This window comes from Mchenga conophoros, linkage group LG3 (assembly GCF_057382185.1).
Source record: "Mchenga conophoros isolate Kocher_MC1m ecotype Shallow Benthic linkage group LG3, M_conophoros_male_GT1.1, whole genome shotgun sequence".
In the NCBI taxonomy this organism is placed as follows: domain Eukaryota; kingdom Metazoa; phylum Chordata; class Actinopteri; order Cichliformes; family Cichlidae; genus Mchenga; species Mchenga conophoros.
This window is the reverse complement of record NC_140528.1, coordinates 38,738,284-39,026,641: the sequence shown is the minus strand read 5'-3', so window position 1 is coordinate 39,026,641 and position 288,358 is coordinate 38,738,284. Positions and strand designations below refer to the sequence as shown.

The following is a 288,358-nucleotide window of genomic DNA, read 5'->3' as shown; positions in this document are numbered from 1 at the left end:
AAACCATGTGTATCAAAAGAAGACAGATATGAAGACTTTTGTGATGGGAGTTACTATAAGTCTCATCCATTGTTTTCAAAACCACAGACTTCTTTGCAAATTCAGCTTTATTATGATGACTTTGAGACTGCTAATCCACTTGGTTCCAAACGTGGTGTTCACAAAGTTGGTGCAATCTATTTTGTCCTCAGAAATCTGCCTCCAAAGTTAAATTCTGCATTGATGAACATTCATTTGGTTGCATTGTTTCATGCAGAAGATGTGAAAAAATACGGCTTTGATCCTATTTTACAGCCTCTGATTGATGACATAAAGTTTTTGGAGAGCCATGGCATTGATTTACCCTTCTCATCTGAAAAGGTCCATGGCACTATATGTCAGATAACTGGGGACAACTTGGGGATGCACTCAATTTTGGGTTTTGTTGAGTCTTTCAGTGGACGTTACTTTTGTCGTTTGTGTTTAATTGCAAAACAGGATGCACAGAGTGTGTATACTGAGGATGATCCAAAGATCATCTTACGAGGGAAAGAACTTTTTGAAATGCACTGCAGTGAGTTGCAATCTGATCCTCAAAAGCTACATGTGTTTGGCTTAAGAAAGAATTCTACACTGAACACTCTTCAATTCTTTCATGTTTGCCAGAACTTTTCCTTGGACATTATGCATGATATTCTCGAAGGGGTAGCACAATATGAGATAAAGTTACTGTTGGAATATCTGTCAGACAATTTTCTGCCGAAACCTGCTCTTTTGTCACGGATCTATGCTTTTGACTATGGCTACTTGGAGAGCAAAAATCGTCCAACAAGGGTGAACTTAGACAGTAGTGGTAATAGTATAGGTCTTAACTCCATTCAGACTCTTTGTCTGATAAGAAACATTCCTTTAATTTTTGGTGATATTGTGCCAGAAGGAAATCAGAACTGGACTATGCTATTGCTATTGTTGCAAATAATTAACATCATATTCTCTCCATCTGTTACACATGGCATGACTGTGCTTCTAAAACATTTAACAATGGAACATCATGACTTGTTCAAATTGTTGTATCCAGGTAGGAACATGATTCCCAAACACCACTTTATGTTGCACTACCCAACTTGCATCAGAAAAATTGGGCCATTATTGCATGTATGGAGCATGAGAGGTGAGGCTAAACATAGGGTGTTCAAAGACACCCTTAAGAACTTTAAGAACATCACAGTGTCACTTGCCAAAAAACATCAAACATCCATAGCATACAAGTGGGAGACATGTCCTTTAAGCCATGTTGAGTATGGGCCCTTGAAATCATTTGATGTTGATAGTGAGGAAAATAGTGAAATGATCTCCCTAGGCTTGCCTGCTGTTGCAGAAGAGGCTTTCTCTGCTAATTGGGTTAACATTAATGGGACTGAGTACAGAACAGGATTGGTCATTTGTTGTGGTTCTGAACATGAGATGCCGGTGTTTTGCAGAATAAAAACAATAGTTTTGGTCAATACTCACACCTACTTCATAGTTCAGAAGCTTGTGGTTGAAAATTTCAGTGAACATTGCCATGCTTATAAAGTGTTTGAAACTGATGAAAAAGATGTTGTTAAAGCAGACTGTATTGAAATATACAAGCCCTTTGATTTGCAAAGTGCTTATGGTGATGATGATGGTCTGTACATTGTGCCATTATTTTTGTTGTGAACGTATGCTGTATGGTGCTTGGAATTTAATATTTATTAAAATTCTTATGTGACCAATTTTATGTTTTCTCCTTTTATCCTGTAAAGGGACTTAACAAGGACTTTCACTGAATGTAACACAGTAGTCATACAGTAATTGCACTTTAATGCATTTTTGTATTCAGACAATTAATACAGACTAGTATTTAAAAGCTCATATATGTCACTTTAAAGTGCCAAAATAACACTGTAAAAGTTACAGAATAACACTCTAAGTGAAAACAGTCAACACAATCCAGTGTGAAAATAAACACTTAAAAGTGTCATAAATAACACCATAGTTGTTGTGTAGTAACACCCTCAGTGAAAAGAGTTAACCCAAGCCAGTGTAAAAGTGAACACTTATCAGTGTCCTAAAACAACACTATAAATGTTAGGTAGTTACACTCTGAGTGAAGACACTTCACACCATACAGAGTGAAATTTTAACACTATGGGTGTTATATTTTTAACACTACAATGGAGTTAAAATAATAACACTTTGCAAAGTGTTACTTTAACTCTAAACCAGTGAGAATTATATAAACACTGGAAAAGTGTTAACTTTAACACTATAGGAGTTGAATTAACACTGGAGATTTTGCTGTGTACTCGCCTCCCTTTTTTTTCTTCTCTCTCACTCTCTCTCCTGCGCTCGTTCTTTTCGCCACACAACTTGGTTAATTGGAAACCAACCTGCACATTGATTGCAGGGTGGCGCTAGCCCGTATAAAGCTAAGCCGGTGTTTTGTTGGATTATTTCCTCCCTTGCATTTAGCTCAAAACAGCAGTAAATGCTGGCATACTGCGACGGACTGATCAGCAAGAGCCGATTATATGACAGCTACAGCGCTGTCATGTTCATAACCCCGCCGACCACTTGGTCACACATACAACAAACATCAACAACTAGGAAGCAGCTTCACCTCTGATCACACACACACTCAACTCTACTCACTCACCTGGAGGAATAACACAAAGGTAGATGATGCTGATTGGTTCCGTGCTGATGTCTCTCCTCCTGCGCTTTGTTCCACTAACAAGACGACACTCGTATGTTCCACTATCAGCAGTGTTCACATCCTTCAGAATCAAAGACACGTCTCCATCCTTCATCTGCCTGTCCTGCAGATCCACCCGGTTCTTAAAAGATGGATGCTGGTACTCTGGAACAAACTGTGCTTTTTGGTAAAAAAGCACATATTCATCTTTCAGGTCTTCTCTGCTCCAAACTATAACTATGATCTTCTTGTTTGGAGCTCGACATGTCAGAGTGACGTCCTCTCCAGACTCAGCTGTGATGGTTTTGTCTGAAAGAGGAAACAACACAGAGCAGAGAGGTTAAAGGTCAAAGTACAATTATGATCAGAATGATTGACTTTAAATATTTTGTTTATTTGCTTTGACATTTGAGTTTTTAGTCATGTTGGATTTAATTAATGAACTTCTGAACATCCAGCAGCTATTTAAATGTTTTAAAGTCGAGTTTTCATAGTTGAACATGTTCTGTTGTCCAGCTTTCTACAGCGTCTGCTGGATGTTCACCATCATTTATTTGTCTTTCTTTGTGTTTGTTCATCTGACTCACATTCATGCTGAAGATGCTCTGCTACATGTGGATCAGCAGGATTCAGATTACAGCCTCTGTAGATCAGGATACCAACAGCAGCTGCAACAAGAAGAAGAAGTACTGCAGAAACTGTCAGACCAACTATTAGTCCAACATATCCATCCTCCTTCCCTCCATCCTCTGTGTCTCCTCCTGTGTGACCTGCAGGTGAGAAACAGGTGTGAGGTGTCAGCTGTCAGGTAGGTGATGAGTGAAGAACAGAACAGAATCCATTTACTCTTCAAACTGCTGTCAGACATTATCTACTGCACTCTGATCACATCACTCAGACCAGCTGCTTTCTACAAAGTCTCATCAACAACATCTTTAGAAAAAAACATCAACAACCAGGAAGCAGCTTCACCTCTGATCACACACACACTCAACTCTACTCACTCACCTGGAGGAACAACATGAAGGTAGATGATGCTGATGCGCTTCAAATACTTTGTTCCTATCTGGACGATACCACACTCGTATGTTCCAGCATCATTAATCGTCACATTGTTCAGAATCAAAGACACGTCTCCATCCTTCATCTGTCTGTCCTGCAGATCCACCCGGTTCTGAAAAGATGGATGCTGGCTTGTTTGATCAAACTGCTCATCTCGGTACAAAAGCACATATTTATCTCCCAGGTCAGCTCTGCTCCACTTCACAGCTCTGATGGGTTTGCCTTGTGGAGCTCGACATGTCAGAGTGACGTTCTGTCCAGACTCAGCTGTGATGTTTTTCTGGTCTGAAAGAGGAAACAACACAGAGCAGAGAGGTTAAAGGTCAAAGTACAACTGTTCATTTCTAAGGCAGCCAATCAGAGAGCATAGGAGAGACTAAACTACATTTATTTATCATGTAACTACTCAATCATTTGCTTCATTCACCCATGCACTTTTTTCTATGTCAGTCATAAGCCAACACAGGAGAATGAAAGTGCTCGTACATGTAAGGTTGCAGAAGAGTATGTAAATTTCTTCTCCTATCACTCCACCCCAAAAGCCATGACACTTCGCGAGATAAAAACAGAGACTCTGAAAGACCAGGTTCTGCAGAAAGTCATCGGTCACATCAGGAACAACACGTGGCATCTAACAGATAAATCCCAGCATGCTGACATTTTGAAATCATTCAAACATGTTCAAAGTGAACTAACAATAGCCGACTCATCTGACTTCATCCTCAGAGGCACGAGGATAGTCATTCCAACTGTCCTACAAGAAAGAGCAATACAACTGGCACACGAAGGGCACCAGGGTATCGTCAAGACCAAAGCGCTGCTACGTACCAAAGTATGGTTCCCAGAGATCGATCAGAAAGCAGAATCTGCAGTTCAAAACTGTCTGCCATGCCAAGCTAGCACACCTGTCACACACACTGACCCTCTGCAGATGTCACCATTACCCGAAACGCCCTGGCACAGTGTCAGTGCAGACTTTTATGGACCACTCCCTACAGGGGAATATCTTCTCGTCATCACAGACGAGTATTCTTGCTATCCAGTCATTGAAAGTGTACGCTCAACATCAGCATCTTCTGTTATCCCAGTCATTGACAAAGTGTTCTCCATGTTTGGAATCCCAAGGACAGTAAAAACTGACAATGGTCCTCCTTTTAACAGTGAGGCTTTCTCACAGTTTGCAGACTACCTAGGATTTCATCATCGCAAAATCACACCTTGTTGGCCTCAGGCGAATGCCATTGCTGAGAGATTTATGAGAACCCTAGGCAAAGCACTGAGAGATGCCGAGACGCAAGGCACACCATGGAAACAGCAACTAAACATCTTTCTTCGTGAGTACAGATCTACACCTCATAGCACAACAGCGAGCTCACCAGCTGAAATACTGTTTCAACGCCAGCTATACACCAAGCTCCCTTTCGTTAACACCACTCCACGCAAGTGTTCAGATGCTGAAGTGAGAGCAAGGGATGATAGTGCAAAGATCAAGATGAAGGTGATCGCAGATGCAACTTGTCACACCAGACCACACTCACTAAGTCTGGGTGACACAGTGCTGCATCGCCACCCCAAGCACAACAAATTATCCACACCATACAATGCAAAACCCTACAAAGTGACTAAGGTTAAGGGTTCTGAAATTACAGCTACAAGGGATGGACACTCGATTGTCAGGAATGCCTCATTCTTCAAGAAAATCAGACATGGTCTTGAAGCTGCCCCACCTGGACGGCATGTCGACCCCGCCTTAACAGACAAGCCCAGATACCCCGTCAGATCAAACAGACGCGTACCTATGCATCTGTCTGATTACATCAGATCTAAGACTTGAATATCTGAGTGACCAGTTAAAGGTTATGCTGCGTGTAACATGTTTGTTGTTCCTGAATCTAACACTGTAACCAGTATTATAGTGTTGAATGTTGATAGTGTTTAGTCAGAGATCTGCGCAAATGCAGTGCTGTTTAAGTGATGTTTAGGTGTGGAGAAACTCAAGTAATAAGAACGTTCAGTAATTTTATTAGGTGTCGTTGTCATAGGTTCAGATTAATAATTCACCTCGCTGAATACCTAAGTTTGTTAAAAGAAAAAAAAAGGAGGTGATTGTGATGTTTACAAAACTTTTATTTTGAAAGGTCGAATGTAAGGCGGAAGGAGGATATAAAAAAAGGAGACAACAGAAAACGGTAGATGAACAAGTTAGTGCTGCAGACTGTGTTGCCACTGCAAGCCTGAGAATTAAAGAATGGAACTGAGAAATACGGAAGGTGTCATCATTGATGTTTGAGGCATGCAAACATTACAGTACTCAATTACTCTATGTTACCGTGTTTTACTTACACTTTTCAGTTGTAGCTGCTGACAATAAATAATATTGTTTGAATAATTAATGATTTTAGTACAAGATACTGGTCAGTATAGATACATATTTCTCAAATATTTTAATTCAATTTTAAATAAAAATATTAAGTATATTTAAAGAAGGTATTCTGTGAACCACATACTGAATTTTTTGTCTGAGATAAATGTAAATAAATACCTTAATATAACACAAAAACATACGTTAATATTTTAGATATTTATTTCAACTTATCAAATTCAATAATTACTAAAATGATATTCATAGTTTTTATCATGCTTATCTAACTTATATTTATAGTGATATCTACTAAGCCTCTGAATTACTTTTTAGAGTACCAGCAATAAAGCTGAGTTTTTTCTGTTCATTTTTGCCTCCACGAGTCTGCATTTGGGGTCCTTTCTACCAGCTGCATACAGCAAACATGACGAAAGAACATGACCATAACGTGACACAGACTCTCCCTCCTTGGAGTACAACGCCATTGTTGCTGTTGTTTCTCTGCTGTGTCTTTCCCCCCCTTCTTTTCTTCTGTCCTTCCATTTTTCAACTTTCTCCCCAACGTCTCTTTCTTTCTTCTTTTTCTGCTTCGTCCCCCCCGGTTATGCCCGTTGTGATTGTATTGACTCAAAATAAAAAATCCTAACACACACACATTACACTTCTTTGTCTCTGTCACAGCTGGATTAAAGTCCACACTGACTCATGCAGCCTGATGTCTCCTTTACACGCACACTGGACCAATATGAAAAGAGTTGTTTGGCTTTAAACATATAAACCAGCTGAATTTTATTCGCCTTTATCACAAAGACAAACTGTTTAAATCCAAGTTAAGCCTCACCTGCCGAAACAAACAGAGACACAGACAAGCATCAAAGTGCAGCAGGGTGTCAGTCAGAGGCGGAGCCAGACATTTGAAACACCCGGGGCTTAGCCCAAAAGGATAGTATGCATGTGGGATTTTTTTTTCCCTTGGGGGGGGGGGGGGGGGGGGGGGTAGAAATGACTGAAAGATTAATTGGCTCTGTTTTGAGTTTTGTTCAAAAAAGAATGACTTCATATAGGGAAAAATATATATCACATGTGCAGGACACCTTAAACTAGTTTTTTAATTAAGCAGCAAGGCAGAACAAAATCAGGGCTGTATCAAGACACGAGGACTAAACCCCAATTCAACCAGACCAAGAACTGATCCAGAATTAAAACAGGACTACAACAGTTCAAAATCAGGACTACTTGGGACTTAACCAAGACAGAACCAGAATCAGAACTAGATGATAGTAGCACTAAAAATCATCATAGACCTGCACTACATTTATTTTTTAATTTTACCAAAGTACAATATTTAGATTGAGAAAGGTTTATATAATTATTTAGCCTTGTTGTGCAAACAAGCCTGCATAACTTAATAAATATAGAATTTGAAAAATAACAAACCTAAAAAGAAACACTAGGTATGAGATACATGAGTACCTATGATACGGTGATACTTTTGGTAAACAACCATTTGACTAACATGTGTGTCTCACCTGCTCTTGTTCATCTCTGTTCTGTCCTCATTCTCCATCTCCCTCTCTGTTCCTCTCTCCCTCTTTGTGCTGACAATCATCAAATATACAGACATTTACAAACTCTTCAGATAAAAACACAAACACTTTTTAATTGTAACATCAAATCAGACTAAATGTTTATTTTTTTAGATTGATAAATATAAAAAACATATTTGTTAACTTTAAGAGTAAAGAGAGAAACTATCTGTATTTCTTAATTGCAAATGGCACAAAATTGTATTCAAACTGAGCCACACTTATGGAGCTCCATAGTTCTTTTCCTGGTGTTTTGGTTGACATCTCTTGATTTTCCCATGTCACAGAAACAGGCTCTGTGTTTTGCCTTATATGCATCCACAGCTGTGCCACCTGTTTACTCACATGGACTCTACTAACCTATCAGAAGCTTCTTCAGCTCAGAATGGAATCGTCTGGAGTTTTCTTATTAATTAACAATAAACTTAGTGTACATGTACTCCTAAATTTGATGAAAGTGATAAAAAACAGAAAGCTCTGTCTCTCTTTATTGTGACATTTAACTAATTCAAAAGATATTTCAATATTTATCTAAAACAAAAGTTTACTCTAAATTGATGTTGTGCAGTAAAAATGTTTTATGTTTTCTCCCTAAAGTGTAAATATCTGGTTACAAATGTGAATATCCTGCTGTGTACTGAAATTCCTCTTGTTTTGCATACAAATATACTGAACAACATACAAAGCATAATATATAAAACTAGAAAGCGAAAATTTCTGAAGAAATTTTAAGTGTGCCTATGCCGCCGCCAATGAGTGTAGTTTGCCATTCAAACGGCTACAGAGAGCAAAACTCAGCAGAGCAGCCATTCTCCACCATGAACTATGATAAAACCCAAACACCGCTCGCACCTCACAGATGACAGCTTACAGTTTTGTGTAAAGATGAGGTGACTTCGTACAGCCCCGATTTGTAGACGCTGTGCGCAGAGGTTCATAAGCAGACCCGACAATGTTTGCATGAACACGCTGTGAAGCATTACGTTATGGACCACTTTTCACACATAGTTGCTGTACCCAAACAGCTGGCTGTAGCTTTTCCTCTCACAGCCCGACACATACAAAAAAACAAAAAGCAGAGAGAGCACAGACTTTACACCTGAGAGGCGTGATTGCAGATGCCCCTGAGGTGGGTCCACCTCCCCTGCAGCGGCACTGCAGACCACGCCCTGCCACACACATCAAACACGTAAAATAAATATTTATGCACTTTTGCATTCACTTTTTGTTTTTTGTTATTTTTACACAGTGTTCTGAATGATTAACATAGTCTACAGCCAATCTTGTGTATTATTATACAAACTTTGGTTGTAAGATTCAGATCACTATTTAATAAAAGCTAAATATTTTATATGAGAGTAAGAAAGAAAAGTATATCTTTGTGTCCCCCTCTCCCTGTTAATGCCCTACCTGGCCCCAGGTAGTTCAATTCAACCAGGCGTTCAATTTGTGGCTCGGACTGTTCCGTTTATTCAGATGCTGGGGCAAACACCACTCCAACTCTGCTGCTGGCCCTTTGCACATCACAGTAAACACTGCATGATTATCAACATAGTAAAATACAACAACATATATATAAAAAAAACACATTAAGCAAAAATAATCATGTTTTTACAAAATTCCACGGTCTCAGGAATGAGTATGACACAAAACTAACATAGCAGGATTACCAGCAAACTGCAGCTGAAAAGCTAATGCTTCATCTTAGTCAATTACTAAAATGAATCAGTAACATCAGTAAGCATGGACGCGGTTCAGTTGTGAGTTGGTAATATCCATTTTAAAGTTAGTGCTTAGCATCTCTTATAACACTAAATAAAGAGAATAGACAAGTCAAATACTCAAATATAAACATAATACAACATAGTTAACATAATCAAATATAAAGATCAGAAATATATAATACACTTCAAACTGCTCACACTATGCAACTAAATAGCATTAGTGCGAGGTTAAGCAACCGTCAGTACACAGGAACTACTTCCGGTAGTTATACAAACTAAAAGCGTCCCCCATTATAATCCGCTATAATGCTCTTATTGTGAAGGGCAAGCGGGACGCCATACTTCCGGTCAAACTACGTTCGCTAGCTAGCCGCGGCTAGCAGCAACATCGTGAGAAATCTCTTGCTAATATGGGATGTTTTGACAAAACGAGCAGATATTTGACGATTACACACCTACATTCTCACCTGAAAATATCTTAAAAGTTTACTTTGTGACCTAGAAACACGAATAAGAGCAATATATTAAACGAAATGGTGGCCGCCATTGTTTCACTCGGTAGAGGCGTGCTTTGCATTGTGGGATTTTGAGTTTTAAGGCAAATTTGCACTAAAATGTAAATATTTACAAAACTATAAAAGTTATGAACACCAAAAGTCATAGCATAGTAGTCCAGACCCAGCCGCACAAAATGATGTAAAATATGTAACCCTTGTGTCAAAACTGTGCGGCACATAAGCGTGGGAAAATTTTCACTAAAATATTAATATTTAAAAAACTATAGAAGTAATAACCACCAAAAGTCATAGCAACTCATTCCAGCTCCAGCCGCACACAATGATATATCATATGTGAACCTTGTCTCAAAACTGTGGGGCAAGTTACGGTCCAAAATTTCAGGCGGAAAAAGAATAATAATAATAATAATAACTAGAAAGCGAAAATTTCTGAAGAAATTTTAAGTGTGCCTATGCCGCCGCTAATCAGTATAGTTTGCCATTCAAACGGCTACAGAGAGCAAAACTCACCGGAGCAGCCATTCTCCACCATGAACTATGGTAAAACCAAACACCGCTCGCGCCTCACAGATGACAGCTTACAGTTTTGGGTAAAGATGAGGTGACTTCGTACAGCCCCAATTTGTAGACGCTGTGCGCAGAGGTTCATAAGCAGACCCGACAATGTTTGCATGAACACACTTTGAAGCATTACGTTATGGACCACTTTTCACACATAGTTGCTGTACCCACACAGCCGGCTGTAGCTTTTCATCTCATAGCCCGACACATACACCAAAAAAAAAAAGCAGAGAGAGCACAGACTTTACACCTGAGAGGCGTGATTGCAGATGCCGCTGAGGTGGGTCCACCTCCCCTGCAGCGGCACTGCAGACCACGCCCTGCCACACACATCAAACACGTAAAATAAATATTTATGCACTTTTCATTCACTTTTTGTTTTTTGTTATTTTTACACAGTGTTCTGAATGATTAACAATGGTCTACAGCCAATCTTGTGTATTATTATACAAACTTTGGTTGTAAGATTCAGATAACTATTTAATAAAAGCTAAATATTTTATATGAGAGTAAGAAAGAAAAGTATATCTTTGTCTCATACTCTCATCAGACAATACATGAACCTCTCAATAAACAAAATATTTGCTCGGCTTAAATGACAAACTGCTATTTTACACAGTGGAACACTTATTTTTAAACAAAACCAATGCAGTTCGCCACTGACAGTGCTTACCTTTGCACATCACAGTAAACACTGAACCAAGATGGCGCCCACGCGAACGAGAAATCTGAACTACGGTGTCCTGCAGAGGACAAATGGTCAAAATTGCTAAAATTTACAACATATATGCAGCTCAACAGCGACACCTTGTGACTTATTCCAGTCACTACCTTACATATACATAACGTCTTACCTGACATTCAGTTCACCGGACACTCATACTGAATCACCAGCCCATATAAATGAAAAATAAGTCCAGCAGCCAACCAAGAGTCATCACGAAAGACTAGGGGTGACACGACAGCGTGAGCGGGCCTGGGTGTCAGCCAGCCCAGCCTGGGTGTCAGCCATCGTGAGAGATATGGGACTTCTTGATAAAATATGGGACTTCTTGATAAAACGAGCAGATATTTGAAGTTTACACCCCTACATTCTCGCCTGAAAATAGGGGAGGCTGTCATAAAGTTCAAAATCAGTAACTTAGCGCGCACAGCTGTATAGAAACTCCGTCGTGCTAGCTAGCACGTAGTACAGTTATTGTAACTGTCAGCACAACGAAAATAAACTACACCTAAACTCGGTTTATATCTGACCCAAATAGAGTGCAGTTAATAACGTCTTACCTGAAATTCAGTTCACCAGCCGCCTGCTTCTCCTGCATTGGGTTTCCCTTATCCACGATTGAGCTCCGCGTTAGCCACCACCGGTCGATCGGTGTTTCTTTCCCCGCATACGAGGGGAAGAGACATATACCGGTGGCTAACGCGGAGCTAGCTAGCCACCGGTATATGAACAACTCAGTTATTTTTTCCACATCGACCAGCATCATCGGCCCATATAAACGAAAAATAAGTCCAGCTAAGACAAAGACTGTTTGCGGAGCGATCGGGGGTGAAAGGAGTTAGAGACGCCTCACTGAAAGCCAAGCCTGGGTGCTTTTGAGCGAAGCGGCGCTAGCTAGCCGAGCTAGCTAGCCGGCTAGCCGGCCGGCCAAACTAGCAAGCCGGCTAGCAGCAACATCGCGAGAAATCTGTTGCTAATATGGGATGTTTTGACAAAACGAGCAGATATTTGACGTTTACACACCTACATTCTCACCTGAAAACCGGTCGATCGGCGGCCGCCTCACATGTTTCTTTCCCCACATATGAGGGGAAAGAGACACATACCGGTGGCTAGCTAGCTCCGCGTTAGCCACCACCAAACAACTCAGTTAGTTTTTCCTCATCGACCAGCATCATCGGCCCATATAAACGAAAAATAAGTCCAGTGTGAAACAGTCGCTTGGCGAGCGATCGGGTGGTTTAGCGAGTGTCAGCCTCTTAAGTTTAAGACAAGCCCGGCTGCTTTTTAAGCGACGCGGCGCTAGCTACCCAGCTAGCGTCAGTACACAGGAACTACTTCCGGTAGTTATACAAAATAAAAGCGTCCACAGGGACACAGCGGCCGCCTCGCATTACTCCCGACATACCACTAGAGTGAGCCAGCACACCACAAATGAAGTTTTCTTGTTCTCCATTCATTTCAATGGGAAAAAACTTGCATTAAAATATTCATATTTAAAAAACTATAGAAGTAATAAACACCAAAAGTCATAGCAACTCATTCCAGCTCCAGCCGCACACAATGATATATCATATGTGAACCTTGTCTCAAAACTGTGGGGCGAGTTAAGGTCCAAAATTTCAGGCGGAAAAAGAATAATAATAATAATAATAATAATAATAATAAATCCGAGCAATAGTAATAAGTGTGCCTTCGCATAGGCACACTTAACTAGAAAAATTTGCATTTCCTGCGAAAATGCAGTGTGGATGCTTTAAGCTGAAGCTGTCTGCAAAAACTAGCTGAAAAAGCTGAAAAGTTGCAGAAATTGTAAAAACTTTGCAGAAGCAAAAGAAGTTTGCTAAAATGTAATAACTTAGCAGAACTGCAATATCTTAGAGGAAACATAATACTTGGCAGAAATACAATAGCATAGCAGAACTTAGCAGAAATATTGTGATTTACCAGAGACACTGTGATGAACTATGAATATTGTAATTTTAAATTAATACTATGTTTTAGCACAAATACTATAATTTGACAGAAATACTATCATTTGGCAGAAATACTATGTTTCAGCACAAATACTCTGGTTTAGCACAAATATTATAACATAGCATAAATACAATTATATAGCAGAAATGCTATATTTAGAAAGAAAAATATAATATAGTAGAAATAGTATGATTTAGCAGAAATACTGTATTTAGCACAAGTACCAAAAAGTAGCAGAAATACTATGATTTAGCAGAAATACTATGATTGAGCAGAAGTACTAAGATGTAGTAAAAGTACTTTGATTTAACAGAAATACAATTATAGAGGAGTAATACTTTAAAATGGGAGAAATATTGATACACACACACATACACAGAGCCTAAAGGGAAGAGTATTTGTGCCATGGAGTGTTAAGAATGTGAGGTCCATATTAGAAAAGCTGGTAAAATCATAACAGTTTGCAGAATTGTAATAAATGATGAATATGAATTACTGGTCTGTGACAGTGTATTAATTTGTAGGGAAAAAAACATGTTGACCAAGGTGGAATCGAACCCACGATCTTTGGCTTGCAGACCCGTGTCATTACCAACTGCGCCACTGGGAAAGAGAGGAGCCGTCTTGAAAAACAGGGTGATGAGGAGTCAGAATTAGATCGCGGTGAGAGGCGAAAAACGCAGTTTTTTGGAGTTACAAAACGTTGTGTAACTCAAAAACTAGGTGGACTAGAGGCATATTTCTTGTGCTGGGTGAATCAGCGGACTTTGGTGTACTTTGACTGCGATTTTCATTGCGCTTTGTACAACCGTCGCTGAGATATGACGAGAGAGGAAACGGAAGACCTCAGACATGATTGGCTGGCTGGGAAGCCGTGCAGGCCCTGATATGTGATATGTGTCTGAGTTCGCACAGAGGATTGGCTGCCTGGCAGAAATATATAGAAATAGTATGATTAAGCATAAATACTACATTTAGCAGAAATACTATATTAAGCACAAATCCTATAAAAAGCAGAAATAGTATATTAACCCTCTGATGGTCATAGTCAAAAAAGGGACCCTTTTGGGTCCCCTTGGATTTTTGATTCTCAATATATCAGTCATTTTAAAGACTAGTTGCATGAAACTTGGCCAGGAGTTGCATTTTAGCATTATTTTTAAAATTCATTGATCCCCTCTATGGTGTTGTGTATAGTAAAGGAGATTCACATAAGTGTTACCGTCTGTGGTCGTCGTACCATTTTGGGTCCCATTGACTCCCTTTATAATCACATATTTTCGATATACTGTAATCCTGACATGTGATAATTTTTTTCTCGTGAATACCTAATGGATCTAAGCCTCAGGCTTCAAAATAAAGGAAAAATATGTTTTGGATCCAATGAGCACAATATTAGGTACAGCACCACCATAGACATTTTCAGTGGTTTTGAATGCAGGACATGGTTATCTTATTATGCAAAATACATGACAATAAAACAGCTGACCACCATAAAATAGTCTCGATGTAGTGGAACTGATATAAGAGAGTGGTGTGAATGTGATTGAGAATATATTTATATTTTATATATATATTTATAATATATATTATGGGTTCCCCCCCCCCCCCACAAAAACAATAAAAAATAAACAGGGGCCTTTATGACAATAAAGCTATAAAAACATAAAAAATATTTAAAAAATTATGAAAAACTTTATATCTGTGGTTAGGTCTGAAGTTGTTTAAAAGATCTGATGTGAAAAAAAATGAAAAAAAAATTCATATATGATATTGCTATATCACCTTTTGGATGGGGACCATTTTGGGTCCCGAGGGATACCAATGGATGTATAATGCAAAAACTCTTATTGCTCCAAAAATAATAATGCAGCCAAATCAATTCTGTTATGAATTCTTTACCCATCCAAGGCTCTAATAACCTCATGCCAAGTAGTTCCATTTGCAACTCATTTTTTGAAAATATTGCATATTATGGTTTTTTACCCCCCAAAGAAAATAAACAGAGGTCTTTATGACAATAAAGCCATAAAAACATAAAAAATATTGAGAAAATTATGAAAAACTTTATATCAGTGGATAGGTCTGAAGTTGTTTAAAAGATCTGGTGTGAAAAAAACTGAAAAAAAAATTCATAAAATTCATTGCTATATCACCTTTTGGATGGGGACCATTTTGGGTCCCGAGGGATACCAATGGATGTATAATGCAAAAACTCTTATTGCTCCAAAAATAATAATGCATCCAAATCAATTCTATTCTGAATTCTTTACCTATCCAAGGCTCTAATAACCTCATGCCAAGTAGTTCCATTTGCAACTCATTTTTTGAAAATATTGCATATTATGGTTTTTTACCCCCAAAATATAAACATGGGTCTTTATGACAATAAAGCCATAAAAACCTAAAAAAATTTAAAAGAAATTAAGAAAAACTTTATATCAGTGGATAGGTCTGAAGTTGTTTAAAAGATCTGATGTGAAAAAAAATGAAAAAAAAATTCATATATGATATTGCTATATCACCTTTTGGATGGGGACCCCTTTGGGTCCCGAGGGATACCAATGGATGTATAATGCAAAAACTCTTATTGCTCCAAAAATAATAATGCATCCAAATCAATTCTGTTATGAATTCTTTACCTATCCAAGGCTCTAATAACCTCATGCCAAGTAGTTCCATTTGCAACTCATTTTTAAAAAATATTGCATATTATGGTTTTTTACCCCCCAAAAAACAGGGGTTTTTATGACAATAAAGCCATAAAAACCTAAAAAATATTAAAAAAATTATGAAAAACTTTATATCAGTGGATAGGTCTGAAGTTGTTTAAAAGATCTGATGTGAAAAAAACTGAAAAAAAAATTCATAAAATCCATTGCTATATCACCTTTTGGATGGGGACCATTTTGGGTCCCGAGGACCGTAAAAGGGTGAAAATTTGAAAAACTCTTATTGCTCCAAAAATAATAAAGTATCCAAATCAATTCTGTTATGAATTCTTTACCTATCCAAGGCTCTAATAACCTCATGCCAAGTAGTTCCATTTGCAACTCATTTTTAAAAAATATTGCATATTATGGTTTTTTACCCCCCAAAAAACAGGGGTTTTTATGACAATAAAGCCATAAAAACCTAAAAAATATTTAAAAAATTATGAAAAACTTTATATCAGTGGATAGGTCTGAAGTTGTTTAAAAGATCTGATGTGAAAAAAACTGAAAAAAAAATTCATAAAATCCATTGCTATATCACCTTTTGGATGGGGACCATTTTGGGTCCCGAGGACCATAAAAGGGTGTAAATTTGAAAAACTCTTATTGCTCCAAAAATAATAAAGTATCCAAATCAATTCTGTTATGAATTTTTTACCTATCCAAGGCTCTAATAACCTCATGCCAAGTAGTTCCATTTGCAACTCATTTTTTAAAAATATTGCATATTATGATTTTTTACCCCCCAAAAAACAGGGGTTTTTATGACAATAAAGCCATAAAAACCTAAAAAATATTTAAAAAATTATGAAAAACTTTATATCAGTGGATAGGTCTGAAGTTGTTTAAAAGATCTGATGTGAAAAAAACTGAAAAAAAAATTCATAAAATCCATTGCTATATCACCTTTTGGATGGGGACCATTTTGGGTCCCGAGGACCATAAAAGGGTGTAAATTTGAAAAACTCTTATTGCTCCAAAAATAATAAAGTATCCAAATCAATTCTGTTATGAATTTTTTACCTATCCAAGGCTCTAATAACCTCATGCCAAGTAGTTCCATTTGCAACTCATTTTTTAAAAATATTGCATATTATGATTTTTTACCCCCCAAAAAACAGGGGTTTTTATGACAATAAAGCCATAAAAACCTAAAAAATATTAAAAAAATTATGAAAAACTTTATATCAGTGGATAGGTCTGAAGTTGTTTAAAAGATCTGATGTGAAAAAAACTGAAAAAAAAATTCATAAAATCCATTGCTATATCACCTTTTGGATGGGGACCATTTTGGGTCCCGAGGACCATAAAAGGGTGTAAATTTGAAAAACTCTTATTGCTCCAAAAATAATAAAGTATCCAAATCAATTCTGTTATGAATTTTTTACCTATCCAAGGCTCTAATAACCTCATGCCAAGTAGTTCCATTTGCAACTCATTTTTTAAAAATATTGCATATTATGATTTTTTACCCCCCAAAAAACAGGGGTTTTTATGACAATAAAGCCATAAAAACCTAAAAAATATTAAAAAAATTATGAAAAACTTTATATCAGTGGATAGGTCTGAAGTTGTTTAAAAGATCTGATGTGAAAAAAAAAGAAAAAAAAATTCATAAAATCCATTGCTATATCACCTTTTGGATGGGGACCATTTTGGGTCCCGACGACCATAAAAGGGTGTAAATTTTGACGGCTATTGCACAAATCCTATAAAAAGCAGAAATACTATATTAAGCACAAATCCTATTAAAAGCAGAAATAGTATATTAAGCACAAATCTTATAAAATAGCAGAAATAGTTTGATTTAGCACAATAGTAATAAGTTAAACAGAAAAATTGGAAAAGCAAAATGGACAGCTGAAAAAATGCTGAACATGCTGAGAGTCCCTCAAATATACTTGTTAAATGAAAAAAATCAGCAAAAAAAATATATAACAGCCACACAATCAGAAATATGTACACAGGAGGAAACACACATGCACAGAGAGACACACACACAAGATCCAATTCAGTCAACCAGTCTAAATATATTGAATTTGAATCTTAGAATGAGATCATCCCATTAAAAGCCTTTCTCTCTCTCTCTCTCACACGCGCGCACACACACACACACACACACAGGGAGAGAGAAGTAAGTTTCTAGGTCAGCCTGGGAGCTGCTGAATTTGAATCCACCAATCAGAGTGGCTGTTTACGTTTTCCCGCCAAAACAGGTGCATCTGTTTACACAGGCAGCACAGAGAGGCACAGGATTATTGCAGTCTATTTCTCATAGTGACGACTCCCCTCAAACAAATGACCATAATTTCCTAACCGTAGGGGCTAGAGCGGTCATTCTTACACCGTTTTGTTCAGAAGAGATGGGGGAATCTTCCAGTGTTAACAATTTATCATTAAAATATGAATTATTAAAGATATTTGACTTGTAATGCACCATAACTGAGTAGAGTGAAGCAAAAACTGCCTTGACTTGCCCTCAAACAACGCTTTGTAACTCGAAATCTATTTGGAGCATTGATATCATTCTTTCACCGTAAGAGACAGCAGGCTTTGGTGAACAGTCATGGAAATTTTCAGGTCTCTGTGGAAATCCAACAAAAAGTTATGACGAGAGAAAAAAGTGGTTCATTTCCAGAGTTTGAAATCTGAAGAAATCTGTGCGACGGACGAATTTCCTACCCTCAAACAAGTCCAACTCATTTCAGAACGGTAATAGGTGAGAAAGAAATTCTTGAATTGTGAGCGTCAGGAGTGTCTGAAGATATACCGGGACAAGCCTCATGTCTTAAAGTCGCTTCGTTAAGGAGATATGACGATTCAAATATGCCTCTCATTACAGAAATCCAGCGATGATTTTGAACAAGCTCTCCATTGACTTTCTATGCAGAGTTTTGAGAGTTTGTGTTGGTCTGAGGAGGTTTGCCAAAATTCTATAAATCCCACAACAATGATAGTGACATTTCCTGAAAGCCAGCAAAAATACCTACGTTTTGATGTATAATTTGTGGAAGTTGAGTGAAAATTGAGCAAGTAGCAAACAGTTGTTCAGACATGAAGAGAAGACTGCAAAAGCTTCAGTGGCACACTGGAAGCCAAGAGCATAGCAACCATAACAACGCATGTATTTTGTGAAAAATCACAATTGTGCAACTCAAAACTTTAAGAGGCATAAAAGTAAAACAGTAAAAGATTTGAAAAAGCTGAATCACACATGAATAGCCCAATAATTTGTGAACATTTTAAAGTTTGAATGCTTGTTCTACGTGAAAATATGAGGAAGTAGTTAAGTTTCAGAAACGAGCAAATTTTAGCAGAATTGCAGAAGTTTCCCATTCATTTCAATGGGACAAATTAAGCTTAATATTTTAAAAAGTATAATAGTGAAAAATACCAAAAGACATAGCACACATTAGCAGAAATAGCAGAATAGTTTAAAATTTGAACGGTGAAAATCGGCTGAAAATTGCGGAAGTAGTTAAGTGCCAAAAAGTGTACGGAAGTCCCAAGAGGAACTCAATAGTGTGGATGCTTAAAGCATCCACACAACTAGAAAGCGAAAATTTCTGAAGAAATTTTAAGTGTGCCTATGCCGCCGCTAATCAGTATAGTTTGCCATTCAAACGGCTACAGAGAGCAAAACTCAGCAGAGCAGCCATTCTCCACCATGAACTATGGTAAAACCAAACACCGCTCGCGCCTCACAGATGACAGCTTACAGTTTTGTGTAAAGATGAGGTGACTTCGTACAGCCCCAATTTGTAGACGCTGTGCGCAGAGGTTCATAAGCAGACCCGACAATGTTTGCATGAACACACTTTGAAGCATTACGTTATGGACCACTTTTCACACATAGTTGCTGTACCCACACAGCCGGCTGTAGCTTTTCATCTCACAGCCCGACACATACAAAAAAAAAAAAAAAAAAAAAAAAAGCAGAGAGAGCACAGACTTTACACCTGAGAGGCGTGATTGCAGATATCACTGAGGTGGGTCCACCTCCCCTGCAGCGGCACTGCAGACCACGCCCTGCCACACACATCAAACACGTAAAATAAATATTTATGCACTTTTCATTCACTTTTTGTGTTTTTTTTTTTTTTCCACAGTTTTCTGAATGATTAACAATGGTCTACAGCCAATCTTGTGTATTATTATACAAACTTTGGTTGTAAGATTCAGATAACTATTTAATAAAAGCTAAATATTTTATATGAGAGTAAGAAAGAAAAGTATATCTTTGTCTCATACTCTCATCAGACAATACATGAACCTCTCAATAAACAAAATATATGCTCGGCTTAAATGACAAACCGCTATTTTACACAGTGGAACACTTATTTTTAAACAAAACCAATGCAGTTCGCCACTGACAGTGCTTACCTTTGCGCATCACAGTAAACACTGAACCAAGATGGCGCCCACGCGAACGAGAAATCTGAACTACGGTGTCCTGCAGAGGACAAATGGTCAAAATTGCTAAAATTTACAACATATATGCAGCTCAACAGCGACACCTTGTGACTTATTCCAGTCACTACCTTAAATATACATAACGTCTTACCTGACATTCAGTTCACCGGACACTCATACCGAATCACCAGCCCATATAAATGAAAAATAAGTCCAGCAGTCAACCAAGAGTCATCACGAAAGACTAGGGGTGACACGAGAGCGTGAGCGGGCCTGGGTGTCAGCCAGCCCAGCCTGGGTGTCAGCCAGCCCGACCTGGGTGGCAGCCAAGCCGCGCTAGCCAGCTAGCTGCCATGCGGCGGTGAAACGAGAGCGTGAGCCGGCCTGGGTATCAGTCAGCCCGGCCTGGGTGGCAGCCAAGCCGCCCTAGCCAGCTAGCCGACTAGCTGCCATGCGGCGCTAGCAGTAACATCGTGAGAGATATGGGACTTCTTGATAAAATATGGGACTTCTTGATAAAACGAGCAGATATTTTAAGTTTACACCCCTACATTATCGCCTGAAAATAGGGGAGGCTGTCATAAAGTTCAACATCAGTAACTTAGCGCGCACAGCTGTATAGAAACTCCGTGGTGCTAGCTAGCACGCAGTACAGTTATTGTAACTGTCAGCACAACGAAAATAAACTACACCTAAACTCGGTTTATATCTGACCCAAATAGAGTGCAGTTAATAACGTCTTACCTGAAATTACCTGCTTCTCCTGCATTGGGTTCCCCTTATCCACGATTGAGCTCCGCGTTAGCCACCACCGGTCGATCGGTGGCCGCCTCGCATGTTTCTTTCCCCGCATACGAGGGGAAGAGACATATACCGGTGGCTAACGCGGAGCTAGCTAGCCACCGGTATATGAACAACTCAGTTATTTTTTCCACATCGACCAGCATCATCGGCCCATATAAACGAAAAATAAGTCCAGCTAATACAAAGACTGTTTGCGGAGCGATCGGGGGTGAAAGGAGTTAGAGACGCCTCACTGAAAGCCAAGCCTGGGTGCTTTTGAGCGAAGCGGCGCTAGCTAGCCGAGCTAGCTAGCCGGCTAGCAGCAACATCGTGAGAAATCTGTTGCTAATATGGGATGTTTTGACAAAACGAGCAGATATTTGACGTTTACACACCTACATTCTCACCTGAAAACCGGTCGATCGGCGGCCGCCTCGCATGTTTCTTTCCCCACATATGAGGGGAAAGAGACACATACCGGTGGCTAGCTAGCTCCGCGTTAGCCACCACCAAACAACTCAGTTAGTTTTTCCTCATCGACCAGCATCATCGGCCCATATAAACGAAAAATAAGTCCAGCTAAGACAAAGACTGTTTGCGGAGCTATCGGGGATGAAAGGAGTTAGAGACGCCTCACTGAAAGCCAAGCCTGGGTGCTTTTGAGTGAAGCGGCGCAACATCGTGAAAAATCTGTTGCCAATATGGGATGTTTTGACAAAACGAGCAGATATTTGACGTTTACACACCCACATTCTCACCTGAAAATATCTCAAAAGTTTACTTTGTGACCTAGAAACACAAATAAGAGGAATATATTAAACCAAGTGGCAGCCGCCATTGTTTGACTGGTAGAGGCGTGCTTTGAATTGTGGGATATGCAGTTTTCCACCAAGCATACACCCTTGCCGTTACCGTAACTATTCAATGCTTCGTGCAACCTTAAGAATTCCAATGGTTCCTGAAAGCACCGACGCTGTGCGCGCCGTTGATATTGTCGTCATTATGGTAATCCAAATACGGGGACATACCACTAGAGTGAGCCAACACACCACAAATTAAGTGAGTGAGCAAACACACCACAAAGTAAGTTAAGTTTCACTTTCGTTCGTTCCCATTCATTCCAATGGGCAAAAACTTGCATTAAAATATTCATATTTAAAAAACTATAGAAGTAATAAACACCAAAAGGCATAGCAACTCATTCCTGATCCAGCCGCACAAAATGATATAACATATATGAAGCTTGTGTCAAAACTGTGGGATGAGTTACGGTCCAAAATTTCAGGCGGAAAAAGAATAATAATAATAATAAATCCGAGCAATAGTAATAAGTGTGCCTTCGCATAGGCACACTTAATAAATCCGAGCAATAGTAATAAGTGTGCCTTCGCATAGGCACACTTAATAAATCCGAGCAATAGTAATAAGTGTGCCTTTTGGCATAGGCACACTTAATAACATTTACCTGAGTTTTTCTTTGAAAGAACCCTCTAATGTCCATTCTTATATTTCAGTACATAAATGAAACCGATTTAGTCGGGGAGGGTAAGAACTGAAAATATGAAATAAACACACGTAAGCTAAGACTCTCTAAAAAAAATAGCATTTGTTCGGCTTTTCATTTCGCCATTTGTTGATTCACTTGAAGAGCAAGTAACGTAATATTGGTCAAGTGATCAGTTTGATATCAATCTTTCGTGATGCACCGTCATATTTACATTATTTGTACAGTAGGAATGATTTGCTTTGGTACCTGGTCAAACTTAAGCTCTCCTTAGTATGGCTGGCTCCGTCTCTCCAACAGCGCACTGACGGGCAGCAGCTGCCCCGCCCCCTCGCTCAGTCGCTTAGTGCCTGAGCTTGGATCATACCAATATCAGGGGGGGATTCACGCACAGTCGTAAATTCCCACAGTGTGCACTATGTGCTTCGAATATTGTGTGTACTTTTTGTTTTATACAGTTGTCAGCCAGGCATCTAACTATGAAAAAATTACACTCCAAAATACCCCAGGCTTCTGACAAAACAACCCGGGCTTAAGCCCAGTAAGCCACCCCCACGCTCCGCCCCTGGTGACAGTTACAGCAGACATTTCCGTGTGCTGTAGTTCTGCTGATCTGGCTCTTAGTTTCTTCTAAATGCCTCAGTCTGTTGGTTTTGTGAAGTGTGGTTTACAGCACAGCGATCACATGATCATGGAGTGCCGACAGATGGCCCACCTGCTGCTTCTGCAGGCAGGTGAACCGCGAGGATTCCCACCTGAATTAATCTTTTATTATCAAGGCTCCTATGACTCATTGGTCAGAGGGAGAGAGATCGGCACGCTGCAGACTAAATTCATTCAAGTTCAAGTTTTCCCAACATAAAACGTCCATGTCCTTAAGCACAAAAACAAAAACAGGCTGAAGAAGTAATAACTCTGATCTCATTTTTTTTTATACTTTTGACATAAAATATTGTTAGTTGGTCTGTTTGACTCCATCCACACTCTGACCCGCACGCAGGCAGAAGCTGAAGGCCGTGGACTCAGGCTGATGTCCTCTACAGCAGAACAGAGAGTTTCTTCATCCTCTGAACCATTGCATGTCTGCTCCTGGTTTATGATATAAATTGGGTTATTTCTGCTTCATAAAAAAACAAACTTACAGAAAGTGCAGTTAAATGTATATCATCAGTTTCTGTGTGAAAGCAGCACAGCCCTTAAGCCTCACAGGCTGAGTGTGAAGACTTCTCCCACCTTGGAACTGAGCCAGATGAGCTTTCTTATGAAAACCTGACAACTTTCCAGGTAACTTGTAAGGAATTTAGCATTCGGGAGTTATTAGTTCGCAGCCATTGGAGGACTCTGGTCAAGCCCACCAACCGTCTCTCTCTCTCTGACTGTTAAGTGTGGAGTTACAGACCTGCGCTCTCATTCGGGGACTTTCAGCTTCATCTGAAATTCAAAGCTCATCTCATATAGTCTCGTCTGAAGCTCCAATTTGATTTAATACAGAAGCACAGACATGTCTGCTGGACCTGGATCACTCTACTCCACCTTGCTGTTTTTCAGCATCCTTGTGTTTGTCTCTGCAGGTGAGATTTACTGTTAGAAACTGAAGATGAATGAAGAGTATCAGCCTGTTTACATGTTAATAATATTTCTATAAGAGTTATCTTCAGATTGATTCAGTTTGTCTGTGCGGACTGAACATCTGGGGCTGTGATCCAGATGTGACAGAGACAAAGGAGTATGTGTGTGTCCAGGGGTGCTGTCAGGGATTTCTTTTTATCACTCTGGGCCTCATCACTTTAATATTACATGGATCCAGGTTTATTCAGATGTGGATCAATGTTCTGCTTCAAGAAATAGATTTTTTTTATTTCATGGAAGATTGCTACTGCTTCTACATATTTATTTAAAATATTAGTATTGGCAAGTTACAAAATCCTTTGGACATGCATTTTCAAACAGAGTATATTCTGTCTGTCCTGAGACTGAGTGGATCTCAAATTTCAATGTGCTTTAGCTCAATAAAAGCTCTCCTCATGTTTAGCATGAGGCTAAAATTCCCCCTCAGTGGGTCACTGGTGACCTGCTGGATGTTCAGAGGTTCATTAAATCCAACATGACTAAAAACTCAAATGTCAAAGGAAATAAACAAAAATATTTAAAGTCAATCATTCTGATCATAATTGTACTTTGACCTTTAACCTCTCTGCTCTTTATGATTGCTTCTTTCAGATCAAAAGACTGTCTTAGCTTTGCCTGGACAGGACGTCACTCTGACATGTCAAGCTCCAGATAACAAACCTGTTACAGGTGTAAAGTGGAGCAGAGAAGACATCAGAGATAAAAATGTCTTTTTGTACCACAAGGAGCGTTTTGATACCACCAATCAGCATCCATTTTTTAAGAACCGTGTGGATCTGAAGGACATACAGATGAAGAATGGAGACGTGTCTTTGATTCTGAAGAATGTGATAGATGCTTGTAACGGAAAATACGAGTGTCACGTCTTCATCGAAAAAACACACTCATGGAAATCCATTAGAACCATCAGACTGGGTGTTGTTCCTCCAGGTGAGTGAGTAGTGTTGAATGTGTGTGTGATCAGAGGTGAGGCTGCTTCCTGGTTGTTGATGTTTGTTTGTTGTATGGATGAGCTGGTGGATGTCAGAGGCAGACAGATGTTTCTCCAGCTGTTGTCTTTGTGGCTGGTAGTCTAGAGTTTTAATTCAATTGAATTGAATTGAATTTTCTTTATATAGCACCAAATCACAACAACAGTCACCTCATGGCCCTTTATATTGTACAGTAGACCGTACAATAAGAGATACAGAGAAAAACCCAACAATCATATGGCTCCCTATGAGCAGCACTTTGGCGACAGTGGGAAGGAAAAACTCCCTTTTAACAGGAAGAAACCTCCGGCAGAACCAGGCTCAGGGAGGAGCAGATAGCTGCCCCTCCCTAAGCTCTAACCTTACCTAGCAACATTGTTTGGGTAAGGTTAGAGCAGAAACTAATTATTACAAATGTCACTAATATCAGAGATGAGTATAAAACATCTCTGCAGTTCCAGTCAGATCATGTTTCCTGCTTTTTAAGCGAACAAGAACAGAAAAATTCACCAGCATTCAAACTGCCACACGTTATTCCTACTTTTAACTTTTTCTGTTACACCTGTTTCTCTCCTGCAGGAAAACTGGGGAAAATTATCGGCGGGGTAGTTGGTTTGGTAGTTGCTGTTGCAGTTGCTGGTTGTGGTTATCTGATGTGCAAAAAAGATAAAACACAAGAAACCCCGAATCCAGAGTAACCTCTTGCAGGCCAGCAGCAGACTGAAATGGCTCAGAGCTCCTGACAGCTCGACTCCAAGTCTCCTGCTGCTGCTCCATAATCCTGCGTTGATGCCAACCATGGAGAAAGACACGCTGATCATCATCTTTAGACTTCAGACCAACAGTGTGTGTCTGTGCTGTCTGTCAGTGACTCTGAGCCTGAGTCTGTCAATACACAAATCTTTACTTTAATTACTTTTTTTTAAAAAAAATTTTTATTTTTATTTTTTTTATAAATGACATCAGAAACAGCAGTATGCGACATTACGTGATGGCAGAGCTTCAGTTCATCCTTTGTCATTTTTTTTTTTTAATAAATAGGACAGGGGGAATGAATGAGAGAAAGAGGGGGAGAGAAAGAAAGAAAACCAAAGGGGAGAAGAGACGGTGAGAAGGGGGGGGAAGAGAGAGAGAAAAAAAAAAAAAGAACTCCTGGGTCACCTGTATGGAGAAAAAAAAAACAAACAAAAAACAAACAAACAGAGGAGACAGCAAACAACAAAGAGCAACATAATAATAGAGAAAACAAAGCACCATCACAATAAACTAGCTAGCCATAGATATCAATATTTACTAAATAATAAACGATATTGTGCAGCACGCAAGATAGACAGCGCACAGTGTGCTTTGAGGTAGCAGCCAAGAAAGCTTTAGTCCGCGTCTGTGAATACCCATGTGTGCATACCTGTGTGGATCAGCATGCTTGCATTCCAAAGGTTTCTCCATGTAATGATCTGCTAGGGAGTGTGGGGGGGCCACAGCCCCGTCCTCCAGGGTGTGAAGCGGGTATGGAGGAGATCAAAACTCCAGACATCCAGAGGCCCCCAGAACACAAGAGACCATGGAAGACCAACAGAGGGGCAGCCGCGCCACTGTTCCAGTAAGAGCTGAGGAGAGTCCCAGATGAGGGCTCGCCCAGCAGCCGCGGAGCAGAAGTCAGGGGGAGTTGCAGTGACGCGCCCGTGAGCTCCGCCGGCCCCCAGCTGCGCCTGAGTGACCGAGCCCCAGGCCACCTCTTTACTTTAATTACTGTAATTAAACTGTAACAGCTGATCTCTACATGAGGACGTTTGTATGGTTCAAAAATTAAAAAAAAAACACACTCATAAGATCATGTTTATTTGTAACACAGTTTGACTTTATGTCAGATATCTCTCTGATGTGAACCGTGAAGCATGTTTCTCATTTATCAGACAGTTTCTGGCAGGTAATTCAAATAATGTAAAGTTCTTTATCATCGTCTCTATTAATAAAGATTTGCATTCATGAATTTTGACATTTTCAGTGTTTTTGTCGTGTACAGAGTGTTTGATTTATTTATTCATTTATTTTTTGTAACAAACTTGCTGTGATCGAACCATTTCTGCATCTGTACCTGTAATAACCAGTGCTAGCATTATTACACAACAAATGCAATGTGTTACACATTACTCGTTACTTTTCTTACAAGTGATGTGGTACCTTAGTTAATTAAATGCTGACGAAAGTAATTTGTTACAGTACATTACATTACTTTTTCATTAGTCTGTGAAAGAACCTGAAACACTACTAACAACACAAGCTTTAGGCTAATGCGCCACATAGGGTTGCCAACTCCCTGAAAAATAAATAAGGGACACCTCGTGGCCAGGGCCGGGCAACCCAGTTCACCCTTCCCAGTGTGGTGAATTTTGTAGCTCTTTTTTTGTGTGTGAAATTATTTTTTAACCATTTGACTTGAATTTGATTTAAGCAGATGCATATTCTTTGTGATATGACCATATGGGAAACAAATGATCATTTATTTTTAGCTCAAAATGACAACATTAACACAGTAAAACAGGTCTCTTTCTTAAACAGAAGCCTGTCATGCTTAACTTTTGAGAATATAAGTAAATCTTTCTTTAAAAAGAACTCTGTCCTGCTTAACTTAAAATTATATAAATTAATAGAAAACAATAGAACGAAAAATATTCTTGTAACAGTGCACATATAGTGCATTTAGTACAACTGGCTTCAGTTGAGGTATTATTTCAGCTTTTCTAATGCTAATCAGCTGCTCCTGTTTGTAAACCCGCTTGTTCCCATGATTACACATCATAACTCATCATCATTATTCATCTATGTATTACGTTTATGTATTAGTGATCTATTTGTTGTAATCATCTATCCTTGCAGTTGTTTATTACACAAAATAAATTATATTATCACACTTCTGGCCAGATAGCGCTGATATTAACTGCACATGCCCATATTAACCTTAACCAGAGGGTTTAAAAAAAAACAAACCAGTGTTTACATACCATATCTGCTTCTGCCGGCCTAGTGGACAAAAAATTGGTTAAGGGTTCCCCGAGCTTTCACGCCCCTCATGTTCTTCATGTGCCCACCACTAGAAGCATGCCTATGGAAAAAGTGCGCCGGCACACAGTGCAGTGCGCGTTATAGGTGTTATCGTGCATTTTCCCAGCCAGGTGTTTCCCTTTTCCCATTCCTCCCTGTACTTTTGCAGCCTTTTTTTCTTTCTCTGAGCGAACAAACATTGCTGCTCTAATGCTGGGCTTACACTGTGTGATTTTTGGTCCATTTTGAGCCGATTTTTGAGTCGTGCGACCGATTTGGTGATTGGCCCGATTTTGGCCTTCATCGTGCATCGTGTAGTATACGTGGGGTAACGAGAAGCGATTAACACCTCACGACCAGCTCCCGGTCATCAATCGCTCGTGAGGGTCTCACCACAGCCGCTCACACTGCTCACGCGCAAACACGTAAACGTTGGTGAAAAAGATGGAGCAGCACGGCTGTGCAGCGTGTGATCTGGACACAAGCGATGGAGGCACAACTTGTAGAACTTTGGAAAGCTCATCCGAGCCTTTTCGATGTGGCATCACAAAATTATCACGACCACAACAACCGTGAAAATAGTTGGATCGACACTGCTGCTCAATCACAGCTGCCTGATCAATGTTTTTCATTAGCAATTTAGCAAAGTTGATGGTGGCGGTGTGTCTGTGTGAGTGAAAGACAGAGAGAGCGAGCGACAGATTTTCTGTTATAACCTTAATTTTATGGAGGCACAGTGGGAGCACTCAGGTCGCATCAGAGCATCGGGCCGTATAGTGTGAGACCTGCATCGTGACCTACCAACTTCTAACCCCTGCGAGTCAATCGTGCAGTTTGAGCAGGAGCTGAATAACGTGACTGAAAAAATCGCACAGTGTCTGCCCAGCTTTAGGTGTACTGTCATCCAAGACTTGCACCGCAGTGTCGGCGTTTGTTTCCCTGTTGGCCATGCTTCTTGTTGTGGTCATCTGTTGTCTTCCGGTATTTTCTCCGTAAGCGACCTTTCCTCGACCAATGAGATGAGCGGTAATCTGAATTGTCATACTTGAATTGTCATAAGTGTGCTGTCAGCTCATTGGTCACAAAGCAGGAGAGGGGCTGGGAATTATGTTTTCAAACAAAGCGTTAATTCCATAAACATTTATAGACTACTTTTGATTCTCACTGTATTACGGGACAAAGTGCATCCCTTATTAGCTCAATACAGGACGTGTACTTTTGTTTCTATATACGGGACGATTCCGTTTTTTAAGGGACGGTTGGCAACCCTAGCGCCACACACCAAAACAAATCAACACCAACAGACACGATCTCTCTTTTAGTGTTTAGGTATGAACACAAAGCCAATGGCACAAAGAAAAGATGAAAACCAGCACAGCGATTTCAAACTGATTGCTCATCACTGCTGTAGTCAGCTGTTAAATTTCCGACCTGGCTGCTGGTCGCATTCGCTCAGTTTTAACATAACTCTGGGTTCTTGGCTAGCTTAGCGTTAGCTGTCTGTGCCTGTGATTGCAAAGAGCCAAAGTTGCATTAGCAGCATAATCCAGCTGTTTCTGTCCTGGATGCAGTTTACACTTTACCGTTACACTCATTTTCGAGCGAAAGAAACCCCAAAACCAAGTAACTGATACTGCAATGCATTATATTAATGTGATTACTGTCAACTATGTGGCTGTCTGTAAAAAAAAATATTGCCCCTGTTGTTAAATCATGAGTCTTCCACCGTTAAACACATTTTTGGAAATTGTTTCAGTTTCACTCAGAAGTGTAGATTAAAGAAATCACTAAAATATAACCAGTTTGATGTAGTGCCAGGTAAGACTGAATCATCCCCCCCTCAAAGGAGCCCAGAGGGATTGATCAAATGTGATGGAAGAGGCTGTATCAAGACTAATGAGATCTATTAGATGGTTTTTAAATGGACTTTTATATTGGTTAGAATTAAGATTATTTTTATTTTTCCAGTTAATGAGGACCGTTTTCTTGGCAATGCATACGGCCGTAAAAACAATGTGGGCTGTGTTTATTTCTGTAGTGACCTCATCCAAGTTGCCCAGCAAGCATACTAAAAGGGATTAAATGTTACATTTCAGGCACTTTGATAATTCTTTACATATCTCGCCCCAAAACTTCTGATTTGGTGGACAGAACCAAAGAGCGTGGATATAATTGTCCGGTGTATTTGCTTGACAGTGTGAGCAGTTGTTGGAAGACGTATAGCCCATTTTATAGATCCTATGACCAGTATCATGCACGCTATGTAATATTTTATATTGAATTAATTGAAGACTGGGATTTCTGATTAGATGAAAGGTTTTTAAGCAAATCTGAGACCAGAAGTTTTGGTCTAAGCTGATCGATAAATCCGCTTCCCATTTTGCAATAGGAAGTGATATTGATTCATCTATTTTAGAGAGTGTTCTGTATATTTTAGACAATAATTGGGGGGTTTGGGGTTAAAAAATTGGTGGTGTTTGTAATTCAGCTTCACTGGGATTGAATTTCTTTTTTTACTGTGGATTTGATTTGATCTGACAGGACTCTTTAAAGCATTCCTGACTCACGCTGTTGCACATCCAGTCGAAATGTCACAGCCGTCTTGAGTGGGTGTAATGTGCTCCGGGCTGTTCGAATACAATACAGACATACCCACAGATAGCCTTATATATAATTACATATAATTACATTTCAGATCCTGACTTGAGATTTCTACATAAGCCAGAGACTTCCTTGGAAATCCTAAGTGTGACATTTACCATAAGAATGTTTCCATGATCGAGCCAATAACGTATTCTTGACAGAACATTGTATTCACGTATTTTATATTGTAGGATTTACATGTGAATTGAGGGTGAAATTGAATTAATTGAAAGTGGTGTCAGTGGAAAATTTTGATTTCATTTCTTTTTTCTTTTTGTAAAAACGACAACCATAAAGGGCAGCACGGTGGCATGGTGGTTAGCACTGTTGCCGCACAGCAAGAAGGTCCTGACTTCAATTCCACCATCAGGCCGGGGTCTTTCTGTGTGGAGTTTGCATGTTCTCCCCGTGTTTGCGTGGGTTCTCTCCGGGTACTCCGGCTTCCTCCCACCGTCCAAAGACATGCAGCTTGTGGGGATAGGTTAATTGGATAATCCAAATTGCCACTAGGTGTGAATGTGAGTGTGAATGGTTGTCTGTCCTTGTGTGTTGGCCCTGCGACAGACTGGCGAACTGTCCAGGGTGTACCCTGCCTCTCGCCCTATGACAGCTGGGATAGGCTCCAGCGCCCCCCGCGACCCAGAAAAGGATAAGCGGAAGCGAATGGATGGATGGACAACCATAAAGAGGTTAAATCAGTGTTTGTGTTAAATCAGATTGTTTGTGTAATGATCTTAGATCAGATAAGAGTTGCATCAACTGTGTCTAAAAGATCAACAGAGCATTTTGTCTTTATCTACACATGTATATACTTGATGTACCATGGTCTGCCTGAAGTATTTATGTCATGAATCACAGTCATTGTGTAAGATTCTGGATCAGAAATAAACTGATAGAATTGTTTCAAGTTGTGGCCTCACCAGAGCCATTACAAAACATATACCAAACAACATATTATATCCTCCCCGTTACCTGTATACAGAGTGTCAGTCAAGGAAGCTGCACAGGACTGGAAACCTGAGACGAGGGAACACTAAGCAGACGTGTTCCGTTTGCTTTCATTCAATATATTGAATTAAATCTATCCCAAAAAAGTCAATGTGAATTGTTACCTCAGATTTATTGGGTAAATTCTATAGATTACTTCTCTACAGTGTACTTAGACCTTCAGTTATGTTTTCTTTTCTCATTATTCATCACAATTTAACATTTAAAAAGTTTTAACAGATCTAATTTCATTTTCTTCTTCTCTATTATAAAAAATGTGTACGTATTTAAGAATGTTACCTGTATGAGAGGCAGTGTGAGTAAAGATCCAACAGGTGGCAGCAGAGAAGTTAACTCATCCTCCACCAAAACAATGTTTCCACATATTTTTTTATGTGTAATGTGTTTACCTATGTGGTATAAGTACTTATAGACTGTAGTATAGTACTGTAGAACTAATATTTTTATAAAAGACAAATATTACCAGTGTTCTAAGTATATTTATGACTTTGGTTGTACCTGCATTAACTCAGTCCTTTTTGGCCACTTAAAAATGTCTTTATGGTTACATTTATGTCATTTCTATGCCATTGGGCAGATCACTCTTTAAAAATGCAGTTTTGATGCCAATAAGACTTTTTTAAAAACTATATAAGTAAAGGAATCCGAGCTTTAGGCGGGGACGCTCTATACTGACTGCTCGACATCGGCGGACAGATGGACTGTAATTGAACAACAACAATTGAACCCGTGTGTATGTTCACATCTTCAGTTTGTTTATGTTACTTTACAGTAAACATATCAATTTACAGTCTATTTAGTTTAGATTTCACGTATTTCCAAATATCAAGGAATGTATCGAATTTTTCCTTTGATGGTTTATGATATAAGTTCTCTTAGGCAACTTCAGCAGAAAGGGTTAGGGTTTTTAAATTGATTTAAAGATTTAAATTGATGAAATCCCAGTCTGCAATTAATACAATACAAAATACTGCATAGAGTGCACTATACAGGTCATCGGATGTTCAAGATGGGCTTTACATCTTCCAACAACTGCTCACACTGTCAAGACAATACACCAGACAATTACATCCACGCTCTTTGGTTCTGTCCACCAGTGCAGAAGTTTTGGAGCGGGATATGTGAAGACTTATCAAAGTGTCTGAAATGTAAAATTCCAACCTCCCCTTTAGTGTAGTTGTTGGGCAAATTGGATGAGGTCACTACAGAAACTGATACAGTCCACATGGTTTTTACTGTCCTTTGCATTGCCAATCTCCAACTGAGTAACGGAGGGCAAAACGGCTGGACACTGAGCCTGCTGAAGTGAAGTTGGGACACAAGTCCCAGGCAACACAACCTCTGCCAAGCTGGAGCTCATCTCATACTGTCGAGAGAGAGCATCAGCATTCCTATTACTGCGGCCTGAGCGATACTTGATCTCAAAATTGAATGCCGCCAGCTGGGAGGCCCACCTCTGCTCAGTGGCACCCAGCTTACCTGAAGAGAGGTAACTAAGTGGATTGTTATCGGTGTAAACCACACACTTCTGCCCCAGCAGGTACTCCCGGAACTTCTTGGCCATGGCCCACTTGAGCGCAAGAAACTTCAGCTTCATGGAGCTGTAATTGTCCATATTGCGCTCATGTGGCCGAAGACCTCGACTAGCATAAGCCACTGGCCTAACAACACCTTCTACATCTTGGGAGAGAGCTGCACCCAAACCACTGTGGCTGGCGTCAATCTCCAAGATAAATGGGCGCGTAAAGTCAGCATATGCTAGCACAGGTGCAGATACAAGCTTTGCTTTCAGGGCCTCAAAGCTCTCCTCACACCGAGGGGTCCAAATAGCACTCAAACTCTGTCCCGAGCCCTTCTTTGTATTTGTGCCAGCCGATTTAGCCACCACTTGATGCAGGGGAGCCGCCAACGCAGCAAACCCCTCCACAAAGCGCCGGTAATAGCTGGCGAAACCCAAAAAGCTCGCAACTCTGACACGGAACGAGTACACTGCCATTTGGCTACTGCGTCAACCTTGGCTGGATCAGTAGAGACACCCTCACAGGAGATTATATGGCCCAAGTAGTTAACCTTCTGCTGGAAAAAGGCACACTTTTCCAACTTAGCCTTGAGCCCCTGTTGCTGCAGCCTTGCCATCACCATCTCTAGCCGTTGCAGGTGCTGAGAGACAGACGAGGAGAACACAATGATGTTGTCTAGGTACAGCAGTAATGACTGGCACTGCTGATCCCCGAACATCCTCTGCATTGGGCGCTGGAAGGTACCAGGAGCATTGCACAGCCCGAATGGCATACGATTCCACTCGAACAGGCCAAACGGCGTGCAAAAAGCGGTCTTGGGCTTATCCTACTCAGAAACTGGCACCTGGTTGTACCCGCTGGCCAGGTTGATGGTAGAAAACCAGCGTGCGCCACCTAGGGCATCCAGACTTTCCTCGATGCGAGGTAAGGGGAAGGCGTCCTTCCTCGTTTTGCTATTCAGCAAACGATAGTCAACGCACAGACGGAGGCTTCCATCCTTCTTGTGGACCAACACGATGGGAGAGCCATAAGATGGTAAATGGTAAATGGCCTGTATTTATATAGCGCTTTACTAGTCCCTAAGGACCCCAAAGCGCTTTACATATCCAGTCATCCACCCATTCACACACACATTCACACACTGGTGATGGCAAGCTACATTGTAGCCACAGCCACCCTGGGGCGCACTGACATAAGGACTGCTACTTTCCCTAATTACCTGGGCCTCCAGTAGCTGGTTGATATGGGCCCTGACAGCCTCATAATCAGAAGGAGGAATTCGCCTGTACCTCTGCCGAACAGGTGCGTCATCGAGCAGCGGTATGTCGTGCGAAATGAGGTTTGTGCAGTCCAAGTCTCCCTCATAAGTGGAGAAAACAGAGCGGTACTTCTGCAAAAGTAACCGTACCTCATGTTGCTCTGACTCAGCGAGAGCAGACAGGTCAATCGTATCCACCATCTCTTGAGCAGGACTGCTGGTTGTATGGGAGGAAACGGTAACGGGAAAAGAGTGTTCCTCGCTAACACCGGCAGGGAGGCTAACAACAGTAGCTTTGCTTATCACTCCCAAACGGGTCCACGGGTGGAGAACAGCTTCTGCTGTCCCCACATTGGTGACTGGGATGTAGGCAACGCCCTTATCCACCTGGACCAAACAAGGAGAGGCCAGCAACCCAACTGGCAACCCGGACTCAGAAGGCTCAAAAAGCACAGCCTGACCTGACAACTGCTGAAAACAGGTAGTGGCCACAAGTTGCATGACACCACCAGGTATCCGCGCGGCCCGCGGGCCCTGTACCTTAACGGTACCGACAGGGTCCTCTGGGGCTTGGGCTGCAGACTGGTGACACTGATGTAAGGCCTCCAAAACTGGTCTCGGTGCCTGTGACACAGAAGGAGAATTAAACAAGGAGCCACCGAAAGCCCCAAACAGTTCTTGATAACAGCGGCGGATTACGTTCATTCCTAAGATGCCAGGGACAGAGGGCGTAGCCCCAGGAGGGTCCTTCACTATAAGGATTCCACAAAAGGGCATTTCCTTGCCACACAGGAGTACACTGAGCTCCAAATAGCCAATGTAAGGGATGGCAAGCCCATTGGCAGCCCGAAGCTGTAGCCAATGGCATGACTGAAGGCGTTCTTGTCCCCAAGGGGCAAAATGTGCCAAAAAGAAACTTTCTGTGATGGTGGAAACCATGGACCCAGTATCCACCAAACAAGGGACAGTTACCCCACTAATCAGCACATCCATCTTTGGACACAATTAAATTAGCCTGCCAATCCTATCTTTCTGTGAGCCAGTGAACTCCCCACCTGAACTGTGACTCTGGAGCTCAGAGGACGCTAGTTTTCCGACTGGGTAGCGGGAAGATGATTGCCAACTGCGGCATAAGGAGGGCCTGAATCAGAACCTGCTCTAGGGCGGCGTGAAGCCCGCTCCCCAGTGCACTCCCTAGCAAAGTGTCCTGGCTGCTGACACCGGCATCAAATCACCGAGCCAGCCCGTGAAGGCCGAACACTTCTTCGGGGGTTCTGTAAAGAAACCACTGTCTCAGTGAGCTGATTTAACTGCTCTTGTTGGCGCTTTAGGAGTTCCTTTAGCTCACAGCACTCGGACTCGGGTGTACCAACAGGAGCGAACCTAGGGCTAGTGTGCACTCCACACTGGAAACCATATGCCGATGGTTGAGAATAGCCACGGTCGCGAACAACGCCTGAAAATCTTTCTCTTTCCCATCTAATTGCTTCCCCGCGAAGGTGGCAGTAGGCACACGGCGAACGTATTGTTTAAGCTCTCTGCAGAGAGCACTATCAACAACATATTCTACAAATTGGTCTCGGAGCAACACCTCTGCGTTACGCATACCATCAGGTGCACTTTGCTTTACTTGCTCCATCAGAGCCATTAGCGCTAAGGAAAACTCCTGCAAAGTCTCTCCCTCCCGCTGTCTCCTCGAAAAGAAAGCCTGCTGCAGAGTGACATAGGACTGTGCATTGCCATACAGTTCCTTTAAAATGGTCAACACCCGAGCAGGATCCCCTCGCTCTAAATTAGGGTGAAATTTGATCTCCTCCCTTGCTTCTCCCTCTAAATGGTCAAAACTAAAGAAAGCTTGATCAGCAACAGACAGGTGCGGGGCACGCATGCATGCTTGAACCTCTTCGACCCATTCAGCTATATTGATGCCCGTTCTACCATTGAACATGGGACATTTACGGTCCCTAAGCACCACCACCACACGCTCTGTAACGGCGGGCTGGCTACCAACATTTGGTATGCAACCAGCTGGTACGAAAGAGGACGACGCGGCCCTACCACCAGACTCGAGCACAGCGCCCCCATCCCGGCGCAATTGCTCATTATCTGCCCTTAACTGCGCTACCAAGTCTCTAAGTTGCTGCAATTCTTCCTCCATAATAAATTTTGACCCAAAAAAAAGAGAAAATTAAATCAGCAAGGTGCTAAAATCCTACTACTCTTCCTTCTACCTGGATACTGCTGTCTTGTCTATAATCACACTCTAAAACAAATAGAGCCTTCAAACAGGTGAACTAGGATCTTTGCAAAAAAAAAATAAAACAATTTACAAGACCAAACATCTACCTCAAATGTGCACTCTGTCGACAACGCCAAGTATGTGACCAAGTGGTCGGCGGGGTTATGAACAAAATAATAAACTTGACAACGCCACCTAGGGGAATTGCACCCCAGGAAATATATTTAAGAAAAATAGATAAAAGGAATAAAAGGAGTCCGCACAGATTCAAGGATGCACACTGAGGCAGGTTGGCTTCCGATATTAAAACAGTTTTATTTATAGAAAAATGAAATAAAATATTAAAAATCAAGATGTAGCGTGATTGTTGACAGTGTCCTACAGTAAAAATAAAACAATCGTGGAACTTGGACTTACCAGCAGCCGTGGAACCAAAAGAAAATCACACAAAAAGAATCACTGCAGCCCACCCAGTGCTGTACAAAAGAAAGTGTGAAAACGACCCACCACCTGAGGTCCCAGGGCCACTGGCTCGTCCTCCGTTCACTGAAATAAAACACAGAAAAATATGTTAAAAGAACAAAAGGACACTGAGCGTCAGGCTTGCTACAGATCATAAAAAAACTAAAACACACTTTAATAACTTTAATAAAAGAAATCACACACACACGCACACACAGGAAAGGCTTATACCCCACGGGTCAAACTACCACTCGTGCTGGTAATAATTATTCTCAGGCATAGGCCGGTCTGGCTCCCCACCGGCTGAGACCGGCAACCCAGGTGATTTAGAGTCCCAGCACGACACTCGGGCAGAGAGTCACTTCAGCCCGATCACAGAAGCATGGGTACGAGCAACAGTCCAAAATAAAATAGAAGAACACCAGGTGAACCAAAAAAAAGGGTAAGCCTACTTAATAAAAACAAGATAAGACAAGACAGCAGCTAGGCAGGCGTCTCGACTCTTTGCTTAAAAATCAGGCAGTTGGTTCCTGAGAAGGTGCGGCAGCAATCAAACCCTACAAACAAAAAAGGCAAAGATAACCTTAATCGTCTCTAATTTAGAAATACTAGCAGCTATAATATAAGCGGGCTTACCCCAAGACTGGAGGCGCTATACTGTACGGTGAACGCAACTCACGCAACTCACGCAACTCACGCGTCTCTCCACCACAGCTGGAGTAACGAAAGAGAAACAGCCGCGCTATAGCGGGCCGCAGAATTATGACTACCAGTTACTGACTTTTGAGAGAAAGAGGTCGAAAGGAGGCCTACCTGTAGCAGTCACATAATCCGATTGTATCGGTAAATTAACCAATAGGCCAGCATTTACTGCTGTATCGCACCAGAAGCTCGGGAGGAATGATCCAACAAAAAACCGGCTTCCCTTTATACAGGTAAACACCACCCTGTAATCAATATGCAGGTGGGTTCCTAATTAACCCAATCACATGATACATGGAGCGAGTGCAGCGGAAAGAGAGCGAGGGTGGTAGAGCGAGCGAGAGAGAGAGAAAAAGAAGGGCGAGTAGCCCATCCGGCTACATCATGAACTGGAAAAATAAAAATAATCGTAACTCTAGCCAATACAGAAACCATCTAATAGATCACATTAGTCTCGAGACAGCCTCTACCGCCACATTACATCAATCCCTCTGGGCTACTTTGATCGGCTCCATCACCTAGCGGGGGTGGGGGGTCGATGTTTGGTCCCGCCTTCGCCATTGTGGTTGATGTGGAGGTAGGGACAGGCTTAGGTCGTCTGGAGAATCCCTAGGGACGTAATCACTGGATGGCTTAACCCAGGGGTTGTGGTCATAACCTGGTTAGTGACTCTGGTTGCTCTTGCGGCTGTGTGCAGCAGGGCTGGGGGAGGGTCTGTGCTGGCGGACGTAGGTTACTGGCCTTGTAGTCTGGCTGCCGCTGAGTGGATCCGGGGCAGGCGTGGGGGCTTGGGGTTCGGGGGTGCTTCGCCTCCATGCTAGGGCTCTGGCTGGGTCTTGGGGGCTTAGGTCCTTGTTGGTGCATCGCTGAGGTTGTGGGCCGGTGGGTGCACAGGGGCACAGCAGGGGGCCTCCGGCGCATCGGCCTAACTAGGGGACTCTTCAACTGACAGGGAGTTTGTTCCATCCTTGCAGGAGTCCACTCTGCAGTTGGGGGAGAGTCACAGGAGAGGTGGAGAATAAACTTAAGCTGGGTGTCTGCTGTCTTGTGCAGTCTGGAGATGACTGAATGTTAAGGTGGGTACAGTTTCCTCTGCGGTGGAGTCGGGTGGGCTGCCCCGGGTCCTGTTGCCGTAGGATAGGCCTGGGCTCCCTTGCCTTGGTGTTGCCAAAGGACGGGGGTTGCCTACTGGGGTCAGTGGGGGAGCTGGCCCCAGGGAGGGGTATCTTGCTCCTCCCATCTTTTCCTCCCCATCCCCGGCTGCCTCCCTCTTCCTGCACCATCACACCCACCCACACAAGTAGGGCTTGGGGTGCGGGTGTGTCACCAGTAGGGATGGTTCCCGGTATCCGGTGCCATGATGGCACCGGTTCTGACATAAACGGTAGTAACCAGACCGAAAAGTAGCGCACATTTCGGTGCTTTATTTCGGTGCTTTTTTTTCCTGAGCTGTGATACACTTCTAGCCAATCATTTTACGTTTCCGAGGATAGTAGGCAGGTCCAGGTACGTACGTTCTTTTAGAGCAGAGCTATAGATTAAAAATGACCAAGGCGAAGCTGTCAAAGTCTGGCTGTACTTCACAGCAAAATATGCAAACTCTGCAGCCTGCAACAAGTGCTTTAAGGTGATACTGTGATACTGTGCAAAGGAGCTAACACCTCAAATCTGATGAAACACCTGGCGACATATAGCGTTTTTTTTAAAAGCCGAAAAATCCGCAGCATTTGATAGCTTGCTGCGAGACCTCACACCGAGCACATCTACTGTGGGTGTGGTGCCTGTTATCGGACCCGGAGTTAGCAACTGTTAAGGTTCAGATATTGAGGAAGGAGAGTACAAACAACCATGGTCCAGAAGATCTTGGTCAAACAATGATTTTAATGAATACACACGTGTGGGAAGAACAACTCTGTACGCAGACAGCAATTGATCTTCGACTTAATCAAAGCATACACAGATTTTTATAGCATCAGGGTTTGATTTAATGACGCCCCTTCATACGTCCCAGACAGGATATATACATACGTCAAATCAAAACCACAATGACTTTTAACACAGTTCGAAAGAACATCGTCTTCTATTTTCATGGCCGGTACTTCCTGTCTACCTTTCAGTTCTTGTCTTGAAGTGAATTGTTCCTCTTTCTTGCCGAGACAACAAGGAACGGTTCCTCGTTTACAGAGACACTTTCGCAGTTACAACCAGACATGACTAACCTCTTTCCTATAAATAAATCTAACTCATGTGTGTGTGTGGGTGTATGTCACGACCTCACTCAGCCTCTATGTCACCTCTCACTTACTGTCTTGTCCTTAAATGCTCTTTCTCAATTCACCTGTTGCACTTCTGACCTTTCACCAGAACAGAGGCTCATCCTTATGTGTAACAACCTAACTGAGACTATGTATATGTCATCTACTAAATAAATGTTTTAATCAAGAACCTCTACTAAGAGCTTAATAAAAGAATATAAAAGTATAACAGACAATTTGAATAACCTAGTAATTCAAATAGCCTCGTCTAACCTGGTTCTCAGAATACTTAGACTCTGCTTTCACTTCTGCTTTCTCTTCTGCAAACTCTCTGCAACTTCCTGTCAGCCTGCTGCACTTAGTCTTTCTAAAAGACACACACTGTTTAAACCTCTGAATACAATATCAATGCTGCAGATTCTATTATTAATGCAATAGTAATGATGATGATTATTTAACAATAGCAGTAAAATAATTTCCCTGCTCCACACTCCCTCTCTCGACCTCTGGAACACCAGAGGTCGCAATACATTGTGTGCTGGCTCAGCAAATCAGACAACCTCATGTCATCTAATTGGTCCAGTAATAAACACCAGCTCCCATTCGAGAACACTCCATGTGTAAGCTTAGGTTTTCTCGGTCCCTCTCTTGTCTCGGGCCTCCAGGATCCTCACCCCCTGTGGTCACCGAGATCTTCTGCAAAGGAAACAAAACACCTTTTCCTGCATCTGCAGTCTGGTGTTGCCTACATCTTCCTATTCAGAAGGCAGAATTTCCGAGTTCTGAGTACAATCAAAGCACCACGACGTCAGTTTTTGTGTTGGATGTAAAAGGCGCACATGACGCTGTGACGTAGGCTAGAATCATGGCAGCAGTCAATGACGGTCCAGGCGTGGGATTTCTCTCGTGGAAATATGCACATTATCTTTTCCTGTCTATTGGTGGGTGGCACAGTGCACTTGTGGCAAGTAAGCAAGCTAGAAGACTGGCAAAGTTATGGAAGAAACACATTAACAAGAGAATTCTGAGTAAAACCAAAGTTACTTTCCCTAGTAGCTAGTTACTTTGAAAGTAACGAGTAACTTGAAGTAACTGAGTTACTTTTGAGAGAAGTAACTAGTAATGTAACTAAGTTACTATTTTAAAGTAACTTACCCAACACTGGCTGTACCAGGGTGGCTGTAGCTCAAGTGGCAGAGCAGGTCAGCCACTAATCAGTCGGTGGTTCGATCCCAGGCTGCATGCCAAATATCCTTGGGCAAGATACTAACCCCATGTTTACCTACTGGTGGTGGTCAGAGGGCCCGGTGGCGCCTGTGTCCGGCAGCCTCGCCTCTGTCAGTGCGCCCCAGGGCAGCTGTGGCTACAATGTAGCTTGCTATCGCCAGTGTGTGAATGTGTGTGTGAATGGGTGAATGACTGAATGTAGTGTAAAGCGCTTTGGGGTCCTATGGACTAGAAAAGCGCTATACAAATGCAGGCCATTTACCAAATCAAATCAAATCAAATCACTTTTATAGTCACATCACATGTGCAGGTACATTGGTACAGCACATGTGAGTGAAATTCTTGTGTGCGAGCTTCACAAGCAACAGAGGTGTGCAAAATACAATAATGTAAACAGCAAAATACAAGAATGGCTACATCTGAAACTAATAAATATATGTACAATATATAATAGTATATGCATTTCTGGATGTGTATACTAAATATTTTCCTGTGTGTGTGTGTGTGTGTGTGTGTGTGTGTGTGTGTGTGTGTGTGTGTGTGTGTGTACACATATTTTACAAATTAAATAGAGTAAACAATAATAAATATATATAAAATATACAGAGTTGAGACATGTGCAAAACAGTGGCATTACTGTACGGTATGTAGTGCATAATGTTGAAGTTCCAGTAGTGAAGGTGAGGTGTCTATGACGTGTTCAGCAGTCTGATGGCCTGATGGAAGAAGCTGTCTCTCAGTCTGCTGGTACGGGACCGGATGCTGCAGAACCTCCTTCCTGATGGAAGTAGTCTGAACAGTTTATGGCTGGGTTGACTGGAATCCTTGATGATCCTCCCCGCTTTCCTCAGGCACCGCTTCCTGTAGATGTCTTGGAGGGAGGGAAGCTCACCTCCAATTATCCGTTCAGAGCACCGCACTACTCGCTGGAGAGCTTTGCAGTTGTAGGCGGTGCTGTTGCCCAGTGTACCTGCACATGTGATGTGACAATAAAAGTGAATTGTTCACGTGAATTGTTCAAGTTCACTGCTGTAATAACTAATAATGATTAATATAATAACTATAATATTGGCAATATTATATTTACACTGACTTTAGTCTCATGAACAACATAATTTTTATTTACTAGCTAATCTTAAAATGACTGTTCAGTACAGAAATGAAGCCCAACAATCATGTTTTACAGTCATGTGGTCTCAGCCTCAGATACTTATTAAATCACACAAAGCTCGTGTAGAAACAAACGAACAAATGAACAAAATATGTTCTCCTTCATTTCTCTCAAACAAAGCTGTATGTGTAGCATGTTGACCTATGTTTGTATCAGCCACTAGATGGCACTGTGTCGCTGCAATGTGTGTAATTCACTGGCGAGCAAGAAGCTTCAGGGCAAGGAAAAAAGAATGAGAAATAAAGTGGAAGCGGAGCAGAGATCAGTGTGTGCGTGCAGTTAATAAGAAGCTCGGTATACATACAAAAACAACACATGGTGTCAGAGTAGCGGATTCTACGCAATCCCTCGCCGTCGGACAGCACAGACATGGAGGCTTACGGCATTCCCACACCGCGTATGGATTGGGACTCCAGCAACCTGCCCGAGGCATGGCGGCGTTTCAAGCAGCACGCCGAGCTAATGTTCGCTGGTCCTCTTCGGGGGAAGGAGGAGGCAGACAAATGCAGCTACCTTCTTCTATGGGTCGGTGAGAAAGGACGGGACATCTACAACACGTGGACGCTCACCGCAGACGACTCCCGAAAGCTTCAGACGTACTACGATAAGTACACTGATTACATCATACCGAAAGCTAACCCAATCTACGCCCGATATAAGTTTCATGAAAAGATGCAGGGTGAAAATGAGACATTTGAACAGTTTATTACGGAACTGAAACTACTTGCTAAAGACTGTGGGTACCCAAATACAGATGAAATGGTCAGGGATCGCATTGTATTTGCCACTAACTCGCCACACGTCCGAGAAAAGCTACTCAGCCAAGGCGCAGAGCTCACAGTAGAGAAAGCTATAGATATAGCACGATCACACGAGCTAGCAAAGCAACAGCTAAAAACTATGGGTCACTCCAGGGGCCAAGAAACTGTGCACGCCATCGGCAGGAAATCGCACAGACAAGAATATCAAACAAGAAGCGTGAGACCAAAAGAACACGCTAATGCAACACTAAAAACGTGCAGCTATTGTGCCGGACAACACAGTAATAAAGACATCTGCCCAGCAAAAGGGAAGCAATGTGCAAAATGCAAGAAAATGAACCATTTTGCAAGAGCATGCAGGTCAAGACTCCCTTCGCAGACAAAAGCCCACCTCAAATCAGTACACACTGTGAGAGAGAACATAGAAATGTCAACTATGGACACAGATGAGGACCAAGACTGTTTCTACATTGATAGCATCACCATAGAAAATGAAGGAAGAAAGGATGAGCAAGCATATGCAGACATGCAGCTTGGTTCCCCCCCACAGACAGTGAGGTTTAAAGTTGACACTGGGGCGCAAGCAAACACAATTCCAGCTAACATGTTCCAGACACTCTTCCCACACGTGACACTGAAGCCTGTCACACACAAGCTCACAGATTATGGGGGACACTCACTCAGCGTGGAAGGAAAATGCCAGTTAAAATGCAAACACAAAGACAAGACCTGCACGTTGGAATTCCATGTTGTTAACACAAGCGCCCCACCTGTATTAGCAATGAAAGCTTGCCGTGACCTTAACCTGGTAAGGATTGTGATGGCAGTGACGGAAGAAAGAGGCAAGACAACCAACAGTTCACAGGCAATACTAGACGAATATGCAGACGTATTCAAAGGGATAGGAGAATTTTCTGGTGAATGCAGTTTCCATGTAAATCCAGACGTTGCACCCACAGTCAGCCCACCTCGTCGGATTCCCATTGCTCTGCGAGCCCGACTCAAAGACGAGCTCGACAACATGGAAAGGAACCAAATCATATGCAAGGTCACAGATCCTACGGACTGGGTGAATGCACTTGTTGTCGTGGAAAAACCCAAGACAGGCAGACTCAGAGTATGTCTGGACCCCAGACCCCTCAACAAGGCTATACAAAGACCCCATTACCCTCTACCCACCTTAGAGGATGTCACCACAAAACTTGCTGGGGCCAAGTATTTCAGTGTTTTGGACGCCAGATCAGGCTACTGGGCCATTAAGCTAAGCCACGAATCATCTCTGTTAACCACATTTAATACTGTGTTTGGCAGGTACCGCTTCCTCAGGTTGCCATTCGGCATAATCTCAGCTCAGGATGAGTTCCAGCGACGCGTGGACGAGACCTACGAGGGCCTGAGGGGCGTGGCAGCCATTGTGGACGACGTACTGGTCTTCGGAGAAACCAAACAGGAGCATGACGACAACCTGAGGGCCATGCTGCAGCGCAGCAGAGAGAGAGGTGTAAAACTGAACCCTGACAAGTGCACCATCTGCGTCAAAGAGGTCAGTTACTTCGGTCACACATTGTCACACGAAGGGCTGAAACCAGATCCACAAAAAGTAAAAGCAGTCCAAGACATGGTGCCCCCACAGAACAGGGCGGAATTGGAAACAGTGCTGGGGATGGTTAATTATCTAGCAAGATTTGCCCCACACCTGTCAGAGATAAATGCTCCGCTCCGCCAGCTGTTAAAGCAGGACAGTGAGTTTGTATGGGACAAGAACCATGACAGAGCCTTTCAACGAATGAAGGAGCTGATCACTAAAGAACCAGGCCCAGTTCTCTCCTTCTTCGACCCCAAGAAAGCGCTACGACTCCAGGTCGATGCATCCAAAAGTGGCCTCGGTGCTGTGATGCTGCAGGACGGCAAGCCAGTTGCCTACGCATCCAAGTCACTTAACAGCACTGAGCAGAACTATGCCCAAATAGAAAAAGAGCTGTATGCTGTTCTCTTTGGTTGCAAGCGGTTCCACGAGTACATGTACAGTCGACATGTGACCATTGAGTCGGACCACAAGCCACTCGAGTCCATACTCAAAAAACCACTAGCATCAGCACCACCACGGCTACAGAGGATGATAATACAGCTGCAAAAGTACGACATCAGCATCATCCACAAGCCAGGGAAAGACATCCCGGTAGCCGACACGCTCTCCCGGAAATCCATAGAGTTTCACGACAAATCACTATGTGACGGGATGGATGCGCAGATCCACTCAGTCCTCAGCAACATGCCTGTCAGTGATCAGAGACTCTCAGAGATAAGAAACGAAACAGCCCAAGATCCTCAGCTCAACAGCCTGAGACGGACCACATTGAGTGGATGGCCAGATAAAAGGTCTCAATGCCCGCCTGACATTCAGGAGTTTTGGAACCACAGGGATGAGATCTCACTGATAGACGGGATCATGTTTAAAGGAGAGAAAATGATCATCCCAAAAAGGCTCAGAAAGGACATGATAGATCGGATTCATTCCAGCCATATGGGTATAGAAAAGAGCAAAAACAGAGCCAGAGACCTTCTGTTTTGGCCAGGCATGGGAAAGCAGATTGAGGAAGCAGTCGGAGCCTGCAGCACATGCCAGGAGAGACAAGCTGCTAACCCCAAGGAACCCCTGTTGTCACATGCAATACCAGAACGACCGTGGCAGGTCATAGCCACCGATCTGTTCACTTGGAACTCGGAAGACTACATCATCATGGTAGATTACTACAGTAGATTCTTCGAGTTGGAAAGACTGCGCAGCTGCACTGCAGAAGCAGTGATCCACAAACTAAAGTCAGCCATGGCTAGGCATGGTATTCCAGAGTCGGTGATTAGTGATAACGGTCCGTGCTATGCTTCCAGTAAGTTTCAACAGTTCGCAAAGTCATGGAGTTTCACCCACACCACTACTAGTCCCCATTACCCACAGAGCAATGGTCTAGCCGAGAAAACAGTCCAGACAGCAAAGAAACTTCTGGACAAGGCCAAAGCGGAACATAAGGATCCCTACTTGAGCCTATTAGAATACCGGAACACCCCTGTGGACAACTTAAAGTCGCCTGCACAACTACTCATGAGCCGGAGACTTCGCTCCATCCTCCCTGCAACACCAAAACAGCTGGCACCCCAAGTAGTTTGCCAGCAAACAGTGCGTGAGAGGAGAGAGGTCTGCCAGCAGCGCCAGCAGACTTATTTCAACAAAGCCGCCCGACCTCTGCCTCAACTATGTCCTGGCACACCGGTCCGGTTCCGGCAACAAGACGGTTCCTGGAAGCCAGCTGTGGTCACAAGTTGTGCCGACACGTCCAGAAGCTACAACATAACCACAGATACAGGACAAGTTTACCGGCGTAACCGCCGACACCTCCGCAGAAGCAGGAACAGCGTAGGAGGTGAGGAGTTCATTCAACCAACAGGCATCAGCGATGACAGCCCTGTGGTATCTCAGCCCCCGCCTGTGGAGCCCCCTGGTGAAGACATTACAACACCTGGATACACGACTCGATATGGGCGTGTTACCAAACCAAGACAGGTCTTGGACCTGTAATATTGTAAAGGGTGCAGGCGGATCGCTGCCCTAAAAAAAACAAACAAACAAAAAAACAAAAAAAAAAAACAAAACAAAAGCTGTTTACATGTTTGTTGTTCCAATGATGTCACCAAATGCATCTGTTTATTATGTTTGTGATATAGCCAGTATTGAGTCGAATGCTATGTTATCAATGGATGTGCTCAGGATGTTATTCCTGTAATTTCAGTTGCCTTAGAAATTTTACAAGCCTGAGTTGTGTTTTTTTTTAAGAAGGGAGATGTAGCATGTTGACCTATGTTTGTATCAGCCACTAGATGGCACTGTGTCGCTGCAATGTGTGTAATTCACTGGCGAGCAAGAAGCTTCAGGGAAAGGAAAAAAGAATGAGAAATAAAGTGGAAGCGGAGCAGAGATCAGTGTGTGCGTGCAGTTAATAAGAAGCTCGGTATACATACAAAAACAACACAGTATGAAACGTTTCCAGCGGTTAGTATCATGGTTGCTAGGCAACCTGGGCAGCGCGACGGAGCTCGACCGGCATTTCACAAGCCTCGCACTTCCGGCCTTAGCGGTCTTTGAGTACGCGGCCCTTGTGGACCGTTAAGGCTGCGTACTTTAAGGCTGCAGAACCTGAATTGGGATACAGCCTAAGGCTGTTCCAATTCTCAGCACCGGTCCTCTCTTTCCCTGAGTCCTTAGCAAATCTCCTTCCCACGATGACGTTTCCATCGAGGGCAAGAAAAAGAGCTTAGGAAAAGGAGATAGGCGCTACTTTTGAAATAACACCCCACGTGGTTACGTTGGTCTGCTTAGTCACGTGACCGCACAGCAACAAATCACAGCAGAGCCGGACAAGGAGGCGGAGCAAAGTGTGTGTGCAGGAGAGGAGTCGAGCAGAGAGCTGCTTTTTCATGAAACGGGAGTAAAGTAGTAAACTTACAGGAACATATACCACTACCAACGTTGGGATTAATTTCTGCATCGATCTGCACACCCTTGTCTCCTGGATCGTAGCCGAGATCAGCGTGAACCACGTGGGTCTCTGCTCCCTCATCTGTTTCTTAAGACTTCCAGCTTCATCACGGAGTTTCTCTCGGTTTGTGGGCTCATATAAAGGTAAGCACCGAGCCAACTTTAATGTGGGTTCAGTTTATGTTGTTGCTGTTAAGAATAATAGATTGCTTGGTATACACTGGAGTTAGACAGACTGTATAGTTTGTGATTGTCTGCAACATTATAATCTGGCGGTTGCTATGGGATAAGAATACATACAGAAAAATAGTCTTTGAATATGAACAAAGGGTGCAGGGCAGGAGAAGAGCCAACCCTTAGGACAGGAAGCCACAGGTACAAGCGTGGGGGAGGGCAATCAGCCTTTAGAATCCGGTTGTTCAGTCTGACGTCACTAGCCGTGTCTGACTGCGGTCAAGTGAGCCCTCACTTACGAAGTCGCAGTCAAGCTAGCCGCCCCACCAGCCGCACCTAAAATGTTGTTGCACTACTCTTACGGTATAGGTGCCGACTGGCTTAGAAACGCAGTGTTTTCTGTCCTGACACTATTTTACTTCACAATCCACTCCCAGTTTTGGTTAATCTCCACTTTCCCCCCTGTGATCCACAGCCCAAATTACTGTATGATTCAGAGAAAATTAACAATAAAATTTACCCAATTTACTCAACTATACTTTTAATGTCCTCATCTTTGAGCTCAGATTACAGGAAAACTGAAAGAGGTGACGCAGATATCTCACTGGATTCTGACTCTGGGTGACCCCCACTCTGCATGCTGTGATCCACAGCCAAAATTATTGTACAGTTTTTGAGAAAATTGATAGTAAAATCTTCCCATTTTGCTTTACTGTACTCTACATATTGACATCTTTGATCTCAGATTACAGGAAAACTATAAGAGGTGACACAGATATCTCACTGGATTCTGACTCTGGGGGACCCCCACTCTGCACCCTGTGATCCACAGCCAAAATTACTGTACGGATTTTGAGAAAATTGATAGTAAACTTTGCACAATTTACTCTACTGTACTCTATATATTCTCATCTTTGAGCTTAGATTACAGGAAAACTGTAAGAGGTGACGCAGATATCTCACTGGATTATGACTCTGGGTGACCCCCACTCTGCACCCTGTGATCCACAGCCAAAATTACTGTACAGTTTTTGAGAAAATTCATGGTAAAATCTTCCCATTTTGCTTTACTGTACTCTACATATTGACATCTTTGAGCTCTGATTACAGGAAAACTGTAAGAGGTGACGCAGATATTTCACTGGATTCTGAATCTAGGCTGTCGCCACTCTGCACCCTGTCATCCACAGCCAAAATTACTGTACAGTTTTTGAGAAAATTCATGGTAAAATCTTCCCATTTTGCTTTACTGTACTCTACATATTGACATCTTTGAGCTCTGATTACAGGAAAACTGTAAGAGGTGACGCAGATATTTCACTGGATTATGAATCTAGGCCATCTCCACTCTTCACCCTGTGATCCACAGCCAAAATTACTGTACGGATTTTGAGAAAATTGATAGTAAACGTTGCACAATTTACTCTACTGTACTCTATATATTCTCATCTTTGAGCTTAGATTACAGGAAAACTGTAAGAGGTGACACAGATATCTCACTGGATTATGACTCTGGGTGACCCCCACTCTGCACCCTGTGATCCACAGCAAAAATTACTGTATGGATTTTGAGAAAATTCATAGCAAAATCTTCCCATTTTGCTTTACTGTACTCTACATATTGACATCTTTGGCCTCAGATTACAGGAAAACTATAAGAGGTGACGCAGATATCTCACTGGATTCTGACTCTAGGCTGTCGCCACTCTTCACCCTGTGATCCACAGCCAAAATTACTGTACGGTTTTTGAGAAAATTGATAGTAAACTTTGCACAATTTACCCTACTGTACTTTTAATATCCTCGTCTTTAACCTCAGATTACAGGAAAACTGTAAGAGGTGACGCAGATATTTCACTGGATTATGAATCTAGGCCATCTCCACTCTGCACCCTGTGATCCACAGCCAAAATTACTGTATGGATTTTGAGAAAATTGATAGTAAAATCTTCCCATTTTGCTTCACTGTACTCTACATATTGACATCTTTGAGTTCCGATTACAGGAAAACTGTAAGAGGTGACGCAGATATTTCACTGGATTATGAATCTAGGCCATCTCCACTCTGCACCCTGTCATCCACAGCCAAAATTACTGTACAGTTTTGAGAAAATTGATAGTAAAATCTTCCCATTTTGCTTTACTGTACTCTACATATTGACATCTTTGAGTTCCGATTACAAGAAAACTGTAAGAGGTGACGCAGATATTTCACTGGATTCTGACTCTAGGCTGTCGCCACTCTTCACCCTGTGATCCACAGCAAAAATTACTGTACGGTTTTTGAGAAAATTGATAGTAAACTTTGCACAATTTACTCTACTGTACTCTATATATTCTCATCTTTGAGCTCAGATTACAGGAAAACTATAAGAGGTGACGCAGATATTTCACTGGATTCTGAATCTAGGCTGTCGCCACTCTTCACCCTGTCATCCACAGCCAAAATTACTGTACAGTTTTTGAGAAAATTCATGGTAAAATCTTCCCATTTTGCTTTACTGTACTCTACATATTGAGATCTTTGAGCTCCGATTACAGGAAAACTGTAAGAGGTGACGCAGATATTTCACTGGATTCTGAATCTAGGCAATCTCCACTCTTCACCCTGTGATCCACAGCCAAAATTACTGTACGGTTTTTGAGAAAATTGATAGTAAACTTTGCACAATTTACTCTACTGTACTTTTAATATCCTCGTCTTTAACCTCAGATTACAGGAAAACTGTAAGAGGTGACGCAGATATCTCACTGGATTATGACTCTGGGTGACCCCCACTCTGCACCCTGTGATCCACAGCAAAAATTACTGTATGGATTTTGAGAAAATTCATAGCAAAATCTTCCCATTTTGCTTTACTGTACTCTACATATTGACATCTTTGGCCTCAGATTACAGGAAAACTATAAGAGGTGACGCAGATATCTCACTGTATTCTGACTCTAGGCTGTCGCCACTCTTCACCCTGTGATCCACAGCCAAAATTACTGTACGGTTTTTGAGAAAATTGATAGTAAACTTTGCACAATTTACTCTACTGTACTTTTAATATCCTCGTCTTTAACCTCAGATTACAGGAAAACTGTAAGAGGTGACGCAGATATTTCACTGGATTATGACTCTGGGTGACCCCCACTCTGCACCCTGTGATCCACAGCAAAAATTACTGTACGGATTTTGAGAAAATTGATAGTAAACTTTGCACAATTTACTGTACTATACTCTATATATTCTCATCTTTGAGCTCAGATTACAGGAAAACTGTAAGAGGTGACGCAGATATTTCACTGGATTATGAATCTAGGCCATCTCCACTCTGCACCCTGTGATCCACAGCAAAAATTACTGTACGGATTTTGAGAAAATTGATATTAAAATCTTCCCATTTTGCTTCACTGTACTCTACATATTGACATCTTTGAGCTCCGATTACAGGAAAACTGTAAGAGGTGACGCAGATATTTCACTGGATTCTGACTCTAGGCTGTCGCCACTCTTCACCCTGTGATCCACAGCCAAAATTACTGTACGGTTTTTGAGAAAATTGATAGTAAACTTTGCACAATTTACTCTACTGTACTCTATATATTCTCATCTTTGAGCTTAGATTACAGGAAAACTGTAAGAGGTGACACAGATATCTCACTGGATTATGACTCTGGGTGACCCCCACTCTTCACCCTGTTATCCACAGCCCAAATTACTGTACGGATTTTTAGAAAATTGATAGTAAACTTTGCACAATTTACTGTACTATACTCTATATATTGACATCTTTGAGCTCAGATTACAGGAAAACTGTAAGAGGTGACGCAGATATCTCACTGGATTATGACTCTAGGCTGTCGCCACTCTTCACCCTGTGATCCACAGAAAAAATTACTGTACGGATTTTGAGAAAATTGATAGTAAACTTTGCACAATTTACTCTACTGTACTTTTAATATTCTCATCTTTGACCTCAGATTACAGGAAAACTATAAGAGGTGACGCAGATATCTCACTGGATTATGACTCTGGGTGACCCCCACTCTGCATGCTGTGATCCACAGCCAAAATTACTGTACGGATTTCTGATAAAATTAAATCCTATTCCATTACCAAACAAAATGAGTTCATTGAAGTATTTGCTTAACTACAAGAAATGTCTTTCCACACACAATTTAAATTTTTCAAAATGTCATTCACACACCACCTCAAGTATCAACTTCAGTTTTAGACATTATTTATTCAGTGCTTAATCACAACAATAGTCAACTTAAGGCACTTACATAATAAGTTAAACCTTACAATAATACATACAGAGAAAAACCCAACAATCATATGACCCCCTATGAGCAACAGTGGGAAGGAAAAACTCCCTTTTAACAGGAAGAAACCTCCGGCAGAACCAGGCTCAGGGAGGGGCGGCCATCTGCCTCAACCGGTCAGGGTGAGAAATTACATTTCTCAGATTACTGATTTCTCATATTACTACTACACAGTTTAGATACACTCAACAAAAATATAAACGCAACACCTTTGTTACTGCTCCCATTCCCCATGGGATGGACGTAGAGACCGAAAATTCATTCCAGATACACAATATAACCATCCCTCCCAAACAGTGGTCACAAATCAGTCCAAATGTGTGGTAGTGGGCACATCTGCCATATTGAGATAATCCATCCCACCTCACAGGTGTGCCACATCAGGATACTGATCTGACATCATGAGTAGTGCACAGGTGTACCTCAGACTGCCCACAACAAAAGGCCACCCTGGAATGTGCAGTTTTTTGCGCTATTGGGGGTCTGGGGACCCAGAACCGGTCAGTATCTGGTGTGACCACCATTTGCCTCATGCAGTGCAACACATCGTCGCATGGAGTCTATCAGATTGTCAATTGTGGCCTGTGGAATGTTGGTCCACTCCACTTCAATGGCTGTGCGAGGTTGTTGGATATTCGTGGGAACTGGTACACGCTGTCGTATACGCTGGTCAAGCACATCCCGAACATGCTCAATGGGTGACATGTCCGGTGAGTATGCTGGCCATGCAAGAACTGGGACATTCTCAGCTGCCATCTGCCCTGAACAATGTGAACCATGATTCATCCGTGAAGCGCACACCTCTCCAACGTGCCAGATGCCATCGAATGTGAGCATTTGCCCACACAAGTCTGTTACGGCGACGAGCTGGAGTCAGGTCAAGACCCCGATGAGGACGACGGGCATGCAGTTGAGCTTCCCTGAGACGGTTTCTGACAGTTTGTGCAGAAATTGTTTGGTTGTGCAAACCAATTGTTCCAGCAGCTGTCTGGGTGGCTGGTCTCAGACGATCTTGGAGGTGAACCTGCTGGATGTGGAGGTCCTGGGCTGGTGTGGTTACACGAGGTCTGCGGTTGTGAGGCCGGTTGGATGTGCTGCCATATTCTCTGAAACGCCTGTGGAGACGGCTTATGGTTGAGAAATGAACATTCAATGCACGGGCGACAGATCTGGTTGACATTCCTGCTGTCAGCATGCCAATTGCACGCTCCCTCATTGCTTGTGGCATCTGTGGCATTTTGCTGTGAGACAAAACTGCACATTCCAGGGTGGCCTTTTGTTGTGGGCAGTCTGAGGTACACCTGTGCACTACTCATGATGTCAGATCAGCATCCTGATGTGGCACACCTGTGAGGTGGGATGGATTATCTCAATATGGCAGATGTGCCCACTACCACACATTTGGACTGATTTGTGACCACTGTTTGGGAGGGATGGTTATATTGTGTATCTGGAATGAATTTTCGGTCTCTATGTCCATCCCATGGGGAATGGGAGCAGTAACAAAGGTGTTGCGTTTATATTTTTGTTGAGTGTATCTAAACTGTGTAGTAGTAATATGAGAAATCAGTAATCTGAGAAATGTAATTTCTCACCCTGACCGGTTGAGGCAGATGGCCGCCCCTCCCTGAGCCTGGTTCTGCCGGAGGTTTCTTCCTGTTAAAAGGGAGTTTTTCCTTCCCACTGTTGCTCATAGGGGGTCATATGATTGTTGGGTTTTTCTCTGTATGTATTATTGTAAGGTTTAACTTATTATGTAAGTGCCTTAAGTTGACTATTGTTGTGATTAAGCACTGAATAAATAATGTCTAAAACTGAAGTTGATACTTGAGGTGGTGTGTGAATGACATTTTGAAAAATTAAAATTGTGTGTGGAAAGACATTTCTTGTAGTTAAGCAAATACTTCAATGAACTCATTTTGTTTGGTAATGGAATAGGATTTAATTTCATCAGAAATCCGTACAGTAATTTTGGCTGTGGATCACAGGGTGCAGAGTGGGGGTCACCCAGAGTCATAATCCAGTGAGATATCTGCGTCACCTCTTACAGTTTTCCTGTAATCTAAGATCAAAGATGAGAATATTAAAAGTACAGTAGGGTAAATTGTGCAAAGTTTACTATCAATTTTCTCAAAATCCGTACAGTAATTTTGGCTGTGGATCACAGGGTGAAGAGTGGCGACAGACTAGAGTCAGAATACAGTGAAATATCTGCGTCACCTCTTATAGTTTTCCTGTAATCTGAGGCCAAAGATGTCAATATGTAGAGTACAGTAAAGCAAAATGGGAAGATTTTGCTATGAATTTTCTCAAAATCCATACAGTAATTTTGGCTGTGGATCACAGGGTGCAGAGTGGGGGTCACCCAGAGTCATAATCCAGTGAAATATCTGCGTCACCTCTTACAGTTTTCCTGTAATCTGAGGTTAAAGACGAGGATATTAAAAGTACAGTAGAGTAAATTGTGCAAAGTTTACTATCAATTTTCTCAAAAACCGTACAGTAATTTTGGCTGTGGATCACAGGGTGAAGAGTGGCGACAGCCTAGAGTCAGAATACAGTGAGATATCTGCGTCACCTCTTACAGTTTTCCTGTAATCTGAGCTCAAAGATGTCAATATGTAGAGTACAGTAAAGCAAAATGGGAAGATTTTACTATCAATTTTCTCAAAAACTGTACAGTAATTTTGGCTGTGGATCACAGCATGCAGAGTGGGGGTCACCCAGAGTCATAATCCAGTGAGATATCTGCGTCACCTCTTATAGTTTTCCTGTAATCTGAGCTCAAAAATGAGAATATATAGAGTACAGTAGAGTAAATTGTGCAAAGTTTACTATCAATTTTCTCAAAAACCATACAGTAATTTTTGCTGTGGATCACAGGGTGCAGAGTGGGGGTCACCCAGAGTCATAATCCAGTGAGATATCTGTGTCACCTCTTACAGTTTTCCTGTAATCTAAGCTCAAAGATGAGAATATATAGAGTACAGTAGAGTAAATTGTGCAAAGTTTACTATCAATTTTCTCAAAATTCGTACAGTAATTTTTGCTGTGGATCACAGGGTGCAGAGTGGGGGTCACCCAGAGTCATAATCCAGTGAAATATCTGCGTCACCTCTTACAGTTTTCCTGTAATCTGAGGTTAAAGACGAGGATATTAAAAGTACAGTAGAGTAAATTGTGCAAAGTTTACTATCAATTTTCTCAAAAACCGTACAGTAATTTTGCTGTGGATCACAGGGTGAAGAGTGGCGACAGCCTAGAGTCAGAATACAGTGAGATATCTGCGTCACCTCTTATAGTTTTCCTGTAATCTGAGGCCAAAGATGTCAATATGTAGAGTACAGTAAAGCAAAATGGGAAGATTTTACTATCAATTTTCTCAAAAACTGTACAGTAATTTTGGCTGTGGATCACAGCATGCAGAGTGGGGGTCACCCAGAGTCAGAATCCAGTGAGATATCTGCGTCACCTCTTATAGTTTTCCTGTAATCTGAGCTCAAAGATGAGAATATATAGAGTACAGTACAGTAAATTGTGCAAAGTTTACTATCAATTTTCTCAAAAACCGTACAGTAATTTTTTCTGTGGATCACAGGGAGAAGAGTGGCGACAGCCTAGAGTCATAATCCAGTGAAATATCTGCGTCACCTCTTACAGTTTTCCTGTAATCTGAGGTTAAAGACGAGGATATTAAAAGTACAGTAGAGTAAATTGTGCAAAGTTTACTATCAATTTTCTCAAAAACCGTACAGTAATTTTGGCTGTGGATCACAGGGTGAAGAGTGGCGACAGCCTAGAGTCAGAATCCAGTGAGATATCTTCGTCACCTCTTATAGTTTTCCTGTAATCTGAGGCCAAAGATGTCAATATGTAGAGTACAGTAAAGCAAAATGGGAAGATTTTGCTATGAATTTTCTCAAAATCCATACAGTAATTTTTGCTGTGGATCACAGGGTGCAGAGTGGCGACAGCCTAGATTCATAATCCAGTGAAATATCTGCGTCACCTCTTATGGTTTTCCTGTAATCTGAGCTCAAAAATGAGAATATATAGAGTATAGTACAGTAAATTGTGCAAAGTTTACTATCAATTTTCTCAAAATCCGTACAGTAATTTTTGCTGTGGATCACAGGGTGCAGAGTGGGGGTCACCCAGAGTCATAATCCAGTGAAATATCTGCGTCACCTCTTACAGTTTTCCTGTAATCTGAGGTTAAAGACGAGGATATTAAAAGTACAGTAGAGTAAATTGTGCAAAGTTTACTATCAATTTTCTCAAAAACCGTACAGTAATTTTGGCTGTGGATCACAGGGTGAAGAGTGGCGACAGCCTAGAGTCATAATCCAGTGAGATATCTGCGTCACCTCTTACAGTTTCCCTGTAATCTGAGCTCAAAGATGAGAATATATAGAGTACAGTAGAGTAAATTGTGCATATTTACTATGGATTTTCCCAAAAACCGTACAGTAATTTTGGCTGTGGATCACAGGGTGCAGAGTGGAGATGGCCTAGATTCATAATCCAGTGAAATATCTGCATCACCTCTTACAGTTTTTCTGTAATCTGAGCTTAAAGATGAGAATATATAGAGTGTAGTACAGTAAATTGTGCAAAGTTTACTATCAATTTTCTCAAAATCCGTACAGTAATTTTTGCTGTGGATCACAGGGTGCAGAGTGGCGACAGCCTAGATTCATAACCCAGTGAAATATCTGCGTCACCTCTTACAGTTTTCCTGTAATCGGAGCTCAAAGATGTCAATGTATAAAGTACAGTAAAGCAAAATGGGAAGATTTTGCTATGAATTTTCTCAAAATCCATACAGTAATTTTTGCTGTGGATCACAGGGTGCAGAGTGGGGGTCACCCAGAGTCATAATCCAGTGAGATATCTGCGTCACCTCTTACAGTTTTCCTTTAATCTAAGCTCAAAGATGAGAATATATAGAGTACAGTAGAGTAAATTGTGCAAAGTTTACTATCAATTTTCTCAAAAACCGTACAGTAATTTTTGCTGTGGATCACAGGGTGCAGAGTGGGGGTCCCCCAGAGTCAGAATCCAGTGAAATATCTGTGTCACCTCTTACAGTTTTCCTGTAATCAGAGCTCAAAGATGTCAATATGTGGAGTACAGTAAAGCATAATGGGAAGATTTTGCTATGAATTTTCTCAAAATCCATACAGTAATTTTTGCTGTGGATCACAGGGTGAAGAGTGGCGACAGCCTAGAGTCAGAATCCAGTGAAATATCTGCGTCACCTCTTACAATTTTCCTGTAATCGGAGCTCAAAGATGTTAATATGTGGAGTACAGTAAAGCACAATGGGAAGATTTTGCTATGAATTTTCTCAAAATCCGTACAGTAATTTTGGCTGTGGATCACAGGGTGCAGAGTGGGGGTCACCCAGAGTCATAATCCAGTGAAATATCTGCGTCACCTCTTACAGTTTTCCTGTAATCTGAGGTCAAAGATGAGGACATTAAAAGTGTAGTTGAGTAAATTGGGTAAATTTTATTGTTAATTTTCTCTGAATCATACAGTAATTTGGGCTGTGGATCACAGGGGGGAAAGTGGAGATACACTAAAAATGGGAGTGGATTGTGAAGTAAAATAGTGTCAGGACACAAAACACTGCGTTTCTAAGCCGGTTTTCATCCATACCGTAATATACGTAAGAGTAGTGCAACCACATTTTCGGTGCGGCTGGCGGGGCGGCTAGCTTGACTGCGACTTCGTAAGTGAGGGCTCACTTGACCGCAGTCGTGTACTGGGTCTAAACTCTGCTGCAGGTCCATATATAAAACGATCACTATGGCATTACTGAGAGTTGAAAAACTGTCTAAAGTCTTTCATCGTTAATAAAATGATCAGCGTTCTGCTCTACCAGGTGTAACAATTGAGTTTAACATCCAGGCATCCATGAAAACGGAATTTATGACATTTAACGGAGTTAGAAGTTAGCAGGGAGTTAGCTCGCTAGCTTCTATCTAAATACAATATAGCATGTCCTGACTGCGGGGTTTTGGAAACAAATTAAAACGTACAGCTCTGCTATCACTTCCAGCATAAATGAAGACAGAAAACTAAACAGCAGTGACGTTTGTAGGGTTACTGAAGTTGGGCTAGCTGGTATATAATGATGTGCTACGTGACCGCTAGCGACACAGCTATGTTAGCATAATATAAACAAGCTAACTTTTTTTCCACTCGAAAAAAGTTAATGTGAGTGTTCTCAGTGGTCAGGAACAAATGTAATCGCATGGCAGGATGCTGTAAAAGGACCAAACTTCAGCCAGGAGAACAACTGAGATAATCCATCCACAATACGAGGTTAGTCATTCATATACTGCTGCATGGGCTGGGCTGTAGTTACATCCTAAGGTTTTAAAAACTGAGCTTAAATAAATGATTAGCGGTAATAAAAGCCGAGGGAGGTCAACAGTGATCGCTGACTGTTTTAGGAGCTTTTTGAGATCAAATAGAAAAAAATACATAACATTAAACATGTTAACAACACAAAAGCTATATTAAACGCAGACTACTTTAGACCCGGAAGTAGGATTCGTCGCGTCATCACTGAACAACCCGATAGGACTTCATAGGGCTTTGGAGTTGACGTCATGCCGCAATTTTTGAGCTCAGATTACAGGAAAACTGTCAGAGGTGACGCAGATATCTCACTGGATTATGACTCTAGGCTGTCGCCACTCTTCACCCTGTGATCCACAGAAAAAATTACTGTACGGAGATGGACTTACACACTTGCTTTACTTCTCTCGGGATAACTTTGTCGGAGATGAAATGCCAGGTTACTAGCGAAGCTCCAAATGCTATTCAGACCACCAACAGGTCCCGCATGCCACAGCTGCTCTATCACGTGATGCATACTGCTCCGACGTGCTAACGTTCTGAGGTGAGTTACAGCGTGTTGCAAGTTTTGTGAGTTGCTTTCGTGATATTTAATGGATCGGATTACATTTTTTATTTTTCTCCGATATCCGATCCAGTAATTTAGGTCAGTATCGGACCGATACGTAATATCGGATCGGTCCATCTCTAATATATATATATATATATATATAGCTTTTGTGTTGTTAACATGTTTAATGTTATGTATTTTTTTCTATTTGATCTCAAAAAGCTCCTAAAACAGTCAGCGATCACTGTTGACCTCCCTCGGCTTTTATTACCGCTAATCATTTATTTAAGCTCAGTTTTTAAAACCTTAGGATGTAACTATATACACACACATATATACACACACATATATACACACATATATATATATATATATATATATATATATATATATATATATATATATATATATATATATATATATATATATATATATATACATATATATATATATACATATATATATACATATATATATATATATATATATATATATATATATATATATATATGTATATGTATATGTATATATATATATATATATGTATATATATATATATATATATGTATATATATATATATATATATACATATATATATATATATATATATATATATGTATATTAGGGGTGCAACGATACACAAAATTCACGGTTCGGTTCGATACTTTGGTGTCACGGTTCGATATTTTTTCGATACAAAACAATGTTCATGCATTTTTAATTTGTCATTTATTAAAATTATAAATATATATTTTAACTCAAAAGTACAGTTTTTAAATTTAACCCTAACCCTTGTGCGTGTTTTTTATTTTGACAGCGAATGCGCACCTGTGGACCACTTATGTGCAGCCCTGGTTATTTAGCTCATCATATTGCAGCCACAGAAATTCTTTTGTCCATATAAACCATAAAGCTGCACTTTCTTTTTGCCTTATAGTCTGATTTGTCATAACTTCTCTGTTTTGTGGTAAGCTTTTCTTTGGCTGTCACTTCTTCACCCTGACCTGTCTTATTTGGCTCAGCAGAACTGAAATGCTTTTACACACTCACTCACATAAGCTCAGCGATTCTCTGCGCGATCAACCTCTCACATGTTTAAGCTTGCTGCGGGAGATTTCACTTGTCATGTTTGCATAGTAAGCTAACGATTAATAAGACGGTGTCAGAGGAATTGGTGCACAAATTATCATCACTCACAGATCAGTGCTGTGGCTCTCTATACACAGTTCGCACGATTGCAAAGTGAAAGCAAAAAAACAAGCGCAAATTCAAACGCGACTTCAATATGTCACATATTGACAGTGGCTCACCGATGCCAATGACATAATTACCCAGCTACATTTCTGAAAGAATGCAAAAGCAGTGACATATATTTTTCCTACAATAGCCCGACGGGCAGGGAAGAGATAGATTTTGGTAGGCCGACTGAAAAAATCGCTAGCTCCGGGACGTCGGGCTAGCGATATTGCAAGCCCTGTATCTGATTGAGGAATCACTCATCTTTGGAAAAGAGAGTTTATTACAGAGAAATGGCTCTTTCCAAAATAAAAGCTATACTATCCGCTTCTTCTGGGCTATATTCTCAGCCGCATATTAAACATATAAGGAGAATCATGTGCTAACAGCTGTCTAAATGACTCGGCTAAAGTTCGTAGCATGCTTGCTTTTTTTTGTCTGCTTCCACTTGTCTTTGCACTAGGATGATGTCGGCGTAAATGTGCAGTCATATTCGTTGTGTTCCCACTAGTGCTTTCAGGTTAATCTCGATGAAATGACCTTAACGCCACAATACGGCAAATCTCCGTTAACGAGCTACCGCCGATCGCTCCGTGCATGGGGCTAGACGGCCAACACGTTAACGAGCTAACTGCGCTAACACACTAGTTCCCACCCATGTAATTGAGCATTGCATGGCACATCCAACATACTGTTTTACTTTAGTCCATGACTCGCTTACCTTCAGGGTCATACGTCACATGAAAACCAAAATAATTCCAAATGCCAGATCTGAATGAGAGTGGGGGAGGTCCATGTTGCGAGGAGAGCTTAACTTTCTGTCTCGCTAACTTGCCCTGCGCTCTTCCTTCTGATGATGCTGTCTGTGTTGAGCGCTCAGTGGATCTGCGCTGGACAGTGCAGCCTAGGCGGAGTATTCGAACGCAGATTCACTGAGCGCTCAACACAGACAGCATCGTCAGAAGGAAAGTTGATAAAATTTTAATAATACAATTTTATCAACAATAATATTGTTCGATACATATGCGTACTGAACCGAAAGCACTGTATCGAACGGTTCAATATCGATACGAATATCGTTGCACCCCTAATATATATATATATATATATATATATATATATATATATATATATATACACACACACACACAGTGGGGCAAAAAAGTATTTAGTCAGCCACCGATTGTGCAAGTTCCCCCACCTAAAATGATGACAGAGGTCAGTAATTTGCACCAGAGGTACACTTCAACTGTGAGAGACAAAATGTGAAAAAAAAATCCATGAATTCACATGGTAGGATTTGTAAAGAATTTATTCGTAAATCAGGGTGGAAAATAAGTATTTGGTCAATAACAAAAATACAACTCAGTTCTTTGTAACATAACCTTTGTTGGCAATAACAGAGGTCAAACGTTTACTATAGGTCTTTACCAGGTTTGCACACACAGTAGCTGGTATTTTGGCCCATTCCTCCATGCAGATCTTCTCGAGAGCAGTGATGTTTTGGGGCTGTCGCCGAGCAACACGGACTTTCAACTCCCGCCACAGATTTTCTATGGGGTTGAGGTCTGGAGACTGGCTAGGCCACTCCAGGACTTTCAAATGCTTCTTACGGAGCCACTCCTTTGTTGTCCGGGCGGTGTGTTTTGGATCATTGTCATGTTGGAAGACCCAGCCTCGTTTCATCTTCAAAGTTCTCACTGATGGAAGGAGGTTTTGGCTCAAAATCTCACGATACATGGCCCCATTCATTCTGTCCTTAACACGGATCAGTCGTCTTGTCCCCTTGGCAGAAAAACAGCCCCATAGCATGATGTTTCCACCCCCATGCTTCACAGTAGGTATGGTGTTCTTGGGATGCAACTCAGTATTCTTCGTCCTCCAAACACGACGAGTTGAGTTTATACCAAAAAGTTCTACTTTGGTTTCATCTGACCACATGACATTCTCCCAATCCTCTGCTTTATCATCCATGTGCTCTCTGGCAAACTTCAGACGGGCCTGGACATGCACTGGCTTCAGCAGCGGAACACGTCTGGCACTGCGGGATTTGATTCCCTGCCGTTGTAGTGTGTTACTGATGGTGACCTTTGTTACTTTGGTCCCAGCTCTCTGCAGGTCATTCACCAGGTCCCCCCGTGTGGTTCTGGGATCTTTGCTCACCGTTCTCATGATCATTTTGACCCCACGGGATGAGATCTTGCGTGGAGCCCCAGATCGAGGGAGATTATCAGTGGTCTTGTATGTCTTCCATTTTCTGATGATTGCTCCCACAGTTGATTTCTTCACACCAAGCTGCTTGCCTATTGTAGATTCACTCTTCCCAGTCTGGTGCAGGTCTACAATACTTTTCCTGGTGTCCTTCGAAAGCTCTTTGGTCTTGGCCATGGCGGAGTTTGGAGTCTGACTGTTTGAGGCTGTGGACAGGTGTCTTTTATACAGATGATGAGTTCAAACAGGTGCCATTCATACAGGTAACGAGTGGTGGACAGAAAAGCGTCTTACAGAAGACGTTACAGGTCTGTGAGAGCCAGAGATTTTCCTTGTTTGAGGTGACCAAATACTTATTTTCCACTCTGATTTACGAATAAATTCTTTACAAATCCTACCATGTGAATTCATGGATTTTTTTTTCACATTCTGTCTCTCACAGTTGAAGTGTACCTCTGGTGCAAATTACTGACCTCTGTCATCATTTTAGGTGGGGGAACTTGCACAATCGGTGGCTGACTAAATACTTTTTTGCCCCACTGTATTTGTGTACATGACAGCATTGCTGTCCAGCATTGTGTTTATCAAAACTCTTTTTACAAATCCTGCTGTGTGTGTGTCCCCCAGGTGATTAACAGGAGGAGAAGAGTCTGGTGGTGCAACGGAGGAACAATTTCATCCATTTGGACTCAGCTCAGCCACTACAGAGGAAACAATCAATGACTTCAACACAAAAGGTGAGAAAAATATCACAGTTACAATTAGGGATGCACCGATACTGGTATCGGGGCCGATACTGTAAAATGTGTGTGTACTCATACTCGTAAAAGTTAAGCGATACCATGAACCGATAATAATGTAGCCCGGATGGGAATTTGGGAGTAGATACTCATAATTCCCATGAACTTAAACGCCACTGTAACATAAGGTGTTCACAGTTGATGTTATGTGATGTAACTGTACCCAGAATGTAATTTGCCCTGTAATATGTCACAAGGTAAATACAGGTAATTAGAGCAATCAAACTGTTATGTTAATCATAAAGTATTATTTTATGGTATGTAACTCTGAATGGAGTTTAAATATTGTTCAGAGTTCTAATTTCTTGTAACAGAAGTTACAAGAAAATACAAAGATCATATTTTATAAGCATACATTGAAACAACAATATCATCAGTTGAACTTGAAATTTCTTATGCGTGAAAGATTTTCTCTGCTGATCAATGTCATTTTCATTACAACTCTCATTGTAGCATATCATTGTAATGTGATACTGCCACCAGAAGGTGGTGGAAACACACCAACAATGTGTTTGTTGACATGTTTGATTCAACCAATGGAGGGAGTTTCAGTTTGTTCCACGACTGCATTTCACTCACTGCCTCTGTTTGTATCTCTGTCACTGCAGGACCAACATGGAGCGAAAAGTCAGCGCTTTCAGGAGGCTGACAAACCACACAGAAGAAAGGGAGAGAAAACCTACAGCTGTGATGAGTGTGGAAAGTCTTTTACCGGGGGTGGAAACTTAAAAAGACACCAAGTCATCCACAGTGGATTTAAACCATACAGCTGTGACTTGTGTGGAAAGTCTTTTACCGGGGGTGGAAACTTAAAAAGACACCAAGTCATCCACAGTGGAGTTAAACCTTACAGCTGTGACTTCTGTGGAAAGTCTTTTACCCAGGCTGGAGACTTAAAAAGACACCAAGTCATCCACAGTGGAGTTAAACCTTACAGCTGTGACTTGTGTGGAAAGTCTTTTACCCTGGCTGGACACTTGAAAAAACACCAACTCATCCACAGTGGATTTAAACCTTACAGCTGTGACTTCTGTGGAAAGTCTTTTACCCAGGCTGTAAGCTTAAAAAGACACCAACTCATCCACAGTGGAGTTAAACCGTACAGCTGTGACTTGTGTGGAAAGTCTTTTACCGGGGGTGGAAACTTAAAAACACACCAACTCATCCACAGTGGATTTAAACCTTACAGCTGTGAGTTGTGTGGAAAGTCTTTTACCCAGGCTGTAAACTTAAAAACACACCAACTCATCCACAGTGGAGTTAAACCGTACAGCTGTGACTTGTGTGGAAAGTCTTTTACCGGGGGTGGAAACTTAAAAACACACCAACTCATCCACAGTGGAGTTAAAGCGTACAGCTGTGACTTGTGTGGAAAGTCTTTTACCGACGGTGGAAACTTAAAAAGACACCAACTCATCCACAGTGGATTTAAACCTTACAACTGTGAGTTGTGTGGAAAGTATTTTACCCAGGCTGGAAGCTTAAAAAAACACCAACTCATCCACAGTGGATTTAAAGCACACAACTGTGAGTTGTGTGGTAAGGCTTTTGCTCTAAATAGCGACTTACAGAGGCATCTAGTTACCCACTCTGGAATTAAGGCGTAGAGGTGCGACTTTTGTGGAAAAAGTTTCAGTGACAAACAGTACCGAAATATTCACCTACGGATTCACACTGGAATTGATGTTTCCTGCTGTGACCAGTGTGGGAAACTGTTTACAACAGATGCACAGTTACAACAACACACTGAGGAGAGACCTTATAAATGTGACCTGTGTGAGAAGACTTTTAAAGCTCCACATCAGCTGAAAAAGCACCAACAGATCCACACCAGAAAGTAACTCTAGAAGTGCAGTTACTGTGAGGATGTATTTATGTTTTATCTTGTAATTTTAACCTGATTGTTTGGAAAAAGTCTGATCAGTAAACTTATGGAGTTATACTGAATGAACTGTTTGGAAAAATGAAGAAGTAACCTGAGTTTTATAGTGTAAACAGTAAAATTTAATTGGACGTTGGCAGAGATGCTTTTTATTTCAGGCGACGTTCAGGATAAAAACGTTGAAGGAATTCCCTGACATACAATGTCTTTGTTTAGAAGTGGAGAGAAGCACACTGATCCATTTCTCAACCCTGTCGTCACTGTGGTGGTGGGAAAGCGTTTCTCTTTAACTTTTGTGGAAAAACCTCCAATCACGAACGGGACCTAAAACCACATCAACGTAGCCACACTGGAGACAAAATGAACTACTGCAAAGAATGTGGGAGGGGCTTCCACACACCAAGTACATTAAAAATATGTCTGTGAAGGTTCTCAGTCATCCAGGTCATCGTAGTCAAAGGAGCTTGCAAAGAAAAGCGTCTGGACTTCTTTAAGTTGCTTGAAGACGTTTCACCTCTCATCCGAGAAGCTTCTTCAGTTCTAAGGTCAAATGGTGGAGAGTCCCAGATAAAAACCTAGTGGGAGTGACCCCCACAGAGGGACAAAAGGATCCCCTGATGATCCTCTAATCACCTGAGCCAAGGTGTGAAATTGGGTGTGGGACCCAATCAGCCAGAGTTTCGGGTGTGTTCATTGTGAAACCTGGCCCCACCTTGTCATGCGAATTCCTGAGGTCAGATGGCCCAGGATGTGAGTGGGCGTTAAGGCGTCTGGGAAGGGATCTCAAAACTGGATTATAGATGGCAGAGAGTTGGTGTCGTAAACCCCCGCCTCTGTTCAAAGATGGTCGCTCACAGTGGACGTAGATGGCTTCTTTCACTCCTCTTTCAAACCATCTGTCCTCTCTGTCCAAAATGTGAACATTGGCATCCTTGAAAGAGTGTCCTTTATCCTTAAGATGCAGATGGACTGCTGAGTCTTGTCCTGTGTGAGTCTTGTCCTTTGACTACATTAAAAATACATGACCTCTTCCACAGTGTGGTCAAAAAGCACATCTGTGACCAGTGTGGGTCATCCTTCACCACTGCAGGAGGGACACCATACAAGTGCAGACACTGTGACAAAAGCTTCTCACAATCAGGTCATCGTAACAAACATGAACATACACACATGGAAGTGAACTTCAGCTGTGACCAGTGTGACAAGAGCTTCAGGAATCTCAGTTCATACTCCGAACACAAACGATCCCACGCTGTAAATAAACTGTTTCACTGTTACCTATGTGCAAAAACATTCACTTCATTATCTGCTCTGTGCAAACATCAGCCTGATCATGCAGGACTGAAATCACTGGATCACAATGAATCTGAAGAGAGAGAAAGATCCTCTTCTGGTTTCAGGCTCAGACTTAAAAACCTTGAGATCAGGCTCCACAGAGTTCAGATGGAATCTCCTGTAAAGAGTGTCAGCTGATGCCACACTTGGATCTGATGAGGTAGCTCTGATTTCTGGAGCTGCAGTGAATAATCCTGAATGTTACATTTAGGAAGCTGCATGTATAGATATGCATATCAAGTTTATTTTTTTTCCTTTGAGGGATTTTAATTCTCTAAAATGTTTTCCTTGTTATATTTTGATCTTTGTTCCCTTAGGACACAGTAGTGTTTAGTAGTTGTACTTGTTACTGTATTATTAAAGTTATAGGAATGTCTTTTTTACCAAACTAATAATGTATCAGAATTGCAGATATTGATATATATTTCAATTTCTTTCATTTGAACTTTCTTAGTGTTTCCAAAATTAACTTTTTTTTAATGTATTCATTTAATGTGTTACCTCTGTTAAATTTCAATTCTTCATTCATATTTAATCTTTTGCTGAGGTAAAATCTTCTCTTAAATCATTTTCTCCCAAAACTACAAATGTTTTCACAGCAGTTGCTCTTAAAACCTCCAAAAATGAACTAAATCTGTCCACCAGCTTTGAAACAACACCTGCTGTGACTTTATGTCCAGAAAAAAAGAAACTCAAGCTGAACTGGTTTTGGGCTGTACTTCCATGTAATGCCAGTTTGTACCAGAAGATGGAGCAGTGAGTCAGTGTAACCTTTATTCAATTAGGCAAAGAACACAATCTTATTCACAGTGGCAGCAAAGAAATGTTGAAAGTTAAAAACAGCAGCACACATCAGAACCATTTTAAAGATCACAGGTGACTACTTTTACTTAATTCAAATTCTGTTAAACCTCTATTTTTTGCTCCTCCTTTCACTTTAATGTATTTAGTCCTTGAAGTCCACATGTTGTTTTTTTAATGAATTTTGATCCACATGTTCTGCAGCTGTTTTCTTGTTGATTTGAAGTTTGTATTATGAAATCCTGATAATGTTAAAGTGTTAGTTATATTTGATGAAGTCTGTGTAGAGTTTATCTTATTAAACAGTTTGGTGTGAAAAATAAAGAAATGGTCTCAGAACAAGTAGTTTGACCCATTATTTCCGATTCAAACTAATTTAACTGTTTTCAGTGGTACATGTGGAGGTTTATCACAGGAGGCGACTTGGCTGTTCTCCACTCACACTGAAGAAGGATCCTGCAGCTAATTAAAAACTCTAAAATGATCTTGAAGGAAAATTTGTTTGATTTTTCTTAAAAACATGCTGTTGGCGGTTTGCAGTTGCAATGCAGGATCGTGCTGCTGCTCGTCTACAGGACTCTCATGGAGCACCACTTTGAAACTTTGTAACTCTCTCTGCAAAATACAATATATAAAGACCAATGCTGGGCAATTAATTATATAGTTACTTCTTCAAAAAGTTTCTGAGTATTGCAAACAACAAAGATTTTGCAGCTGTTTATCTAAAAATGCTGCTAAGGGATTTTTTTTTAAACAAACATAAAATATTTACAGAACAATCAGGTGTTCTGCATCAAATCTGATGCCACACAAATTATTTGTGCCTCTCCAAAAAATAATTTCTGTCCACTATGAGATAAAGGAGAACATCAAAAGCCTGATACCTGCAGGCCTGACAACAGGAGATGTATCACTCCTGTAACATTTAGCAGCCGCCTCATTGTTCTGACACACACAACAAAACTATTGACTACACTACACACTAACTATACAAGATTTGCGCTAAACGTTGCAAATCTCACATCTCAAAACACTGCCGTCACTCCTAAATTTTCCTCTTCTTAACAACTTCCGTTTCTTAACAACCAAATGCCATGTTTTGATTGGTCGGCATGGTACATTTTTTGACCAATGGGAAAGGGTGGGGTGTTTTGGTTTTGTCTTTGCTCACAGGCGGAGAGTGCTTTATAACGTTTTCTTTATAAAATGCCGTTTTTACCATTTCTTCCCCCAGTAAATATAAACAACAATATTCTGGAAGAAAACCAAACACTGGATTTTTTTTTAATCACAACTCTGTTTTTTATGTGGCCTATCAACACAATTTGAAAACTGGTATAAAGTCCACTCTTTTTACGTCACTTGTTCCATCTGTCCTGCTCACATCTCCAATGGTTGTACACGTTGTCATTAACGTGGCTTCACTCTACATTAGCCACGCCACTTTGCTAGCTAAAACACCGGTGTCGGCACATAAGGACGCTGTCATAGCCTGTCAACGACGTTGATTAGCTGCGCATATACAAATTTGAATCACGTGATTGGCTGGACTATGGGATGAGGTGCCATTGTTCTAATCCCATACTGGAGCAGCCAGTCACTTACTGACTAACACTGCAAAACAGAATTGTTAACGTATTTACTTTCATTTCAATTCCGGTTAGAATTTTATTTTATGTGCAACACGGATTTTTTCTGCACAGAGACCGTGCCAGCAGTGCGCAATTGAGCACACGCGCAGTTTAGAGGGAACATTGGTGATGATTATCAGAAAGTGAACAAGGTCTCATGGTTTGATGCTTGTCCAATGCCTGAGTTGACCTGGACTGGTTAAGCACTGCTTGTCTTATTTTATGATGCTGGATTTAACCAACGCTTACTGGCAGATTCCCTTGTCTGCAGAGTCCAAAGACAAAAACGGCCTTCTCCACTCTGTATGGTTCGTACCAATTCGTCACACTTCCGCTGAGTTTGCATCTTTTGCTGTGAAGTACAGCCAGACTTTTGACCGCTTCGCCTTGGGCATTTTTAATCTGTAGCTCTGATCTAAAAGAATGTACGTACCTGGGCCCGCCTACTATCCTCAGAAACGTAAAATGATTGGCTAGAATCTAAAGTGTATCACAGCTCAGGAAAAAAAAGCACCGAAATGTGCGCTGCTTTTCGGTCTGGTTACTACCGTTTATGTCAGAACCGGTGCCATGCCGGTATCCATCCCTAGTCACATATTTACTGTTTTGCTGTTTTTAATGGAGACCAGGGGTTCCATTATCTGGTTGGTATTGTTAATGATTAATTGTTGGATTGGGAATTTAAAATAGTGTAATAAAGAAAAAACACTTTAGTTCTTATGGAGTCTTTTATTGGGTTTATGTGACATACAACTAAAATGACAGCTTGTAAAGGTGAAGAGACAGTGGGACTGGCCATCCTACCTGTGTCACAGAAGAGCCAAGGTTAAAGCTGTTTACAGTTAATCATTTGTGAGTAACCTAAATAAGGTACTCACCTGTCCTGGTTGCTTCTTGCAGGATGTGGAGCATAAGAGTGAAAGCAGCTTAATCACCTGTTTAAGGGCTGTTGGAGCAGACCAGTGTGTCAGGTTAGGGAGTATGGATAAAGAGGGTTTTAATTTATATAGTAATGGGTGAAGCTTATGTTATTGGTTTGTTTATAGTACGTGTTGGAAATATGTATATGTTTGTGATGTGCTTTAATGTTATTGCATGTTTGTGTGTGTGGAGGGTTATGTTTTCATTTTGATTAGTTAACCCCCATACTTGGGCTATTCCGGAAGAGTATAAAAGTGGTAAATGGCCTGCATTTGTATAGCGCTTTTCTAGTCCATAGGACCCCAAAGTGCTTTACACTACAGTCAGTCATTCACCCATTCACACACACAGGCAATGGCAAGCTACATTGTAGCCACAGCTGCCCTGGGGCGCACTGACAGAGGCGAGGCTGCCGGACACTGGCGCCACCGGGCCCTCTGACCACCACCAGTAGGCAAACATGGGGTTAGTATCTTGCCCAAGGATATTTGGCATGCAGCCAGGAGGCAGCCTGGGATCGAACCACCGACCTTCTGATTAGTGGCTGACCTGCTCTGCCACCTGAGCTACAGCCACCCCAAAAGGAAGCCATTTTGTTTAGTTATAGTTAGTGTTCTTGTGCTCCTATCATGTTCCTTCATTAATAAAGTGCCAATCCATGGATGTCTTTTACTCCAGTCTTGCGTCATATTATTGGACAGAACCTATGACCGCCGGCCAAAACTGACAGTAAGACACTGTAGAAGACAATGTGATGTGTTTATTGATATGAGTAAGGAAAGTAACTGTTATGAAAGAAGATGTTAATTAGAGAAAATGAACCAGTAAAGAGAGTATATTTCACTGAGGATATAAGTAAATGTAATTGATGTGAATGAGGAACCTGCTGAATTATATATTGAAAGCTCATGGTAGTGTTTATATAGCATTTGTTTGTGTGAAATAAATCAGACTCAGACACAATCTGGAGGAATACAGAGACACATGCTGTCTTCCTTACTTACTAAAAATGACATCTGGGACCAGGACGGGAGCTGATGCGAGCTGAAAGTTGGAGCCGAGACTGATCCATGGTTGCTAAGACGGTGGGTCCAGCGGGCCTGGGTCAGCAAGAGGTCGACGCAGAGAAGGCTTCCCTGATGCAGAGATAGTTCGTGGAGCGCTCAGGATATTAAGGCCTGGAACTTTTAAAGATATGTTAATCAATAAAGACGATTTGACTGCACTTGAACTGAAGGGGTTTCTCCATGCCCACCTGAGAGAGAAAAATAGTACAGAACTCTTTCAAGAATTAATGTGTGCCAGAAAAGATGAAAGTGAGACACCACATCCAAAACATCCAAAACACACCGCCCGGGCAACAAAGGAGTGGCTCCGTAAGAAGCATTTGAAAGTCCTGGAGTGGCCTAGCCAGTCTCCAGACCTCAACCCCATAGAAAATCTGTGGCGGGAGTTGAAAGTCCGTGTTGCTCGGCGACAGCCCCAAAACATCACTGCTCTCGAGAAGATCTGCATGGAGGAATGGGCCAAAATACCAGCTACTGTGTGTGCAAACCTGGTAAAGACCTATAGTAAACGTTTGACCTCTGTTATTGCCAACAAAGGTTATGTTACAAAGTATTGAGTTGTATTTTTGTTATTGACCAAATACTTATTTTCCACCCTGATTTACGAATAAATCTTTACAAATCCTACCATGTGAATTCATGGATTTTTTTTTCACATTCTGTCTCTCACAGTTGAAGTGTACCTCTGGTGCAAATTACTGACCTCTGTCATCATTTTAGGTGGGGGAACTTGCACAATCGGTGGCTGACTAAATACTTTTTTGCCCCACTGTATGCAAAATGCTGCACACAAACATCCCAATACTTAATTTTTATGAGGAGCCATTGATTACCATTGATTACTTAGAATGTGTTATAGGTCACCTAGAGGGCATTTATGTAGAGTTAAGGAATAAGGTCTAAAACGGTTTGGTTATGAAAACAATGTCTGTGCGTGATGTCTGTTTATGGCTCAAGGCCTTGACTGAATTCTTTGCTGTGCTTCACACAGCCCTGATGAGGAACAGTGGCACAGAGTGGAAAATGATGAATTAAAAGGGTAAGTTTTAGGTCGGAGTACGGCATTTTCTGTGATTGAGATTTAATTCAAGGAGGAACAAAAGGTGTTACGGCACCTGAGGTTCTCATTCCCACACAATATTGTCCCGGCAGGAAGCAAAACGTTCCTGTGAATTTCTGGTTGATTGTTTGGTTTTGTTTAGCGCTAGCTTGATTTTATCAGTGAGCTTTGGCTTGTGTTCTTTCTCGTAAGCGAGAGAGCGATAGTTTTATGCTTGGACATGTCTGCAACGGGCCCTAGTTTGTGTTATTGTTATTAGTGTTTTGTTGGTTACGTCTGTTTTCGTTTTTGTTACAGTGCACTGAGGAAAAAACATCTGAGAGGTGTGATCCACCGGTGGTGATATTTCATGATTTAACAATCAGCTCTTTAAACCAGTCCTGAAAGATTGAGATTTAAAGCGCTATAAAATATTATTACTGTATACAGTTGCAAAGTGTGCTTCTCCATGATTGTAATTGCCTTGGGAGAAATTCACTTATAGGGGACACTGATCACATGAGAAGTCCTGAGTCTAAAAGGATTGCAGCGAGTCAATCCGGTCCAAAAAAAAAACAACAACAAGGAATTGTTTTCCTTTTAAAATGATGACGTCATCTTGCTGGGGATGGATTCTCGAATAGGTCACGCGGGAGACTCCATTATCAGCAACATCTGGTATGAATGTGTGTGAATGAATGCATGTGATTGGACTGTGATGGACGGACTAAAAGTTTTGACTGACTTGATACTGAGACAAAGACTGCACCAACTTTAGGATTAGTAAATGCCAGCAAACAATTCACCTAGAGAAGGGTGGATGCTTTGTTTTGTTTTGTTTTGTTTTTGCAGGAGCAGGACGATAAGAGAGACTGAAGAGGAGAATTTCTGATGCTTTTTTGAGATATGATGTCACTAACCTTTTCTTTTAAGTTTCTAGCTCCTGTGAATTGACACATGGGAGTGTGTCAAAAAAGGGGGAAGTGGAAGTTGAGTTTGAACATCTAACAATGGTGATATGAAAATTTCTATGAGTTTATTTTTGTGTTTAATAATTTAGCTATGGTAAAACTTAAGCTTATAATGTGTTAGACTTAGAGATGGTTCATTAATTTTTGATTTCTTTTACACACACATAGATTATGATTAGAATAAGTCCTGAACATAATATTTTAAACCAAATTTGAATCATTAGAAGAACAATGGATAACAATATTAGATTATCAAGGCTAGGGAGAGAGGTGTTTTGGTTTTCTGTCTCTTGCAGAGGAAGGAACAGACACCAGACGGGGACACAGAGATATGGGGACCCTTCACAGCAGAGACAGATGTAGGGACTGCCAAGACAGCAACTGGGGTCAAGTGTCATGACGGTTGGGCTCCTTGAGAAGATGGATCCCATAAACACAGCAATAACCATGAAGGGGTTGGTGAAAACCAGGAACACCAGACCAACAAGGTTCGAGAGGCTCTTGGCGAAAAAGGGGGACACGGCGGTGACCCCAAAACACACAGATCCTTGTTTGAAATCGGGGCAGAATAATCCCCAGAACTGTGCAACGACTAAAGGGTGGTCTAACCCCGGTCGAAGAAAGAAGCTGAGAATCACCCAACTGGAAGACACTGGTAGCTGCAGCAATAAAATTAAAGGTTAAAAGCTCTTTAGACAGAGGTTCTAGTCTAAGTACATTTGAAAGGTATAAGGTGGCATCAAAATGGGGGTGGAAAACTGGAGCACCAAAATAAAGCTGTGGGAGAATTGGGGAGTGATGGGAGTGTCATCTGTAACTGTTATGGTTGTAAATCTAACTTTTCTCGCATCTGAACTGCGTGAACACAGAGGTCATCCCACATATGGTTCACCCGTTAAAGGGGGACAGAGGGCCTCAGGACCAAGAAGAACTGGACCTTGCAACACTAGAGTGTATGTTGTAAGTGATCTCTTTGAAGAAAAGAGATCAAAGGGGGAATTGTGATATTATTCTGTTATCATATGTTACCTTATATATGTAATCAAAGTAGTTGAAGTATGATACTGCTGTAGATCATATTATACCCTTTATTATAGAGTGTGTGATCAGTATGTAGTATCAGTTTGCATTATACTTCTGACTTAAAAGAGTGTGAAAATCATTAGATCTATTGGATTGACCTGTATTACTCGACACTGTTGAATGTGTTACACTGTTTCTTGACATTTCATACTGCTGAATCATGAAGAGAATGTTGTGTGCAGAGGACCTTGTGCAGATAATAGAAGAAACAGACCACATTCCATACCCCCACCTTTCAGAAGAGAAAGACAGGGAGCCGAGGTCATAACTTAGGCGCCGTAAGAGAGAAAGAATGTAATGTTTAGGCTCTTACGACTAGGTGGGGGCCACTAGAGGGTATAAAAAGCTGAGTAACCCGTCACCATTTTGAGACTTGCTGTGACCCTCTGCAGGCAGGTCTCCCCATCATGATGGTTCTAATGCTCATAAGTATTGAATTGTATGGAAATAAATGATTGTTGATTGAGCATTTATACACCGAGTACTGTCCTTCCTTCAGCCCAAAGATTCAAAGAATTGGGAGATTTCAACAGAGACAAGGATCTGGAATTAATTGCAGGTACATTGGGAAAAGTGATAGAAAAGATCAAAAATGGATCAGGAAATTGAATTTCTAAAATGTTAATATTTGTCAGAGCAAAATCAAAAAATTCATCTAAGTGCTGCTCATATCTACCTGTAGCTGGAGGAGAGGTGACATTCACTGGCCCTGAAACAGTGTCCTGTTTTGAGTCAGGTATCTCTGCTGCACCATCCACTGTGTTAAATAAACTATGGCCTGCTGCAAGTCATATGAAAAGAACAACAATTATTACAAAACAAATGTCCCCTGACAAACAAAAAAGTGTTGATGAGGAGGATTTTTTTTGTCTAGGCTTTAAACCACATGTCTGTTCTTCTGAGCACTAATATACACACAAGAAATAGGCTTTTATCAAAACACTAAATCAAACACTGCTAACAGTGGGAATAAAGGAATTATTTTACTGCATTAATAATATAACTTTATCATTAAATTGCATTAAACTGTTTATCACAGCTACTGGCATCAGATTAACATTTTTATTGCATGTGCAGCCATAATCATTGTATACACACATTTGCATATTGTGCTTAGTGATCGGCAGATGAAGCTTCATGAAGCACTGAAGCGTTTCATCCAATTGGTTCATCCCAGCGCAAAGCTTCTTAAAGCTTCATTTGCTCTAGTAGGACACCTACTGGACATAAAAATATTAGTTGGCATGAATTTGAAGAGTGTGGCATTTTGCACACAGCCTGTAAATGTCAACAACAAAAGGAGTGTGTAAAACATGTATATTGTAGTGATGGCAGTATACTGTGTATATTTATACTGGCAGTATGGAAAATGATTATTTGGAAATGCTTAAAATGGAAATGATCATTTACTGTGAGGTGAGGTGTGGTTGGGGTGTGGACAGTAGTTGTGCTTTTGTAACGTTGAGGTATGGACAGCTACACACTGAGGCTTTGAGCCTCAGTCCTGCCTGTTCACATTTTATTCTGTAAAAACTAAATTTTCACTGCTTTTATAACCTTTAGTGGGGAGAACGTAGCTAGGATTTAATGATTTAACAAATCTTTTGAATCCTTTGTCCTCCACAATGCTAAATGGCTGGGAGTCCTCAATCACCATGCTAACCAGGTCTTCATCTATTTGAGATTGTTCTCCTGAGGAAAGACAATAAAGACAAAGCACAAATATAAATATCACACACGTAACTTATAATAGCTGTATAATATTGTTATATCATTTAGTAACATTACTGCATGCTATATTATTCTTCTGCCCTCAGCTGAATGTCTCTATCCAGCTTATGCAGTGAGCTAAACATAAAATGGCTCCAGTAAACACTCAGGAGACCGCGTGCCATTCTTCGGAGCTTTACTGATCCTTATTTTCCTTTTTTTGTAAAACTGTAATAACAGAAACAGAATACAGTGTATTCACTCTCCATACAAATACACAAAGATTACATTAAATATTGTTGACTTATGTAAACAGTCACTACACAATCAAGAGATACAGAGATGGTAAGAGATACAGCTAACACCACATGCTGGTATGCTTCATGTTAGCAGGCTAAACAAAGGGCTAACAGCTAGCTTGTGCTAGTAATGTAACAAACTCGCTAAACACACAAGAAGCTCATTACTTTGCTGAACAAGGTACTAATAAGTGGGAACAATAAACCGTTTTGCCACACTTACAGATTATGCCTTTTCAAGGGCGTCAGATGCAGGAATTTACAGAGACACAGCCAAATGGACCTTCCCTGTCGAGCGCTGGGAGAAAACCACTGCTTGCGCTCTAACATGGTGCTACCCTGTCAACCCACTAGATGGCAGGCTTTGCCCAGACAAGATCAGGAATAAACATATTTTCTGACATGTTGCAACAGTTAATTACAGAACGAATGATTATGACCCGCCATATAAAAAACTTATAAAAAACATGCCTTAGAAATAACAGGAGGGACAGAATACTCCCCGCCTGACGTCTGCAGGACGTCACACCAACTAAAGCTGAATCCCACTATTACAAAGGATATTAAGAGTCTTTCAGACTTAGCTCTTAGGTACCAACAAGACGACTTCACTGATGGGTCTCAGGTACACTCTACATTCGCCACTGCGGATGATCTTGACTTCAATCTTCCTTACTCTGCCATCTTGACTGGGGAAGGTCTTTGTGACTAGCCCTAGTGGCCAGTCAATCCTGTTTTCTTGTCCCTCTTTGAGCAGGACCACATCTCCAATTTGTAGATTGGGCTTTGATGCCCTCCACTTGCGACGACCCTGTAGTCCGCTGAGGTACTCTCTCCTCCATCGTCCCCAGAAGATGTTGGCTAGGTACTGTACACGTCTCCATTGCGCTCTAAACAGGTCCTGATCGTGGAACTGACCTGGTGGTACTGGGGGCGCACCAACCTTTTGTGTGAGTAGCATGGCAGGAGTGAGAATCTCAGGATGCTCTGAGTCAGCAGAAACTGTGGTAAGTGGCCTTGAGTTGACTATTGCAGTGACCTCCGACATGAATGTTACTAACACCTCATGTGTGAGCTTTGCATTTCCATGCTGCAGCAGCATTACGTCAAGGATCCGCCGACTGACGCCAATCATGCGCTCCCAAGATCCAGCCATGTGCGATGCATGTGGAGGGTTAAATTGCCACTCACAGCTTCTGTCTCCAAGATACTTGTTGATTTTGTCATTATGACAACCCTTCGTGTCGATTTGGAGTTCTCTGCAAGCACTCACAAAGTTTGTGCCGCAGTCGGATCTGAGTAGTTTAACAGCACCTCGCATGGCAACGAAACGGCGCAGAGCATTAATGAAAGATGAAGTGTCCATTGCTTCTATCACTTCGATATGTATGGCACGAGTGCTCATACACGTAAAGATCACTGCCCATCTCTTGGCCTCTGCTTGACCTCCTCGTGTCTTTCTGACTGTAACAGGCCACGGACCAAAAACATCTAGGCCCACACACGTGAAAGGAGGGTCTGTACACATTCTGTCTTCTGGTAGATCTGACATGATCTGCTCTTGTTGCTTGCCCCTTAATCTGCGGCATATGACACAGTTGAAGATGACACTACTGACGGCTCTTTTCCCACCCACAATCCAAAAACCTGCAGCTCTGATTGCACCTTCGGTGAAGTGTCTGCCCTGATGACATACTTGTGCGTGAAAGTGTCTGATTATGAGCTGGGTTATGTGGTGTTTACTGGGAATGAGCATGGGGTGTGTCTCATCTGTTGACAGTTGAGCTCTTGCGAGCCGGCCACCGACCCTAAGGACTGCATCAGCGTCTATGTAAGGACTCAGCTTGCTAAGTGGACTTTGTGTGCGAATGGACTCACTCTGCTCCATGCGCTTGATGTCATCCGCATACACCTCTTTTTGAACTGCACGAATGATAGTAACCTTGGCCTGCTGGAGCTGTTCTTCTGTAGCATAGTTGTTGCACTTGTGCCATCCACGACATGTGCTCTCTGTTTCACCTTTAAACGACTCGGCAATGTGCAGCAGTCTGGCAATAGTTTTTAGCAGACGACTCCAATTTGAGAATCTCTCGAACCTTGTGGTCCCGAGCTCTTTTTTTGACAGAAAGGTGGCACAGGATACGATATCTGGGCGCAGCTCAGTGTCGTTTTCAGGGCAAACAAGGTCAAAAGGTTCTTTCTGTATTTGTCGTTGGCCTGAATCTGTAAGGAAGGCAGGTCCGCTAAGCCATGTAGAGTGAGACAGATGCTCAGCGGGCAGTGCTCGTGTGGCATGGTCAGCTGGGTTTAGCTGTGTGGGTACGTAATGCCATTGGTGGGTCTGGGTAGAACGCCTAATGCGCTCCACACGGTTATGCACATACACATAAAAGCGTCTTTTTTCATTGAAAATATATCCAAGGACCACCTTCGAGTCGGTGTAGAAGTTCACCTCATCGATAGTAGTGTGAAGCTCCTGCTGGACCATTTCCGCCACTTCTACAGCCAGCACAGCAGCACAAAGTTCCAGTCTTGGAATTGTGATGTCTGGTTTTGGAGCCAGCCTGGCCTTTCCAAGAAGAAACCCAACTTCACTGAGCCCATTGCCTGCTGTGAGTTTCAGGTAAGCGACGGCTCCAACAGCTTTTGTGGATGCATCACAAAAAACATGCATTTCTTTTCTCTGAGATTCAGATAGTGAGATGGATGTATACATGCGGGAGATCTTGAGCTGTTGTAAGTGCTTTAGGGAATCTTTCCATTGCTGCCACTTGTCCTGTTTCTCCCTCGGCAGCGGTGCATCCCATTCGCTAATGTCCATAGAGATCTCTCTCAGAATGGAGCGGCCTTCGATGCTGACTGGCACAGCGAAGCCGAGTGGGTCATACAAACTGTTGATGACTGACAATACACCACGTTTGGTGAAAGGCCTGTCATTGATTTCAACTTGAAATGACAATTGGTCTGTCGACAGGTCCCAGCCTAACCCAAGGCTGCGTTGCATGAGTGGGGCGTGTTGTCCACGTTGGAGTTCCTGCGGGCCTGTGGCTAGATCTTCACTTGGGAAGGCACTGACGACTACAGGGCTGTTGGATGAGATCTTGTGAAGGCGGATGTTAGACTGAGCCAGCATCCTTTGTGTTCTGTGAAGGACGTCAATCGCCTGGGTCTCAGAGGGAAATGACTTTAGCCCATCATCTACATAAAAATGGCGCTCAATAAATTCCCTTACATCACTGCCATATTCTTTCTCTCCTTCCACAGCAGTCTTCTTGAGTCCATAGATGGCAACTGAGGGGGACGGGCAATTCCCAAAAACATGGACTGTCATGTGAAACTCGTCCACTTCTCCATCGAGGTCGTGATCGCGGAACCACAGGAAACGCAGATAATCACGATGGTCCTCTCTGACCATGAAGTTGTGAAACATCTGCTCCACGTCAGCCATCACAGCATGTGGGTCACCTCGGAATCTGAGAAGCACGCCCACAAGGCTGTTATTGAGATCTGGGCCTTTACACAGTACTTGATTCAGAGACACATTTTCGAACTGGGCGCTTGAATCGAAGACTATTCTGATTTTTGCTGGCTTTTGGGGGTGGTAAACACCAAAGTGTGGGAGATACCAGCATTCTTGGTGGGGTTTGAGAGGGGGTGCCCTTTCTGCATGACCTTTGTCGAAGATCCTTTTCATAAACTCCACATAATGATCTTTCATCTCCGTCTTTCTCTTTAATGTCTTCCGTAGGGACATGAGGCGGTTGAGAGCCTGCTCTCTGTTGTTGGGTAAGCGACGTCGGGGATGACGAAAGGGCAGGGGGGCGACCCAGTTATTTGCATCATCTTTAGCAAACTCTTTGTGCATAATGTTCAGAAACGTCTTATCTTCTGCAGAGAGTGCCATTTTGTCATCATCAGTAGTTTGTTGAAAGATGTGTTTGCCCAGTTCATCTTTGACCTGTGTGCTCTCAAAAAGGGGGCATTCTTCTGTGATCTTCACTTTTGTGTAGATTCTGTTGCCACAGGGAGAGAGAAAACTGGGGCGGCCATTATCCAGTATGTTAGTCTTGTAGGAGTTCAATGTGGGTCTGTGAGCTCCCGAGAGGCAAACATCCCCAACAATTACCCATCCAAGATCAAGCTTTTGGGCATAAGGTGCTTCATTGGGCCCATTTGCCTGGCGTCGAACCTTGTGAGCCTGAATTACATCACGGCCTAAGAGGAGGAGAATATCTGCCTCTGGATCAAGAGGGGGTATTTGTGCAGCTATGTGAGCTAGGTGATGATGAGCAGCTGCAGCTTCTGGGGTGGGTATCTCACTCCTGTTGTCAGGAATCTGATTACACTCTGTCAGTGTTGGTAGTGGTATGGACACTTTTCCGTCCACACCCTCAATGACAAAGCCGTGAGCTCTACGGCCTGTTTTGTTCGTTGTGCCAGAGCATGTTTTCATTGTGTATGGAAAGGCTTCACCATGTACATTAAACATGTCAAAAAAGGGAGAACGAGCCAGTGACACATTACTTTGGTCGTCTAAAATTGCGTACATTTTCGTTTTCATTTGAGGGGCTGTGCTGTGATATACTTTCACCATGCAAATTTTAGAACAAGACCGTCCTTGTTGTCCCTGTCCACATACCTCAGTGCAGTTAGATGTAGTCACTGTGGAGCTCGGGATGTCTGGCTCCCCGCCGTGTGCCTCTGGTGTAGAATCAAAGCTCCCACTTCTCCAAGGGGGTGGCCCGGCATGCATGGCGGAGATGTGGGTATCGCTTTTGCACTCCAGACAACGAATATCAGCTTTACAGTCTTTGGCCCTGTGTTCTGTTGATGAGAGACACTTGTAACAGATCGAAAGCCCTTTGAGCAGACTTTTCCGCTCATCCAGTGTTTTCATCCTAAACCCTCTACATTTTGCAAGTGAATGGGGCTTCATGTGTACTGGACACCGTTTGTCGGGATCAAGAGAGTGAGTGTTAGATTTGTTGCTGGGTGTGCCAACCTGTGTTTTGTTTGCTGTTAGCGGGGCTCTAAAATGTGATTGTCTCACCAGTGGCCTTTCTATCCTCATGTGCCCAGTGCTGTAATTTTGTAGGATAAAGCTGGGGTCAGCTTTCATTTCAGCATTGCTATTTACGAACTGGACAAAGTAGGAGAAAGGCGGATAGTGCACTCTGTGTTCTTTCTTATACTTGGACCCCTGTTTGATCCATGACTCTTGCAGGGTATGTGGGAGTTTTTCCACAATTGGGTTTATGCCTCTTGGAGTGTCAAGAAAGCTGAGGCCTGGCAGATATCCTTCGTTTTTTGCTGCTTCAAGTTCCAGGAGGAGATCTGCAAGTTCCTGTAGAAGGTGATTGTCTCTCGGAGTAACTCTGGGAAAGCTCTCTAGGCGTTTGAACAGAGAAGCTTCAATAACTTCTGATGAGCCATAAATCCTGTCTAGCCTTTGCCATAAACGCTGAAGACCTGTTTCTGGATTGTTAACATGGACAGCCCTGATTCTCAGAGCATGCTGGAGAGACTCCCCACTAAGCCACTTAGTGAGCAGATCGAGTTCTTCACTGCACTTTAGGTTTAAATCTTCAGTGGCATTGTGAAACGTAGATCTCCATGCTAGATAAGTCTCTGGCTTGTTATCAAACACTGTCAGTCCTGCTGTCAGTAGGTCACGACGCGAGAGGAGGGCAGCGAGGTCTGATACATCTGCTTGTCGTTGTGGTTTGGCTGCTCCAACATAGTTGGACCAATGGGGAGGTGGAAGTTTGGGCTGCCAAACAGGTGGAGAACTGGGGGGGTACCCACGCGCAGCTGCTGCTGATATGTCCGGCCCTGTAGTGTGGGTGTTGTCTAAGTCACATTTTTGCTCTCTACTGTGTTTTGACTCACCTTCCATATTAGTGTTATTGTGGAAGTGGGTATCTACATACTCTTGAGTGCGGCTGACAGCCGCAGCTATTGTGGCAGGAATGTCTGGTGGCTTCACAGACTCTGCTTGGTCCAGAACTGCAGCCTCTAGGACCCTTGCAGCTGCAAGTGCTGCTTCGGCTTCTCCCTCCTGCTTCAGAGCATTTAGCGCTGCCTCCATCCGGGCCTTTTCGACCTCCATGTCTATTTGGCGTTTGGCATATTCTGCTCTTGCTCGAGCAGCTTCGGCTTCAGCTCGTGCTCGTGCTGCAGCAAGGCTTGCTGCTGAGCTGTTTGACCGGCGTGAAGCTGCTGAGCTGTTTGACCGGCGTGAAGCTGCTGATCTGCATTCCGACCTGACTTCCAGCTGTGAAAGCTGCGAGGTGTCCCCGTGGTTGGACATGATTGCTGTCGCTGGAGTGTCTCAGGATCCTGGCAGTGCACTTGATGCGTGGACAATCTTTTTACTCTTCTGCCCTCAGCTGAATGTCTCTATCCAGCTTATGCAGTGAGCTAAACATAAAATGGCTTCAGTAAACACTCAGGAGACCGCGTGCCATTCTTCGGAGCTTTACTGATCCTTATTTTCCTTTTTTTGTAAAACTGTAATAACAGAAACAGAATACAGTGTATTCACTCTCCATACAAATACACAAAGATTACATTAAATATTGTTGACTTATGTAAACAGTCACTACACAATCAAGAGATACAGAGATGGTAAGAGATACAGCTAACACCACATGCTGGTATGCTTCATGTTAGCAGGCTAAACAAAGGGCTAACAGCTAGCTTGTGCTAGTAATGTAACAAACTCGCTAAACACACAAGAAGCTCATTACTTTGCTGAACAAGGTACTAATAAGTGGGAACAATAAACCGTTTTGCCACACTTACAGATTATGCCTTTTCAAGGGCGTCAGATGCAGGAATTTACAGAGACACAGCCAAATGGACCTTCCCTGTCGAGCGCTGGGAGAAAACCACTGCTTGCGCTCTAACATGGTGCTACCCTGTCAACCCACTAGATGGCAGGCTTTGCCCAGACAAGATCAGGAATAAACATATTTTCTGACATGTTGCAACAGTTAATTACAGAACGAATGATTATGACCCGCCATATAACAAACTTATAAAAAACATGCCTTAGAAATAACAGGAGGGACAGAATAATTATCATGGCATTTGATGGCTCACCTGGTCTTGCTCCACAATCGGTGTTCTCCTTATTCTCATGCAAAGCTCTGTAGTGCCTAATCATGGATGAGGTGTTGTTGTTATATCCCAGCTCCCTGGCACATAGCAAACACTTCACCTTGTACAAAAGTAAAGCCGCTTAACATAAATTGTATTGCACCATCAGTATCATGAAAATACATCTTCTGTAGAAATTTACATACCTTGTTGGGAGGAATAAGATCAAAATGTTCCCACACAGGGGAGGACATCCTCCTCTTCTTAGCTGGCTCCATTCTCTCCTGACTTTCTCTCCTCACTCTCATAAACCTCCAAACTGTCTCCAAACTCTCACTAACCGCAACTCTCCATCAAACACCCACATTTTGAATGAAGTCTGAGGGGTTTATATCGCTGTCATATCTCGCGGCAAAGTTCGAACCACTTCATGAACCAGTCACGTGGTACAGCCGGGCAGCGAGGCTTTGGACGTCATCATTTTCAGCTCCTCCCATAAATGAAGCAAGCCTCGATACGCGCATCGCAGAAACGCCCCCTCCATTACTCGACACAAGCTTCGAAGCCTCGATAAAGAACGTCACATCAGTAGTTGTGCTCATAAGAGTTGATTCTCAGTCTATTGAAGGTTTCAAGCTTTGTGAAGCGCGATGTCTTCACAATCTATTGTGTAAGGTGATTTGGAGCAATGGAAGGTTAAAACAGCATTCACGCTTACAGACAAATATGATTTAAATGTAGACCTTTGTAAGCAAAGGCCTTGAATTCATTTAGCTTCTACCTGCAGTTGAGCTTGCCTAGTAAAAAGTGACAGAAGAAGAGTGAAGAAAGTGTAAAGTCCCCAGGGGCTATTCGGAGAATGAATTTAATTACGATGTATGGAAGAAAGTACTGGAAAGAGTAACATCTCTGTCTATTTTAGCTATTTTTAAGTGATGTGTGACACACGCTAGGCACAGATACACCCACACACAGGTCGTTATCATCAGATGCACGTTTATTGTGAGTGTCCACAGAATTACAGCAGAACACCGTTTGACAGCGGTCGGTTTCCCCAGCTTCCTTTCCCTCCGCTCCTCTCCGCCTCACTATATAAAGGGAAGGAAAACCACCATCAGTCCAAACCGCCATCAGCTGTTCTTACCAGCACCGCCCCGTTGAGCCCACTGCACCACTCCTCCCCTGCAGCCGCGTGCCGGACCACACCTCCGCCACACAATGATTTACTGTAACTTAAGCATAATTATGTACATTTGTGACGCAGAAGGGGCTGAACCCTGAGATGAATAAAACTATTCTGAATTGAGTTGTTTGGAGAAGATCTATGCTGATGAGTTGCAGTGTACATCTTCCCACACGTGTACTCAATAAATCTTCATTTGAGTGAACTCTTCTGGGCCAGTGTTGGTTTGTTCCTTGCCTCAATATTTCGAATCGGGACACTACCAATACAGATCATTCACAGCTGGGCTAAAATAGAAGGATCTCAGTGATTGTGAAAACAGAGCTATTTAGGAGCAATAAGGCAGCGCAGCTAAAAGAGCCGAAGATCTCAAACACACTGAACACTCCTCACTCACTTGGAGAACCAACTTTCAGACTGATGACGCTGATGAGCTTCAAAGGTTTTCCAGCTCTCTTGATGACATAACACTCGTATGTTCCAGCATCATCTTGTCTCACATTCTTCAGAATCAAAGACACGTCTCCATCAGCTATCTGTCTGTCCTTCAGATCCACCTGGTTCTCAAAAGATGGATGCTGGTAATCTGGAACAAGTCATCCATGCTGATATAAAAGGACAAGTTCTTCATCTTCCAGTTCTGTTCTTCAGTTCTGCTCCACTCTACAACTATGACGATGTGAGCTTGAGCTTGACATGTCAGAGTGACGTCCTGTCCAGACTCAGCTGTGATGATTTTGTGATCTGAAAAAGAGGAAACAACACCGCGCAGCGAGGTTAAAGGTCAAAGTAACACTGTTCACTTCTACAGCAGTCAATCAGAGTGATGATGAGACAGCACTAAACTGTACTTACACACAGAGAATTTTCAATAAACTTATCACAAAATTAATGTGTGCAGGCTCATGTTGCCTGCACACACACAGACCAACAGAATGAATATGAAATAATCCTACTCAATTTCTTTGTCTTTATCTATCATTGAAATGGCATTTATCTCCTGACAGGTAAAACTCACCTGCAGAGGTAAACATGCAGAGGCTGAATAACAACAAAGCTGAGCAGAGTGATGCAGTCACAGCAGACATTTCCTCTACCACAGATGGTCTTAGTTTGTTCTAAATGTCTGTATTTTCAGTGAATAACAGAACGTGAGTTTAAACCTGATTGCATCAGATTAAATTTAACGTTTACATAAAATTCAGTTTCCATAGAAATGATTCCAGGTTCAGATACTAATGCTGGATAATAATCACTAAGGCTTTTGAAATCTGTGAGCGAACTGGGTCCTCAGCAGTTCTGTGTGATTAGTAAGTATGTGTCTCTCAGCTTTCTACTCCAACTGGTCCTGTAATGATTTTTGCTGCGTGCGCATGTGTGTGTGTGTTTGTCTGAAACCATTTTTCCCCCTCTCTCTGTTCTTGTTTTTGCATGATCTGTTTGGTTGAGAAGTGATTTCAAAGTTTCATGTGAGAGATAAAATAGCTGCGGTTAAATTAAGCTGTCTAAAACTGTCAAGGTTCAGCCCAGAGAGAAGAGCAGTTTTATTTTAAACAAGTTCCTCACACCAAGGGGTTTCAGAGGGGAATATTTCTGAAGCTGACACTGGACTCAGCGCCCACAGAGAGAGGGGAGAAAATAATTAGGCTACGTTCACACTGCAGGTCTTAATGCTTAATTCCGATTTTTTGATCAAATCTGATTTTTTTGTCTGCTTGTTCACACTATAAATAAAATGCGACAGCAAACGCGCTCTAGTGTGAACCCTCAAAGCGGCCCGCATGCGCAAAAGAAGACGTCACACACAATCAAGGCTGGACTGGGACAAAAAATTGGCCCGGGCATTTTGACTATAGACCGGCCTACCAGGATAAAGATTGAAAATTTGACGTCATTCAGGGTTAAACCGCAAAGGATTCTGGGAACTTGTGGCAAGAGGTACTAGCGCACGCAGGCTTTCAATTGAACTCAGTTACACAGCAATAAAAAGAAACCCAAAAAATGGCAAGAAGCTGTTGTATTATTAACTTCAATAGTCGGTCGCATGACAGCCACGGGAAGCCGACGGGTAGAGAGATCGTTTTTTTTATCGGATTACATCGTTGAAGAGACATTTTTAAGCCATGTTTCCGAAGTAAGAGCCGACGGATGGTCTGGATATACCAAATATAACGTCCCCGAACACTCCAGCTCACATGTTAGTCTGCTCCAAGCATTCCCACAAAGGTCAGAGTTTTGTTGTAGTTAATGCGTCATTTTTCTTAACATAACTGGTGATATAGGTTACAAGCAAGTCTGGAGCTGAACAGAAATTGTGGCGCTATGCTCCTTTGTTTATTGTGCATAAATAGTGAATTTTCCTGACACAATATTACGTTTCGCTTCTGTTATTACCATGGTACATTGACAAAAACATACTTTTATTCACAGGAGAAAACAGTTGTTTTGTATCACTAATTGTCCAATGCGATTACAACATACAATATTATTGTCACTGCTACATTTCTGTAATGCTACCAGAGATTATTTCCACTAATTAATTACCGTTGAGCTCAAAGGTTATATTAATAAACGGTTAACAAATGTGTATTTATGACGACGATTTGTGAGACTGGTAAACTTACCTTTGTTCGTACGATGGTCTTTCGTTCTACACGGTGCATTTCAAGGTCCTGCACCCATCCGTCGGTAAACTGTACCTGGGCTTGTTGCAGTGACCTGAAGTTACTAAACTTCATGAGTGTATGCACTCACTCCAAGAACCGTATGATTATAAATATGAGCGTGGTGAAAGTTGGGCAGCACGCTAATGTCTTTTGTCCCTCTGTGTGCTCGTAAGGGTCTGACACTTTCACTCCTTTGATTTTTTTCCTCGTATCTTTTCTTTGTCTTTTCGTCGAGTCTGTCTTTGTACGGACCGGCATTGTTCTCCTTTTGTTTTGTACATTCCTTTTTTGTGCGGCAAAGAAAAAACAAGAAGGTATTAGAACCGGAGAATGAACATTTTGCGGCGCTGCAAACGCTTGCATTTGATGCGGTACTTGGATTGTTTTGCCACGAGTTCCCGGCATGCAATGCGCGAAAATCACGTGATTGCTAAACAAGGGGGAGGGTGCATCCGGCCTCCTCGGCTGTAATTGGTCCAGCCCAGAGTCGATCATGACCAATTGGCCAATCCAACACCTTTCATTATCTATACCCTTCTTAAAAATAAAAAAAATCCATCGGCCCATAAAAACAAAAAATCGCCAGCGGCCCACCGGGCGAATGCCCGGTATGCCCGATGGCCAATCCAGCTATGCACACAATGCACTCTGTTTAGACCCAGACCAAACAATATTTCGTCTTGATGCATTCTCAATCATCCAGCAAAGTAAATCTCCAAAAGTTGAATCTGTTCATCTGGACGTAGCGTTTTGTGGGTTTTCTATAATGTTACATCATATTCTATAAGGATGTTATATGTTTGTAGACTTTCTGCCCAGTTTGACCCATTTAGCAGAAGTCAGCATGTTTAAGGCTCTGATATTTATTCTGTATGACTTAAAGCAGTTATGACATGGTCTGATTTTCTCACCCAATAAAGGAATATTTCATATATCAGTCTACTCTTCATTTTATCAGAAACAGTTATCACAGCTCGTACATTTTCATTTTGCACATATATGTAAGCATTGAGCCAAATTTAGTAATGCCAACAAATTAAATGAACATTATTTGTCTCTTACATATGATACAGCTATACATATTTATACACTGTAAAAGATTCTTGTCTTTGAGTGAAGATTTATGGTGATGGGAAATATAAATAACTGAAACTTGAATCTTTACTGAAGCTCAGTGTTTGACACAGAGTTCACTCACATGTGCTGTACCAGTGTACCTGCACATGTGACCATAAAAGTGAATTGTTCACGTGAATTGTTCAAGTTCACTGCTGTAATAACTAATAATGATTAATATAATAACTATAATATTGGCCATATTATATTTACACTGACTTTAGTCTCATGAACAACATAATTGAAATGAAGCCCAACAATCATGTTTTACAGTCATGTGGTCTCAGCCTCAGATACTTATTAAATCACACAAAGCTCGTGTAGAAACAAACGAACAAATGAACAAAATATGTTCTCCTTCATTTCTCTCAAACAAAGCTGTATGAAACGTTTACAGCGGTTAGTATCATGGTTGCTAGGCAACCTGGGCAGCGCGACGGAGATCGACCGGCATTTCACAAGCCTCGCACTTCCGGCCTTAGCGGTCTTTGAGTACGCGTATATGGGCAGAAATCTGTGACATCAGAAACTGAATTTGAATAAGTTCAATTTGAATTTGAATTGCTCAGATTGAATCTGAATTGTAACTTGAATAAATGCTTTTGAAAACTGAATTTGAATTAGTCTAATTTGAAATTGAATTTATGGTTTGAAAATGATCATCACTAAATTGAAATTGAATTTTATATTTTGAAAATGAATTGATTTGCTTTGAAACTGCATTTTATCCTTTAATACGTTTTTTGTATTTTATTTATTCCAAATGATCATCCAGATGTCTGTGACATGTGATGACAAACACCATAATGGAAGGCCTTAGTCATCACTCATCATATATTTTTGCATATGCTGAACAGGCAGTCAGACATGCTGTAACTGTGGGGTAGAAAACAACATGAACACCATACGGCAGGGGTCTCAAACTCCAGTCCTCGAGGGCATGGAAAAGTTGCATGACACTTTGACCCTTGAGGAATATGGAACTCCAAAGTGTTCAAAATTAAATAAATAAATAGGTCAAGATGAAATAAATAACTATGTGAATAAATAAGACACAGATATGTAATGTGAGAATGATATTGTGAAATAATGGAACACATTTTGAAAAAAATGCTCATTATTGTGAAATATATTGCATTCTGCTATATAAATTTACTTATTATTGTGAAATATTATTTCATGGTCATTATTTTTCACAATAACAGAGATTATTCCTGAGGCATTTTATTTATTTCCAGCCGTTTTTAGTCCAAAATGACCTTTTTTCAAAGTCAGTCTTTATTTCAAAATCCCGTTTTTCCCGATGGTCTATTTATTTCATAATGCGACTTTTCAGCAGAATGACTTTGTCTGTCAATCAATGTAAGTGGGCTGGACCTTTGCACCTATTGGCTTATCGTTTACCATCGACTAGTTTTCCTGGATACCGGCTCCGCGGACGGCTACTGCAGCTAGCAACAGCGTGCTAGGTCAAAAGTCACGGAGGATGGCGGACTGGTGTGAACTTCAGCCAGTTCTGCTCATTTAAGCAAATCAGATAGAGAGGGATCATTTACCTGTAGATACTGTTTTGAGTCGTTTAGATGTTTCTGAAATGCTTGGGATGATAATTGCTCTTCAAGATGTTCGCATCGATGACAGCATTGTCAAAGGTTTAAGATCAATTCAGCACCGTGTTCGTTTGGAATACGCCGAGGAAGAACAGTCTTCAAATGTTGGCCGTCCACGTCTAGAAATCCCGGTGCAGCACTCAGGACTTTAGTGCTGTCCGGGATAACCGTCGGGGTAATTGCCAATACATTTTCTGTGTCTCCGAGCACAATTAGGAGGAAAATGACGGAGGATGGTCTAAGGTAAGTTTATGCTGTAATTGAGCACCTGTGTGATTCTGTACACAGCATTGTTTAGGTGTTGACCTTAATTATGACGTTTGACAATGAATTATTATCGCTTACTTTTTTTTGTTACTGTCTAAACTAAGTGGGGCAGCTACGGCTAAAGCTATCGGCGCCATCTCGGCGTTGAGACACGTTTAGCAGTGTTAGCTGTTAGTGTGTTAACTCGGAGACTGGGGTCAGTGGAGCCTGTAGGAACCTTTTACACAGAGAGTAGACCCACCAGCTTTCCACAGTCTACTTACTTATCACATCTTGTTAGACAACAGGGTCATTAGTGCTTTAAATAGTACATAGTTGAATGTTTCATTGCTGTTTGCAGTTGATTGTTCTCTGATAACGCATAACAAGGTTGATGTTAAATAGCGAGTTTATTGAAATGGTTTTGTCTATTTCACCAGCATTATAGATATACTTTCTCTGGTGTCTTCGGTAAAGCTAAAACAAGAATACATTTACATCCTTGGTTCTTTCAGCATTAATTGGAAAACTTTGAGATTTGCTGTGCGCCTCCCAAGCCATTCTCTTTTATCCCACCTGTCAGGTATAGATGGCAATACTTTAAACAAAGTTAAATTTGTTATACCTGAAGAGAACCAATCCTGACCTAGAATGGGTGAATGAATAATTAGTTGGTAGCCAATGCCTAAGCAACTCACATAGGCCCTGGCAGACTCAATAAGTCCATCTAGGAACAGCTGCAGGAAACACCTCTTCAGTTTAGATTTAAAACATGTGCATGCTCTTTCAGGTTGATGAGGATTATGGTGTGGACTGGACAGGACAACATAATCGCTGCCCATCAAATGAGATCACCATTCCTGAGATTCAGCTCCCAGATGCACTGAATGAACAAGACCCTGCTGTGCTACCAATACTTCAAAATCACTTGTAGAAAGACATTATTACATTTAATCAGTTTCTATGTCAGGAGGATTTTTTTTTTTTTTAAATTTCTACAGCTTTGTAGCTAATACTGACTCAAAACAGCATAACCAATTTCATTTTCAACAAAACAGTGAGTGGCTATAAAACAGGATTTGTTTTATACAGCTGTCACTTTAATGATATTCATTTCTTGGTTGGATATACAGTACATGTCAACTCTGAGCAGATTTAATACAATGAACACAGTAGAGTAGTGTAACATCTTAATTCAAATAATTTTTTCTAGAAATTTTTTTTGTATCAGTAGCGAGTATAAACAAAACATATTGTGTAATTTATAATGTATAGTGAACAACTGATTTTGATATCTGAACTCTTCATCAGTTTATATTAAAAAAGCCATAAATGCACACCTGTACTCTGTATTTTTCACTGTCAAGTGTATTAAAAAGAACTAGAACTCACTAGATTGTCCGTTTCTTTGAACACCGAGTACAGTAATGTGATGCAAGAAAGAAGAAATGGTCTAATTTTACCATGTGGTTATGGAATCAATCGTAAACCAGACCAAAACCTGAGTCAGTAGAGTTGAGACACACCTGAATGTCCATTAGAAATGACTCATAGGTACAGTAGTGTGCAGGAAGACGTAGTACTTCAAAACCGGTGGAAGACTTTGGAAGATTGCTGTTGACCACTTCCACAGTCATTTCTCGGCAAGACTTCCCATCCTGTCCAAAACTTGATGAGGGCTTTTTGTTGTGCACAAGATGCTGCAACAGAAGATTGTTTTAAACTATAATGACATCCTATATTCATTATTTTGAATCTTTTATGGAGAAATACCATAAAAGATGACCACTTACATACAGGGCACCAGACATTTTTGCCCCACTCAAATTGCTGTTGTAGCTTTTATAGATATTTTTATGTTAACAAAGCTAAAAGTAGTCTACATACAATTCTAGTGCAACTGATAATGCCACCACTCTTATGTATTGCATGGAGCAAATAACAAAACAAAATTATACTATAGCGTAGAGCTGGGCAATAGAACGATAACGATATGTATTGCGAAATAACTTTTTCTCAATAGAAAAATTAAACTATTGCGATAGACCTCACCGCTCTTGTCCTTTTTATAAAAAAATAAATAAAAATAAATATCGTGATATGAAAAAATCTCATATCGCCCAGCTCTACTATAGTGTACTTTGTTAATGACCCAAGATCACTGGACTGTATGTAATTTACCAAAGTATAATCAGAGAAAACCAATGGCAAAATACCTATCGCAGCAGACTTACCATTTTCAATGAAGGACCGAAGGTAACCTGCCACTCTGCATTTATCCTCGAGAGCATTCCTCTTCTTCCTCATCTTCATCTTCTGTGGCAGGCCACAGTCATTTTATAGCTTTACTTATCTTGTAGTCTTAAGAGCATCAGCAACATTAGGTGTATTTTTATTAAATGTAACCCAGCTGTTCAACTAACCCACGCATACAAAACAGTATATTGGTGTTTTGTGTCAACAATTAATGTTCATCCTTCATAAATTAACCAAATAGCTTTACTATTCAGATGTTAAAAGATGTGACCTGACCTTACCTCACAACAGGGAGCAGTCTCTGATTCCCTTGGTAAGAAAGGAGGAATGATGTCTGATCTTTCTGTCAGAAGCGGCCATACCATGGTTTCCTTAAGCCCTTTCCTCAGCTGCTTGACTTGACGACTTGTTTGTGTTATGACCTACAACGGTGAGACCAAACCAAAACTGAAGTTGGAGTCTGTAAAGTGACACACACTTTAAATGTTAAATATTTAAAGAACATCCACTGTACTAGTAAAAGCATTTTCAAATTATACCCACTTACAAAATCACTACGTTGAACTAAAATTGCTTTCTTTTCTTTCACATAGATTACTTGTCTTCCATATTAGCACAGAAGATAAGCCACTTTAAAACAGTCATGAATAACTATCACCTACAACAATGTAAATAGTAATACAGACATTAACCCAGAAGACAATTATTTTCTCTTACCTAATTTATAGAATTCTTTGCTATGATAAAAAACAGTATTAAAAAAAATCTGTGACTAAACTGATTAAAAAGCTCATTTTTGCCAGACAGACAGACTAACCAAGCAATAATAACATATCGTTACTTACCCTGAACAGCGTTTCATGGAGTGGAGCTAGCTGTGATAGCGTTAGCATTTGCTAACGTTAACACTGTGCGGTTGTGATGAGAACTTGGACCAGGGACCACTTCATCTCCAGTACACTGCTGCAATACGCAGACTGAGGTGAAGACGTTCAATCTAAGCGGTTAGCAAGTTCTTTGAGTAACTCAGAAACGGACTTGTTTCCTGCAGCCATGCCCTTCACAAGAATTGATACACCTGTAACGTTATTCGCGCCCAGTGTTTTGCATTTGTCGGTGCCTTAAGTTTATTTTGAGCTGCATACTGCCGCCAGCTGCATAGGAGATGCATTGCACCATTAAACCTAAATCGACAATTCATGTGCTATTACTTATGTCTGAGTAAAGGAGCAACCAATCACACAACTGGCTCCGCCCTGTCTTTCTTGATTGACAGACAAAGTCATTCTGCTGAAAAGTCGCATTATGAAATAAATAGACCATCGGGAAAAACGGGATTTTGAAATAAAGACTGACTTTGAAAAAAGGTCATTTTGGAATATAAACGGCTGGAAATAAATAAAATGCCTCAGGAATAATCTCTGTTATTGTGAAAAATAATGACCATGAAATAATATTTCACAATAATAAGAAAATATATATAGCAGAATGTAATATGTTTCACAATAATGAGCATTGTTTTCAAAATGTGTTCCATTATTTCACAATATCATTCTCACATTACATATCTGTGTCTTATTTATTCACATAGTTATTTATTTCATCTTGACCTATTTATTTATTTAATTTTGAACACTTTGGAGTTCCATAGAAGGACTGGAGTTTGAGTACTCAAAGACCGCTAAGGCCGGAAGTGCGAGGCTTGTGAAATGCCGGTCGATCTCCGTCGCGCTGCCCAGGTTGCCTAGCAACCATGATACTAACCGCTGTAAACGTTTCATACAGCTTTGTTTGAGGCCCTTGTGGACTGTTAAGGCTGCGTACATTAGGGCTACAGAACCTGAATTGGGATACAGCCTAAGGCTGTTCCAATTCTCAGCACCGGTCCTCTCTTTCCCTGAGTCCTTAGCAAATCTCCTTCCCACGATGACGTTTCCATCGAGGGCAAGAAAAAGAGCTTAGGAAAAGGAGATAGGCGCTACTTTTGAAATAACACCCCACGTGGTTACGTTGGTCTGCTTAGTCACGTGACCGCACAGCAACAAATCACAGCAGAGCCGGAAAAGGCGGCGGAGCAAAGTGTGTGTGCAGGAGAGGAGTCGAGCAGAGAGAGCTGCTTTTTCATGAAACGGGAGTAAAGTAGTAAACTTACAGGAACATATACCACTGCCAACGTTGGGATTAATTTCTGCATCGATCTGCACACCCTTGTGTCCTGGATCGTAGCCGAGATCAGCGTGAACCACGTGGGTCTCTGCTCCCTGATCTGTTTCTTAAGACTTTCAGATTCATCACGGAGTTTCTCTCGGTTTGTGGGCTCATATAAAGGTAAGCACCGAGCCAACTTTAATGTGGGTTCAGTTTATGTTGTTGCTGTTAAGAATAATAGATTGCTTGGTATACACTGGAGTTAGACAGACTGTAGAGTTTGTGATTGTCTGCAACATTATAATCTGGCGGTTGCTATGGGGTAAGAATACATACAGAAAAATAGTCTTTGAATATGAACAAAGGGTGCAGGGCAGGAGAAGAGCCATCCCTCAGGACAGGAAGCCACGGGTACAAGCGTGGGGGAGGGCAATCAGCCTTTAGAATAGGACTTCATAGGGCTTTGGAGTTGACGTCACGCCGCAAAGCATTGTGGGAGCGCAGCGTCGTTTTCAGGGTCTACGAATCAAAACAAACACACTGTGTTGGAATGTATGGAACGCCAGGACTGCCATAATGAATTAATTAAATACACCATTAAATAATTAATTAAATGTGTCAATAATTAATTAAAATTGGAATTAATTAATTAAATAAATAGTTATGACACATGTAATTAATTAATTATCTGAGTGGCAGTCTGAGGTACACCTGTGCACTACTCATGATGTCAGATCAGCATCCTGATGTGGCACACCTGTGAGGTGGGATGGATTATCTCAATATAACAGATGTGCCCACTACCACACATTTGGACTGATTTGTGACCACTGTTTGGGAGGGATGGTTATATTGTGTATCTGGAATGAATTTTAGGTCTCTACGTCCATCCCATGGGGAATGGGAGCAAAAACAAAAGTGTTGCGTTTATATTTTTGTTGAGTGTATATATATATATATATATATATATATATATATATATATATATATATTGTGTACATGACAGCATTGCTGTCCAGCATTGTGTTTATCAAAACTCTTTTTACAAGTCCTGCTGTGTGTGTGTGTCCCAGGTGATTAACAGGAGGAGAAGAGTCTGGTGGTGCAACGGAGGAACAATTTCATCCATTTGGACTCAGCTGAGCCACTACAGAGGAAACAATCAATGACTTCAACACAAAAGGTGAGAAAAATATCACAGTTACAATTAGGGATGCACCGATACTGGTATCGGGGCCGATACTGTAAAATGTGTGTGTACTCATACTCGTAAAAGTTAAGCGATACCATGAACCGATAATAATGTAGCCCGGATGGGAATTTGGGAGTAGATACTCATAATTCCCATGAACTTAAACGCCACTGTAACATAAGGTGTTCACAGTTGATGTTATGTGATGTAACTGTACCCAGAATGTAATTTGCCCTGTAATATGTCACAAGGTAAATACAGGTAATTAGAGCAATCAAACTGTTATGTTAATCATAAAATATTATTTTATGGTATGTAACTCTGAATGGAGTTTAAATATTGTTCAGAGTTCTAATTTTCTGGAGGCCCGTGAAGGTATCATAAAACGGGACCTGTGTATCTGTTGCAATGGAGGAGGAGAAGAGAACGGCATAGAGAGATGCACGAGGTTAGCTGAACCAAAGTGAGAGACTCGGCTAGTTTTACTGAGGTTAACTAGCACAAAAGAGTGTGTGACTAGAAAGCTAACCGTGTGAGAGCTTCGCAACAGAGTGTGGGTGAAGTGACTTTTTGTTTCAACGGTCGCACCACTGTGGAGTGGATTTAGTGTGGGACTGGTGAACGGCGACCTACCGAGCAACGGAACTGTAAGTCAGACTTTTGTGCTCTTACTGGGGAGAAGAGGATTTTTCTCCTTCATCTGGCGTGAGCAGCAAACAGGCCTGCAACAAGTGTGAATGTGAGTGTGTGTGGGGCCAATGTGTGAATATTGTGTGTTTAGTGGATTTATATAACATGTTTTGGAGTGTATATTAGTGAGTCACTTACCAAAAGGTGATAACATAAGTTGGGTTGTGTAATATAATTTGAAAGGGAATTATTTCATTTATACAGTACAGTGTATTTCATTTGGTTAAGGAATTGGAATATTATTTGAGTTTAAAAAAGGGATGTGTTGTGATGTGTTCAGTAAACGTTTCGTTTGTGTTAAAGAGTTGTCTGGGGTCGTTTCTTTACTACTGGTTAAGTTTAACTTGTGTGTGGTAGAAGTATCGTTTTTTGTACTCAATATCTGCAAGTACTCAGATCCAAGTATCGGTATCGTATCGGTTTGGAAAAATGGGTGTCGTTGCATCCCTAGTTAGAATATTACTGAAAGCTGGTGTGTTTTTAAAAACATGATAACAGCAGCTTTATCTTTTGCATCCTGGGCTCATCCATATATACAGAATCTACATTCGAATCAGAAACCACAGAAGTTACAAGAAAATACAAAGATCTTTTTTATAAGCACACATTGAAACAACAATATCATCAGTTGAACTTGAAATTTCTTATGCGTAAAAGATTTTCTCTGCTGATCAATATTTCTTCAATAATGTCATTTTCATTACAACTCTCATTGTAGCATATCATTGTAATGTGACACTGCCACCAGAAGGTGGTGGAAACACACCAACAATGTGTTTGTTGACATGTTTGATTCCACCAATGGAGGGAGTTTCAGTTTGTTCCACGACTGCATTTCACTCACTGCCTCTGTTTGTATCTCTGTCACTGCAGGACCAACATGGAGCAAGAAGTCAGCGCTCCCAGGAGGCCGACAAACCTCACAGAAGAAAAGGAGAGAAAACCTACAGCTGTGATGAGTGTGGAAAGTCTTTTACCCACTCTGGACACTTAAAAATACACCAACTCATCCACAGTGGAGTTAAAGCGTACAGCTGTGACTTGTGTGGAAAGTCTTTTACCCGGGCTGCAGACTTAAAAAGACACCAAGTCATCCACAGTGGAGTTAAACCTTACAGCTGTGATGAGTGTGGAAAGTCTTTTACCCAGGCTGGAAACTTAAAAACACACCAACTCATCCACAGTGGAGTTAAAGCGTACAGCTGTGACTTGTGTGGAAAGTCTTTTACAGAGGCTGGAAGCTTAAAAACACACCAACTCATCCACAGTGGAGTTAAAGCATACAGCTGTGACTTGTGTGGAAAGTCTTTTACCGGGGGTGGAAACTTAAAAACACACCAACTCATCCACAGTGGATTTAAACCTTACAGCTGTGAGTTGTGTGGAAAGTCTTTTACAGAGGCTGGAAGCTTAAAAACACACCAACTCATCCACAATGGAGTTAAACCTTACAGCTGTGACTTGTGTGGAAAGTCTTTTACCCGGGCTGGAGACTTAAAAAGACACCAAGTCATCCACAGTGGAGTTAAACCTTACAGCTGTGATGAGTGTGGAAAGTCTTTTACCCAGGCTGGAAACTTAAAAACACACCAACTCATCCACAGTGGAGTTAAAGCGTACAGCTGTGACTTGTGTGGAAAGTCTTTTACAGAGGCTGGAAGCTTAAAAACACACCAACTCATCCACAGTGGAGTTAAAGCATACAGCTGTGACTTGTGTGGAAAGTCTTTTACTGGGGGTGGAAGCTTAAAAACACACCAACTCCTCCACAGTGGATTTAAACCTTACAGCTGTGAGTTGTGTGGAAAGTCTTTTACCCAGTCTGGAACCTTAAAAAAACACCAACTCCTCCACAGTGGAGTTAAAGCGTACAGCTGTGACTTGTGTGGAAAGTCTTTTACCGAGGGTGGAAACTTAAAAATGCACCAACTCATCCACAGTGGATTTAAACCTTACAGCTGTGAGTTGTGTGGAAAGTCTTTTACCCAGTCTGGAACCTTAAAAAAACACCAACTCATCCACAGTTGATTTAAAGCACACAACTGTGAGTTGTGTGGTAAGGTTTTTGCTCTAAATAGCGACTTACAGAGGCATCTAGTTACCCACTCTGGAATTAACGTGTACAGCTGCGACTTTTGTGGAAAAAGTTTCAGTGACAAACAGTACCGAAATATTCACCTACGGATTCACACTGGAATTGATGTTTCCTGCTGTGATCAGTGTGGGAAACTGTTTACAATAGATGCACAGTTACAACAACACACTGAGGAGAGACCTTATAAATGACCTGTGTGAGAAGACTTTTAAAGCTCCAAATCAGCTGAAAAAGCACCAACAGATCCACTCCAGAAAGTAACTCTAGAAGTGCAGTTACTGTGAGGATGTATTGATTTTTTATCTTGTAATTTTAACCTGATTGTTTGGAAAAAGTCTGATCAGTAAACTTATGGAGTTATACTGAATGAACTGTTTGGAAAAATGAAGACTCATTTTCACTCAGTAAGCTGAGTGTTGTAATATAAACAGTAAAATGTAATTGGACGTTGGCAGAGATGCTTTTTATTTCAGGCGACGTTCAGGATAAAAACGTTGAAGGAATTCCCTGATTTACAATGTCTTTGTTTAGGAGTGGAGCAAAGAACATGGATCCATTTCTCAACCCAGTCGTCACTGTGGTGGTGGGAAAGCGTTTCTCTTTGACCTTTGTAGAAAAACCTCCAATCACGAACGGGACCTAAAACCACATCAACGTAGACACACTGGAGACAAAATGAACTACTGCAAAGAATGTGGGAGAGGCTTCCACACACCAAATACTATAAAAATACATGACCTCTTCCACAGTGTGGTCAAGAAGCACATCTGTGACCAGTGTGGGTCATCCTTCACCACTGCAGGAGGGACACCATACAAGTGCAGACACTGTGACAAAAGCTTCTCACAATCAGGTCATCGTAACAAACATGAACGTACACACATGGAAGTGAACTTCAGCTGTGACCAGTGTGACAAGAGCTTCAGGAATCTCAGTTCATACTCCGAACACAAACGATTTCACACTGTAAATAAACTGTTTCACTGTTACCAATGTGCAAAAACCTTCACTTCATTATCTGCTCTATGCAAACATCAGCCTGATCATGCAGGACTGAAATCACTGGATCACAATGAATCTGAAGAGAGAGAAAGATCCTCTTCTGGTTTCAGGCTCAGACTTAAAAACCTTGAGATCAGGCTCCACAGAGTTCAGATGGAATCTCCTGTAAAGAGTGTCAGCTGATGTCACACTTGGGCTGCAGTGAATAATCCTGAATGTTACATTTAGGAAGCTGCATGTATAGATATGTATATGCAATTTCAATCCTTCATTCATATTTAATCTTTTGCTGAGGTAAAATCTTCTCTTAAATCATTTTCTCCCAAAACTACAAATATTTTCACAGCAGTTGCTCTTAAAACCTCAAAAATGAACTAAATCTGTCCACCAGCTTTGAAAAAACACCTGCCGTGACGTTATGTCCAGAAAAAAAGAAACTCAAGCTAAACTGGTTTTGGGCTGTACTTCCATGTAATACCAGTTTGTACCAGAAGATGAACCAGTGAGTCAGTGTAACCTTCATTCAATTAGGCAAAGAACACAATCTTATTCACAGTGGCAGCAAAGAAATGTTGAAAGTTAAAAACAGCAGCACACATCAGAACCATTTTAAAGATCACAGGTGACTACTTTTACTTAATTCAAATTCTGTTAAACCTCTATTTTTTGCTCCTCCTTTCACTTTAGTGTATTTAGTCCTTGAAGTCCACATGTTGTTTTTTTAATGAATTTTGATCCACATGTTCTGCAGCTGTTTTCTTGTTGATTTGAAGTTTGTATTATGAAATCCTGATAATGTTAAAGTGTTAGTTATATTTGATGAAGTCTGTGTAGAGTTTATCTTATTAAACAGTTTGGTGTGAAAAATAAAGAAATGGTCTCAGAACAAGTAGTTTGAGCCATTATTTCCGATTCAAACTAATTTAACTGTTTTCAGTGGTACATGTGGAGGTTTATCACAGGAGGCGACTTGGCTGTTCTCCACTCACACTGAAGAAGGATCCTGCAGCTAATTAAAAACTAAAATGATCTTGAAGGAAAATTTGTTTGATTTTTCTTAAAAACATGCTGTTGGCGGTTTGCAGTTGCAATGCAGGATCGTGCTGCTGCTCGTCTACAGGACTCTCATGGAGCGCCACTTTGAAACTTTGTAACTCTCTCTGCAAAATACAATATATAAAGACTAATGCTGGGCAATTAATTATATAGTTACTTCTTCAAAAAAGTTACTGAGTATTGCAAACAACAAAGATTTTTGCAGCTGTTTACCTAAAAATGCTGCTAAGGGATTTTTTTAAAACAAACATTTCAAACTATTTACAGAACAATCAGGCGTTCTGCATCAAATCTGATGCCACACAAATTATTTGTGCCTCTCCAAAAAATAATTTCTGTCCACTATGAGATAAAGGAGAACATCAAAAGCCTGATACCTGTAGGCCTGACAACAGGAGATGTATCACTCCCGTAACATTTAGCAGCCGCCTCATTGTTCTGACACACACAACAAAACTATTGACTACACTACACACTAACTATACAAGATTTGCGCTAAACGTTGCAATTCTCTCACATCTCAAAACACTGCCGTCACTCCTAAATTTTCCTCTTCTTAACAACTTCCGTTTCTTAACAACCAAATGCCATGTTTTGATTGGTCGGCATGGTACATTTTTTGACCAATGGGAAAGGGTGGGGTGTTTTGGTTTTGTCTTTGCTCTCAGGCGGAGAGTGCTTTATAACGTTTTCTTTATAAAATGCTGTTTTTACCATTTCTTCCCCCAGTAAATATAAACAACAATATTCTGGAAGAAAACCAAACACTGGATTTTTTTTTGGAGCAGGAGCAGATAAACAGGGAGCCAAGGTCGTAGCTTAGGCGCTGTGTGAGAGAAAGCATGTGAATGTTTAGGCTTTTTATGATAAGGTGGGGGCACCAGAGGCTATAAGAGTTTCATCATCATCATCATCATCATCGTTTACAGTGGGGCAAAAAAGTATTTAGTCAGCCACCGATTGTGCAAGTTCCCCCACCTAAAATGATGACAGAGGTCAGTAATTTGCACCAGAGGTACACTTCAACTGTGAGAGACAGAATGTGAAAAAAAAATCCATGAATCCACATGGTAGGATTTGTAAAGAATTTATTCGTAAATCAGGGTGGAAAATAAGTATTTGGTCAATAACAAAAATACAACTCAACACTTTGTAACATAACCTTTGTTGGCAATAACAGAGTTCAAACGTTTACTATAGGTCTTTACCAGGTTTGCACACACAGTAGCTGGTATTTTGGCCCATTCCTCCATGCAGATCTTCTCGAGAGCAGTGATGTTTTGGGGCTGTCGCCGAGCAACACGGACTTTCAACTCCCGCCACAGATTTTCTATGGGGTTGAGGTCTGGAGACTGGCTAGGCCACTCCAGGACTTTCAAATGCTTCTTACGGAGCCACTCCTTTGTTGCCCGGGCGGTGTGTTTTGGATCATTGTCATGTTGGAAGACCCAGCCTCGTTTCATCTTCAAAGTTCTCACTGATGGAAGGAGGTTTTGGCTCAAAATCTCACGATACATGGCCCCATTCATTCTGTCCTTAACACGGATCAGTCGTCTTGTCCCCTTGGCAGAAAAACAGCCCCATAGCATGATGTTTCCACCCCCATGCTTCACAGTAGGTATGGTGTTCTTGGGATGCAACTCAGTATTCTTCTTCCTCCAAACACGACGAGTTGAGTTTATACCAAAAAGTTCTACTTTGGTTTCATCTGACCACATGACATTCTCCCAATCCTCTGCTGTATCATCCATGTGCTCTCTGGCAAACTTCAGACGGGCCTGGAGATGCACTGGCTTCAGCAGCGGAACACATCTGGCACTGCGGGATTTGATTCCCTGCCATTGTAGTGTGTTACTGATGGTGACCTTTGTTACTTTGGTGCCAGCTCTCTGCAGGTCATTCACCAGGTCCCCCCGTGTGGTTCTGGGATCTTTGCTCACCGTTCTCATGATCATTTTGACCCCACGGGATGAGATCTTGCGTGGAGCCCCAGATCGAGGGAGATTATCAGTGGTCTTGTATGTCTTCCATTTTCTGATGATTGCTCCCACAGTTGATTTTTTCACACCAAGCTGCTTGCCTATTGTAGATTCACTCTTCCCAGTCTGGTGCAGGTCTACAATACTTTTCCTGGTGTCCTTCGAAAGCTCTTTGGTCTTGGCCATGGCGGAGTTTCGAGTCTGACTGTTTGAGGCTGTGGACAGGTGTCTTTCATACAGATGATGAGTTCAAACAGGTGCCATTCATACAGGTAACGAGTGGGGGACAGAAAAGCTTCTTACAGAAGACGTTACAGGTCTGTGAGAGCCAGAGATTTTCCTTGTTTGAGGTGACCAAATACTTATTTTCCACCCTAATTTACGAATAAATTCTTTACAAATCCTACCATGTGAATTCATGGATTTTTTTTTCACATTCTGTCTCTCACAGTTGAAGTGTACCTCTGGTGCAAATTACTGACCTCTGTCATCATTTTAAGTGGGGGAACTTGCACAATCGGTGGCTGACTAAATACTTTTTTGCCCCACTGTATTTGTATAGCACTTTAAGAGCACACCAGGCAGACCAAAGTGCTGAACAACACAGATCAAAACAACAACCAAATTAAAAATACCATAAAATCATTACAAACAATAAAATAAATAAGAAGGTGTCAGTTTCCTACAGAGTTAAAAGCCAGGGAATAAAAATAGGTTTTCAATCTGGACTTAAAGACCTGCACTGATGACGCTTGTCTAATTTGGAGGGGAAGGTTATTCCAGAGCATCGGAGCCGCAATTGAAAAGGCACGGTCTCCTCTGCATTTCAGCCGCGACTTAGGGACCTACAGCAGCAGCTGCTCAGCTGAACGGAGCGAGCGAGGAGGAACATGTGGCTTCAGCAAGTCAGATAAGTACACAGGAGCCAGACCATTTAAAGATTTAAAAACCAATAAAAGGACGTTAAAACGAACCCTAAAATCAATGGGAAGCCAATGCAAGGAAGCCAGAACCGGAGTGATGTGATCGAATTTCCTACTACCGGTTAAAAATCGCGCCGCCGCGTTTTGCACTAACTGCAGGCGTGACAAGGTGCCCGACCCGACCCCTATTAAAAAGGAATTACAATAGTCCAGACGTGAGGTGATAAAAGCATGAATAAGAGTTTCCAAATTGGGTTTGGAAAGGAAAGGCTTAACCTTCGACAGGCGTCTGAGGTGATAAAAAGCTGATTTTACCACCCCACTTACATGACCTTCAAAAGTAAGCGCAGAATCAAGTTTAACACCAAGATTAGTGACTGAACTTTTCAGATGAGAGGTCAAATCACCAAAATCAACATCTGGAGAATCAGTAGAACAATGCGGGCCATATAAAATTGCTTCCGTTTTGCGACCATTAAAATTCAAAAAATTATTTGCCATCCATAATTTAATATCGCTAAGACAGTCAAGCAGTGATTGACACGGGGAGGTATCCAAATGACTAAAAGGTAAGTAAAGCTGACAGTCATCGGCATACAAATGAAATGACACTCCGTGTTTACGAAAAATCGCACCAAGGGGGAGTAAATACAGCAAGAAAAGTAATGGCCCAAGGATAGATCCCTGGGGCACACCCCAAAGCAGAGGGGCCACAGAGGAAGCGGCCAGCCCCAGCTTGATACAAAAACTCCTTTCGGAAAGATATGATTTTATCCATGACAATGCCAGATCAGAAATTCCCGCACAGTGATGTAAGCGGGAGATCAGCAGGTCGTGGTCCACTGTGTCAAATGCAGCTGTCATATCCAATAAGACAAGCACAGCATATTTACCACAATCAGTAACAACAAGAATGTCATTCATAACTTTAACAAGAGCTGTTTCCGTACTGTGAAAGGGCTTAAAACCAGATTGGAAAATTTCAGACAATTGCGAGTCGCTCAAATAATCCAACAGTTGGGTATGTACAATCCTCTCCAAGATCTTGCTTAAAAAGGGAAGTTTGGAGATAGGTCTAAAATTTGACATAGTAGAACTATCAAAGCCAGGTTTCTTAAGTAAGGGGTGTATGACTGCATGTTTAAACCCACTAGGAACTTGACCGGTTAACAGACTAGTATTGATAATTTTCAGGATATAAGGTCCAATGATGGGAAATACTTTTTGGAGAAAGCGGGGAGTAACAACATCATTTGGGGAGCCACAGGGCTTAGCATGTAGCACCAACTCCTCTAAGTCACGCAGAGAAATCGGTGCAAAAGCAGGGAATAAGCTTGAGCAAGGAGCATGCATGGCCGGATCAACAATAGGTGGAATCAGAGGCCTCAGGCTAGCAATCTTGTCCACAAAAAAGGTGATAAACTTGTTGCACATAGCCTCAGAGGACGGCAAAAGGTTGTAACCCTCCAAGTTAAGTACAGAATTAATCGTATTGTATAAAACACGAGGGTTATGAGAGTTGGCCGAAATAAGTTGAGAAAAGTAGGTGTTTATCGGCCTTAACTGCCCTCTGATAAGTTTTCCAACTAATCTTTAGGGCTTCCAGGGAGACATGCAATCTGTCTGTTTTCCACTGTCTTTCACATTTCCTACATTGTCTTCTAATAGCTCGGGCATGATCTGTTAACCAAGGACTAGTCTTAGATTTACATTTTCTTACTCTCAAAGGGGCAACAACATCAAGCACAGATTTACAAGCAAAGTCAAAATACAAAAGTAGGTCATCTGCAGTGGGCAACTCAGGGGCATAAGACATAAATTTGTCAAACAGTATAGAAAACCATTCGGCAGAATCAGAGCCAAAGGCACGATAACATCGAGCAGGTGCAGCCTGATTTGCAAAAGCGTTAGAAGGAGCAATATCAAATAAGATAGGCATATGATCAGAAAATACTGCATCTTCAACCCGTACATTGCAAACAGATAAACCATGAGATAAGACTAAGTCCAGTGTGTGACCACGTTCTTGAGTGGCACCACTAACAAATTGGACAAAATTAAAAGAGTTCACTAAGTCCAGAAAGTCCTTGGCCAGGGGCTTCCCCGGACAGCAAACATGAATATTAAAATCACCAAGCACGAGGATCTGGTCATATCGTGATGCACAATCAGCAAGAAACTCTGAGAACTCTGATAAGAACACCTTGTTATATTTCGGCGGGCGATAAACAATCGCACATAACAACAAAGGCGAGTGGCCCAGTTTACATAAACAGAGTTCAAAGCTGGTGTAGCGAGACGAAGGGAAAAGCTGCTTCAAGTCCAAGTGAGCCTTAAAAACAACAGCAAGCCCTCCTCCGCGACCAGAAGCTCTCGGAACATTAAAAAAGGTACAGTCAGCGGGTACTAGTTCAATGAAAGCGCTTAACTCACCGGGAGAAATCCAGGTTTCAGTCAAGAAGAGTAAATCCAGAACACGAGAGAGAAAAAAATCCTTCAATATGAAGGTCTTGTTGACCACCGACCTGGTATTTATTAGACCCAGCCTGAGAGGGACTGGGTCCAAAACTTCCGAGGTATTAGCAACCAGATCCACCGGTCGAAGATTTTTCTTGTCAACTCCGCGCCAGCGCATATGCCGTAGAGGAGAGAGTTTTGCTGGACCATTTTCGAAAGACCCAACAACAGGAACCAGCCAGGAGTCCACCGGATCCAAGGCACGCAATGGCACCAATAGTTGCGGACAAAAGCGGCGGATGCAGCGGAGCTCATGGGGAAAATGAGAAATCCAGGATTTCAGCTTCACAAGACGACCTCCACGGTTACCCCGTCTCCTGCGTCGCTTCCGCAGATCCGGTGACGGTGGTAGGGAACGCCAGTACGGTGGTATTGGTTCCAGATAGGGAGGAAAAAAGCCTTGGCTGTCATATTCAGGCCGGTCAGACATCCGGATGGATAAACCTATTTCCAATAATGTCTGGCGATCATAGGAAAAAGTACAACACACATGTAACACAAAATTAACTAAAAAATATAAAACAAAACAAATAAAGGAGAGCGATAGACGGCGTGCCGAACACACAGGCGCCATCTTGAATCCAATTCAATTCAATGGACAGTGTTTGAGCAATGCTCCACCATTTTGAGATCTGAGGCTGTCTGCATACAGTGTCCATCTCCCACGCGTGTGATCATTAAAATCATCGTTTGACTTAACCTGGCCGGTACAGTGTTGTTATTGTGGTTTTTTCTCTTGTCTCCATCCCCAATTTTGAACTCGTAACAATCACAACTCTGTTTTTTATGTGGCCTATCAACACAATTTGAAAACTGGTATAAAATCCACTCTTTTTACGTCACTTGTTCCATCTGTCCTGCTCACATCTCCAATGGTTGTACACGTTGTCATTAATGTGGCTTCACTCCACATTAGCCACGCCACTTTGCTAGCTAAAACACCGGTGTCGGCACATAAGGACGCTGTCATAGCCTGTCAACGACGTTGATTAGCTGCGCATATACAAATTTGAATCACGTGATTGGCTGGACTATGGGATGAGGTGCCATTGTTCTAATCCCATACTGGAGCAGCCAGTCACTTACTGACTAACACTGCAAAACAGAATTGTTAACGTATTTACTTTAATTTCAATTCCGGTTAGAATTTTATTTTATGTGCAACACAGATTTTTTCTGCACAGACACCGTGCCAGCAGTGCGCAATTGAGCACACGCGCAGTTTAGAGGGAACATTGGTGATGATTATCAGAAAGTGAACAAGGTCTCATGGTTTGATGCTTGTCCAATGCCTGAGTTGACCTGGACTGGTTAAGCACTGCTTGTCTTATTTTATGATGCTGGATTTAACCAACGCTTACTGGCAGATTCCCTTGTCTGCAGAGCCCAAAGACAAAAACGGCCTTCTCCACTCTGTATGGTTCGTACCAATTCGTCACACTTCCGTTCGGCTTATTTGAAGCCTCGGCCATTTTTCAGCACCTCACGGAGCGGTAGCTGCTTCCTCAAATTGCATATGCTGTTTTCTACCTGGATGATGTTGTTGTGGTACCCCTGTGAGAGCTTGTGAATTGGAACCAACACAGGAAAAGAGATTGAAGCCATATGTGTAGAGGAATGTGGTGACATACGATACCATACCTCCTGTTTTAACAGACAAGCTGGCGCTCTCTCTCTCTCTCTCTCTCTCTCTCTCTCTCTCTCTCTCTCTCCTTTTATGGGAATGTCTGAATTTCTATACATACAAAGTTACCTCCTTTTTCAGCAGATAAGCGAAAGGTTTTGTCCTTCTAAGGAAAAATTATCAGTTCCATACATGCCACTCCTACTGCTGTGGAAACTTGCTTTAAGTATACATGTAAATAAAGGTAAAGGATGTTCTGAATGCCCTGGGCGGTTTTTCTGTGTCACATCGGTTGAGCAGTGACCGCCCATGCGCATGTAAAAAATAGATATCTGAGTTGTAAGTTTCTTTGCCTTCTAACAACTTTCTCCTCACAATCGTGTTTGTTGTACAGTGTAATTTTTAGTGCTGTGTCTTACGCCGAGTTTTATTTTGTTAATGCTGTATAGTTTTCACGGTAGCTTTGGAGAGAAGTCTTCAAATAAACCAGTGACAGAAAACCACTGCCTGTTCTTCGAGGGAATTATACTCATGTAGCTATGATGATGTTTGCTAGTTCACCTTACATGCATTAATGTAATAACATGGTTAGCGTACTCAACATGAATTACACACGAACAACATTAAGCTACTCATGCAGAGAAGAACGGCTGCTGCTGCCATCTTCGTCCGTCATCATTTCTGCTACACTGGCAGGGCTAGGGGCCAGGACTCTACTCTTCGTGTTTTTGGGGGATGTTGCTAATTCCGGGTCCGATAACAGGCACCACACCTGCAGTAGATGTACACGGTGTGAGGTCTCAGCAAGCTATCAAATACGGCGCATTTCTCGGCTTTTAAAAAAACGCTATGCGTCACCAGGCGTTTCATCAGATTTGAGGTGTTACCTCCTTTGACAGTATTGCAGTATCTGATTAAAGCACTTGTAGCAGGCTGCTGAGTTTGCATCTTTTGCTGTGAAGTACAGCCAGACTTTTGACCGCTTCGCCTTGGGCATTTTTAATCTGTAGCTCTGATCTAAAAGAACGTACGTACCTGGGCCCGCCTACTATCCTCGGAAACGTAAAATGATTGGCTAGAATCTAAAGTGTATCACAGCTCAGGAAAAAAAAGCACTGAAATAAAGCACCGAAATGTGTGCTGCTTTTCGGTCTGGTTACTACCGTTTATGTCAGAACCGGTGCCATCATGGCACCGGATACCGGTATCCATCCCTAGTCATATATTTACTGTTTTGCTGTTTTTAATGGAGACCAGGGATATTATTGGACAGAACCTATGATCGCCGGCCAAAACTGACACTGTTATTGAACTGTTTAGCCAGTAAGACACTGTAGAAGACAATGTGATGTGTTTATTGATATGATTAAGGAAAGTAACTGTTATGAAAGAAGATGTTAATTAGAGAAAATGAACCAGTAAAGAGAGTATATTTCACTGAGGATGTGAAATAAGTAAATGTAATTGATGTGAATGAGGAACCTGCTGAATTATATATTGAAAGCTCATGGTAGTGTTTATATAGCATTTGTTTGTGTGAAATAAATCAGACTCAGACACAATCTGGAGGAATACAGAGACACATGCTGTCTTCCTTACTTACTAAAAATGACATCTGGGACCAGGACGGGAGCTGATGCGAGCTGAAAGTTGGAGCCGAGACTGATCCATGGTTGCTAAGACGGTGGGTCCTGCGGGCCTGGGTCAGCAAGAGGTCGACGCAGAGAAGGCTTCCCTGATGCAGAGATAGTTCGTGGAGTGCTCAGGATATTAAGGCCTGGAACTTTTAAAGATATGTTAATCAATAAAGACGATTTGACTGTACTTGAACTGAAGGGGTTTCTCCATGCCCACCTGAGAGAGAAAAATAGTACAGAACTCTTTCAAGAATTAATGTGTGCCAGAAAAGATGAAAGTGAGACACCACAGCAGTTTCTCTACCGGGTGACAGGGTTGAAGCAGTGGGTCCTCTTCATATGGGACCCAACCTAACCTTAACAGTAGCAAACCAAGTCTCCCTTCGCCAGTCACATCAGAAGTAGTTAACCAGCAGCAGGGTGAGGCACTCGCTACGTCTGGTGTTATGGCACCCCACACTAAACGTGGGGCAGTTGCTAAGCTAATCAGTAAGAAAGCTCTCATACATTGCAATTTGAATGGCTTAGCAGTGAAAGCAGTACTTGACACATGTGCTCAAGTTTGCATCATAAGTAAACATTGGAAAGACTGATACTTGCCTGACTTAGTCATGCAACCTCTATCTGAAATCATCAAGGAAATTGATGAGTTGAAAGTTTGCGCAGTCAACGGGGAAACCATATAATTTGATGGCTGGGTACCCATCATGATCAACTTACCGGGGGGTGAAGACCCCAGCCTCTCCATCAGTATTCCGGTCCTCGTCAGTACCTTGCCTGTGGACAAACCATTGATCGGTTTCAATGTCTTGGAACAGATCATTGAGGAGCAACTAGAGCAGTTGATACCTACTCTTGTTACCTTGCTGTGTAATGCCATCTGTCTTCCTCCTGAGAATGGTGAGGTGGTCAGAAGCTTCATTCAGACAGTAGAGCCAAACATTACACAAGGGTACTTGAGAACAGTTGAAAGGGATGTGATTATCCCTCCTGAACAGGTCACCTGGTTAAAGTGCCCCGTTCCATCAACCATGAATCCACTTGATTGTTTAGTGCTGTTTGAGGATGATGAGGGCAACCAGGCCCTAAAGCGGTTCTATGTCTTGACGGGGTTAGTTGAAATACAGAATCCAGCTAACCCATACATCACCATTGCTCTAAGTAATGACACCAAACATGATATGATCTTGACAAGGAAGATTGCCCTGGGCACCTTACAGCCAGTTGAACGTATTGTGGAGGTTGAGGCCTCAAACGAGTGCCCACCTGCAATAACGGTTAGAGTCAGCTGGACCTCTCCCAATGTCGTGGTATCCGCCAGTGAATCTTGATCATTTGGAAGAGGAACAAAAAGAGATTGTCCAGAGAATGTTGTTTGATGAGTGCAGGGTCTTTGAGTGGGATGGGAACAATATTGGTTGTAATCCTGATCTGAAAATGGTGATAAACCTAAAGGATGACATACCAGTGCAGAGAGCATATACCTCCTTTGCACAGTCTTGTAGACGGGGATACAACGTCCTCCCATGGATTCCTATCCTATTCCTGTCTAAACGGCCCATCTGTGTCTCTGTTCCTGTCCGTGATGTGGCCTCCCATGATTTACGCACCGTCTGTGTGGGCCTGGATCCTTGTGTCATCGATTCACAGAGAGTTGGGGAATGGCTTTCAACTCTCTGTGAATGGTACTCATGGCCATTGATCAGTGTGCTTTGGTCAGTGGGCTTTGGTCAGTGGTTGTTCTCAATGGTCTTGAGAATTTGTATATTAACCCTTTAAGACCTACCATAGAACCAAGTCCGCCAGAGCTTATATTATATTTTTACATGCTGTGGAGCCATTTCTGGGAGCATTTCAAGTTGCTATACATCAATACAACCATTATAGCCCAAATTTTAATATGTCTGCATTAAGTGCATAGTAATTACATAAATTGCAAAAAAGTGCAATAAACTACAAAAAAATTTAAAATCTTTTTTGTTTTTTTAACATATATTTCTAGTTAGAGAAATTTAAGAGGCTTATCCCTCAAAACTGTAAATACAAAAAAGTTGCACAAACTAGTTTCCCACCACAGGAAATTTATTTTGAGTGTTTTCATAGTTTTATTTTTGAGATACACCAATTTTCATATACTACAGGAAAAACGAAAAAATATATTATAGTGTAAATTTGCAAAATAACAGCATATGCATCAAAATAAACTATTTCCAGCAGTGCAATATGATTCCTAAGCATCCCAGAAACGACACAGAAAGTCATGAAGTCAAACATAACTTTTAAAAACACAAGTATAAGCTCATGAGGCCACGATGGCAAAAAACTACATTTCCGCAAAATGACGTCACTTCCGGTTTCGGGCAGGTCATGCGGTCATGTGATAGTTCGCGCTGATGGACGTAGGAAGTGTTACAAACAGCTGATCGGATCGGCAAAGCGCGTTTCTGGAATATTATGTTTTTGTTGCTACAAGCACTTTTTATGCAGTTTTTGCAAAGCTATATGTGGAAGGAAACTGTGACCGAGGACAAACTGATGGCATAAGATGTAAGTACAATTCCTCCGGTTTCATATGTAAAAAAAATTATTGCGCTAGCTCACGTGGTTGCAGTGCTAGCGGGATTTAAAAATAGTTACGCAAAATGGAGCGTGTCCGCTCCTATCGGTTCTAAAGGGTTAATGATCAAGAACTGACCTCCCAGATCATTGTTACTTCAGTGGGCTGTTTTCAGTCATTATGCAAATATACTGTTTATAAGACTGGGGAATCCTGCAGTCGACTGAGACTGAAGAAGTCACATGGATGAGTGACAAAACGTTTCTCCCACTGAAAACGTTACATCCAGATGAACAGAATCAGCTTTTGGAGATTTACTTAACTGCTTGATTGAGCATGTATTAAGACACTTTAAAATTTAGTTTTTACTATTACTTTTACTAGGATATTACCAGGAGAAGCTCACAAAGCTTTCTGCTATACTTCAGTTTCTCATTAAAATAAATAAATAAAACTTTCAGATCTTGGTACATCACAAAAACAGACATAAAAAAGGCCATTCATTTGGTTTACATGTAAATATTTATTTAGCCGCAGCTATTTCATTTATCTGGAGATGCCCGGGGAAGAGGTTCATCACGTTGTGGGAAAGTGGCTTTGTGGTTTCCCCTTGGGTATTACACATTTCTTAATTAACTCCACCTCCTCCCTCCAATCAAGGCTGCTCACCGGCCCGGACAGCTGGTAAATTCACAGGCTGGTACGCCGGTCCCGTCGTCTACACCACCATTACCATCTGTTCAATCATCTGCAGCTGCAATGACGCCGGAGGGACCCGCTCTGCCCGAGCAGGAAGTCAGCACAACGGAGGGTCCTGCATGTCGATGTACGGCACAGCGTCCAGCATGCAGGGTACTGTCAGGGACCTGGGCTCGAGCAAACCTGGTACCCTGTGCACTTATTGAATTGAATTGAATGAATGCTTTATTGGCCACATGCAGGTTGCCCCGCAGAGGAATAGGACCCCCCCCCCCCCCCCCCCCGACTTACACACACAACAAAGACATCACATGGGAATACAGTCGGAGATCGGCAGCGTTACAGAGAAAACACTGAAAAAATTACACAACAATGGGAAAAGTACAAGAGGAAAAAAAGAGACCTCTTCTCACGCTGGGCACCTATGGGAGGACAGCATGAGAACAGGAATAAAAAAAAAACTCCTCTGCACAGAGAGCACATTAATGTCCACATCACAACATTAGAGCACGTGACAAGCCACAGGGGTTGGATAGAGGGGTGGGGGGTAACACAGCAGTCGTCCTACACAGCACTACCATTTCAGCGTGGCACACAGACCCGCCGTCTTCCCCCACAGGAAACAAGCAAGGTTCAAGGTTCTTTATTTGTCACATGCATAGTTATACAAGTATAACACACAGTGAAATGTAGCCTGACACGCTCCTCGACATGTGCAAAAAAATTGGGGGGTGGGGGTGTAGAGGAAAAACATTATATATATATATATATATATATATATATATATATATGTAGTATATACATTGGGTGAATGTGCAGTAGTAGCAGCAAGCAGGTGAATTCTGTACATTAATATGAATAGACATCTGACTATTTTACAGGATAGACAATATAAACATATTTAAAATTAAAGGAATTGAAATGTACATTGTGCCTTGGTTTAGCATCGAAGGCGTTTGGAAAGGGAGGGGGATGAGTGCGTGCTTATCAGTGTAAGTGTATGTGTGTGCGTGTCCAGATTTCAGCTGAGACAGTGTCCTTCGCTCTATCAGGCTAAGTAAACAGTCTGCCAGCCAACCCAGGTGGCCTTGCGTGGGATGGGAAGAATAGTCATCACACAGTCGTTATCAGGGAGCTGTTTTGGTGGGCTCCAGCCTTGGGCCTGAGCAGCTGGCGCCGTGGTGTCCATATGTTGAATATTGTTGATTTCTCCTTTATGCGAGCAGCTCCAAATTTAGCACTCTGACACTGGTCTCTCGATCTCGCATTGGAGAGCCACGAGCCTCCCCATGATGGTATCAAACTTCTGTTCCGTGGTGTTGTCATTCTTTTGATTCTGAGACCCCACGACTGCAGCGATCCATTCTGCGATGTGATCCAACTTTCGCTCAAGGGTGTCATTGTGAGCAGGCCCCTCTCTGATGTATCCCATCATACGCTCAATGGTGTTAGTTTGAGTCTTCACAGCAGCTGTAAGCATCTCCAAGGTGTTAACCATGCTGCGTTCGGTGTGAGAGGTCGCGCCTCGTCCCATCGCTTCAATTCCAGCGGTCAGCCTTGGGGGGGTTTGAACAGCTGGTTCCGCTCTCTTATTTCTCCGATAAGTCAGGGCCAAGTCAGGGCCAAGCCAGCTCCGATCAGCAAGAACCCTGTTATCATGGTTCCGAATAGGTAGATATCTTCAGCGTCCTCGATCGACAGTCCCGCCAGGCACAAGATCCTCCAGGTCTGCCACCCATCCATCGTGTATTCGGCAGGGAAAGTCCCTCCAGGGCACTCGGGCTCTCCCGAGCCAAGACTTCTCGTTGAGAAAAGGGTGTCAATAGCATTCAGAGACCAGTTGATCAAATCCATAATTCTCTTTTAGGTTTTAGAGAACGACAGTGAGAGACTGTTCGAGGGAAAAGTAATGCACACGAGACAAGACAAGGACACAAGAGGCTAAGCAGGGAAGATAAGGGGAAGGAGGAGAGGAGAAAAAGTGCGACCGCCTTCACCAAGAGCCAAGAGAAGTTGTTATATTCACTTATATGTGTGAATTCGCAGCTGGAATAGGGGTTAAAGGTATCATCAGACTTGGGAAGTTGCTGCTTTCTACAAACAGGAAGTGAAATAGCACAACCAACAACTGTAATACTTGCATTAACAACAATAATAACAAAACAAACTACTACGACAATCAGTCAGACATATCCCTCCAACAGATCCATCCATTTGGTTCCTCCTGGCTGACCTGAAGGTAAGAAACATATGTAGGGTGTCAGCTGTCAAGTAGGTGATGAGTGAAGTAAATAAGTAACTAAAACTTATTAATATAGCACTTTTTTTAGACAAGAATCTATTACAAAGTGCTTAACTTATTATTAAAAATACAGCACATAGAAACAACATAATACACAGGAACATCATCAAAAATATTTTTATAGTTGATCAGAAATTTACTGTAACTGTTTTGTCTGGGAGTGTTATCTACTGAAACTGAATTGTAACTGAATCTTGGCTCCATCCAAACATCTCCAATGCCTAGGTGGAGTTACCAAGCTGGACATTACACCATCAAGATCACACCAAATACTCCTGTAAGGAAAGGTGCGACCAGAGCAGAAAGCAACCAGGGTGTCCATATCATTGTTGGGGACTTTAATCAGGCATGTGTGAAAATTGTACTCCCCAAATTCCACCAATATGTTACATGTCCTACCAGAGGGGTAAGGACACTGAATCATGTGAAGATATCAAGCAGGCCTACAGACTGACACCCCTCCATGACCTAGGACAATCTGACAGAATCTCTCTGCTCCTCATCCCTGCCTACATCCCCTCAGGAAAAAAAAGCCCCTCCAAGCACCCTGGTCATGGCTACAGACCTATAGCCGTCACAGGAAAAGATACGTGAGGATGGTCTTCGTGGACTACATCTCAGCGTTCAACACCATAATCCCAGACATTTTTACCACCAAACTGGACCACCTTAAACCTGATCCTGATTTAAATATTTCCTCATCAACTGGCCCCAAACAGTCCATGAGTCCAGCAGCCACATCTCTGTCAATCTCACCTGGGCTCACAACACCAACATGTTGGTAAAGAAGGCCCAGGAGCAACTGCATTTCCTCCTTGTCCTGAGAAAGAATAACCCAGACCGGAAGCTGCTGCGAGTCTTTTACTGTGCTTCAGTGGAGAGCGTACTCTCCTACTGCCTAGGTATTAGGTACGCAGGGGCCAAAACTGAGAACAGAAAGGCTGCACAGAGGGTAATTAACCCCACAAAAGAAAAACATTGGCTGCCCTCTGCCACCCATGGAGGCCATTGCCATGTCCTCCATTCTCAGGAAAACCACTGTCATCATGGGTGACCCCTTGCACCCCACCCACCACCCGTGTGACCCGTGCCCTCTGGTCGGTACCTAAGGTCAGTCACTTTCCACACCTCCAGAGTCCGAAACATCTTCTTCGGATTCGGACTCTCAACAAGTACTGTCCCTGAGGTGACTTCTTGTGACAATTGGATAAACCTAGAATCTCAGCTCACAATGACTTTATGTCATATTCTGTAGGCCTTCATTTTAATGTAGCTAATCACATGCAAAGATAGGGTCTAGGACTATGATCACAACATTGTGTGAAAGAAAGACGGAGGGCGGAAACTGTGAAGACAGCGACTGTGGTGGTACAGGCCAGGTACACGGAGCGACACAGAGACAAGGATCTGGAATTAATTGCAGGTACATTGGGAAAAGTGATAGAAAAGATCAAAAATGGATCAGGAAATTGAATTTCTAAAATGTTAATTTTTTTTTTTTTATGGTAAATGGCCAGCATTTGTATAGCGCTTTTCTAGTCCATAGGACCCCAAAGCGCTTTACACTACATTCAGTCATCCACCCATTCACACACACATTCACACACTGGCGATAGCAAGCTACATATTTGTCAGAGCAAAATCAAAAAATTCATCTAAGTGCTGCTCATATCTACCTGTAGCTGGAGGAGAGGTGACATTCACTGGCCCTGAAAGAGTGTCCTGTTTTGAGTCAGGTATCTCTGCTGCACCATCCACTGTGTTAAATAAACTATGGCCTGCTGCAAATCATATCAAAAGAACAACAATTATTACAAAACAAATGTCCCCTGACAAACAAAAAAGTGTTGATGAGGAGGATTTTTTTTGTCTAGGCCTTAAACCACATGTCTGTTCTTCTGAGCACTAATATACACACAAGAAATAGGCTTTTATGAAAACACTAAATCAAACACTGCTAACAGTGGGAATAAAGGAATTATTTTACTGCATTAAAAAAAATCAATATCATGGTCCACACTGAGATTTCTCAGTCCATCTGACTTAAATACTCTATACGTGGACTTAACTGAACTCACTGCTCTCAACTATTAATTTAAATTTGTAATCTGACGAGACACAGTCTGTGAACATGGATTCAAAAATTCATGTTAAACTATATTTTGTCAAATTTGTCAAAATTTTAAAGTAATTTCACATTCAAATACATCATCTCCAACAAAATGTCGACTGTGACAGACAATCAGAAAAATCAGAATATCAGACAGCTATACCCTCAGCATCCACACAGTCAGACCATGAAACCTATAAATCGTGTCTTTAGCTCATTAATCCACTATGTCCACTGACTGCCATCTTTGTCCTTTTCCCGACTGATTAGAAATCATGGGACTCGTAAAAATGACCAATAGTACGTATTACACGAAAAGCAAGCTAACAGCTAACTGAATTCAGTTTTGGTACAAACGTATGTTTGGTATCTACTGTGATAATAAAAAAGTCAAATAGTGTCATTTAGCTGGTTCAGGTATGAAGCCTGGAGTTTGTCTCATCCCCAAATCATTAAATATGGTAAATGGACCACTTTAATAGCTTTTCTACTCGAGCATAAAGCGCTGATATTACACAGATATTTATTCAAGGCTGCATAGAAAGACTTTTATTAACATCAGGTGTAGCCTCTGCACAAGGTTGGAGCCTAATTACTGCCTTTAACTCTGATAAAACCAAATCTGATGTTCCAACAGTGTTCAGGCCGAGAATTATTACCTGCAATGCTCCAGTTTGACCTCATGGTGGCAGTGCTGTCTCACTGTTATAATGGCTACACTCAGACTACAGGAGATAACAAGAGGGCTCTACTACTGATGTTTCATGATGTCTTTATGGCATCATGCTGACGTCAGCCTGATGACATCATCAGGTTTTATAGATCATGTGCTGATGTCAGCAGTGTTAATATGTAAATCTAGTGCAGTATATTCATCTTTATGTCAATGTGAAGTCACATAATGTTGCACTGAAAAAATAATATTTTAAAAAGCTCAAACAAAGAGTGTTCATGTCCTCCAATGACTAATATATTGTTTTAATGTTTGGAGATGGAAACTAAAGCTTTGTCCTCACGTGACCCTGACCTTTGACCTTTGTATTTATTATATTTACCCACATGATTGGAGCAGAACTGGAAATCTTTGGCTTTTATAACCTGTAAAATTTCAGATTTTAAGATGTTTTCATGCAGTGTGTGATTTTGTGACTCTTTATGGCATCATTGTGACATCGTATTGAAAAAATAAACTGTGTTGTTCCGCTCTCTTCATGTCCTTTAAATCAGACAACATGACAGTGGTTGTGTGTTTGTTGTCACGGCAGCAGCAGCCATCTGTGACACCAGCACACAAAAGCAACACAACAGCAGGTTCAAACACTCAAAGAGCTGCGTTACAGTTAAATGTGTGACTGGTTGCTGAGCTGTTTGATTTTATGTGTCAGAGTTCAACTTCACATGTTTGAAATAATAACACAATTCTGGGAGCAATAATGACAGAATAAGGAAACAGGACAGACGATGACGACCTTCTTCTGTTGGACATGTGCACATCAGTTATACAGTGGGGCAAAAAAGTATTTAGTCAGCCACCGATTGTGCAAGTTCCCCCACTTAAAATGATGACAGAGGTCAGTAATTTGCACCAGAGGTACACTTCAACTGTGAGAGACAGAATGTGAAAAAAAATCCATGAATTCACATGGTAGGATTTGTAAAGAATTTATTCGTAAATCAGGGTGGAAAATAAGTATTTGGTCACCTCAAACAAGGAAAATCTCTGGCTCTCACAGACCTGTAACGTCTTCTGTAAGAAGCTTTTCTGTCCCCCACTCGTTACCTGTATGAATGGCACCTGTTTGAACTCATCATCTGTATAAAAGACACCTGTCCACAGCCTCAAACAGTCAGACTCGAAACGCCGCCATGGCCAAGACCAAAGAGCTTTCGAAGGACACCAGGAAAAGTATTGTAGACCTGCACCAGACTGGGAAGAGTGAATCTACAATAGGCAAGCAGCTTGGTGTGAAAAAATCAACTGTGGGAGCAATCATCAGAAAATGGAAGACATACAAGACCACTGATAATCTCCCTCGATCTGGGGCTCCACGCAAGATCTCATCCCGTGGGGTCAAAATGATCATGAGAACGGTGAGCAAAGATCCCAGAACCACACGGGGGTCCTGGTGAATGACCTTCAGAGAGCTGGGACCAAAGTAACAAAGGTCACCATCAGTAACACACTACAACGGCAGGGAATCAAATCCTGCAGTGCCAGATGTGTTCCGCTGCTGAAGCCAGTGCATGTCCAGGCCCGTCTGAAGTTTGCCAGAGAGCACATGGATGATACAACAGAGGATTGGGAGAATGTCATGTGGTCAGATGAAACCAAAGTAGAACTTTTTGGTATAAACTCAACTCGTCGTGTTTGGAGGAAGAAGAATACTGAGTTGCATCCCAAGAACACCATACCTACTGTGAAGCATGGGGGTGGAAACATCATGCTATGGGGCTGTTTTTCTGCCAAGGGGACAGGACGACTGATCCGTGTTAAGGACAGAATGAATGGGGCCATGTATCGTGAGATTTTGAGCCAAAACCTCCTTCCATCAGTGAGAACTTTGAAGATGAAACGAGGCTGGGTCTTCCAACATGACAATGATCCAAAACACACCGCCCGGGCAACAAAGGAGTGGCTCCGTAAGAAGCATTTGAAAGTCCTGGAGTGGCCTAGCCAGTCTCCAGACCTCAACCCCATAGAAAATCTGTGGCGGGAGTTGAAAGTCCGTGTTGCTCGGCGACATCCCCTAAACATCACTGCTCTCGAGAAGATCTGCATGGAGGAACGGGCCAAAATACCAGCTACTGTGTGTGCAAACCTGGTAAAGACCTATAGTAAACGTTTGACCTCTGTTATTGCCAACAAAGGTTATGTTACAAAGTATTGAGTTGTATTTTTGTTATTGACCAAATACTTATTTTCCACCCTGATTTACGAATAAATTCTTTACAAATCCTACCATGTGGATTCATGGATTTTTTTTTTCACATTCTGTCTCTCACAGTTGAAGTGTACCTCTGGTGCAAATTACTGACCTCTGTCATCATTTTAAGTGGGGGAACTTGCACAATCGGTGGCTGACTAAATACTTTTTTGCCCCACTGTATGCATTGATCCAGTGCTGCTTCACAAGTACACACACACAACAATCAGTGCAAGAGCACAACTACATGAACTAGTTATGATCTATGTAGAAAAGTATAAAGCAGATAAAGTACATGATATATGACACAGTGATGCTATCAAACAACAACACACAAACAACAACACAAAGAGTCCAGATGAGCAAACAGTCGCTGCTCAGTGTGACCAGGACAGTCTGAGCTCCGTCCTAAACCTGAACAGCTGTTCACCAGAATCCTGCTGATTGCTGCTCAAAGCTGCTTTCAGAGAAAGTGGAGCTGTGATCAGTGTCAGTGTGTTACTTTATTACAAAACACTAAAATGTTACTTTGTGTCTCTGAGGGTTTCTGTCACATGTGAGTGTGTTCTCACAGCAGATCATTGAGTCGGCCTCAGATCTTCTTGAATCTGTAAAAACTGGAATCACAGAGCAGCTGACTGGTGTCCTCTAAATGTTTCACCTACAGCATTCAGTTAAAGAGGAAAAACTCTGATCTGTGCTGACATCACTTCCTGGTTCAGACTGAAGGAGAGGATGAGGAGTTCACTCTAACACTTAAACACTGCGATGGTGTCACATGTTCGTATGGTGCACACAGCAGTGGGACAGCACTTTGTAACATGTGATGTGCAGTGGGGTGGCCTGACCCCCCAACCAGAGTGGCCACTAAAACAATAAAATTTAATGAAATATGAAATGTACGATTATGGTTTCACAGTGAAGCTCAGATATCCGAGGGTAAGTGAATGCAGCACCGGCTTCTGCACTATGCACATCATGTTAGCAAAGGTAGGAGAGCCAAGCACGAAAGACGGCACCGCAGAAAACATTTTTTCGGCGAAAGATTAACAAGTTAACATAGCTGGACTAGCCATCGGACGTTTGCATGGTGGGCTGATGACTTATTTATTTATTTATTTTTGTAACGGCATGAACAATGGGAGGTGGTGGATTGGCCAGATCTTGGCCGATGTGTAAAAATAACTCAGTTGTTTGGTGGTGGCTATGGCGGAGCTTCCACAGAGGCAACAGGTGGATGAGGGAAGGTGAGGCAGGAGGAGAGACCCGAGGTGGCCGCTGGTCCAAGTGTCAGGTGAACTGAACTTCAAGTAAGAAGTTATGACCTGCAGTCTATCTGGGTCAGATATAAACCAAGTTTAGGTGGAGTTCATTTTTGTTGTGCTGACTTTTTACAGTCAGTTACAATGCCTCATACTGCGTGAGCTAGCATGACGAGTTTCTATACAGCTGTTCGGTTGCTATGATGTTACTGATAGTGAACTTTATTTTATTCATAAGGTTATTTAGTAGAGTTGCCAACGGCTCCTTAAAAAAATGGAATGGTCCCTCAATCAGAGAAAATATTACGCATTTCGTATTGAGCTGAGAAGAGACGCAGTTTGTCCCGGACTTTAGCTAGAATGGAAAAAGACACAAAGCTGGAGTTATTCTGTATTTACAGCTACCTCTTCTCTTATCTCCCCCCCGCTCTTCTATTGCTACTTCAATCATGAAACTGATCAATGATCAGCTTTTCTCTCTCATTTATTTATCGCCCACTTTGCACCAGAAACAGGAAACCAGCAGATGTCGCGCTAAACAAAAGCAGCACGTTTAAGCTTGATCAGCTGTTGTTAGAATTTATTTAATATTAATTTCTAGTATCAGCTGATGTTTGCTGGAGCCACAGCTGTAAACCTGCTGGTCATGATGTCGGTTTGGATATGTGATGAGAGGGAAACATGAAGATGAAACCAGGAGATGTCCTTACTGAACCATCAGAGCTGAACAGGTGATGGAGAAACAGGTTTACCTTTTAGGTGACATGAATGAGTTGAAGGGAAGTTATGAACTGTTTCTGAGAGATAAATAACACCAGGATCCTTTTTTTATGTAGCTGACAGCTGGTAACTGTGCAGGTGCGGGTCTAGCAGTGTGTTGCCAGGGGGCCAAGTAGGGCATTAATAGGGAGAGGGGGGCACAAAGAAATACTTTTCTTTTTTATTCTCAGTTAAAATATCTAGCTTTTATTAAATAATTATCTGAATCTTGTGAACAAAGTTTTTATCTGACGTAAAATGTATAGAAATCATACATATACCAACAAGACTGTACATCACTGTCACAACAGCATTTGTTTTCATTCAAAGGCTTTATGGCTTTAATACCTGGTGGGCCGGTCTGTAGTCAAAATGCCCGATTTTCTGTCCCAGTCCAGCCCTGCAGGTTAATACTGGCAGTGTCACCATGCCAGCTGACTGTATTTCATCATCAGCCAGTGTTGTTCTTTATACATCAATATTACCAAAGTTTACCATAAGGCAGCATAGAAAGTATTTACTTGCTCTCAGGTTTTATTCAAATGTTAGTCTTTTCAGTTGTTTCCCCACTTTTTTCCTGTTTCAAAATCAAACACCAGTTTGTGAGAAGATTATCTTTTTTTTTTAACAGGCATTGGCTAATTTGCCAATTGTATGTTAAAAATGTTCGTATTTTAATATTCAAAAATGTTTTTGCCCAAAACATGTGTGCTCTACATGTCAGTAAAAATACTATGCAAATATTGATGTCTTTGACTGCTGAATAAACACTGACTGATTGTATCTCTTGTACTTTATCAATGCAGTATCTAAAAACTTTGCACCGTAGTGGTTAAAATCTCATTCTAATAAGAGTTAAAAGTGCATTCGGTTATTAGGTTTATAGGGTTATTGAATTATGGTTAACGGTTGGTAGAATTGTTTTTAACATTATCTGCCAATTACATCTGCCACCCTTCTCCAAATCTGTGCCCCTACCTGGCCCCCCCAACAAAATTTTCTAGACACGCCACTGGTGATGTGACTTTGATAAAGATGAAAACTTATTATTATTATTGTGACTTTGAGACATTGATGTCACATGTTTTACTCTCTCCACACTCAAAGACCTTCAGAGTTTCTGATTTAAACATCTTCAGGCTCTGACCTCAGAGGAGGGACCAGAAGGAAACTGTCAGATCATCAGTGTGATCATTATTGTCTAAACTTCATTAAGCAAACCTGAACAAACATGAAAACATGCTCTGCTTTCCTCTGACCTTTTACTTTGTGTGGTCCTCTCATCTTTGATTGTTTAATTTGTTCCACACAAACCGCATAGACATCTGTCAACAATCCTCAAAGTCTGTGACCTGATCAAGCACACGTTACATAACGGCTGATTTCAAACACGAACACAGTACAGAGCTGGAGCAAAGATGGAATTCACAAGACGTCACCTTTAGATCTAATTTCTGTTCAAGAAACTTTGACATGAATGAGGATGTTAGAATAGAACATACAATTTTGTCACTGAGCAGTGATAAAATTGTATGTCACTGTTCACCATGCGAACAGAATTCACATAGTGATATTTATTAAATCACCAACTGACCAAAACAGCTCAGCCTCTCTAACGTCTCTCAAACATTCACTTTTATCCTCACATCATCAGCTCTGCTTCACCTTCTTGTTAAATGTTCTTCATGGTGTTCATGTTGTTCTCTGCATGGATCCTTTACACTTCTCCCTAAAGCATCTGTGTTCTCCACACTTCAGTTAGCAGACATGAGCTCCTCTCATCTTTGGATGTTCACAGCTTTTTTTTTTTTTCAAATCACCACCTTCACCATGTTTGAATTCACAGAACTGACTTGAAGCAAAACCTTCAATAACGGCTGAAAATGTGACACACAGACCTCATAGACATCTGCAAACAATCCTCAAGGTCACACATGTGTCCTGTAGCTGACGCTGAAATGTTTGTGTGGGTTGCCATGACAACACCAAAGTGAATCTGAGATCGTTATTGTTTTCTATTTGTTTTCTTTATTTGCTTCTCATGCTTGTGTACATTTGCAGTAGGAAAGGTAATCTATGAATCCAGTGATATATCCTGCTTATAAGAAATGTTTCTGTTAAAATATTATTGTGAAGTAGTCACTTCCTGTGAGTTGCGGGAACCGGAAGTTGTGCGCGGGAGAGACAAGACAGAACGGTAACACGGCGGACTTTTCGGAATATACAACTTTTCTACTGCTGGTTTTACAAGGCGTACACGGTAAAAAATCATTATGCTGTTATTTGTTTAACACTTGTGCACCTTGTGAAAGGAAATAAGTGGCTGAGATGAATATCATATGTGCTATCGATATTATTTTACTTGTTTCTAGTTTTCACGGTGCTCCATGATTGTGAGAGGAATAAAAGAATTGTGGACATCAGTACGAAGCGTGGATTCTTTCGACCAGAGTAGAAACAGTGAAAACGTGTCCCAATCCATCTGGAGGCTTCGGTGTGCAAAGCTCTTCTCATCCTGCAGCAAGCTACAGGTCTCGGTTTGCAAACGCGCTTCCCCTCCTGCAGCAAGCTACAGGCGTCGGTGTGCAAAGCTCTTCTCATCCTGCAGCAAGCTACAGGTCTCGGTTGCTTCTCATCCTGCAGCGAGCTACAGGCTTCAGTGGACACGTTGCTTTGCATTTTGTGACAACCAATCGGGAGCTGCAGATTCAGCGGACACTCCAAGAAGCGGTTTCAGGCTAAAGCGTGAGTCCTCAGGCTATATTGTGCAGTTATTATGCCTCATGAGTTGATGGATAGAACATGAGCTACAAATTTGCTGTAATGGACAAGGAATTAATAGTGTTCAAATTTCGGATTGTGTAAAAAAAAAAACAAAAAAAACAAACAAGCAAACAAACAAACAAAAAAAGAAAAAAAAAAAAAAAAAGAAAAAAAAAAAGGACAATCTGTTGAAGTTCTGGAAATTATTGTTGTTTTCTTACCTGTTGCTTGCAAGCTTCATGAAGGCTGAAACTGAAAATTTATTTGCTGTCATACGTAAGAATCTAAGCTAAGGTTCCTTTGTGTTAATTTTAATAATTCTCCGCCTATTACATCCATTCTTGTAATTACCTTAGTTATCTTGTCCTCTTCATAAGATACCCCCTTTAAAGTCTGAAAATGTCTAAAGATGGTCATAGTCACCCTGATGTTATGTCAGAAGTACAAGATGCAGGGGATTTGGAAGAGGAAAAAAGTGTAGTGTCTGAGAAATCTGAGACAAAAGCAAGAAAATCCTCTCGTGAAAGGCGATTAACGCCAAAAATGCAGGAACTGAAAGATCAAGAGTTAACTCAAAAGGAGAAGAGGTTCAAAGCAACATACGAGAAATGGAAAAGCAACGTAAGAGACATTCGCACAAAGTTAAAGCAAGTATGCTCTGAGAGTGACATGTATGATATGATGGATGAGGCTGAGAAGCTTGAGTCTGAATTAAAGGAACAGTATGACAGAATTCGACTCCAAACCTCACCAAGTCAAGAATTTCGAAGAAAGATCGATGCATGCTCAGCCGTGACGGCCGACTTGCTGCAGCTGATGAGAGTACGTCTGACTGAAGATGAAGGTGAGTTTGACACGGTGGCGGAAAGATCAAGGTTACGCATGCTACTTGATAATGAATATGCTAGGTCCATATATGGATCCACAGCCTCCAGAGTTACTGCACCCAGCTGTCACAATTCTAACCATCTCTCAGAGTCACCTAGCATTCCAGCTATGAGAGCGGAAGTGGCTGCTCAGCTGGCTGCAAAGAAAGCCGAAATTGATATGGAAGCTGCCATCGAAGCTCAACGTCAGCAGTTGAGAAAACTTGAAAATCAGAGGGACATTGATGTAATTCAGGCAAAGCTAAATGTCTACACTGAAGAAGAGGGAAGGGATGGGACACGCAGTCCTCCATTCAGCAAAGTGAGTGATGCACACCCCTTCGCTCACCACATCCCAGATCAAGAACGGCAGGTTGTGCAAAACGAGACATCATTGGTCCAATCGCTACAAGAGTCATTAGCTCTTACTCGCTTGCCAACTCCAGAACCTTCTGTATTCTCGGGCGATCCTCTGAAGTTTACAGAATGGAGCATAAGCTTCAAAGCCCTCATAGAGAGACGATGCTCTGACCCTGCAGACAGGCTATTCTACCTGCAAAAGTACATAGCAGGTGAGGCAAAATCCTCTCTTGAAGGCAGCTTCTACAGAAAAGATGAAGAAGCCTATCAACAAGCATGGGATAGGTTAAATGCTAGATATGGCCATTCCTTTGTAGTGCAGCGGGCTTTCAGAGATAAGCTAAATGGGTGGCCGAAGATTGGTGGAAAGGAATATCTCAAGTTAAGAGATTTCAGTGATTTCCTCCAAACATGTAGTAATGCCATGCCTCACGTAAAGGGCTTACAGGTTCTTAACGACTGTGAGGAGAATCAGAAAATACTAGTCAAGCTTCCTGATTGGGTGACATCTAGATGGAACCGTTATGTCACAGAGCAGCTAGATCGGGGCAACGACTATCCAAGCTTTCATGAGTTTGCTTCCTTTATCTCTAAGGAGTCACGCATCGCATGCAATCCAGTGTCATCCTTACATGCCTTAAGGCACTCTGCAGAGGCACCAGCAAGAGAGATGAAGCGTTCAAAAGCAAACACGTTTGCCACAAATGTGAAACCCCCGATTCCATCAAGCTCCACCGCCAAATCTGACCCTGGTGAAATCAAGTTGGGAGATGCAGGGAAACCAAAGAAATGGACCACACCAACACAAAATTCCAATAATGGCCAGTGTATTTGCTGTAGTGAGAACCATTCCATACATAAATGCAAGAGGCTTATGGACATGTCTGTAGAGGATAAGAAAAAATGCATACTTGAAAATAAGTTGTGTTTTGCATGTCTAAGAAAGGGTCACAATTCTAAAGACTGTAGGAACAGGGCCATGTGTGGCATATGCAGAAAGAGTCACCCAACGCCATTGCATGAAGATCGTTCTACAGCAGCATCAACACAAGGCGCAGCTGAAGAAAGTACGTTGTCATTATCATGTTGTGTGAGTGGAGGTGAAGGTGGGAGTACATCAATGATAGTCCCAGTGTGGATCTCAACACTTAGTGCTCCGGACACTGAAACCCTAGTGTATGCACTATTGGACACTCAAAGCAGTCACACATTTGTTGATCAGGAGGTGTGCGAAAAGCTACAAGCAACAATGGAACCAGTGAAACTTAAACTTTCCACCATGATGGGGAGAGACTCAGTCGTGAAGAGTCAAAGAGTATGCAAGCTCAAAGTTAGAGGATTTTCCTCTAATGTTTCCATCAGTTTGCCTCCAGCCTACACAAGGGACTTCATTCCCCTTGACCGCACACATATTCCCACTTGCCAGACAGCCAACAAATGGAAACACCTTGTAAGCATGGCCCAGGAGATACCCCCGTTGATGGACTGTGGTGTTGGATTGTTGATTGGATACGACTGCTCCAGAGCGTTAATTCCAAGAAGGGTCGTCACTGGGGGTGACTATGAGCCTTATGCTATTGAGACGGATCTTGGTTGGAGCATTGTGGGAAGCGCACCACAGCGTGTGCAGGCTAAAGATGTGACTGGTTTTTGTCATCGAGTGTCTGTCAGAGAGGTGCCACCCATAACACCATTTGCTGTCATCAAGGCCCTGGAGTCTGATTTTGCAGACACAAAACCTGGTGACAGAAGCATATCTCAAGAAGATATTTGCTTCCTGCAGATCTTGAAAGACAGAATCCAACAAAATAAGGATGGTCACCTGGAGATGCCTCTCCCTTTCAAAGCACGTCCGCATCTCCCAGACAACAAAGGGCTGGCGTTAGTACGGCTGAAGCATCTAAAGAGGAAGCTGGACAGAGATCCCAAATTCAAAATAGACTACGTGAGATTTATGGAAGGTGTCTTCAAGGATGGAGATGCAGAGAAAGTGGAAAACCAAGCAGAGCTGGGGAAAGTCTGGTATATCCCACACCAAGGAGTTTACCACCCCAGAAAACCAGGAAAAATCAGAGTGGTTTTCGACTGCTCTGCAAGGTATGAAGGCACCTCCTTAAACGACCATCTGCTAACAGGACCTGACCTCACAAATAGCCTAACAGCCGTGCTGTGCCGCTTCCGTAAACATCCCATCGCAGTCATGTGTGATGTGGAGAAAATGTTCCACAGGTTTCATGTGAGCGAGGATGATAGAGACTACCTGCGGTTTCTCTGGTGGGAAAATGGAGACACAAACTCTGAACCCAGAGAGTACCGCATGAAGGTTCACCTGTTTGGAGCATCATCATCCCCTGGCTGCGCCAATTATGGCATGAAGCACCTTGCCAGCCAATGTGAGAAAGAGTACCCCTCCGCAGCTAACTTCATCCAGAAACATTTCTATGTCGACGATGGTCTCATAAGTGTAGAGTCGGTGGGTAAGGCAATTGAACTGGTCAAAGAAGCCCAAGCCGTGTGTGCCAAAGGAAAGCTGCACCTTCACAAATTTCTCTCCAACAGCCGAGAGGTCCTTGACTCTGTCGATGTTGCAGAGCGTGCTACGGAGGTAAAGAATGTTGATCTTAATCACGAGGATTTACCAGTTCAAAGAGTGCTAGGTATAAGGTGGAATGTTGAAAATGATAGCTTCTCCTTCAAGGTGTCACTTGAGGAGAAACCAGCAACGCGCCGAGGGATTCTTTCAATTGTGGCCTCCTTGTATGACCCTTTGGGGTTTCTAGCCCCAGTCATTCTTGAAGGGAAAAGAGTGCTGCAGGAGATGTGTCAGAGAGGCACAGGGTGGGATGAGCCACTACCCAAAGGCTTGAAGTTAAGGTGGGAGACTTGGATGAAGGATCTGGAGAACCTGGAAAGAATTGAAATTCAAAGATGCTTCATACCTGACAGCCTTGGCGAGATTCAAAGAGTCGAGCTTCATCATTTCTCTGATGCAAGCAGTCAAGGGTATGGCCAGTGCTCTTACATCAGAGTGGTAAGCAGAGAAAGGGTATGCTGCTCCTTGGTCATGGGCAAGGCGAGGGTTGCACCAACCAAAATAGTTACCATACCGAGACTTGAGTTAACTGCAGCAGTAACCTCGGCATCTGTGAGCAGCATGTTAAGAGAGGAGCTAGAACTCAAGGTTGATGACGAATATTTTTGGACAGACTCAAAGGTCGTGCTTGGTTACATCAATAATGAAGCAAGAAGGTTCCATGTGTTCGTGGCAAACCGCGTGCAGAGAATTCGAGAAACCACCGATGCACGGAAATGGTACTATGTTGACACAGGAGAAAACCCTGCTGATCATGCCTCGAGAGGCCTCAAAGTAGCTGACCTCATCAAGTCAAATTGGTTCTCTGGTCCCAGCTTTCTATGGGAAAGAGAGATAGCCACAAAACAGGCTACTTCAGATTTGCTGGTGGGAGACCCAGAGGTGAGGACTACTCAGGTGTTGAAGGTTGATGTAGCAAGGCAGTTTGACATCCAGAAGCATCTGCTGCGGTTCTCAAGATGGACTACAGCTGTCAACGTCATTGCTCGTATCCAGCGGCTGGCAAAGAGGATCAGGACCGCTGAGCCTTTAAGCGTGGAAGAGAGAAAGCAAGCTGCACAGACTCTCGTCAAGCTTGCACAACAAGATGCCTTTCAAGAGGAGTTAAACACACTCAGCCAGAAACTAGGAAGGCTGCCTTGCAACCACCAACTCTTTCAGCTTGACCCATTTCTCCAAGATGGCATAATGAGAGTAGGAGGAAGACTGAGGAAGGCATCTGTGCCTCTTGAGTTAAGACACCCAGTGATCCTTCCTAAAGATGGTGCTGTTACAAACCTCATCATTGCACACCATCATACCAAGATACAACACCAAGGCAGAGGACAAACCCTCAATGCCCTGAGAGCCAATGGTTACTGGATCACTGGTGGAAGTAAGGCTGTAGCCCAATACATCAGGCAGTGCGTACAGTGCAGGAGAGCCCGCGCGCCACCAGAGGAGCAACGGATGGCAGATCTACCTAGTGACCGTGTTGATCCCACACCACCATTCACTTATTGTGGTATGGACTGCTTTGGTCCTTTTCACACCAAACAAGGTCGCAAAGATCAAAAACGGTACGGCCTCCTCTTCACATGTTTTTGCTCAAGGGCAGTGCATATAGAGATGTTGGAGGATTTGACGACTGACGCATTCATCAATGCCTTGCGCTGCTTCATTGCCCTTCGTGGAGCTGTTAGGCACATTAGGTCCGATCAGGGAACTAACTTTATGGGGGCAAGAAACGAGATGGCAAAGGCTCTGAAAGAACTTGATAAGGAAAGAGTGACTGCATACCTAGCAGAAAATCAGTGCGACTTCCAGATGAATACGCCCCACTCTAGTCATGCTGGAGGCGCATGGGAGCGTCAAATCCGGACAGTGAGAAGCGTACTGAGCACAGTCCTTGCCTGCAGTGTGGGAAGGTTGGATGATGCTTCATTGAGGACATTCCTTTATGAAGCTATGTGCATCGTGAATAACCGCCCACTCACTGTTGATAACATCAATGACCCCAAAAGCTTGGAGCCACTCACACCGAACCACTTGATCACCATGAAATCCTCAGTCCCACTTCCACCTCCAGGTAAATTCGTCAAGGAGGACCTGTATGCTAAGAAACGGTGGAGAAGGGTACAGTATTTGACTGAGCAATTTTGGCACAGATGGAGAAAGGAATACCTGGCCAATATTGCTCTGAGACAGCGATGGCATACACCAAGACGTAATGTGGAGGTGGGTGACATTGTGATTCTCAAAGAGGAAGATGTTCCTCGCAATGAATGGAAACTTGCTAGGGTTGTGGAAGCACATGAGGATGATGATGGACTTGTACGGAAGGTGACAATCCAGACTGGTGATCGGAAGTTAGGAAAGGGAGGCGAACGCCTCGTCCAACCCTCAATCATTCAGAGACCCATTCAGAAATTAGTGGTCCTGGTGAAAAACAGCTAAATGGGAAAAATGTCATTCATTGATTAGATTTCCCTTCTAAAATAGAAGTTGTCATTATGCTGTACTTCATGCACATGTTATGGAGATGTAAAATCTACTGTTCATATTGTTGAATTCATTTGTTGAGAAAAGAATATTGTTTATGTCAATGCAAGAATGTTTAAAACAACAACATGGTGCTTGGGAATTACCATTGATATAATGAGAAATGCAAGTGCATTTACGTTCTCAATTGTAATAATCAAAGGTAATTGGTGGGAGTGTAGCTGACGCTGAAATGTTTGTGTGGGTTGCCATGACAACACCAAAGTGAATCTGAGATCGTTATTGTTTTCTATTTGTTTTCTTTATTTGCTTCTCATGCTTGTGTACATTTGCAGTAGGAAAGGTAATCTATGAATCCAGTGATATATCCTGCTTATAAGAAATGTTTCTGTTAAAATATTATTGTGAAGTAGTCACTTCCTGTGAGTTGCGGGAACCGGAAGTTGTGCGCGGGAGAGACAAGACAGAACGGTAACACGGCGGACTTTTCGGAATATACAACTTTTCTACTGCTGGTTTTACAAGGCGTACACGGTAAAAAATCATTATGCTGTTATTTGTTTAACACTTGTGCACCTTGTGAAAGGAAATAAGTGGCTGAGATGAATATCATATGTGCTATCGATATTATTTTACTTGTTTCTAGTTTTCACGGTGCTCCATGATTGTGAGAGGAATAAAAGAATTGTGGACATCAGTACGAAGCGTGGATTCTTTCGACCAGAGTAGAAACATGTCCACTTTACCATCGGTGAGTTTCAGGTTTGGTATTTGCATGACTTCACAGTGCTTTCAGCCACATTTACCAAAACTCTGCTCCTGTTCTGACTGTCCTGATAATAATCTGAGAGAAAGAGCTGAACTCCTCCTCTGAGCTGTTACAGGAACAGATGTTGGCAGATGTGTCAGTGACAGAGTTACAGTTAGAGAGGTCAGTGAGCAGGATTTCTATCAGGATTCGTGTCAGAGTTATTATAATGATGTCTGTTGGTTCACACTCACGGCTGCTTTGGACTGATTCCAGCTCAAAGAGCATCAACATGTTTTCATGTTTCCATCATGATGAGGAGCAGAAACTCTGAGGATTCTCCTGAACTGACTACAGTAAGTCATCCACAGCTTCTGCTTTATATTCCACATATTATTCAGTAAATTATAGATAATTACTGATAACCAGACACTTTGAGAGGAAGAAAAAGTAAAAAAGGAGGTACAGCATGGAATAATGAAATAAGTCAGAATGATTTGTTATGTGAGCTCCAGCTGCTTCCAGGCTGTGATCAGCTGATCTACAAGCAGACGTTACACGAGCCATCAGGGCTGATTTCAAACCCACACACGGTACAGAGCTGTCAGAATGAATGACTTTAGTTCACTCTTTATCCAGGTTGTCTGCAATGATTATTTAATCCAACAGATGGTGTACTTCAGTGTCACACCAACACAGTGTTGACAGAGTAAAGTGAATGTGCCACACACTCCATGAGGCGTCATCTTCTCATCACCATCTTAAATTGTAACCTTCATGGGACACAGCTGTGAGAGAGAACAACAAAGAGCAAGAAAGACTGAGACAACATGTGGGAGCACAGCTGAGCCAATCACAGAGACAGAGGAAGTAGAACTAGACATGAGATACAAGGAAGAACAGACCAAAATAAAACAACAGGAAACAAAAAATCCTCAATATCACAAAAGAACAAATAATCAGATCAACAACTGAAGAGTATGAAGTCATGTGATTTCCGGGAAGTGCTGCAGCAGCGGCATGCTCTCTCCCTGCAGAGTATTTGCTGCTGCTCGTCTTTTCCATGTTTTCTGCTGCTTCTTTGTCCCTCACTGTAAACAGATGTACTGAGAGACTCCTGCACTGATGTTTCATAGAAAAGTCCAAACAGCTTCACTACTTCTCCATGAAGAACAAAGATTTGCTCTCTGTGGCTCCAACACAACTTAAAGACAATCAAAGGTGGACAAAGTTCTCCAGAACAGCCACACAGGAGGTCATGACTTTTGACTTTATTCATTAGAACAAGTTCATTTCAATTCACTGACAGACAGAGTTGACGGTTGTCTCTAAACATCTACATGTTCAGTTCCTTGTACTTAAACACGACTGTCATGTTAGACAATGTGAATGTCAGAAGATGTATCTGTAAAAATGGGATGTAAAAGGGAAATATTAGCACGTTTGTTCAGTTTTTGTCGTACAGAGTGGAGTTTACACACAGATTAACTTGTTACATTTTGTCTTTTATCTTTGAATTGTTTACTGTAAAAAATGCTTTTGTTGAATAAACCTTAAGTAGTTTCTTTTGACCTACAGAGAAAGCAGATGGATTATACCAGCCTCACACTTTTTTTTTTATCTTTATATGGATTTTTCTTCCATCCTGATGATCAGAAGACAGTTTGAGGGTTTCAGATCCTTCAGAACAACAGTAAGTGTTTAAAATGACGTCTTTCAGTCTTTTAGGTAATCTGACAGGTTGACTGAAGTCTGTGAGATTGAGTAGATTAAAAGATTGTTAATGTTAATGTTCTGGATTAACAGATGGCCTTTAGTCATAGTACCTGATGATAGATGATGTGGAGATCATTTAACAACTGAACCTGTTAAACTCTCAGACCTGCTTTAGATTTTATATATTTTATATTTTGTGAACTCTTTTTTAACAATGGACTTTATGATCTGCATACGGTCCAACGTAACACATCACAAAGTAACACGTCACAACGTAACACGTCACAACATAACACGTCACAACGTTACGTGGCTTAACTTCCTTAAGTTCACAGTCAGACATTTTGAGATCGATCGAACGGCCATAAGGCAAATTTTGATCTTTAGTTAAACCTTAAATTTAAACTAGTATTCAGGTTTAGACTCAGGTTCAGTTGTTCAGTGAAAATACCAACAGACTCAGAACAAACTAAGAGTCAGATCAGCAGAAACAGAGAACACGGACATGTCTGCTGTAACTGCGTCGCTCTGCTCCACGCTGATGTTTGTCCTGTTCGTCTCTGCAGGTGAGATTTAACTGTTAGAAACTAAACTGAGTTTGACTCTGTTTAACTTAATATTAAAGAATAATTTTCAAATTGATTCAGTTTGTTGGCCGGTGTGATAATGCTAATCAGTTAGCAGCACTGCTTTAAGGTGAAATCCTTTATATGGAATCAGATTCCTGTCAGACAAGATAAAACATCATCTTGACATGTAAGAAAGTACATACTGTATACTTATTATACATTAAATGGTAAATGGCCTGTATTTTGTATAGCGCTTTACTAGTGCCTATGGGCCCCAAAGTGCTTTACACCAGCGGTCCCCAACCCCCGGGCCTCAGTACCGGTCCGTGAGTCGTTTCGTACTGGGCGCGAGAGTTGAGGCTCGGGTTTGAAATGTATGGTTTTCAGGGTTTTTATTGGTTTTCAGCATTATTTTGTTATTGTTTTTATCGTTAACTTGGTTTTCCTGGGTCTTTTCATGTGTGTTATGAATAAATCTTCTTTTTTTCCGTACCGGTACTAGTTTTATTTTGTTGTATTTATCCGCGACACCTTAAAGGGCAGTCCGTGAAAATATTGTCGGGCATAAACCGGTCCATGGCACACAAAAGGTTGGGGACGCTGGTTTACACTACATTCAATCATTCACACAGACATTCACACACTGGTGACGGCAAGCTACATTGTAGCCACAGCTGCCCTGGGGCGCACTGACATAGGCGAGGCTGGCGCCACAGGGTGCTCTGACCACCACCAGTAGGCAATGGGTGAAGTGTCTTGCCCAAAGAAACAACGACCGAGTATACATTAGTATTTAAGTACATGTTTATGTACATGTACTATTTCTCTCGTGTCATTTTCTGATTGTACTAATTGTAATTATATATATTTTTTATGCAAATATTATTTGTACTCCATATCATTTAACTAAAATCGTCATGGTATACACATGATTGAATCACTGGTCTAGTAATATAACGTAAGACTCAAAATGACTAGGGCGATCACGGCCCAGAGTTGGCAGTTGGTCTTGTAATTGGAAGGTTGCCGGTTCGAGCCCTGGCTCGGACAGTCTCGGTCGTTTTGTCCCCAGAGGAGCCGATGGCGTGATATGGCAGCCTCGCTTCTATCAGTCTGCCCCTCGCAGCTGTGGCTACAACTGTAGCTTGCCTCCATCAGTGAGTGAATGTGAGAGTGAATGAATAGTGGAATTGTAAAGCGCTTTGAGGGTCCTGAAAAGTGCTATATAAATGCAATCCATTATTATTAAAAATGCAATTCTATACAACAAGCTAGTTACCTTTAGCTATCAATATATTTATCCATACTCTATCAGGGTCGTGCAGGCTGGAGCCTATCCCAGCTGTCATAGGGCGAGAGGCAGGGTACGCCCTGGACCAGCCACCAGTCTATCTCAGGGCTAACACAGACAGACACCATATGGACAATTTAGAATCTTCAGTTAACCGAACCCCACTGAGTGCATGTCTTTGGACTGTAGGAGGAAGCCGGACCTTTTTCCTCCCATGATGCAACAGTGTTTAACCACTGTGCTGCCCATCAAACAGTATATTTTATTTTATTTTATTTAAAACGCATCAAATTAAACTGGACTGTCTGTCCAATCTGTTTGCAGCTTTAAGTGAACTCAGTGAACCATAACCTGCTGTCACTTGTCACACTGATCAAATATTACTGTCAGTGTGTCTAGAGCTGAAGACATAAATACTTAAAGAAGGGGGTGGCTGTACCTCAGGTGATAGAGCGGGTCACCTACTTGTTGTTGGTTTAATCCCTGTTTTCTTCAGTCTGCGTGGCAAAATTTTCTTGAGCAAAATACTAACGTCAAGTTGCTCTCTGGTGCATCCATGAGGGTGTGAATGTGTGTTAGATAGAAATGACTGACATAGAAAAAAGTGCATGGGTGAATGAAGCAAATGACTGAGTAGATGATTCGGAACCATGATAACAGGGTTCTTGCTGATCGAAGCTGGCTTGGCCCTGACTTATCGGAGAAATAAGAGAGCGAAACCAGCTGGTCAAACCCCCCCAAGGCTGACCGCTGGAATTGAAGTGATGGGACGAGGCGCGACCTCTCACACCGAACGCAGCATGGTTAACACCTTGGAGACGCTTACAGCTGCCGTGAAGACTCAAACTAACACCATTGAGCATATGGTGGGATACATCAGAGAGGGGCCTGCTCACAATGACACCTGTCATGGTCCTGGGTCGTGTGACCCAGTGTGTTATGTTTAGCCTATTTTGATGTTTATTGTTTGTTTAGGTTCTCTAAGGTAGTCCAGCCATTTGTATATATTACCCTTGCATTAAGTCAAAGTCAAAGTCAAAGTCAACTTTATTTGTCGATTCTGCCACATGTACAGGACATACAGAGAATAGAAATTGCGTTACTCTCAATCCCTAGATAAATAGCAAATGAACATTTAAATATATTTAAATATAAAAGTGATTAAAAATGCAAGTAAAATAATTAAAAAGTAAAAATTTAAATAAATACAATTTTACATATAACAAGAAAGCTATACAATATACAATATAATGGGTAAGTGACATTGAGTGTAAACCAGGCAGAGTAGTGCAAATAGGCAAATAGTGCAAATGGAGATTTAGTAATGTACGGTAAGAGAAAGTGTAATAACAAAGTCTTATGAGGTAATGGCAGTCCAATGCTCCACAAAGTGACTGGTAACTGGTGCAGGCCAGTGAGTGAGTCAGAGAGTGTGTGTGTTTGTGTGTGTGTGACAGAGTTCAGTGAGACCGTGGAGGAGAGAGGGGAGAGGGGGCAGAATCGGGAGGGAGTTAAGCTTCCTGACAGCCTGATGGATGAAGCTGTCCTTCAGCCTGCTGGTCCTGGCCTGGAGACTCCGCAGTCTCCTCCCCGACAGCAGCAGCATGAAGAAGCTTTGCATTGGGTGCGTGGGATTAGCCGCTATGCAAAGGGCTTTTTTAGTGAGACGGGTGCTGTAAATGTCCTGGAGGGAGGGGAGAGAGACACCAATGATCCTCTCTGCAGCTCTCACTATGCGTTGGAGGGTTCTATGACAGGACGCATTGCAGGCTCCAAACCACACAGTGATGCAGCTCGACAGGATGCTCTCGATGGTGCCTCTGTAGAAAGTGTACATGATGGGGGCTGGTGCTCCTGCTCTTCTTAGTTTGCGGAGAAAGAAGAGACGCTGCTGTGATTTCTTGGCCAGTGCTGTGGTGTTGTACGTCCAGGAGAGATCCTCTGTGATGTGCACACCCAAGAACTTGGTGCTGCTCACTCTCTCCACAGACGCTCCGTCAATGGTCAGAGGAGCATGTTGGGTGTGCATTCTCCTGAAGTCCACAACAATCTCCTTCGTCTTCTCCACATTCAGAGAGAGATTGTTGTCAGCACACCACGTGGCCAGGCGTCTCACCTCACTTCTGTAGTCGGTCTCATCCCTGTTGCTAATGAGACCCACCACCGTTGTGTCGTCCGCAATGTCTCCCTTGCCCTTCGTGTGTTTATGTCTGTGTGTCTTGTACTGTCAAGTTCATGCTGTCAGTTATGTCATCTCCCCTGTACTAAGTTTCCCTGGGTCATGAGTCCTGTATGCGTGGTTATGTTTAGTTCTTGTCATGTCTAATTTCCATGTTTCCTGTTTTACTTTGTAAGTCTGTATTCATTGTCAGTGTATTCAGTTGCACCCTCCTGTCCTGTCGTTAGGTTCATGTGTGTCAGCTGTGATCCCATGTGTGGCCACTTCCCCTGATCATCCCTCATGTGTATTTAGTCTCTGTGTTTCATGTAGTCTGCGTCGCGTCATCTGTGTTATCTCCCCTACCCCTTGTCATAGTTTCCCAGCCTTAACTAGTCCTAGTTTGTACTTTGTTTAGCCATAGTTTTCCCAGTCTATGTTCAGGTTTTCCCTCAGTTGCTTTGCTGCCTTGTTCCTTAAGTTTTCGGCCCTAAATAAAGGCTCGCCTTCTGTTAAGTCCGGTTTTGTGTCCTCACCTCTGTTTGCTCTTGGGTCCTCCACTCACTACACACGGTCTTCCCCGGCGGTCCGTGACAGACACCCTTGAGCGAAAGTTGGATCACATTGCAGAACGGCTCACTGCAGTTGTGGGGTCTCAGAATCAAAAGAATGACAACACCACGGAACAGAAGTTTGATACCATCATGGGGAGGCTCGCAGCTCTCCAACGGGAGATCGAGAGACCAGTGTCGGAGTGTTAAAGAACAGCTTTGAAATTCTCCTGAGCTGCTCGCATAAAAGAACACGGGAACACGAGGGAACACGAGGCGGGTCTGGGCCCGCGCTGGAGAGTCGGCACAGTGGCAGGATGGCTGCTGTGTTGCCTGGGATTACGCCTTATCCCCTACCCAACCCTGTTGCTGGTCACGTGCTCTATAATGTTGTGCTGTGGACATTTATGTGCTTTTCTGTGCAGAGGAGGTTTTTTTTGGTTTCCTGTTCTCATGCTGTCCTCCTGTAGCCCAGCATGAGTAGAGGTCTCTTTTTTTCTTCTTGTACTTTTCCCATTGTAGTGTACATTTCAGTGGTTTTCTGTAATGCAACCGTTCTCTGACTTGTATCCCCATGTGATGTCTGTGTTGTGTGTGTGTAAGGTCGGGGGGCGGGTTCATTCCACTGCAGGGCAACCTGTCACTGCATGTGGCGAATAAAAAATTTGAACTAGTTACATAATAAATAAATGTAGTTTAGTCTCTCCTATGTAATGTTTACTTTTCTCCAGCTCAGTGCTCTCTGATTGGCTGCTGTAGAAATGAACAGTTGTACTTTGACCTTTAACCTCTCTGCTCTGTGTTGTTTCCTCTTTCAGCCCAGAAAAACATCACAGCTGCATCTGGACAGGACGTCACTCTGACATGTCGAGCTCCAAACAACAACATAGTTGTAAAGTGGAGCAGAGCTGACCTGGGAGCTGAATATGTGCTTTTGTACCGGGATGATTACTTTGTTCCAGAAAACCAGCATCCATCTTTTAAGAACCGGGTGGATCTTCTGGACAGAGAAATGAAGGATGGAGACGTGTCTTTGATTCTGAAGAATGTGACGATTAATGACACTGGAACATACGAGTGTCGTGTTGTCCAGATAGGAACAAAGTATTTGAAGCGCATCAGCATCATCCACCTTCATGTTGTTCCTCCTGGTGAGTGAGTAGAGTTGAGTGTGTGTGTGATCAGAGGTGAAACTGCTTCCTGGTTGTTGATGTTTGTTTGTAAAGATGTTGTTGATGAGACTTTGTAGAAAGCAGCTGGTCTGAGTGATGTGATCAGAGTGCAGTAGATAATGTCTGACAGCAGTTTGAAGAGGAAATGGATTCTGTTCTGTTCTTCACTCATTACCTACCTGACAGCTGACACCTCACACCTGTTTCTCACCTGCAGGTCAGACAGGAGGACAAGAGAAGGATGGAGACAACAAATATGGAGGGAAGAAGCAAGATGGGGTCAGCAGAGGGAGGCATGGACTAATAGCAAGTCTCTCAGTTTTTGTGCTTCTTGTTGGTTTTTGTATCTACAGATGTAGACAACAGCAGCAGAGTGAGGAAACAAACCAGCCTCCTGTTGACCTGCAGAAGGTTTAAATGTCTCAGAGGTTTTTTCCAGCTTTGAGTCTGTTGCTGCTGTTCAGAGTCCTGGGTGTTGTCAGTGTTTAAAATCCTGCAGAAACAGAAGAACTGAGCACAGACAGCAGGCCCACAGCACTGTATGTTTATTTCAGTTTTATCTTTAATGGCTGCTTAAGCAGAATCCACACAGTGATATTTATTAAATTACAAAATGACCAAAACTGTAAGTGAAATGTTTCCGTGTGTCTCTGTAATCACACAATCAAATGTGTTTGCAAAGACATATTGTAGTGTGTGTGCTCAGCCTCTCTATTGTCTCTCTCAGACATTCACTTTTATCCTCAGATCATCAGCTTTGCTTCACCTTCTTGTTCACAGCCAGTTAAATGTTTATCATGGTGTTCATGTTGTTCTCTGCATGCAGTGGCGGTCCTAGCCTGTTTGGCGTCCTGGGCGCGCCCCCCCCCACCGATCCGATCAGCTGTTTGTAACACTTCCTATGTCCATCAGTGCAAACTACCGCATGTCCGCCATGACCTGCCCAAAACAGGAAGTGATGTCATTTTCGCGGAAATGTAGTTTTTTACCATCAGGGCCTCATGAGCCTATACTGGTCTTTTTAAAAGTTATGATGTTTGACTTTATGACTTTCTGTGTCGTTTCTGGGATGCTTAGGACTCATATTGCACTGCTGGAAATAGTTTATTTTGATGCATATGCTGTTTCTTTTGCAAATTTGCATTATAATATTTATTTTCGTTTTTCCTGCAGTGTATAAAAATTGGTGTATCTCAAATAAAACTATGAAGACACTTAAAATAAATTTCCTGTGGTGGGAAACTATTTTGTGCAACTTTTTTGTATTTACAGTTTTGAGGGATAAGCCTCTTAAATTTCTCTAACTAGAAATATATGTTAAAAAAACAAAAACGATGTTCAATTTTTTTGTAGTTTATTGCACTTTTTTGCAATTTATGTAATTACTGTACACTTAATGCATACATATTATTAAAATTAAGGCTGCAATGGTTGTATTGATGTATAGCAACTTGAAATGCTCCCAAAAATGGCTCCACAGCATGTAAAAATATAATATAAGCTCTGGTGGACTTGGTTCTATGGTAGGTCTTAAAGGGTTAATAAAGAAAAAGGTTAAAGGTTTGAGTTACCAATGGTAATTTTATTGTGTACATTTTCTAGCTTTTACGGATCACATTCAAGGCTGTTCAATAAAAGGATTGTGAACCATCAGTTTGGAGACCATCTTTTCAGCCTGGGATGCTGTGCTCGTTTCTTCACTTTAAATTATTCCTTTTTTAATTTGTGTCATTGGCAGAGAAGATAAATCATGTGAAGTTTATCATGTCACATGTCACCACAGATTTAAATGTAGATTTGATGTCTCTGTGTGTTTGTTAATAACACTGTGGATTTTTCTCATATACTGAGGTGTTACATCCTGTGAGGCTGTGGCAGTGTGTGGGCGTGGTGTTGTCCTCTTCCTCTCCTCCTCCTTCTTTCTTGTCCCTCCCCTTGTCTCTCTCTGCCCCTGCCTTCTCCTTTAGGACACACCTGCTGCTCATCTGCCCTCATTTACCACCAATTACCCTCCAGAGGTAATATAAGCTGCAGGAGCACAGTGCAAGTGGGAGAGGCTTCTGGTGGGTTTCCTTGCGGGATACATGCTAGTAGTGATGGCCAAATGAAGCTTTCTGAAGCACTGAAGCTTGTATTGAAAAACGGTTCATTACTCGAAGCTTTTCAACACAGTCCTCTCTGGTGACATCTGGTGGCCAAAAATATGAAGAGCAGCTTGAATCCACAAAATAAAACCAACCGCTTCATTATGATTGCCCACTCTACAGAGTGGAATCCTGTCTGATATTGGGCCGCTGTTGTGTTGCTTTGAACGTGTATTTTTTTGGTGGTTAAGAAAATGTGTTTTATTTGTTCAATAAATAGTTTTGACCAGTAAACTCTCCTTGTTTAAATATGCACCATGGTGTGGTCTTTCTTTGCTTGTGACTTCTTGATGTTGGTAAATACAATAATTGAAAAATACCACGTTACATATAATAATGTACAACACATTATGCAGTATGCTTCTGCTGTGAGGTCAGGAAAGCGATTCCGCTCCCTGAAGACCAACACAGAGAGACTGAGGAGGAGCTTCTTCCCGCAGGCGATACGGTCTCTCAATCACACCACCACACAGTACTGACCCACACATATAGTTCTTACACACACACTGGACTTTCTGGACTTTGTTTTCACTTCATCACTTAAATCACTTTAAGCATATTTGCACTGCACAAGACATAATGTGGACTGCACAACACTGGTCACTATATTCTTCATTTCCAGTTAATACTTGTGCAGCTGCTGTTATTGTGTATTTATTTATTTATATTTCTTCATACATTCTTATATAGTTCTATATTGTGTATTTTGTTGTACAGTTATTTTATTTTCAACTTCAATTTATATATTTTATCTTATTCTTCCCAGTTAAATTTACCGTTCATTCTAATTTGGGTTGTACAGTTATTTCATTTTTAACCTTAATTTATATTTTATTCCTTCCTAGTTAAATTTACCCTTTTTAATTTTTCATATGTATTTCCTATCTTATTCATAGCCTTTTCTTTTTTTTCTTTAGGTCACGAGCAGTTGTCTAAGCATTTCACTGCATATCGTACTGTGTATGACTGTACGTGACAAATAAAATTTGAATTTGAATTTGAATTTGAGGTCTTGCCTCCATGCACGTATGCATTTAATCGCTAGACGGGTGTATTTATAAATAATATTATATTAGACATATTTTTACCTGGGGGTAGAATTGATTGAGAAATGGAAAAGCAAAATGCTTATGAACTTGCAAATTAAAAACATGATGCATTTAAAGTAACCCTTTTCCATTTTTATTTAAAAAGAGAATTTGTTCTAATGTGCGATGGCCGAACCTGTTCCTTTTCGTGGAGATAATTTCTCCTCCCTTCACATGGCCCAGAGGAGGCTGGAGTGCAGAGAAACTGGTAGAGATGCAGTTATACAGTCTACCTGGGCCCCACAAACTATCAGCTAAAGAGAATAAATAAATGAAATTGCTGCACATTTGGCAGACTAACATTTTCAGATTAATTGAACAATAAAAAATATATTTTTACAACATTACATGTAAAGAATCAAGTGGAAGTGTTTCTAAAGTTATTTAATGATATTTATATTATGGAAGCAGATGTTTGACATTTTACCTTTTTCCCGTTTTCAGATATAATAAACACGCACAAAACAAAAGTAAACGGCCAGAACACAAAGCTGTAAAACCCACCCGATTGACAAAAATCAACTCAAAATTCTCCCACACAACAGAACCTCCTCTATCCCTCGCTGGCTCCAAATCTCTCAGTAGAATGATCAGTGGTTCGCTGTCACCATCAAAACACTCCACGAATGATTCGCTTCCTTATAAACCATTGAATCAGATACCGAAGCAGTTAGGTTCTAAATGAAGCTTCGGACGTCACTGATCACGTGACTCTGGCCAAACGAATCAAGCTTCAACACAGTGCTTCTGAAGCAGTGTGTTGATTTTTTTGACACACGCACCGGAGCGTCAGCTTCAAGCGGACCATCACTACATGCTAATCAGTAACATCTAGATACAGTCAAGAGTCTCACTGAAACTGGAGCTCAGACTTCCTGGCAGAAGGAGAGAGGAGGCTGCAGGAGGAGCTGGAATCATGCAGAGGTCGATCCTTTAGGTGTCTTTTTACCTTCAGGTAGAAAGGGCGTGGCCACAGCTGGAATATGCAGACCATGGAGGGAGGACTCCTGTGAGTGAGCTCTGATATCTGTCACACTGATTTATGCTGGGAATTTATTTAAGTGTCCGTAAATATGAAAAATGTCATTATCTCTGTTACACCTGACATCATAAGATGCTGCTGTTTGTGGACTTAAACAAAACTGTTCATGATGGAGATTAGTCAACTTTAAAACAAGATTTAAAATATAAGGATGTCAAGATGTTTTATCTATTTTTAATTAAAGGCAATCATGTCAAAGACAGGAAACAGAGGAGACAAGGGGACTGTGGTAGGGGTTAGTTGGTCTCTGGCTCCACTGCCGTGGAGGAGGTGGTGCAGTGGGCTCAAGTGCCAGGGTGGCTGGCGGGGCAATTGCTGCCACTCAGTAATCAGACTGTCCCTATTTCAATGACACAGGGGCTCGAGAGAGCAGCTGAGTTAGGAGTGGAGAAGCAGCTGAAAAGCTGACCTCCCAACATAAAAAAAGGATGTATTGTCCTAATAAAACAACAAAACTGCCACCTCCTTCTCTTTCTCTCTCTGTTCCCTCTGCTCGTCTGATCACAATGGGAGGGAGGGCCTTTAGCTGCTCTGCCCCTCGACTTTGAAATTCCCTACCCCCGGACCTCAGAAATATTAGTTCATTCTCTCTTTTTAAGTCCACCCTCAAAACTCATCTGTTTAAAATTGCCTATTCTTAAATTTCTGTATGTTTTAACTTTTATCTTCTATTTTTATCATTGTGTATATTTCCAGTTTTTATCTGTTGTACAGTGTCCTTGGGTGCCTTGAAAGGCGCTATTTAAATAAAATGTATTATTATTATTATTATTATTATTACCTGAGGCTGAGTGGGGTCCATTCATTTCACAGAGACAAATTGGAGAAACAAGAAAATCCTGAAAAACACGAAGAGAAGAATCAAGGATGCAAGATGGGAAATGAGAAAGAGGAAAGGAAGAAACAAGCAGAGTGGGAGGAGTCATCAGCTGATGATCTGCTTGTATCCATGTTAGTGTTTAAAGTCCAACATCTCCCTCTAGTGGCCATATGTAAACCATGTGTGAGGATGGTGTTAATGTAAAATGTGAATCATAGTGTTCCAGTCAGTCATGAGTGTGTCTCTGCACAGCTGTAATTAAAATGTGTTCAGAGGGCCTCAGTGTCTGAATGGTTCCAGTTCAGCTCCATAACAGCAGCGTCCCTGGTTTGATTCCTGTGTTTCAGCTCATATCTGCCTCTCTCACTGAGGGGGACGTACACACACACACACACACACACACACACACACACACACACACACACACACACACACACACACACACACACACACACACACTAACCACTAACTCTATTTGAACCAATAGAAAGCTGGTGCTCAGAGGAAGAGGGCGGGCTTTACTTGGTGTCAGTGACAGAAATGAAAAGAAGCTCAAATGAGTGAGAAGGACGATGAAGGAAACATCTGTGCTGTGTCTGCTCTGTAAGTAGAATCTCTGTGTTTGTTTGAATTCTTGTACTTTGACTGTCTGCTCTCCTGATAACTGATGATGGAGGAGAAGACATGAAAAACAAATCAGGCTGAATTCAAGTTCAAAACACCACGAGGACCAACTGCAGGTCTGAACTGACTCTTTATCTTTGCTCAGGAGTCACGGAAACACAGCAGGCAGTGAAAAGATCAAATCATTCACTCATATCAACACAGCTGCACAGTGTGACAGTAATACTTATAATTAGTGCACATTTTTCTCTATATCTCCACAGTGCAGTCAGTGCACCTATAGTAGCAATACTGATGGTTTAAAGAACTCTTTAAATCTTTAAATAAGAAGCAGAGACTGTTTAAAATCTGTTTCTTGCCACAGAAAACTTGCAGTTGATCAGTAACATGTCACATGTCAAACACTGACAGCTGGACTCCATATTTTCCTCAAAAACAGATGAAAAATGAATGAATATGGATGAATGATGCTCTTTCTTCTTCTTTTTTCAATCGTTAATACTTTTTTTTTTTTTAAAGGCAGCACGGTAGCATGGTGGTTAGCACTGTTGCCGCACAGCAATAAGGTTCTTAGTTCAATTCCACAATCAGGCCGGGGTCTTTCTGTGTGGAGTTTGTGTTCTCTCAGGCTTCCTCCCACCGACCAAAAACATGCAGCTTGTGGGGATAGGTTAATTAATCCGATTGATCAATTCATAGGTTGATGGTTGTCTGTCTCTGTGTTAGACGTGCAACCTATCCAGGGTGTACCCTGCCTCTTGCCCTATGACAGCTGGGATAGGCTCCAGCGCCCCCCGTGACCCTGAAAAGGACGAATGGATGGATAGTTTTTTTTGTTTTTTTTTTACTCTTTTGTCAAACTTTACTGAAATTTTTTTCTGGAATCAAATAGAAAACGAGCAGATATATCAGAGAGAGATGAGTTTGTGTGTTTGTCAGCTGTTTGTGTGGAGTTGTTCTTTATGTTCACCTCAAACCAACCTGAGTGTCATTTCTCTTTAGTTCTGATCTCACTGCTGAGCTGCACAACAAACCAAGGTCAGTAACCTTCTTCTGTCACAGTTTAAACCTGATAAGTGCTCACTGATATGACCTGATTGGGTTCATGTTTCACTATGTAAAGTCTAACAAATAATCAATCTTTATTTTAACCCTCACAGCTCGTCTGACTGTGAGTCCCAGCAGCTCTCAGTTCTTCAAAGGAGACTTTGTGTCTCTGAGCTGTGAGGAGGACGACAGCTCTGCTGGATGGACTCTGAGGAGGAACACAAGCAAACCAAACATCACTCAGTGTGGAGATGGGTGGGGAAGATTAAATGGTTCTTCCTGTAACATCAGTTACATGTACCCACTGGACAGTGGAGTTTACTGGTGTGAGTCCAGAGAGGGTCCCATCAGTAACATGGTTAACCTGACAGTCACTGGTAAGCTGAGTGTGTGGAGTTAGTGTTGATGAAGCTGTGTGTAAATGGATGAAATGCTGTAGTTTGTCTCTGTGTTGAGGTGGATCAGTGATCCTGCAGAGTCCTGTCCTCCCTGTGATGGAGGGAGATGACGTCACTCTGCTCTGTAAAACAAAGACCCCTCCCTCCAACCTCCCAGCTGCTTTCTATAAAGATGGCTCCCTCATCAGGAAGCAGCCTACAGGTCACATGACCATCCAGCATGTTTCCAGGTCTGATGAAGGCCTCTACAAGTGTGACATCAGCGGTCATGGAGAGTCTCCATCCAGCTGGATCACTGTCACAGGTGACACACTCACCTGTCTGTGTTTCTGCAGCTTTCAACATTCACAATGTGACGACAACTTAGTGACTGTGTTTGCTTTATTTTAGACAAACACACCACCACACCTCCACCTCCATCCACACCTCCACCTACATCCACACCTGCTACTGGTTCCCTTCTCATACCTGTGTTGTCATCTGTTGGATCAGTCTGTGTTGTGGTTCTACTGGTGTTACTGGTTCTGCTGGTGGGACGATGTGTTCACAGGAAACCTGAAGGTGAGACACAGACTTCTGGATTTTATAAATTCATTCATTTTAAATTGTGTTTGGTTTTGATGGACATGTTAACATTTACACACATTTGAAGGTTGAACATTTCAGCTTCACTTAAAGCTGTTTTACATGTTTGTAAAACTTCCGCATAAACTTTGATGTCAAGCCTTTTATTTCAGTAATAATCTACATGTCCTGTTAAAACTTTGTTTCTGATTTGAAAAAGAAAAATATAACTGACTCATGTTGAGGTTCACAATAGTTTAAACTCCTGTTATTTTTTCTTTGATAACAGAGTCTATAACATGAGCGAGCCCAGTGTCTGCTCCATCAGTGAAAGATGGCTGTAGGCACTGTGACGCTGCTTGGTAATATAATATAATATAATATAATATAATATAATATAATATAATATAATATAATATAATATAATATTTGAGGACATTTCCTCTGACTATCTTCACCTAATTTATCTTGGGTGGTTAGAATTAGATTTTTGTTTATGAGCGCTATTTCTTACTGTTATCATGTGATGGATGGTTTAAATTCACAGTTATAAAATATAAAATGAAAAATATATATTAAAAATGTTTAATTAAGCATTTTACTAATCTGGTGCCAGAATTTACCACTGAAAGAGTTTAAATTAATACTTCTGTTTACACACATATTGATAAACTGTCTCCAGTGTTCATTTAGATTTCAAAGATCAAAACCAAATGTAACCATGAATGTTTAACTCTGTACTTACTGAGTGTTGTTCACTGTGAGCTGGACTGTGTGTTTGTGGTCTGTGGTTAACTGAAGCTAACAGCTCTGCAGTCGTCCAGCATCCTGTTTCTGAACAAACAGTAAACTCTGCACACAGACCACAACTCTAAAGATAAAACTAATACCTTTTTTTAAAATTCCACTTCTTAAACATTATCATTTTCTTTATGATCAGCTGTTATTCCTGCTCTGATGTCCTCTGTGTGTGTTTGCTGTGCAGACAGTGATCCAGCTACAGTCCACTCAGCAGCGAGAACTGAAGACGTCACTTGTGGAAAAATCATCATCAAAGACAAGAAAAAGAAATCAAATCTGAGAGGTGAAGCTGCTCTTCTTCTGTCTCTGCCATGGTTCACTCAGGCTTTGCTTTAAGCTACATGCTAATAATAACATGCTAAGTTATTAGCATTCTCCTTCAATCTTATGAACACATTTGCCTTCAACATACAATTACTGACCAAGTGTTTGCGTCAAGCACTTTGTTGATTTATTGAACACATAAGTAGCTCCTAGATAATGAAACTCAAGCACCACCATCAAGACAAACTTTTAATTTAGAATAAATGTATCTTTAAAAGTTCGCATTTAAGTCTTTTCAAAATTACTGTCAACATTAATGACCACAAGTGGATGAACCCTATTGGGTTTTGGTGATGACATGACCTTTTTTCCAGCACTGCCATTAGGTCAAATCTTTTATCCATGTTTTTTTTATTTTATGTGTCCATCCATGTCCTTTAGAATGAATCCTGTTATCTTGTGACCCAGGACCCTTTGTTGTATCACCACGACATCACTTTCACTCACCCCTCCTCTTTTCTTATCCAGGCTTGAGATCGGCAATGGCAGAGCTCTTCTGTTTGTTTGTTTTTTTATGTGTGTGTTTGTGGTGAAATTCATCCATTTGTGAAACAGAAAATTGTGAAAACATCAGTAAAATAGTCAGAATATGTAACAGTTCTTGTCCAACAATTAAGTTTTTTTTTGTACACACCCTCTGTTGTGCAGAAAGTGTGTGAATGCTCCTTGCAGGCGTATTTCTTCCATTGTGCTAGTCTTAGAATCATTTCTTTTGGGACAAACCTGCACCTTCCATATTTCCTGCCCATGGTTTTTAGCATTGGAGAAGTTGGGCTGTTTGTATTTGTCTGTTCGTCCCTCAGAATAGCTGCAACAGTGGTTGATGCTCTCAGATGGCGCCCCTTTTCTCTCAATATGAGGTTTCACCAGAGTATTACCAAGCTGCTCCAGGAAAATCGTCCTCGACTCTGTTTGTGCATCGTGCTGAACAGCAGGACATTTTTCCTTTTCTTGAGCCAATAGGAGACTAGAGTTGCTTTTTCAGTGAAGGCAAACGCTGAAGATGTTACCTTCCTGCTCTTGACAGCAAGAAGTTCAGAAGGAAGCTCAGGCTTGTTCTTTCTCACTATCCCTAACATGGTAAACTTCCTTTTGAGCAATTCCTCATCCAAGGCATGATACAAAAAAAAATTGCATGTGAAATTATGCACACGCAGTCCTTCAGCCAAATCAACCATCACTCTTTTGGCCAGGTCTTTCCAACTGTCCCCATATACACACCTCCCCTCTAAATTTGTCATCCGAAGGACAGTATTTTTAATCGATGGTGTCATAAAGATCTCAAATGATGACTTGAGGTCCTCAACATGGCTGACTGCATACCTGGTGGGGACTGGAACCATTTTGATAATATTAGAAGCACTAAGTCTCCACTGTTGTTTAAAGTTGGGAAAGGGACCATATTATCTTTCCATTTTTGGAAGGCATTGTGTATGCTGATGATTGAGAGACAACAGGAGGGCCAACACTCTCATTCTCATTAGATTAGAATTCACAATCCTCCGTCTCTGACACATTCTCGTCTATGTGACTTTCACCGTCAAAGAGTTGTGCCAAAACCTGATTGACAGTGAAGCTTTTCCCAGATGACACTTTTTGAGACAGCACACATATTACAGAGTACACAATACACCAAGAGTAGTAATTTAGATAGAGGGATGTCATGGAAGCTTTTATAAGTTTGCTACCCCCTAATTTTGTACGAGCTGTCAACGTCCTTGCAGGAAATTCCCTCCCACCACATGCGAAATATCAGTTCTAATTCAGCAGGGTCAAAATGACCCTGAGCATGATAGGAGGGTTTCTCACTATGATTTGTCCAATTTATTTTATATTGATTAGGGTAGACCACGGTGGGTTGTCACATTGTTACAGATAAACTAGAGGGCACTTGAATCAGTTTCTCACTAGCAAGCTAAAGACATAGAGCTAGATTAAGTAGCAGCTCTTATGTAGCTACATTATAATATTTATCAAGAGGTCAGTTGGGGGTGTTTATGTCACTGGTCCTGAGTTTGGTTGTTACACGTGTCAGAACCGAGCACCTGAGGGTGAGAAATGTTTTTGCAGCTAGGGATATAAAGACGGCAATATTTTTCATTTCTTTGTTAGCAGAATAGTTTGTGTTGGTCCAAGGAAGTATGGTTTCAGTGTGTGTCTGCAAAACCTGATCTCACAAACAGTGTACCCATGGCAACCCACTGGAGGAGCTCATTACCTTACAGGGTTGCTGGATAAAGACTAGCAACCTTTAAATTGAGATCACAGAAACTTTCCCCACCTGGAGGATTGAGTGTGTATCAAGACTTTAAATGGAGAACAGTTCAGACTCAGTTTGATATTGATGTAGTTCAGTTTGTTCTCACATGAGACTTCCTCACTATTACTCAGGTTAGCAAATCTCACACAAAATGACTGTTGAATGTCATTTAAAATGTGTTGGGAACCTCTGTCCTTTTTTAATAACATCAATGATTCATCACTACAAAATACAGTCATGGTTGTGGAATCTGTTCTCAGTTGTTTTCATGACTTTAATAAAGGCAACATTATTAAAGTCTGTAAATTCCTTCATTTCAGTGCACATAAAAAAATAATTCACAATAATTATCGCTGCTTCAAATTCATGGTTTAAAAAAAATGGTGTATTAGATGGTCAAAGGAGGTTGCAAAGAATTAGTATTAGATGGTGTTTATTTCTAAACTTGTCTCTAACTTAAAAGAAAAAATTATGAAAAATATTTTTTACTGAAACATAATTAATAGTTATTGGACGACTAACCCTGTCATGTAGTCAAAAACATAGTGTGCATTCATGTGGTGATGAAGGATTTGTCTGGTGCAATTTCAGAACAATAAACCAGCTCAATGTCCAAATGTGGCTCATCTCCCCACACAAGTTATCAGCAGGATTATTGAGATTTATTTGTTGATATGAGACAGACTAAACAAAGCAAATGTCTTCTAGTATAAAATATCATTCTGACTCTTCTGAAGTTCTGCATGTGAAACCACAGCAGCTCCTTCCTGTTGTTCACTTCTGCTCAGGCTAATAAAAGTGTGATCATGCGTGCTTTGTGGTCTGTGGGGAAGTTTGTCAGTTCTAATTTAAAAGAGATGGCAGCTTTGTGGTCATCCACTTGTCTTTGTCTGGTTCCTCACCCAGGAACAATTTGCCATGGGAGACCCTACCAACAAAGTCTCCTGACAACACAGAAACCCCACAGAACATACAAACCCCCGTGTCTCTCTGGTTGGCTCACGCTGGCTACAGGTTTTGTTGTTGTTCATTTTTGTTTTCTTTGTCTTTCCTCCTCCTCTCTGCCTGGGTGGAGCTCGTTACGGGCTCTCGCTCTTGGCCCACGCACCTGTGTGATTGTGTCCAACTGCTGTTGATCTGGCTGATTTCCCCAGCTGCTATTTAAGGCAGTGGAACATAGCAGCTCACTGCTGGAATGTTGAACCTCCTGAATATCCCTCTTCTGGACCAAATTACGGGACATGCCCAGATGTAGCAGCGTGGGTGGAGTTTTGGAGCGAGTGCGGCTGAAGAGGAGTGCGTGTGTGCGGAGGAGCTGTGGCAGTGACTGTGTGGAAGAGGAAGCGTGTGTGTGTGTGGATTCCCCCCTTCTCTCCCTGGACAGTGAGTTGGACCCCCCTCCCAACTCACTATATATATATATATATATATATATATATATATTTATGGACAGAATTTCTAGGCATAGACAAGTGGCATAGCTATCTCTGCTCTTTGCAGATGATGTGGTTCTGTTGGCTTCATCAGGTGATGGCCTCCAGCTCGCACTGGAATGGTTCGCAGAAGAGTGTGAAGTTGGTGGGAATAGATATCAGCACCTCCAAATCTGAGGCCATGGTCCTCAGCTGGAAAATGATGAAGTGCTCACTCCAGGTCAGAGTTCCTGCCCCGAGTGGAGGGATTTATGTATCTCTGGGTCTAGTTCGCGGCCGAGGGGAACAGGGAGTGGGATCGACAGATGGATAGGTGCTGTGGCTGCAGTGATGCGGATGCTGTACCGGTCCTTGGTGAAAAGAGAGACTCATCTCAAATACTTGGTCCAGTTTTACTCCTCATTCAAAAAGCATGTACACCTGGGTAGTTCACAGGGAAGGATCTCTATAAATAGCAATGGCGGCAAGGGCAGCACCTAGCAGACCACTTTTGAAGTCACTAGAAATCCAAGCATTTACACACACTTCAAGCTTGTCAGAAGTTGCTAAAGTTATATCCTAACATTGAGAAAGGCAACACTGGGCTGCTAAAGTAGAGCAATGCAGCCCAAAGCAACTGGTGTAAAGCACTCCTTACAAACACTTTTCCCAGTGATGATGGAAGAGTTCAGAAAGTAGAGCTCAGGGTCACCAAGCAAGGCTGAGACAAAAGGTTCCTGAGGTCTGTGTCTTGGATCATTCTGCTGATAAAAAGTAATACTAAAACCCTCTTTTCAACTAGTTTTGTGTAATTATCTGCTGCAGTCTTTCATGTTTATGCCTTGAAAAGCAAAGAGCAGTAGAACCGTATGTGTTGTAGACATTCTAGTAGCTTGATGTTCTCTGCTATTTACCAGCAGAAGGCTTAGCTTTGCTATCTGCTTAACAGTATGCCCAGGTGCATTAGGGGTTTTATGACCCCACCAATAATGAGATCCAGCCAATATACCCCCCCCCCCCCCCCAATAAAATTATTAATTATGGTGCATAAATAATTTGATTTTCTTTAATCATTTCAATTACTGCCAGCAAAATGTTTAATCATCTATTAATGTAAACTGCTTTTCCCTGACAGTTACTTCTCCCACGCTATGAGCTGCTTTAGCAATACTGAAAAAACAGCAATATGGTACATCGATGATACTGAAGTTTCGCCTATCCCATTCTTCTTATGAAGTGGTGTTGGAATTACCAAGAAATGTATTCCTCCCCATGCACTGCTGGCTCTGTTGTGCTGGCTCTGGGTCCATTGTGTAACTGACGCCACCAACATTACCAGGACGCCTACATTAGAGCCTCTTATTGCGTGTTTTGGTTGGGTTTCCAGCAATCAGAATCAGAGAAATTGTATTAATCCCAGATGGAAATTGAGTAAAATAAAAAAGGGGGGCCACATATCGTACTCAAACCGGCCACTCTGAGCCATGCAATATATGATAGATACCCATCCAACTGAGCTAAACCTGCACCCGACTGTGGTGCAGGTCACCAAACTGGAGAGGTATAGAGGGGATAGCCTAACTAACATATGAAACCAGAAATGACCGCTTTTTATTCTACTTATTTCAACAAAGTAACTGATTCTGATTACCACCTATTTAAACGGTAACTGTAACTGTAAGACTGTAACTGTAAGACTGTAACTGTAACAGTTACTCATATTTTGTATTTCAAATACGTAACGCTGATACATGTATTTCATTACTCCCCAACACTGTTTGTTGGCTTGTTGTTTACAAAAAGATGTAGTCTATGACGGCAACGGTAGGTTGAGGATTAACAGAAACATCTGGTTAGCTGTTCTTTAGCTTATCTGCAAAAATGTAAATGTAAAATAATTGCAATGTAAGGAAAAGGATTTTTTTTTCCCTGTTTGTTGACATCTGCCACCATAAATCGTTGACGATAGCATTTAGAAATGACATTAACAATGTGCCAGATATGTGGGGAAGGGGCTTACTGATGATGCAGTTGGGTAGTGGGGGATTGGCAGCGTGCTGTGTGTATGTAGGGAGTGGGTTAGTATGTGCAATCCAATCATTTAAGATCTAGTCATTTTAGAGAGTGGCAAGTTTTCTTGACTTGAGCCCCATGTCAGGAACCAAACACAGATGACAGGGACAGAGAAGGATTTAATGTTTCAGACATCATCGCCTGCACTAAGCCTGCACAACCTGATCCTGAGTTTATAGCAGTGCAGAGGCGAGCTAAATGTGTTATCTTTTTTTTTTTTTTTTAAGTTGCAATCAATCTTCTAAACATCCCTAATATTCTCTCAGTATATTTGCAAACAGAGTCAGAATTGCTCAACATATGTATTCGCACAGTTTTATTTAAACTTTTTTGCATCTTCAATTTTAGATTTTTTTTAATAAAGGAATGCACTTTTAAACATGGCTGTTTTAGTGCCTACTGACTAATTACTGTTAATACTGTTTTAGAACAGAGCAAATGTTCTTTAATGCAATGAACATTATTTCTTCTTTGAAGTTGTGAAAAATACACAGCAGCTACTTCCTGTTATTCAGTCTGAAGCAGGTGACACTGTGTGACACAGCACAGTGTGTTTTACACTGGCTAATAATAATATTCAGGCTGTGAGATTATTTGTGCACTTTGGTGAAGTTTGTCAGCTTGCACTAAAAGAAGACTACTCTAAAATGTGTCTTTTTTTTGTCAGATTAGTTAACAAATGAGTCAAATAAGTGTAATCATTGCAAAGGCTGTGGCCAATAAATTTTAAAGTCATCGTGAACACAAAAGGACTGTGACCAAAATAAAAGGGCTCATATCAACACACATGCAACAGTGAAATGTGCAAAGACACATATGAAGGTAAATATGTTGCAAAATATGAGAGTTTGCACAATAAAACGTGAGAATGTGTAGAAAAAATTAATTTGTAAAGTTTTTTCCATCCTGGTATTTCAGTTTTGCAGTTGCAGAAATGTTACACACAAATGTGTAGATTTGTTATTACTTATAACTACAAATCTGTGATTACAACCTCTCAAACAAGTAAAGTGCTCAAACGCCCTCTGAAGTTACAAATTCACTTTGTGTACTTTGACATTTGTAACACTTCTTCAAGAATGTGTTGCAAAACTCACACGTGTAGCTGAAGGAGGGTAGGGGGTAATGGGGATCAGAGATGGGCAGTAACGCGTAACGCGTTACTGTAATCTGATTACTTTTTTCAAGTAATGAGTAAAGTAAGGGATTACTATTGCAAAAACGGTAATTAGATTACCGTTACTTTCCCGTAGGAACGCTGCGTTACTGCGTTACTAAAACCGTGATTTTTTGCGAGAATGTCTCATGACAATGACGTTAGCAAGTGCGACGTTTGTGACAACAGCTGTGTGCAGATCAACAATGGATAATATATAGATTGTGGGAGAGAGTATGAGCGTGCAGCGTTTAAAGCGTGGAAGTACTGACCTTACTTTGAGTTTGATTCCATAAAAAGTGACAAAAACATTAGCGTCCATCGTGCGTGGGAAGAAAACTTCTTTTTACAGCGAAAAAAAACCCTAAACTTCCAAGCAAGCACCGAGTGCGCAACGACGTAATGGGAAATTCACAGAGAAACTCGCGGATTCTTCAACTGACCGCGGCACACCTGCACCAGGGTAAACCTCCACCTACCGCAGTCCTGCTTTACAGGTGAAAATAGAGCAACAGGACCGCTGAGTCTTTGACTTTATTTATTTTCTGCTGTGTTTTACTTGCATCTATTTTATGTGCTGGAATGTGCAGAAAATAGGTTTAAATGTTAAACTAATTTATTCAAGTCAGAGAATGTTGCATATAATTAAATTTTTGCTTGATGCATAAAGTTAAAAGATTAAAACTGATAAAACAAGTTTTAAAAAGAGACTTTTCCATTTGATTACATTTTGTATGATGGATTATGTAGAAAAAGTAGAATTGGGCTGAAAGATCTATCGCTTTATCACCTATTCAGGTTGTAAATCGTGTTTTTAAAAAGTAACTAAAAAGTAACTAAGTAATTGGGTAATTAATTACTTTTGAAAATAAGTAATCACTAAAGTAATGGGATTACTTTTTTGGGGAAGTAATCAGTAACTGATTACTTTTTTCAAGTAACTTGACCAACACTGATGGGGATATGTGGGGTTGGGGGCGGAGGGAAGAAGTACAGTTTCACCAATCAGAATGCAAAGATCGAGACCGAGAGGTCTCATTCCCCACTGTCCTTTAACCACCATGCTAGATACACATCCACAGAGCACAGACTCATGTTAGTGTGAAGCTGATGAGCTTCTCACTGTAGTGTGTTTGTCTAATAATAGTGTTCATGCTGTGAGAACATGTTTGCTTTGAGCTCTGTGGTGAAGACTGTCAGTGTGCATTTCTCAGAAACTCCAGTTCTTTGTGGTCACTCAGTGTTTCACAGCAGAGGTGTTAGGATGGAAAAACTGTGAAAAGATACTGCGGTTTATAAAAAGGCAACACTTAATATTATCAAAAAGCCACATAAAAGTAAATAATAAAGTGTAATAATATCACAGCACTGTTACAGTAATTTTAATGTGTTTATTTCACAGAGACTGATTCAGCTGTGGTCTACTCAGCAGTGAGAACTGAAGACGTCAGTTATGGACAAACAACCATCAGAACAAGGAGGCCCAGGTACAGCTGCTCTTTATCTTTGACTGTGGACAGAGACAAGCTAGCTGTTCACACTGTTTACAGCCATGGTGCTAAGCTAACCTAACCACACCATTACTCAAGCTCAGACCTGTGGAGGATAAGACACATCAAGCTGTATAGGGCAGAGCAGCAGAACGGGGAGACACTTAGATCATTTATAGAAAATCCAAAATTTCAAAATAAAAGGCTAAGTGCAGGAAAAACTCTGAAACACTCCTGATGTGATTTCAAAATGGAACAAAACTGAAAGGAAAACACAACTGATTTTTTAAATGTGTTTAAAATTAACATCTTTTTTAAATTAAAAATAAAAAGAGAAATAAGAGAAATAAAGTCATAAATAAAGTGATAAAGTCATAAGATTTGAACTAAAAAATGTTAACTGCTGTGAGTGAGCAAGATGTCAAACAAGACAAATATCAGAACATTTGAATATTTGGGTGAAGTCCCAGTTATCAGCAGACCATCCAGGTACACAGTGCACTACATGTAGCCATACTTTAGTATGAACACACTTCTGCACTCAGTTTAACAAGTCTACGTAGAAACATAGATCACTTCATTCAGAGCATCTGATTTTTATCATCAATGATTTACAAGCTGTTAACAAATGAAAGAACAAGAGAAGAAAAGCTTTGAAGAAACCTCAGATGATGATGTAGAAACCATTTGTGTCTCATGTGATGAAGGATGTTTTATAATTTATGAAAGAGGATGACAGAGGTCAGAGGGAGGGAAACATGAGCTTTATTAGCTGGAAGTCAAAATTCAAACTCAGTCAGTGAAACCAGGAACAGCGAGACATAACTGAAGTAAAACAGGGAACAGAGATGAGGCGGAGGGAGGACAGACAGGGAACACAGAGGGAACTAATGACAAACTCAAAGTAAGAACTGAAGCTGAGAGAAAGAAACACTAAACCCACACTAGAAGAAACCACATGTACAAAGTTAAAGATCAGGGCCCTATTTCAGGAAGCCGGTTTAGAAAACTCAGAGTGAAAAACGATACTCAGGGTTGAGTAACCCCGAACTGTCCAACTCGGAATATTCGGTTTCAGAAAGGCTGATAACAATTAGTTCAATCAACGCGGAGTTGCTTTAACCCCAAGTTAAGCGCGCGCACGAAGATACATAAAGCCCTGATTAGTGGAGCACAGATTAAGCGAGTCACCATGGAGACGGAGGGAAAGAAGGCGCGGTCAATGTACACTCAACAAAAATATAAATGCAACACCTTTGTTACTGCTCCCATTCCCCATGGGATGGACGTAGAGACCTAAAATTCATTCCAGATACACAATATAACCATCCCTCCCAAACAGTGGTCACAAATCAGTCCAAATGTGTGGTAGTGGGCACATCTGCCATACTGAGATAATCCATCCCACCTCACAGGTGTGCCACATCAGGATGCTGATCTGACATCATGAGTAGTGCACAGGTGTACCTCAGACTGCCCACAACAAAAGGCCACCCTGGAATGTGCAGTTTTTTGCGCTATTGGGGGTCTGGGGACCCAGAACCGGTCAGTATCTGGTGTGACCACCATTTGCCTCATGCAGTGCAACACGTCGTCGCATGGAGTCTATCAGATTGTCAATTGTGGCCTGTGGGATGTTGGTCCACTCCACTTCAATGGCTGTGCGAGGTTGTTGGATATTCGTGGGAACTGGTACACGCTGTCGTATACGCCGGTCAAGCACATCCCGAACATGCTCAATGGGTGACATGTCCGGTGAGTATGCTGGCCATGCAAGAACTGGGACATTCTCAGCTGCCATCTGCCCTGAACAATGTGAACCATGATTCATCCGTGAAGCGCACACCTCTCCAACGTGCCAGACGCCATCGACTGTGAGCATTTGCCCACACAAGTCTGTTACGGCGACGAGCTGGAGTCAGGTCAAGACCCCGATGAGGACGACGGGCATGCAGTTGAGCTTCCCTGAGACGGTTTCTGACAGTTTGTGCAGAAATTGTTTGGTTGTGCAAACCAATTGTTCCAGCAGCTGTCTGGGTGGCTGGTCTCAGACGATCTTGGAGGTGAACCTGCTGGATGTGGAGGTCCTGGGCTGGTGTGGTTACACGAGGTCTGCGGTTGTGAGGCCGGTTGGATGTGCTGCCATATTCTCTGAAACGCCTGTGGAGACGGCTTATGGTTGAGAAATGAACATTCAATGCACGGGCGACAGATCTGGTTGACATTCCTGCTGTCAGCATGCCAATTCCCTCATTGCTTGTGGCATCTGTGGCATTTTGCTATGAGACAAAAACTGCACATTCCAGGGTGGCCTTTTGTTGTGGGCAGTCTGAGGTACACCTGTGCACTACTCATGATGTCAGATCAGCATCCTGATGTGGCACACCTGTGAGGTGGGATGGATTATCTCAATATAGCAGATGTGCCCACTACCACACATTTGGACTGATTTGTGACCACTGTTTGGGAGGGATGGTTATATTGTGTATCTGGAATGAATTTTAGGTCTCTACGTCCATCCCATGGGGAATGGGAGCAGTAACAAAGGTGTTGCGTTTATATTTTTGTTGAGTGTATTTTACAGCACTTGAGACCGAAATTCTGATGGCAGCATATGCCGATAACATGAAAATTTTGCAGAAAAAAAGTAACACAGCCTCAGCTGCAAAAGAAAGGGAGCATGCATGGCAAAACATAGCCGACAGAGTCAATGCGTGCGTGTTAATTTAAACATTGATCTAGGGATTTCCACCCATTTAACACGTTATTTTATTATATTTTATTTTTTATTTTATACATTTTATTTTGTGACGTGATGTGAGCGCAGGTGCAACCCAACAGGCCCCAAACGTTCCTGGCAGCAAGTAAAAATGAAATATAAAAGTATAGTCCAAACAGGTAAGGTGTAATTGTATTATGAGCCATAGTGCTTGGTCTGTTTGTCCCATGTAAATCAATTGCAGTTAGAGGCTACATTAATTTTCTTTCTGTAAGCACTTATTGAAATTATCTGAGCACATTACAAGTAAATATTTGCTTACTCTGTATGCTCAAATGTGACCCGTTATAGCCAACAGAAAAAAAGCGGAGGCCCGAAAAACAGGTGGGGGTCCTCCACCACCACCACTCACAGAGCCTGGCCACTTGGCTTCCACATTTGTGATAATGTTGGCAGCATCACATATGATCTTCACAGTGCAGAGAACACAAATTAGCATCCATTACTATAATGAAATGATTTGTTCATTTGAAATGCTACAGGGAACTATGTACCTGTACATTAATGCTGTGGAAAGACTTCCTGTTCACATAGTCTCCTTCATTTACTGAAGGAGCAATGATTGGAATGTGAGTGCCATCTGTACAGCCAATCACGCCTGGGAACCCTGAAAATAAATGTAAAATTTAAGTAGTAGTCCAAGTATCACCACATCATGAATTAAGTTTTGTTCATCCTGCTACCTGCAATTTTGTGGAATCCCTCTTTGATGAATCTTGTGGGTCTATGACCGGGGAGCACCACAAACGAGTACAGGAGACGTTTCAGTGCAACTGTAACATTCCTGACTGCCCGACAGACGGTAGCCTTGGAAACGTGCTCAGCGTCACCAATATTATACAGAAAGCTCCCGTTTGCAAAAAACCGAAGTGCAATACAAATAATATCAGAATCAGAATCAGAAAGGGTTTTATTGCCAAATGTTGAGCAGGTTTACAACATTAGGAAATTGCTGCGGTGCTTCAGTGCAAACATACTGTCATAAATTACGCTTAAATAGACATGAAAATAAAAATAAGAATAAGAATTAAAAGTGCTAAGTAGATAGATATATACATGATATACATGAGTGCAGATGGTAATCAGTGCCAAACATGGAATGATGCAGTGAACACAGCGTAGGGTCATGTGTTAGTGGTGGGAACAGTCATACGGTTATTGTTCATGTGTCCGACAGCAGAGGGGAAGAAACTGTTCTTATGGCGAGAGGTTCTGGTGCGAATGGACCGGAGCCTCCTGCCTGAGGGGAGCAGGTCAAACAGACTGTGTCCGGGGTGAGAAGGGTCAGCTGTGATCCGAGCTGCACGCCCCAGTGTCCTGGAGGTGTACAGGTCCTGCAGAGATGGGAGTCTGCAGCCAATCACCAAACGCCTCCTGCCTGAGGGGAGCGGGCCAAACAGACTGTGTCCAAAATCCATGTATGTACAGAACTGAGAGAATGTCCGCGATGTGTCACATGAGCAATATTAGGCCTGAGGATGTTATTCAAATAAATTATAGATTGTGCTGAAAAACGGTAACGTTCACACAGAAAATCATCAGGAAATGATAAAATGTCCAAACGTGCTCTAATCACTCTCTCCCGGCGGAGAGCTCTGCGGAGAATTTGGGCTTCAACATCTACTGGCTCTTCAAGGAAGGGGCACGCCATGTCTGACACTTCCTACAGTCAGGTTTCCGACAAAGAGGAGGAGAAAGTCAGGGTTAGTTGAAGTAAACCTGCTAGGGGGCAGGTTAGCTTCACGGAGTGTGTTGTCATAGTAACTCACTCAGGCTTCATCTGAACTCGCTTTGTGAAACCGAAAACCCAGAGTTTTCGTTAACTCAGGGTATAATTAGAGTTTGCACTAAACTGGCTTCCTGAAATAGGGCCCAGCACAGATCTGTGGGCTCCAGGTTTGAAGAAGCAGTTAAGGTGTGAGCAGGGTGGAAGCTCTGTAATTTGGATCTGAGCTGGTTCCCAGTAAAGTCTGAACTGGGACTGTGTGTGATGCAGAGAGGTGGAGATTGGAGGTCTTGATTGAACTTCAAAGCTTGTAATCATGTTTCCTGTTGTTTGAACTGTTTGTGTTTGTGTTCAGACTTTAAACCAGAGCCAGACGTTGTCTACTCTTCACTGAAGTAGTCCACCAGTCCAACCACTGACGTCCAGCTGCTGGTCTCTAACTGGTCCCCCCAGCACCTCGGACCAGAGGACATCCACATGTTACAGATGTTTTGTCTTTTTATCACTGAATTAGACTCTGATGACCCAGAACTACTTACTGGAAGTCAGTTCATTGACTTGATGTTTGTTGGCTTTTGTTCCCACAGCAGTTTCTCTGCAGGATTAATAAACTACAAATACAAAATTTAACTTGTTCCTGTTTGGTTGTGGCTAAATGACACACACCTCTCTTCACTGATGAAAACAAGGAATAAATACTAAACCACCTCAACCTAAAAACAGCCAGAGAATCATTCAGTGTCTTTAAACCACACAGAGAAGCTTCAGTGCAGGATGTTTGTGTTTGTGACTGAAACTTTTAGAACTTTAAAGTTCTAGAAAAGCTTATAAGTGAACAACTGAAAAACTTTTTAGACAAAATTTCAGTTCTTTCCCAACATCAGTCGGGATTCAGAAAAAAATCACAGCACAATACCTGCTGCTATTAATGTGTTTGATGTTATTTTTGATTCAATGGACTGCAAAAAATATGTGCTGCTCTTTTTCTTGACTTCTCAAAGGCGTTTGATACAGTTGACCATGTCATTTCAGTAAATAGACTAAACAGTATTGGTCTATTTCTAAATGCTATAAGTTGGTTGTCAAATTACTTGTCAGCAAGAACAGTGTGTCCATGCTACTGGGTCTTCTTCCTCTTTTCTCCCAGTGTACAAAGGAGTTCCACGGGGCCATTGCTCTTTTCTCTTTACATAATGTTGTGGAATTTTTCTGATGAATACAATCTGCAACACGAAAGAGCTGTGGTCAAGCTATTTATTACTGCATGCAGGAGAGCAAAAATTCACAACAAAGCATCACAGGTCTAAGTTATGAATGCTGTCCCCTTGGCGCATCTCAGTTCCTTTTTTTTACACCCTCACACACAGCTCTCTTTTCCCAGAAGCTGGTCCTCTTGGGAGTCTTGTCCATCTAACAGTTAGCAGATAACACAGTGAAACATTGTTAAGCAAAGTTAAGCAGTTTTCACAAGGTCAGGTTGACACTAGGGATGGGTATCGTTTAGGTTTTATCCGATACCGGTGCCTAACCAGTACTTTTGAAACGGTGCCGGTGCTTAAACGGTGCTCAAACCGGTGCTTAAAGAATGGAAAACACAAACTTTGTCCAAAAACCTCTCATGTTTAGCAGTCTTTTTGTAAAAAGATAACAATTTTGGCCTTTTCTGCAGCTATAGGGCATATATGGTATCACTCGGCTGGAAGCAGTGCTTAATCAATGGAAAATACACCAATTTTGTCTAAAAACCTCTCATGTTTAACTGTTTCCCACTTTTTCTTTGGTCATTTTAGCCTTTTTGGCTAAAATGACCTGCCATCAAACAAGAAGACAGCCGCATGTAGCTATGATGGTGTTTGCTAGTTCACCTTACATGCATTAATGTAATAACGTGGTTAGCCTACTCAACGTAAATTACACACGAACAACATTAAGGCTGCTGCTGCCGTCATCATCTGTCATCATTTCTGCTACACTGGCAGGGCTAGGGGCCAGGACTCTCCTCTTCGGGTTCTTGGGGAATGCTGCAAACTCTGGGTCTGATAACAGGCAACCCACCCGCAGTAGATGTGCACGGTGTGAGGTCTCGCAGCAAGCTATCAAATACGGCGCATTTCTCTGCTTTTAACAAAAAGCTATGCGTCGCCAGGTGTTTCATCGGATTCGAGGTGTTACCTCCTTTGACAGTATCACAGTATCAGCTTAAAGCACTTGTTGCAGGCTGCTGAGTTTGCATATTTTGCTGAAGGTGGCTGTAGCTCAGGTGGCAGAGCAGGTCAGCCACTAATCAGAAGGTTGGTGGTTCGATCCCAGGCTGCCTCCTGGCTGCATGTGTTACAGGCCCCACTATGATGGGCGCGTAGCCAGATTACGATCCTGTAAAACAGGAGAGAAAGTGAACACAGGAGACACGCTGCCGTTCGTCTGGTCAGTCTTGCCAGAATTTATTCATACAACACAAGCATATCTGCTCCACTCTTTTGTTAACTCAATTTCACAATAACTGCTCATTCCCTCACATGGCTTGCTTTCCACCAGTACATTTCAATATTAGTCCACACTACTGGCATAAAACAACAAAGGGTTTAAATGAATGAAACAAATGACAACTACACCTCTTTTCCCATAAATGAGATAAACAAAATAATTCACATCATCATGGTAGTGTCTTATCATAGAAAGGAAACTCTACTTTCAACATTACTGCACTACTTTCCTTGCCAGCATTTTTGTTGGCCGTACTCTTATTAGCGCTCTCGCTTCATATGTCTTTTTCAGACCAGTTAGATTCTAACACTGAAACAGCAAGTTTACACATGACTTCAGGCGGGCTCAGAACACTTTACACACGCGTTATACAAAACATTTGTCATGAACACAAAGCTACAAGTTTATCAGGAACTGTAAACCCAACCGGGTTGGTGCTTCTTATTATTATATGGATTATTATACGCAGTTGCAACAGCTTGCTAGCGTTACCCAGGCATACAGCCTAGCTATAACATCCTACAGAGCTAAAGTAGCTCACATAGCGACAGTATAATACATCCCATATCCCAGACCCGTCTTATGTCATGGAAGTTTAAGTATCACAGTGTCCAGCTGTGTATTTCTTTATGTTTTTGACCACATTACTGACCTGTAAAACAGGAGAGAAAGTGAACACAGGAGACACGCTGCCGTTCGCCTGGTCAGTCTTGCCAGAATGGAGAACTTACGGCAGGTTTAAAGTCCAATATCTCCCTCTAGTGGCCATATATGAACCACGTGTGAGGATGGTGTGAATGAACTGAAAGAAAAGAACCTCAAACTCTTATAACATCACTCATGCATCTCTTAAATTAAAAACACTTTCAAACTTTAAAACATCCTACTTGACATCACCAAAGAAATACCTCTCACACCTTTATTCCTCATTCAAAACCTTCTAGTCACCGCATTCACACTTAAACTGTGACCAGAGTTGAGGAATATAACTCAAAACACACTTTCCTAAGAGTATTTTAGACATGCTTGTCATAATCAGAAAGAGCAAGTCAAAAACAAACAAACGAAAAATTCAAACCTCCATTAATTCTCACCGCACACACAAGAAATTGAAAAAATAAACCACACCAGCAACTAATGCTGGAGAAAAGTTACTACTGAAAGTAATGTGTTAGTCTTAAGTATATACAGTGCACTCAATATATTTATATATCTACATCCAAACTCAGTCAATTACTATACATCCACTACGGCAACTCAAAACTTTATTTATAGTCCTCTAATAAACATAAATGGCATCTTAAACACACACTCAACAATGTTTGCAGCAGTATTTGTAAAACCAACTGTGGTTTAAACAGGTCACTACTTACTCATTTGCATTTTCACACTCACACACACCGTCTAAAAATAGCAGCAGGCAGTCAGTGCATTGCTGACTCGACACACAGCCTCCTATTTTATATTACAAAGACGTCTTATATTTACAACTACTGCCAGATCTGTCAGCTTTAGCGCCTAACCAATTTTGACAAATTTAAGTTAACGGTCCCACCGAAAAAGTCCAACTTTTTTGTAATCAGTTAACCAGTATCTGTCCAACAGTTTCTGGCCTCATCTCTAAAGTCCCTAACTCAATTTAAAAGCGTCAACCAACCCAAACTTTGCCTGAAGCTCTATTTTTGGCATTACACAGCCAAGGCTTACCCCGAAGTGTTAAGTTAAAGTTACACGCCCGAAGTCCAACTTCTTCTAACCAAAAAAGCGCAGACTACCGTTCCAAACGGTAAAGTGGTCCAACCACTAGCTATTTTGGAGGTTCCCAAGTTCTCCCCGGTTGCCAACCGTACTAACCCTATTCGCCGATAGGTCAGGGCCAAGCGTCCTTGGCCGGGAGGGAGCATTACCTCCGAGAACTGCGCTTCTTACCAGTCCAACTGGCGTTCTTGAGTAATTTATAATACTTTGGAACAACAGTAAAACACCCAACAAAGTGTAAGACTGAAGCAGGTCCAACCTTATAACCAAAAAATAACCAAATTCCCTAACATACTAAAATCATTGAGCAGTCCAACTGCTTTCCACGGTCCAACCGTATTAAATCCTTTTAGCGGTCCAACCGCATTCAATCATTACCAGCAGTCCAACTGCTTTTTACGGTCCAACCGTATTAAATCATTTCCAGCAGTCCAACTGCTTTAAATCCTCAGTACTGTCATAAGATTCTCATCAAAATCAAAGCAGACATTTACCGGCAACTTTTACTGAATAGACATTTAATTTTATCATCCAATTCAGCACACTTCGGATAAAATCAACAGGCCTGTGCCTGCCTCTTTTTAAAGGCGCCTGTCCCCTCAGTTTGGTTGCCGGGTCACGCCTGCCTGTCTGACCACAACGGACCACCGAATTTCACCGTTTACACCTCCAATCCTCCCTCCTCAATTACCGGACGAAGCCCCCAAATGTTAAGGTTCAAAAATTGAGGAAGGAGAGTACAAACCACCATGGTCCAGAAGCTCTTGGTCAAACAATGATTTTAATGAACACACACGTGTGGGAAGAACACTCTGTACGCAGACAGCAAGTGGTCTTCGACTTCCTCAAAGCATACACAGATTTTTATAGCATCAGGGTTTGATTTACTGACGCCCCCTTCATGCGTCACAGACAGGATATATACACATACGTCAATATCAAAACCACAACGACTTTTGACACAATTTAAAAGAACAATTATCTTCTATCTTCATAACAGGTGCTTCCTGTCACTGCCGGATGCTCGCTTGTCATCTTGACACCTCAGCAGCAGTTCTGCAACAAACTGCTCTTTTTGCAACCCCAGCAAAACATGATTAAACTTTCACCTATAAATGATTCTCTCTAACTGAGTGTGTGTGTCTGTGTCTGTGTGCTAACCACAATTGCACCCTGTTTCACTTCGCTGACTAGCTCCTGACCTCTAACCAGACAGAGAGACAGAAACCACACTCAGATATGTAACAACTGAAACTATATATGTGTCATCTACTAAATAAATGTTTTAATCAAGAACCCCTACTAAAAGCTTAATACAAGAATATGAACATATAAAAGATATTAAAATAAACTGATATAAGTGTTTTGTAAGCATGTATTGCAATTCCTTCTATGTTCTAGTTTTCCCTCAGCATGGATCATCTAGACACTCTCACTAGTGAAGCTTTAGACCATTAATGAACCTGAACATCAACTCAAATAGGCACAGATATGCATTGTGTATAAAATAGTTATAACTGCACCTGAAATACAAAGTTAATATAATAACTTGTATGCATAAACATCTTAAGGCCATTTTAAAGCTATCTGTTACATTGTTAGAGCAATGATCATATTGCAGATTATATTATGCTGGTAATAATGATTTTTAACAATAGCAGTAAAATAATTTCCCTGCTCCACAGTTTCTTCACCACAGTTCTGCCATCCGCCGTTTTTGTTAGAAAAAATTGGCCACAGCCACTGCGCTATGAATTCTGGGATATGTTGGGCCACAAGTGATACACCCAACCCATTCTTCAAATCTGGGGAAATGAAGGGCGCATTTTCGGCTGCATTTCGAATTGGGACAGGCTTCATCATGTTGGCGTGACGTAATCACCCTTCAAATTGGGTCTTGAAGAATGCAGACACTGAATTGGAACAGTTATTTTGGCGGCAGAAAATGTGAAAGAGGAACATCACATGGAGATACTTTAAGGCTGGAAATTAAAACACTAACATGAAAAATAAACATAATAACTTGATACTGTCACTGGGTTAAGAATAAAGGAGTGTTCAAAAGAAATCATCAGTATCAAACTGTGACAATAAAAAATGTTCATTAAAGCAACCAAGAATGGGATAAGTTTGATGTGAATCTTTGGTAATGCATGGGGGAGGCTCTGTGCCAGTTTTTTTATGCTGTACCTCCCTCCATCCAACCATACACCTCTTTGGGTTTGCCATCAGCCCTGCCTGCCCCACGGACTCCATGACCGTGACCAACCACTGCACATGATCAGTGGCGTGTCTAGAAAATTTTTGTTGGGGGGGCCAGGTAGGGGCACAGATTTGGAGAAGGGTGGCAGATTTAATTGGCAGATAATGTTTAAAAAAAAATTCTACCAACCCTTAACCATAATTCAATAATCCTATAAACCTAATAACCAAATGCACTTTTAACTCTTATTAGAATGAGATTTTAACCACTACGGTGCAAAGTTTTTAGATACTGCGTTGATAAAGTACAAGAGATACAATCAGTGCTTTGTCAGTGTTTACTCAGCATTCAAGGACAGCAATATTTGCATAGTATTTTTACTGACATATAGTGCACATATGTTTTGGGCAAAAACATTTTTGAAAATTAAAATACGAACATTTGTAACAAACAATTGACAAATTAGCCATTCCAATGCAAAACTTTATCTGCCTGTTAAAAAAAGAAGATAATCTTCTCACAAACTGGTGTTTGATTTTGAAACAGGAAAAAAGTGGGGAAACAAATGAAAAGACTAACATTTGAATAAAACCTGAAAGCAAGTAAATACTTTCTATGCTGCCTTATGGTAAACTTTGGTAATATTGATCAAGAACAACACTGGCTGATGATGAAATACAGTCAGCTGGCATGGTGACACTGCCAGTATTAACCTGCAGGGCTGGACTGGGACAGAAAATCTGGCATTTTTACTACAGACCGACCCACCAGGTATTAAAGCCATAAAGCCTTTGAATGAAAACAAATGCTGTTGTGACAGTGATGTACAGTCTTGTTGGTATATGTATGATTTCTATACATTTTACGTCAGATAAAAACTTTGGTTGTAAGATTTAGATAATTATTTAATAAAAACTAGGTATTTTAAATGAGAATAAGAAAGAAAAGTATGTCTTTGTGCCCCACCTTTCCCTGTTAATGCCCTACCTGCCCCCCTGGCAAAACTTTGCTAGACCCGCCCCTGCACAGTTACCAGCTGTCAGCTACATAAAAAAAGGATCCTGGTGTTATTTGTCTCTCAGAAACAGTTGATAACTTCAACTCATTCATGTCACCTAAAAGGTAAACCTGTTTCTCCATCACCTGTTCAGCTCTGATGATTCAGTAAGGACATCTCCTGGTTTCATCTTCATGTTTCCCTCTCACCACATATCTAAACAGACATCATGACCAGCAGCTTTACAGCTGTGGCTCCAGCAAACATCAGCTGATACTAGAAATTAATATTAAATACATTCTAACAACAGCTGATCAAGCTTAAACGTGCTGCTGTTGTTTAGCGCAATATTTGCTGGTTTCCTCTTTCTGGCGCAAAGTGGGCGATAAACAAGAGAGAAAAGCCGATCAGCTGATCATTGATCAGTTTCATGATTGAAGTAGCAACAGGAGAGGGAGGGGGAGAGAATGAGAGAAGAGGCAGCTGTGCAGCATAAAGACAGAATAAATCCAGCTTTGTGCCTTTTTCCATTCTAGCTAAAGTCCGGGACAAACTGCGTCTCTTCTCAGCTCAATACGAAACACGTAATATTTTCTCTGAATGGGGGACCATTCCATTTTTTTAAGGAGCCGTTGGCAACTCTACTAACCTTATGAATAAAATAAAGTTCACTATCAGTAACATCATAGCACCCACCCAGCTGTATAAAAACTCCGTCAAACTGGCTAGAACGCAGTATGAGTTATTGCAACTGACAGTAAAAAGTCAGCAACATGAAAATAAACTCCACCTAAACTTAGTTTATATCTGACCCAGATAGACTGCAGGTCATAACTTCTTACCTGAAGTTCAGTTCACCTGACACTCGGACCGGCGGCTGCTTCGGGTCTCTCCTCCTGCCTCCCCTTCCCTCATCCACCTGTTGCCTCTGTGGAAGCCCCGCCATAGCCACCACCAAACAACGGAGTTATTTCTACACATCGACCTGCATCTGGCCAATCCACCACCTCTCATTGTTCATGCCATTACAAAAAAAATAAAAAATAAGTCACCGGGCATATGCCCGGTATGCCCGATGGCCAGTCCAGCTATGTTAACCTGCAACCAAATCTGCAGCTCCATAAAGTAAAGTTACGACTTAGATTATATCTTATAACTCATAACTCTTATGTTAGCTGCCCTCAGTAGCATACTGTCTGAAATATTCCACAGCTGCAATAATTCTTTAAGTGTTATTTTTTCCTTGGTATTCTAATTTCACCGAAGTTTACTAAACTCAGCAAACTTAATATTACTTACCGGGACATTTATTCTGTCCTCATTTTCTTTCACCGAAAAATTGTTTCCTGCAGTGATGTCTTTCGCGCTTGGCTCTCCTACCTTTGCTAACGTGATGCGCATAGCGCAGAAGCGATGCTGCATTCACTTACACTCGGATATCTGAGCGTCACCATGAAAACATAATCGGACATTTGATGTTTGATTGAATTTTATTGTTTTGCCTTTGGGGTGGCACCTGGGGTGGCCAGTCTGGTTTGGGGGGTGGCCTGTGCCCCCCCAGGCCACCCCGCTGGACACGCCATTGCACATGATCCACCGAGGTATAACTATGAATGACAACATCATCCAGGTAGGAATTAGGATATGCAGTGTGAGGACGCAGCTATCGCTCCAGCACGTGCTGGAAAATGGCCGCGGCTTCAAACAAGCCAAACAGAAGAGTGATGAATGGCATGAACCATACAGAGTGGAGAAGGTCTTTTTTGTCTTTGGACTCTCTAGACAAGGGAATCTGCCAGTAGGCGTTGGTTAAATCCAGCATGATAAAAGCTAAGCAGTGCTTAACCAGTCCAGGTCAACCTGGGGCATGGGATAAGCATAAAACCATGAGATCTTGTTCACTTTGTGATAATCATCACAGAACCCTATAAAACCGTGCGCTCACTTCTTAATTACCTGGAAGCACCTTAAAGACAACTGGCCCCTCTCAACAGCTGCGACAAATCATCTGGAGAAAAGGTAAGCATAGGAGACCAAACACTGAGGAACAAATCCTCATTTCATCCTGTGATAACAGCATTTTCACCATTTCAGCCAATTCCTTTTGCACAATTTGTCTCTTGTGCTCAGGCAACATGTTAGGTCATGAACAGACGCCAGGCTGCGTTTCAAGGTGGTGCTCCAGCCGGGCAGGGGGTAGAACACATCTGCAAACCGCTGTTGCAATGCAGGAACATCTGCTTTGTGTGAGATGTTCATTACAATGAATGTTAAACACACTCTCTGAAAACTTCATGCCCAAATCTTGCTTTTAAGAAAAATCAAACATCTTTGTCCTTAAAGATAATTTTAGAGTTTTTAATGAGCTGCAGGAACCCTGTTCTGTGTGAGTGGAGAACAGCCAAGTCTCCTCCAGTGATAAACCTCCACATGTACCACTGAAAACAGTTAAATTACTTTGAATCTGAAATCAGGGCTCAAACTACTTGTTGTGAGACCATTTCTTTATTTTTCACACCAAACTGTTTATTAAGAAAAACGTTACACAGACTTCATCAAATATAGGATCAAATCAAATCACGATTTCATAATACAAACTTCAAATCAACAAGAAAACAGCTGCAGAACATGTGGAAATGAAATGAATTCATTAAAAAACAACATGTGGACTTCAAGAACACAGTAAACACACTAAAGTGAAAGGAGGAGCCAAAAATAGAGGTTTAGTAGAATTTTTTGAATTTGTAACATTTCTTTGCTGCCAATGTGAATATGAATGTGGTCTTTGCCTAATTGAATAAAGGTTACACAGCCTCACTGCTCCATCTTCTGGTACAAACTGGTATTACATGGAAGTACAGCCCAAAACCAGTTTAGCTTGAGTTTCTTTTTTCTGGACATAAAGTCAGAACAGATGTTGTTTCAAAGCTGGTGGACAGATAAGAGCAACAGATTTAAGAGATTTAAGACAGATTTAAGAGCAACTGTTGTGAAATTATTTGCAGTTTGGGGAGAAAATGATTTAAGAGAAGATTTTACAACAGCAAAAGGTTAAATATGAATGAAGAATTGAAATTTAACTGAGGTAACACATTAAATGAATACATTACAAAAGAAGTTAATTTTGGAAACACTAAGAAAGCTCAAATGAAAGAAATTGATATATAAAACCATATCTGCAATTCTGATACAATATCAGTTTGGTAAAAACGACATTCCAAATGAACAATATTTGTCTCTTATATATGATCCACTCATATTTGATACATCTATACGTATTTATACTCTGTAAAAGACAAGCATCGCACTTCCGGCCTTAGCGGTCTTTGAGTACGGGGCCCTTGAGGACCGTTAAGGTTGCAGAACCTGAATTGGGATACAGCCTAAGGCTGTTCCAATTCTCAGCACTGCTCCTCTCTTTCCCTGAGTCCTTAACAATTCTCCTTCCCACGATGACGTTTTCATCGAGGCCAAGGAAAAGAGTTTAGGAAAAGGAGATTTCGAAATTACACCCCACGTGGTCACGTTGTGCAGCTGAGTCACGTGACCACACAGTAACATATCACCACAGAGCCAGGAAAAGGGGGCGGAGAAAGTGTGTGTGCGCAGGAGAGGAGTCGAGCAGAGAGAGATGATTTTTTATGAAACGGGAGTAGAGTAGTAAACTTACAGGAACATATACCACTAGCAACGTTTGGATCGATATCTGCATCGATCTGCACACCCTTGTCTCCTGGATCCTAGCTGAGATCAGCGTGAACCACGTGGGTCTCTGCTCCCTGATCTGTTTCCTGTTTGGAAAGACTTCCAGCTTCATCGCGGAGTTTCTCTCGGTTTGTGGGATCATCTAAAGGTAAGCACCGAGCTAACTTTAATGTGGGTTCAGTTTATGCTGAGTTTAGCTCTGTTGAGAATAATAGATTGTTTGGTATAGACTGGAGTCAGACAGACTGTAGAGTTTGTGATTGCTTGCAACATCAATATTATGGCGGTTGCTGGGGGGAAAGAATACATAAAGAAAAATAGTCTTGGAATATGAACAAAGGATGGGGTGCAGGGCATGAGAACAACCAACCCCCACCCTCAGGACATGAAGCCACAGGTACAAGCGTGGGGGAGGGCAATCAGCCTTTAGAATTGACTATGTGCACGTTAGCATATGCTACTTCCGGTGTGGAAACTCCCGTGGGGAGCTTTGTTTCCGGTGTCCTATTCGCGCCTGGTTTACGGTCCAAAACAAGTTGATGAATGAATCAAGCGGCGATTTACATTTCTATAGATGGACATTTACCCAATACATCTGTAAATGATGTCTGTGAAGGTTCTCAGTCATCCAGGTCATCGGTCCTTTTGTCCCCCTGATGATCCGATCATCACCTTTTGTCCCTCTGTGGGGGGTTACTCCCACTAGGTTTATATCTGGGACTCACCATTTGACCTTAGAACTGAAGAAGTTTCTCGGATGAGAGGTGAAACTTATTCAACTAACTTAAAGAAGTCCAGACACTTTTCTTTGCAAGTTCCTTTTACTATCTGTAAATGATGTTCATCGACTTGTCGATGTTTTTTCCCCGCGCCTCAGAGCAAAAGAGAAAAGGGATTCAAATGTTATATTTCTCAACTGTCCCTCGTTTATCGCGGGTGTTATGTTCTAATAATAACCAGCGATAGGTGAAATCAAGTAGCCAATTTTATTTTTGACGGTGCAAAAAGTTTGGTGGACATCGTGGACATACACTACTGCACTTCAGAGTCACACTGCTAGCGATCGTTGCAGCGATTCTGTACTGTACACGAGAGACGTCACGGAGGAGATCGTCTGTAGCAATCAGGACGCAGGACACAATGTGACGTAAAAAAAAGCATGCAAACTTGCACTAAAAAATCCGTGAAAAAGCGAGGTGAAAGGTGAACCGCGTTATAGCGAGGGACCGCCTTAATTTTGAAGGTAAGTCACAACATACCCTTCGTAAATACTAATGTATAGAAACTGTTACCAGCAATCATTCATTTTTTGTGTGGCTTTTTTCACGGTTTGTTAACATGCTGTGTAGGTGTGTACTTGACTAGCTGATATCGACATAATGGGGGAAACATCTGGTTTGACTATTCTTCACCTGTAGTTTGAATGCTGAACATTTGCCTGTTTAAATCATAAGACCAGTCACTATACAGAGATGTGCTTCTGAATGTGGACGATGCCACATCGAAAAGTGTAATGCAGTAATGCAGTTCTGCTTGTGTTGAGTGATGTAAACAACTGATCGATCTAAATGCTTTAAAATTGATCATTAGATTTTTTATGAAACAACAGCGGTGAGTGTTCCCACCTTCTGCTCTTTGTAACTTAACGCAATCTTTCCGTTTTCGAGTTTTGGACATGATTTTGGAGTATATCTTCGCAGTAGCGATTGACCGCAAAATAAATAAAATAAAGCTACCGGAAATGCACAACCCCACATCCGGTCTCAAACCAGGAAGTTAGCATTGTCTCGTGCACATAGTCAATAGTGCCTTCATAGTGGACTTCGTAGGATGATCTCCAGATGCATATGTAAAAAAAAAATTATATATATATATATATATATATATATATATATATACACACACACACAGACACACAAGCTCTGAGTATAAGATCCATAGAGGCTGGGGTCTATCACACCAGGCAAGACCCCAGGTGCAGGCTGTGTAAAGATGCCCCAGAGACAATCCAGCACATAACAGCAGGGTGCAAGATGCTAGCAGGCAAGGCATACATGGAACGCCATAACCAAGTGGCCGGCATAGTGTACAGGAACATCTGTGCCGAGTATAACCTGGAAGTCCCGAGGTCAAAATGGGAGATGCCCCCAAGGGTGGTGGAGAATGACCGAGCTAAGATCCTGTGGGACTTCCAGATACAGACGGACAAAATGGTGGTGGCTAACCAACCGGACATAGTGGTGGTAGACAAACAGAAGAAGACGGCCGTAGTGATCGATGTAGCGGTTCCGAATGACAGCAATATCAGGAAGAAGGAACACGAGAAGCTGGAGAAACACCAAGGGCTCAGAGAAGAGCTCGAGAGGATGTGGAGGGTGAAGGTAACGGTGGTCCCCGTGGTAATCGGAGCACTAGGTGCGGTGACTCCCAAGTTAGGCGAGTGGCTCCAGCAGATCTCCAGCAGATCAATATATATATTTATACATACATATATATGTGTGTGTGTATATATATACTTTTTGTGTGTGTGTCCCAGCTGAATAACAGGAGTAGTCTGCTGGAGCAGCAGAGGAACAATTTTGGACTCAGCTCAGCCACTACAGAGGAAACAATGACTTCAACACAAAAGGTAACAAAAACATCACAGTTACACTGTTATTGAAACTGTGTGCACAGCTGGTTGGTTTTTAAAAACATGTTAACAGCAGCTTTATCTTTTCCAACCTGGGCTCCTCCATATACACAGAATCTACATTCACAACCAAAAACCACACAAGTTAGAAGAAAATACAAAGATTATATTTTATAAGCATACATTGAAACAACAATATCATCAGTTGAACTCAAGTAAAAGATTTTCTCCGCTGATCAATATTTTTTCAATAATGTAATTTTCATTACAACTCTCATTGTAGCACATCATTGTAATGTGATACTGTCAACAGAAGGTGGTGGAAACACACCAACAATGTGTTTTTTTTGACATGTTTGATTCCACCAATGGAGGGAGTTTCAGTTTGTTCCACGACTGCATTTCACTCACTGCCTGTGTTTGTATCTCTGTCACTGCAGGACCAACATGGAGCGAGAAGTCAGCGCTCTCAGGAGGCCGACAAACCTCACAGAAGAAAGGGAGAGAAAACCTACAGCTGTGATGAGTGTGGAAAGTCTTTTACCCACTCTGGACACTTAAAAATACACCAACTCATCCACAGTGGAGTTAAACCGTATAGCTGTGACTTGTGTGGAAAGTCTTTTACCGAGGCTGGATCCTTAAAAAAACACCAAGTCATCCACAGTGGAGTTAAACCTTATAGCTGTGAGTTGTGTGGAAAGTCTTTTACTCAGTCTGGAGGCTTAAAAACACACCAACTCATCCACAGTGGAGTTAAAGCTCACAGCTGTGACTTGTGTGGAAAGTCTTTTACCCAGGCTGGAGAATTAAAAACACACAGACTCGTCCACAGTGGATTTAAAGCGTACAACTGTCACTTGTGTGGAAAGTCTTTTACCCACGCTCAAAGCTTTAAAACACACCAACTCATCCACAGTGGAGTTAAACCTTACAGCTGCAACTTGTGTGGAAAGTCTTTTACCCATCGTAAATGCTTAAAATTACACCATATCATGCACAGTGGAGTTAAAGCACACAGCTGTGATTTGTGTGGCAAGACGTTTGCTCAAAATAGCAGCTTACAGAAGCATCTAGTTACCCACTCTGGAATTAAGGCGTACAGCTGCGACTTTTGTGGAAAAAGGTTCAGAGACAAACAGTACCGAAATAGTCACCTACGGATTCACACTGGAAATGATCTTTACTGCTGTGATCAGTGTGGGAAACCGTTTACAACAGATGCACAGCTACAACAACACATGTTTAGCCACACTGAGGAGAGACCTTACAAATGTGACCTGTGTGAGAAGACTTTTAAAGCTCCAAATCAGCTGAAAAAACACCAACAGATCCACTCCAGAAAGTAACTCTACAAGTGCAGTTACTGTGAGGATGTATTGATTTTTTATCTTGTAATTTTAACCTGATTGTTTGGAAAAAGTCTGATCAGTAAACTTATGGAGTTAAACTGAATGAACTGTTTGGGAAAATGAAGACTCATTTTCTCTCAGTAAGCTGAGTGTTGTAATGTAAACAGTAAAATGTAATTGGACGTTGGCAGAGATGCTCTTTGTTTCAGGCGACTTTCAGGATAAAAACATTGAAGCAATTCCCCGACTTACAATGTCTTTGCTTAGAATCAGAGCGACGCAGATGGATCCAGTTCTCAGCCCTGTCTTCACTGTGGTGGTGGGAAAACGTTTCTCTGTGAATTTGTGGAAAAACTTCCAATCATCAACGGGACCTAAAACCACATCAATGTAGACACACTGGAGACAAAATGAAAAACTGCAAAGAATGTGGGAGAGGCTTCCACACACCAAGTACATTACAAATACATGAACTCTTCCACAGTGGGGTCAAAAAGCACATCTGTGACTAGTGTGGGTCATCCTTCACCACTTCAGGAGAGACGCCATACAAGTGCAGACACTGTGACAAAAGCTTCTCACAATCAGGTCATCGTAACAAACATGAACGTACACACATGGAAGTGAACTTCAGCTGTGACCAGTGTGACAAGAGCTTCAGGAATCTCAGTTCATACTCCGAACACAAACGATCCCACGCTGTAAATAAACTGTTTCACTGTTACCAATGTGCAAAAACCTTCACTTCATTATCTGCTCTGTGCAAACATCAGCCTGATCATGCAGGACTGAAATCACTGGATCACAATGAATCTGAAGAGAGAGAAAGATCCTCTTCTGGTTTCAGGGTCAGACTTAAAAACCTTGAGATCAGGCTCCACAGAGTTCAGATGGAATCTCCTGTAAAGAGTGTCAGCTGATGTCACACTTGGATCTGATGAGGTAGCTCTGATTTCTGGACCTGCAGTGAATAATCCTGAATGTTATGTTTAGGAAGCTGCATGTATAGATATGCATATCAAGTTTGTTTTTTCCTTTGAGGGATTTTAATTCTCTAAAATGTTATCTCTGTTACATTTTAATATTTGTTCCCTTGGGACACAGTAGTGTTTAGTAGTTGTACTTGTTACTGTATTATTAAAGTTATAGGAATTTCTTTTTCACCAAACAGATAATGTATCAGAATTGCAGATATTGGTATATATATCAATTTCTTTCATTTGAATTTTCTTAGTGTTTCCAAAATTAACTTCTTTTTTTAATGTATTCATTTAATGTGTTACCTCAGTTAAATTTCAATTCTTCATTCATATTTAATCTTTTGCTGTTGTAAAATCTTCTCTTAAATCATTTTCTCCCAAAACTACAAATATTTTCACAGCAGTTGCTCTTAAATCCTCCAAAATGAACTAAATCTGTCCACCAGCTTTGAAACAACACCTGCTGTGACTTTATGTCCTGAAAAAAGAAACTCAAACTAAACTGGTTTTGAGCTGTACTTCCATGTAATGCCAGTTTGTACCAGAGGATGGAGCAGTAAGTCAGTGTAACCTTTATTCAATTAGGCAAAGAACACATTCGTATTCACAGTGGCAGCAAAGAAATGTTGAAAGTTATAAACAGCAGCACACATCAGGACCATTTTAAAGATCACAGGTGACTACTTTTACTTAATTCAAATTCTGTTAAACCTCTATTTTTTGCTCCTCCTTTCACTTTAGTGTATTTAGTCCTTGAAGTCCACATGTTGTTTTTTAATGAATTTTGATCCACGTGTTTGCAGCTGTTTTCTTGTTGATTTGAAGTTTGTATTATGAACTCCTGATACTGTTAAAGTGTTAGTTATATTTGATGAAGTCTGTGTAGAGTTTATCTTATTAAACAGTTTGGTGTGAAAAATAAAGAAATGGTCTCAGAACAAGTAGTTTGAGCCATGATTTCAGATTCAAACTAATTTACCGTATTTTCACGACCATAAGACCATAAGCTTTTCTGTCCCCCACTCGTTACCTGTATGAATGGCACCTGTTTGAACTCATCATCTGTATAAAAGACACCTGTCCACAGCCTCAAACATTCAGACTCCAAACGCCGCCATGGCCAAGACCAAAGAGCTTTCGAAGGACACCAGGAAAAGTATTGTAGACCTGCACCAGACTGGGAAGAGTGAATCTACAATAGGCAAGCAGCTTGGTGTGAAAAAATCAACTGTGGGAGCAATCATCAGAAAATGGAAGACATACAAGACCACTGATAATCTCCCTCGATCTGGGGCTCCACGCAAGATCTCATCCCGTGGGGTCAAAATGATCATGAGAACGGTGAGCAAAGATCCCAGAACCACACGGGGGGACCTGGTGAATGTTTAACACAGATTTCAGAAGAGCAAATATGCTTAATAGTTTAACTAGATTTCATTTGTCAGTGTGGGACTGCTGAGTCACCGGAAGAACTCATTTGATTCATTCTCCACATGATGTTCATTTACAGAAATGTTTCACAGGAACTGATTTCTCCCAAAGGGTGAACTAGTGTGTTTCCATAGATTACCTCTGTATGAATGTACTTCTTAAATGAAGGCAAGTATTTGTCCTTTTTTGTTCCTCAGGTATAGTACGTGATATCAAGGGCAGGCGGTCAACACTGGGGGTAGACAAGAAGCAGACGTACTTCCAAGAAGGAGCTGCAGTGAGGTCAGAGGTCAGAATCTGAAACAGCTCAGGTTTATATTTTAGAGGTTATAAAAAATCCAAATGTATTATTTAAAGAAACCTTTAAATAATAGTCATAATTATTATAAGAAATATCAAACATTTAAGTGGATTTTCTGTTACACATATTGTGTTAGCCCTGCAATAAACTGGCAGCTGTGGCCAGGAGATATTTTATTTTGTATTCTTATGATCACAGTTATAATCAGAATTATCATTGATTAATCATTTACCATTGTTGAATTAGTTGACAGAATAATCTTTGAAGCACATCTATGTTACTTTGAGCAAATATTAATGCACACAGATTATCAGCACTTTAATCAGTCTATTGATGTTCTGTATTATTCTTGTTATTTGTTTAAGTTGTTGCACATCATTGCAATCACACCGCTCGGACCCACAAGTCCTGTTGGACCCAGGCCTGTCTACATTCAGTTCTGCACGTACTCAGGCCTGTAACAACATGAACACACTTATATAAGACACGCACGTTCACACACACACTTAGTAAAAATAGGAGGGTCGTCTGAGGACAGTTTTTCTGATAGATACACTTTCACAAAATGCACAATGTAATACACACTTGTTTTTCTCTAAAGTAGCAGTTGATGTCTATATAAGGAGAACTTTTTGAGAGGTGGGGAATTGTTATCATTTCCAGTAAAGATCTAACTGTGATGTCATCATGGCAATATATCAATGTATCAGCTGGGATAGGCTTCATCCTCCCGCAACCCTGAATTGGATACATTGTATTCCAATTATGTAATCTGATCATTTACAAACTCAAGCTATCTAATCAAAATGTAAGTAATAATTATAAAATGGGAAAGCAGAAATAAGTGTGACATAAATGTAAATGTGTGAGCTGATATAGAGGACAGCTACATGTAGTCTGAAAAACCTTTGTTGTCAAGTTTGCAGGTCTATCAGCACGAGACATTCTTGCATAGAAGAGACGTTAAAGTCTCTAACTCAGTGAAGCATTATTGGTCCCGTCTGTTTGGATAAATATAGTAAGTTGATGTTTGTCCATTTATTGACACATTTTCTTAAGTGCTTATCCAGCTCAGGATCACAGTGGAGCTGCAGCTGGATATGTTCACTAAATAAACCTTACAAAAGTTAACAATAAACCTGCATCCATGTACGTTGTTGTCCACAGGATGAGAAAATCAAACTGGAACACTGTGGAACATGTTAATAAATGTTTGTGTGTTTATGCCTGTGTCTTTCACAGGAGGCGCTGGAAGGTTTCCCTAATAGTTCCTGGTGAATCAAAGCAGAACCATAAAGGTTGCTGGACTGCATGATGGCCTTACCCCTGAGCAGTCATCCTGTTAAAGGAGGAACCAGTTAGAAGCTGTTTTCAAAGTAGCTGAGCAGATTTCATCTCACGTAAGCAATTAACTGTTTGTTCATCTGTTCTGTCACTTAAAGAGCATTTAAGGACGTCTTTTGAGTGTCCAGTTGAATTAATTCTACTGGCTCTCATGGTCATTTGTTATTATAGACATATTTTTCATCTTCATCCAGCTATTTAGTAAATTCTATCTATTTAGTAATATCCGTCAGCTATAAAATGTAATATAAATATAAAAAATATCTAAATATCTCCTGCACTTTATATTTTAATGATGTAAGTCTGTTTACATTAGCATTCCTCACATATCAATGAGATGCTGTACAGTACAATCCTACTGACACAGCAGAAGGATAACAACGGCTATTCAACATCGTTACACGACACATTCGAGCTGCATGACGCAGACAAAGTGACTCAATCATCTTTTTGTGGTTTATTGTCTTCAAACCAGCAGACAAAGCTGATGGCAGAAGATGTCGGAGAAGAACTTCAGGCCGTGTACTGAAAAGGTATTTTTTTCTTGTTATCAAAGACATTTGGAGTGGCAGCTTCTACAAGTGGTTGTGCTAAAGTAAAGCTTACAGTCTAAGAAATCACAGTGTTGATGTTCAGCACAAAGAGAAAAGCTCACTTGTTTGAATTTATTTACAATCATAGTTTTATAAATTCTGACTGTAAACAGCTTTTACAGCTTTGATATTGTTTGACACTCGATATCAGGTGATAGGGTTTAATTTAAAGGTTTCTGTGTCCCAATGAGCCATTTACACTGACCAGTGTCAGTTTAACTGTAACACATTCATTATTTAGATTCAACAAAGAAATAACTGAATGTAAAAAATGGCAGCCCTCAGGCAGGTTTATAGAGATACATGCATGCATTATGAAATTTATGTATCCCAGATAATTGTTATTCATCTAGTCATGGCAGACCTACCTCTTCCTCCCAAGTTAACTGCAACCCAAAAGAACTAGTGGGGCTATTTACACACTCACAACCAGTGTGGGGTAAAAAGAGCCACCAAAAAGATGTCAGCCACAGATGTGCTATAAGAGTTAGAAACTCTGCTTATGGAGAAACTTTCTAAGTCTAACAGAGGACAGGTACTCCTGCCCAAATAACATGATATAACCCCACATACAGCCCAGCCATAAAGTGAACCAAGTCATTTAGTTAAAGACAGCATGGGACCAAATGCATGTAACCAGCCTGCACCAACCTGACATTTCTTCCTCCTGAATTAAATGAATGAATGGATGAAAGTTAAATGACTACAAACCTAAAGCCACTAGTTCCCACACTGGAGCTCCCTGACACTGTGTGTTTACCGTATTTAGCTTGTATCAACAGTTGTAACAGGCTAAGCCACCTGAGACACTGCATTGAATTTGTTCCTGTCTTAATGATTTCAGCTGACTGGTTTCAGCTCAGATGTTCTGCTTTTTCCTTTCAGTAGATCAAAGCAGCTCGTGCTCCTTCTGCTTCCAATTTAGAAGAAGAAGAAGAAGGCGAAGGCTTCAGCAAAGTGGCGTTCATGGTCTCAGTGAACAGTCACGGTCACACACTGCATGTGGTTTTAAAAGCAACATGTCTGTTCACCACAACAATGGAGATGTGTAATATTAGTGCAGCTACGGTTTGTTCTTGAACATCACTTCTGTTTTCTACTTTGATCACTTAGACCAAAAAAGTGTTGTTTTCAGATTCTTTCTTTTAAATCTATAAAGCACCTGCTCATTTTTTTTATTACAATTAGTTTCTTTTTTTTTTTTTTTTTTAAATAAAATAAAAAAAAATATATTACAATTAGTTTCACATAAATGTTAGTGTTTCCTTTATGATCTTTTAATGCTTACACTACACTGTACATGTCTACATTAGAGACATTTCTGTTTCCTGTTTCTGTTGACTCAGAGTTGTGAAATGTTCTTTTATTTGATGCACAATATGAAGTTCATAATTTTCTTACAAATAAAACTAATGACAAACATGAACAGCTGTGCTTATTTCTGAGACATGAGTTTTTGAATGTGTTCATATTTAGACAGTGTGCATCTGTATGCTGAAACTGTGATGGTGAACCTGAGGTGATGGTCAACAGAAGGCAAATATAAAACAATATTGAAGTAATGTCTTTACCCTCTGCAGCTTGTGGACGCAATCACCTTATTCACTGTAGTAAACGTGCACCGCTAGCTCACGTGACTGACTGTCTCCATGGTTACATCGTATATTATTAGCTATGTAAACAGCTTCCAAAGATGCCGCCATAGCTCTCTGCAGCTGTAACACTTAAAACCTTAGCAAATCATTTCACGATTTTGATAGTTATGAAGACAGAATATGTTAAGGTCATGCTAGGCAGTTGCTATGGTGGTTGCTGTGGACTTGGGTGGACCGCGTCCGATTCCTGTTATTAGCAGGAAGGCTGCGTTCCACTTACAAGTAGTGACAGTCTGCCGCAACTCGAACTCAAACCCGCTTTGTTCTTTAATTATAGGCCTTTTATAGCCGTTCATGACACACACATAAAGCACTTTGCCTCACCATGAGAATGCAAGTTTACCTAACCTAACCTTAAAGTATCTGATATAGGATAGAAAAATGAAGCAACCAGAGATTTAATGATGAAGACTCTGGGTTCTGTAGTTCACGTTTTACAGTCCTGAATGACTCTTTGCATATGATTTATTGAAGAGGAGTTTAGAATGCACTTTACATTTAGACTGTTGCTGTTTCATTTTTTACATTGTTGCTGTGTTATGTCATGAATAAGGTTCACCTGCTGGGGGTTTGATGGATCAGCTGGACAATACAGTCAAAGACAGACTTCATTCATCATATGCAAGAATCCTAGTTGGATTTTTGTTGTCACTCGTGTTTTTGAACCAAATATTGAAAACAATTCTGACAGACTGGATACCTGGTCAGGGTCTACATTACCTTGTACTCAAGCATCCCAGGACAGAGCCCTGCCCCACCATGAGCCTGGGTGGATACGTGGTTATAATATAAAAGGACCAATACTGAATATGAATATTTCATGAAAATTGAATTATAATACAAATTAGTAATAAGGGTTTTTCTGCGCCCTTATCTACCCCATACTCAAAGAGCTGCGGGCAGAGAGGGTGACAGGAGAGGATGGCACTGAAGAGAAGATGCTCGGTTTCTGGAGTCTCCTGGTCCTGTCAGTATTAGTAGGATGCATCTGCTGTGTCTTCTCGTGGATGCTCACCTACCTTGACTCGTTCCAGCCTGGTATGGATTTCCCAACACTGCGGACAGTGGCCCACGTCAGAGACGTTTAATATTGATTACATATGTCTGAATTGCTAACCCTAACCCTAGCTCAACAGACCACAATGCCCTGGACTGTCAGTATTATTACATGCTGTGAACATAAGTAGCTTTGATCACAGTTTATGTTGTAAAAGAGAAGGAATATTGAAAAAAAAGATCAACATTGGGATATTATTTCTTCCAAACTGACCACAAACATGCTTGTCAGACTCTCACAGCAAAGGATCAGACTCACTGTGCATGACAGCTCAGGCCAATGATGTCTGTTAGATTGTCAGTTGTTTAGTGCTTCTGTACAGTTAGGGTCACCGTCTCTATTTCAGAATAATTAATATGCAGAAAACACTAAAAGTTGATTGTCTTCCAATATTCTAGCATAATTAAAAAACTTTGACTTTGTAAGTACATATTATTAGTCCTAATGCCAGTATGAGTCTTCTTAACTCCTGCTTTGAAATACTGAACTTTAAATTTACCTGATGAAAGATCATTTACAGTGGCACTCTGTCAGGATCATTCTGACTGTAAGATCACTGTATTAATCTGAATCCTTCTGCAATGTGCTGTGAATGAATGCTGATGCAACTCACTGTGGGAAAGCTGTTAATAAAATGAATCTCACATGCAACACATTCACAGAGGAAGAGGACACAAAGGGAGGACACGCAGAGGCTGTGTTGAAGTCAGAAATCCAAATCTTTATTAAAAAACAGGCGGCGGTAACAAACAGGAAGACAAGCAGTCCATCAAACAGTCTACAGGGTCAAACATACAGAGAATTCAAACAGCAGTAAAAAATAACTGGACACTGAAAAACTTAAAGCAATGTGTGACGCAATAAAAGGAAGCAGCGCAGTATATTCACTGAATTATCATCAATTACAAAAGAGAAAAACGACGATTTCTAAGGATTATTTTTCTTAAATGCAGTTAGAGTGTGGCTGGTAAAGATGGAAACATACAGAATGTAAACTGTGTGAGTTTGTGAACTTTGTTAGTAACAAATGAGGTAAAAAAAACAACCCCAAAACAGACAAAACACAGAAAGAGGCTCTCAGTATTCATTCATAATTAGAAAGAAAAATTCTGGTCGTGGATTTTTACAGTCTTAGTTCCGCTCGCTGTCATCATTTTAATCATCATGATCAATGGTGAGGTCCTGAGGTGGGTGGGGCTGTCTCTGGTGATGTCACCATGAAGGAACAGCATCTGGCACGTGTTGGTGAAACATCCCAGTACACTGGTGTAGTTTCCTCTCCAGCTGTTGGACATGTGACACTTGAACATTAAGGGGAAGAAGAAGAAACAGTGTTAGGTCAGGTGACCACATGGTTTCTAAAGTAACTGACAGGAAGTAACCAGGCCGTCAGAAATGGATGGCATGTGTTTAGAGTTACTGGAATTGGGTAACTCTACTTACCAAAAGCAGAAGCACACAGATGAAGGATCAGATGCTGAATGTTGCAGGAACATGCTCATGTGTGGTGGTCATTCAGTGCTGCAGGTTAGACAGTCCAAGACTGATATGCTGCCCATCTGAGAGTTTGAAAACACACATGCAAAGATTTATTTTGTATTACAGTCAAAGTTGGATGTTCATTTTTGTGTATTTGAAAGCACTAACATTTAAGGATGACTTGGATCGTCTCCTTTAAAGGGGAGACAAGTGTGTCCACGGATCTACGTCACTTTACCTGGATGATGACTCCTCTCCCCCTCACTCAGAAACACTCCTAATATAACCAAGCAAATAAATAATATTGAAGATTTACTTACATGATTACAAAAACATCTCCCTTTGATTCTATTTCTCCATTCCTGCTGAACATCAGGCAACAAATATCTCAATAAATCACAGTAAAATGTAAAGCACATGCTTTCTCTGCTTTGTCTAACCTCTGCAGAGCCTCTGTCAAGAAAAACATATCTGTAAGCATAAAACAAATATACATTTCATAACACGTCACTGGACAAACCTCGGTCAGTTGATTTCCTCTGTGCAGTGCAGACGAACATCAGTCAGCAAGTGACTCTGCTGGTTCTTCTGAGGAAACACCACCATCTCTCCACACCGTCACCATCTGTGAGCACAAACTGCCGCTCTGCTCTGCAAGCATGTAGGAATCACATATCACACACAGGGGTGAAGAAACATCAGAGCTCAACTTTGGATACTTTAGATCTAAACAGATCAAAGCAGCTCTTAGCTTCAACAATCAGTGAGCAGACAAACAATGATACCAAACTGATTCTGTATGAATACAATATGGTATTTTCAATACAGGTGTCAAATTAATTTATTAAAACTAATACAGATATATGTATATATTTTTTGATAAATTAGTTTGATAAATTATAAGAATATATATTTATTTTTTTTCATTTAACAATTGCAACTGAAAGAAATTCAATATTGAACAAAAATATATTGTCACATTCTGAGCATGCTCAGCACGCTGACAGACTTGAAGTTGCTACAGATTTTAAGAAGTGATAATTATGGGGAAGAAACTTCTCTTTTTCATCTGTTTAATCAAACATTTGATGCCTCAGCTGTCTCAGTCCTCTAGCATTCTGCAACTACAACTAACCTGAAGCTTGGATTTGGCTGCAGGTGCCCCTGTACATCCTTCTCAGCAGCACACATGTGGGTACCATTTAATCCCACTTCTTCCTGAGCTTTGCTTCATCACAAGACCAAAGGTGGCATCCCGTGTCACGGTCTTATCATCATCCAGAAGAAACATTTGAAGAAACATCATGGAGAAGAAACATTTACGCGCCTCCTGGTTTTGTTTTCTGATCCTGCAAAAAGACTGAGGACAACAAAGCCCAGAGAACACGAGATACACAACATCCAAAATTCAGACTCAACAGCCTCCATAAATGAAGAGCACCAGGTTGGTTCAGTTATAGTAGATATAAGCATACTTCACATTACTGGGTATGAATAATAATGAGGAGGCAAACTTTGAAGATGCAGAGCATGATGTCCCATCATCAGACTGTAAACAAACATCCACCAGGCTCTTTGTTGCCAAAATTGATGATTCTCCTATCAGGGATCAGTAGAGTGTGTTAACCTGTGGTATAAGCAGCAGTCACTGAAATATTACTGTTTCAGATAAGAAAGCCAGGGTGGGAGGGATCTCTGCAAACTGACTTACCTCTGCAAGTGTGAAGCTCAACAAAAATCTGACTCTCCAGTCACTGACAAACAAAAACTCCAGCTGGGAGATAGAAAACGCTGTCTGGGTCTTGCTGGATGTTGCTAGTCAGAGTCCCACATTAGCAGAGTGCTTCTTGGTCCCACTGACCCATGTGGACAGTGACTGTGGAGAACTGTTCTGGAAAACAGAGAAGAGAATTAAAATAACAAAAAGCCAAAAAGGATTTCCACAAAGACTCTCTTGGAATCAGCAATCAAAAAATCACTGGTTCATATTTCAATTAAATATGAACAGGTTCCTCAAATGTACGCAGTTCAGATCTGATTTAATTTAATTTCCTTCACACAGCACATTCGTCCAGGCTGACAGGTAAACATAGAATTAATCTCAGGTAACATGACTCATAGTAGAGATTCAGTAAGAAAGATTGCAGGCTCTAATATTATTACCACACAATCCAAGGACACACCAACAGCTCAGATATCTAGAACTATTTAAACAAATGTCTTCTGAATATTCAATTCATGTTCACAGTGGGAGGGGGGGGGGGGGGGGGGTCATGGAATTTTTAAAATAAAGTCTGCAACACAGAAAGAGCTGTGATCCAGCTATTTATTACTGCGCACAGGAGAGCAAACACACATCAAACATCACAGTTCAGTCATGTCAGCGCTGCCACAGAGGTCGTGCTCCTACTCCTTTATGCATTCCAAGGAAGAGGGAGGAAGTTACAAACTGATCCTACCACACTTCAACGGATCAATGGTTATGCTGTTTGGTGCCCTTGGCCTTATCAGCACCTGTGAAGGGAGTTGTTTTCTCAAACTGCTGACGCTGAAGTAAGTTCATCTAGTTTTAGAAACTTTCACTGAACAGTCTATAACAGTGTCACAACTAAGCATATGCATAAGCACTTAAATACTTAAAATGAGAATAACAGAACATTTCTATTACAGAGGCTAGAGCCTGTCCCAGTAGTCACAGGTAGAGCACACCTGGACAGGTCACGAGTCTGTCAGAGGACTAACACAGAGACAGACATCAGAGTAACAAATCTATTTAAAATTAATGTAAGTTTGCTGCAGCTGTATGTATGAACATGTGTTTCTGTGCTCACAGTCCACCTCTCAGGAACCTGCAGTTCACTTTTAGTAAACTTTAAACAGACCTCACAAAAGGCTGATGTGGCTGGATCAGTAGTCTGATTTAAGTACGATACCTTTGGCCAGGGATTACTCTGGTACATCGCTTCACTGCAGTCTTACGTAGTTTCCCCACACCTGAATAAAAAAATACTGATATATACAAATAACAGCTTCAGCTGATGCAGCCTGACCCAATCCTAGATGTTCAGCACACAGAGACACAGAGGTACCGTTTAAAGTTTAGTGTTAACTTGAGTCACTGATCATTTGCAGTATTACAGAGTCTGGCAGTCTTTGCATGTCCACGTCACTGTAAGTTTCTAGCTGACTCTCAGGTGTGACAGGTGTGCCAGCAGGAAAGAGTAATAATAGCCTGCATCCTGAGGTTTGTCATGCAGGATTAAAGGAGCCAGGCTTTGTTCACACAGCTGGGATTGTATTTTACACTGACCCTGGGTCAGTATAAGTATCATACAGTTTAAACGAAGCACTGAAACTTGCACATATTTATTACAGATGCACTGAAGCTAATCGAGATATTTGCTGTCGACCTGTGGCTGCGATTAAACACTTTACTGGAAATTTTATTAACCAGTAACTTCATCAGTCATGACAAAAGCTAATATTTCTGTGCTAACATTGTTTAAACAGTAACAGCTTTACTCCAATATAAGCTAACATTTACACCGTAACTTTAAGCTAGCACCATAAAGACGGTAAAACACGTAATAATATCTACAAATGCATCTTAAAGCTGTTATATTAGCACTCTGTGTATTACTAACATAACCACATTAACATTACTGACACTCGCTGACTTTTAATAGTCATTCTATAAATGCTGTCCGTTTAAATGGTGTGTTGGTATAACTTTAATGTGGTGATATGCTTTTGTTTGTATGATTTGGCACCCTCTTGTGGCCACAGTTGGTACTTGGGAAGTTGTTATGCCCAGCTAGTTTGCTACAAGTGCTCAGTGGAGGTGAAACTTTTGCCCACGCATGCCTGTAAGTTTTCATTACATACTATAACCTTAACTATCTGATTTGTGATGCATGTGTAATGTGCATATACTGAGTTACTATTTCAGCTGTGTGGTCATTACTCATTTGTAAAGCTACTTGTGTGCTAGCGACTGTATATTAGCATGTGTTTGCTAACTTGCTATGATCAATAATGCTAGTTAACTGAAGGTGATGTTTATGTTTAATTTAGGCAACCTTAAGATTTATGTTTTTTGCTGGTTGTCATGAAAACTAAGTTTCAATTAGTACATTATGTATGTTCAGTGAATGAGAAGGTAATTATCTGTTTTGTGTTTATTTAGTTTTACAAAAAGAAAAGAGAAAGGAGAGTAATGAAAATGGATAAAGGATACCATGTATAAGAAGCCTCAGTAACATGGCCTGTAAACTGGAGATGCAGATCGAAGTAAAGAAGAATCTCAGTTCAAAGCATTCTCTTCTTCTCATTCTGTTCACTGTCTGTCAAACTGGATAAGCTAAATCACGCCCACATCTAGTGAGGACAGAACAAATGGTCTTACCTGTACACACTGCATATCCACCGGATTGCAGCCAGAGTGGATTCTGCCAGGGGCCAGGTAGGGCATTACAAGGGAAAACCATCAAAAACCATCACCTCAGTCTTTTTGTCATTGAACAGATTTATCCAGAGGAGAGATGCATCAGTACAAACGATTTCATCCTTTAAACCTGGACTCTGTGAACGGCTGACTGTACGATGTGCTAAAGAATAGAAAACATTATTTCCCATCAGACCATGAGCAACATTCAGGCATGTAACACAGTTACACTTTTATTTTTTACATATTCAGCAGAGAGAGTTAGCTGTGTGCACTACTAAAAAAGGCTGTTCCAATTCTCAGCATCGCTCCTCTCTTTTCCTGAGTCCTTAGCAATTCTCCCTCTCACGATGACGTTTTCCTGGAGGCTAAGGAAAGAGTTTAGGGAAAGAGAACAGGCGCTAATTTTGAGATAACACCCCACGTGGCTACGTTGTGCAGCTGAGTCACGTGACCACGCAGCAACAAATCACAGCAGAGCCGGAAAAGGAGGCGAAGCAAAGTGTCTGTGCAGGAGAGGAGAGTCGAGCAGAGAGAGCTGCTTTTTCATGAAACGGGATGTAAAATACTAAACTTACTGGAACATATACCACTACCAACGTTTGGATCGATATCTGCATCGATCTGCACACCCTTGTCTCCTGGATTGTAGCTGAGATCAGCGTGAACCACGTGGGTCTCTGCTCCGTCTCTGTGTTTCTTAAGACTTCCAGCTTCATCACGGAGTTTCTCTCGGCTTTTTGTGGGCTCATCTAAAGGTAAGCACCGAGCTAACTTTAATGTGGGTTCCGTTTATGTTGAGTTTAGCTCTGTTGAGAATAATAGATTGCTTGGGATACACTGGAGTTAGACAGACTGTAGAGTTTGATTGCTTGCGACATTATGAAATGGCGGTTGCTAGGGGGTAAGAATGCATATAGAAAAATAGTCTTGGAATATGAACAAAAGGATGGGCTGCAGGGCAGGAGAACAGCCAACCCAGGACAGGAAGCCACAGGTACAAGCCTGGGGGAGGGAAATCAGCCTTTACAATAGGACTTCATAGGATGATCTCCAGATGCATCTGTATTTTATTTTCTTCGCGCGAAAATAAAGACTGTTTTTTGAAGTAAAAGTCTCCGCCTGATCGCTACCATCAAAAAGAATCCGTGAAAGCGCCGTACTTCTTCTTCTTCTTCTTCTTCTTCTTCTTCTTCTTCTTCTTTTTTTTTTTTAACACTATGTAGTCTTAATGTTTATTACGTATTATGGTATACACAAATGCAATAAGCAGCAGGTGCTATAGGCATCTACAAGCAACTGTATATACAATTCTAACATGTGATTAACTAATAGTTACTCAGTGTCACCCTTTCTATGCAAAACTAAGCAACTGAAAATAATCAATACTGCCTTAAAAGTGCACATGTGTAATTTATATAATTACGTCACCACATCTGATTAGAGTAACATTAAGCAGTTTTATATTACACAGAACAACCACAACAGAGCTGTACAATTAATAACATCTAATATCAGCTACTCTGACAATGAGCTGAACATCACTAATCATTACCGGTGCCTTTTTTGAGTCTCTCTGCTTTCCTCTCAATTTCTGTACATTATTTAAAACTCTTAATAAAGTTTATTACTAGTTTATTGCACTTTTTGCAATTTATGTAATTACTACACACTTAATGCATACATATTATTAAAATCTGGGCTATAATGGTTGTATTGATGTATAGCAACTTGAAATGCTCCCAAAAATGGCTCCACAGCATGTAAAAATATAATATAAACTCTGGTGGACTTGGTTCTATGGTAGGTCTTAAAGGGTTAAGAAACACCAGAGAGACTGAAGCTCATCACATTGATCAAGCAGGACTCATGATCTTCACCAGCAGCTCCCTCACAGGGAAATTTTCTGCACTCCTCCGTAGGCCCACTGCAGGAGATAAACCCAGCATTTCATGAACACTGTGATGGAGACCTTTGGTTTGTGTAATGTTATAAATACTCTGATACTCCCCAGAGGCTCCGGACTTTTACATAAAGATATTATATTTAGTCCTGTGGAAAGTTATATATTTAAGTATTTAAAAATATATGATCCTCTCTGGTTACTCTGGTATGAATAACTCTGAATCACTTTATAGTAAATAGCACACCATCTGCAAAAAACTGTGAAAGAATTCCAGATCACAAGTGTAGCCCTGGCTATATAAGTAGCTCATTATTTAAATTTGTTCATTAATATTGATAGTTAATTGCAAATGTTTAATGTGTTCAAGAATGTATACAAATGCCTGCAAAGTATGTGATGTGTGTCAGTTAAATGCACAACCTTTTTATTTGTATTTTGAGGTTTATGTCATTATTTTTGATATGGTATTGATATGTACTACAGCTCCAGTGAGACCTGAAGTAGTCTCAGGTAGAGGGGTTGGAGTAAGTGGGGAGCCGTGTGCACTCTGCAGGAAGTGAGAGAGACGAGAGCTGAACAGTGTCGAGTGAACGCAGAGTTCATAGAAGGGCGACAGACGTATTTTCGGGTTGACGGATAGTTAACTGGAGTCGAGAACTGTTGTACCCTACTGTGAGTAGGAGGAGACGGACATCTTGCTGGCGTGTCAGAGAGGTCCCTTCTGCTGGTGTGCTGAAGTTATGTGTTCAAGTGGGAGCACGTGGAAAGGACGACTGTGAGTGCTGCTGCCGCGGCCTGCTGGTAGCCGTGACCCAGTTTCACCGCTATCCTCTTGAACTGCCTGGAGGTGTGAGTACTGTTGTTGCACGTGCTTTTTATTTTTACTGCTTGGCAACAAGTGAAGCGACCATATTGTTTTAGGTCCCAATGCACCCGAGCCACGACTCAGGCCTGCAACGAGGGGTTTGCTAGCAGAAAGACTGTAGCACTTGAGGTGTGTGTGTTTGGTGAGAGTGCGTGTGGGCCCACAATATGATTTGATTATTTTGTTTCTGTTGAGGTAGATACCTTACCATTGTTTAACAAACTTTATTGATTTTGCTTATTTTCTTTTGTGTTGTTAATTAAGCATTCACTAAAGTGGAGTTAACTTTATAATTGACCTGCTTGTGTGTGATTTGTTTCCATATAGTGTAGTTTTATTGCATATTTAATACCATAAGCATTAAAAAGGGAGTATCAATAGGAAAGTAACAACAGGAACCCAGGGCCCCTCTCAATAGAACGTGGGACGGGTGTTACACAAGTTTGTAGTTCAACATACAAGTGACGACCTTTGACCTTCATCGGGTTTTATTTAATTGTGTCAGAGAAACTCAAACGTGCTCTTCATGCAGCTGAGTACATCAAGTGTTTAAAACAGAAGCTGTGCAGGTCTGAGATCTGCAGCTCTCTGAAACACCAAACATGTCCTTTTAATGCTGATATACAGTGACACAGCAACAGGGGTGATTAATCCTTTTGTTTTTTTGTCTTTAACTTTATCAATAAAACAGCTGCAGCTTTCACCGACAGCACATGTGGTACATTAACCTTTGTACTGTTTTCATCATAAAGCTGATTCTTCTGTCCTCACACACTCAGGATCTGAAGTTCTTCTCTTACATTTTCTTTCAGTATTACAGTACACTACAGTACATTAATCCATAGTTCTGATTAATGAGGAGTTACTGAAGTACAAGCTTTAAAAAAAAATGTTACTGTCTTTACAGATGTGGCAAGAGACTAAAAACATGCTGTAATTTTAAGATATTTAATAATCAGCTCTGCACAGGAGCTGAAGCAGGGTGCAGCCTGTTGCTTTTACAGTATAATACTTGTAATAAAAGTACAGTAACAGTAATTAGTGACTGAGTAGCCCAGAGCGTTTCTCTTGATTTCTTTAGTCGGTGTAAATTCATTCACCTGCGCAGCTAAACGAATCCTGACAGCCGCGTGCTCATCTTAGCTAGCTAGGTCTCAGGACCTAGCTAAGGACGGTAGTTACGCATTAGCTGACAAACACATGTAACTTACTGAAAAAGTGCAGCGGGGCCTCGGGTCCTTCTGTCGGGTAGTCCAGTTTATTGAAGAACACCTCAGGATGTCAGGTTAAAACACTCGGTCATGTTTTCGTAGCGTAAACGCTGGCCCTCCTCTCAGAGCCTATGCTCTATCTCCCAAACAGAGATACACAAGTTTCAGCTGCCAGTCAAAGCTGTTATGATAATGTTTCCCCCAATTTAACATCGCCGCGGTAGAAATTAGAATCAAACTTATGGGAATGGCGACCCCTTGGACAGAAATCAGCGTGATGAGAACTATTGAAAACTAAAGAAAGAATCTTTGGAAAAAAATTATCTGAGGAGAATAAATTTATTTAACACTTCCCCCATCGGACCCCCACCCCACCCGCTAACATGGAGCAAGTGGGGTTTATGATCTATACTGCAGCCAGACACCAGGGGGCAATAGAGACGTTTTGGCTTCATTTTTGGGGTGCTGTCACATCGTCCATCTTTTATACAGTCATTGGGTAAAACCCAGAAGTGGCCATGTACAGCCACCATATATCAAACACTTCTGAGCTAAATTTTACAACAGACTGATAGATCTTTCCTCTCTATCGATGCAGTGTACTGTACTCTTTACTATTGTTGGGCAATAGACCCTTTTAAACAGTGTAAACCCTCTCAAAGGAATTTACAATTATCTTTACTGTGTCCACATCAGTGATTGGGGAAACCAAAACAATCACATTTAACACTGGAAGAACTACCTCATTCTTTAGGTGCTTCAGGCATGTTTGAGGCCTATCAAAAATCCCTCAATGAAATGTGACGAACCCCAAATCTTACGTTTAGGGTGTCAAACAATGTGTCAGAATTCAGTACACATGTCAAAAGAACTCACAACTATTATTGTTTCCTCGGACAATGAGGATCTAATGCACTTATGCATCAGGAACTTACATGCTAGGAAAACAGTCTCACTACCATGCAAAATGTACAGAAGTAATTATTAGTCAATTAACTGTGAAATGCACATGCTATAATTACTCCAGTCACTTTTACTCAGGCTCAGGAATCTAAAAGAGTTTGATGTTCGGAGAGTCATGTAAATGCATAGGGTAGAGGTTTAATACCTGTACATGAACGGTTAATCCCACAAATCATAGTTTAAAAAAAAGCCATGGAAAAAAATCATCATGAAAAAACTCATGGAAAACATAGAAAGCATTGTTTAATGTTAAACCTGGATAAACCTGGAATCCCTGCTTTTGACACATGGTCTCTCCCATGAGTCAACTCATCAGAACTAGGGTTAGTTAGAAAAGGGTTAGTTAGATCATTCCTCAGGCAATATCAGGGCTTCTCCTCCGGAGTAATTTCGCTCCAGCCCTGTAAACCCTGTGTTAGAGAATAAAATCAGTATTAATGTCTTGTTAAGTGGGTCTGCCTGGAGCTCGCATCCACACCAAAATTACCTAGAAACAAACATCCTTCCTTTCATCCTTTCGCTTCCGCTTATCCTTTTCAGGGTCGCGGGGGGCGCTGGAGCCTATCCCAGCTGTCATAGGGCGAGAGGCGGGGTACACCCTGGACAGGTCGCCAGTCTGTCGCAGGGCCGACACACAGGGACAAACAACCATTTGCACTCACATTCACACCTAGTGACAATTTGGGTTATCCAATTAACCTATCCCCACAAGCTGCATGTCTTTGGACGGTGGGAGGAAGCCGGAGTACCCGGAGAGAACCCACACAAACACGGGGAGAACATGCAAACTCCACACAGAAAGACCCCGGCCTGATGTTGGAATTGAACTCAGGACCTTCTTGCTGTGCGGCAACAGTGCTAACCACCGTGCCACCGTGCTGCCCCTAGAAACAAACATCAGTGAGTAAATACAAACTTCACACTTGCAAACAACTGTTGGGTCATAGGAGTAATGAGGCATCCCACACCACAGACACAAGTGTGCCATGTGCAGTTATTTCCCCAAATCATTAAAAACACTCCTGTTGCCATAATTTGCCCAAATTATGGATCATTCCATCTGTTCAATCAAAACTGTCACTCACTTGTTTTCACACTATGAGCTCAACAGTGATATGATAATGAGCCCAACACTAAGATGTTCTGTGTTCACTGCACATCCTGCTTCACCTTCACTCATGTCTGTCTGTGCCGAATCCTCTACAAAGACCCTCAGAGAAAAAAAAACAATAGCAGTGGAGCGTCCTGGCGGTCAGGTCTGGATCATCAGACTCCAGAGGTGCTGCTGTAAATCATGTGGTCAACCCTCCTTTTCTGTGAAGGAAGTAAGTGCACTGTTACAAAAAAACAAAACAAAACCATATTAGGCCTTGTTCAGGACATGTCTAAATATATATTTAAAAAAACTGTCTTTCTCTTACACAAAGAAAACAACCCAAACCTAACTGGCAGAATCAGTCTGGTACTATGACAAAACCCCCAAATCCGCCAGAAATCACAGGAAAAGTTTTGCTTCCTGGTGAAACAACATGCTGTAGGGATTAGAATCTGCCATGCAGTGTTGCAGTCGCTGCTTCTGGCTTTAGTTGATGACTGATGCTTACATGGTCTGAAATCAGACTTAAGAGTCACTACCTTTGTTCATGTTCCCCACATCATATTTACTGGTTGCCCACAAGTGCTCAAGAATATCACACGATTCTGGAAAGTCTGGGGCCAACTGACCTAGTTCCACCTGCAAGATACACAGAGAAATTTCTCCCCCTTTTGATTAGCAGCTGCACAGTTCACACAACACTAATTTTCGCCATTAAATGCTTCCTAAACACTTCATGGCAGTATTTCATCACTAGAATGTGAATTCCTTCCCCAGGTCTGTGCTTTTTCACTCCTTTTTCATTTTCACAGACCCAATCATTGTATTTAACTTTTCTTCTCTTTTTTTCCCCCAACACAAAACATGTGACATGTTGTCGTGCAAGCTTCACCCATACATCAGGAACAAGAAACTCATTTCAACCCTCTGTTACATCTTATTCACTTGTTTTATAATCCAGTCATCTTTCCCTGATCTAGTAACAATCAAGTAATTTGCATATCAGCTCATAACCCACTAAATTGACAGGACAACAGAAATGCATGTTCAATATATTATCACAAAAGAGAATTTGGTCCATACAGTAAATTATTTGTCCTGCACCAATCAAGCAGAAAGCATCTGACAATTTACTATATTAACAACTAAATTTATTGTCTGATCACTGGTTGGTCAAACCAGAATCTCTCCTCTTTTTCTTTTTTTCCCCCTTTCACCAAAAGTTTCACCTATTGTCCTGCAACCTGGAGAGTTAATTGCCAGCAGTGGATACAATTTACACTATTTTAACACTGACGACAGATAACAAGCTGATCTTCATTGCATGTGTGTGTTTGTGTCAGAAAGGGTCTTATTGCCAAATGTTGAGCAGGTTTACAACATTAGGAAATTGCTGCGGTACTTAGTGCAAAAATACTGTCATATAATGCTTAAATAAACATAAATATAAAAATTAAAAGTGCTAAGTAGATAGATAGATATATACATGATATATACATGAGTGCAGGTGGTGATCAGTGCCAAACATGGAATGATGCAGTGAACACAGTGTAGGGTCATGTGTTAGTGGTGGGATGTCATGTGGTTATTGTTCATGAGTCCAACAGCAGAGGGAAAGAAACTGTTCTTATGGCGAGAGGTTCTGGTGCGAATGGACTGGAGCCTCCTGCCTGAGGGGAGCAAGTGGTTGACAGGGACGGATTTTCTCCTGTCACTTTCTTGGCCTTTATAGCTTCGTCATATTGCACTTTATGGTGACGTTTAAGGTGGTTATACAAATTCGTAGTGTTAGCTTGCGGTCCTGCTACTATGGCAAAACACAGCTTGCAAATTATGTCTTTTTGACTCTCATCATCTTCTTTGAAACCAAAAAACTTCCACACGGAGGAATGAGAACCTTTTCTTGGAAAAGGTTAATGTTACAGTGGGGTTGTCATTCTCACCGCCTTCAGCGAGCTTTTCCTCTGCACTCATTATGTTTTCTCCCCTCAGGCAGTTTCTCTCACGTGCTCTTAGAGCTGGGCGATAGAATGATAACAATATGTATTGTGAAATAACTTTTTCTCGATAGAAAAATTTAACTATTGCAATAGGCCTCACCGCTCTAGTCCTCTTAAAAAAAAAAAGAACAGCCAATCCAAATTAAGTAGTGCAGAGCTGAACCAATCACAGCCGCAGCGTCACGTCACGTGACTTGTTACGTACAGCACAAGTGCCAAGCCACATATGTGTATTTGTTTTGGGAAGCAGCCAGCCGCCGTGTTGCCCGGGTAATGGAGGAAATGAGTGTGCCAACTAGAGAAAAATCAACCGAGAGCATGATCGAAGGTTATCGGAGAATAAAACCAATGATGGTTCCAATGCCGGAGAGATTGTCGAACGGAAGAGCCATAGAAGTTCCGTAGTGTGAAGGTATTTCAGCTATTTCAAGTCAAACAGAGTAGCGCGCACTGTAAATTGCACCGAAAGCAAGTCTGGAAATACAATAAACCGGTCCATGCTCAATCTCTGACTGAAAGCGCTAATTCGTCATTCATCAAACATTGTTTAAACTGTTTGAAAAGCTAAGCTATACAACAAGGAGAGATTGAGAATTTCCTTTTAATTCTCAGTTTATTTGATATTAACAAAAGTTAGTCAATTTTGTCTGTTCTTCTGTAAAACAAACTAAGATTTATTTTTAGAATTAATAATTTCTAAGTGGAATTGACAATTTAGTCTGTTTTGTTTGTTCTATTTTGAAACTTAAACGCTTTAGCGGCTGCCTTTTGTGTAGTTTGCAATATTTGCCTTTGTTTAGCTGAAAAAGTCTCATGTTTCTTAAGTACATCTACCCTGTTGAACTTATTATGGGAAATAAATATTTAAATCAAAAAAAGCTGCTGATTATTTCACATTTTACTTACAAATATAGTTATTTGGCTTATATCGTGATATATATCATTATCGTCTGAAATGAAAAAAGAAAAAACATATCGTCATATGAAAAAATCTCATATCGCCCAGCTCTACGTGCTCTGTTGTTTTTTCCCCCCTGCCCGCTGGCGTCTGTATCACATGGTATGAGGCTCTGCCCTTGTCATTTGTTGAGCATGAAGAGTGAGCGCTTATTTTCATGTAGATTATGTCCCAGATCAAAATGCGGTGCAATTGTGGGTTTTTTGTTTTTTTAAAAAACATTGTCATTTGGAAATGAGATCACATAAAAGTATGAATTGAAATCGCGATTTTCTAACATTTAGTTGATAGCATTATTTAGGGCTGCACAAACAGATTTTTTATTTTTTTATTTTAAAGATTTGTTATATAAGGATACCACAGGCTGAATTGTAGATGGTGCTGCTTGGGTCCAAACTGTCATACAATATGAAAAATGAGAATATCATGGAATGCTGTCACAGTCTGGCAGAGGCAGACTGTATGGAGTGATGTAGAGGAGCCAAAATGGAACGTGAAATAAAACTTGACCCCGATCTCGGTAGAACAGAGGTTCATGGCAAAGCCGTTCAGGGGGGCCGACCCGGAGGTCGACAGCATAGCAGTTCAAAGGTTCACGGGGTCGGCCACAAGTCCAACGGTGGCGACGGAGGAGATCAGGGGGCCGACCACGTGGAAGGTGGCAGCGGCGAAGCAGGCACGGCTGGACAGCTTAGCTGACGGCCGGTGGTGATGTGGGCGTGTACATGGACCCTCGGGTGGCTTGGTGGGGTCCCGGCCATCACAATGCCCTATACCTGCAGAAAAGGCTAACATTGTTATCTTTTTAAGAAGAAAAAAAAATTAAAAAAAACCCCCCAGCTAAACATGAGGTTTTTGGACAAAGTGTGTGTTCTCCATTCTTTAAGCACTGGTTCGAGCACTGTTTAAGCACCGGCACCGTTTCAAAAGTACCGGTTTGGTACGGGTATCGGATAAAACCTAAATGATACCCATCCCTACTGCTGCATCGACATGGACATGGAGACAGGCGGGAGACTCAACATGCCAACTTTAACTCCTGTAGCTGGTGTAGGGAGAGCTGCGTCACACAGGGGATGGAGTGGTTCAGTCTGCATTCTGGGCGGCTGCTGCCTTGGCAGTGAATGGGAAACTCCTCCAGTTGTAGCCAAAACAGTTTTTGTGATGCTCCGATAAACGCTCCACAAAAAACGGATTGGCAGCAATAATCCAACATAGCTGGACCTGAATAGATTCCTTCTCCACCTTCTGCAGAGAAGATAATCCAAAATCCATGGAGCTGTGCGACGTGGACACTAAACTAAAAAAAGTTTGTGAAATGAATGTCTGCTGGGTCCCACATGGTCAGATGGCTCTGTCACAGTCTGGCAGAGGCAGACTGTATGGAGTGACATAGAGGACCCAAAATGCTGACAAAAATGGAACGTGGAACAAAACTTGAATTAGCAAAAAGTGAGCCGTTTAATGAGGCTGTTAAAAAAGAAAAAAAAAATACAACAAAGGCAAACTGAAGTAAAACTAACATTAACCTAAACTGAAAGAACTAAACAAACAACATGAAATCTAAAAGCATGGAGACAACCTGACAAAAAACAACCAGAAACACAGACTAAATACACACATGGGTGATTGGGGGAAGTGGAAACACATGGGGAAACAGCTGACACTAGTCTGACATAACGAGACAAAGGAAGCAAAGCTGACTACTCTGACATAGGATACAGACCTTCAAAATAAAACAGGAAACATGAGACGCAGACATGACATTACAAACTTGATAACATAAGACACGCAGCATGAAACACAAAGGGTGAGGGAAACTTAAATACAGGGGAAGAAAATAAAAGAGGAATCTAATAACCAAATGAACTTCGCTGACCTAAAGAACTTAAACATAAGCCATAAACATCAAAAATGAACTAGAATTCAAAACACTGGTTCAAAAGACCCAGGAACGTGACAAATGCATAAATAACTGAGCTGCTGAAGCAGGTATATAGTGCCGAATCAACTTAAAATTAAATTAACTTAAAACAATTCAGATTAGCCTTGAACGTTTTAGCAATCTCCCTTACATGCTTGTCAAATTTAAGAAGTAGATCAAAAATTATTCCTAAAAACTTAAAATCTTTGACCTCTTTTATTTCTTCGTTCCTTAACTGGATATGAAACTCATCGTTTATCTGATCATTAGGAACAAGAAACTAAGAATCTGTTAGTCTCACTCATTTAAACCCTCTGCTGCATTCTGTTCACCCCTGCTATCATTCAATCATCTTTCCTAATATAATATTAGTCCACTAGTTCATATATCGCTTCTCATCTTACTAAGTGAACCGAACAACATAATAAAATCAGAAACACAGGCTTAAAATACCATCTGGTATTCATGAGCTTCATTGCGTGTGTGTATGTGTTAGTAGGATTAAAACATTCTGTGCTTATGTATGTCATTTTAATTACTTTCCCCTTTTTCTGAAACAAATCTCTTTTTACTACACCTTGTTTCAGAAACATCTAAAGAAGAAAGTCTCTATTGTAGTCAGGCACAGCTAAATTCTGCTTGTGAGTTAACCTAGCCAACCACACTGTGTGTTGTTAACGCCTTCAACATGTACCAACTCGTGATGTGTGCCACTTCCTCTATGTCCTCTATTTGTACCACCATATGGAGGACCGCAAGAGCCACACACACATCGAAATACAGAATTCTTAGATGATGAATTGTAGAATAAATTCTCCATTTGTAAAATAATTTTAGAATTCCACATTAACAAAGTGAGTTTTGAAATGTCTTTTTAAAAACCTCATTACTATCCTAGGGGAGCTAGGATGGTAATGAGGTGCTTGGAGATGTTGTAGGTGGCTGAGTTTATACTGCTACCATTGAGACTGATCAGGACTCCGTCTTTGTGGATCTATGGAAGTCCAAATATACAGGGTGTAGCATCCCCTGGGTAAAAGCGGCGATATGCAGGGGGGTCAGTGATGTTTCCTTTCAAGTTCTTGTAGGCAACTGATGACTTTCTTTTTGTAGTTGCTTCTGGGGTTTCACCTTGAAGCTTCATAGGTATTGTTGTCACTGAGGAGTTTAGTCATGTTTATTTGCTCTGCTTCTTTTTGTCAGGGATAAAATACAAATATATACTTTTTGTGTCCCAGCTGAGTAACAGGAGGAGAAGAGTGGTGGTGCAGCAGAGGATAAATTTCAGCCATTTGGACTCAGCTCAGCCACTACAGAGGAAAGAATGTCTTCAACACAAAAGGTGAGAAAAACATCACAGTTACTCTGTTATTGAAACTGTGTGTACAGCTTGTTGGTTTTTAAAAACCTGTTAACAGCAGCTTTATCTTTTCCATCCTGGGCTCCTCCATATATACAGAATCTACATTCACAACCAAAAACCACAGAAGTTACAAGAAAATACAAAGATCATATTTCCTACACACACTGAAACAACAATATCATCAGTTGAACTCTGATTTTTTTCTGAAGTAAAAGAGTTTCACTGATGATCAATATTTCTTCAATAATGTCATTTTGTACAACTCTCATTGTAGCAGATCATTGTAATGTGATACTATCACCAGAAGGTGGTGGTAACACACCTACAATGTGCTTTTTGACATGTTTGATTCCACCAATGGAGGGAGTTTCAGTTTGTTGCACGACTGAATTTCACTCACTGCCTGTGTTTGTATCTCTGTCACTGCAGGACCAACATGGAGCAAGAAGTCAGCGCTCTCAGGAGGCCGACAAACCTTACAGAAGTAAGGGAGAGGAAACCTACAGCTGTGATGAGTGTGGGAAGTATTTTGTCCAGGCTGGAGACTTGAAAACACACCAACTCATTCACAGTGGAGTTAAACCTTACAGCTGTTACTTGTGTGGAAAATCTTTTACCCAGGCTGGAAACTTAAAAACACACCAACTCATCCACAGTGGAGTTAAACCTTACAGCTGTGAGTTGTGTGGAAAGTCTTTTACCCTGGCTCAAAGTCTAAAAGCTCACCAACTCATCCACAGTGGAATTAAACCTTACAGCTGTGACTTGTGTGGAAAGTCTTCTACCCGGGCTGGAGACTTGAAAAAACACCAACTCATCCACAGTGGAGTTAAACCTTACAGCTGTGACTTGTGTGGAACGTCTTTTACCCGGGCGGAACACCTTAAAACACACCAACTCATCCACAGTGGAGTTAAACCTTACAGCTGTGAGTTGTGTGGAAAATCTTTTGTGTTGGCTCAATACTTAAAAAGACACCAACTCATCCACAGTGGAGTTAAACCTCACAGCTGTGACTTGTGTGGAAAGTCTTTTACCCGGGCTGGAGACTTAAAAAAACACCAAGTCATCCACATTGGATTTAAAGCGTACAACTGTGACTTGTGTGGAAAGTCTTTTACCCAGGCTGAAGGTTTAAAAAAACACCAAGTCATCCACATTGGATTTAAAGCATACAACTGTGACTTGTGTGGAAAGTCTTTTACCCAGGCTCAAAGTCTAAAAAAACACCAACTCATCCACAGTGGGGTAAAGCCTTACAGCTGTGAGTTGTGTGGAAAGTCTTTTACCCAGGCTCAAAGTCTAAAAAAACACCAACTCATCCATAGTGGAGTCAAACCTTACAGCTGTGACTTGTGTGGAAAGTCTTTTACCCGGGCTGGAGACTTGAAAAAACACCAACTCATCCACAGTGGAGTTAAACCTTACAGCTGTGACTTGTGTGGAAAGTCTTTTACCCTGGCTGGACACTTAAAAACACACCAACTCATCCACATTGGATTTAAAGCATACAACTGTGACTTGTGTGGAAAGTCTTTTACCCTGGCTGTACACTTAAAAACTCACCAACTCATCCACATTGGATTTAAAGCGTACAGCTGTGAGTTGTGTGGAAAGTCTTTTACCCAGGCTGGACACTTAAAAACTCACCAACTCATCCACAGTGGAGTTAAAGCGTACAGTTGTGACTTGTGTGGAAAGTCTTTTACCCAAGCTGGAGACTTAAAATCTCACCAACTCATACACAGTGGAGTTAAAGCGTACAGCTGTGAGTTGTGTGGAAAGTCTTTTACCCTGTCTGAAGGTTTAAAAAGACACCAAATCATTCACAGCGGAGTTAAACCTTACAGCTGTGACTTGTGTGGAAAGTCTTTTACCTTGTCTGAAAGTTTAAACAGACACCAAATCATTCACAGTGGAGTTAAAGCTTACAGCTGTGACTTGTGTGGAAAGTCTTTTACCCTGTCTGAAGGTTTAAAAAGACACCAAGTCATCCACAGTGGAGTTAAACCTTACAGCTGTGATTTGTGTGGAAAGTCTTTTACCCAGGCTGGACACTTAAAAACACACCAAGTCATCCACAGTGGAGTTAAACCTTACAGCTGTAAATTGTGTGGAAAGTCTTTTGCTCAAAATAGCGACTTACAGAAGCATCTAGTTACCCATTCTGGAATTAAGGCGTACAGCTGCGACTTTTGTGGAAAAAGGTTCAGCGACAAACAGTACCGAAATATTCACCTACGGATTCACACTGGAATTGATGTTTCCTGCTGTGACCAGTGTGGGAAACTGTTTGCAACAGATGCACAGTTACAACGACACATGTTTAGCCACTCTGAGGAGAGACCTTATAAATGTGACCTGTGTGAGAAGACTTTTAAATCTCCACATCAGCTGAATAAACACCAACAGATCCACACAAGGAAGTAACTCTACAAGTGCAGTTACTGTGAGGTATGTATTTAGTTTTATCTTGTAATTGTAACCTGATTGCTTGGAACAAGTCTGATCAGTAAACTTATGGAGTTATACTGAATGAACTGTTTTGAAAAATGAAGACTCATTTTCACTCAGTAAGCTGAGTGTTGTAATGTAAACAGTAAAATGTAATTGGACGTTGGCAGAGATGCTTTTTATTTCAGGCAACGTTCAGGATAAAAATGTTGAAGGAATTCCCTGACTTACAATGTCTTTGTTTAGAAGCGGAGCGAAGCACACTGATCCATTTCTCAACCCTGTCGTCACTGTGGTGGTGGGAAAGCGTTTCTCTGTGACCTATGTAGAAAAACTTCTAATCATCAACGGGACCAAAAAACACATCAACGTAGCCACACTGGAGACAAAATGAACTACTGCAAAGAATGTGGGAGAGGCTTCCACACACCAAGTACATTAAAAATACATGAACTCTTCCACAGTGGAGTCAAAAAGCACATCTGTGACCAGTGTGGGTCATCCTTCACCACTGCAGGAGGGACACCATACAAGTGCAGACACTGTGACAAAAGCTGGTCACAATCAGGTCATCGTAACAAACATGAACGTACACACATGGAAGTGAACTTCAGCTGTGACCAGTGTGACAAGAGCTTCAGGAATCTCAGTTCATACTTCAAACACAAACGATCCCACGCTGTAAATAAACTGTTTCACTGTTACCAACGTGCAAAAACATTCACTTCATTATCTGCTCTGTGCAAACATCAGCCTGAGCATGCAGGACTGAAATCACTGGATCACAATGAATCTGAAGAGAGAGAAAGATCCTCTTCTGGTTTCAGGGTCAGACTTAAAAACCTTGAGATCAGGCTCCACAGAGTTTAGATGGAATCTCCTGTAAAGAGTGTCAGCTGATGTCACACTTGGATCTGATGAGGTAGCTCTGATTTCTGGACCTGCAGTGAATAATTCTGAATGTTACATTTAGGAAGCTGCATGTATAGATATGTATATCAAGTTTATTTTTTTTACTTTTAGGGATTTTAATTCTCTAAAATGTTATCCCTGTTACATTTTATTCTTTGTTTCCTTAGGACACAGTAGTGTTTAGTAGTTGTATTCATTTTATGTGTTACCTAAGTTAAATTTCAATCCTTCATTCATATTTAATCTTTTGCTGTTGTAAAATCTTCTCTTAAATCATTTTCTCCCAAAACTGCAAATGTTTTCACAGCAATTGCTCTAAAACTTCCAAAATGAACTAAATCTGTCCACCAGCTTTGAAACGACACCTGCTGTGACTTTATGTCCAGAAAAAAGAAACTCAAGCTAAACTGGTTTTGGGCTGTATTTCCATATAATGCCAGTTTGTACCAGAAGATGAACCAGTGAGTCAGTGTAACCTTTATTCAATTAGGCAAAGACCACATTCGTATTCACAGAGGCAGCAAAGAAATGTTGAAAGTTAAAAACAGCAGCACACATCAGGACCATTTTAAAGATCACAGATGACTACTTTTACTTAATTCAAATTCCTTCAAATTTTGGCTCCTCCTTTCACTTTAGTGTATTTACTATATCCTTGAAGTCCACATGTTGTTTTTTAATAAATTCATTTTGATCCACATGTTCTGCAGCTGTTTCCCTGTTGATTTGAAGTTTGTATTATGAAATCCTGATAATGTTAAAGCGTTAGTTATATTTCAAATCAAATCAAATCACTTTTATTGTCACATCACATGTGCAGGTACATTGGTACAGTACATGTGAGTGAAATTCTTGTGTGCGAGCTTCACAAGCAACAGAGTTGTGCAAATACAATAACGTAAACAAGAAAAATACAAGAATGGCTACATCTGAAACTAATAAATATATGTACAGTATATAATAGTATATGCATTCCTGGATGTGTATACTAAATATTTTTCTACGTGTGTGTGTGTGTGTGTGTGTGTGTGTACACACATATTTTACAAGTTAAATAGAGTAAACAATAAATAAATATATAAAAATATACAGAGTTGAGACATGTGCAAAACAGTGGCATTTACTGTACAGTATGGAGTGCATAATGTTGAAGTTCCAGTAGTGAAGCTGAGTTGTTTATGAAGTGTTCAGCAGTCTGATGGCCTGATGGAAAAAGCTGTCTCTCAGTCTGCTGGTACGGGACCGGATGCTGCAGAACCTCCTTCCTGATGAAAGTAGTCTGAACAGTTTATGGCTGGGGTGACTGGAGTCCTTGATGATCCTCCCCGCTTTCCTCAGGCAGCGCTTCCTGTAGATGTCTTGGAGGGGGGGAAGCTCACCTCCAATTATCCGTTCAGAGCACCGCACTACTCGCTGGAGAGCTTTGCAGTTGTAGGCGGTGCTGTTGCCATACCAGGTGGTGATGCATCCAGTGAGGATGCTCTCAATGGCACAGTGATAGAAGGTCCTGAGGATGCGGGGGTTCATGCCAAATCTTTTCAGTCTCCTGAGAAAGAAGAGGCGCTGCTGCGCCTTCTTCACTGTTTTGTTTATGTGTACTGACCATGTAAGATCCTCAGCAAGATGTACACCAAGGAACCGGAAGCTGCTCACTCTCTCCACAGCAGCGCCGATGATGGTGATGGGGGTGTGTACTTCTCTGCACCTCCGGAAGTCCACTATCAACTCCTTTGTCTTTGCGACGTTGAGGGTGAGATGGTTGTCTTGACACCAGTGGGTCAGGGCGCTGACCTCCTCCCTGTAGGCCGTCTCATCACCATTGATGATAAGACCCACCACTGTAGTGTCGTACGCAAACTTCACAATGATGTTGGAGTTGTCAGTGGCTGTGCAGTCGTAGGTGTAGAGTGAGTATAGGAGAGGGCTCAGTACACACCCCTGTGGAGCACCAGTGTTCAGTGTGATGGGGGATGGTAAATGGCCTGTATTTATATAGCGCTTTACTAGTCCCTAAGGACCCCAAAGCGCTTTACATATCCAGTCATCCACCCATTCACACACAGGTGATGGCAAGCCACATTGTAGCCACAGCCACCCTGCGGGGCACTGACAGAGGCGAGGCTGCCGGACACTGGCGCCACCGGGCCCTCTGACCACCACCAGTAGGCTACGGGTGAAGTGTCTTGCCCAAGGACACAACGACCGAGACTGTCCAAGCCGGGGCTCGAACCGGCAACCTTCCGATTACAAGGCGAACTCCCAACTCTTGAGCCACAATCGCCCCCATTGAGGTGATGCTGCCCAGTCTGACCACTTGGCGTCTGTCAGACAGGAAGCTAAGGATCCAGCTGCAGAGGGAGCTGCTCAGTCCTAGATCCTGCAGTTTCCTGTCCAGCTTCGAGGGAACGATGGTATTGAATGCTGAGCTGTAATCTACAAACAGCATTCTCACATACGTGTCTCTCTTCTCCAGGTGTGACAGGGCAGTATGTAGTGTCAGGGCTATGGCATCATCAGTACATTGATGAACTCTGTGTAAAGTTTGTCTTATTAAACAGTTTGATGTGAAAAATGAAGAAATGGTCTCAGAACAAGTAGTTTGAGCCATGATTTCAGATTCAAACAAATTTAACTGTTTTCAGTGGTACATGTGGAGCTTTATCACAGGAGGAGACACACTGACACATATTTCCTTTCAATTTGGTTTTCTACTTGTTTTCTATCTTTTTAGTTAATTAACTGATTTTAATTCTCAAATTTTGCCACCTAATTCATTATTTCCAAAGATATGCATGTGGCACAGTAAACTATAAAGACACATCTCCTGGATGCACTGGTATGCATCTTCAGTGATGTATCCTGGGGTCATCATGTGTTTCGGGTCTCACAACATCATACACCCTCGCCCAGGCGACCCAGCCGGGGTTGTTCAGGCCCCGACTTGCGTACCAGTAGCTACCCACGGATCAGCCCTCTTGATCCACAGCCACCTTGTGGCTTTCTCTGCCGCTTCACTCACAGCCTGGATGGCCCTCTTCTTGGCTGCCCCAGCCATGCCCAGCCGGCCTAGGACTTTGCAGAGTGATCGTCTTGCAAACCCCCTACAACCCACTTCTATGGGCTCATAGAAAGTCTTCCAGCCCCTTCCCCTGCACTCTTGCACTAGTTCTTGGTACTTTCCTCGTTTCCTTTCATTGGCCTCCTTAATCCGCTCTTCCCAGGGCACTGTGAGTTCCAGCATGATCAGCTGTTTTGAGGCCACAGAAATAATTATCATGTCTGGCCGGAGTGATGTTTTTGCAATGTTCTGAGGGAACTTTAGTTGTTTACCCAGGTCAGCCTGTAGCTGCCACTCAGAGGCTGTGTTGAGGAGGCCAGTTGTCAAATGTGGGTGCACCTGGGGTTTCTCTCCAGCTTTAATAAATCTTTCCCCACAGATGGAGGTTTGCTGGGCTTGGCAGAGTGTCGTATACTGCCTGCACTAGGAATCGGATCCGGTGGAAGTCTGCCTGCATGATCTATGCCCAGGTGACCTTGCGCTGCAATGTGCTCTCCCACCTTGTCCATGCTCCCTGCCGCTTAAGGCCTACAGCTCTACCTACTCGCTCCTCCTCCACACCTGCTCGGACCTCTTCCTGGAGTAGCTGGTGTTTCTCCTTTCCCTGTGCCCTGCTGACCTGGGCCTTTGGGAAGTACCCCAAGCCTGCTACCCCTGTTGCTAAGACCCCCACCAGTGTTTTCTGCCTTAGGCGTGACTCCGCCACCTCAACTGCCTTCTCAGCCTTCCACTTTCTTCCTGTCCTTACCTCAATACCTGCTGATGCCACCTTGCAGTCTTTAGAATCTCTGTACTGTAGGGCTTCTCGTGTGCAAGCCACCTTGAACTCATCTGTGAGACCACTGAAGGGTAACTGCACGCTGTTGCTTGCCCCATACAAGGCAGTGCTTGTGAGACTGCGGGGAAGTCCCAGCCACTTACGAAGAAAGCCACTGATCTTCCTTTCAAGAGATTCCACAGTAGTTATTGGAACTGTATAGACAAGCAAGGGCCACAGGATTCGGGGCAGGATGGAATGCTGGTAGATCCAGGCTTTAAATCTTCCAGGCAGGCCGGACTTATCTACCTTAATGAGCCACGCTCCCAGCTCCTCATTTGCCTTCTGAATGGCAGTAGAGTCTTTCAGGCTGGAGTCAAAGAGTTTCCCCAAGCTCTTAACTGGTTGTTCCATTATGGATGGAATAATGGTTCCTGAAATTGAGAACCGGAACTTGTCCGTCACCTTGCCCTTCTTCAGTACCATGGAGCTTGACTTGGAAGGTTTAAAACTCATCCTTGCCCATGAGATGAGTCTCTCAAGACCTTGCAAGATCCACCTACACCCTGGAACTGATGATGTTGTAATGGTGAGGTCATCCATATAGGCTCTGATAGGGGGCTGACGAACACCTGACCTTGTTAACGGCCCTCTGCACTCCACCTCCGCAGCCTTTACCACCATGTTCATTGCCAGGGCAAAGAGCGTACCTGAGATGGTACAGCCTGTTATTATACCTTTCCCGAGTTGGTGCCAGTCTGAAGTAACTGCCCTAGAAGTGACCCTAAGCCTGAAATTGGCATAATAGTCCAGGATCAGATCCTTGATCTTGCTAGGGACATGGTGGAGGTGTAAAGCATGCTCAACCAGTTTGTGTGGGATCGACCCATACACATTAGTCAGGTCCAGCCACAATACAGCTAGGTCGCCTCTGTTCTCATGGGCTTCTCTTTAACGTTTAACTACACCAGTGTGCTCTAGGCAACCAGGAACTCCTGGGATCCCCCCCTTCTGAACTGATGGATCAATGTAATTGTTTCTAAGGAGAAACTCAGTCAGTCTCCGGGAGACAACGCTAAAAAACACCTTCCCCTCCACGCTCAACAGTGAAATGCTCCGAAACTGGTTTATGTTTTTCGAATCCTCCTCTTTGGGAATCCAGTCTCCCTCTGCGCACCTCCACTGATCAGCAACTCTCCCTCTCCGCCATATCACCTTTAAGATCTTCCACAGGTGGAGAAGCAGCTCTGGGCAGCGCTTATAGACAGGGTAGGGTACGCCACTGGGACCTGGGGAGGATGCTGAGCGGGCTGCTTTGATGACCTCACACACCTCCTTCAAACTTGGCTCCGTCAACTTGAACTCTACAGATGGTGGGGCAGGGTTGATGAGAGCTTTGTTTGGTCCCAAGTCTTGTTCTCTCAATGGGTCACTCATGGTCTCATGAAGGAAGTTATTCACCTCCTCTGCTGAGCACTCCAACTGCCCGCTTCGCTTAACCCCAAGCAATTATTTGGAAAAGCGAAAGGGATCAGCAATAAAAGCTGCATGTTTCCTGGCTCTCTCTCTTCCTCGCCTCCTGTGCCATTCTGCTCTACGGAGGGTAATCAGCTTCTTCCGCAAGATGTTGTGCAGTTCCTCTAAAGCTTGCTTCTCCTCCGCATCAGCGTTCTTGAACTGCTTCTTAAGGCTCCTGAGCTCCTGGCGCAGTTGATGAATCTTCATGGCCCTGCGGTTCATGGTGTAAGGCAGGGGTGGCCAACCCGCGGCTCTCGAGCCGCATGCGGCTCTTTGCCTGGTTTCATGCGGCTCTTACGTTCATATCAAAGTTTGTGTTTTGATTTTTTTTATGTTGTTGTTTTAAAATGTGCGCGTTCGCTTCGCTTGAGTTCAATACGGTATTTTCATCAAATGCGCATGTGTGTGAGATGAAAATACCGCAGTTTCCCAGTAGGAGCAAGTTCGCCCTTAAAATGGCAGGAAAAAAATGCACAGCAAAAAGAAAATATGAAGATGAACACAGGACGTTTTTAACAGAGTGGGAGAGTTTATATTTTTTTGTTGAACGCAATGGCAAGCCATTCTGCCTTATATGTCAGACGTCATTAGCGCATTTCAAAGCTTCAAATCTTCAGCGCCACTTCAGCTCACTCCATGCTAACATCGACCAGGAATTTCCAAAAGGGACTGAACTTCGCAAGCACGAGTTGGCCACTTTGAAAAGTCAGGCAGAGAAGCAGATACAGTTTTTCCAAAAATTTACGAAGCGGTCAGAGACCATAACGCTCGCATCCTATCAGCTGGCTTGGAACATTGCACGGGCTAAAAAGCCATACAATGAAGGGGAGTTCGTTAAAAAATGCCTCAGTGATGTTGTTGAGATCTTGTCTCCTGAAAACGACAAATTAAAACGCATGGTATCAGACGTCCAACTGTCCCGCCACACTGTTGAACACAGAATATCGGACATTAACACGGCTATTGAATCACAGTTGCACTCTGACCTTCAAGCATGTGAGTATTTTAGTGTCGCATTGGATGAGAGTTGTGATATACAAGACAAGCCTCAGTTGGCAATATTTGCACGGTCTGTTTCAAACGATTGTGTGATCAAAGAAGAGCTCCTGGATATTGTGCCATTAAAAGACAGAACCCGTGGCATAGATGTGAAAGAAACCATGATGGCTGCATTTGAAAAAGCAAATCTGCCCATAACGAAATTAACTGCAATAGCCACGGATGGAGCACCAGCCATGATGGGATCTGTGAACGGGCTTGTGGGGCTGTGCAAAGCTGACCAAACTATTCCTGACTTTTGGAATTTCCACTGCATCATCCACATGGAGCAACTCGTGTCTAAATCATTGAATTTAGATAACGTCATGAAGCCTGTGATGGAAATCGTCAACTATATCCGCACACATGCGCTTAACCACAGGCAATTCAAGAATCTCATCGCTGAGCTGGACCAAGGGCTTCCAGGTGACCTGCCGCTGCACTGCACTGTGAGGTGGCTGTCAAAAGGCCAGGTACTCTCTCGCTTCTTTGAGCTTTTGGATGCCGTGAAACTGTTTATGGAAAAGAAGGACAAGGACTATCCCGAGCTCTCGGACCTCAAGTGGATTATGGATCTGGCCTTTTTGGTCGACATGCTGTGTCACTTGGACAGACTGAACCTGACCCTGCAGGGTAAGTTAAAAATGCTCCCTGACCTAGTGCAAAGTGTGTTTGCGTTTGTCAACAAACTGAAGCTGTTCAAGACACATATTCAAAAGGGAGATTTAACGCATTTTCCCACTCTGCTAAAAGCCAGCGGGCAAGTCGCCAGTGCTGCCCTGAGTAAGCAAAGAGCCAGATATGCAACGCTGATTGAAAACTTGCACGAAAGCTTCGTGACCCGGTTCCATGATCTACAATTGAAAAGGCCACAGATTACGTTCCTCGTCGACCCATTTAATGCAGAGACCGGCTGTTTGAAAGTCCCGCTAGTCACAGATGAAGCTGCGGCTGAGTTGGAGATGATCGATCTTTGTGAAGAGGACCAATTGAAACCTGCTTTAAGGGAAGGGACCATTGAGTTCTGGAAAAGTGTGCCAATGGAAAAATACCCCAATGTCAAACGGGCTGCGCTTAAGATACTGTCAATGTTTGGGTCAACATACGTCTGCGAGTCTGTGCTTTCTACCCTAAAACATGTGAAATCAAAGCATCGATCTGTTCTGACTGACACACATGTGAAAGAATTGCTTCGAGTGACAACAACGGAAGACAAGCCAGATTTAAAGAGGATTGTTCAAGGCAAGGAATGCCAGAAGTCCCACTAAACAACATGCATTATAAAAGTAAATGCTATTGTAGATTATTATATTTTTGTTTGTGGACTTGGTTGAACTGAGAGTTTGTGTGTGTGAGACAGTGCACACAATGTTCATTGTTGAAAATGACTGGCCTGTGGTTTTAGTACTGTAGGAGTCCATTTCTGTCATTATCATGTTGGTGTGTGACATTTACAATAAATCTGGCTGAGCAGAGATGTGTGTATTTTGTGTGTGAGAGAGAGAGAGAGAGAGAGAGAGAGAGAGAGAGAGAGAAAAGGATTGGTGATGTTCATGTGTGCCCATGCGTATGATGTGGCTCTTTGCGGTAACACAGTAAAAAAAAAGTGGCTCTTGGTCTCTGACTGGTTGGCCACCCCTGGTGTAAGGGGTCTTGTTGTTACACTTCTCGATCAGACGAACCTTTCTGAGGCGTAGCTGACTATGATGGTGGTCATTGTTTTAAGCCTGCTGTCGGCATCTCTTTTGGCTACAGCTTGTATGATGTTGGAGACATCCTCATCAAACTTCTGCCACTCGCTCCGGCTGCTGGCTGTGGCCACTTAATCCGCTGTTGTGGAACTACACTGCTTGGATTGGAACAGTCCAGTGCATAGAGGGACTGGGCTCTGTGGGGTGCCTCCTGGCCAGGCTCCTCCTGCGTCTCACCAGGTTCAGGACCTGTGCGTTGCACCTCACTCTCCCGCTCCAAACATTTCATTCTAGCCTAATGGACCTTTAGGCCACGCTGGTTCTTACACAGCTTGCCGCAGATACATGTCTTACTCGTAGTCCTTTCATTGCGTTGGTCGTTAACCTTGAGTCCGTCCGATTGGAGACCTCATCCTCCCCCCCTCTCGGGATCTCCTGGGGGTATCTTTCTTTAGGGCTTTCCGTAGCTTTTTGGGGTGCTTTCTCACGAAAACTGCAGACCGGGATGCTAGCCCACCCTGCCCCTGGAGCCATCTTACCGAGCTGTCATCTGTCTCTCCAGTAGTCACCAAACTTTCTTGGTTGTCACCTAGTCTCTTCCTAGGCATCACTGGCTCAGCCAGAGTTTAACTATAAAGACACATCTCCTGGATGCACTGGTACGCATCTTCAGTGATGTATCCTAACAGTATCTTTAGCAGTAGCTCGGGACCTGACGGTAAATGTTTACTTTGTCTCTCTGAGATTTACTGATAGAAACCTTTGCAGAGAGAACAACACAGTATGAACTGTCTTCTCACAGGTACTGATAAAGAAACAAATATAGAGTTTCTCTTAATTCTGCTTCAGAGTGTTTTCTGTAATCTTGAACTTCACATTTTAAGTTTGCAGATGGTGAGCTAAAGTTGCCAGAATGTAATTTTCCTACAAAAATACAGGCTAAGTGTGTACCTGTGTTAGTGTTTTAACTGAGGAAGCTCAACAAAGCCAGTCCTTCTTTGTATTAATTGACTTGACAAAAGCAACAAACCCAGGTGAGAGATAAAGGGTATCACAACAGTGGTTATCTGTTTTCTCTTATTTTGATCTAATACAGGAGACATTAAAGTCACTTTAGCAAAATGTATTTTAATAGTTGAATGTTATTGGCAATAACCTACAAATATGACTGATCGGTGTTCTAGTTTGAGCCCTGCTAGCTCAATCAACAAAATGCAGTGAATGAACAAAAGAGAACTCTAAATCAAATCAATACTTGGTGTGAACACACTTTGCCTTCAAAACAGCATCAAGTCTTCTAGGTGCACTTGCACACAGTTTTTGAAGGAACTCAGCTGGTAGGTTGTTCTTAACATTTTGGAGAACTAAGCACAGACCTTCTGTGGATGTAGGCTTCCTCACATCCTTCTCTCTCTTCATGTGATCCCAGACAAACTTGATGATGTGCTCTGTGGGGGCTGTACAATCACTTCCAATACTTCTTGTTCTTCTTTACACTGAAGATAGTTCTTAATGACTATTCTTACCTGCAGAAAAAAATGTTGGTGCAAGAAGAACAGAGAACAAAATATGAGCTCAAGATTATAATCTATATTGACTAATCAAAGTGACCTTAAAGTTCTGTATAGTTAGTGTTTATTAGTGATGTCCTTTGGTGTATTGCAGGCCTTAGGATTAAGTTTTACTTTTCCAACTTTGTTTTATTGATTTCAACAATGACATGACACGAGGGACAGTCTGGCCATATGCTTGGCTAAGTGTGTCAAATATATTCCTCCTAAATACACTCAGTTTCGAACAAGACCAAAACATGTGGACATGGTTGACAGGCGATAGTCCGCATCTGCTACAGGCATCACTAATGGTTGGATAGATTTTAGATAATTTTGCGTTTGTATAGTGTACTTTATAGACCACCTTGCAATGAATCAAAGCATGACGAGCACAAATTGAGGACGAGTGAATCAATTTCAAAGCAGAATCCCACTGCTGTTCTGGCAGGGTTGTCTGTAGCTCTTCCTCCCAACTCAGCTTAATATGAGAAATTGATTTGGGGACAAAAGCATCTAGTATTTTATACAAGGCCAATGAGGGTTCGTCTGCAGGATGATATCCAGATTTGTTTCTGGAGGCCGATTGGAAAAGTGAGGGAACTGCGTTTTTACAAAATCTCTAGCCTTAAGATAATGAAAAAAGTTGGAATTAGGCAGGTAATATTTAGAGGATTAAGTTTTACTTCAGTGCAGTTCAGTGATTGATGGAGGGAATTTTATTGTAGTCACAGAGATCCTTAACAGGGAGGAGAAAAAGAGTAACACTGGATCACAACGATAAATTCTAAGAAAACAATATGTATTTAATTTTATCCAATCAAAACCATCTTTATTCATAAAGCACTTTAAAATACCCAGCACAGGACTAATAGAATAAAACAAAATGGTAAAAAACAAAAAACATCAAAATTGAAACAGCCCTATATTTAAAACAAGATAAAACAGCATAGAATCAAATAATAACAAACAAACAAACAAACAAACAAACAGAAGAGGCCTGTCTTATCTGTAAACGCAGATTGTTCCACCGTTTTGGTGCTGCTACAGCACAAGCACAATCTCTTTTATGTTTATGCTCAGTTCTGATTACATTAAGGGACAGTCATCAGCTGGCATCTAAATACACATTTAGGGCTACCAAAAACCATCACCTCAGTCTTTTTGTCATTGAACAGATTTATCCAGAGGAGAGATGCATCAGTGCAAACGATTTCATTCTTTAAACCTGGACTCTGTGAATGGCCGACTGTTCGATGTGCTAAAGCAGTGGTTCCCAAACTTTTTTGACTGGGCCTCCCTTTGTTTTACAGAAAAATGTTCGCGCTCCCCCCCCCCTCGCGAGTTCACACACACACACACGCACTAACACATCCTCCAACCACACACACCCATATTTTGCTCAATTGTGGTTTATTTCACACCTCAAACATTTATTAAAAAAAATTAAGCAAATACAAGTAATCTGCAGGTAATAATAAAATAAACTACTAACTATTTTACGCTACGTCCACACCTACATGGGTATTTTTGAAAATGCAGCTGTTTCGTCCACACGTAAACGGTGTTTTGAATCACCGAAAACGGAGATGTTTTTAACTCATTTTTTACCTTTATGTGTGGACGAGGAATGCAACGTCCTGTTTGAACAGGAACAACAGTGAACAACTGTTCTGTTTGTCATGCAACGTTAAAGGTATGTGCCTCTTTTCATGTCACGCTGTGCGCCACGTTATTGCTTACATGAGAGGAATGGCAGATAGTCAGATTAACAGTATTTTGTCTCTATCTTAAGGTTTTACACGCTTACATATAAACACGCAGTTACTGTCCCTCTATTTAGAAAGGCAGAGGAATCACGGTGTAATTATTTTCCATGTAGTTGTTTTTTTCCTGTGTAATAATATTCAACATTGCTATCAATAAATTTAAAAAAAAAGCCTCTCTGTGCAAAATGGGTTTAAAAACATGAACAGCTGTGGGATACTGTTTTTCCTTGATTTGAACAGGGGGAACAAATCGTGGCAGGATCAGCCTGATATTATTTGACCTACCTTGGCACTTGTGCAGGTGAAACCAAAGGGAAGATATGCTTCACCATATTTTCTAGTCTTTGGCTTAGAATGAAGTTGGTTTGGAAACATATTCAGCTATGCTTTATCTCCTGCTTTGCGTTTGTGTAGGCACCACATGATAGCAGTGTCCAAGCGTTGTTGGGTTTTTTTTCCCTTTTCATAGAAAACATTATTTCTCATCAGACCATGAGCAACATTTAGGCATGTAACACAGTAACACTTTTATTTTTTTACATATTCAGCAGAGAGAGTTAGCTGTGTGCACTACTAAAAAAAGGCTGTTCTAATTCTCAGCATCGCTCCTCTCTTTCCCTGAGTCCTTAGCAATTCTCCCTCTCACGATGACGTTTTGCTCAAGGCCAAGGAAAGAGTTTAGGGAAAGGAGTAGTGATGCGCGAATCATGAACGAATTGTTCAATACTCGAGAATCACTTTACTGACTCATGAATCATGATTCACAAGCCCAACTGACTCATCTCTGTTGCTGTTAGCAGCAATATATCTAGCTTATAATTAAAATTGTGGAGAAAAACACAACATCCAGTATCTTAACAAAATAATTTCTGCTCTGAACTGGAAGAAAAACCCCTGAGTAGAAGCTCACATCAAGACAATAGCTCCTCAGTTCACAGTAGCATCGCTCTGCTAACATGCTAACAGCACATTTGAGCTACTCATCCCCTCCCTTCCTGTGCTGAATCGTAGGGTAAGCAAATCACTCAGGACTCACTAACCCCCTCCCTCCTGTGCTGAATCGTAAGCGTAAGCGAATCACTCAGGACTCACTAAGCCCCTCCCTCCTGTGCTGAATCGTAAGCATAAGCGAATCACTCAGGACTCGCTCACCCCCTCCCTCCTGGCTCACAGCTTTTTCTTCTTCTTGGTTGGCAACCAATGTTAAGGCGCATTACCGCCCACTGGCTCACAGCTCAGTGGACATTTAGATGAGAAAATATATATTTGACACATTTAAGGAAAATACTAATAAAATAAAAATAAACAAAATAAATGTTTATTAAGAAATTTTGATAGGAAATTGCTTAATTTTAGAAATGTTTTGCTCTTTTTTGCTCTATAAAATAGTTTTTTTGTTTTAGAATCACTCATCTTAGCAGTAGGATTTACATGAAAAGAGAAACAAATTAAGTTTGAGTGAAAATGTACATTTTTGCACTCTCTGGTCAACTGACTCAGTGAATCAAATGACTCAAAAATTCGTTTCGCTTTGGTGAGTGACTCATTCAAACTCGATTCAGTAAAAAGAATCAAATTTACCATCACTAGAAAGGAGATTGGCGCTAATTTTGAAATAACACTCCATGTGGTTACCTTGTGACACTGAGTCATGTGACCGCACAGCCACAAATCACAGCAGAGCCGGGAAAAGGGGGCGGAGCAAAGTGTCTGTGCAGGAGTGGAGTCCAGCAGAGAGAGCTGCTTTTTCATGAAACGTGAGTAAAGTAGTGAACTTACAGGAACATATACCACTATCAACGTTTGGATCGATACCTGCATCGATCTGCACACCCTTGTCTCCTGGATTGCAGTTTAGATCAGCGTGAACCACGTGGGTCTCTGCTCCCTGATCTGTTTCCTGTGTTTGGAAAGACTTCCACCTTCATCACGGAGTTTCTCTCGGCTTTTTGTGGGCTCATCTAAAGGTAAGCACCGAGCTAACTTTAATGTGGGTTCAGTTTATGTTGAGTTTAGCTCTGTTCAGAATAATAGATTGCTTGATATACACTGGAGTTAGACAGACTGTAGAGTTTGTAATTGCTTGGAACATTATGAAATGGCGGTTGCTAGGGGGTAAGAATACATATAGAAAATTAGTCTTGGAATATGAACAAAAGGATGGGCTGCAGGGCAGGAGAACAACCAACCCCCACCAAGAACAGTCAACCCCCACCCCCAGGACAGGAAGCCACAGGTACAAGCCTGGGGAAGGGCAACCCATGGTGAATAATCCGGTTGTTCAGTGATGACGCGACGAATCCTACTTCCGGGCCTAAAGTAGTCTGCGTTTAATATGGCTTTTGTGTTGTTAACCTGTTTAATGTTTTGTATTTTCTTCTATTTGATCTCAAAAAGCTCCTAAAACAGTCAGTGATCACTGTTGACCTCCCTCGGCTTTCATTACCGCTAATCATTTATTTAAGCTCAGTTTTTAAAACCTTAGGATGTAGCTACAGCCCATCCCATGCAGCAGTATATGAAGGACTAACCTCGTATTGTGGATGGATTATCTCAGTTGTTCTCCTGGCTGAAGTTTGGTCCCTTTACAACATCCTGCCATGCGATTACATTTGTTCATGACCACCGAGAACACTCACGTTAACTTTTATTGAGTGGAAAAAAAAGTTAGCTTGTTTATATTATGCTAACATAGCTGTGTCGCTAGCGGTCACGTAGCACATCATTATACACCAGCTAGCCAAACTTCAGTAACCCTACAAACGTCACTGCTGTTTAGTTTCCCGTCTTCATTTATGTTGGAAGTGATAACAGAGCTGTAAGTTTGAATTTGTTTCCAAAACCCCGCAGTCAGGACATGCTATATTGTATTTAGATAGAAGCTAGCGAGCTTACTCCCTGCTAACTTCTAACTCCATTAAATGTCATAAATTCCGTTTTCATAGATGCCTGGATGTTAAACTCAATTGTTACACCTGGTAGAGCAGAACGCTGATCATTTTATTAAAGATGAAAGACTTTAGACAGTTTTTCAACTCTCAGTAATGCCATAGTAATCGTTTGATATATGGACCTGCAGCGGAGTTTAGGTCCAGACACTGCTAGTGACGTCAGACTGAACAATTGGATAGAGGCTGTGTCCCAATTCAGGGTCTGCACCCTTGAAGTACGCATTTTAAGTACCATTACCTCACCGCCACGCGACGACGGCTGTCCCAATTCGAAGTGTACTTCAAATTGGGACAATACTCCAAATGCGCCGTCGATTTCCCCAAATATCAAGCGTGGTCCGGTGCACGCTTCGTGGTCCCATATATCCCACAATTCATAGCGCGGCGGTGGGTGTGGATAATTTTGCCGCAAAATACGGCAGAAGGGAGCGGCCGAAGAGGTTGTTTTTTTTTTCCCCAAACTTTATTGAAATTATAAAGCGAACAGTCACTCATTTCAGTTCAGTTTGTACAGTAGACATACAAGGCAAATAAGAGTAACAATATACAGTACAATGAAATAAGAAGGATAAATAAATAAAGGCTAACAAAAGAAAAAAAAGGGGGGAATGTGACAGACTTCATAACAACTTTGTACTTGAAAGTTGTGACAGCTCATTCGTTAAACATTTCTGAATGAATTTCTATCAATGATAAACCTTTTTTATTGGAAGTTAATTTAAGAGAGTTTAACCCTTTAGAGCCGGTCGGAGCGGGCGCGCTCTGTTTTGCGTAACTATTTTTAAATCCCGGTAGCTCTGCAACCACGTAAGCTAGCGCAATAATTTTTTTTGCATATGAAACCGGAGGAGTTGTACTTACATCTTATGCCATCAGCTTGTCCTAGGTCACAGTTTCCTTTCACATATAGCTTTGCAAAAACTGCATAAAAAGCACTTGCAGCAACAAAAACATAATATTCCAGAAACACGCTTTGCCGATCCGATCAGCTGTTCGTAACACTTCCTACGTCCATCAGCACGAACTATCGCATGACCTGCCTGAAACCGGAAGTGATGTCATTTTGCGGAAATGTAGTTTTTTACCATCATGTTTTTAAAAGTTATCTTTGACTTTATGGCTTTCTGTGTCGTTTCTGGGATGCTTAGGACTCATATTGCACTGCTGGAAATAGTTTATTTTGATGCATATGCTGCTTTTTTGCAAATTTGCATTATAATATTTATTTTCGTTTTTCCTGCAGTGTATAGAAATTGGTGTATTTCAAAAATAAAACTATGAAGACACTTAAAAAAAATTTCCCGTGGTGGGAAACTATTTTGTGCAACTTTTTTGTATTTTCAATTTTGAGGGATAAGCCTCTTAAATTTCTCTAACTAGAAATATATCTTAAAAAATCAAATACGATTTTCAATTTCTTTGTAGTTTATTGCACTTTTTTGCAATTTATGTGATTGCTATGCTCTTAATGCAAGCATATTATTAAAATTTAGGCTGTAGTGGTTGTATTGATGTATAGCAACTTGAAATGCTCCCAAAAATGGCTCTACAACATTTCAATGGGAGCAACAGGACGGTCAGATGTGGCTGATTTTACTACAGAGTAGGACAGATTGTAGAGTAGCAAACATCGTCGGAAAAGACGTTTTCAACACTGCAGGTTACCTGGGTGTGATGTTTTTCTGCTAAAAAGAAACATGGTCTGAGTCCTACCTAACTATATAAAGAGTAACTGAAGGTTAAATGCAGTAAAAGTCTCCGCCTGATTGCTACCATCAAAAAGAATCGTACTCCAACAGCTCCTGGATGAGGTCTTCTGCTGCTCTCCTCGGTATCTGTTCATAGTTTATTGAGTGAGGCTGCATCCACACTAGCTCGGATAGATTGGAAAACGGCGTTCTCTTCTGAAAACATTTCGTGTCCACACTAGCATTTTCAGTTGTTTTCACAGCGTTGCGCGTCCACATTGAAATGGCCAAAAATCCTTACTTGCCAGTAGGGCTGGGCGATATGGCCTAAAATTCATATCGCGATATCATTTGAAGCATGTGCATTAACGATATATATCACGATATATTCTTTTCTTCTGTATAACGTATTTTCCACACTATAAGGCACACTTAAAATCCTTTAATTTTCTCAAAAATTGAGAGTGTGCCTAATGTGTGAATTCTGGTTTTGCTTACTGACCTCGAACCGATTTGGGCTGCAGAAATCTGTTAAAAAATGTTTTAGTACAACTTTGGTAAGCCGCACTGCTTGATGGATTGTCAGAGCATTACGGCTGCCATAGTGAGGAGCTTCGCGGAGTAATCTGGGTCCAAAACTCCGTCCGCTTCAGGTCCCAAAGTCAAAAGAACACTAAGAGTTAAAAACGGTCTAAATTCTTTCGTCTTTAATTAAATCATCAGCATTGCTGCTTTATCGGGTGTAACAATTAAGTTTTACATCCATGAAAACAGAATTTATTAAATTTAACAGAGTTAGAAGTTAACAGGAAGTTAGCTCGCTAGTTTCCACCTAAACATTTCATACCATGTTCTGACTGAGAGATTTTTGAAACTAATTAAAACGTACAGCTCTGCTACCACTTCCAACATAAATGAAGACAGAAAACTAAACAGCAGTGGCGTTTGCAGGGTTACTGAAGTTGGACTACCTGGTATATAATGTTGTGCTACGTGATGGCAACAGACACAGCTATGTTAGCAAATTTATATAGTTTCTATCGTATATCGTTTATATCACCCACTCCTACGTGCCAGTACTGCGCATGTGTGAAACGCAAGAAGATTTGACCTGCCTCATTTCTGTCTGCTGCTTATTTACTTTCTGGTGTTCTGACAAACAATCCTACTTTGGCAAAACTTCCTACCGTAAGTAGTTTATGCACATTTCTGCTGTCACAGAGTAATCCCAGCACAAATTTAAGTAGTTATGACACTTTGCCACTTAACTTTGCCCATCAGAGTATGATTGTAGCTCATATTCAAAAAGCCAGGACAGTTTGCCACTTAATTTTACCCGTTAAAGTATGCTTGTAGGTAACATTCACAAAGGTATCATGGTTTGGCACTTAATTTTACCCATCAGAGTATGTTTCTAGCTGTTATTGACAAAGGTAGGATGGTTCGCCACCGAATTTTAGCTGTTAAAGTATGCTTGTAGCTCAGATTAACAAAGGTAGGATGGTTTGGCGCATGTGCTGAAACAACGGGTAGGATGGTATGTCAGGTCTCCCAGATGGTATGTCTGGATTCCCAGAACACCGGCTCTTTGAAACGTGGCAGCAAAATGTTGAGGAAAAGCACAGTTTTTTAAATGGACTAACAGTGAGGTGGACTTGTTGCTGTGAGTAACACAAAAGTAAAAAGTTGCATAAGTGATTCAGAGTTAAATAATTTCAAGAAATCTGGAGCATGTAAAGACTGATATGAATCTTTAATAGGACTGTCAAAATTGAGAGCAAACAAAACAACTGCTGTATAATGCCCTCCGCTATCTTAGTTTAATTGGTCACATGACTGCATCATAAGGTTAGCATGCGTCATCGTTTTAGAACGTTTCCACTCTGCAACGCAAATCCACCGTTTTCAGATGTATTTGTTTTCAAGAGCGTTTTGAAACCACTGCGCTTTCCACCAGCGTAAACGCCGTCTCAGTGTGGACCAGATGCCAAAATGGAGAGAAAACAATACATTTTCAAACAAAAACGCATTAGTGTGGACATAGCCTCAGGCTACACTCACACTATTCAGCTGGTGTTTCCACTTCAATGTAGTCCACGTCTATTCCATTAAAATATGGTCTACAGTGTCAGTCCCATACTAAACACACTAATCTGGCTAAGTGTGTCACGGTTGGCGGGTTGAGCCGTGTGGTGTGGAGGAAAAGGAGGACCCAAAATGCAGACAGCCGACTGATGATATGAGTGAAAGTTTATTTACAGGTGACAGTGGCAGGAACAGACAACGAATCATGAGACATACTAACGGAAACCTAAACTGGGAAAACTAAAGAGCAACTAGAAATCCTCAGGACACGGGGTGAAAGGCAGAGAGACGCAGACTGACGGAGGATACCAAAAACGCAGAGATACACGGATGAAATGCAGATGAGCCGACAACGAACACAGACCGACACCCACTATATATACACACACACATACACACATACACAAGGTAATCGGGTAATCGCACACAGGAGGGAAGAACAGCTGATCTGATTACACATGATGACTGGAGGACACAAGCTGAACACAATGACAACAGACACAGACCGTCAGAATAGAACAGGAAATCCAGAACACGAGCCTTCAGCGCCATCAGATCTGATATTTTATCTAATCGCGATATGTTTGTAAACACATCTGAGGGCTCGATTGTACCTGAGGAGACACTGGACAGCTTTGTCCTGGTTAATGCTGAGAACCTTAAGAAAGTTTTCTCCACAGTGAGACCCACCACATGTCTTTTAGATCCAATCCCTTCTTCACTCTTTAAAACACTTTATGGATTTTTTGAGGCTGAGCTTTTATACATGATGAATTGCTCTCTTCAGTTGGGTGTCTTCCCTGCTGCCTTTAAAACGGCGGTGGTGAGACCCCTTCTGAAGAAGAGCAATTTGGATTGTAATGATTTTAATAACTACAGACCTGTATCCAACTTACCATTTTTAAGTAAAATCTTAGAAAAACTTGTTTTTACTCAGATTACTGTTTTTCTCAATGATAGACAGATCCTGGAGATATTCCAGTCTGGATTTAGGGTGAACGACAGCACAGAGACTGCTCTCCTAAAGGTTTTAAATGATCTTAGATGTAACTGGGACGCCCAAAAGCTCTCAGTCCTGGTGCTACTGGATCTAAGCGCAGCCTTTGATACAGTAGACCACGCTATTCTTTTAAACAGACTGAAACACATGGTGGGCCTCTCTGGTGCTGTACATAACTGGTTCACTTCCTATCTCTCTGACAGAACTTTTATGGTGAGTATGGATACATGCTCCTCTAAGATCCATAGAATGACATGTGGTGTGCCTCAAAGGTCAGTTTTAGGCCCTGTACTTTTTAATTTGTATATGCTCCCTCTCGGCGGTGTCATCAGGAGGCATGGAGTGAACTTTCACAGTTACGCTGATGACACGCAGCTGTACATCTCCGTGTCTCCTGATGACACCAGACCAATGGATGCCCTTTTTAACTGTATCTTAGATATACGATCTTGGATGGCAGAAAACTTTTTACAACTTAACCAGGACAAGACTGAAGTTTTAATTGTCGGTCCCGAGGCTCAGAGAGAGAAACTCTTGTCTAAATTAGAGGCATTTTCACTATGTCCTTCGCTACAAGTAAAAAACCTGGGTGTTATTTTTGACTCTGAGCTTGGTTTTATCCCACATGTTAAAAACATGTAACCAAAATTGGATTTTATCATCTAAAAAATATAGCCAGAGTCCGCCCTATTCTCTCTCGGGCCAACACGGAGATGCTGATGCATGCTTTTATTACCAGTCGCATTGATTACTATAATGCCCTGCTCTCTGGTCTTCCTAAGAAGAATATTTCAACTTTACAACTTTTGCAAAACTCTGCAGCTCGTGTTCTGACGAAGACCAGAGGGCGGGCCCACATTACACTGGTTTTAGAATCGCTGCACTGGCTCCCCGTGTGTTTCAGGATCGATTTTAAAGTTCTTTTATTGGTTTTTAAATGTCTTAATGGTCTTGGGCCTTATCTCTCAGATCTGCTTTTACCATACGAACCCTCGCAGACCCTGAGGTCCTCTGGTACTGGCCTTTTGATTGTCCCTAAAGTCAGGACACATACTCACGGAGAGGCAGCTTTTCAGTGGTATGGTCCTCGTCTGTGGAACAGCCTGCCGGAGGAGCTCAGGGCCGCAGAGAACGTACATGTTTTTAAGAACAGGCTCAAGACCCACCTTTTTAATTTAGCTTTTACTTAACGTTTATTTATTTTATGCTTATTTATTCTATCCTGTTATTCTATTATTAATTTAGACTTTACCTAATATTTATTGATTTTATTCTTATTCATTTTTTAATCTTCTTACTCTATTTATATTTATATCTATATTGTATCCTGTTCTTATTTATTTTATCATTTTACCCTGTATATATCCTATTGTGTCATATCTCCAGTGTTTCCTCAGAGGGCGCTCTCTGCACCGGGGCTGTGATCGACTGTGGCTGCTGGGTTTCTGGGGGTCCTCTCAGCCTGGCTGGGGGGCTCCTTGGCCTCCCTCCTGCTGTGTGCCCAGCCTGGAGGCTGCGGTCTGTGACCGGCTCCCGGTGCAGACGGCTCCCTGTTATAGTGTTTCCTCACTTGGCTCATGCGAGCCCAGCCCAATTTTTACTCTTTAAGTGTGCGTGTGTGTGTGTGTGTGTGGGGGGGGGGGGGATATGTGTGTATTCACATCATTTATGTTAATGAGAGTGTGGGGAGTGAGTTGGAGGGTGGGCTGCTTTTAACTATGTAAAGCACTTTGTGCTACATTTTTTTTTGTATGAAAAGTGCTTTATAAATAAAGATTGATTGATTGATTGATTAAAGCAGGAAACACACAGACTGATTTACAACACAACACGTGGACATGAACAGAGCACCAAGGACAGACACCGGTAGGGCTGAATATACACCAAACTTTAGGTTCAACCCTAAACTAGTACAAAATCAGAATAAACACAAGGCACAAAAATGAACTTCAAGGAAACACAAAACGCTGGGTCAAAATGACCCAGGACCATGACAAAGTGTGTTTTGCTCTCCCACAAAACCATCTTCAGCTGTGTCTCCTTCTTCTCTCTGTACTAAAATTAGAACCTCTGTTGTAATTGTAACACTCAGTGTCTTCCGTGTTGGGTGATTCTCTGCGTTCTTTCTCCTCTTCTTGCTTCAATCTCAGGGGTAGACTGCCCTGAGATATGTTTTTCCACAGACTAGGGGATTATTCTGCCCCTGCAGTTGAGATTTGAGATGGACAGATCCGATATTACGTATTGGTCCGATACTCACCTAAATTACTTGATCGGTTATTGAAAAGAAATACAAAATTTAATACGATCCTTTAAATATCACAAAAGCACTTCACAAAACCTTGTGACATAGCGTAACCCAGCTCATAACCATAGCACATCGGCGCAGCATGCGTCAAGTGATAGAGCAGCTGTGGCGTAAGAGAGCTGTCGGTGGTCTGGTGGAGCATTTGGAGGCTCGCTGCAAAACTAGCATTTCATCTCAGAGAAAGCTGTCCCGGAGAAAGCAAGAAAGCATTCCCACACTAAGCTTAACAACCGATATATGGAGCGACTTCTCCCCCCTCCCTCTCCTGTTGCTACTTCAATCATGAAACTGATCAGTGATCAGCTGATCGGCAGACTTTCATCCTAAATGACTTTTATATCTCGTCGGGACTGGATTTTATATTCCTGATGGAAACTTGGCTTGGATGCGGTGAGTTTTCTTCTTTCTCGGAACTCCTTCCCCCGATTGTTCATTTTTCAACTCTCCCCAGACCAATGGTAGAGGTGGAGGGCGTGCTCCATTTGTAAAATAATTTTAGAATTCCACATTAACAAAGTGAGTTTCGAAATGTTTTTTAAAGTCCTCATTACCATCCTAGCTCCCCTAGGATGGTAATGAGGTGCTTGAAATCTTGTAGGTGGCTGAGTTTATACTGCTACCATTGAGACTGATCGGAACTCCGTCTTTGTGGAGCTATGGAAGTCCATATAGACAGGGTGTAGCATCCCCTGGGTAAAGGCGGTGATGTGCAGGAGGGGTCAGTGGTTTTTCCCTTTCAAGTTCTTGTAGGCAACTGATGACTTTCTTTTTGTAGTTGCTTCTGGGGTTTCACCTTGAAGCTTCATAGGTATTGTTGTCACTGAGGACTTTAGTCATGTTTATTTGCTCTGCTTCTTTTTGTCAGGGATAAAATACATATATATATACTTTTTGTGTCCCAGCTGAGTAACAGGAGGAGAAGAGTCTGGTGGTGCAGCAGAGGATAAATTTCAGCCATTTGGACTCAGCTCAGCCACTACAGAGGAAACAATGACTTCAACACAAAAGGTGAGAAAAACATCACAGTTACTCTGTTATTGAAACTGTGTGTACAGCTTGTTGGTTTTTAAAAACCTGTTAACAGCAGCTTTATCTTTTCCATCCTGGGCTCCTCCATATATACAGAATCTACATTCACAACCAAAAACCACAGAAGTTACAAGAAAATACAAAGATCATATTTTCTCTACACACATTGAAACAACAATATCATCAGTTGAACTCTGATTTTTTTCTGAAGTAAAAGAGTTTCTCTGCTGATCAATATTTCTTCAATAATGTCATTTTCATTACAACTCTCATTGTAGCACATCATTGTAATGTGATACTATCACCAGAAGGTGGTGGAAACACACCAACAATGTGTTTGTTCTCACATTAAATTCCACCAATGGAGGGAGTGTCAGTTTGTTCCACGACTGCATTTCACTCACTGCCTCTGTTTGTATCTCTGTCACTGCAGGACCAACATGGAGCAAGAAGTCAGCGCTCTCAGGAGGCCGACAAACCTCACAGAAGAAAGGGAGAGAAAACCTACAGCTGTGATGAGTGTGGGAAGGATTTTACCCGAGCTGGAAGCTTAAAAATACACCAAGTCATCCACAGTGGAGTTAAACCTTACAGCTGTGAGTTGTGTGGAAAGTCCTTTACCCTGGCTAAAAGCCTAAAAACACACCAACTCATCCACAGTGGAGTTAAAGCGAACAGTTGTGACTTGTGTGGAAAGTCTTTTACCTGGGCTAAAAGCCTAAAAACACACCAAGTCATCCACAGTGGAGTTAAAATTTACACCTGTGACTAGTGTGGAAAGTCTTTTACCCAGGCTGGAGTCTTAAAAAGACACCAACTCATCCACAGTGGAGTTAAACCTTACAGCTGTGACTTGTGTGGAAAGTCTTTTACCCAGGCTGGAAACTTAAAAACTCACCAACTCATCCACAGTGGAGTTAAAGCGTACAGATGTAACTTGTGTGGAAAGTCTTTTACCCAGGCTGGAGACTTAAAAACACACAAACTCATCCACAGTGGAGTTAAACCTTACAGCTGTGAGTTGTGTGGAAAGTCTTTTACCCAGGCTGGAAGCTTAAAAACACACAAACTCATCCACAGTGGAGTTAAAGCGTACAACTGTCACTTGTGTGGAAAGTCTTTTAAATATCCTCATCAGCTGAAAAAACACCAAACAAACATAACAAACATGAACGTACACACATGGAAGTGAACTTCAGCTGTGACCAGTGTGACAAGAGCTTCAGGAATCTCAGTTCATACTCCGAACACAAACGATCCCACGCTGTAAATAAACTGTTTCACTGTTACCAACGTGCAAAAACATTCATTCATTATCTGCTCTGTGCAAACATCAGCCTGATCATGCAGGACTGAAATCACTGGATCACAATGAATCTGAAGAGAGAGAAAGATCCTCTTCTGGTTTCAGGCTCAGACTTAAAAACCTTGATATCAGGCTCCACAGAGTTCAGGTGGAATCTCCTGTAAAGAGTGTCAGCTGATGCCACACTTGGATCTGATGAGGTAGCTCTGATTTCTGGAGCTGCAGTGAATAATTCTGAATGTTACATTTAGGAAGCTGCATGTATAGATATGCATATCAAGTTTATTATTTTTCCTTTGAGGGATTTTAATTCTCTAAAATTTTATCCCTGTTACATTTTAGTCTTTGTTCCCTTAGGACACAGTAGTGTTTAGCAGTTGTATTCATTTTATGTGTTACCTAAGTTAAATTTCATTCACATTCATATTTAATCTTTTGCTGTGGTAAAATCTTCTCTTAAATCATTTTCTCCCAAAACTTTTCACAGCAGTTGCTCTTAAAACCTCCAAAATGAACTAAATCTGTCCACCAGCTTTGAAACAACACCTGCTGTGACTTTATGTCCAGAAAAAAGAAACTCAAGCTAAACTGGTTTTGGGCTGTACTTCCATGTAATACCAGTTTGTACCTGAAGATGAAGCAGTGAGTCAGTGTAACCTTTATTTAATTAGGCAAAGACCACATTCATATTCACAGTGGCAGCAAAGAAATGTTGAAAGTTAAAAACAGCAGCACACATCAGGACCATTTTAAAGATCACAGGTGACTACTTTTACTTAATTCAGATTCCTTCAAATTTTCGGCTCCTGCTTTCACTTTAGTGTATTTACTGTATCCTTGAAGTCCACATGATGTTTTTTTTTAATGAATTCATTTTGATCCACATGTTCTGCAGCTGTTTCCCTGTTGATTTGAAGTTTGTATGATGAAATCCTGATAATATTAAAGTGTTAGTTATATTTGATGAACTCTGTGTAAAGTTTGTCTTATTAAACAGTTTGGTGTGAAAATGAAGAAATGGTCTCAGAACAACTAGTTTGAGCCATGATTTCAGATTCAAACTAATTTAACTGTTTTCAGTGGTACATGTGGAGGTTTATCACAGGAGGAGACTTGGCTGTTCTCCACTCACACAGAACAGGGTTCCTGCAGCTCATTAAAAACTCTGAAATGATCTTCAAGGACCAAAATATTTGATTTTTCTCAAAAACGTGCTGTGGGCATGACGTTTTTAGAGAGTGTATTTAAGATGCATTGTGAATAACATCTCACAAATTCCAATAAAGCATATGTTCCTGCATTGCAACAGCGCTTTGCAGATGTGTTCTCCCAACTGCCCGTGTGCACGACTCTCATGGAGCACCAATTTGAAACGCAGCTGATTGGCAGATTCCCTTGTCTGCAGAGTCCAAAGACAAAAACGGCCTCCTCCACTCTGTGTGGTTCGTACCAATTCGTCACACTTCCGTTTGGCTTGTTTGAAGCCCCGGCCATTTTTCAGCACTTCCTGTAGCGATAGCTGCGTGCTCACACTGCATATGCTGTTTCCTACCTGGATGATGTTGTCATTCATAGTGATACCTCAGTGGAGCATGTGCAGTGGTTGGTCACAGTCCCGGATTCCCTGAGGCAGGCAGGGCTGATGGCAAACCCAAAGAAGTGTGTGGTTGGATGGAGGGAGGTACAGAGTTTTTGGTACAATTTTGAGACCCCATTTGGAGGCTGATTACACCACAGCGACGTGATGAAGGCTGTCCCAATTCCAAATGTGGCCAGAAATGCGCCCTTCATTTCCCTTGGACTTGAAGGATGAGTCAGGTGTATCATTCGCCGCCCAACATATCCCAGAATTCATAGCGCAGCTTTGACTGTAACTAGTTTTAAAAAAACAACAAAAAACAGCAGATGGTAGAAGCGTGGTGGCTGAAGAGTAAACTTTTGAGTATTGAATTTTTCAACCTCATCAGTTAACGCTGTCCATGCGGACATTATAGATTTGTAAATGATTACCTAACAATCTTGTCAACACAAAGTTCTTTATTGACAGGCAGTGGGGAGAGGGGACACTTGGGCAGTGTATTTACTGCATATAATGTGTTATCAACCTTTTCATCTTTTCTCATTACCCACAGCTACATCCACTTCTTTTGGGCTTAGGCTACTCACTAGGGCTGGGTATCATCGCTGATTTCTATAAGCGATTTGATTAAATTCAATTTTGACTCAGTAACTGTTTCAAAGTAACTGAGGATAAAACACAGAAAAACAGCAAGCTATGCGTTTTTCAATTTGGCATAATTAAAAAAAAATTTATTAAACAGCAAAAATGAAACTTTCTTTTGGTCGAAGAGGAATAAAAGCTGCAGCTCAGAATCAGTGAGATGTTGACTTTCTGCCCCGACGGCGTGTCCGTGTTCATGTCGTCAGCTGAGAAAGGCGACATGTCACTGATGCATCGGGTCCGCCCATATGGAAAAGATATATATAAATCTTATAAAGTTTTTATCTGTCTTGTATGAAACTTGTATGAAAAGCATACAAGAGTGAAAACACATATAAGATCCCTTGAAAAATTATAAAATGAAATTTGTATGTTTTGTATACTTACTAAAAAAAAAAAATGAAAGTAATGAGAAAGTGGCCACTTTCATGAGTAAATCATATATGTTTTTACTATTTTTTTTCCATATGCGCGCGCTTTGTGTTCACGTCTTTATGTGGAATCTGTTCACCTGTTCTCATTTATTGTTTTAGCTGTTTGGTGGTCATTGAAATATATTTCTGAGCTCCCTGCGTTTCTGGCAAAATACATTTATATTTAGAAATCGATTCAGGATTTAATGAATCAATATTGCATTATTCATCGCGTTATTAATCGATACCAAGTCAGCATTGGTATCGGATCGATTCTAGCCTGGTGAGATCAATTCTTTACTTTAATTTCTGCTCTTGTTTGCAATGCTGTGCATTCGGCAAAGACGAAACAGCCAGGTCGCCGGACTCGCTGCTCCCGTGTCAGCGAAGAGCAGGCAGACTTTGCTCCTCCTCCCCCCTCTTGTGTTTAGATGTTACGCTGTCATGTGACGTGACTTTGAGGGATTGTTAAGTTGTTTACATGTATATTCACCAGTTGTTTTTGTTGTTGAGAATTTTAATTGTAATTTTTTTATATCATAGTTTCTCAACAGTACTTGTTTCTTTTAATTTGTTTACTGGTTTGCATGCACTTTTTATTTTTCTAGATTTTTCTAAAAAATAAATTTGAAAAGAATTGATAACTGTAAACCACCACGGCAGACCCAATGGCATTTTCATGCTTTGCAGCATCATTCATTCTTACAAGTCATCCAGCTTGTAAGAATAAAGGCTTTGCACCCCTGATGATCCACCAGGACAAGCTCAGCAGTGTGTGAGGAAGAGGAGGAGGAAGAGCCAGCAGCAGCTGACAGATGGAGAGAATAGACAGACTGTTCCCTGTTTGTGAAGGACTGATTGAAATGTTTTAAATGACTAATTGTCTGCCCTGAATCAGTGTTAGTAGTAATATAAAGGCACTTTTTTTGCCCCCACACCCGTACCCCTCCCCTTTCCCCCTGCGCATCCATGTGAGTGCATGTACGCGTGCGTGTCCCCCTGTAGTAGGCACTGTGAGCTCAGGCGTCATATGAGTTCACATGTGTTTAATCTGCGTTTTATTTAATGAAACTATTATATGTTTTAATTAAACAGTTTTTAAGGGATGTATAGGTCTCAGCGCTCTGTTATTTAGACACAGATGATTTATTTTAGCTAGTTTAGGAGCATTTTACTTTTAATTTAACTAGTTTAGGAGCATTTCACATTCTTTAGCGCTCTGAAAGACACAGAGGCTAATAGTTTTTAAACTGAGTACCACAAACAACAGGTATCCCTTTAGAAATAAACTGTGATACTTCTAAAAGCACATATTCACACCTAGCCACACTAGCACTGTATGAACCCCCAATGTTCCTTTAATGCAACTAGCCCTCTAATTATCTACTAGTCACAAACACCCTGTAACAGTAAGACTCAAAGATTACACATAGATGATTTAACTGCATTAGGAGCATCTCACTTTTCTTTAGCTCTCCGAAAAGACACAGAGGCTAATAATTTTAAATAGAGCACCACAAACAACAGGTATTCCTTTAGAAATAAACTTTTCTTGTGATCTCTAAAAACCACAGATTCTTAACTCTGCAACAGTTACACAGGGGGGTTACAGTTAGGCCCCCAACAGTCAACAAAAGAAGTCATAAAACAATAAAAGCGGCTCCCTTTATCAAGAGCATCCCAGCACACACATCCCAACTGTAGTTCCATAGTTTTTCCACCTTTTTCTTTACAACCTGTTCTTTATATCTGCATCTCAGAGGCCAACTGAAACCAAATCCACCTATATAAAAAACCCCATCAGACACATAGTATTTTCCTCAGCACTTCACAAATGCCGCAAGGTATACTGTATTGTTTTAACTTTTTATTTTTCCCAAACACAGTGGTGGTTAGCACACAGTATGGACATGTAGAAAGCATCGTTTGTTTGGAACACATCAGCAGAGAGGTGGAATTCATAGCTGTTCATAAGAGTTTCATTTAATCAAACCTCATTTTAGTATCTAAGTGGCTCCTCATCATTATCCAATTCACCATTTTATTTAAATACCTGAATTTTCGGAATGAGGATCCAAGAGGGACACAGAGTAGCTCATACAATGGTATAAATGTATTTTTTGCGATACTTTATAAATATGAAACTCTAAAGATTTTGAATTCATGCACATTGTGAATCAAGAATCTAAATATTTGTGTCACAATGATTTCTATAAAAGCATGTTGTTTATGGGGATAATGTGACAAATTTTTTGTGCATCCTATTAATGATCAATGGTAATTGAAGAGGAACCCTGGCTCAGGACATTTTCATGACAAGTGACAGCGCAGACATCTGCTAATGAGAGAACACATTTTATCATCATAAACACTGTGATATGAAGCATCGTTAAAGTGTCATTTCAGTAAAGTTGACTCATGTTTTTAATAGATGACTTAAAACACTAAACTCTAATTTCTGTGGTTTATTTTAAGTTTACAGAATATAACATGTGGTAAGATGACGAGTTTTACTTCTCACTGACCGTGTTATGTGTATCTATTTATCATGTATGCTACTTTGCTCTGTGGACTGTAAAATGTTTCATTGTGTTCATGAAATAAACCAGACTTTCACTGTCTGCATCTTTTACTGTTTTTCTGCTTTTGTTCACTCCAAGTTTGACAAACCTACAGATATCCAGAGTTAACTCACTAACAATGTGGAGCAGTCTCAGTGTATTTAGCTGCTTTTTCCCTGAACACAACCAACTGAGAGTCCTCCCTTTGGTCATTGTGAATGTTGAAGGAGATTTGTACCATAGACACTTAATACTAGTGTTTCCTGCACTTAATCCATCACTACTATGTTCTATTTAAATCCAGATTCCTTTTATAGTTTGCAGTGAAATTTATTAAACCATTGCTTAATGAGACAGAAGTACAAGTCGCTCTTTACTAACACGTTTGTAGATAAGTTTATTGCTGAACGACACAGCTAGCAGTCTCACACACTCTTTAAGCTTTTGAAGTTATGTATGTAAGGGTTTAGTCTATCAAACCTTACCCTTTTCTCCCCAGTATCACAACAGTATGACTCCCAAAGTACGGCTCAGTAAACAACCAATGATTCTAAAGCCGGAACACAAAGATACAGTTGGAAGATGAATGATTGCGTTTTTATGATGCGTAGTAAAACGACCCCCTCTTCTTCTTCTCTGTGTTGTTGCTGTTCGTGTGTGTGTGTGTGTGTGTGTGTGTGTGTGCCTTAGAAGTCAAATAATAGAAAAAACAAAAAAGCATTTGAATTTCATTTAGAACTGAGATTCTAAGATGTAAGCAGAAATCTTATGCACAGCCAGAAACATGTTTCCCCACTTTCACAATGCTGAGGTGTCAAATCCACAGCTTTACTTACACACACACAGTAGATTTTTAAAGTTTTTGGGTACAGGGGTTTAGCCAAAGATGCAACATCTACTTTTGATAAAGATCACTCCACCTGTTTATTTCTGAATAAATTAAGCATCTTTATTAAGCTCTTGTTTATAAATGTCTACACAATAGTAGACACCGTGTGCTCTGTGACATTATAGTCTTCTACTTCTGCTTCCATCGGTTTGCATTTTAAACTCCCAGCCTTTCAGTTTGTTATGAGCGACTTATATTTCTAACATTTTGTGATATAAAAGTGAACCACGCGACTTTTTTTCTTTTCTGTTTGATGGAAGGACTTAGGACACGAGTTATTTAAACATTTCTAAATGACAGTGTGATGGCCATGGTACTTTATGTGGGCCAAATATGTTAAGGATAATGTTTATCAATGTAAAATTGCAAAGAACCTTCGGATAGATTATAACATCTTGTAAACAGTTACCTCAGAAGCTGTACTGGTAGATCTATGTATGTAAGGTAAAACTTTCCACAGTACTTCCACTTAAGTAACTAAACACATAAAGTCACCCTTACCAGTAATCCGCTGCTCCTTGAAAAAAGTAGCACAAACAGACAACTGACTCAGCAATGATAAGTAGAGCTACCCGAGGCCGATACTCAAGCAGAAGAAAATTAAAAGTTGTTGTTTTTGGCTCGAAGAATTAAAGAAAGTATGTTTAATAATTCAACAAGACCCGCACCTTCAACACATGTACATTCAAATTTTGGAACAGGCTCAACATTGATGTTGTTCAATAGTTTTTATCCGTTCGAAAAAGTCATTTTATGGCTTTAATGTTTTCAGCTGATAAGGAGAATGAGTGCATTTCAAATGAGCGTCCAAAGGCTTTAAACATCTGCTTTGTCTGTAACAACAGTATCAAACTACAGAGCATTGTTTTTACTAAAATTCAACATTTTCAGATGAAAATTTGGCTGCTTTTTGTTTTTTTCACTGTAACACCCCCCTCAATGCCATTTTTAGGATATTCTTGGTGATCCCACCTTTTTTCATATTTATGCTTTTGTCACTGAGGGTATCTAATACGCACATTGTCACTGTGTTTTTGTACTACCAGCCGTGAGGGCTCTGCTTTTGCTTTGAGCAGTCTGTTTTTATTTTGTCTCGTGAGTGCGTGTTTTTCAAACGAGATCCTCGTCAGTTTGATTTTGTTACCATAAACTTTGTGTGAAGTTCACAACAGAGGTAAAGAGATTTAAACACCCCAGTTTAAGGAGGCAGGCAGGGGTTGGACCAGCTGCACAGGACAGGTGAAGCAGAGAGTGTCCGGGGAGATGTGCAACATAAGCAGAGGGAACATTTTACAAGATGATAAATGGCACATTTAGGTGATTAAGGATTTGTTGACAAGATTAAAAGACACATCCGTCAGAGTTCAACAACATTACAGTTTGATTAAATAAAAAGTTTTTAAACTACATATGGTTTATTTTCTCCTCTGATAGTAATCACATTAAACATGTCAAGAAAGAAAGAGTATAAAGAAAAATAGTAAGTGTGTCTAATTAACCTCTTCCTGTGAACCTTATATCATCCTTTAATATGTTTGGTGTGACAAACTTGAAGAAGCACAGAAAATATCATCATTAATCTAATCAGTTTTCAGCCTTCATTCATATTGAAAAGTTGAAATCTTCCCTGCTAGACCGAAGTGCAGCGTTTAACACCGTCGGCCATAACATTTTATTACAGCTATTATTAAATGGCTGAAGAGAAAACCAAGGGTTGTTTCTGCATTTTATTCTAAATTTGCGGATAGGGGCATGTTTATTTATAATTTTGATAAAAGTATCATAAAAATAATTCCATGCCAGCTCAAGATCAGTTATCAGGTAGATTCTACTCCAGTTATAGTCCCATAAATCATGAAAGAAAGCTTGCTCACAGAAATGCTTAAAATCTCGTTTAAAAGCTATCTGTGGCCTTGATTTTGGGAGCTTCGATTGCCTGACTACAGCTACCACACAGTGGTCACTGATATCATTTGCGAAAACCCCAGTGTGAGAATATTTATACGGCATATTAGTTAAAAATAAATCAATAAGTGATGACTTTTCTGGGCATTTAAGATTTGGACGAGTTGTGCTGTAAATTAGTTGTGTGAGATTATATGAATCACACATGGATTTAAAACTGTCTGAGGCAGAGGACAACCAGTCCCAGTTGAAATCTCCGGCCAGCACAATTTCATTAAAATCTAAAGTAGATAGTTTTTCACTAAGTGAAACTAAAGCCTCACTACTAGCTGAGGGGGGTCTATAACAGCCCACAATGGTAATAAAATAGCCCTTGAAAAGTTGGAGTTTGAGGGCAAGAAGTTCAAACTGTTTACAAACAGATACCGATGAATCGACATCGGTATCTGTAAACCTGGACTCTGTGAACGGCTGACTGTTCGATGTGCTAAAGAATAGAAAACATTATTTCCCATCAGACCATGAGCAACATTCAGGCATGTAACACAGTAACACATTTTTTACATATTCAGCAGAGAGAGTTAGCTGTGTGGACTACGAAAAAGGCTGTTCCAATTCTCAGCATCGCTCCTCTCTTTTCCTGAGACCTTGGCAATTATCCTTCTCACCATGACGTTTTCATCGAGGATAAGGAAAGAGTTTAGGGAAAGAAGACAGGCGCTAATTTTGAAATATCACCCCCACGTGGTTACGTTGCGCAGCTGAGTCACGTGACCGCACAGCAACAAATCACAGCAGAGTCGGGAAAAGAGGGCGGAGCAAAGTCTGTGTGCAGGAGAGGAGTCGCGCAGAGAGAGCTGCTTTTTCATGAAACGGGAGTAAAGTAGTGAACTTACAGGAACATATACCACTGCCAACGTTTGGCTGCACACCCTTGTCTCCTGGATTGTAGCTGAGATCAGCGTGAACCACGTGGGTCTCTGCTCCCTGATCTGTTTCCTGTGTTTGGAAAGACTTCCAGCTTCATCACGGAGTTTCTCTCGGTTTGTGGGCTCATCTAAAGGTAAGCATCGAGCTAACTTTAATGTGGGTTCAGTTTATGTTGAGTTTAGCTCTGTTGAGAATAATAGATTGCTTGGTATACACTGGAGTTAGACAGACTGTAGAGTTTGTGTTTTCTTGCAACATCAATATTATGGCGGTTGCTAGAGGGAAAGAATATATATAGAAAAATAGTCTTGGAATACGAACAAAAGGATGGGGTGCAGGGCAGGAGAACAACCAACCCCCAGGACAGGAAGCCACAGGTACAAGCGTGGGGGAGGGCAACCCCAGGGTGAATAATAGAGAGAGAGTAGTGGAAGCCTACTGAGCAGGGGTGCCAAAGGGCTACTCCCGCCGCCCGTCCCCCTTTATGCTATAAAGGTGTGTGTGAGGAATGCTCCTCAGATCAGCCTTTAGAATATGACTTCATAGGATGATTTTCAGATGCGTCTGTATTTTATTTACTCCCAGCCAGGGGCGATTCTAGGATCAGAGCTTTGGGGCTGCTGTCAGTCCCTGCATCCTTAAATGTTGTTGCTGCAAAAGAAGAATGGATTGGAATATAAACAAATAATAATTACTGGGGGAGAATAATGAATGATGCTCATAGTGAGTAAAAAGTAAACTGAGTGCATTTTTTGGACAGAGATTCACTTTTAATGTGTATAATGTATAATACAGAAACATTAAAAAACACTCCCAAAACAGAATAAATTATTACAAAATATTAATAAAAACTATGAAAATGGAGGCCACTTTGCCTGTGGTAGAATGTATGCAATGTATGAAAAAAACCTTTACTGCAGATACTAATTTTACAAATTTGATAATAATAATTTTGTGTTGTAAGATTTATGAGTTTCATGCTTTCATAGTGGTACTTAGGAGAGCTTGACATTTTTATCAGGTGCTACAAAAGTGTAAAAAGTTTGAGAAAGACTGATAAGTGTATGTGTGTTTTTGGAAAACGTTTTAAGCTGCAGTGCAGAATATATATATATATATATATATATATATATATATATATATATATATATATATATATATATATGTGTGTGTGTGTATACTTTTTGTGTCCTAGCTGAGTAACAGGAGGAGAAGAGTGGTGGTGCAGCAGAGGAACAATTTCAGCCATTTGGACTCAGCTCAGTCACTACAGAGGAGACAATGTCTTCAACACAAAAGGTGAGAAAAACATCACAGTTACACTGTTATTGAAACTGTGTGTACAGCTTGTTGGTTTTTAAAAACCTGTTAACAGCAGCTTTATCTTTTCCATCCTGGGGCCCGTTCTTCGTACGTCGCTTACTACATCCAAGATCAAATGACACATCCAAGACCAAACCATTGCGCTAACCGTGAGCTCTCTAATCCGGTTCCCCGAACACACCTGCTGTTGACGATCAGTACAGCTGGATGAAGTAATGTGACATCACTGGGTGTCGTAAAAGGGGCTATGCATCGATAGTAGAAACATTGATCGGCAACCCTCTGATTGGTCGGCGAAAATGTCGAAGGAGCGCGCTCGGTATTTTTCGGCAGCAGAGCAAGAACTCCTGAGTGAGGGATTTCAGGAGTTTCAGAGTTTAATCAGAACGCAAGGGAACACTGCAAAGGCTGCAAAAGCAAGGAGAGAGGGCTGGCAGAAAGTTGCTGACAAATTAAACTCGTAAGTAATTTAATAATAACAATAATAATGGAGTGGATTTATATAGCGCTTTTCAAGGCACCCAAAGCGCTTTACAATGCCACTATTCAGTCACTCTCACATTCACACACTGGTGGAGGCAGCTACAGTTGTAGCCACAGCTGCCCTGGGGCAGACTGACAGAAGCCAGGCTGCCATATCGCGCCATCGGCCCCTCTGGCCAACACCAGTAGGCGGTAGGGTAGATTTATCATATCACACTATAATATCCAATATTATATTACATTATATTATATTATGTTATATTATATTCCCTTTCACATTAGAGCCACAACAGGACCCACTAGAACATGGGAACAGGTAAAAGTGGAATATAAGAATATTCCACAGAATGGTAATATTTATCACTTATATTGCTTTTCGTCTCTTGGAAAGAGACCCTGAAATAATCTGTTTGTTTGTTCATAACAGCAACCAAGAAAAGGGCAGAGCAAAAAAAAAAGACAGGTGGTGGTCCTGCACCCCCTCGTCAACAAGTTGGTTAAGTGAATAATACCCTCACGGGAATATCAATATCTCTCAATGAGCACACTGTCGCGCTGAGCTAAAGGATCCTGTCTGTCCCGCAATATACGCTGAATTCTGAAAACTCTCCTTATCAATCTTGCACCTTCCGCAATGGGCTGCTCGCGTATACGGACAGGACATGGCTGCGACAGACTTCCCAAATCCACCTTCGCTTTTATAGCCGTGGTCTCCCATCTTGATTACACGAAGTAATTTCCAATTACTACTCTGAAATATGAATTACATCTGTAATAATCACATACATGTAATAGAATGTTAATAGTACATTTCCCTTTTTTAGGAAATGACCTGTATGTATCTGTATGAAATCAATAAATGGATCAAGTACTGCATTATCTTTAGTTACATTGATAATATTTATTTATGGTGAAACAGTGGTGGAATATCGCTGTTGCTTTCATATAAATGAAGCGGACATACCTGCGTGGCTATGGAACGCCAGGACTGCCATAATGAATTAATTAAATACACCATTAAATAATTAATTAAATGTGGCAATAATTAATTAAAATTGGAATTAATTAATTAAATAAATAGTTATGACACATGTAATTAATTAATTATTGACACATGTAATTAATTATTTATGTATTTCACATTTTAATTAATTATTGACACATTTAATTAATTAATTATTGACACATTTAATTAATTAATTATTGACACATTTAATTAATTATTTATGTATTTCACATTTTAATTAATTATTGACACATTTAATTAATTATTGACACATTTAATTAATTATTTAATGATATATTTATTTATTTCATTTTGGCAGTCCTGGCGCCTGGCTCTCGTCATGAAATAATTTTATCTGTCAGCCTCACCCATCAAACTCAGGGGGCGGGGTTAACGCTGCCCATGCAGCTTCTCTAACATTTGATTGGTTGCCGTGCAAAGTAAGTCAAAACAGGTCGATCCTAGATAATCGATTGCTTGTGTAGACTTGGGGCAGCCAGTTATCCCAGAATGCAGATCAAATCACAAGCAGCAATGGTGGTGGTGTAGTTTTAAAATACCCCGTTTTTCTGTCACCAGCTACACTTTTAACAGTGTTTTAGCCGCGAATGTCGCGACGTATGTCTGGTCAGGTTGTCAACATAGAACATGTCTGCAAAAGTGCTCAGATGTTTTCAGAGATTTCACTAGCTCTGCTAACAATTAGCATGCAGAGTGCACCGAGGGGGTTACGTTAACCGGTTTGTTTACATATTCCACTCTCCGTGTTCCACATGTTGCATTCACAGATTCTCACCGAACGATCGTCTCTTTCCGCCTGGTCTTGTGTCTCTGTGCTTCTGTAACATAAAGAACGAGCTGACATTTTTCTCACGAAACCAGCGATCAGCTTAACAGACCCTCAGTTTACCTGCATGCATCCTCCTCCTCATCTGTCAGCTGTTTAACACCTGCTGCTAATTCAAGAAACACGCCTAGTTACCTGGTGATAGTCACAGTTTAACTGGGCAGCCGGTGCTCAATATAAAGCAATGTCAGCGCATTTTTCTGCACAAGATAAGTAAATATAGTGTTTTCCCCGAGCGCAGAGCTGCTGGAGCTTGTTTCCTTACAGAGCACTTTATAGGCGAGCCAGCTTTATCAGCGGCTGATGTCCAATCACCGGCACACAGCTTTGAAACCTCAGCTGAGTTTTAGCTCTCAGTGGTTAAACGCTGGACTTCATTCACTCAGGTTCTGTCTGTCGGGTCACGTTTACTTCGCTGTTTTATTTACAACTGAGCAAATCGGTTTGGCTGAGGTTAAAGTTACGTTTCATAACTGCATAGTTTCACAGACGTTTAATGGTTCACTGGCACATGTGTTAGACTGAACTATCATCTAAATATCATCTGTTTTTTAATAGTTATTCAACTGTATTCTAAGCACCAGCTGTCTGTTAGAATGTGATTTTTTTCTCTCTCTCTGTTGGCAGAGGTATAAAAATGCGCAGGAAAATCTGACGTGCATGGCGAACTTCACCGACGATATTTAGGGAGGAATAAACACACATCAAACATAAATGAACCATTTGTCTGTCTCCATAATTGAGAGCATTTTCTCTTCTTATCTCAACACTCTCTCTCTTTTTTTTTCTTTTTCGGTCATGTTATGTTTACCTGTCAAAGGCTTGTTACAAACTATGAAACACATGGTGCAGACTTCTGGATGTTAGAAGAAAACTAATACTGCTCATGAATGAGACTAAAGGCAGGAAGGTGTCCTTTAAGACTAAACATGTTAATAGGACCTCCCTATTTATATCATAGTTTATGATACAGCACGTGTATTTCAGTAATAGCCTGCTGAGGCCACTATACGTTTGTTTATATCTAATCTTCCTTTTCAAACATTTAAACAGCAGCGAGTCTGCAGCTGAGGGAATACAAATTCAAATTGTCGGAACAGGTTTGCTCGTTTCTTGGATTCATTTGGTGATTTATTAAATGTATAACTGTTATTCTAATCTGCTGCTGAGTCTCTTACACTTTTCTTTATGCTGTATATTTTCACGTCTCTGGAATAGTTGGCAGTTAGATAGTCAGCTGGGAAACTTTGTGTTAACTCATGGAGCTGAGGATATCGTGGACATGCTGACCTCGCTGCGTGGTGTACAGAGCGAGGTCAGCATGATTAATATTCACAATAAAAATATTAGCCGAACATCATGAAGTCTGTATGTGTTTCATAGTGTCGAACAACCTTTGTACAGTTAAAGCCAGCAGTTACTACATGACGGAAACACCAACGTTATCTCTTTTATGCGTTTATACACAGGTCATGCTGATTACTGAACAAAAACCCAAAGATCAGATGTTAAACAGATTAATTTGCTCTCTCTCCTCCTTAAACATGTTTTTAATGTTAGTTATAATTCAGAATTGGCGACTGAAACACGTAGGACACATAAGAACATCAGGAAATAAAACATCGATAAATATAACCTCAGTAAAAGAAGTCAGCGGGGGTTACTACAGCTGTGTACCGGGGCCTGCGCTTTGTCGGTGGGATTGCTTGCGAGGCGAGCGGGTCTATCCCACGCTTTGCCGTGAGACTGGGCAGACATCTCCGAAATCATCGAAACACTTTTGCAAAGAGGCTGTATCTTGACAAACCGACCAGACACATGAAGATTAAACCACTACATTCTCGGCTAAAAAAATATTAAAACGGTATTTGGTAACACACAAACAGGGTTTTTCAAAGCTCAGTTCTGTTAGCTTCCACATGCCGGTTGTTGTGCGCTAGAAACAATGGCCACCAGGCCAAAGCAATGGTTTTGACTCGATCAGCGTTAACCCCGCCCCCTGAGTTTGATGGGTGAGGCTGACAGATAAAATTATTTCATGATGAGAGCCAGGCGTCAGGACTGCCAAAATGAAATAAATAAATATATCATTAAATAATTAATTAAATGTGTCAATAATTAATTAAATGTGTCAATAATTAATTAAAATGTGAAATACATAAATAATTAATTAAATGTGTCAATAATTAATTAATTAAATGTGTCAATAATTAATTAAAATGTGAAATACATAAATAATTAATTAAATGTGTCAATAATTAATTAATTACATGTGTCATAACTATTTATTTAATTAATTAATTCCAATTTTAATTAATTATTGACACATTTAATTAATTATTTAATGATGTATTTAATTAATTCATTATGGCAGTCCTGGCGTTCCATACGTGGCCACGATCTAATCCTGTTTACATAAAGTAAACCTGCTCCCGAGCAGGTTTACGCTTACGGCTCTGTTGCTATGGCAGCAAGTCCCGGATGAGCTTCGGGGAACCGAACGATCCAAGATCACGCGAAATCGTCAACAATCAAATCCAGCTAACCTACTTAGCGAGGTACGAAGAATGGGCCCCCGGACTCCTCCATATATACAGAATCTACATTCACAACCAAAAACCACAGAGGTTACAAGAAAATACAAAGATCATATTTTCTCTACACACATTGAAACAACAATATCATCAGTTGAATTCAAAAAATTTTCTGAAGTAAAAGAGTTTCTCTGCTGATCGATATTTCTTCAATAATGCCGTTTTCATTACAACTCTCATTGTAGCACATTATTGTAATGTGATACTATCACCAGAAGGTGGTGGAAACACACCAACAATGTGTTTTTGTTTACATGTTTGATTCCACCAATTCAATTCAATTTTATTTATATAGCACCAAATCACAACAAAAGTCGCCTCAAGGCGCTTTATAGATACAGAGAAAAACCCAACAATCATATGACCCCCTATGAGCAAGCACTTTGGCGACAGTGGGAAGGAAAAACTCCCTTTTAACAGGAAGAAACCTCTGGCAAAACCAGGCTCAGGGAGGGGCGGCCATCTGTTGCGACCGGTTGGGGTGAGAGAAGGAAGACAGGATAAAGACATGCAGTGGAAGAGAGACAGAGGTTAATAACAGATATGATTCAATGCAGAGAGGTCTATTAACACATAGTGAGTGAGAAAGGTGACTGGAAAGGAAAAACTCAATGCATCAAATTCAAATTTTATTTGTCACACACACACAACCATACACAGTATGACATGGGGGTGAAATGCTTGTAGCTGTACAATGCCCGACCATTAAATGACAGAAGAAAAGTTTTACAATATTTACAGTTTACTAGCAAATTTACAAATTAACTTAGGAATTTACAGTAAAGAATGTGCAAATAGCAGAAGAGATTATAAAGATTATAAATTATAGGAATTATAGGATTATAGGAAATGTGTGGTGGTGCGTGTGGTGATGTGTGTGAGAGTCCAGTCTTATAGTGATGTGTGTGGGAGAGTCCAGTCCTACACCTGGTTCAGGGCCCGAACAGCCTGGGGGAAGAAGCTCCTCCTCATTCTCACTGTTTTGGCCTTAAGGGAGCGGAAGCGCTTCCCAGACCTCAACAGTGAGAAGAGTCAATTGTTGGGATGGGAGAGGTCCATCATAATCTTCCTAGCTTTGGACTTGCACCGCTTAGTGTAGATGGACAGCAGGTCAGGGAGCTCTGATTGAATGATGCGTTCGGCTGAGCACACCACTCTTTGCAGATCTCGTCTGTCCTGCTTGGTGCTGTTCCCAAACCAGGTGCAGATGTTTGCCGTCAGGACGCTCTCGATGGTGCAGGAGTAGAAGTTCTTGAGCACCTTCAGTGGCAGATGGAAGTCTCTAAGTCTTCTGAGGAAGAAGAGACGCTGACGGGCTTTCCTAACCAGGGAGTTGATGTGACAGGACCATGACAGGTCCTGAGTGATGTGGACACCCAGGTATCGGAAACTGTCCACTCTCTCCACTGGCGTGCCACTGATGATGAGGGGTTTGTAATTCCTCGCCTGCTTTGTAGTGAAGTCCACGATGAGCTCCTTAGTTTTGCTGACGTTTAGGAGGAGGTTATTCTCCTGGCACCAGGTCTCCAGGTTCCTAATCTCCTCCAGGTAGGCCGTCTCGATGTTGTCGGAGATCAGGCCCACAACAGCAGTGTTGTCAGCAAACTTGACAATGGAGGTGGTGTCTGATGTGGCTACACAGTCATAAGTGTACAGTGAGTACAGCAGGGGGCTTAAAACACAGCCCTGAGGCACTCCAGTGCTGAGTGAGATGGAGGGGGAGACTTGTTTTCCCACCCTCACTGATTGGGGTCTGTCTGTGAGGAAGTTGAGGATCCACTGACACAGTGATGAGCTGAGTCCTAGATCCGTCAACTTGGTGAAAAGCTTAGAGGGAATTATTGTGTTGAATGCTGAACTGTAGTCCACGAACAGCATCCTAACATAATTCCCTCTGCCAGTGTCCAGGTGACTCAGGGATGTGTGGAGCAGGTGACATATGGCATCGTCTGTGGAACGATTAGTCCGGTAAGCAAACTGAAGTGAGTCGATGGTGGCAGGAAGTGAAGAAGTGATGTGATCTCTCATCAGTCTTTCAAAACACTTCATCACAATTGAAGTCAGTGCTACTGGACGGTAGTCATTGTGGCAAGCGGGCTGTTGTTTCTTTGGAACAGGAACAATAATGGACTGTTTGAAGCACGTGGGAACCACAGCTTGGGCCAGGGAGAGGTTGAAGATCTCCGTGAACACCGGTGCTAGCTGGTCAGCGCAGGCTCTAAGGACCCGACCAGGGATTGCATCTGGTCCTGCTGCCTTCCTGGTGTTAACCCTCCTGAAGGTGTTCCTCACGGCATGCTCTGTGATAACAAATGCATTTTCTTCACTGGTGCACTCCAAAGTCTATTGCAGCATAACTAAGGGAGAATTCAGGGTCACCTGGTCCAGCCCTAACTATATGCTTTAGCAAAAAGGAAAGTTTTAAGCCTAATCTTAAAAGTAGAGATAGTGTCTGTCTCCTGAATCCTAACTGGAAGCTGGTTCCACAGAAGAGGGGCCTGAAAACTGAAGGCTCTCCCTCCCATTCTACTTTTAAATACTCTAGGAACAACAAGTAGGCCTGCAGAGCGAGAGCGAAGTGCTCGAATAGGGTGATATGGTACTACAAGGTCATTAGGATAAGATGGGGCCTGATTATTTAAGACCTTGTATGTGAGGAGCAGGATTTTGAATTCAATTCTGGATTTAACAGGAAGCCAATGAAGGGAAGCCAAAACAGGAGAAATCTGCTCTGTCTTTCTAATAGGGCTGCTCAATTAATCGAATTTTAATCACGATTACGATCTGGGCTTTCAACGATCATTAAAAATGACTGAGCCGATTATTAGCACCTCCCTCGTGCTTTTACTCTCGCGCTGCTCCGTGTGGCAAATCGAGCGCACCTCTCTGCATTTCGAACACGCGTCACAACAATTAAGAGGACCCGAGGGAAGCTCGGAAAGCTAAGCAGAAGTTATTTGGAGAGGAGAGTGACTGCCGTTGGTTGAAAAGAGAGGTAAAAAAAAACTTCAGTGGTGTGGAAACATTATGGGTTCGTGGAGTCAGACGTGGATCAAGTAGACACAGTGTGTAAACTTTGCTACGGTGTTGTAGCTGCACCACAGAGCAACACTGCAAAGTTCACTAAACATAGATGTTTGCATTTTTCATTTATTTTTTATATAGCAAACATTTGCACTGTTATCAGTATTTGCACACTATTTTATATTATTTTTTGACAATCTTTAAAGTCATTATTCAATACATTGTTATTGTTAAATAAATATCGTCAAATAATCGAGATCTCAATTTCAGTGAAAATAATCGTGATTATCATTTTTGCCATAATCGAGCAGCCCTATGGAAAAGTTCTCAGAGCATGTGCTGACGAACTGACCGGAGTCTTCACTAAAATCTTCAACCTTTCCTTGTCATCAAACACCGTCCCGCCCTGCCTCAAAACCTCCACCATCATCCCCATCGCCAAGAAGACAGCTGTGGCCAGCCCAAATGACTACAGGCCTGTTGCACTTACGCCTGTAGTGATGAAGTGCTTTGAGAGACTGGTCTGTCAGCACATCAGGGCCGGTCTGCCTCCCACTCTGGACCCCCACCAATTTGCCTACAGGACAAATCGTTCCACCGAGGACGCTATCACCATAGCGCTCCACACTGCGCTGAGTCACCTGGAGCACTGAGGAAGCTATGTGAGAATGCTCTTTCTGGACTTCAGCTCAGCATTCAATCATATCATCCCGGAGATCCTGGTCCAGAAACTGTCTCACCTGGGACTCTCCACCCCCATCTGCCTCTGGATCAAGGACTTCCTGACAAATAGACCACAGTCTGTCAGACTCGGCCCCCACCGGTCCAGCACCATCACACTCAGCACCGGGTCTCCACAAGGATGTGTTTTGAGTCCCCTCCTCTTTACGCTCTACACATCCGACTGCTCCCCTACCCATCTCTCAAGCACCATCATAAAGTTCGCGGATGACACCACAGTGGTTGGACTCATCTCAAGGGGGGATGAGTCGGGACTACAGAGATGAGGTCAACAGACTGACTGAGTGGTGTTCAGTTAACAACCTCCAACTGAACACCACGAAAACTAAAGAACTTATCTTGGACTTCAGGAAGGGCAGAGCAGACCCGGCCCCACTTTACATTCACGGGAACTGTGTGGAGAGGGTACGCTCCATGAGGTTTCTGGGCGTGCAGATCTCTGATGACCTCTCCTGGACTGCAAATACTACAGCGGTGGTTAAAAAGGCCCAACAGCGTCTCCACTTTCTGAGAGTGCTCAGGAGGAACAACCTGGAGGAGAGGCTGCTGGTGACATTTTACAGAGCCACCATTGAGAGCATCCTAACGTACGGCATAACAACATGGTATGCAGGGTGCTCAGCTGCGGACAGGAAAGTACTGCAGAGGGTCATCAACACAGCCCAGAAGATCACTGGCTGCTCTCTGCCCAGCCTGGAGACCACTTCAAACTCTCGGTACCTCAGCAGAGCTGGCAATATCATCAAGGACCACTCTCACCCCAGCAACCAACTGTTTGAACTATTACCGTCAGGCCGACGGTACAGGTCACATAAAACCAGGACAAACAGATTCAGGGATAGCTTCTTTCCCAGAGCTATCACCGTAGTAAATAAGCACAAAAACAATTGAACCTATTCCATACCTTCACTGTCATTATATTATGCTGCTATTCATACTGTCATTATATTAATGCTGATATCCTGTATATATTGTACATACTATTGTTTGAGTACTTACGATTGGTTTTTTTTGTACTTTTTATATTTTACATTTATATTTATTATTGAAACTTGCACCAAGGGAGTGGCACTCCAATTTCGTTGTACTCTGTACAATGACAATAAAGGCTATTCTATTCTATTCTATTCTACAGCGGCCTGGTTAGCTACTAGTGATGTTCGATTCGTGAACGAATCGTTCAATACTCGAGAATCACTTTACTGACTCGTGAATCATGATTCACAAGCCCAACTGACTCACTGACTCATCCCTGTTGCTGTTAGCAAACTAATTCCATTAGTAGAAATATATCTAGCTTATAATTAAAATTGTGGGGGGAAAAACAATAGCCAGTTTCGTAACAAAAGCATTTCTGCTCTGAACTGGAAGAAAAACCCCTGAGTAGAAGCTCACATCAAGAAAATAGCTCCTCGGTTCACAGTAGCATCGCGCTGCTAACATGCTAACAGCACATTTGAGCTACTCACCCCCTCCCTTCCTGTGCTGAATCAAAGAGCGAATGAATCACTCAGGACTCACTAACCCCCTCCCTCCTGTGCTGAATCAAAGAGCAAGCGAACGAATCACTCAGGACTCACTCACCCCCTCCCTCCTGTGCTGAATCAAAGAGCGAACGAATCACTCAGGACTCACTAACCCCCTCCTGTGCTGAATCAAAGAGCGAGCGAACGAATCACTCAGGACTCACTCACCCCCTCCCTCCTGTGCTGAATCAAAGAGCGAGCGAACGAATCACTCAGGACTCACTAACCCCCTCCCTCCTGTGCTGAATCATAGAGCGAGCGAACGAATCACTCACTCACCCCCTCCCTCCTGGCTCACAGCTTCTTCTTCTTCTTGGTTGGTGTCAGAGATTTACAGTTAACAAACAGTCAGGTGAATAAACAACAATGAGACACTTGTGTAGGTTAACGTGCTGCACGGGTGAAAAGCTCAGAGCAAATCACACCGAACTGCAGTATTCGTTTATTTTTATAGGTTACATCGTCAATATGCAAATATAATCACATTTCCTGTTACGCAGGTCCTGATGCTGTCTGTGTGTGTGTGTGTGTGTGTGTGTGTGTGTGTGTGTGTGTGTGTGTGTCACAAAGTATGTGTGTTGCAAGTCAGTTTCTAAGAATAATATAATGCAATCCAACTTCTGCGGATATGTATTTCTGTACTGGTCTCTTGTCAGTGTCACAGGGTCAGCTTCCTGTTTCAACAGAAAACTGTGTCTGGTGAAATATGTGTAACATAACTTTTGAAGCATAAGCAAATAAAACAATAAAAACTCCCTAACATCCCTCCCTGTTGTTACCGTATTTCACCACTTCAATCATACTTTATTATCAGCTAACAATCACTTGCTTATAACATTTTCAATTGTAGCATCATTCAGTATGTGTGAATGTGTGTGTTCCTATACTAAATCTTCTTCGTCTGGTTCATCTTCTTGTGGCAGTCCAACATAGGTGATCACTGTGGCCTGTAACATTTTGCCAATCATTGATCTGATACAGGGTAGAATGCATGTAGAGAACATGCAAAGCAATAAAAGAAGAACTCCTATCAAGACAAGTCCTCTGTGTTCATGACATAGTCTTGTTGCTGTGCATTACTCAGTTGTCGTAACTTCTCCAGGGCGGTGGTCATGGTCAAGGAATGCACGTTATCTGGAATGTAGGTGCAGCAAGTGGTGTTGAATAAGACACAGAGGCCCCCTCTCTCAGCGAGAATCATGTCCAGGGCGACTCTGTGTTGCATGACCACTATTCTGATCGCGTCAATTTCCTCATTATGAGCCTTGTTTATCCATGTTGAGCTGTTCTGGAAAAGTCCAAATCGGTAGTCAAGAGTCTCGATCCTTAGCATGTTTTTTCCATTCCCGATCCATGGGAAAAGTGAGTGCAGGACTTTCTGTCCGGTGGTCCACAACTTGAACTCCGCTAGCACATCACTGCCCCAGATTGGATCATGAGGTTGCACGTCATCAGTGCTCCTCTTGCGTCTTGGTTGGTCCCTTTCTGTCCTGCGGCATCCGTAAAGTCTGGGAGCAGTTTTGGTTCATCCCCAGCTTTCTGTTACCGTATGCGAAGGTGAAACACATTGGATGTTGTATTCCTGGTTCCCTCCTGACGTTGAAAGATTTTCCCTTGTCATTGGTTGCATTCAGGTGTACCCAGTATCGGTCATCACAGCTGTAGTTCCAGTCTGAGACCTCTGGTGTACAAAACACTACCTCATTAGGTTTATAGTTGATCAGTGTTCCATTACACCGTCGCAGGTCGATTTTTGTGACTTGTCTTTTTAACCAATGTTAAGGTGCATTACCACCCCCTGGCTCACAGCGCAGTGGACATTTAGATGAGAAAATATATATTTGACACACTTAAGGAAAATACTAATAAAATACAAATAAACAAAATAAATGTTTATTAAGCAATTTTGATAAGAAATTGCTTAATTTTAGAAATGTTTTTGCTCTTTGTTCTCTATAAAATAGTTGGGGTTTTTTTTGTTTTTTTAAATCATTCATCTTAGCAGTGGGATTTACATGAAAAGGGAAACAAATTAAGTTTGAGTGAAAATGTAAAATTGTTGCACTCTCTGGTCAACTGACTCAGTGAATCAAATGACTCAAAACACCCGATTCACTTTGGTGAGTGACTCATTAACACTCGATTCAGTAAAAAGAATCAAATTGTGAATGAAGGGTGCGAAGCAGAGTCTCCAATTCAGTAATCCTGGCCTCCAAATATGCTACATTTGTTAAAGGTATCATTACTGCTAAAGGAGGCCGAGGAGTAACTAAACATCTGACACAATGAGCAAGAAAGTGCAGGAGGGACAGGTGAAGTAGCCATGGTGCTAGTGAGTCGGCTACGAGCTAAGCTAAGCTAGCGAAACAGTACAGAGACAGTGAGTGAATACTTTGGCTATAAATTAGGTGGTGAGTACACAGAAAGTGTGTTTCGGATGAAGCACGTGAAGATTATACTCTGAAAAAAGAATGTATTTAAAAGTTGTTAATTAAATTGCTAAGCAAATAAGCTACTCAGAAACACCACTGTGTTTGAGCAGGAAAAGGATGTGATACTCTCCCGCAGAGCGAGCGAACATCAAGTGACAGCGCCACTGGAGGGAGTGTCAGTTTGTTCCACGACTGCATTTCACTCAATGCCTCTGTTTGTATGTCTTTCACTGCAGGACCAACATGGAGCAAGAAGTCAGCGCTCTCAGGAGGCCGACAAACCTCACAGAAGAAAGGGAGAGAAAAACTACAGCTGTGATGAGTGTGGGAAGGATTTTACCCGAGCTGGAGACTTAAAAACACACCAACTCATCCACAGTGGAGTTAAACCTTACAGCTGTGACTTGTGTGGAAAGTCTTTTACCCAGGCTGGAAACTTAAAAAAACACCAACTCATCCACAGTGGAGTTAAAGCGTACAGCTGTGACTTGTGTGGAAAGTCTTTTACCCTGGCTCAAAGCCTAAAAACACACAAAGTCATCCACAGTGGAGTTAAAGCGTACAGCTGTGACTTGTGTGGAAAGGCTTTTAACTGGGCTGAAAACTTAAAAACACACCAACTCATCCACAGTGGAGTTAAACCTTACAGCTGTGAGTTGTGTGGAAAGTCTTTTACCCGGGCTGGAGACTTAAAAACTCACCAACTCATCCACAGTGGATTTAAACCTTACAGCTGTGACTTGTGTGGAAAGTTTTTTACCCAGGCTGGAAGCTTAAAAACACACCAAATCATCCACAGTGGAGTTAAAGCTTACACATGTGAGTTGTGTGGAAAGTCTTTTACCCTGCCTCAAAGCCTAAAAACACACCAAGTCATCCACAGTGGAGTTAAAGCCTACAACTGTGACTTGTGTGGAAAGTCTTTTACCCTGCCTCAAAGCCTAAAAACACACCAAGTCATCCACAGTGGAGTTAAACCTTACAGCTGTGAGTTGTGTGGAAAATCTTTTACCCAGGCTGGGGGCTTAAAAACACACAAACTCATCCACAGTGGAGTTAAAGCCTACAACTGTGACTTGTGTGGAAAGTCTTTTACCCAGGCTCAAAGTCTAAAAACACACCAACTCATCCACAGTGGAGTTAAACCTTACAGCTGTGAGTTGTGTGGAAAGTCTTTTACCCAGGCTGGGGGCTTAAAAACACACCAAGTCATCCATGGTGGAGTTAAAGCTTACAACTGTGACTTGTGTGGAAAGTCTTTTATATATCCACATCAGCTTAAAAAACACCAACAGATCCACACCAGAAAGTAACTCTACAAGTGCAGTTACTGTGAGGATGTATTTAGTTTATCTTGTAATTGTAACCTGATTGTTTGGAACAAGTCTGATCAGTAAACTTATGGAGTTATACTGAATGAACTGTTTGGAAAAATGAAGACTCATTTTCACTCAGTAAGCTGAGTGTTATAATGTAAACAGTAAAATGTAATTGGATGTTGGCAGAGATGCTCTTTATTTCAGGCGACGTTCAGGATAAAAACATTGAAGGAATTCCCTGATTTACAATGTCTTTGTTTAGAAGCGGAGCGAAGCACACTGATCCATTTCTCAACCCTGTCGTCACTGTGGTGGTGGGAAAGAGTTTCTCTGTGATCTTTGTGGAAAAACTTCCAATCATCAACGGGACCTAAAACCACATCAACGTAGCCACACTGGAGACAAAATGAACTACTGCAAAGAATGTGGGAGAGGCTTCCACACACCAAGTACATTAAAATACATGAACTCTTCCACAGTGGGGTCAAAAAGCACATCTGTGACCAGTGTGGGTCATCCTTCACCACTGGAAATGAGCTCAATGAAAAAGCATAAGGGAATCCACACAGGAGAGACACGATACAATTGCAGACACTGTGACAAAAGCTTCTCACAATCAGGTCATCGTAACAAACATGAACGTACACACATGGAAGTGAACTTCAGCTGTGACCAGTGTGACAAGAGCTTCAGGAATCTCAGTTCATACTCCGAACACAAACGATCCCACGCTGTAAATAAACGGTTTCACTGTTACCAATGTGCAAAAACCTTCACTTCATTATCTGCTCTGTGCAAACATCAGCCTGATCATGCAGGACTGAAATCACTGGATCACAATGAATCTGAAGAGAGAGAAAGATCCTCTTCTGGTTTCAGGCTCAGACTTAAAAACCTTGAGATCAGGCTCCACAGAGTTCAGATGGAATCTCCTGTAAAGAGTGTCAGCTGATGCCACACTTGGATCTGATGAGGTAGCTCTGATTTCTGGACCTGCAGTGAATAATCCTGAATGTTACATTTAGGAAGCTGCATGTCTAGATATGCATATCAAGTTTATTATTTTTCCTTTTAGGGATTTTAATTCTCTAAAATGTTATCCCTGTTACATTTTAGTCTTTGTTTCCTTAGGATACAGTAGTGTTTAGTAGTTGTATTCATTTTATGTGTTACCTAAGTTAAATTTCAATCCTTCCTTCATATTTAATCTTTTGCTGTGGTAAAATCTTCTCTTAAATCATTTTCTCCCAAAACTACAAATGTTTTCACAGCAGTTGCTCTTAAAACTTCCAAAATGAACTAAACCTGTCCACCAGCTTTGAAACGACACCTGCTGTGACTTTATGTCCAGAAAAAAGAAACTCAAGCTAAACTGGTTTTGGGCTGTACTTTCATATAATACCAGTTTGTACCTGAAGATGATGCAGTGAGTCAGTGTAACCTTTATTTAATTAGGCAAAGACCACATTCGTATTCACAGTGGCAGCAAAGAAATGTTGAAAGTTAAAAACAGCAGCACACATCAGGGCCAATTTAAAGATCATAAGGTGACTACTTTTACTTAATTCAAATTCCTTCAAATTTTGGCTCCTCCTTTCACTTTAGTGTATTTACTGTATCCTTGAAGTCCACATGTTGTTTTTTAATGAATTAATTTTGATCCACATGTTCTGCAGCTGTTTTCCTGTTGATTTGAAGTTTGTATTATGAAATCCTGACAATAATAGAGTGTTAGTTATATTTGATGTACTCTGTGTAAAGTTTGTCTTATTAAACAGTTTGGTGTGAAAATGAAGAAATGGTCTCAGAACAAGTAGTTTGAGCTCTGGTTTCCCATTCAAACTAATTTAACTGTTTTCAGTCGTACATGTGGAGGTTTATCAGAGGAGGCGACTTGGCTGTTCTCCACTCACACAGAACAGGGTTCCTGCAGCTCATTAAAAACTCTGAAATGATCTTCAAGGACCAAAATATTTGAATTTTCTCAAAAACGTGCTGTGGGCATGACGTTTTTAGAGAGTGTGTTTAAAACAATTAATAGCTTGAATTTTAATTTTATTTGGAGGAATAAGTGCCATTATATATCTAAAGATGATTTGGTTAAACCATACATTGAAGGCGGTGGAAACGCAATTGATTTTGATATAATGAATGGTGTTTTGAAACTTAAATGGTTAAAATCCTTCCTAAATAATCCACACTCCATTTGGTTTTTTATACCAAGTAAGGTCTTTAACACACTGGGGGGTATCGACTTTCTCCTAAAGTGTGACTTTGAAATTACTAAGCTACCTGCTAAACTCTCTGAATTCCATAAACAGGTCCTTCTTTATTGGAAAATGTTATTTAAACATAATTTCACTCCACATAATTGCCCAATTTGGAACAATAGATATATACTGATGAACAGAAAATCTATTTTTATTCAAGATTGGTTATCAAAAGGTGTTTGGGCAATTGCCCATTTTGTAGATGAGGAAGGACATGTTCTAGGACATCAAGATTTTTGCCAAAAGTTTAATATCCAATGTTCTAAAAGTAAATTTAATCGGGTTATAAAATCCATTCCATTGTCACTTAAAAACATATTGTAAATGATATAATATATTCTGACATCTCCCCCAAGTTAAGGCAATTATATATAAATGGTATTCGATTTTGTGATGTTAAATGCAACAATAAGTTTCTTAGATCTTCATTAAGGAGTCTTTATTCTCCAAATTTACTTAGACGTAATTACATATTAAAAGATTTCCAAAGGGAAGAAATTGAAAAAATAAGAACTGATTATATCACCTTCCCTATCCCTCCTAAAGGGAAAGAAGTCCAATTTAAAATCTTGAATAAAATTTACCCGGCAAATAGACTCCTTAGTGATAGATTCAAAATAGAAACGGGTAATTGTGTATTTTGTGAAACAGAAGAGGAGGATTTGGACCATCTATTCTTTTTGTGCAATTTTATACAAATATTTTGGTTGGATTTTCATACCTGGCTTTATTCCAGTGGGATTCAAATTACCCCATTTACCTTAAATATGATAATGTTTGGAGTGTTTTTGAAAGAAAAGAAAGCTAATTATGGTGTTAATGTGTTATTAATCTTGTGCAAGCATTTTATACATAAATGTCTCTTTTTTAAGACTAAACCAACACTGGCTCACTGGAAAAACGACTTAAACCTGTTGGTTAAATCTTTGACTTTAGTTAAAAAGAAAAAGGCTGCTTTTTTGTTTCCTTTATGGAAGATTTTGATTTAGTGAGTTAATAATTTGTTAAATTATGTGACCCCATCTTTATATTTTATTTTCACTATATATGAAAGTTGCTAATATGTAAGAAATGTCTATTCTCTGAATCTGTAATATATGGTGCATTTTGTTTGTATGTTTATATTACTAATAAAAAAAAAACCTTGTGAAGCTCGGTCACGTGACCGCGCAGAAACAAATCACAGCAGAGCCGGAAAAGGAGGCGGAGCAAAGTGTGTGTGCAGGAGAGGAGTCGAGCAGAGAGAGCTGCTTTTTCATGAAACGGGAGTAAAGTAGTAAACTTACAGGAACATATACCACTACCAACGTTTGGATCGATGTCTGCATCGATCTGCACACCCTTGTCTCCTGGATCGTAGCTGAGATCAGCGTGAACCACGTGGGTCTCTGCTCCGTCTCTGTGTTTCTTAAGACTTCCAGCTTCATCACGGAGTTTCTCTCGGTTTGTGGGCTCATCTAAAGGTAAGCACCGAGCTAACTTTAATGTGGGTTCCGTTTATGTTGAGTTTAGCTCTGTTCAGAATAATAGATTGCTTGGGATACACTGGAGTTAGACAGACTGTAGAGTTTGTGATTGCTTGCAACAATATGAAATGGCGGTTGCTAGGGGGTAAGAATACATATAGAAAAATAGTCTTGGAGTATGAACAAAAGGATGGGGTGCAGGCAGGGCTCTAGAGTGCGACCAAATTGGTCGCTAATGCGACCAAATTTTTCAATGGTGCGACTAAAAAAAATCTTTGGGCGCACCACAACAACAAAAAAAATCTCTGCAACTCTCCGTGTGGTCAACAACAGACACACGTTATGCCCCTATCGTGGACTAAACCAATCAGAGATAGTCAGGGGCGGGACCTCTCTGATTGGCCGTGGTCCAGTTGAAAGTGCAGGTGGAGAGAGGGAGGTGAGTAGTTTGAATAAAGCGATATCGAATCATTAAATCCTGAATTGACTTTTAAATATAACTGTGTTTTGCCAGATTCTCAGATTAAAGCTCACAAAACTATTTCAACATCCACCAAACATTAAGTGAGAGCAGGTACACGGATTCCACGCAAAGACGTAAACACACACCGACGCATCAGAATCAGCTTTGTCTCTTCGGCCAAAGGAGCTTGCAAAGAAAAGCGTCTGGACTCCTATAAGTTGCTTGAAGACGTCTCACCTCTCATCCGAGAAGCTTCTTCAGTTCTTTGTCTTTCTCGGCTTTCTCACCCTACAGCCCGCAGACGGACTGTCGGAGCTCAGCGATTCTGCTGTGTTGGGTCAGCTCTGTGTTTACGTCTCCAACCAAATTGACTGAGCCAGCAGCAAAAGACGCAGCAAACTAGCTTCACATTTGATAAATGTTATCATGACTGTTTCTGATAAAATGAAGAGTAGACTGATATATTAAATATTCCTTTATTGGGTGAGAAAATCATACCATGTCATAACTGCTTTAAGTCATACAGAATAGATATCAGAGCCTTAAACAGGCTGACTTCTGCTAAATGGGTCAAACTGGGCAAAAAGTATACAAACACATATCATTATAGAATATGATGTAACACTATAGATCAACTTACCTCAGAATATATAAAGCATATAAACAATTACAGCAATGCGATGCAACAAACGCAGCAGTACTACTAATCCACAATATTCAAAGCTTCATATAACTGAAACAAACATGGGCACTTATTTTCAGGTCCATTCTGCTGCTGATACATACTTTAGGTTTCTGAATATTCTAAACATCACACACACACTCCTTTGTGCCTTTTGCTTTCCCACGTGTGGGACTAATAAAGGTTATCTTATCTTATCTTTGCCCTGTCCAGATGTTTTCCATAAAGGACAGTGGCTATACTAAAACCTATAGGTAAATGAATAACACAAACATAAACTAAATTCAATGTTAGTGCCGTCAAAGTCTGGGGTAAAACCCAGATGTGGCCATGTACAGCCAACATATATCAAACACTTCTGAGCTAAATTTTACAACAGACTGATAGATCTTTCCTCTCTATCTATGCAGTGTACTGTACTCTTTACTATTGTAGGGCAATAGACCCATTTAAAAAGTGTAAACCCTCTCAAAGGAATTTACAATTATCTTTACTGTGCCCACATCAGTGATTGGGGAAACCAAAACAATCACATTAAACACTGGAAGAACTACCTCATTCTTTAGGTGCTTCAGGCATGTTTGAGGCCAATCAAAAATCCCTCAATGAAATGTGACGAACCCAAAATCTTACCTATACCTCCTCCCTCACAGAGAGAATTATTATGACCTTGTTTTCTGCTTGATCGTCACCTAAGGATTTACATCCCTGATAAGGAGAAGGAGTTGCACTGTGTGTTCAATGTCTCCCATTACAATGGCCTCACTGTGTTAACATTCCACATGCATGCAAACTGGTGACAGGAGTGCTTTTACTATAGGAAAGTGAGAAAGTGATATTACTTTAACTAATGTGATGTGATTAAATATGTGATTAATACATGAGAAGAAAAATCTGCCTCCACAACACCTACAGGCCAGTGGACACTCTTTCACTGATGAGGATGTACACATCCTGGACAGGGAGGAACGCCGGTTTGCGTGTGGAGTCGAGGAGGCCATTTACATGAGAAGGGAAAGACCATCTCTGAATCGAGGAGGGGGCCTAAGGGGACATCTTTCGCCATCTTACAATGCTGTGATTGCAGCCATTCTCCAACTCTCTGTGAATGGTATTCATAGCTATTGATCACTGGTCTTTGATCAGTGGTCATGAGAATTTACATAATTATGATGAAGGAACTGACCTCCCAGCCCATTGTTCCTTCAGTGGTTCTAGTTACTGTTTATAAGATTGGGGAAACCTGCAGTCAGCTGAGACTGAAGAAGTCACTTGGATGAGTGACGAAGCGTTTCTCCCACTGAAAACGCTACGTCCAGATGAACAGAATCAACTTTTTGAAATTTACTTACCTGGATGATTGAGCATGCATCAAGAAGAATTTAGAATGGATTACCTTGCTGAATCCTTTTAGACAAGGGACTTAGGACTTACTATCTAATCGAGTCCCACATAGATGTTCTCCAGTGCCCATTGTAATGTGGAGAAGCTCACTTGATGATTGTTTTCCAGCAACACTGTTGTATAGCACTTTTAGTTCCAATCATGCAGGCCTGCTTAAAGGAGAACAGATTCTCAAACATAATTCTCAGTGCACTCCTCAAAAAAAAAAAAAAAAAGTAAAGAAAAGAAAAGAAAATACTAACAAATGTAAAGAATTTTAGGACTTGTCAAAGCATACTCTTCTCCTTAAACTGATAAATCAAACCAATACTTATTGACAGGTTCCACTGTATGTAGCCGCCAAATAATTCCCCAAACATTCATTCACCAGCCAGACACATTTCACACAACCCTAATGTCCTATTAGATAATAGGTTTATTCCCATGTAACCAGGTGTATGTCATGGTAAAGTCTCCCTCACACATTTGAATTTGAAGTTATTTATTTAAAAGAGACAGTGCAGTTTGACATAGTCCAAGTACAAAACATGAAACTGATTTGTAGCTATTGCTAATTTTCAACAATTGTCCCTTGTTGGGCTTACAATCAAAATAAATACATTTTACCATAAAACATACATTTTCATGAAGCCAAAATACATCGTAAATACAACTACAATTAATAGAAAATGAATAAAAATAAAATCATTAGTTAAAATGACTACATCTCTGATTTCCCTTTAACCAAACTTTAACCTTCAATGGAAAGGATCTGATGTCTGTAATCAATTTGATTTTGGTTGGATGGATATATATGTGTGTATATACAGTGGGGCAAAAAAGTATTTAGTCAACCACCGATTGTGCAAGTTCCCCCACTTAAAATGATGACAGAGGTCAGTAATTTGCACCAGAGGTACACTTCAACTGTGAGAGACAGAATGTGAAAAAAAAAATCCATGAATTCACATGGTAGGATTTGTAAAGAATTTATTCGTAAATCAGGGTGGAAAATAAGTATTTGGTCACCTCAAACATGGACAATCTCTGGCTCTCACAGACCTGTAACGTCTTCTGTAAGAAGCTTTTCTGTCCCCCACTCGTTACCTGTATGAATGGCACCTGTTTGAACTCATCATCTGTATAAAAGACACCTGTCCACAGCCTCAAACAGTCAGACTCCAAACTCCGCCAAAGAAGACCAAATTCGGCCAAGACCAAAGAGCTTTCGAAGGACACCAGGAAAAGTATTGTAGACCTGCACCAGACTGGGAAGAGTGAATCTACAATAGGCAAGCAGCTTGGTGTGAAAAAATCAACTGTGGGAGCAATCATCAGAAAATGGAAGACATACAAGACCACTGATAATCTCCCACGATCTGGGGCTCCACGCAAGATCTCATCCCGTGGGGTCAAAATGATCATGAGAACGGTGAGCAAAGATCCCAGAACCACACGGGGGGACCTGGTGAATGACCTGCAGAGAGCTGGGACCAAAGTAACAAAGGTCACCATCAGTAACACACTACAACGGCAGGGAATCAAATCCCGCAGTGCCAGACGTGTTCCGCTGCTGAAGCCAGTGCATGTCCAGGCCCGTCTGAAGTTTGCCAGAGAGCACATGGATGATGCAGCAGAGGATTGGGAGAATGTCATGTGGTCAGATGAAACCAAAGTAGAACTTTTTGGTATAAACTCAACTCGTCGTGTTTGGAGGACGAAGAATACTGAGTTGCATCCCAAGAACACCATACCTACTGTGAAGCATGGGGGTGGAAACATCATGCTATGGGGCTGTTTTTCTGCCAGGGGGACAGGACGACTGATCCGTGTTAAGGACAGAATGAATGGGGCCATGTATGGTGAGATTTTGAGCCAAAACCTCCTTCCATCAGTGAGAACTTTGAAGATGGAACGAGGCTGGGTCTTCCAACATGACAATGATCCAAAACACACCGCCCGGGCAACAAAGGAGTGGCTCCGTAAGAAGCATTTAAAAGTCCTGGAGTGGCCTAGCCAGTCTCCAGACCTCAACCCCATAGAAAATCTGTGGCGGGAGTTGAAAGTCCGTGTTGCTCGGCGACAGCCCCAAAACATCACTGCTCTCGAGAAGATCTGCATGGAGGAATGGGCCAAAATACCAGCTACTGTGTGTGCAAACCTGGTAAAGACCTATAGTAAACGTTTGACCTCTGTTATTGCCAACAAAGGTTATGTTACAAAGTATTGAGTTGTATTTTTGTTATTGACCAAATACTTATTTTCCACCCTGATTTACGAATAAATTCTTTACAAATCCTACCATGTGGATTCATGGATTTTTTTTTCACATTCTGTCTCTCACAGTTGAAGTGTACCTCTGGTGCAAATTACTGACCTCTGTCATCATTTTAGGTGGGGGAACTTGCACAATCGGTGGCTGACTAAATACTTTTTTGCCCCACTGTATAGGGAGTGCAGAATTATTAGGCAAGTTGTATTTTTGAGGAATAATTTTATTATTGAACAACAACCATGTTCTCAATGAACCCAAAAAACTCATTAATATCAAAGCTGAATGGTTTTGGAAGTAGTTTTTAAGTTTGTTTTTAGTTTTAGCTATTTTAGGGGGATATCTATGTGTGCAGGTGACTATTACTGTGCATAATTATTAGGCAACTTAACAAAAAACAAATATATACCCATTTCAAATATTTATTTTTACCAGTGAAACCAATATAACATCTCCACATTCACAAATATACATTTCTGACATTCAAAAACAAAACAAAAACAAATCAGCGACCAATATAGCCACCTTTCTTTGCAAGGACACTCAAAAGCCTGCCATCCATGGATTCTGTCAGTGTTTTGATCTGTTCACCATCAACATTGTGTGCAGCAGCAACTACAGCCTCCCAGACACTGTTCAGAGAGGTGTACTGTTTTCCCTCCTTGTAAATCTCACATTTGATGATGGACCACAGGTTCTCAATGGGGTTCAGATCAGGTGAACAAGGAGGCCATGTCATTAGTTTTTCTTCTTTTATACCCTTTCTTGCCAGCCACGCTGTGGAGTACTTGGACGCGTGTGATGGAGCATTGTCCTGCATGGAAATCATGTTTTTCTTGAAGGATGCAGACTTCTTCCTGTACCACTGCTTGAAGAAGGTGTCTTCCAGAAACTGGCAGTAGGACTGGGAGTTGAGCTTGACTCCATCCTCAACCCGAAAAGGCCCACAAGCTCATCTTTGATGATACCAGCCCAAACCAGTACTCCACCTCCACCTTGCTGGCGTCTGAGTCGGACTGGAGCTCTCTGCCCTTTACCAATCCAGCCACGGGCCCATCCATCTGGCCCATCAAGACTCACTCTCATTTCATCAGTCCATAAAACCTTAGAAAAATCAGTCTCGAGATATTTCTTGGCCCAGTCTTGACATTTCAGCTTGTGTGTCTTGTTCAGTGGTGGTCGTCTTTCAGCCTTTCTCACCTTGGCCATGTCTCTGAGTATTGCACACCTTGTGCTTTTGGGCACTCCAGTGATGTTGCAGCTCTGAAATATGGCCAAAGTTTTCCACACGCTTCTTGCGACCCTGTTGACTATTTTGATTGAAACACTTGATTGTTCGATGATCACGCTTCAGAAGCTTTGCAGTTTTGAGACTGCTGCATCCCTCTGCAAGATATCTCACTATTTTTGACTTTTCTGAGCCTGTCAAGTCCTTCTTCTGACCCATTTTGCCAAAGGAAAGGATGTTGCCTAATAATTATGCACACCTGATATAGGGTGTTGATGTCATTAGACCACACCCCTTCTCATTACAGAGATGCACATCACCTAATATGCTTAATTGGTAGTAGGCTTTCGAGCCTATACAGCTTGGAGTAAGACAACATGCATGAAGAGGATGATGTGGACAAAATACTCATTTGCCTAATAATTCTGCACTGTGTGTGTGTGTGTGTGTGTGTGTGTGTGTGTGTGTGTGTGTGTGTGTGTGGTGTGTGTGTGTGTGTGTGTATATATATATATATATATATATATATATATTTATTAGGGGTGCAACGATACACAAAATTCATGGTTCGGTTCGATACTTTGGTGTCACGGTTCGATATTTTTTCGATACAAAAAAATGTTCATGCATTTTTAATTTGTCATTTATTAAAATTATAAATATATATTTTAACTCAAAAGTACAGTTTTTAAATTTAACCCTAACCCTTGTGCGTGTTTTTTATTTTGACAGCGAATGCGCACCTGCGGACCACTTATGTGCAGCCCTGGTTATTTAGCTTGTCATATCGCAGCCACAGAAATTCTTTTGTCCATGAAACCATAAAGCTGCACTTTCTTTTTGCCTTATAGTCTGATTTGTCATAACTTCTCCGTTTTGTGGTAAGCTTTTCTTTGGCTGTCACTTCTTCACCCTGACCTGTCTTATTTGGCTCAGCAGAACTAAAATATATATCTGTCTGTGAAGGTTCTCAGTCATCCAGGTCATCGTAGTCAAATATAAATCCTGCTGCTTTTACACACGCACTCACATAAGCTCAGCGATTCTCTGCGCGATCAACCTCTCACATGTTTAAGCTGCGGGAGATTTCACTTGTCATGTTTGCATAGTAAGCTACCAATTAATAAGACGATGTCAGAGGAATTGGTGCGCAAATTATCATCACTCACAGATCAGTGCTGTCGCTCTCTATACACAGTTCGCACGATTGCAAAGTGAAAGCAAAAAAACAAGCGCAAATTCAAACGCGATTTCAATATGTCACATATTGACAGTGGCTCACCGATGCCAATGACATAATTACCCAGCTACATTTCCGAAAGAATGCAAAAGCATTGACATATATTTTTCCTTCCTACAATAGCCCGACGGGCAGGGCAGAGATAGATTTTGGTACCCCGACTGAAAAAATCGCTAGCCCCGGGACGTTGGGCTAGCGATATTGCAAGCCCTGTATCTGATTGAGGAATCACTCATCTTTGGAAAAGAGAGTTTATTACAGAGAAATGTCTCTTTCCAAAATAAAAGCTATACTATACGCTTCTTCTGGGCTATATTCTCAGCAGCATATTAAACAGCTGTCTAAATGACTCGGCTAAAGTTAGTAGCATGCTTGCTTGTTTTTTTTCTGCTTCCACTTGTCTTTGCACTAGGATGATGTCGGCGTAAGTGTGCAGTCATATTCGTTGTGTTCCCACTAGTGCTTTCAGGTTAATCTCGTTGAAATGACCTTAACGCCACAACACGGCAAATCTCCGTTAACGAGCTACCGCCGATCGCCCCGTGCATGGGGCTAGACGGCCAACACGTTAACGAGCTAACTGCGCTAACACACTAGTTCCCACCCATGTAATTGAGCATTGCATGGCACATCCAACATACTGTTTTACTTTAGTCCATGACTCGCTTACCTTCAGGGTCATACGTCACATGAAAACCAAAATAATTCCAAACGCCAGATCTGAATGAGGGTGGAGGAGGTCCATGTTACAAGGAGAGCTTAACTTCTGTCTCGCTAGCTTGCCCTGCGCTCTTCCTTCTGACGATGCTGTCTGTGTTGAGCGCTCAGTGAATCTGCGTTCGACTACTCCGCCTAGGCTGCACTGTTGACCCTAGGCGGAATAGTCGAACGCAGATTCACTGAGCGCTCAACACAGACAGCATCGTCAGAAGGAAAGTTGATAAAATAAATTACAAATTTTTTTATTGTTCGATACATATGCGTACTGAACCGAAAGCACTGTATCGAACGGTTCAATATCGATACAATATCGATCGATACGAATATCGTTGCACCCCTTTTTTATATATATATATATATATATATATATATATATATATATATCGCTGTCAAAATAAAATATATACACATATATACAGCTGAGTAACAGGAGGAGAAGAGTCTGGTGGTGCAGCAGAGGAATAATTTCAGCCATTTGGACTCAGCTCAGCCACTACAGAGGAAACAATGACTTCAACACAAAAGGTGAGAAAAACATCACAGTTACACTGTTATTCAAACTGTGTGTACAGCCGGTCGGTTTTTCAAAACCCGTTAACAGCAGCTTTGTCTTTTCCATCCTGGGCTCCTCCATATATACAGAATCTACATTCAGAACCAAAAACCAGAGAAGTTAAAAGAAAATAAAAAGATCATATTTTCTCTAAACACATTGAAACAACATTATCATCAGTTGAACCTTTTTCTGAAGTAAAAGAGTTTCTCTACTCGTCAATATTTCTTCAATAATTTCATTTTCATTACAACTCTCATTGTAGCACATCATTGTAATGTGATACTGTCACCAGAAGGTGGTGGAAACACACCAACAATGTGTTTGTTCTCACTTTAAATTCCACCAATGGAGGGAGTTTCAGTTTGTTCCACGACTGCATTTCACTCACGGCCTCTGTTTGTATCTCTGTCACTGCAGGACCAACATGGAGCGAGAAGTCAGCGCTCTCAGGAGGCCGACAAACCTCACAGAAGAAAAGGAGAGAAAACCTACAGCTGTGATGAGTGTGGGAAGGATTTTACCCGGGCTGAACACTTAAAACGACACCAAATCATCCACAGTGCAGTTAAACCTTACAGCTGTGAGTTGTGTGGAAAGTGTTTTACCCAGGCTGGAAACTTAAAAACACACCAACTCATCCACAGTGGATTTAAAGCGTACAACTGTGACCTGTGTGGAAAGTCTTTTACCCTGGCTCAAAGCCTAAAAAAACACCAAGTCATCCACAGTGGAGTTAGACCTTACAGCTGTGAGTTGTGTGGAAAGTCTTTTACCCAGGCTGGACACTTAAAAACTCACCAACTCATCCACAGTGGAGTTAAAGCATACAGCTGTGACCTGTGTGGAAAGTCTTTTACCCAGGCTGGAAACTTAAAAACACACCAACTCATCCACAGTGGATTTAAAGCGTACAACTGTGACCTGTGTGGAAAATCTTTTACCCTGGCTCAAAGCCTAAAAACACACCAACTCATCCACAGTGGATTTAAACCGTACAGCTGTGACTTGTGTGGAAAGTCTTTTACCCTGGCTGGACACTTAAAAACTCACCAACTCATCCACAGTGGATTTAAAGCGTACAACTGTGACCTGTGTGGAAAGTCTTTTACCCTGGCTCAAAGCCTAAAAAAACACCAAGTCATCCACAGTGGAGTTAAAGCTTACAGCTGTTACTTGTGTGGAAAATCTTTTACCCAGGCTGGAGACTTAAAAACTCACCAACTCATCCACAGTGGATTTAAAGCGTACAACTGTGACCTGTGTGGAAAGTCTTTTACCCTGGCTGGACACTTAAAAACTCACCAACTCATCCACAGTGGATTTAAAGCGTACAACTGTGACCTGTGTGGAAAGTCTTTTACCCTGGCTCAAAGCCTAAAAAAACACCAAGTCATCCACAGTGGAGTTAAAGCTTACAGTTGTGACTTGTGTGGAAAGTCTTTTACCCAGGCTGGACACTTAAAAAGTCATCAAGTCATCCACAGTGGAGTTAAGCCTTACAGTTGTGACTTGTGTGGGAAGTCTTTTACCCAGGCTGGAGACTTAAAAACTCACCAAATCATCCACAGTGGAGTTAAAGCGTACAGTTGTGACTTGTGTGGAAAGTCTTTTACCCTGGCTCGAAGCCTAAAAACACACCAAGTCATCCATAGTGGAGTTAAACCTTACAGCTGTGAGTCTTGTGGAAAGTCTTTTACCCTGGCGCAAACCTTAAAAAGACACCAAGTCATCCACATTGGAGTTAAACCTTACAGCTGTGACTTGTGTGGAAAGTCTTTTGCCCAGGCTGCACACTTAAAAAAACACCAACTCATCCACAGTGGAGTTAAAGCACACAACTGTGAGTTGTGTGGTAAGGCTTTTGCTCTAAATAGCGACTTACAGAGGCATCTAGTTACCCACTCTGGAATTAAGGCGTACAGCTGCGACTTTTGTGGAAAATGTTTCAGCGACATACGGTACCGAAATATTCACGTACGGATTCACACTGGAAATGATGTTTACTGCTGTGATCAGTGTGGGAAACTGTTTGCAACAGGTGCAAAGTTACGACGACATATGATTAGCCACACTGAGGAGAGACCATATAAATGTGACCTGTGTGAGAAGACTTTTAAAGCTCCACTTCAGCTGAATAAACACCAACAGATCCACACAAGAAAGTAACTCTACAAGTGCAGTTACTGTGAGGTATGTATTTAGTTTTTTTGTCTTGTAATTTTAACCTGATTGTTTGAAACAAGTCTGATCAGTAAACTTATGGAGTTATACTGAATGAACTGTTTGGAAAAATGAAGAATAATTTTCACTCAGTAAGCTGAGTGTTGTAATGTAAACAGTAAAATGTAATTGGACGTTGGCAGAGATGCTTTTTATTTCAGGCAACGTTCAGGATAAAAATGTTGAAGGAATTCCCCAACTTACAATGTCTTTGTTTAGATGTGGAGCAAAGCACATGAATCCATTTCTCAACCCTGTCGTCACTGTGGTGGTGGGAAAGAGTTTCTCTGTGATCTTTGTGGAAAAACTTCCAATCATCAACGGGACCAAAAACCACATCAACGTAGCCACACTGGAGACAAAATGAACTACTGCAAAGAATGTGGGAGAGGCTTCCACACACCAAGTACATTAAAATACATGAACTCTTCCACAGTGGGGTCAAAAAGCACATCTGTGACCAGTGTGGGTCATCCTTCACCACTGGAAATGAGCTCAATGAAAAAGCATAAGGGAATCCACACTGGAGAGACACCATACAAGTGCAGACACTGTGACAAAAGCTGGTCACAATCAGGTCATCGTAACAAACATGAACGTACACACATGGAAGTGAACTTCAGCTGTGACCAGTGTGACAAAAGCTTCAGGAATCTCAGTTCATACTCCGAACACAAACAATCCCACACTGTAAATAAACTGTTTCACTGTTACCAATGTGCAAAAGCCTTCACTTCATTATCTGCTCTGTGCAAACATCAGCCTGATCATGCAGGACTGAAATCACTGGATGTTAATAGGAAAATTGTGCTTAGTAGTCAGTATAATCTTTCAATGATACAAGTTTGCATATGGTAGAATGCTGCATGTAATCATTTGTGTGTAGAAGTATATAGTTGGTGGCATATTGAAAGAATGTCTCATCCTAGGAGGTCTGTAACATTCTAGGGTGTTCACCAGTGTTGGTCAAGTTACTTGAAAAAAGTAATCAGTAACTAATTACTGATTACTTCCCCCCAAAAAGTAATCCCGTTACTTTACTGATTACTTATTTTCAAAAGTAATTAATTACTTAGTTACTTTTTAAAAACACGATTTACAACCTGAAGAGGTGATGAAGCGATAGATCTTTCAGCCCAATTCTACTTTTTCTACATAATCCATCATACAAAATGTAATCAAATGGAAAAGTCTCATTTTTTTAAACTTGTTTTATCATTTTTAATCTTTTAACTTTATGCATCAAGCAAAAATTTAATTATATGCAACATTCTCTGACTGGAATAAATTAGTTTCACATTTAAACCTATTTTCTACACATTCCAGCACATAAAATAAAATATTTTTTGTGTTTACACTCACTCTTTCAAATAGATGCAAGTAAAAAACAGCAGAAAATAAATAAAGTCAAAGACTCAGCGGTCCTGTTGCTCTATTTTCACCTGTAAAGCAGGACTGAGGTAGGCGGAGGTTTACCCTGATGCAGGTGTGCCGCGGTCAGTTGAAGAATCCACGAGTTACTCTGTGAATTTCCCATTACGTCTTGGTGCTTGCTTGGAACTTTAGGGGTTTTTTTCGCTGTAAAAAGAAGTTTTCTTCCCACGCACGATGGACGCTAATGTTTTTGTCCCTTTTTATGGAATCAAACTCAAAGTAAGGTCAGTACTTCCACGCACGAAAAAAGTAATCAGATTACAGTAACGCGTTACAAGTAACGCGTTACTGCCCATCTCTGGTGTTCACCCCCACATCCTAGGAGCATGAGAGAGGTCGTACCTTCTCTTATTGTTTTACGGTAGGATTAACGTTGCTACAGTATGTCAGTTTTAGTTTAAGTGCTTTTTTACATATAGATGAACTGTTGGATTTTCCAGACCAGCAGGTTAAGGGAAGTCGTTTATGGGGCCACACTCTGACCCCACACACACACACACACACACACACACACACACCTCCACATTCCAATGTAAGGAACAAACGCTCCCTGAAGTATAAATAAAGACCAGGGCAGTTTCTCAGTGCGAGCCTCAGTGCTGGAGGCTGCCCTTGCTAGCAAGAAGTTCTGTGTGTTTTTCTTCTCTGAGTCTTTACTGAAGAAGTGTTTTAGAGTATATTTCTTAACACTGGATCACAATGAATCTGAAGAGAGAGAAAGATCCTCTTCTGGTTTCAGGGTCAGACTTAAAAACCTTGAGATCAGGCTCCACAGAGTTCAGATGGAATCTCCTGTAAAGAGTGTCAGCTGATGCCAAACTTGGATCTGATGAGGTAGCTCTGATTTCTGGAGCTGCAGTGAATAATCCTGAATGTTACATTTAGGAAGCGGCATGTATAGATATGTATATCAAGTTTATTATTTTTCCTTTTAGGGATTTTAATTCTTCCTTCATATTTAATCTTTTGCTGAGGTAAAATCTAATCTTAAATCATTTTCTCCCAAAACTGCAAATATTTTCACAGCAGTTGCTCTTAAATCCTCCAAAATGAACTAAATCTGTCCACCAGCTTTGAAACAACACCTGCTGTGACTTTATGTCCAGAAAAAAGAAACTCAAGCTAAACTGGTTTTGGGCTGTACTTTCATATAATGCCAGTTTGTACCAGAACATGAAGCAGTGAGTCAGTGTAACATTTATTTAATTAGGCAAAGACCACATTCATATTCACAGTGGCAGCAAAGAAATGTTGAAAGTTAAAAACAGCAGCACACATCAGGGCCATTTTAAAGATCACAGGTGACTACTTTTACTTAATTCAAATTCCTTCACATTTTTTCCTCCTTTCACTTTAGTGTATTTACTGTATCCTTGAAGTCCACATGTTGTTTTTTAATGAATTCATTTTGATCCACATGTTCTGCAGCTGTTTTCCTGTTGATTTGAAGTTTGTATTATGAAATCCTGATAATGTTAAAGCGTTAGTTATATTTGATGAACTCTGTAACGTTTGTCTTATTAAACAGTGTAACTGCTCCTGAAGGTTTTTCATGTTCGAAGTAGAATGAAGGGCCATGCTCCAACTTATGTTCAGCCAGTATTTTAATCTTCTTTTCACCAGCAAACACCGTGAAAAACTGGTGAAATGATCAATGAAAAACACGGATATTACATCAGGAGAACAAAAATTCAAATAAAACATGCACACAAAGTAAATGCACCAACATACCGTGTGCGCCTTTCTACTGAACATTCATGAGCAATTGTAGTCAATATCTTCAATATTTCCACCTTTTACACAAGCCAGCATTCTCTTTCTGGCTCGAGCATGCGCACCACAAAGCGTCACACTCAGGCCCACCAGTAGGTGGCGACAACACAACATGAATCCAGATTAAACACCAAATTTTGAACATTGCAATCACATAATAATTACATTTCAATGCGACAGCTACAAACAGTTTGGTGTGAAAAATGAAGAAATGGTCTCAGAACAAGTAGTTTGAGCCCTGATTTCTGATTCAAACTAATTTAACTGTTTTCAGTGGTACATGTGGAGGTTTATCACAGGAGGAGACACACCGACACATATTTCCTTTCAATTTGGTTTTCTACTTGTTTTCTATCTTTTTAGTTAATTAACTGATTTTAATTCTCAGATTTTGCCACCTAATTCATTATTTCCAAAGATATGCACGTGGCACAGTAACAGTATCTTTAGCAGTAGCTTGGGACCTGACGGTAAATGTTTACTTTGTCTCTCTGAGATTTACTGATAGAAAACTTTGCAGAGAGAACAACACAGTATGAACAGTCTTCTCACAGGTACTGATAAAGAAACAAATATAGAGTTTCTCTTAATTTTGCTTCAGTTTGTTTTCTTTAATCTTGAGCTTCACATGTTAAGTTTACAGATGGTGAGCTTATGTTGCCAGAATGTAATGTTCCTACAAAAATACAGGCTAAGTGTGTACCCGTGTTAGTGAAACTAATAAACAGTCATGAGTCTCTGCTTCTCACCTTCCGGTGTTACACTCTCAAGACTCCGGGCGGAACACACAGGTAAATGCAATTCCGCTTGCTACATCCCTTTTCTTTTACAAAGACAATGAACTATTCATAAGTTGAGAACTCAGTTTGCAACTGGAACAAAACTTAGACATGACATTTCTTTGTTGGACACCATTTTCTTCAAAAATGAAAATTCTGTCTTCCACTTACTTTTTTTTAGTGTTACTTTTAGTCATTTTTTCCATTTTGTTTCTCTTTTCCTTATTTTTTTTCTTTCCTTCCAAACAAGTAAACAGATCACAAAGCCATAACTCAAAATATTATCGCAGATGTTTTGCTCTGGGGCCCGTTCTTCGTACCTCGCTAAGTAGGTTAGCCGGATTAGATTGTTGACGATTTCGCGTGATCCTGGATCGTTCGGTTCCCCGAAGCTCATCCGGGACTTGCTGTCATAGCAACAGAGCCGTAAGCGTAAACCTGCTCGGGAGCAGGTTTACTTTATGTAAACAGGATTAGATCGCGGCCACGCAGGTATGTCCGCTTCATTTATACGAAAGCAACAGCGATATTTTTCCACTGTTTCACCATAAATAAATATTATCAATGTAACTAAAGATAATGCAGCACTTGATCCTTTTATTGATGTCACACAGATACATACAGGTCATTTCCTAAAAAAGGGAAATGTACTATTAACATTCTATTACATGTATGTGATTATTACAGATGTAATTCATATTTCAGAGTAGCAATTGTAAATTACTTCGTGTAATCAAGATGAGAGACCACGGCTATAAAAGCGAAGGTGGATTTGGGAAGCCTGTTGCAGCCATGTCCTGTCCGTATACGCGACCAACCCATTGCGGAAGGTGCAAGATTGATAAGGAGAGTCCTCAGAATTCAGCGTATATTGCGGGATAGACAGGATCCTTTAGCTCAGCGCGACAGTGTGCTCATTGAGAGATATCGATTTTCCCGTGAGGGTATTATTCACTTAACCAACTTGTTGACGAGGGGGTGCAGGACCACCACCTGTCTTTTTTTTTGCTCTGCCCTTTTCTTGGTTGCTGTTATGAACAAACTAACAGAGTATTACAGGCCAGTATTACCTTGCCAAGAGACGCAAAGCAATCTAAGAGATAAATATTACCATTCTGTAGAATACTCCTGTATTCCACTTTTACTTGTTCCCATGTTCTTGTGGGTCCTGTTGTGGCTCTAATGTGAAAGGGGATATAATATAACATATTATAATATAATATAATGCCATATGATATTGGACAATATAGTGTCATATGATAGATCTACCCTACCGCCTACTGGTGTTGGCCAGAGGGGCCGATGGCGCGATATGGCAGCCTGGCTACAACCGTAGCTGCCTCCACCAGTGTGTGAATGTGGGAGTGAATGAATAGTGGTATCGTAAAGCGCTTTGGGTGCCTTGGAAAGCGCTATATAGATCCAATCCATTATTATTATTATTATTAAATTACCTACGAGTTTGATTTGTCAGCAACTTTCTGCCAGCCCTCTCTCCTTGCTTTTGCAGCCTTTGCAGTGTTCTCTTGCGTTTTAATTAAACTCTGAAACTCCTGTAATCCCTCACTCATGAGTTCTTGCTCTGCTGCCGGAAAATACCGAGCACGCCCCTTCGACATTTTCGCCGACCAATCAGCGGGTTGCCGATCAATGTTTCTACTATCGATGCGTAGCCCCTTTTACGACACCCAGTGATGTCACATTCCTGCGTCCAGCTGTAGTAATCGTCAACAGCAGGTGTGTTCGGGGAACCGGATTAGCGAGCTCACGGTTAGCGCGATGATTTGATCTTGGATGTGTCATTTGATCTTGGATGTAGTAAGCGACGTACGAAGAACGGGCCCCTGTTCTCTAACCAGTAAACAAATCACAACATATAACTCACACACTGCATACATAGTCCTTCAGATATCCAGGTTGTTGTACTACCCGTCCTGACCTGGTAGTGCTGTTTTGTGTGTTGTCTTTGCTCTGTGTCGGCACAGTAATGTTCTGTCCCTCAGGCTGGAGATGTGCTGACATGTCTTTTTTGACCTCCACAGCTCGCCTCAGATGGCGACGATTTCTTCTGAGGACTCTGCCGTTGTCCAACTCCACATCATAGGATCTGTTTCCCAGAGTGTTACACACTCTAGCTTTGGTCCATAAGTTGTGTGGTTCAAAAGGTTGGACTCGCACCAAGTCTCCTGGGTTTAATGTGTCCATGTCCTTCGCTGTCTTGTTGTAGTACTTTGTTTGTCTCTTTCTGTTTTTCATCAGTGCTAACTTGTTGTCAGTCACTTTGGGTTGCAACAATCTGTCTCCTATTGGGAGGAGTGTCCTCGTCCTCCTGTTTAACAGTCTCTGTGCAGGGCTGGTAGTTAAACCTTGTGGTGGGGTGTTTCTGTGGTCCAATAAGGCCAAATATGGATTTAGTGTCTCTTTCTGTTGTTTTACATCCACAGACCGACATATGTCACGTGAAGCGATGTACTTTTTGTTGTGGTCGTTCATACCGTGCCAGTAGACACAGTCTCTAGCTCTCCTGAGGCACCCTTCTGTGCCGATGTGTGTTGAGTGAATTCGCTGTGTTATATCTGCCTGCAGTGCTTCTGGAATCACCACTCTCTCTCCCTTGAAGACCAATCCATGCTGTGTGCTCAGTTCATCCTGCAAAGATTGGAACTGGGTTATTTCAACAGGTACATCTTTCTTACAGGCTGGCCACCCCTTTTGTATTGTTTTTATCAGCGTTTGTAGTGTGTGGTCGGTTCTTGTCCCTGCCCGTATTCTGTCCATGCTTTCTGTTAAAACAGGTACATAGTCTACCATGTTGACACATTCTGTCTCCAGCTCCGTCTGGCTTTTGATGCTATCCTGCAGGTAGGCTCTACTCAGCGTATCAGCAAGTAGCATGTCGCGGCCTGGAACATATGTTATGGTTATATCATATTTTTGCAGCCTTAATAACATCCTTTGCAGTCTCTTAGGTGCATGTAACAGTGGCTTTTTAATAATGTTCTCGAGTGGCTTGTGGTCTGATTGCACTCTCACAAGACGACCATATGTATATTGGTGGAATTTCTCCATCCCAAACACAATAGCTAAACATTCCTTTTCAATTTGTGCATAACCTCTTTCAGTGAGCGTCAGTGCATGACTTGCAAATGCCACTGGTTTCCAATGTTGAGTCAGAGCTGCTCCCAGTTCTGTCTCGCTGGCATCACACTGCAGCGTCAGCTCTTCTTCAGGGCTGTAATATTTCAAAACTGGGACTTGTGTTAGTTTTTCTTTCAGTCTTTTAAATGCATCTTCCTGCATGTCTGTCCACTCCCATAGGCTGTCTCTGTGCGTCAGTTGTCTGAGAGGCTCACAGTCGTCTGACAGATGCTTGTAAAACTTTGATAAATAGTTGACCATTCCAACTAGTCTCTGCACCCCTTTTATGTCAGTTGGTGCTGGCATCTCTGTGATGGCCCGTACCTTCTCTGGGTCAGCTCTCAGCCCTTCTGCTGTGAGTAGATGTCCGATGTATGGTACTTCCTGTCTTCTAAGCTTGAGTTTTTCCACATTTAATTTGATGTTTCTCTCTCTGCAGCGTTCCAGGAAAAGTCTCAGGTTTCTGTCATGATCCATTTCTGCCAACTCAGTCGTCTCTCCTTTTCCAGTGATCAGGATGTCATCAGCAATGATGTATGTGCCTGGCAGGTTCTCTAACGCTTGCATCAGTTTGCGCTGAAAGACCTCTGGCGCTGGGCTGATCCCCATCGGCATTCTCAGCCAACGAAAGCGACCAAATGGTGTTGCGAATGTCGTGAGATGGCTTGACTCTTCTGTAAGCTTCACATGCCAAAAGCCATGTTTCACATCACAAACTGTGAAAACTTTCGCTCTTGACACATCTGGCAAGATGTCATCTATTGTTGGTAACGGGAAGTGACTACGCTTCAAAGCTTTTTTGAGTGGTCTTGGGTCAATACATATCCTGGGTTTGCCATTTGGCTTCTGCACTGTCACCATCCCACTGATCCAATCAGTACTACAATCCACTGGTGCTATTATTTGTCTTTCTGTAAGGCTCATCAGTTCCTCTTTCAGTGGTTTCATCATCGACACTGGGACTGTGCGTTTTGGCAGTTTGACGGGCTGCACTGTTGTGTCGATTTCCAGCTCATATTCACCTTGCAAACATCCATCTCCTGTAAACACATCCTGAAACTCAGTCTTTATCTCTTCCAACAACCATGCGTTTTTCTCTGATGGAGCTGTTGTCACTGAGCTGTCCAAAGCACAGATGTTATCATATTTAACTTGTATTAAATGGCCTGTATTTATATAGCGCTTTACTAGTCCCTAAGGACCCCAAAGCGCTTTACATATCCAGTCATCCACCCATTCACACACAGGTGATGGCAAGCTACATTGTAGCCACAGCCACCCTGGGGCGCACTGACAGAGGCGAGGCTGCCGGACACTGGCGCCACCGGGCCCTCTGACCACCACCAGTAGGCAACGGGTGAAGTGTCTTGCCCAAGGACACAACGACCGAGACTGTCCAAGCCAGGGCTCGAACCGGCAACCTTCCGATTACAAGGCGAACGCCCAACTCTTGAGCCACGATCGCCCCTATTGTATTAGCTTCATCGCTTCACTAGCTGTTCTCCCAAGTAGAGGTGGGGTGGCTGTAGCTCAGGTGGCAGAGCAGGTCAGCCACTAATCAGAAGGTCGGTGGTTCGATCCCAGGCTGCCTCCTGGCTGCATGCCAAATATCCTTGGGCAAGATACTAACCCCGTGTTTGCCTACTGGTGGTGGTCAGAGGGCCCGGTGGCGCCAGTGTCCGGCAGCCTCGCCTCTGTCAGTGCGCCCCAGGGCAGCTGTGGCTACAACGTAGCTTGCCATCGCCAGTGTGTGAATGTGTGTGTGAATGGGTGAATGACTGAATGTAGTGTGAAGTGCTTTGGGGTCCTTAGGGACTAGAAAAGCGCTATACAAATGCAGGCCATTTACCATTTTTTACCATTTACACTTTTTGTTTTTTCTTGGGTTTGTCAGCTTGACCTTACACTTTCCTAATGGACACAGCCTTGACTTATTGTACATCACAAGAACCTTGTCTGTGTGCTCCATTTTGATGTTCGGGTTCAACAAGTTGATGGGAATAACGTTGCAGGTTCCACTGCAGTCAACTTGAAACTTGACCAGGCTGTTGCCAATCATCATGCCTGCAAACAGCTGCTCTCGTTTTTTCATGTCTGATTCTCTGATGTGGTTCACTTCTACTGCAGTCTGTGTCATAGCTGTGACAGTCATTATGTCCTCACAGGAATCCGAGTCCTGCTCCGTCACTGTGTGGACCTTTTTTCCATTTTCACTCTGTCTGCTTTTACTCCTGCATGCTATAGCAAAATGATTTTCTTTGCCACATTTTTTGCATTTTTTTCCATATGCTGGGCATTTTGATTTGAGTCTTTCATGTGCTCTTCCACAAAATCTGCATGATATCTCTTTATCCAGTCTTTTTCTCTCTTTTTGTTTTACTGCATGCGGTTCCTCTACAGCCTGTCCCGCTATTGTTTTGTTGCATTCTCTTGAAATCTCCATTGCTCTACAAATATCTAGACATCTGTCTAATGTGAGGTTCTCTTCTCTGAGCAACCTTTCCCTCCAACTGGAGCTGTTCGTGTCACAGACAATCCTGTCTCTGATCAGTGAGTCTTTTAATTGTTCAAAGTTGCAGGTGCTCGCCGGCATTTTCAGGTCCGTAACATATTTATCAATATTTTCTCCTGGAGCCTGATTGCATGCAAAAAATCTGTATCTCTCGACAGTCTCATTAACTTTGGGATTACAGTGTTCATCGATTTTTCTCATCAGCTCACTTACTGTTACCCTTGCCTCAGCTCCGATCAGCGTTCCACAGAGCTCCCTGCCCCGTTCCCTGATCAGATAGTAAAACAGCTTCACTCTCGCCTTTTCCTCAGCATCCGGCAGAGCTAGTTCCGTGTAGAGGGTAAACTCTTTTTTCCATGTTTTCCACGCTTTAGACAGGTTCACTGAATCCATACTCCACTGTGCTGGTGGCTTCAATCCATCCATGCGCTCTTCTCGTCAGCGTCTCACCTGCTGTCCTGAGCCGTTAGCACCTCCGAGGCTAACTAGCCTAGCTGGACGCGTCGATACCGTCCGCTCAATCTGTTGTCTTCAAAGCGCGGTGTGGATCACTCTAGACCCCGCTGCCACCATGTTTCATCTTGTTCTCTCTATAAACTTCACAAGATGCTCGGTTGAACTTTCCCTCCTCCGAGGTAAACTTTTATTAAACTCTTAATAAACAGTCATGAGTCTCTGCTTCTCACCTTCCGGTGTTACACTCTCAATACTCCGGGCGGAACACACAGGTAAATGCAGTTCCCCTTGCTACAAACACAAATGATTAAAACTCCTAAAACTAAGTAGATTATGTTTCTCTAAAATATGAGAATGATGCCAGGGCTGCACTATTTTGCATAAAATGAGAATCACAATTTTTTTGCTTAGAATTGAGATCACGATTCTCTCACGATTTTCTTTTCCAATATAAATATTTATTGCACTTACTCCGTAATTTCTTTGTGCCTAGGGGAGTTTGACGGGTATGGGGAAGTGCTGTATAAGGTTCCCGTTATTGATGTTTGGGTGGTTGGCGGGGACGGATTTTCTCTTGTCATTTTCTTGGCCTTTACAGCTTTGTTATATTGCACTTTATGGTTGTAGAATGACCACTCGGTAGCTTTCTTGTAACGCTGCTTTATTGAACGTGTATCCAGCATGGGTTATAACAGCACAACAACGTGTGTGACAGCTAAGACATAGAACAGGATATAGACAGCCCCCTGCCATAGAGCAGGTCCTAGTGGCGTAAAGCCATAAAGCCCAGTACATGACATCTCCCCCCTTTTCATGTTATGTCCAATAACAAACCCCAAATAGAACAGCAATGACACAATGATAATAATAATAATAATAATAATAATAATGGATTGGATTTATATAGCGCTTTTCAAGGCACCCAAAGCGCTTTACAATACCACTATTCATTCACTCTCACATTCATACACTGGTGGAGGCAGCTACAGTTGTAGCCACAGCTGCCCTGGGGCAGACTGACAGAAGCGAGGCTGCCATATCGCGCCATCGGCCCCTCTGGCCAACACCAGTAGGCAAGTAGGGTAAAGTGTCTTGCCCAGGGACACAACAACCAGGACAGAGAGCCCAGGGATCGAACCGGCGACCTTTCGGTTACAGATGCGATTCCCAACCCCCTGAGCCACGGTCGCTCGCATGATAACATGCGACACTATGATAGCCTCAGGGCAGTTCTCTTAGGGTCGAGCACAAATGGCATACTGTCAGCCTGAAGGGCAGTGTCCACAAAACAGGAGCCATGAAACACGGCAAACCTTTAAGGTAATTAATTCAACCAGGTAACAGCAGTATTGGGTGCAGCTGAAAACATAAGTGCAAAACAGCAACAATACAACATTCCCACTCCCCAGTCCTTCCTTCTGTCCTATCACCCCAATGTCTATAGATCCAGCCTGCTGACTGGCTTGCGTACCCGGCCGCACCTCGTGCTTAGCAGAGTCGGTACGTCAGCGTGAGTGGGTGCGACTAGACTAGGGGCCAAATGTGGGGTCTCTGGAATGGACGCACCAGCGCACTGAGATGACGGCTCCTCAGCATCCACAGTGGGTGTTGGAAGGGGTTGTGGCGTAGCCCGTGGAGATGGTTCGAGGCGGAGATGGCGGCGGTTCCGTCGCAGCAATGCACCTTGGGGTGTGGCAACGAGATAGGACCTCGGAGTGACGCTCTCCTTGGAGATGATGGCCGGTGTTGCCCAAGCCTTCTCCTGGTCCAGCTTAGTTAGGACAGCATCCCCTGGATGAAGTGGAGGTAGGGGCTTAGCACCATGGCGGCGGTCGAAGTAGAATGCCTGCTCGGCCTTCTGACCAGCATCCCTTCGTTTAACTTCTCTTTTGTTTGGCCATTTAGGTAGAAGATTCTTCTCCAAGGTAGGCAGGGTTGTCCTGATCCTCCTCCCCATAAGAAGTTCCGCTGGGCTGAAGCCTGTAGTGGCACAGGGAGTAGACCTAAAGCACATTAGCGCTATCAGTGGGTCGTCGTGCTGGAGGATTTTCTTTGCAGTCTGTACTGCCCTCTCCGCGTGACCATTTCCCTGTGGGTGGTGGGGACTAGACGTTATGTGGGCGAAATCCATCTCTCTCGCGAAGGCCTGGAACTCAGAGCTGGAAAACTGAGGGCCATTGTCACTCACCACCACGTCAGGGATCCCAAACCTAGCAAAGGTCGACTTCAGTTTCTGAACAACTTGGCCGCTGGTCGTGGATGGTAGGTGAAGTATTTCCAGAAACGTGAGTAGTAGTCCGACACAACGAGATAATTATTCCGGTTGTGTTCACAGAGATCCAGGGCTATCCTTTGCCATGGACGATCTGGCAAAGGTGTGGAGATGAGCGGCTCCTTTGTCTGTGTTGGCCTCTGGGCCAGACATGTGTGGCACTGCAGCACTACATTCTTTAACTCAGTGGAGAGCCCCGGCCACCACACAGATGAATTAGCCCTATCCCTGCACTTGGTGAGGCCTTGGTGCCCTTCATGTAATTTGTGTAGAATGGCTGTTCTTTGTGACTTTGGAATGACGATTCTGCAGCCTCGTATAACCAGGCCGTCAGCCTCTGATAGCTCGTTTTTCACTTTCATGTACGCTTTAATGTGTTTCAGCGTGTTTCAGCCTCCGTGAGGCGTCTAGAGCAGTAGGCAACAGGTTTCCACTCTGCGCCATGAAGCTGAAGCAGCACAGCCCCAAGCCCGTAGCTACTAGCGTCGGCAGATACGGCTGTGAGTCTGTTGACATCATAGAAGGCGAGAACAGGTGCTGATGTAAGCGCTCTCTTTATGTTCTCGAAGGCTGCCTGCTGTGGGTGATCCCAGGTCCAACTGTTTTTGCTTTTAAGCAACTCGTACAGTGGCTGGCATATTGTGGCAAGAGCAGGAATATATCTGCCCAGGTAATTAACCATTCCTAGGATCCGTTTAAGCTCTTGCACATTTTCTGGTGACGGCAGCTGAAGAATGGCGCTCACTTTCTCAGGGTCTGGCCTGACCCAGAATGGTCGATCAGGTGCCCTAGGAAGCGAAGCTGGCTCTGTCTGAAGGAGCACTTCTCTCGGTTGAGCTTCAATCCTGCTAGCTCAATGCGCTGCAGCACCTGCTCAAGTCGAGTGTCATGTTGTTCCATGGTGGCCCATAGACCAGGATGTCATCCATAAAGACCTCCACACCTTCGAGCCCCTCTAAGGTCTCCAACATCTTTCGCTGAAAGATCTCTGGTGCACTCGTTATCCCAAAGGGCAGCCTCTTAAAGCAATACCTGCCAAATGGCGTGATGAATGTCGTTAGTTTGCAACTCTCGTGATGCAATGGGATCTGCCAAAATCCACTGGCTGCATCCAGCGAGGAGAAGACCGTTGCACCACTCAACCTGGACATCGTTTCCTCGGGGGTAGGCAAGATATAGTGCTCTCTTTTGACAGACTTATTCAGTTTTGTCAGATCAACGCAGATCCTGGCCTTTGCTGTGGTCTTCTTCAAGACAGGCACCATTGGGGCACACCATTCCGTAGGTTGGGTCACCCTCTCAATGACACCATGGTTCTCCATTCTTTTTAGTTCCTCCTTCACTTTCTGCAGCATGGGGAAAGGCACACGGCGTGCCGTATGCACCGCGTATGGCACAGCATCGTCCCTTAACTGAATTTTGACTGGCTCAGTTTTTAGTGTTCCGTGTTCACCGTAAAGTGGTTGGTTCCTGGTGGGTGTGATCGTTGCTTCATCAATTCTTCTCACCAGGTTCATCTGCACTGACAAGGAGCGGCTGAGAAGGTTGCTGACTCTGTGTCCACGAACCACATACACCTTGGACAGGTAGTCTTTGCCTTTATAACTTATTGTGGCTTTTAAGTAGCCGAGACATAACAGCTCTCCTCCGGGGCTATCTAGAGGGCGATCTGAAGGCTCTAGCGTTCTCTTATGAGCAAGAGCGTGCAACGTGTCCTCATTTATGATAGTGACATCTGCTCCTGTGTCAATCTTAAATTCTATTGGAGCAGAGTCTAACAGTAACTGCACAGTCCATGCTTCACTATTTCTGTTTGCATTACACACTGAGCCTAGAAAATATGAGGCCTGCTCTCTTTTCTCTGTCTCTGTAACCTCATTCACTGATCTGGTGTTACGACACACCCTGGCCCAGTGTCCAATTTTTTGGCATCCATGGCAAACAGATTTTGCTGACGGGGACCTTTCATCCCTGGCATGCTGTATCTTCCCACATTTACTGCATTTTCTGTAACGCCCCGCCCATTTTGTTTTCGCGGGTAGCCTACCTTGCTGTTGTTGTGATTTCCAGTCCATGCTTTTCCGTTTATAACCGTGCCTCCTGTACTGAGCCTCCCGCATCTCCCTGCAAGCTGACCTGCGCTGCGACCTCCTCTGACTGTCTGACGATCTGGTTCATTTGTGCCAATGTGAGGTCCTTCATCAGCTGTAGCCTGCGGGAGAGGTCCTTGTCTCGTATCCCGACCACAATACGATCGAGGTCCTTCATCAGCTGTAGCCTGCGGGAGAGGTCCTTGTCTCGTATCCCGACCACAATACGATCGCGGATATTTTCCTCTTTACATGCACCAAACTCACAGTGCTCTGAGAGGTCATACAGGGCTCGGATAAAACTCTCCGCCGTTTCGCCTGGCCGCTGGACTCGCTGGTGAAAACATGCTCTTTCATGTATAGTGTTCCGCTGCGGGGAAAAATACTCGTCGAACTTCCTCATTACAACGGCGAAGTTGTCACGACTTTCATCGGCGGCGAAGGTGAGTGACTTGTAAATGTTCTCTGCTTCATTTCCCATCGCGTAGATTAGGCAGCTCACCTGTACCTGTCCTTCGTCTTTGTGGAGTTTCGTTGCGATCCAGTAGCGCTCGAAACGCTGTTTCCAGTCGGGCCATTCTGTCGGCTTATCGAAGGGGAAGCCCGTCGGGGGATTAAACTTAGCCATTCTGCTGTTTTCTCCCCTATGGCGTTATTCGGCGATGGTCCGGGCCACTTCTGACACCATGTAGAATGACCACTCGGTAGCTTTCTTGTAACGCTGCTTTATTGAACGTGTATCCAGCATGGGTTATAACAGCACAACAACGTGTGTGACAGCTAAGACATAGAACAGGATATAGACAGCCCCCTGCCGCAGAGCAGGTCCTAGTGGCGTAAAGCCGTAAAGCCCAGTACATGACAATGGTGACGTTTAAAGTGGTTATACAAATTCGTAAAGTTAGCTTGCGGTGCTGCTACTATGGCAAAACACAGCTTGCAAATGATATCTTTTTGACTCTCATCTTCTTTGAAACCACAAACCTTCCACATGGAGAAACGAGAACCTTTTCTTGGAATTAATGTTACAGTGGGGTTGTCATTCTCACCACCATCAGAGCTTTTCCTCTGCACTCATTGTGGTTTCTCCCCTCCGGCAGTTTCTCTCACGTGCTCCTCGTTGTTTTTTCCCCTTCCAGCTGGCTTCTGTATCACGTGGTATAAGGCTCCGCCCTTGTCATTTGTTGAGCGTGAAGAGTGAGCGCTTGTTTTCATGCAGATTATGTCCCGGAGCAAAACGCGGTACAATCGTCATCTTTTTTTTTCTTTTCTTACATCGTTGTCATTTGGAAATGAGATTGCACATAAGTATGAATTGAGATCGTGATTTTTCTAGCATTTAATTGTGCAGCCCTAAATGATGCCATCGGACAGATATGACATAGGCCACAGACCTTCAAAATAAAACAGGAAACATGAGACACAGACATGACAATACAAACTTGATAACATAAGACACTCAGCATGAAACACAAAGGGTGAGGAAACTTAAATACAGGGGAAGAAAATAAAAGAGAAATCTAAAGAACAAATGAACTTCGCTGACCTAAAGAACTTAAACAAACTCAAAACACTGGTTCAAAAGACCCAGGAACGTGACAAATGCATAAATAACTGAGCTGCTGAAGCAGGTATATAGTGCTGAATTAACTCAAAACGATTCAGATCAGCCTTGACCGTCTTAGCAATCTTCTTTAGATGCTTGTCCAATTTAAGACGTAAATCAAAAATTATTCCTAAAAACTTCTCATCTTACTAAGTGAGTTGAACAAGATGATAAAATCAGAAATACAGGCTTAAAATACCATCTGGTATTCATTGCATTACATATGTGTGTGTATGTGTTAGTAGGATTAAAACATTCTGTGCTTATGTATGTCATTTTAATTACTGTCGCCTTTTTCTGAAACAAATCTGTTTACTACACCTTCTTGTTTCAGAAACACCTAAAGAGGAAAGTCTCTATTGTAGTCAGGCACAGCTAAATTCTGCTTGTGAGTTAACCTAGCAAACCACACTGTGTGTTGTTAACACCTTAAACATGTACCTCCTCATGCCAATTCCTCTATGATTTTTGACACCCGTATATGGAGGACAACAAGAGCCACGCACATCAAAATAAAGAATTCTGTGCTTAAATAATGAATTGTAGAATAAATTATCCATTTGTAAAATAATTCCACATTAACATAGTGAGTTTCGAAATGTTTTTTAAAGTCCTCATTACCATCCTAGCTCCCCTAGGATGGTAATGAGGTGCTTGAAATGTTGTAGGTAGCTGAGTTTATACTGCTACCATTGAGACTGATCGGGACTCCGTCTTTGTGGATCTATGGAAGTCCATATATACAGGGTGTAGCATCCCCTGGGTAAAGGTGGTGATGTGCAGGGGGGTCAGTGGTTTTTCCCTTTCAAGTTCTTGTAGGCAACTGATGAATTTCTTTTTGTAGTTGCTTCTGGGGTTTCACCTTGAAGCTTCATAGGTATTGTTGTCACTGAGGAGTTTAGTCATGTTTATTTGCTCTGCTACTTTTTGTCAGGGATAAAGTACAAATATATACTTTTTGTGTCCCAGCTGAGTAACAGGAGGAGAAGAGTCTGGCGGTGCAGCAGAGGAACAATTTCAGCCATTTGGACTCAGCTCAGCCACTACAGAGGAAACAATGACTTCAACACAAAAGGTGAGAAAAACATCACAGTTACACTGTTATTGAAACTGTGTGTACAGCTGGTTGGTTTTTAAAAACCTGTTAACAGCAGCTTTATCTTTTCCATCCTGGGCTCCTCCATATATACAGAATCTACATTCACAACCAAAAACCACAGAAGTTGCAAAAAAATACGAAGATCATATTTTCTCTACATACATTGAAACAACAAAATCATCAGTTGAACTCAAACTTTTTTTCTGAAGTAAGAGTTTCTTTGATGATCAATATTTCTTCAATAATGTCATTTTCATTACAACTCTCATTGTAGCACGTCATTGTAATGTGATACTATCACCAGAAGGTGGTGGTAACACACCAACAATGTGTTTTTTTGACATGTTTGATTCCACCAATGGAGGGAGTTTCAGTTTGTTCCACAACTGCATTTCACTCACTGCCTCTGTTTGTATCTCTGTCACTGCAGGACCAACATGGAGCAAGAAGTCAGCGCTCTCAGGAGGCTGACAAATCTCACAGAAGAAAAGGAGAGAAAACCTACAGCTGTGATGAGTGTGGGAAGGATTTTACCCGGGCTGAACACTTAAAACGACACCAAATCATCCACAGTGGAGTTAAACCTTACAGCTGTGAGTTGTGTGGAAAGTGTTTTACCCAGGCTGGGGGCTTAAAACGACACCAAATCATCCACAGTGGAGTTAAACCTTACAGCTGTGAGTTTTGTGGAAAGTCTTTTACCCAGGCTGGGGGCTTAAAACGACACCAAATCATCCACAGTGGAGTTAAACCTTACAGCTGTGAGTTGTGTGGGAAGGATTTTACCTGGGCTCTAAGCCTGAAAACACACCAAGTCATCCACAGTGGAGTTAAAGCATACCTCTGTGAGTTGTGTGGAAAGTCTTTTACCCAGGCTGAAACCTTAAAAACACACCAACTCATCCACAGTGGATTTAAACCTTACAGCTGTGAGTTGTGTGGGAAGGATTTTACCTGGGCTCTAAGCCTGAAAAAACACCAAGTCATCCACAGTGGATTTAAAGCCTACACCTGTGACTTGTGTGGAAAGTCTTTTAAATTTCCACATCAGCTGAAAAAACACCAACGGATCCACACCAGAAAGTAACTCTACAAGTGCAGTAACTGTGAGGATGTAGTTAGTTTTTTTTGTCTTGTAATTGTAACCTGATTGTTTGGAACAAGTCTGATCAGTAAACTTATGGAGTTATACTGAATGAACTGTTTGGAAAATGAAGACTCATTTTCTCTCAGTAAGCTGAGTGTTATAATGTAAACAGTAAAGTGTAATTGGACGTTGGCAGAGATGCTCTTTGTTTCAGGCGACGTTCAGGATAAAAACGTTGAAGGAATTCCCTGACTTACAATGTCTTTGTTTAGAAGTGGAGCAAAGCACATGGATCCATTTCTCAACCCTGTCGTCACTGTGGTGGTGGGAAAGAGTTTCTCTGTGATCTTTGTGGAAAAACCTCCAATCATCAACGGGACCTAAAAACACATCAACGTAGACACACTGGAGACAAAATGAACTACTGCAAAGAATGTGGGAGAGGCTTCCACACACCAAGTACATTAAAAATACATGAACTCTTCCACAGTGGGGTCAAAAAGCACATCTGTGACCAGTGTGGGTCATCCTTCACCACTGGACGTGGGCTCAATGAAAAAGCATAAGGGAGTCCACACAGGAGAGACACCATACAAGTGCAGACACTGTGACAAAAGCTGGTCACAATCAGGTCATCGTAACAAACATGAACGTACACACATGGAAGTGAACTTCAGCTGTGACCAGTGTGACAAGAGTTTCAGGAATCTCAGTTCATACTCCGAACACAAACGATCCCATGCTGTAAATAAACTGTTTCACTGTTACCAGTGTGCAAAAACATTCACTTCATTATCTGCTCTGTGCAAACATCAGCCTGATCATGCAGGACTGAAATCACTGGATCACAATGAATCTGAAGAGAGAGAAAGATCCTCTTCTGGTTTCAGGGTCAGACTTAAAAGCCTTGAGATCAGGCTCCACAGAGTTCAGATGGAATCTCCTGTAAAGAGTGTCAGCTGATGTCACACTTGGATCTGATGAGGTAGCTCTGATTTCTGGAGCTGCAGTGAATAATCCTGAATGCTACATTTAGGAAGCTGCATGTATAGATATGTATATCAAGTTTATTTTTTTTCCTTTGAGGGATTTTAATTCTCTAAAATGTTATCCCTGTTACATTTTAATCTTTGTTCCCTTAGGACACAGTAGTGTTTAGTAGTTGTATTCATTTTGTGTTACCTAAGTTAAATTTCAATCCTTCATTCATATTTAATCTTTTGCTGAGGTAAAATCTTCTCTTAAGTAATTTTTTCCCAAAACTACAAATGTTTTCACAGCAGTTGCTCTTAAAACTTCCAAAATGAACTAAATTTGTCCAAAAGCTTTGAAACAACACCTGCTGTGACTTTATGTCCAGAAAAAATAAAATCAATCTAACCTGGTTTTGGGCTGTACTTCCATGTAATACCAGTTTGTACCAGAACATGAAGCAGTGAGTCAGTGTAACATTTATTTAATTAGGCAAAGACCACATTCATATTCACAGTGGCAGCAAAGAAATGTTGAAAGTTAAAAACAGCAGCACACATCAGAACCATTTTAAAGATCACAGGTGACTACTTTTACTTAATTCAAATTCTTTCACATTTTTGGCTCCTCCTTTCACTTTAGTGTATTTACTATATCCTTGAAGTCCACATGTTGTTTTTTAATGAATTCATTTTGATCCACATGTTCTGCAGCTGTTTTCCTGTTGATTTGAAGTTTGTATTATGAAATCCTGATAATGTTAAAGCGTTAGTTATATTTGATGAACTCTGTAACGTTTGTCTTATTAAACAGTGTAACTGCTCCTGAAGGTTTTTCATGTTCGAAGTAGAATGAAGGGCCATGCTCCAACTGATGTTCAGCCAGTATTTTAATCTTCTTTTCACCAGCAAACACCGTGAAAAACTGGTGAAATGATCAATGAAAAACACGGATATTACATCAGGAGAACAAAAATTACAACTCAAATAAAACATGCACACAAAGTAAATGCACCAACATACCGTGTGCGCCTTTCTACTGAACATTCATGAGCAATTGTAGTCAATATCTTCAATATTTCCACCTTTTACACAAGCCAGCATTCTCTTTCTGGCTCGAGCCTTCAGTCTCTGGTGACATGTGCGTTTAATTGAGCATCACCCCAAAGCATGCGCACCACAAAGCGTCACACTCAGGCCCACCAGTAGGTGGCGACAACACAACATGAATCCAGATTAAACACCAAATGTTGAACATTGCAATTACATAATAATTACATTTCAATGCGACAGCTACAAACAGTTTGGTGTGAAAAATGAAGAAATGGTCTCAGAACAAGTAGTTTGAGCCCTGATTTCTGATTCAAACTAATTTAACTGTTTTCAGTGGTACATGTGGAGGTTTATCACAGGAGGAGACACACCGACACATATTTCCTTTCAATTTGGTTTTCTACTTGTTTTCTATCTTTTTAGTTAATTAACTGATTTTAATTCTCAGAT

At 41.5% G+C, this 288,358-nt stretch overlaps 9 protein-coding genes, 4 long non-coding RNA genes and 2 pseudogenes across 19 annotated transcripts; 12 read left to right on the top strand and 3 right to left on the bottom strand.

Annotated features, from left to right (window-relative positions):
• Nucleotides 1-2,651: 2,651 nt before the first annotated feature.
• Nucleotides 2,652-4,058, bottom strand: LOC146578561 (junctional adhesion molecule-like; the record flags this gene model as incomplete). The annotated part of the gene is made up of 2 exons (XM_085267822.1): nucleotides 2,652-3,007; nucleotides 3,707-4,058. Coding segments are annotated over 2 exons (708 nt in total), but the record flags the coding sequence as incomplete, so codon positions are not given.
• Nucleotides 4,059-47,994: 43,936 nt separating this feature from the next.
• Nucleotides 47,995-68,060, top strand: LOC146578560 (uncharacterized). The gene is made up of 3 exons (XM_085268730.1): nucleotides 47,995-48,189; nucleotides 63,528-63,637; nucleotides 64,309-68,060. Exons 2-3 carry the CDS (start codon nucleotides 63,620-63,622, stop codon nucleotides 65,305-65,307), a joined length of 1,017 nt encoding a protein of 338 aa, XP_085124856.1. The 5' UTR covers nucleotides 47,995-48,189; nucleotides 63,528-63,619; the 3' UTR covers nucleotides 65,308-68,060.
• Nucleotides 68,061-91,927: 23,867 nt separating this feature from the next.
• LOC146578559 (uncharacterized) lies at nucleotides 91,928-93,495 on the bottom strand. Its single transcript, XR_014890153.1, has 3 exons — nucleotides 93,463-93,495; nucleotides 92,596-93,039; nucleotides 91,928-92,061 (listed from the first exon to the last, which is right to left on the bottom strand). It is a non-coding gene; the product is annotated as an uncharacterized LOC146578559 (long non-coding RNA).
• Nucleotides 93,496-94,462: 967 nt separating this feature from the next.
• On the top strand, nucleotides 94,463-99,281 carry LOC146578558 (uncharacterized). The gene is made up of 3 exons (XM_085268718.1): nucleotides 94,463-94,945; nucleotides 95,839-95,948; nucleotides 97,521-99,281. The coding sequence occupies exons 2-3, from the start codon at nucleotides 95,931-95,933 to the stop codon at nucleotides 98,673-98,675; spliced, it is 1,173 nt and encodes a 390-aa protein (XP_085124844.1). The 5' UTR covers nucleotides 94,463-94,945; nucleotides 95,839-95,930; the 3' UTR covers nucleotides 98,676-99,281.
• A 25,715-nt stretch (nucleotides 99,282-124,996) lies between these two features.
• Nucleotides 124,997-131,889, top strand: LOC146578557 (uncharacterized). The gene is made up of 2 exons (XM_085268643.1): nucleotides 124,997-131,690; nucleotides 131,803-131,889. The coding sequence occupies exon 1, from the start codon at nucleotides 125,256-125,258 to the stop codon at nucleotides 131,109-131,111; it is 5,856 nt and encodes a 1,951-aa protein (XP_085124769.1). The 5' UTR covers nucleotides 124,997-125,255; the 3' UTR covers nucleotides 131,112-131,690; nucleotides 131,803-131,889.
• A 1,428-nt stretch (nucleotides 131,890-133,317) lies between these two features.
• Nucleotides 133,318-141,701, top strand: LOC146578556 (butyrophilin-like protein 2). Its single transcript, XM_085267821.1, has 4 exons — nucleotides 133,318-133,324; nucleotides 133,574-133,597; nucleotides 139,008-139,340; nucleotides 139,579-141,701. The coding sequence occupies exons 1-4, from the start codon at nucleotides 133,318-133,320 to the stop codon at nucleotides 139,776-139,778; spliced, it is 564 nt and encodes a 187-aa protein (XP_085123947.1). The 3' UTR covers nucleotides 139,779-141,701.
• A 3,253-nt stretch (nucleotides 141,702-144,954) lies between these two features.
• Nucleotides 144,955-148,225, top strand: LOC146578555 (Fc receptor-like B). The gene is made up of 6 exons (XM_085268768.1): nucleotides 144,955-145,058; nucleotides 146,082-146,117; nucleotides 146,240-146,503; nucleotides 146,583-146,828; nucleotides 146,915-147,085; nucleotides 148,074-148,225. The coding sequence occupies exons 1-6, from the start codon at nucleotides 145,028-145,030 to the stop codon at nucleotides 148,223-148,225; spliced, it is 900 nt and encodes a 299-aa protein (XP_085124894.1). The 5' UTR covers nucleotides 144,955-145,027.
• Nucleotides 148,226-172,133: 23,908 nt separating this feature from the next.
• LOC146578553 (uncharacterized) lies at nucleotides 172,134-182,302 on the top strand. Its single transcript, XR_014891487.1, has 5 exons — nucleotides 172,134-172,404; nucleotides 178,849-178,940; nucleotides 180,195-180,352; nucleotides 180,772-180,829; nucleotides 181,775-182,302. It is a non-coding gene; the product is annotated as an uncharacterized LOC146578553 (long non-coding RNA).
• Nucleotides 174,179-178,161, top strand: LOC146578554 (uncharacterized; annotated as a pseudogene). The gene is made up of 3 exons (XR_014891478.1): nucleotides 174,179-174,885; nucleotides 175,329-176,264; nucleotides 176,508-178,161. The product of XR_014891478.1 is annotated as an uncharacterized LOC146578554 (transcript).
• A 2,006-nt stretch (nucleotides 182,303-184,308) lies between the features above and the next one.
• Nucleotides 184,309-187,303, bottom strand: LOC146578552 (uncharacterized). Of its 3 annotated transcripts, none has more exons than XR_014891485.1 (6): nucleotides 186,792-187,303; nucleotides 186,216-186,707; nucleotides 185,601-185,731; nucleotides 185,249-185,357; nucleotides 185,045-185,160; nucleotides 184,309-184,902 (listed from the first exon to the last, which is right to left on the bottom strand). It is a non-coding gene; the product is annotated as an uncharacterized LOC146578552 (long non-coding RNA). The 3 variants fall into 3 exon arrangements; XR_014891486.1 differs by having other exon boundaries at nucleotides 186,216-186,679; XR_014891484.1 differs by having other exon boundaries at nucleotides 186,216-187,303.
• Nucleotides 187,304-191,767: 4,464 nt separating this feature from the next.
• LOC146578550 (uncharacterized) lies at nucleotides 191,768-230,261 on the top strand. Its single transcript, XR_014891492.1, has 3 exons — nucleotides 191,768-192,424; nucleotides 227,492-227,597; nucleotides 228,052-230,261. It is a non-coding gene; the product is annotated as an uncharacterized LOC146578550 (long non-coding RNA).
• Nucleotides 200,519-205,890, top strand: LOC146578551 (uncharacterized). The gene is made up of 3 exons (XM_085268664.1): nucleotides 200,519-201,789; nucleotides 202,240-204,264; nucleotides 204,511-205,890. The coding sequence occupies exons 1-2, from the start codon at nucleotides 201,772-201,774 to the stop codon at nucleotides 204,238-204,240; spliced, it is 2,019 nt and encodes a 672-aa protein (XP_085124790.1). The 5' UTR covers nucleotides 200,519-201,771; the 3' UTR covers nucleotides 204,241-204,264; nucleotides 204,511-205,890.
• A 7,500-nt stretch (nucleotides 230,262-237,761) lies between the features above and the next one.
• LOC146578549 (uncharacterized) lies at nucleotides 237,762-254,937 on the top strand. Of its 2 annotated transcripts, none has more exons than XM_085268722.1 (3): nucleotides 237,762-237,976; nucleotides 239,039-239,142; nucleotides 252,056-254,937. In XM_085268722.1, exons 2-3 carry the CDS (start codon nucleotides 239,125-239,127, stop codon nucleotides 253,130-253,132), a joined length of 1,095 nt encoding a protein of 364 aa, XP_085124848.1. In that variant the 5' UTR covers nucleotides 237,762-237,976; nucleotides 239,039-239,124; the 3' UTR covers nucleotides 253,133-254,937. The 2 variants fall into 2 exon arrangements, with proteins under 2 accessions (XP_085124848.1, XP_085124849.1); XM_085268723.1 differs by lacking the exon at nucleotides 237,762-237,976 and adding an exon at nucleotides 238,043-238,566.
• Nucleotides 254,938-256,631: 1,694 nt separating this feature from the next.
• On the top strand, nucleotides 256,632-270,610 carry LOC146578548 (uncharacterized). 3 transcript variants are annotated; one of them, XM_085268668.1, is made up of 4 exons: nucleotides 256,632-256,871; nucleotides 265,282-265,387; nucleotides 265,836-267,608; nucleotides 267,858-270,610. In XM_085268668.1, the coding sequence occupies exons 2-3, from the start codon at nucleotides 265,370-265,372 to the stop codon at nucleotides 267,582-267,584; spliced, it is 1,767 nt and encodes a 588-aa protein (XP_085124794.1). In that variant the 5' UTR covers nucleotides 256,632-256,871; nucleotides 265,282-265,369; the 3' UTR covers nucleotides 267,585-267,608; nucleotides 267,858-270,610. The 3 variants fall into 3 exon arrangements, with proteins under 3 accessions (XP_085124794.1, XP_085124795.1, XP_085124793.1); XM_085268669.1 differs by having other exon boundaries at nucleotides 267,800-270,610; XM_085268667.1 differs by having other exon boundaries at nucleotides 265,836-270,610.
• Nucleotides 270,611-286,008: 15,398 nt separating this feature from the next.
• Nucleotides 286,009-287,679, top strand: LOC146578547 (uncharacterized; annotated as a pseudogene).
• Nucleotides 287,680-288,358: the final 679 nt, after the last annotated feature.

What these genes read in the sequence shown, in the direction of transcription:
- LOC146578557 (XM_085268643.1), top strand. Translation starts at nt 125,256, where the DNA reads ATGTCTAAAGATGGTCATAGTCACCCTGATGTTATGTCAGAAGTACAA.
- LOC146578556 (XM_085267821.1), top strand. An exon ending in TCAGATCCTTCAGAACAACA is followed by an intron (nt 133,598 to 139,007) that starts GTAAGTGTTTAA and finishes TTCCTCTTTCAG; the next exon opens with CCCAGAAAAACATCACAGCT. An exon ending in CCTTCATGTTGTTCCTCCTG is followed by an intron (nt 139,341 to 139,578) that starts GTGAGTGAGTAG and finishes TCTCACCTGCAG; the next exon opens with GTCAGACAGGAGGACAAGAG.
- LOC146578555 (XM_085268768.1), top strand. Translation starts at nt 145,028, where the DNA reads ATGAAGGAAACATCTGTGCTGTGTCTGCTCT. An exon ending in ATCTGTGCTGTGTCTGCTCT is followed by an intron (nt 145,059 to 146,081) that starts GTAAGTAGAATC and finishes ATTTCTCTTTAG; the next exon opens with TTCTGATCTCACTGCTGAGC. An exon ending in CAGCTGGATCACTGTCACAG is followed by an intron (nt 146,829 to 146,914) that starts GTGACACACTCA and finishes GCTTTATTTTAG; the next exon opens with ACAAACACACCACCACACCT.